General features: G+C 37.0%; 2 protein-coding genes across 2 annotated transcripts in view; one reads left to right on the plus strand and one right to left on the minus strand.

Annotated features, from left to right (window-relative positions):
• The window catches only part of LOC150090694 (ATP-dependent translocase ABCB1-like), a 382,558-nt gene extending 287,749 nt beyond the window's left edge, over positions 1-94,809 (plus strand). Inside the window, exons 18-25 of the mRNA XM_090369148.1 lie at positions 261-464; positions 27,180-27,280; positions 28,235-28,375; positions 46,244-46,400; positions 69,673-69,867; positions 75,103-75,309; positions 81,293-81,439; positions 94,606-94,809. Coding sequence (XP_090225274.1) covers positions 261-464; positions 27,180-27,280; positions 28,235-28,375; positions 46,244-46,400; positions 69,673-69,867; positions 75,103-75,309; positions 81,293-81,439; positions 94,606-94,809 — 1,356 coding nt within the window. The remainder of the gene's footprint in view (positions 1-260; positions 465-27,179; positions 27,281-28,234; positions 28,376-46,243; positions 46,401-69,672; positions 69,868-75,102; positions 75,310-81,292; positions 81,440-94,605) is intronic.
• A 10,316-nt stretch (positions 94,810-105,125) lies between these two features.
• LOC150090695 (uncharacterized) lies at positions 105,126-233,130 on the minus strand. Its single transcript, XM_090379465.1, has 7 exons — positions 232,742-233,130; positions 145,470-145,719; positions 136,210-136,280; positions 132,520-132,716; positions 125,269-125,376; positions 111,025-111,175; positions 105,126-105,418 (listed from the first exon to the last, which is right to left on the minus strand). Exons 1-7 carry the CDS (start codon positions 233,031-233,033, stop codon positions 105,261-105,263), a joined length of 1,227 nt encoding a protein of 408 aa, XP_090235591.1. The 5' UTR covers positions 233,034-233,130; the 3' UTR covers positions 105,126-105,260.
• Between the last annotated feature and the right edge of the window lie 47,340 nt (positions 233,131-280,470).

A 280,470-nucleotide genomic window follows, 5' to 3' on the forward strand; every position in this document is an offset into this window, starting at 1 on the left:
ATTATGCAGGGAACACCAAGAGAAAATATTCAATTGAAACTTTGAGAAATTACATTTTCACACACATCAAAGATCGTTAATTGTTGTGCATAATTTTTTTAAAATTTGAATTTGTAAAAGTGATTTTTGAGCATCATGTATCTTCTGTATGCTTATTTTTACTCTTCATAATAAGTGATATTATCAATTAGTTTTCTAAATTAAAACTTATTTAGTTTGCAGTTTTGAAAAACTTTCTCTGTTTAATTTTTCTCTTTAAGGCGGCGGGTTCAAGGTTGTGCATGATATGCCAAACTCTCTCCACTATAATAGCTATGGTTGTTATTGGTCTCTGGTACAACTGGAAGTTAGGACTGGTTGTAATGACATTTATACCTGCAATATTTCTGGTGCTTTACTTTGAAAGTATGTTAACTAATGGGGAGCAAAAAAATGAAAAAGCTGGAAGAGATGATGCCAATAAAGTAATAAAATTTTGGTTATATAGAAAATAATTGTTATATAAAAATGTTCTTTCCTAGTGATCATTGAAGCCTTATAACTTATATAATTCATTTTTATACATATGCATTGTTATTTTTCTTCTATATATTTTTTACACTTTTTTCACTGATCTTACTAAATGTTTAATTTCTGATAATACTTCAAGACAGATCCACAAAAAACAATTGTTCATATATGGGTTTTATAAATAGTAAGTTCCAAATATAGTAATAAGAATACAGTTTGTAATTTAAAAAAAAAATAAATAAAATATTTATTTTAAAGTCCTGATTTGTAACTGTCATATTTTGTAGTGAAACAGGATAATTCAGATTTGTATATAAAAGAAGTGCTAATAAAATTAATTTTTTCCAAATATTATGGATATTGGGAGTAGTAGAGAATGAGGTCAGACAGTTCTGAAATAATTTAAATAAATAATTGAAATAATTCTTTGTAGAGGTTTTTCCCCCCTCATCATCATAGTCCTTATATTTAGGTTTATTCATCGGTTCATTCGTGTGGTTTATTTGGTTCATTCATGGAGTTTATTTGGTTCATTAATATGGTTTATTCCAGTGTTTCTCAACCTTTTCGTTGTTGTGCCGCACTTTTCAAGATGCTAAAATTTTGCAGCACACTACAATCACTATTATACTCATTACAGCAGACTCTCAATTTATTGGGATCAGATTAACCAGAACACTAGTTAAAATTAAAAAAAAAATCAACCCGAAATTTTATATAAAATTCAAGTAATAAATATAAAGGTATAAACAGATGTTTTGCATGTCGTAAATAAGCGAGAAGAAGTGGCATTATAAGTCGTAATTGGGAGATTAGTGTCTATTATCTTGCAACCCCCACTGTCTTCACACTCGCCGCTCAAAAAAAAAATATATAAAGAGAGACCAAATGTTTAGTTTGTTTTCGTGCGTCGTTGATTGTTGTGTTCCATCACACTGCAAAAGGGCAAATTTTGTTTCATTATTTGTGTCAGGGATCTTGGAATTTTTTTTATAAAGTAACACATTATTTATTTTTTTTTTTTTCCCTTTAGAAATTGCAAAAATGATGGGCAAATGCAAGGATTGTGCTTTTAATTGAACAAAAACTTGAAATTATTCAAAAGTTTGAAAACGGTTCATCTGTTAAATCTCTAAAGAACCATTATAATGTTGGTGACCAAACCATACGCGTAATTGTAAAAAATGAAAGGAAGCATTGTATTGGACACGCGAGTAGTGTGTGGCAAGTTTTTTCGTTTTTTATCTATCGCCATACTTTTTACATAGGTTGTTGAACAGTTTTTGATACAGTAAGTCACCGACTTACGTTACATTATTTATATATTTTTTTATATGACTGAAGATTTCAGTGAAGGAGACACACATTTCACTATAATAACATAAAAACCCACAGAATTCCAGTTATCGGTATTATTGCAAATGCAATAAGATCGAGTTTACTACCCGTTTATAATGAATTGCACTAACAGAAAAGCTCAATAACCCAGAAAGTGCAAATTGTTTTATGGCAGTGACCTCCGGAAATGTGCTTTAGTAAAATGTGAGTTTGCGTGGGGTGATAATAGTGAGTTTTCACCTTAACCCTGTGAAGTTCTTTCCAGAAAATTTAATTTGGACTGTTATCATGGTGCCGACTGAGAATAAGCGATAGTGGTACTAGTAAATCTACCAAGAAAAGGAAAGTGATTGATTTGGATCAGAAAATTAAAATAATAAGGACGTATGAAAATGATCAAACATTAACAACTATCGCACAGAATTCAGATTTGTCAGTGGCAATGGTGAACACAATAAAGGAGAAAGAGAATATGAGAAGCGGTGAAGCGATCAGCACCAATGAAGTCAACTGTAATAACCAAGGCTGTGAAATACGTATAAGTTTTTACAGTACAATAACATGCGTTTTTTCTTCCTTTTATGTTTTCTTTTCTTATGTGTCACTCTGGCTATTTCACCGCTGTTCCCAGATAAAGTTTTTAATTGAACTAATTAAAAATATATAACTAGTTTTCTTCATTCTTCTGAGAATATTATGTGGTTTTTGTAATTTTGGCATATCAGGGATATAGTAGCAATATTTTATTAGTCATTCCCGAGTTAAAACTCAACTTACGTAATAAGTCCTGGAATGTATCTCTTATGTATGTCAGGGACTTACTGTATTTTTGGATTAATCGGGAAATCAATTATCCGGGAATTTTTTTTTACCATCTATCCTGGAAAATTGAGAGTCTACTGTATTATATATACAGTATAATATACATTTATAATAATATATTATGAATATATATAAACATTATAAATATTATAAATAAAAATTATATATATATATTAAGGGTAATATAAAGAACCATTAGAATAAGCAAATCAATCCAATAATAATACCATCAGAGACCTAAGAAAATGCAAAAAAAAAAAAAAAAATTATTATCGCTTTTTACCGACAATCTAGATGACTTCAACTGGGGCCAACCACCCAGAATGAAGGCAAAAAACGACAAGAGGTTCTCTGTTTCTGTGATGATCAATATATGCTAAGTAATTTAAATCTAAACCAAATATAAACCAGTATAGGCCGAATGTAAATCGAATATAAATAAATCGAAAGATGATAATAAAAGTTAAGAAAATTTAGAAATATTAGAATCAAAGATAAGAAATATAAGTAAAATATAAAAGTAAGCATATATTAATCATCGTTGACCCGACAGAGAACGTAATTTAATGATTAAAATAAGATTAAATATATAATACATACTACATATTGACCGTATCTAGGACATAATGTAATAGTCGTCAAAATAATATGTGGTGCCCCCTATGTGATGAATATGGTAAAAATAAATAATTAAATTAACGCATAGCGAAACATGCAGATAGTAAGAAGAAAAACTAAAGGAGTAGGAATAATAGAACCTGAACTCCACAAAGGCGAAAAATAGTAGTATAGATAAGAAATAGTTTCTCCTACGTCCTCGGATTGCCCTAATAATTTCGGAGAAATAAAAATAAAGAGTGTAGGACAGTTTAAAGACATTACAAGATATAAGTTGTGGCTCGGGTATGCCCGGGATCGCAAACCCGTTCCTATAGTAGGACCCTGAGCTGAATTTGCATGTTATCTCAGCGTGAACATAAGTAAATTTAAATGAATTTAACTATATATTAACTATATATTAAAAAAAAAAAAAAAATGATACACTCTAATTTGCAAGCCGGTGGGTACAAGTTTTCTACGCCGTAAGACACCAAGAATGCAAAGTGTATCCTATTTACATATATACATGGCACTAAATATAACGATTATATTGAAAATTATATTAAAATAATAGGTTCAGAAAACAAATTTTTGAAATTAATTATGTTTATCGCTTTCCTGAAATGATATTTCAGGTAAGCGATGGGGAAATTATTATTGATCAACCTGCCATACAACGCTGTTAAGCCCGCTGAACAATTTTTATTACTATTGCAGATATGAGCAATCCTTAGACATTGCGATAAAATTATATTAGCATGCACTGATTTTGATATATTAGATTTCCAATTTGTAAGGCTGACTACGTTAAAATTAAATGCATCTCTTTTATTATATATGTTTACGTCTATATTATTATTATGGAATATTTCTATATGAAGATCCAGATAATTTGCTATAGTAGCGGGCTTAACAGCATTGTATGGCAGGTTGATCAATAATAATTTCCCTATTGCTTACCTGAAATATCATTTCAGGAAAGCGATAAACATAATTAATTTCAAAAATTTGTTTTCTGAACCTATTGTTTTAATATAATTTTCAATATAATCGTTATATTTAGTGCCATGTATATATGTAAATAGGATACACTTTGCATTCTTGGTGTCTTACAGCGTAGAAAACTTGTACCCACCGGCTTGCAAATTAGAGTGTATCATTTTTTTTTTTTTTTTTAATATATAGTTAATATATAGTTAAATTCATTTAAATTTACTTATGTTCACGCTGAGATAACATGCAAATTCAGCTCAGGGTCCTACTATAGGAACGGGTTTGCGATCCCGGGCATACCCGAGCCACAACTTATATCTTGTAATGTCTTTAAACTGTCCTACACTCTTTATTTTTATTTCTCCGAAATTATTAGGGCAATCTGAGGACGTAGGAGAAACTATTTCTTATCTATACTACTATTTTTCGCCTTTGTGGAGTTCAGGTTCTATTATTCCTACTCCTTTAGTTTTTCTTCTTACTATCTGCATGTTTCTCTATGCGTTAATTTAATTATTTATTTTTACCGTATCCATCACATAGGGGGCACCACATATTATTTTGACGACTATTACATTATGTCCTAGATACGGTCAATATGTAGTATGTATTATATATTTAATCTTATTTTAATCATTAAATTACGTTCTCTGTCGGGTCAACGATGATTAATATATGCTTACTTTTATATTTTACTTATATTTCTTATCTTCGATTCTAATATTTCTAAATTTTCTTAACTTTTATTATCATCTTTCGATTTATTTATATTCGATTTACATTCGACCTATACTGGTTTATATTTGGTTTAGATTTAAATTACTTAGCATATATTGATCATCACAGAAACAGAGAACCTCTTGTCATTTTTTGCCTTCATTCTGGGTGGTTGGCCCCAGTTGAAGTCATCTAGATTATAATAATTTTTTTTTTTTTTTTTTTTTTGCGTTTTCTTAGGTCCCTGATGGTATTATTATTGGATTGATTTGCTTATTCTAATGGTTCTTTATATTAGAGTGTATCCTAATTTACAAATTGGGATATTTATTTTGACCAAACTAACAGTAATAGCACAACACAGTTTGTTACTTCGCATTAATTAACAGTTAAAATTTATTTATATAATTGAAACCTGGCTACATGGTTCTGCAGTTGTTCATCGAAATGGCATTTGTTACTCATAAATATTATTTACATTTGTTACTCATAAATATTATTTACTCATAAATATTATTTACATTTGTTACTCATAAATATTATTTACTCATAAATATTATTTACATATTAGTTACAGTTATTGTCGTTTTAACTTTCTTTCTTTACTTTTTTATCAATAATTATAAATATATATATATATATATATATATATATATATATACGAGGGTCATTCAAAAAATAAGTTATGCCTGTCACCATCTCGTGGTATAATTGCGGAAAAAATGTGGCACCTGTGTGGAATGGAGTTCATATTGTGTGCCCCTTGATAGGTGAGTTTCATTGATGTAGCGGTAACAGTTGTGTAGGAGCAAGCATTCCTAATGGCAGATGAGGTAGAATTTTACTCCACTACTGTTTTTCGACTGTGAAGGAGTTGTTTACATGGAATTTATGGCAAAAGGCACAACAATTAATGCTGCCTCATATTGTCAAACATTACGGTCTTTGCTAACAGCCATGAAAAACAAGAGGCCTGGAAAGTTAAGCAGAGGTGTTGTACCCATTCAGGATAATGCCATGCCACACAATGCATGCACAACATGACACTTGCTCCAAAGTGTCATGTTTGTGCATGACAACATCCACCATACAGTCCCGATCTTTCATCTTGTTGTCTAGATGTTCTTTAGGCAAGCTGAAAGAACATCTAGGGGGACAATGATTTGCAAACAATGAGCAGGTGCAAACAGCAGTTCGATGGTGGCTAATTGACCAAGGAGTGGATTTCTATTATCAGGGAATCAAACATTTAGTCACACATTCCGAGAAGTGTTTACATGGACTCAGTGACTATGTGGGAAAGTAGTGCAAAGTATGTGCTTTCTATTGCATAATGTTACATACCTCAATAAATGTCTCTTGGGCTATAGTGGTCAAGTGTAACTAATTTTTTGAATTACTCACACACACGCACACACACTTATACAATATATACAGTATACATACATTCACAAACTGGAAGTTATTTCTGTTGGGTATATTTAATAATACACTTATACAAAATGTAAAGGAAAAGAAATTATTTAGAAGAATATACATTAAATTTAAAAGAAAATATATAAAAAAATTAACATAATTATATAAAAACAAAAAAACATATACAATTATAACATTTTAATCAGTGAGACGGTTGGGTTTGATGGGAGGCACATGGTTTTTTATTACGAGGATTTATTGTGGATAGGCTTACTTTCAGCTCATCTTCTACCTACTTTAATCTCTCTCTCTCTCTCTCTCTCTCTCTTTTTGTTTAATCTCATTTAAAGTGGAAACCCTGTTTCGCACAATAGGAAGTGGAAAGCAGCAATAAAATTCTAATTGCTTTTTTCAAAATTCGTGAAAATTCATTTTGAATTTTGATCCAAAATTTGCTAATATTAGTGTTATTAAACTGAATTTCCAGCAACTGGTCACTGCGGATCTCAGCCAATTCTTCCTCTTACATTTAATTTTAACGTTGGAAGGTTTCTTGTTGTAAGTGGGTCTCTTACCCACAAATATTTTTCAGTATTAAAGAAAATGATCAGACTCCAGTTCCTCACATGATTTTCCAAAAATACGTATTTTTTGTGGTCTAGTTTTGATATAATTAACCATTTTAACTGCTTGATTGAGTTCAAGTTTTAAATCGGGTACAACTGTCTTCACTACTAGAACTTGTCTGTGTATAAAACAGTGTGTTGTAATAATATTTGAATTGCGTCGTTTTACTAAATTTACAAATCCTTTTAGTGCTCCTGTCATCGCTGGAGCACCGTCGTTACAAATGCCAACACATGACTTCCAAAATACACCACACTTTTTTGTAAATAATTATTCATTACTTCGAAAATATCTTAGCTGGTTGTTCTTTCAGTGAGTTTTTTACAACAAAAAAAAAAAAAAAAAAAATTAAAGTTACTTCTAAAAACTAATACAGTTAATTGAAAATACCTGTAATATACAAATTAACCAAATATGATGTTTTAGAGATAAAAACACAAAAAGTACTTTTAAAACACAAAGGAAATTTCTTACTATGCTGCTTACAAGTTGCACTTAATTCGCAGTCCTATGCTTTTCACACATATATACAACTGCAAAATGCACTGCGGGGTGCCTGGGAGAGACCCTCAAGTGATAAAAATGGCTGAATATATGTGAACAATTCTAGTACTAGGAATAAAAGGCAAATAAAGGGGAACAGATAAAGGTGATTCCTAGTACTAGGAATTAAACGTGACATTACATTGACCGCCGAAAGAAACTCGGATTGGCACAGCGTAAATAATTAATTTTTTACTTGAATTAATTTTTATTATAAAAGTTGGATTTATTAATTTTTTTTATTTGCATTTTCCATGACATACTTGTGGCACACAGGTTGAGAAACACTGGGTTCATTCATTTGGTTCATTTATATGGTTTGTTCATTTCTTTTTATGTATATATTTGTATTTACAGTGGGTATCACAATAAAGCATACAACTTGGGACATTAAAATAATCGTAGGCTGCAAATTTCTGGTGACAAAATGCATAGCAGGAAATCACAGTTCCTAATTTACAAATTGGGATATTTATTTTGACCAAACTAACAGTAATAGCACAACACAGTTTGTTACTTCGCATTAATTAACAGTTAAAATTTATTTATATAATTGAAACCTGGCTACATGGTTCTGCAGTTGTTCATCGAAATGGCATTTGTTACTGCCAAGGAAAGGCAAACTGTGTGCTGAAGTTTTAATGAAGTCATTCAGCAAAATTGATTTAATGTTGATTTTGTATGGAGTATGATAAGGAAGCATCAACAACAAAAAAAAAATACATGTAGATTTTGGTGGCAGCATTCGTTGGCCATCCAGATCGTCTGATCTGACACAAATGGGCTTTTGTTGATTTATTAAAGACAGGATGTACCGACCACCCATGCCAGTGAACTTCACGAGCTTTGTCATAAGACTGTTATTAGTGTCATAGCTGTTGTAGATTTTGATTTTTTGAAAAATATATGGGAGAAATTGGTGTATTGTCTGGATTCTCACTGCATTATCAAAGAAAATCATATTGAACATTTGGTTAAAAAAAAAAAATAAATAAATAACTAAAAATAAACTTCATTGTACTGTTGCCCTATATTTTATGTTTTGGGCAGAGGGACCTAGTCCTCTGTAACAGTATAGTGGTTTTGTCACTTGTCGTTCATTTAGAAAGGTCCAGTTTTGAAATCCCAACTCACTGTAGAAATTTTTAAAGGCCTCTTGGATTTGCACTATAAATATCTGAGTTTAAGTGGAAAGAATTAAATTTTTCCTGTGAGTCATTCCAGGTTTTTCAGCCCAAACAGCATGCAAAATGGCCCATGAATACACACACTTATATAGACATAACGCATTATAAACTGTATGAAATGGAGTATTATAAGAACTGGTGTACTATGGCCTGAGTAGTGTAGCCCAAAATTCCTAAGAATAAGAGGATATATTTTTAATTAATTTCCAATTTCAATTTAATTTTCTGTTACACCTCTTAAACATTAGATTTCACTATTTTTAGTTTATCTTCTAACAATTTATCTTTAATCAATGAGTGGGTGTGTCCATTGCCCTCCCACTTAAGTGCAGCATCACCCCCTCCATTGCTCCCTTTTTAAAATCCTAAGAACAGCAAGAAATAATTCAGAATTTTTCAGTTTTATTGTTGCTTTTGCTGTTGTTGGGTTTTAGGTTCATCAGCAACTTAGGCCATATTGTGCTATTGTGTATTATTTCTGTATAACTGCATGTTTGAGTGCCGATTTACAGGTTGTGCAACATATAAAATGGATTTCTGAAGTTAACTGATCTCGGGCAGGATAAACCCTGCCTGAGATCAGTTAACTGCAGCCTCAGTTGAAGAGGACTTTAGAAATTCCTCCAGTTATAGACTGGAATTGAACCCAGGCTTCTCCAAGTGAGTGACAAGTGACAAAACCACTGTACTGTCAAAGAGGACTATTCACTTTTTGATGCCACCTGTAGGCGCCTCCGTAGCCAGGTGGGAAGGAGCAGGAGTGCGTAGCACACGCTTCTTGATTAGACCGGGGTTCGAGCCCGTCACCACCAAATACGGAGGATGCGGAAAGGTCAGGGAATGACCACTGCATATTCCCGGAGCAATATGGCCTTAGTTGCTAATGCTCCTGAAAACCAAATAACAAATAACAAATAACGATGCCACCTGTATTTTCAGTCTATTATGGACACAATTGTTAACAATCTATATTTTTAAAATTAAACCACCCACTGAACAGTTTACATACAGCCATGTTTCAGGCAAGACTTGTATAAGTCTTGCTTGAATGAGGCTCAAATGAACAAGTGTGAAATGCACTTTATGCTCCTCACAATATTGTTGACACCATGCCAAAAATACTTTACCTGTCCTCTTTGAATATGTATCTGTAACTCTTTCAAGATAAAATCAATGAATAAAAAGAGAAGTAAAATAAAGAGAAATTTAGGTTTAGAGTGATATGTTGAACTGAGATGATGGAAAAATATGAATATTAAATTTATTATAGAAATTACATCTAGTGCACTACTGCTAAAGAAGAACATAAAAATATGTATATTATCGATGTGTATGAAATATAATAATATGTTAGGTGTAGTAGTCATTTGATAAATTTCTAGAAATATAGGACAGAAGGAAGAATAAGAGTATAAAGAATTTGCAAACCTAAGTGGGTTGCATGTTAAAAAATTACGTTCCAAAAATTATAATTAAATAAACAATACTAAAAAATTATTACTGAATAAACAGTAATAAAAATTAATAACAATTAATCAAAGAATTATCAGTAAATGTATACCATATTACTACTATTGAAAGTGGGGTTAAAAATAAAGATGTGTAAGAATAAGAAGACAGATTTTGAGCTGTGAAAGTAAATACAAAAAGGAATGAAGAACTAGAGCCAAAAGTTATTACAGGTTAGGAGTTCAGCAACAGTATCAGTATAGTAAAAAAATAATCAGTGGGGATAAGTTGCAAACTAATGACAGACTAATGCAAACTGGTCAAAAAGTAAAAAAAATTGGTAACAAAGTATAAATAGTACAAATTGATAAAATAAAAAGCAACAGTATTGAGGGTAGTTCCAGTGCTATGTAGTATGCATTATGTATTGATTATTATAATATATATAAAAGAATAAGTTCAGATTAGCTTAAGAGTAGTTACGGAAATTGTAGTAGAGTATGTGACAGTACTAATTTGTGATCACTGCCACCCAGAGGGAGGCAGCAATCACAGTGTACTAATGTGGAATTTAATTAAAGACATAACTACTTCAAGGGTAAAGGGAAAATCTTTTGTTTTCATAAGGGTGACTACAGTGATCTCAGACAGTTTTTAAATTCCATGTAGTGGGACAAGCTGATGATGTTACCAACAGCAAATTCTAAATAGGAAACATACAGGGAAGTAATCATAGAAGCAACTGGGCTTTTCATACCAACGAGGAAATGCTCTTCAAGGCTTAAACCTAAATGGATGTCAGATGAACTATTGAGACATGTGGCAGAGAAAAAATTACATAGGATGCATATAAATTATCAGGTGACACAGAAGCCTATGGTATATATAAATTAGCCTGTAATCAAGTCACAAAGGAGCTTAGGCAAGCTAAGGCAAATTATGAGAAGTCTCTGGCAAAGAATGCAAAGATGTCTGTTGCATATTAACAGTAGAAGGGATTGAATCACGTTGGACCACTTGATGTCAGTGGGTTAACTGTTGATGATCCTCCTCGGGTTGCTGACAAATTGAATAGATATTTTGCATCTACATTCATATTCACACATGAGGAGTCTTTTAGGGTGATGCCAGAAGTTTATCAAACTCTAACAGGGACCTAAATAATTTTGTGATAGCTGAAAGGAAAGTGGAAGAGAAATCGTTGAAGCCAAACATAAAAAAGGCACCTGGGGTAGATGGGATCTATCCATTCATATTAAAAGAGGCAGGCAGCAAAGGAGGTAAGCAAGCCCTTAGCCATAATTATGAGAGCATTCATGGATTTAGGGTAGATCCCTGTGGACTGGCAATGCAAAATGTATCCCCAATTCATAAAATTGGGATCAAAAGGTGACATGAATAATTACAGACCTGTTAGTTTCACATCTGTTCCAGGGAAAATAATGGAGTCACTGGTTATAGAAGTAATACAGGACTATCTGAATAGAAATGCAATTATACTGTAGTCACAGCATGAATTTGTTGAGGGGCAGTCTTGTCTGACCAATCTGAGAAGTTACTGTGAGGCAGTGACCAAGGAACTGGATGATAAAAATAATTTTGATATCATGTACTTGATTTCAGGAAAGAATTTGATGCTGTTGCACATAAAAGATTGCTGTACAAATTGGACAAGTGTGGCATTAAGGAAAAGCTACTGCTGCGGATAAAGGGAAGGTTAAGTAGAAAAAGACAGAGAGTGATTATCAATGGGCACAATTCTGAATGGATTAATGTTGGTGTTCCCTAGGGTTCACTGCTGGGCCCATTATTGTTTTTAATATTTATTAATGACATTGTTGAAGGTATATTTAAAATTGCAGTGTCTGGAGATTAGGCACCAGCAAAGCGACCTGATTGAGGTGTATAAGGCCTTGAATGGTTTGAGAAAGATAAATGCTGATGGAATTCTTCCTCTTGCTCAGATTATGCACCTGCATAGACATAGATTCAAATTGAGCAAAGACAGTTGCAGAGTATATGTGCAGAAATTTGCCTTTAGCCAGCAAGTGGTTGATTGTTGGAATAAACTTCTATGTGTCATGGAAGTTTATAGGTTAAATAAATTCAAGGAAGAACTAGACAAACTTTTGGAGTGAATGGATGGGTGAAATGGAAAGACTTTTTTTTTTTTTTTCTGTTTGATGCTGTATAAATGTATTTTCTTGCATCATATGCCTCTGCTAATGCTAATAATTCAAGTTGATGAAGGATGGTTGCAATTCTTCAGGTGGTTGATTGTTGGAACATACTCCTTTCTGTTGGTCTGGAAGCGGGTGTTTTGAATGAATTTAAGAAAGAACTGACTAGACAAATTCTTGGAAGGTATGGATGGGTGAAATGTGGTGCTTTTCTTTTCTTTTTTTTTTTTTTTTTTTTTTTTTTTGCTGCTATATATTTGCTGCTTTCTTGAATCATTTGCCACTGCTACTAGTATGCAATAGTGTAACTGAAATGTTGCAAGTGGTGGGAAAGAAGGCCAATAAATACTGGTAGGATGAAGTGAATTCATACATTGCAAAAGAAGGAAGCAAAGCAGTACACAGTCAACTAAAGAGGGGTACTTGAGGCATGTACTGGGAGCATAAAACCCATCCTCTAATTAGAGGGCATTGGCACATTAAGAACAGTTAGTGTAAGGGTAGAAGTTAGGAGTAGTTAATGTGTATCAGAATATGGTATACATATAGGAAATATCTTTGTAAAATAAAGTAGATTGAAAGAAAAAACTTATGAGCATGAGGAGAAAATAAAAGGATAGAAATAGTACTAAATAAGGCCCTCTAGTAATCTAATAGTGAATTTGATGGAAAAAGGAGGTTATGAAAGTTCAAGATAAAATTTTAAAAAAGTGAAGAAAGTAAATATGAGATAGAAAACTGTGCGAAAATGAAATATGTAATACATGGCATGAAGGGCTTGCACTATGCAGTACACATGTGTGTGGGCGTGCATGCATGCGGGCATTCAGTAGAACCTCATAAACCTGGCATCCTGAAGAACAAAGCACATTGGGATAAATTCTGTTTGGTTTTTTGAAGGTTATGCATGTAGCCTAAGTATTCAGGGGCAACTTGTTATTTTTATTAAATTATAGAGTAGCTCTGATTCCCTATAATCTCCACAGCATTAAACCAAAATGTTAACCTATACTTCCAGATTGGTCCAGTGGGTAACGTACTTGTTAAAGAAAAAAAGGCTTTTTGTTCCAATGCTAACTCAGGTATGAGCGTTGCAGTTGTCCAATATTTGCTAATATGATGTATAAATAGTGAGATATGATTTCAGCAATCAGATTGCCTTAAAAACTAAATACATATTATTGTACTATTATGTACTATACAGTGAACTAGTAATGAATATTTTGCAGAATGAATGATTTTGAACATTGCAAATAGATAGTACCAATGATATAGTCTAGTATATATGCAAAACAGAAACCGAAATTTGGAAATTATTAGTACAACACACCCTACAAAATTTTTGCCTCTGTGGCATTCTTTTTAAGTATGGCTAATTATTTTCCCTCTACCCTTGTACAGTCTGTTTTTCAGATTTTTGAGGTTCTACTGTGTGCGTGCGTGCGTGTGTGTGCATGCACGACTCACACACATACATTATATGTATATACAGGGTGAGTCATGAAAAAAGTACCCCACCACTGAGACACGTAAAACTAGCCCGCCACTGAGTCACAAAAAAGTAGACCACCACTCCAAGCTTGGAAGAACCAGAAGCTAATCAACACGTGACTAGCCACCTGCACAAACAAATCTTCCCCTCATAGATTAATAGCATGTGTCACCCCTCAAGGTCAATCTTGGAAGACAGTGTTTTGCCGGATGTAATCCAGTTTGTGTCTCATGTACGATTGTGTGTGTTTATAAGGGTTTTCTGCATCATGCCTTATTCAGTTTCAGGAAGAGTTGCAATTGTTGAGGCATATGTGTGTACAGGTTCATTTAAGGAAACAAGAATGTTTGTGGAACAGTTCCCTACTATCGGGATACCAGCAAAACGCTGTATACAGCAACTGATGAAGAAATGGTGTGAAACAGGAAGTGTCCTCAATGTGAAAAAGAACACAGCCCCATCTATTTATACGGCAACTGTAGAGCGCGATATTCGTGAGAGCATGAAATTAAGCCCCAGGAAGAGTACCAGGAAATTAGCCCAGCAAGTCATTGTAAGTCAGACAACATGTGTACATGAACTGCACTCTCTAAATTTGAAGCCGTTTCATGTAACATGCATGCAAGAATTAAAAGAGACGTTTCACTTAAATCAAGAATTAAGTGAAACGTGTAAATAATTGCAGGTGGCTCCTCAACAGTGTCGGTGATGGGGCGCTTGATCCATCTCAATATTTTATGTCAGATGAAGCCTGGTTTCATTTATCCAGACACAGCAATTCTCAAAACACAAGGCACTGGGCAACTGAAAATCCACACAAACCCCATGAAGAACTGCTTCATGATGAAAAAATCGGAGTATGGTGTGCCATATTAGCATTAGTAGAGGCATATGATGCAAGAAAGCAAGCTTATGCAGCACAGCAAAAAAAAAAAAACAACACACTTCCATTTCACCCCTAAATTTGTTCGAAATACCTGTCCAGCTGAGCCTTAAATTTATTTAGGCTATCACCTTCCACAACAAGGGATGGAAGTCTGTTCCACCAACCAACTACCTACTGGCTAAAGGCAAATTTCCGCACATCTATCCTACATCTGTCTTTCCTCAATCTGAATTTATGCCCTTTTAGGTGATTATTCTGAGCAAAAGGAAGAATCCCATCAGCATTGAGCATGCTCAAACCATTCAAGGTTTTATACACCTCTATCATTTCACCTCACCAGTGAATAGTCTCCAGACACTGTAATTTGCAAAACTTAAGCCTTTCTTCGTAAGAGTAACCCTTTGTTCCATTCACTAATCTTGTTGCCCTTCTCTGTACTCGTTCCAGCAGCTCTACATCCTTCTTCAAATGAGGCCTGCAGACCTGTATACAGTACTCAAGGTGTGGCCTCACCATTGCCTCACCATTGAATAATCACCCCCTTATCCCTGCTATAAAAATTCCTGTATATCATTGACAAGACACCATGAGCTACTCTTGCAGCCTGTCTGCACTGCTCAGAGAAATTCATATCTGCCTGCACAATAACCCCCAGGTCCTTTTCATTCTCTACCACTGTCAGTGTAATACCACAGAGTTGATACGTTGCTCTGGGGTTGCTGTTTCCCATATGTAGTACTTTACATTTGTCAATGTTAAACTTCATTTGCCACCTCTCAGCCCATCTGCTCAACCTTTCCAGATCCTGTTGCAGCAGCGTAGTATCAGTAGTGTCCCTAACAACCCTACCAACCTTTGTATAATCTGCAAACTTGGACATTAGCTTGATATACCATCATCAATATCATTTATAAATAAGGAAAACAATAATGGACCCAACACTGAACCCTGAGGGACTCCACTAATAACATTAGTCCACGATGAGCAGTGTCCATTGATTACCACTCTCTGTCTTATCCCACTCAACCATCACTTTATCCCTAGCAGCAATTTGCCTCCAATGCCACACTGCTCCAATTTGTTGAGCAGTCTTCCATGTGCAACAGTATCAAAAGCCTTTCTAAGATCCAAATATATAATATCAAAGTTATTCCCTGCATCCAGTTCTTTTGTGACTGCATCATAGTATCCAATCAAATTGGTCAGGCAAGACTTTCCCTTAACAAAACCATGCTGTGTCTGAGCTATAACTGAAGTCTTGTCTAGATGATCCTGCAGTGCTTCTTTAACCAGGGCCTCCATTAATTTTCCTGGAACAGAAGTTAAACTCATAGGTCTATAATTACTTGTGTCAGCCTTTGATCCTCCTTTGTGAATTGGGATCACATTTGCACATCTCCAGTCCATGGGTACCTCCCCTGAATCCAAGGGAGCTCTCATAATTATGGCTAAGGGTTTGCTTACTTCCTTTGCTGCATCCTTTAATATAACTGGATAGATCCCATCCACCCCAGGTGCCTTTCTTGTGTTTATCTTCAACAATTTCTCCTCCACTTTACTCTCAGTTATTACAAGATTATCTAGCTTACTGCCAGAGTTGAATACACCTCTGGCATTCCCCTCACTGAATAACTCCTCATGTGTGAATGTCAATGAAAATTTCATTTAGTTTGTTAGCTACCTGAGCAGGATCATCAACAGTTGAACCATCGATATGAAGTGGACCAATCTGATTCATCCCCTTCCTTCTAGAGTTTACATAAGTAAAGAACTCTTTGCTGTTTTTCTTTGCATCCCTTGCCAAAGATTTCTCGTAATCTGCCTTCGCCTGCCTAACCTCCTTTGTAACTTGGTTACAGATCAACTTATATCTATCATAGGCTTCTGTGTCACATGTTAATTTATATGTATTCCATGCATTTTTCTTCTCTGCCATATGTCTCATTAGTTCATCTGACATCCATTTAGGCCTAAACCTTGAACAATATTTCTTAGTTGGTATGTAAAGCCTAGTAGCTTCCAAGATAAGTTCTTTGAATGCTTCCCATTTTGAATTTGCTGTTGATAACATCATCAGTTGGTCCCACTGTATAGAATTTAAATACTGTCTCAGACCATCGTAGTCGCCTTTACGAAAGCAATAACCCTTCCTTTTACCCCTGATGGTAGTTACCTCTTTGAGTAAATCCCACTTCAGCACACTGTGATCACTGCCACCTAGTGGTTCATTTATCTGCAGATTCTTAATGCATGAAGAATCTCTACTGATAATCAGATCAAGAGTATTACTCCCTCTAGTTGCCTGCCGAACATGCTGATGTAGAAAAGAATCATCCAATAAATCCACAAAAGCCTTGCTAGTGTGTGAGTGACCAACCCACGAATTCCAGTCAATATCTGGGAAATTAAAATCCCCCATTATAAGACACTCTGATTTACTGGCTCCACTCTATTTCCCTGTACAGTTCCTTATTATACTCATCAGAGTCATTAGGCCTATAGCACACTCCTACTCTCAATTTTGATCTCCCAATGCTTATGTCACACCAAACTGACTCGACACTGCACTGTCCAGCGATGTCAACTGGCTTCACTGCCTTGGATTTTATGTGTTTCTTAACTAATAGCATAACCCCTCCTCCCTTCGTATCCTTTCTGTAGAAGTTGTACTCCCCAAATTCCAGTTCTGCATTCCTTATATCTGTGTGACACCACCTCTCTGATATCCCAACAATATCTGCCTTTGATGTTTTGAGCAATACCTCAAATTCATCAAATTTATTTACCAAACTCCTAGCATTGGTGTACACGCAAGTATACATGCACCTGTTCCTATTCTTAGCTACCCATACACAACCCATGTGTTTACTTGTACCGCAATGACTCCCAGCAATCTCTGAAATATCCTGCATTCTGTTTTCCAGGCTGCTGCTCATTCCAATAGAAGCAGAGCAAGAATCACTTTCACCTCTGCCAGTGGCTACTGTTAATCTATTAGTCCTTGTATCCCCCCCCAAGCTAGCAGTTTTCCGACCCACCTGACGCTGCCTCGATAGCATCAGCAAATATTCTTGCACCTTTTCTATTTAAGTGTATCCTGTCCCTGTAGAAGCAGTCTCTCCTATTAACATATAAGCATGGTGGATCGTAGGGCCCACTTCTTTGAGACAACTGTTAACACAGACATGTACCTTGCAATATTTGAAAGCTTTTACGCACAATTAACCCCTGAAGAGCGGGAGTGGTACACGTTTCAACAAGATGGGGGCCACTTGCTATGCGTCCCATAGCGTGCTGTTCCGAATTCATGAAGCCTTTCCAGACAGAAGAACTGTCAGCAAAGATTTATGGCCCCCACATTCCCCAGACCTGTCCATATGTAGTTTTTACCTTTGGGGCTACCTTAAGGGAAAATTTTATGAGACGAACCCACACACTCTTCAGGAATTACAGGAGAATATTCGTACTGCTATCGCAGGCATTGATAGTTTAATGTTGCAGAGAGTTTGCCAAAACATGCTGACACAGGCTCAGCACTATCTTGTGGCCCAAGGAGGTAATTTCTAACATCTTCTTTAACAGCAGATAATGTACTCTGGCAGATAATGTGCAAAACTTAAGGACCAACACTATTTCTACAGGTTACAACCACAAAATCAAACAAAACAGCCTGTGGTGATTTGCATAACTGAAGCCATTCAGTAGAAAGCTGGTGCATATGCAAAAATTTGAATCGTGATGAGAGGGCTCACATAAACAGATAAAAGCAGCAGTTCAGCAGTATGTGTGCAAATTACCGAATGTTGATCATGATTGTTACAGACGTTCGATTGATTTCATACATTGCTACAGACAATGAAATGGCCAGTAGACAACATCTGGATGACTTTACCTTGGGTGGAATAATTGGGAAGCTCGAGGAAGGTCGAAATGCGAGGAGAGTGGATGCAGAGTTTGGTATCACCCATAGCATTATCTCACATGCGTGGTTGGCCTTCAGAACAACAAGTACAGCTGTTCGAAGAACCAGTGGTGGTCATCCACGAAAAACAATGCCCAGTGATGACCGCTATATACTCCTACAGGCCAAGAGGGACCGACACCAGGCAGTAGGATCCATTGCAAACCAGCTGCACAGGACGCAGGATATCACGGTTTACCGTGGCCAGGCAACTTCACAAAGGTGGAATGTTTGCCCGATGGCCAGTGTGCTGTGTCCCTTTAACACCTGCCCATCAGAGACACCATTTACAGTGGCGTATCGAACAAGGACTGGACAGCAGCAGCGCAATGGGGTAAGGTACTCTTTACTGATGAGAGTAGATTCAGTCTCAGCAGCGATTCTGGACATCAGCTGATCTGGTGAGAGGTTGGCACACTGTATCACCCTGCAAACATCACTGAAAGGGATCGATATGGTAGTTGAGGTGTTCTCGTCTGGTGAGGCATTATCTTGGATGGATGTACACAACTCCAGATACTGAAAGGTGGTACTGTAACCGGTGCACACTACTGTACTGAGGTAATCCTTTTCCATGTGCGTCTGTTCCGAGGTGCCATTGGCACCGAGTTCGTGTTTATTGATGATAACGCCACACCCCATCGCACTGCAGTTGTTGATATGCTTTTGGAAAGTGAGGACATTGTTCGTATGGATTGGCCTGCCCATTCCACTGATCTAAATCCCATCAAACACATGTGGGACTTTCTGTGGAGATGCCTAGTGGCACGTCCACACCCACCAGAAAATGTTCACCAGCTGAAGATGGCGCTGACAGAGGAATGGACAATGTTACCACAAGAACTTATCAACAACGTTGTTCTAAGTATGGATAGGTGGTGCAAAGCCTGAATCGACATTAGGGGTGGCCATATCTCCTACTGAGGACCACCATCGCTGGCAGTGATGCATCTGCATCATGGCAGCCAGTGCTATGTTGCCATTTTTGAATAAAGTCCCTCTGTACCGTTTTGTTTCCTTTGTTGTGTGGGTGTTGTTTCCTTCATCATTTCTGTACCTCACGAGGTTCCTTTGGTATGCTTTTCCCATATCCAGGCCACTCCTATGAGAAGCTATAGTTGAAAACCTGACTGCTCTTTAAGTTTTGCACACCAGTGTACTATACATTTACCCACTTGTGCATGCATCGTATTGTAGTTTCATTGATGGAGCTACTTTTTTGTGACTCACCCTTTATATATATAGGCGCCTCCGTAGCCAGGTGGGCAGGAGCAGCAGTGCGTAGCACACGCTTCTTGGTTAGACCGGGGTTCGAGCCCGTGAGCCACCAAATATGGAGGATGCGGAAAGGTCAGGGAATGACCACCGCATATCCCCGGAGCAATATGGCCTTAGTTGCTAATGCTCCTAATAACCAAATAATAACAACATATATATATATACACACACACACACACACACACACAGTTGAAACTCTATATAATGGCTCCCAAGGAAATGAGAAAAATGGTTGTTATATCAGAAGGATGTTATATTGATCATTCATAAAATCAGCAACAAAACAAGTAAAAGCTTGAACGTTTAATGTAATTCTACTAATGCAATATAGTATAATTGTATTTATAATATGTACTACGGCATTAAACAAGAAAATTATGATTGTAAATTTCACATTAATTATAGAGCACAGTAAGGTTACAATCAAATTGTTAATTTCACTACAAAGATTACATACCTATCATAGACCTAACAAGAGAATTGTTTCATACTTAAAAATAATTTCTTAAAACACAGTTTCAATGGTAGAGCATGTTTTAAATGAGAATTATGAAGGTGCACGATAATAGTTATTTCTCTTTCTCAGTTAGGCTGCACTTGAAAAAATCGATTTACCAGTTCTAATCCTCAATGAGCATCTTTCACTGAAACTTCTTGTTCAACCACAGTAGGTTCCTCATCTTCATTCATGCGTATCCTGCAACATTCAATGTCCACATACACTTCTGCATAATCTTTGAAGCTTAAGTTTTCTCATAAGTTTAAGTGATGATGCACATGCTCAAATATTTCTTCTCTACTATTGGACTGTTCTTCGCAATTAATAGAGTAAGAAGCATGCCAAACTTCACACATTGCATCATTCAAGCAATGATGTAATGTGTGATGTAAATTCAGCATGTTTGAAGCAATTGGCAATCACTTTTTCTTCAACTTCATCTCATGCTGAAACACATTGCCTGCATGATGTCAATTTCACATTTAATTTTGCTTTCAAGACAAAGCACAATTTTGTTTAATAGTTCAGTAGTTTTTCTTAAAACACTAGATTACGCCTTGACCAAAGGGCTGAAGAACTGATGTCATAATTGGTGGTAGGTACTCAACAGTGATTGCACATAGGTTGTTTACTTGACAATTAGGGGTGCAATTATCCACAAACAGCAAAATTTCCATTCTTCTCATTCATCCTGTGATCTAAGTCTCTGATCCATTCTTCATAGATTTGGGATGTCATCCATGCCTTTGGTTTGCTCAATACATAGTTGATAATGCCTTCAAATCTTTAAAGCATCAAACCTTCTGGGCATTCCAGTGATTAAAAGAGAAGCTTCTCTGTACCAGACATGTTTACTGCTAGGAGAACGGTAATCCGTTGTTTGGCTTTTTTTCCACCACTGCATTTCTCACTTTTACATGTAAGTAGCAGCTTAAAAAAAAAGAGTTCAGTGTCATCAGCATTGAAGATGTCATTGTGGTCATTTGTCAGAAAAACATTTTTTAAATGATTTTCCTTCCATTCCTTTGTAGTGTCAAGTCCATGACTGCACTTTCGCCACACACTTGTTTGAAAGACAAGCCATGATGAGTTTTAAATTTTCTGGAACTATCCATCTGAAATTTTAAATTCTTCAATAGTCATTCAATGAGAAAACGATCCAGCCTTAACTTTTAAAATATTACCATCTCTGTTTTTACATGCATCATCATTAGCCATTCCAAAAGTACCCTTTCAAGATCTGGATACTTTGCCCATTGTTCTCAAATCCTACCTGGTGCAGCAGATTTCTCTAAACTTTCAATCTTTTTCCGATTTTTCGGAATAGTGAACAGAGTACTCTTAGGAATGCCAAACTGTTTGGTGATGTCAGTCTTGCAAAATCCTAATTTTGTCTGCGATTGGCAAAGCTATCCACTTTCTTGGAGCCATACCAATAAACATACACTCTAACTAATGAAATTAACTTCTAGCCAACGTTCATTTCATGACTGAACTGCGAGAAAAGAGCATGGGAAATATTAACAAATGATTTCTTACAGTCAGGCTGCAAGCTTGCCAGTTATTTCAATATATTTGAAGCATTCTGTCATTTTGAAATGCAGATACTCTAATAAAAAAGTAAAAATTCAGATTAAGAAGTAGAAATTTATAGTCATTATACTGAAATCCTTTTATTTTCAATGTTATTGTACGGAATGTAAAACATCATTACGTTAATGAGAAATTGGCCGGGACCAACCACATAACGTGTCGGGATGTTAAAAAGAGTCTCTATAAAGAGCATCAACTGTATAAAATATATGCATGAAATATGTAAAAGATAGGAGTATCTGCAAGAAATAAGCTAGAATAATATGAAACTTTGTACACAATATATACAAAATGTGTATTGTTGTATGCCATCAATCTTAAAGACTTTTTCAAAGATCAGATAAGATCAGCTCTGTAATCAGGGCCATACATATGTCTGAAATGTTTTCTTTTGAGCAACATCCAAACTACTAAAGATTATCATTATTAGTCTAGTTGTCATTATTACTATTAATCAAATTACTATCAGTAATAATACTGTTTCAGTCATCATGCAGAAAAGAACAAAGCATTTTTGTCTTTGGTGGCCCCCTTCCTCTCTCTGCTTGGAAGGGCACCACTTCTGTTTTGTAATTGGACCAGGGCACAGTGCCTGCAAATGGAGAAACAATGACAATGACAAGCTCTGAAAGACTGCTTCTGACCTCATCTATATCAAAAATAAATTTGAAATTTATTTATTCAAGTAAAGAAATTCATAAACATTTATAAGAATAATACAATTACAGAGGATTTATTTATTTATTAAATACACATATAAGCACAGCATATATGAAGTTTACCAAATGTAGGACTTTTCTTCTTTTTTTTTTATGAAAACCCTAAACACGAGAGGTATTAGAACCTATAGTACTTAGTACCGTCCTTGGGTTGGAGGTTGAGAAGACGAAAGAAGATATTTGTTGATATTAGACTTGAACTTCTGTAGACTAATTTTCAGGAAAAATGTACGAAGGAAGGTTGTTCCGGAAAACGGCAGTTCAATGAATAAACGAGGAAGATGAAAAGTTGCTTCTGTGAGTTTTAAGTTGGACAGTAAATCGATGTTGGCTGGTGGCGGCACGTGTTTGGACTGTGTTGAAAGAGAGAGCGTGATTTATAGAAGCCAATTCAGAAGAACAATGCCCATGGAAGTATCTGTAGAAAAGGCATGCAGCAGAAACAGTACGTCTATGAGACAGCAAGCGGAGAGACCCTGTTAGAGAGGAGTCATTAATTAACCTAACTGCTCTCTTCTGAATGAAATCTAGAAGCCTGAGAGAGGTTTTGGGGGGCACCGCCCAAGATGTGGGACCAATATTCCATGGTAGGGTGGATTTGCGATTTGTACAGAGTGAACAGCTGTTTGGAAGAAAAGTAAAAAGAGAAAACCAAGTTTTTTAGATGCAGAGGAAGCAATATTTGTAATTTGCTTGTGCCAAAGGAGATTAGAAGTCAGGGTAATCCCCAAAAGAGATATATCATTTGGCCTAGAAATTGGAGTGTCACCAAAGATAAGCATAGGAGCAGATGAATCCTTTTTTGCGAGATATAAGACAAGACAGTTTTAGAAGGATTGAAATCAACTAAGTTGTCTTTGCCTCACTGGAGAATTACCTGGAGATTGGCATTTAAGGAATTGGTAGCGGATATTCGAGAAGTTGAAGCTGATTCGACAGGGCAAGGTTTCTCAAAATGGAAAGTGGAATGCAATGTGCTATCATCGGCAAAACTATGGTTAGGATTTCCAGTCAATGGAAGAAGGTCATTAATATATATTTAAGAGGAAAAGAGTTGGAGAAAGAATTGAACCTTGGGGGACACCAGCATTAGTGAAAACGTTAGAAGAGAAAGCCATCTACCATCACCCTCAGTGAGCAATCAGAGAGAAAACTGGATAACCAATTACAAAAAACAGTTGGCAAACCATAAGTTGGAAGCTTGTTTAGAAGACCTTCATGCCAAACATGATCAAAAGCATTAGTATTAGCAAGGGCACATGATGCAAGAAAGCAAGTTTATATAGCATCAGCCAAAAAGGGAAAAAAAAAAAAAAATCTGATTTCGCCCATCTCCTCGCTCCAAATGTTTGTCAAGTTCTGACTTGAATCTATTTAAGCTATCAACTGCTACAACAGATGGAAGTTTGTTCCAGCGATCAACCACCTTCTGTCTAAAGGCAAAATTCCGCACATCTATTCTACAACTGTCTTTCCTCAATTTGAATTTATGCCCTCTCAGGTGATTATTCTAAGCAAGAGGAAGAATCCCATCAGCACTGAGCATGCTCAAACCATTCAAGGCTTTATACACCTCAATCAGATCACCTCATAGGTGCCTAGTCTCCAGACACTGTAATTCAAAACTTAAGTTTTTTCTTCGAAAGAGTAACCCCTTTTTCTGTTCACTAATCTTGTTGCCCTTCTCTGTACTCGTTCCAACAGCTCTGCATCCTTCTTAAAATGAGGCCTCCAGGCCTGTATACAGTGCTCAAGGTGTGGCCAGACCATTGCCTTATACAAGGGGATAATCACCTCCATTTCCCTTCTAAAAAACCTGTATATCATTGACAAGACACCATTAGCTATTCTTGCAGACTGTCTGCACCGCTCAGAAAACTTGATATCTGCCTGCACAATTACCTCCAGGTCCTTTTCATTCTCTACCACTGTCAGTGTGGTACCACAGAATTGATACGTTACTCTGGGGTTACTGCTTCCCATATATAGGACTTTACATTTGTCAATGTTAAACTTCATTTGCCACCTCTCAGCCCATCTGCTCAACTTTTCTAGATCCTGTTGCAGCAGTGTACTGTCATTAGTGTCATTAACAACCCTGCCAACCTTTGTATCGTCTGCAAACTTGGACATTAAGCCTGATATACCATCATCAGTATAATTTATAAATACAGAAAACAACAATGGACCCAACACTGAACCCTGAGGGACTCCACTAATAACATTAGCCAATGAAGAGCAGTGTCCATTGTTTACCATTCTTTGTCTTCTCCTACTCAACCATCCCTTTATCCATAGCAGCAATTTGCCTCCAATGCCACACTTCTCCAATTTGTGCAGCAGTCTTCCATGTGTAACAGTATCAAAGGCCTCTCTAAGATCCAAATATATGATATCAAAGTTATTCTTTGCATCCAGTTCCTTTGTGACCATATCATAGTATCCAGTTAAATTGGTCAGGCAAGACTTTCCCTTAACAAAACCATGTTGTGTCTGAGCTATAACTGAAGTCTTGTCTAGATGATCCTGCAGTGCTTCTTTAACCAGTGCCTCCATTGATTTCCCTGGAACAGAAGTTAAACTAAGAGATCTGTAATTACCTGTGTCTCGCTTTGATCCTCCTTTGTGGATTGGGGTCACATTTGCACATTTCCAGTCCATGGGTACCCCCATCCCCTGAGTCCAGGGAAGCTCTCATAATTATGGCTAAGGGTTTGCTTACTTCCTTTGCCACCTCCTTTAATATAACTGGATAGATTCCATCCACCCCAGGTGCCTTTCTTATGTTTATCTTCAACAATTTCTCCTTCACTCCTCTCAGTTATTACAAGATTATGCTGACCGGGCTAGCCGGGTGGGTAAAGTGCCTGCCTGGCAACCCAAAGGTCGCGGGTTCGAATCCTGCCTCGGGCTTGGATCAAAGTACTGCAAAAACCTTGGGAGGTGCATTATGGTCACAGAAGCCGATGCGCCAACAACTCCTAAAAAAAAAAAATAAAATAAAATAACAAGATTATCTAGCTCACTGGCAGAGTTGAATACACCTCTGGCATTCCCCTCCCTAAATAACTCCTGATATGCGAATGCAGATGGAAAATATTCATTTAGTTTGTTAGCTACGTGAGCAGGATCATCAAGAGTTGAACCCCGCCCCCCCACATATGCACTAATTGGACTCCCTCCAGTCACTATCTGGCAGAGTTGAGGTAGCAAGATTATACACTAGCTGATCCAGAAGCCTCCTAAAAAGTTACCAATTGGTTCGGTCCGGTGTACTAACTAGCGGCCGGCCTGCGGATACTGTTTTAGAGCTGTACACTCGAAATGTAAGGAAGATTGGATCTCATCATGATGTTCATCATAACCTCAAAAGTCATCAGTCATACTGCATGATATAAGAGATGGGGAAGGGTTGTCCGGAACTTAGCTCTGGAGACTAAACATGGGTTCCACCACTTTAAGCCTCCAGTAAGCAAAATGGTGGTATTTCACCATTTGATGAGAGTCATCTATCACCTAGTATTGCCTGGTACCACAGAGGGATGGCATTCCTCCATGTGGTGTGGGTGCCACACCTTGAACGCTGCTTACGTTGATTAACATCTGGGTTGTCACCCACAATGTGCATGTGCATGGAGGTTATACCCAGGGTTACCAACAGTCCCACCATCGTGAAGGTGTGAGCAAAGTATTTGGCTGAGAGAGACTGTCCGGACTTTGTCGAAATTGGGTCCACTTGACTTGAACGTCACCTGAATATCAGTTCCATCATTTTAAGCATTTTAGACTCCCAGGTAGCAAGTACAGCTTGTCTAGCATATTTGAGAGAATGTCTGTGATGACCTCAAGGACTATGACTAAGTTTATTTTTTAATAACAGTATTTCTTAATTACTAATAATATGTATCAAAAATAATTGTGAAATATTAAAATTGCCATTTGTGCCACTCTGGTAGATAATTTTTTATTTACATTTAGTAATTTCTGTAGCACTTTTGAGAGAGGTGCTGTCACTTATGGGTTAATATTGCCTTTAGACATTTTTGATGTTCAGACATTTTTTGACGTAATCTTTTTATATGTCATAGAAATGATATATTGTATGGGTTATTACTATTGTGATCAATCTCCATGTAACTGCCTAACATGACATGATGTATCTATTTATACTGTTCTTTCATAAGTTCATGCTATTCTTGAGTTTGCAAGTACATATTTGTAAGAAATAATGAAAAATTTATTTAACCTCAGAATGGGTGATAAAGATAGAAAAGTATATAACTTAATCATAATTAAAAGTGTGAAGTATTGTGATTTATTTCTCTATCTACTATTCAAAAATAATAGTTACTAAATATGTTCCTTACAGATTGCCATGGAGGCTATTAGAAATATTCATACAGTTGCATCTCTTCATCGAGAGGAAGTGTTTTATTCTAATTTTGTCAAAGCATTGTTAATTACACAGAGGTGAGGCCATAAATGATTTCTGTAAATTATTTTCTCTTTGAGAAGTTTAGAGTTGTATTATGCACTCTTAGGTCTATGTTATGAAATCCTAATTTATAAATGGTTAATAAATAAGTGTTTGCATGGCATTTAGGATCATGTGCGCGTGTGCACACACACACAAGGTGTTTCCTAGCATGTGGGCTGTTCTTTCAGAATTGATTCAGGATCTGAAAACAATAAAATAAAATTTGTTTAAATGTGTTTGATTCTGAACAGAGCTATGATGGCTGCTTGAATTTTAAAAAATTTCTGTGGAGATTTTGATGATAAAAAATAATAAAAATAATAAATAAGAATAAGCAGACACTAACCTATTAAAATGATATTCATATTAGGTACATGTTGCTTATTTTTATTTATTTTTAGGCATGTGACAATTTATGTGTAATGTGTCTACTGTCTTCACCATTTCCTTTCAGCTGCATGTAATAACTTGGCTCCTAGTAAATGGATTTGATTTTTACAATATTTTATATTTTTATATTTTTCTCTCTCTCTCTCTCTCTCTCTCTCTCTCTCTCTCTCTCTCTCTGTCAGTCTGCAGCCTCTTTTTATACCTTATTTGTTCAAGAAATAATTATATTGTTTTGATGATTAACTGCAGTGCTACTGATGTCATTCATCATTAGTTTCAACTAATTGTAATGGTGTTATTAGTTTGCATTGTGAGTAATCAGAGCATTACGTTAAGGGACAATGCAAGATTTTTTCCTTTTTGTGTGGGGTTCCTAACTTGCTTAAGAATAACATCAACAGCAAGGATAAAAAGCTGGAAATAATTATAAGAATAAGAGAAGCAAGGTTTCTATTGTTGGAGAAAAGTTAACTATGATGCACTGATTATTAGAGTGAAATCTTGAAAATTTAACATTGGCATATTTATTTTTATTCGTTTAGTTTGTTTACTTGCAGTTCTTCCAAAAGAAAATCTCATTATTATGGTATCACCTTTGGTGTTGTCCAAAGTATTCAGTGTTTTGCGTATTCAGCAGTCACATATTATGGTGGAATCTTGACTGCAACAAATGAAATTTGGTTTGGGAATCTTTTCAAGTAAGTTGATTTTAAAATATTTATTTATAAAATAAATTCACTATTATACATTAATATATGCTTCATTAATATTAATATATACACTATTATACACTAAAATAAAAAGCCTCTATTAGTGTATATTAAATTTATAAATATTAAATTGAGAAAACTTTAATTGAAGGCTACATACAAAACTTTAATTGAAGGCTGCATTTTGAAACTCCTTGGTTTCCTCATCAGTAGCAGGTAGCATAAAAATATAAAATTTCAACAAGTGCTTACATGTTGCTGCTGAGGTGAATGTGAAGAAACACTTTTTTTATGCTAATCTTAGTAATAACATACTAATAACATATTAATATACATATTATCATGAGTACAAATCATAATAATCCTAATTGTATTAATAATGCACAAATTCTGGAAAAACTATGTATTGATTATAAACTTTGTAGTATGGAATAATTGACTATAAAATATTTCAATATGTAAATTTTAAATGTGCTTATAGCTACAGTTTTCTAACCTTTGGTGTTGTTTACTCAAAGCTTAGGAAACTGTAAAGTCTCCTCAGAATGTGATTTTCATAATGAGTGTCAATCATTACCATGTGATTAAGTTTACTTATTTTATTAGCTTTTTCCTTGTGTGCACTCTTTAACATGCCTTTTGACAATGACTTACCCAACAGGAATTGCCCTCATAAAATCTTATCTTATTCTATACCATTCCATTTTAATTGCATCATAGCAACAAATATTCAAAAGAAGTGTGTTTCACTGGTGGAAGCTATCATTTTTAATTTTTAATGGTTTACTTTTTGTATTAATTCACATAAACTATAGTAGAAAGAGAGGGGAATTAAGTTATAATGAGAAATGTTTTCTATTAATTTTTTTGAGTATTCAGTATACAATTATCTTTCCTTAATTTGAATCTGTGTCCCCTATTGTGCATCATCCTAGAAACAGAAAATATGTTTTCCTCATTAAATTTGCTAAACTCTTTTATTGAGGGTTTAGTATCAAACCACATTAACTACAGAATCATTTTTTAGTTAATGTTTTTGTGATTAACCAAGAAAAAGTCATTTGACATTTTCTTGGTTTACAGCAAATGTACTTACAGCCCAAGATAACTTGTAAAGTACTAGAAAGATACAGTTCTATGACATGGTATGCATTGTTATTTGAATAAAGTTAATGTTGTTTGACACTAAATCCTTCTTGCGTTAAACTAAGTAACAGATGACTTTCATCACCCAGTGCAGTACAACCACTTTGCTTATTTAAGGCTTTGAGTTTTCATAACAAAGTTCTGGCATCTCCAAGTCTCTTTTCTCATGATTATGGTTATGTCTTTTGAGGTTATGATGGACAGCATGGTGAAATCCAGTATTTCTTGTATTTCAAGGGTACAGCTTTAAAACAGTGTCTGCTGAACTTATTGGTAACTGTCTAGGAGGTTACTGGATTGACTAGTGCATACTCTTGCTGCCTTTAATCCATCAACTCATTACTGGAAGGAATTCAAGTAGCATGTGCATTTGTGAGACCCTGCTGAAGGCACAATAAATCAAGAAGCTCGGTTATTATTGTGGATTATTGTGTGACACAGAGCAAAACAGAAGGCAGAATAAATAATGACAAGTTTAATACTAATTGTAAAACACACACATATTAAATATTAAATACATACAAAAGCTTTCAGTTATTATGGTAACCTTCATCAGTCAAACAATAATTAAATATTGCATCATACAGTTTCATATACATGACTGGCAGTACACGCCCTTTTGTCCACACTCTTAAATGTCAGTTTGACTGATGAAGGTTACCATAATAACTGAAAGCTTTTGTATGTATTTAATATTTAATATATGTGTGTTTTACAATTAGTATTAAACTTGTCATTATTTATTCTGTCTTCCGTTTCGCTCTGTGTCACACAATAATCCACAATAATAATGAATCCAGAGTGCACAAGCCTCTTTAATTATAAGAAGCTGTGTACATTCTTGCTGTCTGAATGCCACATCTAAAAGTTTCACAATTCATATATGTTGCCATCCCTCTCCTCAGGTATTTACTTCATATACACCAGTGTATCATGAATAGTCAAGCTAACAGAACAAACGTATCTGTGAAAAGATCTAAAGCTTCCAAAAACAAAGTTAGTAAATTAGATACTGTTCATTTTATGTTTAAAGTATTATATAAAATAGGCATTTTAAATTATTAAAAAAAAAATATATATATATATAATATAAACAGAAGTAGATAGCCTGGTTAATGCTGAATTTTTGTGCATGTAATGGCTTTATACACTTAAAATTGGATAAAACTAACAGTTTTAATTGTCTGTATTTTATGTTTATAATTATTTTTTAATAGAATTAAAAGTTAGATTATGGTATAGTTTAGGGCTAAAGCTTCAGGTTACGTAAATAGTTTAACTAATGTGCAAGTTAGTGCATTTGCATAATTTCTGTACATAGCCAACTACATAAGTAGTTATAAATTATCATATTGTGAATACCTTCACAATCTCATATTGTGAATACCTTCACAACGAGTTGCCATGATATTGCACTACATCGAAAAGTAACACTTCACCACAGGAGAAGACTATTGTTACTTATTCTCAGCGGATACCATCACCCATATGGCACCGTTTCGGAGCTTATTGGCTCCTCATCTGGTACCTGTCCACCCACTGATGAGGAGCCAATAAGCTCCTCATCAGTGGGTGATGGTATCCGCTCCGAGACGGTGCCATATGGATGATGTTTTCCGCTGAGCTGGGAATAAGTAACAATAGTCTTCTCCTATGCTGAAGTGTTACTTATTCGAGGTAGTGCAATATCATGGCAACTCATGCAATATCATGAATTATTTATATATTTATTTTATTTTTTTATCGTTCTATTTGGGTGTGTTTTTTTTTTTTTTTTTTTTTTTGGCTGGTTCAGCATAAGCCATAGGCTTTCTTGCACCATACGGCCATTACTGATACTAATACTAACTCGTTGTGAAGGTATTCACAATAGAGATATACTTAATGATGCCAATTTATAACTACAGTCAGTCCTCGTATAGCACGATAGTTGTGTTCCTAGAAACCCTCATGCAATGCAAAATCGTGCAATATAAACAACCAAGATTGAACACACATTTGTAACCAAAACATTACCAAACACAATAAATAATTGTAATAAAATACGTAAGTATTTTATTACAACTATTACGTAATAAAATATTGCTAATGCTTTTGCTTCTATCATAAGCAAACTTGTTTTTTGTTTGATTTTCTATCCAAACAGATGACAGCCATTCCATCTCTTCCAATTCTTTGTATCTTAATCTAATGGATTTTAATTACACTTTCAGTTGGTCCTGCTATAAAAGTTGTTTTTATTTTCTCTGCATTCTTTGTAATTCTCGGCGTTGTCTCATTTAGGTCTGTAGCACGTGCAGTATCACATGGTCTTTCATTTCGCTCAAAGCGCTTCACAATTTCATATTTTTTCTATATCGACAGAGGCGGACTGGCTATAAGCCTTCCCGGGGAAACCCTGGTGGGCCAGAGGCCGGTGTGATTTTGGCCATAAATGCTAGTATGAGGTCACTACAAATTTTCCCGGGTAAGAATTTTTGACCCAGTCTGCCTCTGTTTATCGATATTGCTTTTATTTTTCTCTCTGAATCTGCAGTGTCTTCAACAGGATGCTTCCTTTTCACACCTTTTAAGCATTTTACTCATTTTTAGGGAATAAAGCCCAATTACAAAACGAGGAGGCACGCTTGATACACATAAACAAAGCTGCGCGCGTGTAGCAACTGAATAAACAACACCGTAAAGGCAGAGATTAACACCTCACATTTTACTAAAGCACATTTCTAGGAGTTACTACCATAAAACAATAAAAACAATTTTCAGTTGCGTTTCTGCTAGTGGAATCTGTTATAAACTGGTAGTAAAGTCGATCTAATTGCATTTGCGATTATACTGATAGCTGGAATTGTGTTGGTTTTTATGTTATTATGGTGAAATGTGTTTCCCTTTCACTTATATAAAAAACATAAATACATTTTCAGAATCTTCTCTTCATTCCTATCGTGTTGCTTTCGGTTGGGGGTGATTCTGCGTTCGACTGCCATTTCTTGTAAACACAAAGGCGAATCATGCATAAGCGAATTCGGTTCGTGTTATATAAGGTATCGTTCCCCTATTTATAAATCGTGTATGATTGAATTCATGTAATGTAAACACGTGTTATACGAGGACTGACTGTACTTATGTAATTGGCTATGTACAGAAATGATGCAAATGCACTAACTTGTAAGTTAGAATTAAAACTTTATGTCCACACATGATAAGAGGGATTATATGCTGAAAGTCTTGTGGATTAACTCGAGACTTGAGAGAATCTACAAGGCTCTATGGGAAAATTTTTATCAGTGTGGCCCCCATTTGTAGGTAGAAGGAATCTGTTTTGTAGAAATGGTATTCGTTTAAACAAAGGAGGTGCAAGTATTTTTGCTAATATCATTGAGTATACTCTAAGGGATCAGAGAAACTGCTAGTTAGGGGAGATAGGTAATTTATATCCACGTTTATATGATGATAGGGGTCAAAGTAATGCTTGCATTCACCTCATGAATTCTTGTTTGTTGCCACAACAGCCGATATTGATAAGCTATCCTGAGAGTAGCAATGTTTCAAATGTTTGTTTGTTTGGTTTTTAGGAGCATTAGCAACTAAGGCCATATTGCTCCGGGAATATGCGGTGGTCATTCCCTGACCTTTCCGCATCCTCCGTATTTGGTGATCACGGGCTAAAACCCCGGTCTAATCAAGAAGCGTGTGCTACGCATTGCTGCTCCTGCCCACCTGGCTACAGAGACGCCTTTTCAAATGTGGGCGAAGATAAAGCTTGGGATACAAACCTAAATAACTTCAAGGGATGTATCAGGGTAGCAAACTATAAAAGATTACTTGGTCTCAGCTATGTCTACAATAATGTCAGGAGTGTTGTCAATAAAATGGCTGAATTTGAACTCCTGTTTAGGACAACTAATGCTGATATAATAGGGCTAACAGAAATGTGGTGCCACCTGGAAATTTGTGGTGACGAGTTCCACTATGGTATGTATAATGTATTTAGGAAAAATAGGGAAGATATATGGGGTGTATGGGTCGTGTTTCTTATCAAAAACAGCCTGAGCATGAAAAGAGCTTTTGCTGAGTCTGAAGTTATGCCTGCAGCATAGAATCTGCATGGTGTGTGAGTTAGTTGGAAGCAAAGGAACAATGAGAGTGGGAGTAATCTACAGACCAGGAGATTGTGAAGAATATAACGAGAGTCTTTACATGCAGATGGAATGGGCAAGAAAGTGTGAATGTCTTATTAGGGGTGATTTTAATCTGCCCCAGATTTATGGAAATAAGTGGGAGGGAAATTCACCATGGGAAATACTTTTTTAAATAAACTAGATGATTTTTATTTGTACCAGCATGTTAGAGAAAGTACTAGAGGTGAGAATATTCTTGACCTCATCATTACTAACAAAACAGATTATATCACAGTGATTAAAGTACAGGAACCATTGTCAGGAAGCGATCATTAATTGTCAGTTGGAAGATGAAGAAAGATGTTGCAGTAGTTAAAGGTAAGACATGGATTTTAACTTCATAAGAGGGGACTTTGACAGTTTAAAGTGCTATATGGCATCTGTGAATTGGGTGGATCACTGAGGGATCATGAATATATTTGAATTATGGAATACTTTTAAAGCAAAAATCACAGAAGCCATGAATGCATACATTACTTTAAGAAAATATGGCAGGAGGAGGAGGATGCCGAAATGAATGACTGTGGAGCTGGCTGGTGAAATAGAGCAGAATAAGATAGCATGGGACAGTTACAGAGTGATGTAAAGATCACTCTGTAACTTGATCTGTTATGGTACCACAAATAAATTCAAGAGGCCAAGGCTGTGTATGAGATAGCATTGGCTAAGAGAACAAAGAATGGGGACAAGGAATTTTTCATGCATGTGAATACAACAAAGAAGAGAACTAATCAGATTGGATCCTTGTGCACTTGGTGTGGGAAAGTCATAGATAACCCAGCTGATGTTGTGGATGAATTGAATAGGTACTTTGCATCGGTCTTTACTGAAAAAAGACCTTTTGTGCTGAGGAGAGGCTGAGCCATATGAAATTAGTGATATTGTAATTGCAGATGATTGTACTAATGTGTACTAACATGGAACTTAATTAAAGACATAACTATTGTCATGGGTAAAAGGAAAGAGTTTTGATTTCATAAGGGTGACTACAGTGGCCTCAGACAGTTTTTAAATTTTATGCAGTGGGACCAACTGATGTTGTTACCATCAGCAAATTCTAAATGGGAAGCATTCGGGGAAGTAATCATAAAAACTACTGGGCTTTTCATACCCACAAAGAAATACTATTCAAGGCTTAGACCTAAATGGATGTCAGATGAACCATTGAGACACGTGGCAGAGAAGAAAAATGCATGGGGATGAATATAAATTATCAGCTGATACAGAAGCCTATAGGCTTCTGTATAAGTTAGTCTGTACATATAAGTTAGTCTGTAATCAAGTCACAAAGGAGGTTAAGCAAGCTAAGGCAGATTAGCATTAGCAGAGGCGTATGATGCAAGAATGCAAGCTTATACAGCATCAGCCAAAAAAAAAAAAAGTGTACCCTGTATGCATGAAAGATGTTTTACGTGAAAACATCTTTGACGAAAATCAGAACCATTTTAAAATTGAACAACTAGAACCAAGTTATGAACGACGCCCGCTACTTAATCTACCAAATCAATGTTAGTGACTAAGTTAGCATCATTAGCTTCATTTAGGAAGTAGCAAGCATGAGCTTCTGCTCACACCTACAACTACCCAAATGTCGTCTCGCATTTTGGTTACCAATCAGTTTTACTTCAGTCCAAAATATTTAGTATGAATGATGTAATGTTTTATGCTAATGCCTACTACTTACTCTACTGAATCAACGTTAGTGACTGAATTAGCGTTATTTAGGAAGTGATGTAATTTGCATCATTTCCATTTCACATTTTCGCCAATGAGCCAAACATTGACTGTCAGACTGAAATTTAGTAGGTGCCGCCAAAGATGTTTTCATATATAAAAAAAAAAAAACCCTTTCTATTTCACCCATCCATTTGCCCCAAATGTTTGTCCAGTTCTTTGAATTTATTTAAGCTATCAAATTCCACAACAATAGAGGGAAGGTTATTCCAGCAATCAATCACCTGCTGGCTAAAGACAAATTTCCAGACATCTATTCTACAACTGTCTTTCCTCAATTTGTATTTATGCCTGCTCAGTTGTGTAATCTTATCAAGAGGAAGAATCCATCAGCATTGAGCTTGCTCAAACCATTCAAGGCCTTATAACACCTCAATCAGATCACCTCACAGGTGCCTGGACTTCAGACGCTGCAATTTGCAGAACTTAAGCCTTTCTTGGTAAAAGCACCCCTTTTTTCCCATCACCAATCTCATTGACCTTCTCTGTACTCATTCAAGCACTCTACATCCTTCCTAAAATGAGGCCTCCAGACCCATATGCAGTACTCAAGGTGTGGCCTGACCATTGACTTATACAAAAGGATAATCACATCCTTATCCCTGCTAGCAAAGTTTCTATATATCACTGACAAAATTCCATGAGTTGCTCTGGCAGCCTGTGTGCACTGCTCACAAAACTTCATATCTGACTGCACAATTACCCCCAGGTCTTTTTTATTCTGCACTACCCTTCTAGATCCTGTTCCAGTAGCACACTGTCATTACCAACCCTGCAAACCTTTGTATTGTCTACAAACTTGGACATTAAGCCTGATACACCTTCATCAATATCATTAATAAATACAGAAAACAACAATGGACCCAACATCAAACCTGGGGACTCCACTAATAACATTAGTCCACATACAGCAGTGTCCATTTATTACCACTCTCTTTTTTCCCACTCAACCATCCCTTTATCCATAGCAGAACTTTCCCCTTAATGCCATACTGCTGCAGTTTGTACAGCAGTCTTCCATGTGCAACAGTATCAAAGGCTTTCCTGAAATCCAAGCCAGCAGGTGGTTGATTGTTGGAATAGGCTTCTATCAGTTGTTGTTGTGGAAGTGGATGGTTTAATAAATTCAAGGAAAAACTAGAGAACTCCTTGAAGGGTATGGATGGGTGAAGTGTGTAGTTTTTTTTTTTTTTTTTTTGCTGTTGTTACATAAGTTTGCTTTCCTGCATCATTTGGCACTACTGTTGCTGAACACTGGATATTATTTTTATTCCCATGTGCTGGTTGAAAGAAAGAATGAATGAATGATCTACATGATAGATGTGCAGAAACTAAATTTTCTCTTTTCATGAATAAAAGTTATTGCTTTTTGCTCCTTTTTTTCTCTTTTTTTATAAATTATGAATTATTACCATTTACTATTGCCTGTTATGTTATGTGCTACATACATTAACTAACTTGTTATAATTACAATAGCTTAGAAAATCAGCATAGGAAAATGCAACTTTTATATTTGCATATTCCATAGAGCCCATATAAGCAGATTTCGTATATTTACATTTGCCCTTGTGAAGGGGTTAGTAAGTAAAAGGTGAAGCATTAGAGTACTGCAAGCAGAATTTAAAAAAAATCATAAATGTTTTTTGGCAATATAAAAGAAAATTTGGGACCTGACAGTCCCCACACCACCACCAAACTTGTTATGATTGATGATACCCACCAGAGGTGGGTATCATCAATCATATTGCCTGCCATCTATCTTATGATTGATGATACCCACCTCTGGTGGGTATCATCAATCATAAGATAGATAGATTGAACATGTCCTCATGCTCATTAGGGGCTACTTAGCCAGTCTTGGATAGGGTGGAAGAATTAGGTTTTTTTACCCTCAGTAAGTTACTCTGGATTTTTCAACCTGCAAAATATGAAAATCAATGCACTTCAAAACTGTACAAACTGTAATACCACAAGAAATGGTGCACTATGGACTGAGTAGCTGTTATATTCCAAAAAATTCCCATAAAACAAAAAAAATACTAAGGAACTAGTAGTGCCCATTCTTTTATGCCGAAGGGCTGCATTGAAGATTCCCTGGGACTCTGTGGGCTTTATAAGGAAAGGATTGGTTTGATGTGATACAGTTTTGCTCCATAACAACTAGTAAAGACATATGGTGTCTTCTTCAAAAATCAATAAACTCAGCTGCAGTATTTAAGCTTAATAAGAAAATATTTTTCTCCAATTTATATTTAATTATGAGTATCAATAAAACCAAAAACAGTTTTTACTGTTTAACCTTCTATAAATAATTTTGAAATACTTATAGCTGTGTCACATGTATATCACAATGTTGGGGTACATATTTATATCTGAATACCCTTGAAGCTGACTGATGTTCTTCAAAGCTATAGTTACATAGTGTACCTCTAGGATGTCTAATTTAACTTTCATAATTTTCAAAATTCTTTTGTAGGCCATACTATACTTTGAGCAGCTCTGTTCCAGTCTAAAATGCTGGCTATATACACTGCCTGATCTTTAGGACCACGAATGTTCTGGACTAATGCAACAATCTCATTAATTACATATGGTGTCTTACATATGCCAGAAAGTACTATACAGCTGTGTGACCTGATCAATGCCCAAATCAATTCACCAACAATATGAAACAGACAGGATCTCATGGACTTTTGAAGAAGAATTATTGCTAATGCATTTAGCAGTTGCTACACCAAAGAGGGCTGCTGCACTTGTCTGTGTGTTCAAAGACTGGTATTATTCAAGTCTCCAGTGAATAGCCAAAAACATCTGTGAACACGCTCAACATCTGGAGCAATTAAAATGTAATCATCACCAAATGATAGAACAGTTAACCTCTGCATTTAATGTGCGAATGTCAGAATGCATCAGTGCCTGCACCAACATGAAGAACCCTACAACGAATGCACTATGAGATTAGAAGACTCTACCCATCTTCAACACTCATCACAATATATGACTCTGTTAGTGCCAGGAACACTGTTAGTGCCAAGGGGATGTCTTTGTGTGTGCACGATGCAAGGAGTGTATCGATATCAGGCAACAACTCGGCGTTCTTGTGGGCCTATATGAGAGCTTGAAGGACAAGGTGGATGCCCTCGAAGAAACTAAATTGAGGGGCCCATCAAGCTCTCAGCTGCCCACATCAACGCCAGAGCTTGCACTTGGGCATCGCGTGACACAGAGACAACCCCCAAGGCAGAATGCGCTGGTCCCGAAGGAACTAGTAGTTGTTGGTGACTCTATTGTCGGGGAAACGGGGAACATGCTTTGTAAAAAAGATAGGTGGAACAGAACCAGGGTATGTCTGCCAGGGGCAAAGGTTGATGACGTTGTAGAGCGAATATCATCTTTTAAGAGCACAAAAGGTGATATAGTTGTACACGTTGGCACTAATAATATTAAGAGTAGGAGACCGGCAGAATTACTTAACAAGTACAGGTCACTGTTGAACAAAAGCCGAGAATTAGGGTTGGATTTGAAAGTGTCTGCAATTTTGCCCAGACACGATAGGAGGGAGTATATGATGAGAGCCTTGTCGATCAATTCGGCCCTGGAAAGATTGTGCAAGGTTCAAAGGTTAGAATTTTTTTCAGCCTGGACTGTACTTGTTAACAGGAGAGATTGCTTCTACAGGGATGGGATACACTTAAATAGAAAGGGTGCAAGAATATTTGCTGATGCTATCGAGGCAGTGTTAGGTGGGTCGGAAAACAGCTAGCTTGGGGGGAGACAAAGACCAATAGATTGACAGTAGCCACTGGCAGAGGTGAAAGAGATTCTTGCACTGCTTCTATTAGAATGAGCAGAAGCCTGAAAAACAAGATGCATGGTATTTCAGAGACTGCTGGGAGCCATTGCCGTACAAGTAAACACATGGGTTGTGTTAGGGTAGCTAAGAATAGAAACAGGTGCGTGTACACCAATGCTAGGAGTTTAGTAAATAAATTTGATGAATTTGAGGTATTGCTCAAAACATCGAAGGCAGATATTGTTGGGATATCAGAGACGTGGTGTCACACAGATATAAGGGATGCAGAACTGGAATTTGGGGAGTACAACGTCTACAGAAAGGACAGACAGGATAGGAAGGGGGGAGGGGGTAATGCTATTAGTTAAGAAACACATAAAAACCAAGGAAGTGAAGCCAGTCGACATCGCTGGACAGTGCAGTGTTGAGTCAGTTTGGTGTGACATAAGCATTGGGAGATCAAAATTGAGAGTAGGAGTGTGCTATAGGCCTAATGACTCTGATGAGTATAATAAGGAACTGTACAGGGAAATACAGTGGGCCAGTAAATCAGAGAGTCTTATAATGGGAGATTTTAATTTCCCAGATATTGACTAGAATTTGGGGGTTGGTTACTCACACACTAGCAGGGCTTTTGTGGATTTATTGGATGATTGTTTTCTACATCAGCATGTTCGGGAGGCAACTAGAGGGAGTAATACTCTTGATTTGATTATCAGCAGTGATTCTTCATGCATTAAGAATCTGCAGATAAATGAACCACTAGGTGGCAGTGATCACAGTGTGCTGAAGTGGGATTTACTCAAAGAGGTAACTACCATTAGGGGTAAAGGGAAGGGTTATTGCTTCTGTAAAGGCGACTACGATGGACTGAGACAGTATTTAAATTCTATACAGTGGGACCAACTGATGATGTTACCAACAGCAAATTCAAAATGGGAAGCATTCAAAGAACTTATCTTGGAAGCTACTAGGCTTTAAATACCAACTAAGAAATATTGTTCAAGGTTTAGGCCAAAATGGATGTCAGATGAACTAATGAGGCATATGGCAGAGAAGAAAAATGCATGGGATACTTACAAATTAACACATGACACAGAAGCCTATGATAGATACAAGTTGATATGCAACCAAGTTACAAAGGAGGTTAGGCAGGCGAAGGCAGATTACGAGAAATCCTTGGCAAGGGATGCAAAGAAAAACAGCAAAGAGTTCTTTACTTATGTAAACTCTAGAAGGAAGGGGATGAATCAGATTGGTCCACTTGATATTGATGGGTCAACTGTTGATGATCCTGCTTAGGTAGCTAACAAACTAAATGAATATTTTGCATCGACATTCACACATGAGGAGTTATTCATCAAGGGGAATGCCAGAGGTGTATTCAACCCTAGCAGTAAGCTACAGAATCTTGAAATAACTGGGAGTAAAGTGGAGGAGAAACTGTTGAAGATAAACACAAGAAATGCACCCTGGGTGGATGGGATCTATCCAGTTATATTAAAGGAGGCAGCAATGGAAGTATCCAGAATTTAAAACAAATACACCAACCGTTTAATTAAAATGGTTTAATACCAGAAACTAAAATGAACCAAACGATATTACACTGTAAAATGATATATGCAAGATTTACAAAATAAATATATACGATGAAACTTTAATATACAATAAAATAAATAAAATAAATAAAATATTTAAAATACAATAAAGCTAAAAGCGATAAAACATTGACTGAAGCTTTCGGAGGCTTCCGCCTCCTTTCTCAACAACAATGATGTTAAATCAACACATCCTTAAGTAACAGGCTCACGGCACACGTGGTTGACCAGGCGCATACTCAATACTTCTTCCATACGATCCAGAACCGGAAGCGGCCCGGGAGCGTGGAAATATAAAACGCTCGTCTTTTGCCAGGACCACAGCTTCTAGTAGGGGGTGAAATCGAACACCCCTGTCCCTATTCATATTATTGTTCTCAGACGAGCCTATCCACAAACTCTCTAGCCACTTACGGTCCCAGAACCTATGCGCCCGGTCAAGGATGACAGCATTCACCGGGAGACCTGATGATGTTTCTCCCAGTAATGCTGAGCAATGGCGGACTTATTGAACTCTGCGGTCTGTATAGCTCGCATGTGCTCCCCCAGACGGTCTTTTAGTCGCCGTCCTGTCTCACCCACATAACATTCCCCACAGTCCGGGCATTCGATCTCATATACGACCCCACTATCTTGCATATATCATTTTACAGTGTAATATCGTTTGGTTCATTTTAGTTTCTGGTATTAAACCATTTTAATTAAACGGTTGGTGTATTTGTTTTAAATTCTGGATATGTACTCTCCCAACCTTAGAGGCCTTTTTGAAGATATTGTCAGTGTTTATGGCCATACAGTTTTGCAACACATCCGGCAGTTTCAGAAGTGCAGCATAGGAGAGGTTAAGCAGCAACAACACCTAAGATTTGCGTACCGTTGTAGGGAACATGGACTCATTCCGCATGGATTTAGGATTAAAGCACCGTTTGAGGATGTGCGAATGATGAGGATTATTACATGGTATCAGAAGAAGGTGTTGAACACTTGGATACAGAAATTACATGATGACTTAAGATGCAATAGGAGATTGATTGGTGTATCTCTAGGTAATATTAGTAGTAGACTATCCCCTTTACATTTAACATGTGTCAGGACGTTAGTTCATAATAGGGTTGGTAGGATTGCACATTTATATAAGATGAGGCACATTAGCAAATTCAATACGTTATTGGAAGAACAGGCAAATATGTATAGGGCTAATAAATCTAATTTTATTCATAATCTGAGTGGTAAACCTCTAACAACAGAGCAAGAGGAGCTATTGGCTTTAGGGCCTAAGTTTGCCTTGTTACCCCCTAAACCTCCGATTACTGAGACAGCTATGGTTATTGAGAGGGCAATTCGTAAATTGCCAGAACCCATTGCTAATCGTATTCGGGTAAAAGCCTCAGCCATCCTATGTCAGGCCAGAAAGGCTACTCCTAATCTCACCCGTAATCAAATGAAAGCATTAAAGGAACTTAAGCAGGATGAAGATATTGTGGTTCTGCCGGCAGATAAGGGTAGATCTACAGTAGTATTAAATAGTGATGATTATCATAAAAAAGCACTAGATTTATTACAAGATGATAATACATACAAGGTCATCCACAGAAACCCTCTAGCCGGTTTAGAACAACGTGTTAATAAGATTTTACAGCTCTGGCTAAAAACGGGTAAGATTTCTAAAGAAAAGTACTGGTCTATGCATGCAACGGGGGTGTCAGCTGCCCAGGTTTTATGGGCTGCCGAAAACACATAAGGTGGGGGTCCCGTTACGACCCATTGTTTCTTTTGTTGGGAGCCCTACCTATGCTTTGTCAAAATTCCTGGCGCAGCTGATTTCTCCTATAGTGGGACGGTCCATGTTTGTGGTTAAAGACAGTGTAGATTTTGTGAACTTCGTTAAAAATCAAAATGTAGGGGAGAATGAAATAATGGTGTCGCTGGATGTGGTGTCATTATTTACTTGTATACCCATAGCCCATGGGGTGGAATGTGTAAAGGTGGCACTGCAAAGAGATGATACCCTAAGTGCTAGATCGCACCTAAGTGTAGAGGATATATGCTGTGGTGTAGAGTTATGTCTTTCGAGTACGACTTTGCTGTATAAAGGAGTGATGTACAAACAGGTTCACGGCACAGCTATGGGTTCTCCTATTAGCGCCATTGTCGCAAACCTGGCAATGGAAGAGTTAGAAAATAGGGTTTTTACAAGTTTGGAGTTCCCTATGCGCAAGTGGAAGAGGTACGTGGATGACACGTTCACTTTGGTGCAAAAGGGGAGAGAAGAGGATGTAGTTGGCTTTCTCAATGATTTCTCTCCTTTTATACAGTTCACCTCAGAGGTGGAAGTGAATGGTTCCCTCCCATTCCTGGACGTAATGGTGAGTAGAGAAGGCTCCAAGCTTAGTACTACAGTGTTTAGGAAGCCTATGTGTAGGAGCCAGTACACCCATTATAGGTCAGCACAGACTGCCCAGCATAAAAACAGCGTGGCCAGGGCACTTTTGGGTAGGGTTAGGACACATTGTAGCACCTCTGAGGAGAGAGAGAAAGAAATTGGGCGAGTTAGGGCGGATCTTATGAAATGCGGTTACCCCCAGAGGGTGATTGATAAATATAATAGAGGCGTGGAGCCTAATCATGAAATATCGTCCGTTCCAGTCGCCACAGTTTATATTCCCTACTATCCGGGCTTGTCAGATCGTGTTTCAAGAATGCTACGTGACTTTCAGACACGCTGTGTGCAGCTTCCTGGTCGGAAGTTGCACACAGTGTTGTCTCAGGTCAAAGACCCCATTCCTGGGGATTCCAGTAGTGGGGTCGTATATGAGATCGAATGCCCGGACTGTGGGGAATGTTATGTGGGTGAGACAGGACGGCGACTAAAAGACCGTCTGGGGGAGCACATGCGAGCTATACAGACCGCAGAGTTCAATAAGTCCGCCATTGCTCAGCATTATTGGGAGAAACATCATCAGGTCTCCCCGGTGAATGCTGTCATCCTTGACCGGGCGCATAGGTTCTGGGACCGTAAGTGGCTAGAGAGTTTGTGGATAGGCTCGTCTGAGAACAATAATATGAATAGGGACAGGGGTGTTCGATTTCACCCCCTACTAGAAGCTGTGGTCCTGGCAAAAGACGAGCGTTTTATATTTCCACGCTCCCGAGCCGCTTCCGGTTCTGGATCGTATGGAAGAAGTATTGAGTATGCGCCTGGTCAACCACGTGTGCCGTGAGCCTGTTACTTAAGGATGTGTTGATTTAACATCATTGTTGTTGAGAAAGGAGGTGGAAGCTCCGAAAGCTTCAGTCAATGTTTTATCGCTTTTAGCTTTATTGTATTTTAAATATTTTATTTATTTTATTTATTTTATTGTATATTAAAGTTTCATCGTATATATTTATTTTGTAAATCTTGCATATATCATTTTACAGTGTAATATCGTTTGGTTCATTTTAGTTTCTGGTATTAAACCATTTTAATTAAACGGTTGGTGTATTTGTTTTAAATTCTGGATATGTACTCTCCCAACCTTAGAGGCCTTTTTGAAGATATAGCAAAGGAAGTAAGCAAACCCTTAGCCATAATTATGAGAGCTTCCTTGGACTCAGGGGAGGTACCCATAGACTGGAAATGTGCAAATTTGACCCCAATTCACAAAGGAGGATCAAAGGCTGACACAAGTAATTATAGACCTGTGAGCTTAACTTCTGTTCCAGGAAAATTAATGGAGGCACTGGTTAAAGAAGCACTGCAGGATCATTTAGACAAGACTTCAGTTATAGCTCAGACACAGCATGGTTTTGTTAAGGGGAAGTCTTGCCTGACCAACTTGATTGGATACTATGATGCAGTCACAAAAGAACTGGATGCAGGGAATAACTTTGATATTATATACTTGGATGTTAGAAAGGCTTTCGATACTGTTGCACATGGAAGACTGCTACACAAATTGGAGCAGTGTGACATTGGAGGCAAATTGCTGCTATGGATAAAGGGATGGTTGAGGGGGAGAAGACAGAGGGTGGTAATCAATGGACACTGCTCATCGTGGACTAATGTTATTAGTGGAGTCCCTCAGGGTTCAATGTTGGGTCCATTATTGTTTTCTGTATTTATAAATGGTATTGATGATGGTATATCAAACTTAATGTCCAAGTTTGCAGACGATACAAAGGTAGGCAGGGTTGTCAAGGACACTATTGACACTATGCTGCTGCAACAGGATCTGGAAAGGTTGAGCAGATGGACTGAGAGGTGGCAAATGAAGTTTAACATTGACAAATGTAAAGTACTACACATGGGAAACAGCAACCCCATAGCAACGTATCAACTCTGTGGTACTACACTGACAGTGGTAGAGAATGAAAGGAACCTGGGGGTGGTTGTGCAGGCAGATATGAAGTTCTCTGAGCAGTGCAGACGGGCTGCAAGAGTAGCTCATGGAGTATTGTCAATGATATTCAGGAATTTTTCCAGCAGGGATAAGAAGGTGATTATTCCATTGTATAAGGCAATGGTCAGGCCACGCCTAGAGTACTGTATACAGGTCTGGAGGCCTCATTTCAAGAAGGATGTAGAGCTGCTGGAACGAGTACAGAGAAGGGCAACAAGATTAGTGAATGGAACAAAGGGGTGCTCTTACGAAGAAAGGCTTAAGTTTTGCAAATTACAGTATCTGGAGACTAGGCACCAGCGAGGTGATCTGATAGAGGTGTATAAAGCCTTGAATGGTTTAAGGATGCTCAATGCTGATGGGATTCTTCCTCTAGCTCAGAAAAATCACCTGAGAGGGCATAAATTCAAATTGAGGAAAGACAGATGTAGGATAGACGTGCGGAAATTTGCCTTTAGCCAGCGGGTGGTTGGTTGGTGGAACAGACTTCCATCCCTTGTGGTGGAGGTTGATAGCCTAAATAAGTTTAAGGCTCAGCTGGACAGGTATTTTGAACAAACAGAGGGGTGAAGTGGTAGTGGTTTTTTTTTTTTTTTTTTGGCTGATGCTGCATAAGCTTGCTTTCTTGCATCAAATGCCTCTACTAATGCTAATGCTAAAAAGAGTAGTTTGAGAAACATGAGCAAGACTATATGCATCTGCCTTGGTCAGCCCAATCCCTGAATCTTGATTCCATTGAGCATCTGTGGATTGGACTGGAAAGATGTGTTCATCAGCTCACATTACTCTAGGAATTGAGAATAATTTTGTTATGTGAATTGTTCCATTATTCCTCATGTCACTTTTTAACATCTTGACTCCATTCTGCATCATATCAAAGCAGTAATTCAGGCCAATGGCAGAGAAAATTAAATTTTTTCTAGATTAAAACTGATTTTGGAAAAATTCTGAAATATATATGTTTGTATATATACATGGATGCAGAGATATATGTAAATTATAATTTTTATGTTTTTGCTTTTCAGAGTAGCAGAAGCAGTTATTGTTGGAACTCTAATAGTCGGAATATCAGTATCATTTGCACCAGACTATCAGAAAGCCCAACTGGCTGTTAATAACATTTTCAAAATACAAAATCTCAAGTCTCGGATTGATGCATTTAATACCGCAGGATTAAAACCGGTAATTTATATATTTTTTAAAATTTATATATGTTTTATGTTACACTAAGATCTTGTACAAAAGATTGATTGAAAATAATATGAACTATATTAAAAATTAATAATGTATTAGAAAATAAATGCACAAAGGCATAATTCCTTATGGGTTTAAGTAATTAACTATATAATATCGGTGTAAATACACCCATAAATTTGAACTACGTATGTAGTGTAATAGGCATCGTTTTAATTGTATCTCATATTGTGGTTGCCTTCACAATGCGATAGCTGCTATTGCATTACTTCAAATAAATAATGCTTCTCTAGTAGAGAAGACTGCTGTTATTTATTTTCAGCAGATACCACCACCCAGACAATTGTTTCGAAGCTAGTGGGCTTCATCATCAGTGGGCGGGCGGGTGGGTACCATGGTAATGCAACATGCCATCACAGTTGCAAAGTTATTTCGACAATATGAGAGATGCCAAAGGGAGTGTGGAGTGTGGGATAAAGGATTCCATTCCTACAAGAATAATTTCACCGGCACAATCTGAGCAAACATTGACATCAGAAGTTTTGAAACAGTAGTCTGACCAAGGAAAGGAAGAAAAGAAATCTTGCAGGTCATCCCATTTTGCATTCTTGTTAATAATGTAAAAGAAAATAAATGCTGGGTGGTGGTATCCACCCAGCATTTATTTTCCACAGGAGGCATTGAATGGAGCATGTTGGGAATGGTGGGAGGTGTTTTACCAAGATCATTAATACATGAGTTGGAAGAAAAATGGGATGCTAGCAGGTAAGCTTTATCCTTGGCCTAAGTGACAACAGAAGCATCTGATTTTGACAGGGGTGGGAGCAGAGATGGGCAAAAGTGCAGCCAATAGCTTTGGCAAGAGAGCAGAATGCTCGGCTACCATTAGGGCAAGAAGCAACTTTTCTACTCTTAGCCTGATCAAAATCTAATTTGGACTGATTAATAACTGCTTTACAATTGTTGCGAGCTTTGGTGTAGGCAGAAAATGAAACTGAAGAATTGGAAACAAGCCAATTACGATATGCAACATTCTTCTCTTGAACAGCCTTAGCACATTTATTGGAAAACCAACGTTTAGATAAAGGACGAGATTTTAAAGTGGAGTGTGGGATAAAGGATTCCATTCCTACAAGAATAATTTCACCGGCACAATCTGAGCAAACATTGACATCAGAAGTTTTGAAACAGTAGTCTGACCAAGGAAAGGAAGAAAAGAAATCTTGCAGGTCATCCCATTTTGCATTCTTGTAAGGCCAAACAACATGAGGTTGGGAATAGTCATGAGATAAAGTCTCCATTGGAGAAGAGACAATCACCAAGTTGTGATCTGAGGTACCTAAAGGACCACTCACTTTGGCTGTGTGCTTAGAAGGATTGTTTGTGAGAAAAAAGATCAAGCGTATTGGCCATATGGTTGGGATTGTCTGGTATTCTTGTAGGTAAATTCTTGTAGGTAAATGAACAATCTGTGCAAGGTCATTAGTAATGGCAAAAGCCTCGGCGTCTCAATCAGCTGGGTCGGTGTGACTAGAAAACGGAAGCCAGCTGGAGTTGTGAACATTAAAATCATCAAGGAAAATTAACTCACTGTTAGGAAAGTTGGACTGGAGAAAGTCAAGTGGCAAAGAGATGAAGTTGAAGAGCTCCAAGTGGTTAGTGGAGTTGGGAGAACGGTAGAGACAACAGATGAATTTGACACAGTGAGGTAGAGAGATTTTAAGCCAGAGGAGATTCCAAATTACCAAGTCTCTGACAGGGAATATTGGAATGGACGTATGCACAAGTACCACCTTTGAGGCAAAAGGAATCATACAGCGAATAATTTTTGTAACTGAGATGAGCAGTGGTTCAATCAACCGGTAACTGAGATTCTGTCAGTAAAAGTACAAGGGGGTTGGCAGACTGCAAGTGGAGATGGACATATTTGAGATTAGAATTGAGACCACATATATTTCTGAAATTAACTAGGAAGTGGTGTTTGCGAGGTTTAGATCTTTTCACAGATAAGCTTACTCTATTAGTTTGACAATTCGTGGTGTATTCAATAGTAAGAAAAAGTGGGGGGGGGGGACATGCAGTATGAAGTAATGAAATTTTTGGATATGGCGTACACATGGTAAGAATATACCCAGATCCTTGACATAACATGGCCTCGACAATGCCCCCCCGCCGCATACTACTACTTGGACTCCCTCCAGTCACTATCTGGCAGAGTAGAGGTAGCAAGATTATACAATAGCTGATCCAGAAGCCTCCTGAAGAGTTACCAATAGGGTTCGGTCTGGTGTACTAACTAGTGGCCTACCTGCAAACACCGTTTTAGAGCCGTACCCTCGAAATGTAAGGAAGATTGGATCTTGCCATGATGTCCATCACAACCTCAAAAGTCATCAGTCAACTGCATGATGGAAGAGATGGGGAAGTGTTGACCGGAACTTAGCTCTGGAGAATAAAAATGGGTTCCACCACTTCAAGCCTCCAATAAGCAAAGTGGTGGTATTGTACCGGTTGATGAGAGTCATTTACCACCTAGTATTGCCCGGTAACACAGAGGGGCGGCATTCCTCCATGTGGTGTGGGTGCCACGCCTCGACCCCTGCTGACTCACATGGAAATAGCCGATGGCGATTTACGGGTGAGTCATGATTTAATCCGTTGTGGAACCTGTGGAATGTTTTCCAAGGTTGACCTGGTGACTAATCATAGCTCACCTGGGGATTCTTTTCTTTGTGATCGATGTAAGGAGTGCACCGATCTTAAATTACAATTTGGTGCACTGATGGAACAATTTGAGTCCCTGAAAAAACAGTTGCTTGCCCTCGAGAATAATGCATCTGGGAGCTCGTCAGGGACTCAAGACTCCAGCAATCTACCAAGTGGTGGTAGATTGCTGGATTCAGGCCTCAAAACAAAAAAACAAGTGCAAACTACTCTGGTTGAAAAGGATATCGTTTTATTAGGAGACTCCATTGTCAGGGAAACAGGGAATATTTTTTGTAATAAGGATAGGTGGAGTAGAACCAGGGTATGTTTGCTGGGAGCAACTATTAATTGTATATGACAATCTGACAACCCCCCTTAAAATCTGACAATCTGACAACAGATTGTCAGATTTTAAGGGGGGGGGAAGAGAATATTATTATTCATGTGGGGAAAAAATTACATTAAATGTACACGATCTGACGATTTGTTGGAAAAATACAGGACCATGCTGAGAAATGCCGCGAGCTAGGCCACAATGTCTATGTGTCTGCAATTCTGCTCAGACACGATAGGAGGGATTATATGTTAAAAGCCTTGTGGATTAACTCAAGACTTGAAGGACTCTGCAAGGCTTTAGGGGGTAAATTTCTATCAGCATGGCCCACACTTGTAGGTAGAAGGAATTTGTTTTGTAGAGACCGGATACACTTAAACAAAGGTGGTGCAAAAGTTTTTGCCAGTATTATTGAGGATACCTTAAAGGTTCAGGGAAACTGCTAGTTAGGGGGGATGTGGGTAATACTGACACGCTTTTATCTGATAATATTGGTCAAAGTAACTCTTGCACATACCTCAAGAGTTCTTATCTGTTACCCCAACTGGACATATTATCTAGATGTTCTGGGGGCAGAAACGTTTCAAGTGAGCGGGTAGCTAATGCCAGGGAAGAGAGCCTAAAAAACTTCAAGGGTTGTGTTAGGGTTGTTAAATATACAAGAACAGTAAGTCTTAATTGTTTATATAGTAATGTTAGAAGTGTCGTCAATAAAATGAGTGCTGACCGGGCTAGCCAGGTGGGTCAAGTGCCTGCCTGGCAACCCAAAGGTTGCAGGTTCGAATCCTGCCTCGGGCTTGGATCAAAGTACTGCAAAAACCTTGGGAGGTGCACTATGGCCACAGAAGCCGATGCGCCAACAACTACCAAAAAATAAATTAATTAATTAAAAAAATGAGCAAATTCGAAATGCTGGTTAAAACAAGTAACGCGGACATAATAGGGCGTGGTGTACGGAGACGTGGCGCCACCCAGAAATTGGGGATGATGAGTTTCAGTACGGCTTGTATAATGTATTTAGGAAGGATAGGGTAAAGAGAGAGAAGGGGTGGTGGGGTAATGCTTCTTATCAAAAGCAGCCTGAGTGCGACGATAGCTTTCCCGGATTCAGATGTTTCACATGCTAGTATAGAATCTGTATGGTGCGAGATAGTGAGAAACAAAGGTATAATGCGAGTGGGAGTAATCTACAGACCAGGTGATTGTGAAGATTATGACGAAAGCCTCTATATGCAAATGGAATAGGCAAGTAAGCGTCAGTGTCTTATTATGGGTGATTTCAATTTGCCTCTAATTGATTGGAGTAAATGGGAAAGAAATTCGATACGGGGAACAAAATTTTCAAATCAACTAGATGACTGTTATTTGTATCAACATGTCAGGGAAAGTACTAGAGAAAAGAATATCCTAGACCTCATCATCACCACCCATGAATCAGATGACATAACAGGGCTGACAGTAGAGGGACAAGTAGCAGGAAGTGATCACGGAATGCTACGGTGGATGATGATGAGAGTGGTAGCAGTAGTAAAAGGCAAAGGAATGGGTTTTAATTTCAGAAAAAGAAATTACGATGCCTTAAGGTACTACATGGCCTCTATTAACTGGGTAGATATCGCACAGAGAATGAATACATTTGAACTGTGGTATGCTTTAAAAACATTAATCACAGATGCCTTGAATGCGTATTTACCATTAAAAAAAATACTCCACGAGGAGGGTTCCAAGTAGGATGAGTAGTGAAGTTGCCACATTACTTGAGCAGAAAAAGATGGCATGGAAAGGTTACAGAGCAATAAAAAGTACTGACGCCTATAACAGCTACAAGATGATCTGTAATAGAGCCACAGAAAAGGTTCTACAGGCAAAGGCAGTTTATGAGAAATCACTAGAAAAACAGAGCAAAGGGGGGGGATAAGGAATTCTTCACATATATAAATGCCAAGAAGAGCAGGACAAACCAGATCGGACCTTTATATAAGGGAAAGGGGATAGTATTAAATACACCAGCTGCGGTTGCAGATGAACTCAACAGTTATTTTGCATCGATATTTACAAATGAAAAACGTTTTGTGGCAGTGGGAAATTGTGGGAGCGAAGTTGAAAAATATGTAATTAATGATATTGAAATTTCGCAAGATTATTTAATGAAAAAACTTTCGAGCCTACAGGCCAGTAAGGCTCCTGGAGTTGATGGAATATACCCTATAATCTTAAGGAAGGTGGCAAGTGAGTGCATTGAACCATTGCGGCTAATTATGCGAGCATCACTAGACTCTGCGGAGATTCCATTGAATTGGAAAAGTGCCAATGTATCTCCCATACATAAGGGTGGCTCTAAGAGTGAAGCGGGAAATTATCGACCTGTCAGTCTGACTTCAGTGGTAGGGAAAATCATGGAGGCAATGATCAAGGGTGGAATTCAGGATCGTTTGGATTGAATTGAAATTCTCAAGGATACTCAGCATGGTTTTGTAAAGGAAAAATCATGTTTAACAAATCTGGTTCGCTATTTTGAAAGGGTCACTCACAAGCTGGATTTAGGGAATAATTTCGACATTGTTTATTTAGATTTCAGCAAAGCTTTTGACTTGGTTCCACATGAGCGGTTGCTTTATAAGCTGGAACAGGTTGGAATCACTAGGAAAATCCTTAAATAGATAGCAGGATGGCTTCAGGACAGGAGGCAGAGGGTTGTGATAAATGGCTATTCCTCAGATTGGGTTGATGTAAGAAGTGGGGTTCCCCAAGGATCAGTATTAGGATCTCTGTTGTTTTTAATTTTCATAAACGACATCGATGGAGGGATAGAGGGCGTGATGTCTAAATTTGCAGATGATGTTAAAATTGGTAGAGTAGTTAATGATCACTGTCAAGCTAAGCTTCTTCAGAGAGACCTAGATAGACTTCAGGAATGGTCAGAAAAATGGCAAATACGCTTTAATCCAACAAAGTGTAAGGTATTACACCTGGGAAACAGTAATCGCAAAATAACTTATTCACTTGGTGGAGTTCAACTAAACCTAGTACTGGAGGAAAGGGACTTGGGTGTTACGATACAGTCAGACATGAAATTCTCTGAACATTGTAAACAGGTTGCAAGGAAGGCCCATGGTGTCCTATCGATGATCTATCGAACTTTTGCAAGTAGAGATAGGGACGTGATAATCCCATTATATAAGGCTTTTGTTAGACCACAATTGGAATACTGTGTTCAAGTATGGAGACCGCACCTAAAGAAAGACATCGAGCTTCTTGAAAGGGTGCAAAGACGGGTAACTCACCTGGTGAGATCGGCAAAAGGGCATCCTTATGAAGAAAGACTTCGAATATGTGGGTTTCAGAGTTTGGAAACTAGACACCTTAGAGGAGATTTGATTGAGTTGTTTAAGGCTCTGAGAGGCATCAGTAAAATGAATGAGGACGAAATTTTCAAGATTATAAATGATGCTAGAACTAGGGGACATAAATTCAAGTTACGGGGGGAAATGTTTAGATTGGACTGCAGGAAGTATTATTTTAGCCAGCGAGTTATAAATTATTGGAATAAGTTGCCTACACGGGTGGTAGAGGCTGACAGTTTGAAGAAATTCAAAGGTCATCTGGATAGTACCTTCGGGTCAGGTAAGCGCATAGGATGATAGGTTTAATTTCCTTTTCTTTTATTAATTATTATTATTTATATATTTATTTATTTTATTATTATTTTTTTTATCATTGTTCTATTCGTGTTTTTTTTTTTTTTTTTTTTTTTTTTTGGCTGGTGCAGCATAAGCCATAAGCTTTCTTGCACCATGCGGCCATTACTAATACTAATATGTTGGTATTAGTATTAGTAATACGTTGGTATTAGTATTAATGCTAATACTGACACTAATACTGGTTAGTATTAATACTAATACTGACCTGGGTTGTCACCCACAGTGCGCTCGTGCATGGGAGTTATACCCAGGATTACTAACAGTCCCACCATCATGAAGGTGCAAGCCGAGGATTTGGCTGTCACAGACCATCCGGACTTTGCCGAAATCGGGTCCACTTGACTTGAGTGTCACCCGGATATCAGTTCCATCAGTGTTTTAGACTTCCAGGTAGCTATACAGCTTGTCATTTAAGCATCACCTCTTGGTATCTCATTTGTTTACAGCTGATCCAACAAACTTTACAAACTTTAGAGGTAAGGGAGTAAGAGAGCACCCTAATAGGAGTAGTAGTATTAGTAGTGGCAAATGATGCAAAGAAGTGGCAACTGATACAATGCAAGCTTTCAGTAGATGAAGTAAGGTGAGGTGAAAGGGAAAGCATATATGAATGAATGAAATTTTTGGCTGTGGTGTACATCTGGCAAGAATCTGACATAGCTGAGTGGTCAGGACCGAGCGTGCTGTTGTTGTTATTTGGTTTTTAGGAGCATTAGCAACTAAGGCCATATTGCTCCCGGGATATGCGGTGGTCATTCCCTGACCTTTCCGCATCTTCCATATTTCATGGTCACGGGCTCGAACCCCGGTCTAATCAAGAAGCGTGTGCTATGCACTGCTGCTCCTACCCACCTGGCTACAGAGGCGCCAACCGAGAGTGCATAGCACACATTCCTTGAGTGGCCGGAGTTCAAGCCCGTGACTACTAAATACGATAATATTTGTATTGACGATTTATTGTAAACTCTACTGACCTGGTTGTTGTGCCGGAATATATACTGAAAATTTAATTTAATATATTGAGCTGCTTGAGATAACAATGCCCCTCCACTACACAAGTATACACACTACTTGGACTCCTCCAGTGCCGACCGGGCTAGCCAGGTGGGTAAAGTGCCTGCCTGGCAACCCAAAGGTCGTGGGTTCGAATCCTGCCTCGGGCTTGAATCAGAGTAGAAAATGCAAAAACTTTGGGAGGTGCAATATAGCCACAGAAGCCGATGTGCCAACTAACAAAAAAAAAAAGAAAAAAAAGACTCCTCCAGTTACTAGCTGACAGAGTAGAGTAGAGTAGAGTAGAGGCAGTAAGATTATACACTAGGTCAGCCACTAGATGGTCCACCAAACCAAACCAAACCAATAGGTTCAGTTTGGTGGACCATCTAGTGGCTGACCTGCAAATAGTTTTAGAGTTGTACCTTGGGAACCCTTGTGCAAGCCTCTTGTTAAATTTTTGGGGATTATCCAAGTCCCCTGTTAAATAAATTAGTTTAATAATATCAACTATTTAACTGGGGGGTGACCCTTAGCTAAAATTCTTCTCAAGTGAGCTTGACCTTGTTAAGAAATTGGTAATTGGTAGCACACCTCTGACTAGAGCACACATTTCTATTTTGCACCATTTCTTTGGAATGTATCTTGTGTATTATAGCAGGATCAGCTGAACTTGATTCACAATACAAAATTATTCATCATCATCATCTTCTACATTAGTATTATCTGATAAATTAAAAATCTATTGATCCAGACTCTGATTGACTAATAGAAATTTAAATTTCTTAGTGACAATTATTTTCCAACATTCATTACAAAAATCAGTGTGATATAAAAGTAACTACAATGCCTGCTCTCTGAAGAAAAGCCAAAACACATTATTTTTTGTTATATTTAACAATAATAAAATGAAAAAAAGAAACATCCCATATTATAAAAAAAAAAATCCATGCATTCACGTGAAAAGTAATGCATATGTATTATTGAATTGATGAAAGTTGTGCCATAGGATACAGTTGCCAAATTATGATTATAGAAGAAAAACATTATTTTACATGCAAATCATGTAATGCTATGGTAATTAAACAACTACTTGCATTAAAAACATAACTGAAGCATCAAAATACAAGGTACATATGCCACATATATAAACAAATCAATTTTTGACTGGCAATTAATCAAGAGTATGGCCACTTGCTAGACAAGTCAGGCAAGTGGTTAAGGAGAAATTAGTCTGTGGCAATGATTTTCTATTTGGGGAGCCAACAGACTCAACAATGTAAAGTTCAATCAATCAGGTGGTTGAACTTGGGTTGTTTTTCAATTCACATATAGCTTCTTGTGTCATTTCAACATGTCTATTCTTATCAGAAACTTCTCTAAATAAATTGAGATAATTTCTTTCAAAGTAGCTGCAACAACAACATGGGCCTCTTTATGACTGTTATGATAATAAATTCAAATTATCTATACCTCATTTAACATGGTTTACTTAATGATAAGCATTTCACACATTTACGAAGTTTAATATTGTTTACACATAAAAATTCATAAATCTACGAGCAGTGATCATTTAATTCACAGACTTGTGGATGATTTTATGTTTGCCACACAAACTTTCCATAACTGCCACTAGGGGCACTCTTCCTGATCGCTACTGAGCAGACTCTGTGTGCTCATGCCAGTACTTGTTGAGCTAGTGTTGCATGAAGAGAGTTTTTTTAGTCGCGTGTTACTGATGATAGTTTTGAAGAAAGTATCATGTTGGTTCAAAACTGAACAGTGATATGTGACTTGTTATTGTGTCAGATGGGGCTTAAATGCATCAGAAGCAGTTAAAGATATGAATGAAGTATGTGGTAGGTATTGAGTGTCTCAGTAGAACAGCCATGTTTAAATGGCACAAGCGATTCATTGAAGACCATGAGTCTGTTGCAGATGACCCAAGACCTGGTCAGTCTTCCTCCTCAACAATTCCTGAGCAAATCACAAAAGCCCAGGAAATCTTGGATGAAGAAAGGCAAATTACATTTCATGAATTAGCTGTTAGAATGGCCATTTCATATGATACTGCCCACAATATTGTGAACGATCACCGGAAATGTCACGAATCTGTGCCCACTGGATTCCACACAATTTGTCTCCAGAACAAAAACAGCAAATTGTAGGTTTGTGCAAAAAAATGCTTGATCCTTTTAAAACACAGAGTCAAAACTTCTTAAACCTAATAGAGGCCTGTGGTGAAACTTGGATTTTTTTCTATGATCCAGAGACAAAACAACAGTCAAGTGAATAGAAGCATTCTGATTCACCAAAACCTACAAAATTTCAAGCTTCTCGTTCGGCTGACAAACAAATGGTTCTTGTGTTTTTTGACATAAAAGGCATTCTTGTTACACATTTTGTGCCTTGTGAAACAATTATGAATTAAAAGCATATTCTGAGGTTCTAAGAGTCAAACTTTGTCACGCCATTCATGAGAAACGTCAAGAACTTTCCTATGTGAGGTTGTTTCTCCATCAAGAGAATTCCAGTCCCCATGCGGCTAATATTGTGCAGCCAGTGATCAATGCCATAGGTGCCGAGGTTCTCCCAACCTCTTCCTTGGCATCTCCATAGCCAGGTGGGCAGGAGCGGCAGTGGTAGCACACGCTTCTTGATTAGACCGGGGTTCGAGCCCGCGACCACCAAATACGGAAGATGCAGAAAGGTCAGGGAATGACCACCGCATATCTCCGGAGCAATATGGCCTTAGTTGCTAATGCTCCTAAAAACCAAATAACAAACAAACCTCTTCCTTATTCACCGAACTTAGCCCTGTGTGATTCCTTCCTCTTTCTGCATCTCAATAAAGCTCTGAAAGGCAAGTATTTTGCATCTGACAACAATGCTCACAGAGCCAATGGAAGAACTTTGCAGTCTTTCAAAAAATTGCTTGCATGAAGCATTTAATGCATGGGTACTATGGTGGCGAAAGTGCAAAGTTCAAGGTAGAGTATTTCGAGAAGGAGAAATTCACAGAAGATTCAGATGATGACGATTAAGATCTTTCACCAGTCCGCAAATTAAATGATCACCCCTTGTATTTGGCTGTAATTTTTTGTCTGATTTATTGTCTCATTTATTAAATAATGAATATTATCTAATTACAGTATTATCTAATTTATTAAATAATGATTAATTTATTAAATTAAATAAGGAAGTAATTTTGGAAGCCTACTAGGCTTTTTGTTCCAACTAAGAAATACTGCTCTAGGTTTAGGCGCAAATGGATGTCAGATGAACTAATGAGACTCGTGGCAGAGAAGAAAAATGCATGGGATGCACATGAATTGTCAGGTGATACAGAAGCCTATGGTAGATACAAGCTAGTCTGTAATCAAGTCACAAAGGAGGTTAGATAAGCGAGGGCAGATTATGAGAAATCTTTGGCAAAGGATGCAAAGAAAAACAGCAAAGACTTCTTTACTTATATAAACTCTAAAATGATGGATATGAATCGAATTGGTCCACTTGATATCAATGGTTTGGCTGTAGATGATCATTCTCATATTGCTATTGCTGCCAAACTAAATGAATATTTTGCATCTACATTCACATATGAGGAGTTATTCAAGGAGGAGAGGGCCAGATCTTTATCAAACTGTAACAGGGAGTTAAATGATTATGTAATAACTGACAGCAGTGTGGAGGAGAAATTGTTTAAGTTAAACATAAGGCACCTGGAGTAAATGGGATCTATCCAGTTATATTAAAGGAGGTAGCAAGGGAAGAAAGCAAACCCTTATCCATAATTATGAGAGCATTCTTAGATTCAGGGGAAGTCCCCACGGACTGGAGATGTTCAAATGTATCTCCAATTCACAAAGGGGGATCAAAGGGTGACACGAGTAATTACAGACCTGTTAGTTTGACTTCTGTTCCAGGGAAAATAGTGGAGTCACTGGTTAAAGAAGCATCGCAGGATCATCTAATCAAGTCTTCAGTTATAGCTCGGACACAGCATGGGTTCGTTAAGGGGAAGGTCTTGTCTGACAAATTTGATTGAATACTATGATGTGGGCACCTCCGTGGGCAGGAGCAGCAGTGCATAGCACACGCTTCTTGATTAGACCGGAGTTCGAGCCCGTGACCACCAAATACAGAGGATGCGGAAAGGTCAGGGAATGACCACCGCATATCCCTGGAGCAATATGGCCTTAGTTGCTAATGCTCTTAAAAACCAAATAACAACAACTATGATGTGGTCAAAGAAATGGATGCAAAAAATAATTTTGATATCATATACTTGGATTTCAGGAAAGCTTTTGATGCTGTTGCACAAGGAAGATTGCTGTACAATTTGGAGCAGTATTACATTAAGAGCAAGTTACTACAATGGATAAAAGGATGGTTGAGTGAGAGAAGACAGAGAGTGGTAATCGATGGATACTGCTCTATGTGGAATAATGTTATTAGTGGTGTCAGTCAGGGTTCGGTGTTGAACCCATTGTTGTTTTATATATTTATCAATGATATTGATGAAAGTATATCAAGCTTAATGTCAAAGTTTGCAGATGATACAAAGGTTGGCAGGGTTGTTAATGACAGTATACAGCTTCAACAGCATTAGCATTAGCAGAGGCATATGGTGCAAGAAATCAAGCTTATACAGCATCAGCCAAAATAAAAAAAAAAACGCTCCCATTTCACCCCTCCGTTCATTCCAAATATCTGTCCAGCTCAGACTTAAATTTATTTAGGCTATCAACTTCCTCAACAAAGGATGCAAGTTTGTTCCGGCAATGAACCATCTGCTGGCTAAAGGCAAACTTCCACACATCCATCCTACAACTGTCTTTCCTTAATTGGAATTTATGCCCTCTCAGGTGCCTAGTCTCCAGACACCGTAATTTGCAAAACTTGAACCTTTCTTCATAAGAGCAAACCTTTGTACTATTCACTAATCTAGTTGCCCTTCTCTGTACTCATTCCAAGAGCTCTACATCCTTCTTAAAATGAGGCCACCAGACCTGTATACAGTACTCAAGGTGGGCATGACCATTGCCTTATACAAGGAGATAATCACCTCCTTATCCCTGCTAGAAAAATTCCTGTATATCATTGACAAGACACCATGAGCTACTCTTGCAGACCATCTGCACTGATTAGAAAACTTCATATCTGCCTGCACAATTACCCCCAGGTTCTTTTCGTTCTATACCACTGTCAGTGTAGTACCACAGAGTTTATACTTTACTCTGGGGTTACTGCTTCCCATATGTAGTACTTTACATTTGTCAGTGTTAAACTTCATTTGCCACCTCTCAGCCCATCTGCTCAACTTTTCTAGATCCTGTTGCAGCAGTGTATTGTCAATAGTGTCCTTAACAACCCTGCCAACCTTTGTATCGTCTGCAAACATGGACATTAAACTTGACATACCATCATCAATATCATTTATCAATAGAGAAAACAACAATGGACCCAACACTGAACCTTAAGGGACTTCACTAATAAAATTGGTCCACGATGAGCAGTGACCATTGATTACCACTCTCTGTCTTCTCCCACTCAAACATCCCTTTATCCATAGCAACAGTTTGCCTCCAATGCCACACCTCTCCAATTTGTGCATCAGTCTTCCAAGTGCAACAGTATCAAAAGCCTTTCTAAGATCCAAGTATATAATATCAAAGTTATTCCCTGCATCCAGTTCTTTTGTGACTGCATCATAGTATCCAATCAAGTTGGTCAGGCAAGACTTTCCCTTAACAAAACCATGCTGTGTCCGAGCTATAACTGAAATCTTGTCTAGATGATCCTGCAGTACTTCTTTAACCAGTGCCTCCATTAATTTTCCTGGAACAGAAATTAAACTAACAGGTCTATAATTACTTGTGTTGCCCTTTGATCCTCCTTTGTGAATTGGAGTCACATTTGCACATCTCCAGTCCATGGATACCTCCCCTGAGTCCAAAGAAAGCTCTCATAATCATGGCTAAGGGTTTGCTTACTTCCTTTGCTGCCTCCTTTAATATAACTGGATAGATCCCATCCACCCCGGGTGTCTTTTTTATGTTTATCTTCAACAATTTCTCCTCCATTTAGCTCTCAGTTATTAGAAAATCATCTAGTTCATTGCCAGAGTTTGATTCACCTCTGGCATTCCCCTCCCCGAATAACTCCTCATGTGTGAATGTAGATACAAAATATTCATTTAGTTTGTTAGCAGTATCATCAACACCTGATGATCCTGCTAACAAACATAGATACACCTGAGCAGGATCATCAACAGTTGAACCATCAATATCCAGTGGACCAATCTGATTCATTCCTTTCCTTTTAGAGTTTAAATAGGAAAAGAACTGTTTGCTATTTTTCTTTGCATCATTTGAAAAAATTTTCTCATAATCTACCTTTGCCTGCCTAATCTCCTTTGTGACTTGGTTACAAACCAGCTTATACCTATCATAGGCTTCCATGTCACCCATTAATTTATATGTATGGGACTACCTTTGGGGAATACAATGTGTACAGAAAGGATAGACAGGATATCAAGGGAGGAGGGGTTATGCTATTAGTTAAGAAACACATAAAATCCAAGGAAGTGAAGCCAGTTGACATTGCTGGACAGTGCAGTGTTGAGTCAGTTTGGTGTGACCTAAGCATTGGAAGATAAAAATTGAGAGTAGGAGTGTGCTATAGGCCTAATGACAGGATGAGTATAATAAGAAACTGTGCAGGAAAATAGAATGGACCAGTAAATCAGAGAGTCTTATAATGGGGGATTTTAATTTCCCAGATATTGACTGGAATTTGTGGGTTGGTCACTCACACACTAGCAAGGCTTTTGTGGATTTATTGGATGATTGTTTTCTACATCAGCATGTTCGGGAGGCAACTAGAGGGAGTAATACTCTTGATCTGATTATCAGTAGTGATTCTTCATGCATTAACAATCTGCAGATAAAGGAACCACTAGGTGGCAGTGATCACAGTGTGCTGAAGTGGGATTTACTCAAAGAGGTAACTACCATCAGGAATAAAGGGAAGGGTTTTTGCTTTCGAAAAGGCGACTACTATGGTCTGAGACAGTATTTAAATTATATACAGTGGGACCAACTGATGTTACCAACAGCAAATTCAAAATGCATTCAAAGAACTTGTCTTGGAAGCTACTAGGCTTTACATACCAACTAAGAAATATTGTTCAAGGTTTAGGCCTAAATGGATGTCAGATGAACTAATGAGACATATGGCAGAGAAGAAAAATGAATGGGATACATATAAATTAACATGTGACACAGAAGCCTATGATAGATATAAGTTGATCTGTAACCAAGTTACAAAGGAGGTTAGACAGGCGAAGGCAGATTACGAGAAATCTTTGGCAAGGGATGCAAAGAAAAACAGCAAAGAGTTCTTTACTTATGTAAACTCTAGAAGGAAGGGGATGAATCAGATTGGTCCACTTGATATCGATGGTTCAACTGTTGATGATCCTGCTCACGTAGCTAACAAACTAAATGAAATTTTTCATTGACATTCACACATGAGGAGTTATTTAGCAAGGGGAAAGCCAGAGGTGTATTCAACTCTGACAGTAAGCTAGATGATCTTGTAATAACTGAGAGTAAAGGGGAGGAGTAATTGTTGAAGATAAACATAAAAAAGGCACCCGGAGCAGATGGGTGCCTTTTTTATGTTTATTTTATGTCATAATTATGGCTAAGCAAACCCTTAGCCATAATTATGAGAGCTTCTTTGGACTCAGGAGAGGTACCCATGGACTGGAGATGTGCAAATGTGACCCCAATTTACAAAGGAGGTTCGAAGGGCAACAGAAGTAATTATCAACTTGTTAGTTTAACTTCTGTTCCAGGAAAATTAATGGAGGCACTGATAAAAGAAACACTGCAGGATCATCTAGACAAGACTTGAGTTATAGCTCATACATAGCATGGTTTTGTTAAGGGAAAGTCTTGCTTGGCCAATTTGATTGGATACTATGATGTGGTCACAAAGGAACTGGATGCAGGGAATAACTTTGATATCATATATTTGGATCTTATAAAGGCTTTTGATACTGTTGCACATGGAAGACTGCTCAACAAATTGGAGCAGTGTGGCATTGGAGGCAAATTGCTGCTATGGATAAAGGGATGGTTGAGGGGGAGAAGACAGAGAGAAGTAATCAATGGACACTGCTCATCGTGGACTAATGTTATTAGTAGAGTCCTTCAGGGTTCAGTGTTGGATCCATTTTTGTTTTCTGTATTTATAAATGATATTGATGATGGTATATCAATCTTAATGTCCAAGTTTGCAGACGATACAAAGGTTTGCAGGGTTGTTAAGGACACTACTGATGGTATGCTGCTGCAACAGGATCTGGAAATGCTGAGCAGATGGGCTGAAATGTGGCAAATGAAGGTTAACATTGACAAATGTAAAGTACTACATATGGCAAACAGCAACTCCAGAGCAACGTATCAACTCTGTAGTACTACACTGACAGTGGTAGAGAATGAAAAGGACCTGGGGGTAATTGTGTGCAGGTAGATATGAAGTTCTCTGAGCAGTGCAGACAGGCTGCAAGAGTAGCTCATGGTGTCTTGTCAATGATATACAGGAATTTTTATAGCAGGGATAAGGTGATTATTCCCTTGTATAAGGCAATGGTCAGGCCACACCTTGAGTACTGTATACAGGTCTGCAGGCCTCATTTCAAGTAGGATGTAGAGCTGCTGGAACAAGTACAGAGAAGGGCAACAAGATTAGTGAATGGAACAAAGGGTTGCTGTATGAAGAAAGGCTTAAATTTTACAAATTACAGTGTCTGGAGACTAGGCACCGGCGATGTGATCTGATAGAGATGTATAAAGCTTTTAATGGTTTGAGCATGCTCAATGCCGATGGGATTCTTCCTTTTGCTCAGAATAATCACCTGAGAGGGCATAAATTAAAATTAAGGATAGACAGATGTAGGACAGATTTGCGGAAATTTGCCTTCAGCCAGCGGGTAGTTGGTTGGTGGAACAGACTTCCATCCCTTGTTGTGGAAGTTGATAGCCTAAATAAATTTAAGTCTCAGCTGGATAGGTATTTTGAACGAACGGAGGGGTGAAATGGGAGTCGGTTTTTTTTTGGCTGATGCTGCATAAGCTTGCTTTCTTGCATCATACGTCTCTACTAATGCTAATGCTAATGTATCCCATGCATTTTTCTTCTCTGTCATATGCCTTTAGTTTATCTGACATCCATTTAGGCCTAAACCTTGAACAGTATTTCTTAGTTGGTATGTAAAGCTTAGTAGCTTCCAAGATAAATTCTTTGAATGCTTCCCATTTTGAATTTGCTGTTGGTAACATTATCAGTTGGTACCACCATAGTCGACTTTATGAAAGCAAAAACCCTTCTTTTTACCCCTGATGGTAGTTACCTCTTGAGTAAATCCCACTTCAGCACAATGTGATCACTGCCACGTAGTGGTTCCTTTATCTGCAGATTCTTAATGCATAAAGAATCACTACTGATAATCAGATCAAGAGTATTATTTCCTCTAGTTGCCTCCCGAACATGCTGATGTAGAAAACAATTATCCAATAAATCCGCAAAAGCCTTGCTAGTGTGTGAGTGACCAACCCACAAATTCCAGTCAATATCTGAGAAATTAAAATCCCCCATTATAAGACTCTGATTTACTGGCCCACTCTATTTCCCTGTACAGTTTCTTATTATACTCATCAGAGTCATTAGGCCTGTAGCACACTCCTACTCTCAATTTTGATCTCCTAATGCTTATGTCACACCAAACTGACTCGACACTGCACTGTCCAGCGATGTCGACTGGCTTCACTTCCTTGGATTTTGTGTTTCTTAACTAATAGCATAACCCCTCCTCCCTTCCTATCCTTCTTAATATCATTAAGAGTAGAAAGCCAGTGGAATTAGTGATCAGTGCCAATGTGTACAATAATATCATCTTTTTTGCCCCTAAAAGATGATATCCACTCTACGTCATCAACCTTTGTCCCTAGCAGACATACCCTGGTCCTGTTCCACCTATCCTTTTTACATACCATGTTTCCCATTTCCCTGACAATAGAGTCACCAACAGGATCTGGAAAAGTTGGACAGATGGGCCGAGAAGTGGCAACTGAAGTTTAACCTTGATAAATGCAAAGTACTGCTACCCATATGCAGGCTCAGGCTAGTGGAGAATGAAAGAGACCTGGGAGTAATTGTGCAATCAGATATGAAATTTTCTGAGCAATGCAGACAGGCTGCCAAAGTAGATCATGGGATCTTGTCAATGATATACAGGAATTTTGTGAGCAGGTCAAAAGGCAGTTATTATCCCCTTGTATAAGGCAATGGTCAGTCCACACCTTGAGTATTGCGTACAGTCCTGGAAGCCTCATTTTAGGAAGGATGTAGAGTTGCTTGAACAAGTACAGAGAAAGGTAACATGACTGGTGAGGGGAACAAAGATGGTGCTCTTATGAAGAAAGGCTTAAATTCTGCAAATTGAGGCTTCTGGAGACTAGGCACCTGCGAGGCAATCTGATTGAGGTGTATGTGGCCTTGAATGCATTGAGAAGACTCAATGCTGGTGAGATTCTTCCTCTTTCTTGCACAGATTACAAACCTGAGGGTGTTATAGTATTAATTAATTAAAAAAAAACTGAGGAAAGACAATTGTAGAATAGACTGTGTGGAAATTTGCCTTTAGCCAGCGGGTAGTTGATTGCTGGAACAAACTTCTAGTTTAAATAAATTCAAGGCAGAACTAGACAAACATTTTGAACGAATGGATCAATGAAATTCGAAAGGGGTTTTTTTTTTTTTTTTTGGCTGATGCTGTATAAGCTTGCTTTCTTGCATCATATTCCTCTACTAACGCTAATGCTAATGAGTATATAGCTTGTTTAAATAACATTTAATAGTAATAGAAAAGTTAATTTTGACTTTCTTTTGCATAGTATAGAAAATTCAATACTGCTGTGAGTATAATAATAGTATCAGACTTGAAGAATTTTTTCATATTCATGAATAAAATTATCAGAGTTGCTGTTTTCCCATGGTAGATATTAAATGATTTCATTTATTAAATTAATTAAATTTTTGATTTTAAGAAACACTTTTTTTTTTTTAGGTAGCCTGTGTAAGTGATAAAAATTTTGAAGTTGTTTTTGTTTTTGGCATATCTTGTACTTGCCGTGAGCACCAATTCTTATCATACCCTGGTTAATATGGATTTATCCTATATTAAGTTTGAACAGATGTATGCTCACAGGCTAATTTGCGTGTTGTATATATGGGCTGAGAAACCTGGAATAACCCATGGTGGACCTTACGTTCTCTGCCTGAGATCAGCTAACTAGAGTCTTGAAGATTTAAAAATTCCTCCAGAGTGTGGGATTCAGAATCAGACCTCCCCAAATGAGTGACAAGTGGCAAAACTACTATACTCGCACAGAGAATGAAAGTTTAAAGGAATAAAAGATAGCACAATAAGTTATACTATTAATAAATTAAAAATTATTTAAAAACTGAAGCATTTTTTATGCATTTATGTCTGGACAGATATTGGAGAGGCAGACATTGGAGAGTATTGTTTCCAAAGTAGGTGGAATGTTTCGGTTGGAAATTGTCATATCCATAGGTTTTTAAGTATGTTTATACTATACTGAGATACAATTTTAAAAGAAAATGGTCTAGCTTTACTTAAATTAAAAATAATAAACTTTCTCTTTCTACTTTGGGATGATCACAAGTCAAAGGATTTCACAAGATAGAAAGAATAAAAGAAACATCATGCAAGAAAGTCACACAGGCTTGAACCATGGTCACTCAAAGTGCTGTATACTTATGCACTTTCGTACCTAACCATTCAGCTATGATGGCCTTTTTGTAACTACTTTTTAGAAGAAATAGAATTTATAAATTAAAAAATGGGTTTGATATGTTTGTGTAAATGTATTAATGTAGAGTATGTTTTTTATATGTTATCAAAACCGAAATTCAAGGAGCTAGAACTTTATAAATGATTATTCTTTAGACGTGTCCAAAACCTGGAAAATTCAAAACAGTTTTTTTTTTTTTTTTTTTTTCCTAAACAGCTAAGCTAGGTGGGAGGTAGATAGATGCAGTAAATGCACTTCCCTACCATTAATATCCAGACATCCCTCCATTGATAGTTAGTCACATCCTATTGAACATATTTATAATAGACAGTAGTGTAATTTTGAATGCAAGATGCCACAACAGGCAGAGTTAAGACTTTCAGAATGCTTATAGGGGTGCTACATAAGCATTTGGTCTGTATTTGACATTTCCATGGCACTGAAGATCCCTATGTTGATGATTGGTGATGTGATCTGAAAATGGTGTACCGGTGCAGAAGCCATCATGAAATGACCTGTAAAATCTCGAAAGCTGATGGAACATGACAGGAGAGCCCTGCAAATAATCGTCTGCTTAGAATGCAAGTTGACATTGTCACAGCATTCAAGCCCCCAATGAGATGATTATGATATGGGTTACCATGGTTCTGTAGCTGTCCACCCACTAATCACTACCACAGTTACGCAGCCAGCCCAGAACCCTGACCTCACTCCTGGGATGAATTGGATCATTGGGTGATTGTGAGGAAAGACTGTCAGACAAACTGAGCTTGAATGGCAGAAAATATTGGAGAATTGGTGAAGAGTGTTCATAGATACTAGAGGTTGTCATAAAGGCTAGATGTTTCTTTAGTTTTCTTGTACTTAAAGTTTATTTGTAGATATGCAAGTATCCAGATATTAATGATAGAGCAATGTATTTGTGGCAACAAGGAGTAGGGGAAAAATTATTATTGCTGTATGTAAAAGGCAACACAAAGTGGTGTGTGCAATGATAGTTTAATCCAAACAGTAATATAGTTAATGTAATGTGGTTATGAGGTAGTACTACAAATGAAGTACTACAAAAACTAAGCACTCCAAATTGCATAGAGTGTAATCTGTCATTAATTTATTAAAGAACTACAGGTTGTTCTCAGTTGTTTCATGGTACTTTCTCTACCACGTTTTCAGTGACTGAACTGCTGTCTTTATTATATCAACAGCTTCACTCACTTGTGAAACTGCTAGTATAATTATATTTTATTAGCCTCTTTGGGATGTGTGTGTTTTTCAGGATAGATAATTGCACTATTTTTTTATAATGATGTGATGAACTTGTTAATATGATTATTATTATCACAATCATAATACTGTGATGATCCTCTGTAATAGCATAATAGTTTGGCCATTCATCACTCATTTGGAAAGGTCTAGCTAAAATCTTATCAGTGATTGGTGCAGTTTTTCTAAGGACTTTTTACTTGAAACTGTAATTAGCCCATCTTAATCAGAGCTGTAGGTTTTCTCTCTGTGGTGTTCTAGGTTTTCATTTGACAAAAACATGTTTCTAAAATATAATATGCACAAATCTGTACCATAGCCTGTATCACCATAGTTGTGAAGTAATAACTGAATTCCCAGTCTAGATTATTTTAGAATTTATATTATCTAATATAAATATGCATATGTAGAATAACAATAACAGCACAGTTATTGGGAAATCTGCCTCTGCCAAGACTTACCTGTTATAATTTTTGTTATAACAGGTAAGTTGTTTTTTAATCACATGCAAAGTTTGATCAAAAAGTCCAGTGAATGTTGCAAAAAATTATTTTATTCAATGATAAATGTTTATATTATTAATATTCTTCAATATAATTCTGCAACCATACACTTGTTCCATTGTGCCTACTACTGATCAAAACATTTTTGGAAAAGTCTTTTTGTGAATGCTTTTAGGCAGCCCATCATGTTTTATTGAATTTCTTCAATCAACTCAAATCATTTTCCTTTCAAGTTGTAAGTTTTGGAATAGCCAAAAGTCATGTGGTGACAAATCAGGGAAATAAAGTGGGTGTATTAATAGTAGCACATGATGCAAGAAAGCAAACATCAGCCAAAAAATAATAATAAAAATAAAAATGAAAAATACTACTTGCATCATTTACATCATCATCAAAATCATTTCCATCATGCCCTTGTAGCATGTGTAACAATAACAGCACAGTTTTGCCATTTGCCATTTTTCAGGTCATTTACAGTAGATTACATCTCTTAACCATTTTAAAACTTCTTGATGTTAGGCTGCATTAACAGAGTCACCTCATAGATTGAATTCTAATACATCATTCCCTCCCCTCGTTGTCAAAAAATGCAATCAGATGATCTTCACATGTGATTTTTACTGCTATTGTTTTGTGGCCTTGTTGACAATGTTGTTTTCCACAGAGAGCTTTGAACTTTGGTCTCTGGGTCATGCACCTGAGATGTGTGGCAGGTTTAGTAAACACACAAAAGAACTGATAAATTGCTTGAAGCACAAAAGAACTTCATTGAAAAAACATAGATTAAGAATTGCAGTTAGGAAAAAAAATTGTATTTAGTATAGAATGCATTTAAATTCAAAATAAAATTTCAGTTTTTAGTTTGTGAGATAGTAAATAAAATAATTAAATTTAGTTTTGCTAATTGTGAATGAAATCGAAATCAAATATAGAATGGACAAAAACAGCACATAATGAAAATGAAGTTTATAGGTATTTTTAAACTTTTAATCCGCAGAACAGATGTTATCATATGTCACCACTAAAAATATACTGAATACTGATGAAAATCAACATAAAATCAAAATGATTTGTGCACTGTAATACTGTATTGCTATGAAGCCATGGGAAAAACTGATTTCCAGCTTCTCAATTATCATCACTGGGCATCCATAAATTTACTATGTTTGGAATGAGTTAGTAAAGTATCATCTCCTGAGATTAACATGAAGAGTAGTGCAATGCCAGTTCTCTAGTGCAGGACTTTAAAATGACTGGGCTCAAAATGCATACTACTTTGGACATATTGGGAAATCTGCCTCTGCCAAGACTTGTTACCTTATAATTTTTGTTAAAAATGCAGGATCTGACACAGCTTGTTCAAACAACTAAGATTAAATGAGAAGTAACTTTCCACTACATTGGTGTATAACTATAAGTTTGAACTTGGTATGCACATGCTCAAAAGATGTCATGGTAAGCTTCACGCACAATCTTTTATCTGATGCTGTGCATCTGTATTATAAGATCATTCATCACACTTGTTTTTCTTCTTTATAAACCTTGTATATTTACTTTCAACATCATTAATTAATATTTCCATTCCCTTTGACTGCATAAAATTCACCAACTTTTTAATGTTTTAACAAGAGTCAAGTCTGAAAATAGAACATAAAAATATTCTGCTATTAAAAGTTACTGTATTTAGATGACTGAATACTTAAAGTTTTCACTTTAGTGGTGCTTCTGGTCCCATTTGCTTTGGCTAGCTTTGACCACATTCTATATATCATTTTTACATAAATACACTATTAATTCATATATAAATATAAGTTTATTTTGACTACTTTATCCTTACTGCAAGATTGTATATTGATGTTTCTTTAACAGAATATTAATGGGAACATATCATTCAATAATGTCTACTTCAAATATCCAACCCGTCCTGAAGTCAGCATCTTAAAACACTTTAATCTCTCTGTTAACAGTGGTGAAACAGTTGCCCTAGTGGGTGGTAGTGGCTGTGGAAAGAGTACATGCATACAGATCTTGCAGAGATTTTATGATGTTTTTAAAGGAATTGTGGTAAGTTAATATGTATCATTAGTTTTTACAATATTGCACAAATATTAATATTAGTATTAATAGTGGCAAACAACAATGCAGTGAAGCATGATTATACAGAATTAGCCCCCCCCCCCAAAAAAAAAAACTCCATATTCTACTTCATTTTTCAATTCCCACTAATAATTTATCTAATTCTTCCTTAAATTAATTCAAACTATCCATTTCAACAATGCCAAGATGGAAGTTTGTTCCAATGATCACTCACTCTCTGTTTGAATGCAAATTTTGCACATCTGTTATGTAATCATCCTTCTTCAATATAAGCTTATGTCCTTTTAAGTCTGTTTTTCAAGAAAGAGTAAGGATGCATCAGAATTTTTAGTTTACTAAATCCATTTAAATCCACTTCAGTCTGGGCTCGTCACAGGTGGCTAATTTCCAAGTTGCAATTTGCAGAACTGAAGTTTGTATTGATAAGAATACTCTTTTGTAATAGTAGTAGTAGCAGTGGCAAATTATGCAAGAAAGCAAGCTTGTATATCATCAAAAAAAAAAGTACTACACACTTTTTCCATAATATTCTCCAAAAATTTGTCTAGTTCTTCCTTGAATTTATTCAAACCATCCACTTCCACACCAACAGATGGAAGCCGTTCCAACAATCAACTACCTGCTAGCTGAAGGCAAACTTCCACACATCTAACCTGTAACCATCCTTCCTCAACTTAAATTTATGTCTTTAAATTTATGTGTGTAGTCTCAGCAGGAGGAAGAATGCCATTCACATTCAGCTTACTCAAGGCCTTAAACACTTCAATCAGAACACCTTGCAGGTGCCTAGTCTCCAGAAGATGCAATCAGCAGAACTAAAGCCTTTCTAGGTAAGAGCACCATTTTGTTCCCTTCATCTATCTGGTTGCACTTCTCTGCACTTGTTTCAGCAGATCTACATCCTTCCTAAAGTGAGGCCTCCAGATTGATTGATTTGGTACTTGTTGGCGCATCGGCTTCTGTGGCCATATTGCACCTCCCAAGGTTTTTGCAGTACTTTGATCCAAGCCCGAGGCGGGAATCGAACCCGCGACCTTTGGGTTGCCGGGCAGGTACTTTACCCACTCGGCTAGCCCGGTCGGCACCCCCAGACCTGTATACAATACTCAAGGTGAGGCCTTACCATCAACTTGTACAAAGGCATAATCACCTCCTTATCCCTGCTAGCAAAGTTTCTGTATATTATTGACAAAACCCCATGAGCTGTTCTGGCAGCATGTCTGTGCTGCTCACAGAATTTCATATCTGACTGCACAATTACCCCAGGTCTTTTTAATTTTCCAACATTTTATTGTAAGTATTGCAACTTTCCTTTCACGGGCAAAAGGCCAGGGGTTTATGAATAAGAAGTGTTACAAAAACATTAAATACTATAAGACATTAAAGAAACAAAAGCAAAATGACATTAAATTATATAGGGATAAAACAAAATGAAAAATACATATACAGTTTACAGTAGCGACTATTGTCCTCACAGTTCATGGGAGAGAGCAGCAAGAGTCAGGCTCATTTCCCTTATGCTCACTGATTACTTAATTCACAGGGTAGTACCACGCAGTCGATAAGTCACTCTGGGATTACTGCTAACCATATGGAATATCTTGCATTTGTCAATGTTGAACTTCAACTGCTATTAATCAGCCTATTGACCCAATTTTATTAGATCTTGTTGCAGTAGCTCACACTGATTACTGTCCTTAACCACCCTGCCAATGTTTGTATCATCTGAAAACTTTGATATTAAGCCTGATTTACCTTCTTCAATATCATTAATAAATATTGAAAACAACAATGGGCTCAGCACTGAACCCTGGGGGATCTCCACTAACAACATTAGTCTATGAGGAGTAGTGCCCATTGATAACCACTCTGTCTTCTTCCACTAATACCATCCCATTATCCATAGCAGTGATTTGCCTGTAATGCCACATTGTTCCACAAGTTTTTACAGCAGTCCTTTATGTCAGTGTTTCTCAAAGGGTGTACCGCAAAATTTTCCAAGTGTGCCGTGAAATCTTAAAAAATCTTGGATACTAGTCTAATAAAGGAGGTAGCGTTCTCATATATTTTCTCCAAAATCGTAATATATGGGCTATCTATGCCTTGTCTTTCCAGTGCCCGAAACATTGCCTGATGCTGTATGGAGTAAAATGCCTTTTCATAATCCACAAATGCCAGGCATAATGGTGTTTTTTATTCATTTGCTTTCTCCATTAGCTGTGATATTACGTGAAGGTGATCCATAGTTGAGAATCCTGTCCTAAAGCCAGCTTGCTCTTTTGGTTGATTCTCATCAAGTATTCTTTCTAATCTGTTAATAATGACCCTTGTGAACAACTTGTAGATGTGGGATAACAAGCTAATTGGTCTATAATTTCCGATTTATGATTTATCTCCTTTCTTGTGCAGCAAAACTATGATTGCATTATCCCACTGCTTAGGCGTCACACCTTTTCTAATGCACTTTGTGAAGAGCCTTGCCAGTTTTTGTGTTATGTCTCTTCCTCCCAATTTTAAAAACTCTACAGTAACTTCATCTTCCCCCAGGGCTTTCTGATTCTTCATTTTCTTCAATGCATGTTCTACCTCATCAGGAAGAATATCGGGTATGCCATATGTGTTGCTAATTTGCGATCCATTTTCCCTCGCTCCTTGTATAATTCTCTATAGTAGTCTTCTGCTATTTGAATTATGCCTTCTCCGCTATTTATAAGCACCATCGTTATTTTTCAGTTTCAGTATCATTTGTGTTTCTGTATTACTGCTTATTTAAATCCTTTGTTTTCTCTTAATGCTTGTTGTACTTTTCTTGTGTTAAATCTTCTTATGTCCTCTATGAGTCTCTTTCTAATGGTTTTGCATAACTCAGTATACTCAATTTTCTCCTTGTCAGTGTTTATCTTGCTCTTCAATTGTCGCCTCCGGTTCATCATGACGTGTTTCTTGACTAACCTTTTCTTCTTTGGATTTCTTTTTCCCTATAGGTACCCTGGTGATCATATTAGTACACAGCAAAAACTCTAAATTTGCAAAATTTGCAAGAACGGCATCATTTAAGTTAAATCTCATATTGTGAATACCTTCACGAGTTGCTATGATATTTCACTACTTCGAATAAGTAACGCTTCACCTAAGGAGAAGACATTGTTACTTATTCTCAGTGGATACCACCACCCAGACGGCACTGTTTCGGGGTTATTTGGCCTTTCTTCGGTGTGGGTAGGTACCCTGATGATGCAATGATGACAAAACAGTTATGAAGTATAACTCCACAATATGAGAGATGCCTGATGGTGAAGCGTTACTTATTTGAAGTAGTGCAATTTCGTGGCAACTCATTATGAAGAGGTATTCACAATATGAGATTTAACTTAAACGATGCTGTTCTTGCAAATTTAGAGTTTTTGCTGTGTACTAATATGATGCATTCGCACTAACTTGTACATTTTCAAATTCTCTCACAGCATGAGGCTTAAGCCCTTAAAGCATTTCAGTCTAAATTTATCTTATACACCATCTCTCATATTGTGGAGTTATACTTCATAACTGTTATGTCACCATTGCATCACTAGGGTAAGGTACCTACTCACCCACCGAAGAAGAGCCAAATATCCCTGAAATGGTGCCATCTGGGGGAGGGGGGCTGATGGCCACTGAGTTTCTGAGAATAGGTAACAACAATCTTCTCTACTGGGGAAGCGTTGCCTATTCAAGGAATTTATGAGCTTTTGAGTAGTGCGAGTTGAAGGAATAACTGTCCCTTTCTTCCTTCTATGGCATTTCCTTCCCTACCTCTCCTACTATCACCTTCCTACATCTTTTTTGCTTTCCTAAGTCTAATAGGGATAGTATGAGGATAACAGAGATCTTTATCCCATACCATATTTCAAACAGTGCCATCTGGGTGGTGGTATCTGCTGAGAATAAGTAACAATGTTCTTCTCCTTAGGTGAAGTGTTACTTATTCGAAGTAGTGCAATATCATGGCAAGGTATTCACAATATGAGATTTAACTTAAACAATGCTGTTCTTGCAAATTTAGAGTTTTTGCTCTGTACTAATATGATGCATTTGCATTAACTTTACATTGTCAAATTCTCTCACAGCATGAGGCTTATGCCCTTAAAGCATTTCCCTTCTACTATTAATATAAGTATAAAAAGTCTTTGCTACTCTTTGCATTCTTTGTCAGAGACTTTTCATGATCTGCCTTAGCTTGCCTAACCTCCTTTTGCAACTTGATTACAGACTAATTTATATGCATCCCATGCACTTTTCTTCTCTGCCATTTGTCTCAATAGTTTATCTGACATCCATTTAGGTCTTAGCTTTGAACAATATTTTTTCCTTGGTGTGGAAAGCCCAGTATCTTCTATGATTACTTCCCTGAATGCATCCCATTTAGAATATCCCGTTGGTAACATCATCAGTTGTCCCACTGTATAGAATTTAAAAACTGTATGAGACCATTGTAGTGTCCCTTATGAAAGTAAAAGCCTTTACCTTTACAGTAGTTATGTCTTTATAATTAAATTCCACATCAGTGGCACCAATAACAGTTGCTGCCATCCAGTGGGTCTTTTACCTGCAAATTTTTAGTGCATGTAGAATCACTGCTGATAACCAGATCAAGAATATTGCTTCCTCTTGTTGCCTCTCTAATATGTTGCTCTAGAAAACAGTCATCCAAGAAATCCTTGACTAATATAGTTGCTCTCTCTCTGCATCCATTCGAAGAGATTCACATGCTTCTTAAAATGAGGCTTCCAGACACGCATGTAGTACTCAAGGTGCAACCTAATCGCTGCCTTATAATCACCTCTTTGTCTCTGCTGGCAAAATTCCTATATATCATTGATAGAATCCCATGAGCTGTTCTAGCAGCCTGTCTGCAGTGCACAGAGAAATTCATGTTGGAACTGTACAGTTACCCTTAGTTTTCTTTCATGCTAAACCACCTTGAATGTGGCACTCCAACTGCTATGTTATTTTGGAATTATTGCTGCCCATATGCTGTACCTTTCATTTATCAGTGTTAAACCTTAGTTGCCACTTTTCAGCCAATTTGTCAAATTTTTCTAAGTCTTGTTGCAGTAGTATGTCTTGTCATAAAATTTCTAATCATACATTTTCAGCTAGTTGCATATAATTATATTTTAATTTAATAAATAATGCAGATCTTTCCTTTCTTATGCATATTAGGTGGTGGATAATATAAATGTCAAAGATATCACAGTTTCGTGGCTAAGGTCTCAAATCGGTATAGTATCTCAAGAGCCTGTACTCTTTAGTTGCAGCATAGCTGAAAATATAGCTTATGGAGACAACACCTGTCAGGTATCCATGGATGAGATTATTGAAGCTGCTCGTCAGGCTAACATACATGATTTTATCACTTCCTTACCAGAAGTAAGTAACTTTTTTATTTTAAAACTAAATATGAGTACTTTTCAATTTTTTGGTTATACTTTTATTTATTTTTTAATCAGAATCTGGCTCATATTTTTATCAATGCAATTACACATATGCAGAAGAGTAGAGAATAACTATTTTATACTAAACTGGGATTTTAAACTTTTCATGGATTAGTTTTTAAGCATGTGGGCCATATTGAGGAGTGAATTTTTTCAAAATTTTGAAATTTTGTAAAAATGAAAACTCTGCACATAAATGTTTTTAAATATTACTTTATTCTTATTTTGGCTTGGTTTTACAATATTAGAGTGAAATTATTTAAAACATTAAATCTAATTTTTTTTTTTTTTTTTAAATTACAAATTCATAAGATAATTCAAAAAAAAAAAAATCACAGAAACTTCATAAAAACTCTTCATTACTTCTTGAATTTCATCAATTTCTGGATCTGAATTCCAGAGAATTTTAGCTTTTTTAAGCCAAACTCAGACAACATTGTGATCTTAGGCATGATTTCCTCCTCTTCCAATTTTAGAATCTGTTTTCACATTGACAGTTTTTAATATTATTTGAAATTACCTTGAAAAATGTATGTATACCTATATACCCCACAGAATATATTCATATAAAGTGATTAACATCAGTTTCCAGTTAATGCTGTTTTAAACTGCATTAACTGAAGCAGGTAAACATAGTTTAAAACTGCACATTTGGATGCTAACAACTTTTTGAATAAATTTTTGATTTAATTGAAGTATCTTTCAATTCATGCACCATTTCTGCTGGGCTTTCTGTAGAATTTCCATTGGAACTAGTTAAAGGACCTATTATATTTACTCTCTTCTTTGGTATTTACATTTGAAAAAAGCTGTGTGGAAATTTGCCTTTATCCAGTGGGTAGTTGATTGCTAGAACAAACTTTCACTGTCATTGTGGAAGTTGAGAAGTTGATAGCTTAAATAAATTCAAGGAAAAACTAGACAGAGTTTTGGAGCAAATTGGATGGGTGAAATGGGAAGGGTTTTTTTTTTTTTTTTTTGCTGATGCTGTATAAGCTTGCTTTCTTGCATCATATGCCTCTACTGCTAATGCAAACTCCTGAGCCCATTCTTAGCTCTCTTTACTAGTGTTTTCTCATAATCATCTTTTGCTCATCTTACTCCATCAGTGGTTTTCTTATCCCATTCTCTTATAATGCTCATACAAATCAGAGTGACAATATTGTATTTCTTTGGCATTTTACAGAAGGAAATTGTTAATTTGATTTATATCATGCAATAAAAAAAGATAATTGCTACATATAACCCAGAGGGGAAAACATGCTGTTTTGCACATTCCACATATTTTTTGCAATATAGACTAGTATACCTGATGATAAGTAGAAATTCATTTTTTTTTTAAATTCCTAATTTAACAGCAAAACTGTAGTTTTGCTATTTGTTTTTGTGAAAAAGACAGAAAAATGACATCACAATGGTGACAGAGAGAAGAGGTCAAAATGAGTCAAAAAGGAGTCTCCATCATAAATCTAGAGAATTGTCAGGTTTTATGTCTTAAACTACAGTTCAGTGAATAGAAATAATATATAACATCAAAATAATGTACCTCTGCAATATACAGTATTGTTATACTACAGTCAGATGCAGAGACTTAATATATTCAATTATGTGTTAAGGAATGTTTTCCTAAATTGGAAAAGTTCTTCTGAATATGAAAAAACAAGTTTTTGAGTTTTTTTTTTATTGAAGAGTTCAAGGGGATTATAAGTTTAGGTTATAGAGTTGTTTTAAATTTCCTACATGCAATTTACTTTTGCCATTCATAAAATTACTCGGTAGAAATTTATTCGATAATAAATCTTAAAGTTATGTCCCCTTGTGTATATAATCTGAGAAAGAGTGTATAATCTGAAAAACAGCTGCTTCAGCGATACACTGTTTCATGACTCCATTGGACTTTTTTGCATGGGGCTTTATTAAAGATTGTGTGTACCAGAGAAAAGTTCAGGATTTGCACTATTTGAAGCAGTTGCTCTAATAACATCTCAGATGCTGGAAAACACTTGGAAAGAGCTTGAGTATCATTTTGACATCTGTCGAGCTACAAAAGGTGCCCACCATAGAACTTTACTAATCTTCATAAAAATTTGGTGAGTTACTCTGTATAACAAAAAAATTATTTTAATATGCCTTATAGATGCTGAGATATATGTGTGTATTTTTGGATACCTCTAGCCCGGACACCCTGTATTATTCTTGGATTTTAATTTGAAGAGTTTTTCTTCCACAAAAGGTGTGTCAGCCTTTATTAGTGAGTTGGCTGTGTTTGGCTTTGTTGAAATACCCTCTTTCTCCCACAAGACTAGAGAAAAGGCTTGACAGAGTCTTTGCTAACTGGGCTGTAACAGATCTCCAGGTAACTGAGATGAGTTCCAGTTCTTTGCTGATTGGTTTTTTTTTTATATGGAGATTGCAACAACTTATATAACAGATTAGTCCTGGTTTTAACACAACGTCAGTGTTAAAAGAATATTTTCTCCCCAATTTTAGGATATCGGTTGTGCGACACTTCTATGTCAACTCTTTCCATGAGACTGCAGTATGTATCCTAGTGGAGGGGACCACTGGGTGGTTGTTGTGTTGGCTATTTTTCATTGGTAGATTTTCCATGTCAAAATTATCTAATATATGTAGATATTCAAAACCTTGTTGGTTGGTCACGTAACTTGATGTTTTTATTAAATTAAAGCAACAGTGTTTCAAAATTTATAAGAGTTGCCTTCATTTGATACCCAGCAATTATTTGTGCAGGCACATCTGAAAAATTTTTTTTTTTTTTTTGAGAATTATAAACACCACAATTTCAGTACTGCCACGCTCTTATCACATAATCGGCAACTGTCGTCTCACTCTGCATCATGTGATAAGATGTTGTCGCCTCAAATGCATCTTCAAATTTGGATAAAGCTTGCTTTATATTTCCAAAATGCACCAGTTCCTCTTATGTCATCTTAATACCTGCTTTAAAATTCTCCAAGTCTATTATTGATGATGTCTTGTTCAAAAGAGGATCTAAAAGGTATAAATTAGAAATCACCAGATATTTCAGCAATAGTATTTGATGAGATTCCTGATTTTTAAGTATGTCTTAGATGTTCTATTTGAATTACACTGGTCAACATGTAAAATGTTACAAAAACAAAAATATTCAATTTTGACAAATTTTATACTGCTGAACACAAAAATCACATTAAAATTTGTCAATTGCTTTTGTTTTCAAATTACAGTTGGGGTCTCACATTAGTGACTTACTCTATGTTATTAACTACAGCTCTCGGCAAAATACATGGCAACACCACAATTTCAGTACTGCCACGCTCTTATCACATGATTGGCAACTGTCGTCTCACTCTGCATCATGTGATAAGATGTTGTCGCCTCAAATGCATCTTCAAGTCTGTTGCAGTAATCCTCGAATACGGCTAGGTACTGGGGGATTTGTTCTCAGTTAATGGCTCTCTTTGAGATTCCTACTTTTTGTGCAATATTTGTGTTGTGTAAGATTAATATGCCCCATAATTGTGTGAATAGTCCAGATGACTTCTGTTATGTGTGTGTGGAAAAGTCATGTTAGCTTCAAGAAAGCATCCCTTAACTTTAGCCATAAAAAAGGCCTATTTCTTGTACTTTGGGTGTAAAGTAGGTGACCAGGACAAGAATTGGACTCCTCACATATGCTACACTACCTGTTCATTTAAACTCAGTGTGTGGGTGAATTGAAAGGGATGTTTTATCCAGCTTGTTGTGTCCCTTTCTGTTCAAAGTTTTACAGTTCTATTCTATTCTACAATTGCTGGATCTGTTTTGCAGATTTTATATAGAATCTTATTATAGCATGTTTTAGTTTGTCAGTGACCCAGATCATGCATTATATTTGATTTCAGTAGACTTTTCATAGGACAGTTGTCTTTCAGCCATTTTTTATAGTGAACTATAAAAATGTTACAGCAAATGCAAATGATTTGGCTTGGTCTGCAGTACAACTGCATTCAACTCAACAAGTCTCATTATTCTAAATATTCTGTTTGTAATTCTGGTATGCATATAAATTTACTGTAGTGGTCAGCATATAAGTCGACCTTACATTTTAAGACAAAAAATATATATTTTAGTCATATCCGTTGTATATGTCTAGTTATAATTCTAAAACCCTTTTATGAAGCACATGTACCAAAGTTATTTGTTGCTGGTCTCCTTTTGGAAGCTATCCCCAGGAGCCAAGTAAATACTGAAGTATTGTTTAGAAGCTTGTATCTGACTCAAGGCCTAAGTGATGCAGCAGCAAATGGGTTAAAGGAAGGTGATTTGCAGTTTTCTGTTCATTCAAAGTTTTATTCTGCAACAGCATGATTTTATCTCATTTGTTACTTGTATTGCTTGTGTGTGTGTGTGTGTGTGTGTGTGTGTGTGTGTGTGTGTGTGTGTGTGTGTGTGTGTGTGTGTGTGTGTGTGTGTGCGCATGCTTCTTTAAAATGAATAACTCTTCAAACAGAATGAAGTATGATGGCAGATTCAAGTTGAAAGTTGTAGCATTTTCCAAAACCATGAACGATTGTACAGCAGTCAAAAAATTTGGCATAAGAAAAGTTAAGTGTGCAACTGGAAAAAGAAAAAAGATTTGTTAAATAACATGCTTAGGATGAAATGTGCTATGAGAGGAGGAAAAAGCCTGAGCTTGAGGACAATCTTTTTGAATGGGTATCAGCAAAACACCAAAGTGGTATATTGTGACAAGAAATGCCATTTGTGTTGAAGTACTTCAATGGGCAAAATCTGACCTACAAGTAAGAAACATCAGCTCATATAAAAATTAATATGATTGCAGAGGTAAAATGTAAACACAACAGATTTTTTCAATTCTTGCACTTTATTTGATTACAAATACTCATTTTAGCATTAGCATTAGTACAGGTTTATGATGCAAGAAAGCAAGCTTATACAGCATCAGCCAAAAAAAACCCTTCACATTTCACCCATCCATTCACTCCAAATGTTTGTCTAGTTCTGCCTTGAATTTATTTAAGCTATCAACTTCCACAATGACAGATGGAAGTTTTTTCCAGCAATCAACTATCCCCTGGCCAAAGGAAAATTTCTGCACATCTATTCGACAACTGTCTTTCCTCAATTCAGTTTATGCCCCCCTCAGGTTTGTAATCTGAGCAAGAGAAAGAATCCCATCAGCATTGAGCCTGCTCAACCCATATTCAAGGCCTTATACACCTCAATCAGATCACCTTGCATTTTAAAATGTCTTACCTATTAATTTGCCTATAATGACAGTCTACCATATACAGTCTGTTTCTTTAGATTTTCACAAGTGTTATAATAGATTAGTCTGCTATAACAGTATTAGGGTTCTTAGTGGCTCAATAAACACAGTTGTATTGGTTAACATGTTCGTTGAATTTGAAAATACCTCATCAGACCACAAGATTTCATCATGCTGGTATTTGTTATTTATGCACACGTGGAGAAACATTTAAAATTTCATGCAGATTCAGCTCTCGTAAATGAATTGTTCCCATTGAGTGTGACACAATTGAAACAATAACTTTAAATGATTCAGAATACCTTGTATTCTGAACATTTAAAATTATTCTTACCGAAATACTGAAGTCTGGGTTATTTGGGTTCTTAGCTCACTTGGAACCCTTCTTGTATTAACACTTGCTTAACACATGTAGCATTAGCTTCTGTTCAAATTGTTTTCTATGGATGGTTGTCACACATGAATATTTGTAATAAAATTTTAATACAGTATTATATTTTGGGTATTCGGTTTCAGCCACAATTTATATGACATTTTACTTCTTGTGACAAAAAAAAAAAAAAAAAAAAAAGATTTATAGCATGGAATAACTGAGTATAAACTCTGCTCATTAAAAAGATATTGTTTTTTATTTTTTTTGTTTTAGGGTTATAATACCACTGTTGGAAGTAAAGGAAGTCAGCTAAGTGGAGGGCAGAAACAACGCATTGCTATTGCAAGAGCTCTTGTAAGGAACCCAAAAATTCTACTCCTGGATGAAGCTACCTCTGCACTGGATACCGAAAGTGAAAAAGTAATAACCACTTATTGAAAATTCTAAAATTTCCAAACTAGTGCATTTATTTAAAAGTATTTTAGACATTACTAAAGTAATGAGCAAGTATTTGTCGAGGATATTCCTTGGTTCTGAGAAGATTATAAGGGAATAGAAAATTATAAGGGCATTCTTTATTTTTAAAAATCAAGAATTTAAGTGCCTGCATGCTAAAATGAAATTACCCCCCCCCCCAAAAAAAAAACTATTGCGAAATGAAAAGGTCACAGTAAATGCATTTGTTTCTAGGTTTCCATGTTAATAATGCTTAAAAGAAATACCAAATACCAAGTTCTTTTGATAAGTGGTGCTTATATTTTGTATGGGACTGCAGCACTGTCCAAACACTACCCATATTGGCATTTTTTTCATGGGTGTCCTTTCTTATTCCTAATGGTTTTAATAGGGATGATTTGTGAAATTTATTCTTAAAACTTGCTTGTATTGCTGGTTTGTTCATTTGACTGTGGCCTGATAGAACAGTATATTACTTTTAAAATTGAACTCTACTGTCCAAGCAGGTTCACCTACCTATTGGATACTTTGGCATTCTGACTTATCTACCTGCGAGCAAAGAAATACAAATTAACTTGCCATTCTGATTCATCTTAGTAAATCATAATACACAGTTTCTGTATGAACTATTTCCACAGTTTCCAGTTACTTTTTTTTTATCTGCATTGTCCTACGAGATATAATTCAGTTAACTCTAAATTATGTGTTTTGGGAAATTTATCTATTACAATGGTTTCAAATGGTTCCCTTAAAATAACCTTTTTTTTCATACCAAGCTGTTAACTACCTTTCCAGGCTTATACCATAGGGAATATGGCATCAGTAAAAATTTTTATGAGCAGCAGGTTTTAAATGAGTAAATATAACCTTGGTATGTCCCCTATCTCCTTGTAACTAAACCAAAATAGTCATTACACCTATTTAAGTTTAATTTCATCTAATAAAGATTGGATGTATAAATCTGACAAGAAACTCTCAGAAATATTTGAGAGAACATCACTTAATTCATTCATACTTTAAAAGCTCCATTTTGCAGGAATTCCTTTCAAGAAATACTTTGCTTTCAATATTAGCAGTAACATTAGTTGAAGCATATGATGCAAGAAAGCAAGCTTATAGAGCATCAGGCAAAAAAAAAAAAACCTTCCCATTTCACCCATCCAATCACTCCAAATGTTTTAGTTCAGCCTTAAATTTATTTAAGCTATCAACTTTCACAACAACAGATGGAAGTCTGTTCCAGCAATCAATTACCCACTGGCTAAAGGCAAACTTCTGCACATCTATTCTACAACTCTCTTTCCTCAGTTTGAATCTGTGCCCCCTCAGGTTCTTAATCTGAGCAAGTGGAAATATCCTGTCAGCATTGAGCCTGCTCAAACCATTCAATGCATTGTGCACCTCAGTCAGATCACCTTGTAGGTGCCTAGTCTTGAGATGCTACAACTTACAGAATTTAAGCCTCTCCTAGTAGGAGAATGTTTTGTTCCTCTCACCAATCTTTTTGCCCTTCTCTGTACTCATTCTAGCAATTCTACATCCTTCCTAAAATGAAGCCTCCAGACCTGTATGCAGTACTCAAGGTTTGGCCTGACCATTCCCTTATACAAAGGTATAATCACCTCGTCTCTGCTAGCAAAACTCCATGACCTGCTGTGGCAGCCCACACTGCTCAGAGAACTTCATATCCAACTGCATAATTACCCCCAGGTCTTTTTCATTCTCCACCTCCCGAGTGTAGTACCGCACAGTTGGTACATTTCTCTTGGGTTACTACTACCCATATGCAATACTTTGCATTTGTCAACGTTAAACTTCAGCATACTGTCTTTGCTAACATTAACAATTCTGCCAACCTTTGTATCATCTACAAACTTGGACATTAAGCCCGATATACCTTCATCGATATCACTGATAAATATACAAAACAACAATGGGCCCAGCACCGAACCCTGAGGGGACTCCACTAATAACATTAGTCCACATACAGGAGTGTCCATTTATTACTACTCTCTGCCATCTACCACTCAACTATCCCTTTATCCATTGCAGCAACTTTCCCTTAATGCCATACCACTCCAATTTTTACAGCAGTCTTCCATGTGCAACTGTATCAAAAGCTTTTCTGAAATCCAAGAGTATATTACATCAAAATTATTTTCTGCATCCAGTTGCTTTGTGACTACATCGTAGTGTCCAATCAAATTGGTCAGACAAGACTTCCCTTTACCAAACCCATGCTGTGTCTGAACTATTACTGGAGTCTTGTCTAGGTGATCCTGCATCACTTCTTTAACCAGTGGCTCCATTATTTTCCTCGGAACAGAAGTTAAACTAACAGGTCTATAATTATTTGCGCCACTCTTTGAACCCTCTTTGTGAATTAGGGATACATTTGCCTTCCCAACTGGGGATACATCCCCAGTCCATGGAGACCTTCCCTGAATCTAAGGATGCTATTATAATTGTGGCTAAGGATTTGCTTACTTCACTTGCCGCCTAATTTAATATAACTGGATAGATTCCATCTGTCCCAGGTGCCTTTTTTAAGTTTAACTTCAACTCCTGCACTTTGCTCTTCGTTATTACAAAATAATTTAGCTCCCTGTTAGAGTTTAGTAAACCTCTGTTCTCCCCTTCCTTACAGAATTCCTCACGTCTCAATGTAGATACAAAATACTCATTCAGTTTGTCAGCTATCTGAGCAGGATCATCAACAGTCGAACCACCGACATCAAGTGGACCAAAAAGAAATGTTTGTTGTTTTTCTTTGCATCCTTTGCCAAGGATTTCTCGTAATCAGCATTTGCCTGCCTAACCTCCTTTGTGACTTAATTGCAGACTAGCTTATAGGCTTCTGTGTCACCTGCTAATTTATATGCATCCCACGCATTTTTATTCTCTGTCACAAGCCTCTTGAACAGTACAGTATTTCTTAGTTGGTATGAAAAGCCTAGTAGCTTCCAAGATTAATTCCCTGAAGACCTCCCATTTAGAATGCACTGTTTTTAACATCATCAGTTGATCCCACTGTACAGAATTCAAAAACTGCCCGAGACCACTATAGTCATACGAAAACCCTTCCCTTTACCCTTGATGGTAGTTACATCTTTAAGTAAATCCCACATCAATAGATTGTGATCAATGTCACCTAGTGGTTCCTTTGTCTGCAAATTCCTAATGCATGGGTCATTATCGCTGATAATCATATCAAGAATATTACCCCCTCTGGTTTGCCCCGCTAACATGTTGTTGTAGAAAACAATCCTCCAATAAATCCACAAAAGTCTTGCTAGGTGCAAGTGACCAACCCACAAGTTCCAGTCAATATCTGGAAATCATGTGATATTATTGTACTAATACTTATGGGATATCAATCTGCTAATCTGCTCCTATCATGTGCCCATGAGAAGCCAACAACACAAAAAATAATCAGGAACAGTTGACTTTCATTTGATTATACTGCACAAATCACCATTCATCTCTAGTACGGGCAGCTATTTGTGATATTAAGAGACCACCATGTGGCAGTGTTTACATGTATTGAATACCTGTTGTATTATTTTTATCACAGAAAGCCAGTGTTTTCTGTGATAAATGAAAAATGGTCTTATGAGAGTAGGTGTCTTTCAAAAATTTAATTTGAAAGTGTCTGCAATTCTGCCCAGACACGATAGGAGGGAGAATATGATGAGAGCCTTGTCGATCAATTCGGCCCTGGAAAGATTGTGCAAGGCTCAAGGGGTACAATTTTTTTCAGCCTGGACTGTACTTGTTAACAGGAGAGATTGCATCTACAGGGATGGGATACGCTTAAATAGAAAGGGTGCAAGAATATTTGCTGATGCTATCGAGGCAGTGTTAGGTGGGTCGGAAAACTGCTAGCTTGGGGGGAGACAAAGACCAACAGATTGACAGTAGCCACTGGCAGAGGTGAAAGAGATTCTTGCACTGCTTCTATTAGAATGAGCAGAAGCCTGAAAAACAAGATGCACGATATTTCAGAGACTGCTAGGAGCCATTGCGGTACAAGTAAACACATGGGTTGTGTTAGGGTAGCTAAGAATAGAAACAGGTGCAGGTATACTTGCGTGTACACCAGTGCTAGGAGTTTAGTAAATAAATTTGATGAATTTGAGGTATTGCTCAAAACATCGAAGGCAGATATTGTTGGGATATCAGAGACGTGGTGTCACACAGATATAAGGGATGCAGAACTGCAATTTGGGGAGTACAACGTCTACAGAAAGGATAGACAGGATAGGAAGGGGGGGAGGGGTTATGCTATTAGTTAAGAAACACATAAAAACCAAGGAAGTGAAGCCAGTCGACATCGCTGGACAGTGCAGTGTTGAGTCAGTTTGGTGTGACATAAGCATTGGGAGATCAAAATTGAGAGTAGGAGTGTGCTATAGGCCTAATGACTCTGATGAGTATAATAAGAAACTGTTAGTAAATTAATAAGAGGAGTTTACCTCAATATAGTACGTGGAACACTTCCGTATGATACCCTCCAGAAATTAAAACGGAAAAAACGAAAAAATCGACAACTTACCGGTCCATTAAAGTAAAATATAAATAATTAAAGTAAAATATAAATAATTAAATAATCAATTTAACACAATTCAAAATCAATTCAAAACAATTAAAATTCAAATTAACGCAATTAAAAGAATAACGAAAATATTCAAAACGATCTTCCTTCCTGAAGCTGACAATGCTTTTCGACTGACTGTCGTGATCACAGGAATGAAAATCACCGAATCAGGCTAAACCTGCAACTTAAATAGTGATTATGTGTCTTCGCGCATGCGCGTAAAGGTCCACGCATTGGAGATCAAATATGGCCGCCGAACATTAACAGAATTCTCGTGTAATTTAATTTCAATGGTTTCTGCAATTAATAGTCACGTATAATTACGTTGAACGTTAAGTATTTTGGCCTCGTTAAATAAAAAAGTATGTTTTTCGTTAATGGCATGAAAGGCTAATTCTGACGCTGCTGAACGAGAAGCACGAACTGAGGCTTCGTGTTGATTTATACGAATATTAAGAGAAAACCGCGTCGAACCCTGATAAGATGAGTCGCAATCACCGCAAGAAATGTTGTATACTAGATCATTAATTTGTGTTGCGAACGCGGAAAGAACCGAGCGATTGTTCAGTATAGTGTGTAACTTCCGTATAGGCCTAGCTATAATTTTAAATTCGGTATCTTTAAAGAATCTGTTAAGCTGTTTGTGCCACTGTTCAACGTATGGGACAGAAATAAAGTATTTTTTGATATTACTATTGTTGATTGGTGCAGTATTTTGTATCCTATCCTTAGCTTGTACCCTAATTCGATTTATTGTGTTAATGGGATAACCCCTGTTCAAGAATCTGCTAGTTAATATTTGTATTTCTGAGTCCAAAGCAGAATCCGTCGTTGAATATTTATAGGCATTTAGAAATTGATTAAAGATAATCGATCTTTTGTAGGTGAACGGGTGGTAGCTATTATAATGTAGAAGCATACCGGTGTTTCAGCAGCGTCAGAATTAGCCTTTCATGCCATTAACGAAAAACATACTTTTTTATTTAACGAGGCCAAAATACTTAACGTTCAACGTAATTATACGCGACTATTAATTGCAGAAACCATTGAAATTAAATTACACGAGAATTCTGTTAATGTTCGGCGGCCATATTTGATCTCTGATGCGTGGACCTTTACGCGCATGCGCGAAGACACATAATCACTATTTAAGTTGCAGGTTTAGCCTGATTCGGTGATTTTCATTCCTGTGATCACGACAGTCGGTCGAAAAGCATTGTCAGCTTCAGGAAGGAAGATCGTTTTGAATATTTTCGTTATTCTTTTAATTGCGTTAATTTGAATTTTAATTGTTTTGAATTGTGTTAAATTGATTATTTAATTATTTATATTTTACTTTAATTATTTATATTTTACTTTAATGGACCGGTAAGTTGTCGATTTTTTCGTTTTTTCCGTTTTAATTTCTGGAGGGTATCATATGGAAGTGTTCCACGTACTATATTGAGGTAAACTCCTCTTATTAATTTACTAATATTATTATCAACGTAGAACAGATTGAGTATTACAGCTCTGATTCATACTATCTAATTAATTTCCAAACTCTTATTGACTATTTCATTCACTTCCTGTCTCTCCAGTAGTATACAATCGATACACACAATTATGGGAGATTTTTTGAATGGCTTGGTACAAAATTACATTAAATCTACACTAAGGTACTCGGCCCAAAGTTACCATATTTCTTTCCTAAAATATTGCCTTCAAAACAACATCGTTCCGAAGTTTGCCAGGGTGAATTTAAATCAAAAAATTTCAGGCATAAAACAACTATCACTGGCGACATCACGTAATATTGTTAAGCTTGCCTTAAAATCTCGATATTCGGATAAACAAAAATACCTTTCCCAGGTTAGGAAGCTTCGCGATAAATTAAAAAATTATCTACATCCGAACGATTGGTCTGTATTGAAGACCTCCATAGATTTGCGACGGGAAGCACAAGCCTCAGAGATAAAAAACAGACACGTTAATAAGTTGCAAACATTATCGAATAGTTCAAGACACGTTCATGCGAATTCTAACACATTGTCGCGAGCTTGCGACCAAGTTCACACGAGTTGGGTGACATCCCCCCCACAGACACATAACGCACTACCACAGAATATGTCGGCTAGTTCACGAACACCCCCTCACCCAGTATCCAACGAACCGACATATCAACAGGTTACAAATCTTTCCTCGTGTACACTATCGCAGGACCAGATTTCACTTTTATCCAAAGGATTAAATTATAATTTACCACCTCGAAAGCTGCCAAAAAAACAATGCGTAATTGATATTGAATTTGGACTTCGTAGTGTTCCACAAAAAGATGTATTTATTCAACAAGTTAACCAAGTAGTGAATAACATAAAAGAAACGCGACTTCCTAAATTGAATACACATGACAGTTCAGCTTTACGAGAACTTCGAGAAAATAAGGACATTATTATACAGAGGGCAGATAAAGGAGACACAGTGGTAATACTAGATAAACATGATTATATTAATAAGTTAGATTCAGTTGTGTCTGATACCTCCACTTATCGTGAAGTGGACCCGACACTGTTTACCAATTTGGTAAATCAATACAATAAAACGTTAACCACATATCGTAAAAACGACTACATTACTATGGTTCAGTTGAAGGAATTGAAGTCCAGAACATACAATATTCCTGCACTTTTTGGTCAGGTAAAATTACACAAGCCTGGATTTCCGATTCGACCTATTGTTTCCTACAGGAACTCGGCATTTTCAGCCTTAGCCACATATGTATATAACATTATAAAACCTTTTAGACAGGTTATACAATTTGGGATTAAGAATTACGATACATTATTTAATAATCTTAAAGACTGTAGACTCGGCGACAATGACAATTTATTCTCATTAGATGTTACCTCATTATATACGAATGTAAACGTTGAATACACATTAGATATTATTTGGGATATGTTAAATAAAAACTCGACACCGATTAATTATACGAAGCTGCCTATTAAGGAAATTTTTCACTTAATTAAACTATTAGTTGAGGCTAACTACATCACCTTTCGAGACAAGGTGTACAAACAAATTTTTGGATTACCAATGGGTTTGAGCCTGAGTGGCTTAATGTCAGAGATCTATCTCTCAACGATTGAGCAGATACATTTGACACCTTTTCGTCCCCGTATCACATACTATGGGAGGTATTTAGACGATGTTCTAGTTATTACCGATAGTAGTACTATCCAAGACATTTTACATTCGTTTAATAATATTCATTCTAGACTCAAATTTACATTGGAAAGGGAAGATACAGATACTAAATCATTAAACTTTCTAAATTTCACGCTTACCCGGAACTCGAACAAAATACAATTTAGCATCTATCGAAAACCCACAAACACCGGTATGCTTCTACATTATAATAGCTACCACCCGTTCACCTACAAAAGATCGATTATCTTTAATCAATTTCTAAATGCCTATAAATATTCAACGACGGATTCTGCTTTGGACTCAGAAATACAAATATTAACTAGCAGATTCTTGAACAGGGGTTATCCCATTAACACAATAAATCGAATTAGGGTACAAGCTAAGGATAGGATACAAAATACTGCACCAATCAACAATAGTAATATCAAAAAATACTTTATTTCTGTCCCATACGTTGAACAGTGGCACAAACAGCTTAACAGATTCTTTAAAGATACCGAATTTAAAATTATAGCTAGGCCTATACGGAAGTTACACACTATACTGAACAATCGCTCGGTTCTTTCCGCGTTCGCAACACAAATTAATGATCTAGTATACAACATTTCTTGCGGTGATTGCGACTCGTCTTATCAGGGTTCGACGCGGTTTTCTCTTAATATTCGTATAAATCAACACGAAGCCTCAGTTCGTGCTTCTCGTTCAGCAGCGTCAGAATTAGCCTTTCATGCCATTAACGAAAAACATACTTTTTTATTTAACGAGGCCAAAATACTTAACGTTCAACGTAATTATACGCGACTATTAATTGCAGAAACCATTGAAATTAAATTACACGAGAATTCTGTTAATGTTCGGCGGCCATATTTGATCTCCGATGCGTGGACCTTTACGCGCATGCGCGAAGACACATAATCACTATTTAAGTTGCAGGTTTAGCCTGATTCGGTGATTTTCATTCCTGTGATCACGACAGTCGGTCGAAAAGCATTGTCAGCTTCAGGAAGGAAGATCGTTTTGAATATTTTCGTTATTCTTTTAATTGCGTTAATTTGAATTTTAATTGTTTTGAATTGATTTTGAATTGTGTTAAATTGATTATTTAATTATTTATATTTTACTTTAATTATTTATATTTTACTTTAATGGACCGGTAAGTTGTCGATTTTTTCGTTTTTTCCGTTTTAATTTCTGGAGGGTATCATACGGAAGTGTTCCACGTACTATATTGAGGTAAACTCCTCTTATTAATTTACTAATATTATTATCAACGTAGAACAGATTGAGTATTACAGCTCTGATTCATACTATCTAAATAAGAAACTGTACAGGGAAATAGAGTGGGCCAGTAAATCAGAGAGTCTTATAATGGGGGATTTTAATTTCCCAGATATTGACTGGAATTTGTGGGTTGGTCACGCACACACTAGCAAGGCTTTTGTGGATTTATTGGATGATTGTTTTCTACATCAGCATGTTCGGGAGGCAACTAGAGGGAGTAATACTCTGGATTTGATTATCAGCAGTGATTCTTCATGCATTAAGAATCTGCAGATAAATGAACCACTAGGTGGCAGTGATCACAGTGTGCTGAAGTGGTATTTACTCAAAGAGGTAACTACCATTAGGGGTAAAGGGAAGGGTTATTGCTTCCGTAAAGGCGACTACGATGGACTGAGACAGTATTTAAATTCTATACAGTGGGACCAACTGATGATGTTACCAACAGCAAATTCAAAATGGGAAGCATTCAAAGAACTTATCTTAGAAGCTACTAGGCTTTACATACCAACTAAGAAATATTGTTTAAGGTTTAGGCCAAAATGGATGTCAGATGAACTAATGAGGCATATGGCAGAGAAGAAAAATGCATGGGATACTTACAAATTAGCACATGACACAGAAGCCTGTGATAGATACAAGTTTATATGCAACCAAGTTACAAAGGAGGTTAGGCAGGCGAAGGCAGATTACGAGAAATCCTTGGCAAGGGATGCAAAGAAAAACAGCAAAGAGTTCTTTACTTATGTAAACTCTAGAAGGAAGGGGATGAATCAGATTGGTCCACTTGATATTGATGGGTCAACTGTTGATGAGCTTGCTCAGGTAGCTAACAAACTAAATGAATATTTTGCATCGACATTCACACATGAGGAGTTATTCAGCGAGGGGAATGCCAGAGGTGTATTCAACTCTAGCAGTAAGCTACAGAATCTTGAAATAACTGGGAGTAAAGTGGAGGAGAAACTGTTGAAGATAAACACAAGAAAGGCACCCGGGGTGGATGGGATCTATCCAGTTATATTAAAGGAGGCAGCAAAGGAAATAAGCAAACCCTTAGCCATAATTATGAGAGCTTCCTTGGACTCAGGGGAGGTACCCATAGACTGGAAATGTGCAAATGTGACCCCAATTCACAAAGGAGGATCAAAGGCTGACACAAGTAATTATAGACCTGTGAGCTTAACTTCTGTTCCAGGAAAATTAATGGAGGCACTGGTTAAAGAAGCACTGCAGGATCATTTAGACAAGACTTCAGTTATAGCTCGGACACAGCATGGTTTTGTTAAGGGAAAGTCTTGCCTAGAGCGTCCTTGGACTTAGGGGAGGTTCCCACAGATTGGAGATGTGCAAATGTATCCCCAATTCACAAAGGGGAATAGAAGGGTGACATGAGTAATTACAGACCGGTTAGTTTAACTTCTGTTCCGGGTAAAATAATGGAGTCACTGGTTAAAGATGCATTGCAGGATCATCTAGACAACACTGCAGCAATAATTCAGACACAGCATGGGTTTGTTAAGGGAAAGTCTTGTCTGACAAATTTGATAGGATATTATGATCTGGTTATAAATGAACTGGATGCAAAAAATAATTTTGATATCATATATTTGGATTTCAGGTAAGCTTTTGACACTGTTGCGCATAGAAGACTATTGTACAAATTGGAGCAGAATGGTATTAAGGGTAAGTTGCTACAATGGATAAAAGGATGGTTAAGTGGGAGAAGACAGAGGGTGGTAATCAATGGGTGCTGCTCTTCTTGGACTAATGTTATTAGTGGAGTCCCACAGGGTTCGGTGTTAGGTCCACTGTTGTTTTGTATATTTATCAATGATATTGATGAAGGTATATCAGGCTTAATGTCGAAGTTTGCAGATGATACAAAGGTTGACAGGGTTGTTAATGACAGTAATGGCAGTGTGCTACTGCAACAGGATCTAGATAATTTGGGCAGATGGGCTAAGAAGTGGCAACTGAAGTTTAATCTTGACAAATGCAAAGTACTGCATATAGGTAGAAGTAACCCCAGAGAAACGTACCAACTGTGTGGTACTACACTTAAGGTGGTAGAAAATGAAAAAGACCTGGGAGTAATTGTGCAGTCAGATATGAAGTTTTCTGAGCAATGCAGACAGGCTGCCAGGGCAGGTCATGGGGTTTTGTCAATGATATATAGGAATTTTGCTAGCAGGGAAAAGAAGGTGATTATCCCTCTGTATAAGGCAATGGTCAGGCCACGCCTTGAGTACTGCGTACAGGTCTGGAGGCCTCATTTTAGGAAGGATGTAGATTTACTTGAGCGTGTACAGAGAAGGGCAACAAGATTGGTGAGGGGAATGAAGGGATCCTCTTACCAGGAGAGGCTTAAGTTCTGCAAATTGCAGTTGCTGGAGACTAGGCACCCGCGCAGTAATCTGATTTAGGTATATAAGGCCTTCAATGGGTTGAGCACGCTGAATTCTGATGGGATCCTTCCACTTGTTCAGATTACGAACCTAAGGGGGCATAAATTCAAATTAAGAAAAGACAGATGTAGATTAGATGTGCGGAAATTTGCCTTTAGCCAGCAGGTGGTTAATTGCTGGAACAAACTTCCATCTGTCGTTGTGGAAGTTGATAGGTTGAATAAATTTAAGGAGGAACTGGACAGGCATTTGGAGGGAATGGTGTGATTTTTTTTTTTTTTTTTTTTTTTTTTTTGGCTGATGCTGCATTAGCTCATACACTTGCTTTCTTGCATCAAATGCCACTGCTACTACTAACCAATTTGATTGGATACTATGATGCAGTCACAAAAGAACTGGATGCAGGGAATAACTTTGATATTATATATTTGGATCTTATAAAGGCTTTTGATACTGTTGCACATGGAGGACTGCTGCACAAATTGGAGCAGTGTGGCATTGGAGGCAAGTTGCTGCTATGGATAAAGGGATGGTTGAGGGGGAGAAGACAGAGAGTGGTAATCAATGGACAATGGACACTGCTTATTGTGGACTAATGTCATTAGTGGAGTCCCTCAGGGTTCAGTGTTGGGTCCATTATTGTTTTTTGTATTTATAAATGATATTGATGATGATGGTATATCAAGCTTAATGTCCAAGGTTGCAGATGATACAAAGGTTGGTAGGGTTGTTAAGGTCACTACTGACGCTATGCTGTTCAACAGGATCTGGAAAGGTTGAGCAGATGGGCTGAGAGGTGGCAAATGAAGTGTTTAACATTGACAAATGTAAAGTACTACATATGAGAAACAGCAACCCCAGAGCAACGTATCAACTGTGTGGTACTACACTGACAGTGGTAGAGAATAAAAAGGACCTGGGGTAATTGTGCAGGCAGATATGAAGTTCTCTGAGCAGTGCAGATGGGCTGCAAGAGTAGCTCATGGTGTCTTGTCAATGATATATAGGAATTTTTCTAGCAGGGATAAGGTGATTATTCCGTTGTATAAGGCAATGGTCAGGCCACACCTAGTGTACTGTATACAGGTCTGGAGGCCTCATTTCAAGAAGAATGTAGAGCTGCTGGAACGATTACAGAGAAGGGCAACAAGATTAGTGAATGGAACAAAGGGTTGCTCTTACGAAGAAAGGCTTAAGTTTTGCAAATTACAGTGTCTGGAGACTAGGCACCAGCGAGGTGATCTGATAGAGGTGTATAAAGCCTTGAATGGTTTGAGCATGCTCAATGCCGATGGGATTCTTCCTCTTGCTCAGAATAATCACCTGAGAGGGCATAAATTAAAATTGAGGAAAGACAGATGTAGGATAGATGTGCGGAAATTTGTCTTTAGCCAGCAGGTAGTTGGTTGGTGGAACAGACTTCCATCCCTTGTTGTTGAAGTTGATAGCCTAAATAAATTTAAGGCTCAGTGGGACAGGTATTTCGAATGAACGGAGGGGTGAAATGGTAGTGGGTTTTTTTCTTTTTTCCTTTTTTTTTTTTTTTTTTTTTTTTCTCTCTTGGCTGATGCTGCATAAGCTTGCTTTCTTGCATCATATGCCTCTACTAATGCTAATAACTGTTACTTTTATAAAAACTTTAATTTTTTTTTTAGATTGTTCAAGAAGCAATAGAGAAAGCTTGTCAAGGTAGAACCTGTATTATTATTGCTCATAAGTTATCTACTGTCCAAAATGCAACAAGGATTATTGTCATTAAAAATGGAGTAATGGTAGAAACAGGTTCACATCAACAGCTGTTGGCTAGAAAAGGATATTACTATAATCTCTATAAGACCCAATTATCTTCAAATGAGTAAACAATACTGTAAAAACTATTACATAAAAATTGTTTTATGTTGCAATGAGAATTAAAATCATATGTACAAATTAAAAAAATGCTGCAGTTGTATTATAATCTTATAGCTTGAATTATTCTTAGACAATTAGGGCAGAAAAAGCCGATGCGCCAACAACTAACAAAAAAAAAAAAAAAGAACAGAAAAGAAAAGAAAACTTAATGAATTAACTGTATTTGCAGTATTAACTGTATTTTTTATTGACTAATCCGATAAGATTATTATTTTTTTTATACCTTAACTGACATGTCTGACGTTTAGCTAACATTCATTAAGCCAATTCCCACAATCCCCAAATAACTAATTTTTGCCCAGCTTCAAGGCAAGTATCATTGGTGTAATCATAAATGTATTTTCAAAAAATTACTGCCAAAAACTTAACATGTCAATCAACAAAAAGATAATATTCCTAATTAAAAAGATTATATGTATTTGCATTTGCAAATAATTATCACAATATTTGTAGTAATTTCTTTCGTTAGTGCATATAAATGCATATAACAGGAATGCTGCTACCAACGTTGCATATTTTATTAATTTGATCAGTTTTAAAAAAATTAAACTCTGAACTGTGGCTTTCTCATTTTGAAAAATCAGAACATTAGCATGGGAAACATGGTAGTACTAATTTGCTCGGCAAAGGTAAAAAAGAAAGCCGACACGAGAACAACGAGAAACATCGGATAACTTACGTGGAAAATTAGTTTCTCAATACGGCACTCTAGCACTGCTCACTCAGTAAACAGACGGTAGGTGTTATTGGTCTGGAGCAGAGTCGAGAATGATATATTGATTGGCAAGAAGGCGTGGCAAATGATGTGCTGATTGGTGTGCGAACACAACACACGATAACATCAGGTTAGTATCATTTTAGTAGCACTCAGAAGCACTAATGGTAACTTGCCCTAATGAATGCTTTCCATAATGGTGAAAAAGGGTCAGGTTACCTCCACTTGATTCCTGTGGGAACTTGAACCCCTCCCAAATTGGAGGGGTAACCTAATCTTTTTTTATTTAGAATCAGTCATATTTAGAAATACATTCATAAAAAAAAAAATTTTTTTTATGACTATTTTTATTTTCTTGTTCAATAATATGCCCTAATGGTGAAAAAAGTTCAGGTTACCACCACTTGAATCCCATGGGAGCGCTTGAACCCCTCCCAAAACGGAGAGGGTAACATAACCTTTTTTCTTTAGAATCATGTGGACTAATGCATAAATTTTTTATTAACAAAATATTATTTTTTTATTATTGTACTTTTATTTTTACAGACACTCACATATCATAACGTGATATTAACACCTCAACAGCTATTCACTATATATATATATATAGAATCTTTCTTATGTTATTTCCTAACCTACCATTTTAGGTCAGGTTACGAAATATAACGAAAAATAAAAAAAACCTTTTCCTTTTTTCATAACCAAACCTAAATCAACAGTATAGTAAAAACACTAATGAACTCCAAAAATCTGCTTTTAATAATGAGAAAAAAACATAATGAAGAACATAAAAATGAACAGAACGAAACTATTATTAATTTAGCTTTCATCAAAAAATCAACCAACGTTTATTTTCCTTACAAATTTCTTCCATCTTTAAAAGATTCATTGCTACTAATACCTGTTTACAGTTCATTACAAAACTATTATGCACTGTTCTTTACTCATAAATACACATTATAATGCCAACCAATGACTACACAGTAGCTTGTCCTCTGTCGTGCCCACCACCAGTCATTTCATTGTTTGCCGTGTCTACCTGTCAATCAATATATCCTTCTCTATTTTGGCTCCAGACCGATAAGACCTACTGTCTGTTTACCGAGTGAGCGACGCTAGAGTCCAGTGTCGGGAAACTAATTTTCCATGTAAGTTATCCAACGTTTCTCCTGTTGGCTTTCTTTACCCTAGCCTTTTGCTCTAATTCTCATGCCATCAATGATTTGATGAAAGTACATTCTTTGAATGTGTAAGTTCAGTTTTGCTTTGAAAAGATTTACAGAATAGCCATCCCAATCAAAATGTCAAAAATCAAATCAGCTGCTAAACTTATGAAATCTTGAATCACCAATCAAGGAAAACATTTCACTACAAATGGTAGTATTGTCTTTTGTGTTGTTTGTGGAAATGCAGAAAAAAATTGCAGATCCAGCAACTTATGAAATCAACATCACACATTATGGCCCAGGAAAAAAAAGGAAAAACTGGCAGATCCTAATTGGCAAAACCTATACACATTACTTGCTTAGCACATGCTTTTTGTATAAAAAAAATGTTCATCACGAGAACTCATTTATTGCTTATTTACAGATATACAATCCAACAAGGCTTAGTAGCATTGCTTTATGGCAAAAGCTTTAATTCTATATATAAAAAAAAAAAAAAAAAAATTGATGATGTTCTAGATATTGCAGACAGTGTAGCTATTGGCACTGCCAAGACAATTCTTTGATTCTTTTTGGTTAGAAAATGTTTGGTGTTCATAGAGACTCATTTTGCTTGATTACCCAGTTCTATAAATGAACTTAAAATATTGGAACATTCTTTGAGTAGAAATTGAAAGGGTAGAAAAAGTTCAGTTATAATTTCAGCCATCCCTAGAGACATCACAGGAAAGAAAATAAGAAACAAAATGTAAATGTTTCAAAACAGAGCTTTGAATTTCATAATTTAAAGAAAATAGATGACATTTTTAAAGGTAAGGAACAGGAACCTCCATTTAAAGTAGAAGCCTCAAAATTTTCAATTTATCTGTCACTTCCATCAGTTTGATGCATGTGTGTGTGTGTTAAGTGCTAATGCAGCTATGACTGTGAGGCATCAGTGCATTGCATCTGTAATTGTGTTTTCTCTTTGGTTCATTTGCTGTTTGCTGGAAGAAACCAAGCAACCCATTCCTGAGACTGACTAACTGAGCTACATTGTGAAAAAAAGCTCATAAAAATTCCTCACATCTTTCACAGGATTTGAACACAGACCTTTGCTGCCTGGTGTGGGAAGCCAGTGATTATATCTTCTGTGCTGCCTCTGAGGGGAGAAGGCTCCGTCAATGTGGAAAATCATTCTCTGTTAATAATTTTTAAAATATATACTGTTGTTTATTGTAACAAAGGTCAAATTGTGAAATGCTCCTTATTCTAAAGATTTTAGTTAACAGTTTTGTTATTTTTAAATACCAAATATAATAAAACTGCAATTCAATTATGATAAACTGTTAATTAATGATTAATGTAAAAATGCTATTGCATGTAATAGTTTTCTGGTGCATATTTTCATATATTTTACTGCATATTTTGCCTGCCTTTAGTGCACAATTTGCCTGTTTTTATTTGCATATTGTTCAATGTCTCAAAATGTAAAATATAAATTATTAGACTGATACACATAAGATATAGATAGTCTCATACAGTTTCTCTGAGTTCTCTTAACTGATCTAATAGAATACATTTGCAAAAATTGCCAACAGTTATAATATGGGGTGTTACATTTGACAATCAATTGCAGTATGCCATCTGTGACAAAGTTAGATTCAATGAGTTGTACATTCTGAAATGCCTCATTGTTGTACTGGGTTGTTATATGACTGACTGTACATAGCCTTTGTTACCCTGCACAAATTTTGTCAGCCTCCATTAGCCTCTTGCATCAACAAGTTGTTTCTGAGCACAGGATCACTGTTGGTTTGTTTTTTGGACCAATCTTGATAATATGAAAACTCTAAAAGGATTACAGTTTCCAAGATACTCACTGGTACATTTGGCATTCATGCTACATTCAAAGTCACTTAAATCTTTTGTCTTGTCCATTCTTGCACTACATTGCACAAATACAGCATTAATACATATTTGTCCAACCTACTTTATGTTGCATAGTATGAACACATAACTGTTAAAAGAGAATGGGCCTGTGGCACTGGTTTCCATGGTTTAGAAGAGAATACAGTTGAGCCAGTGGAAGCAATAACTAAAATAAATTTTAATAAGTTTTAAATATGACAAAGAAGCTTTCGGGGTAACAAACCCCTTCCTTAGCAAGAAACGTACATACATACAGAAATGCAAACATAAGATAAAACGTTAGGAATGGAATAAACTAAACTAAATAGGCTGTGCATGCTCAGGTGACTGGGAGAGCACGTACATGAATGCAAGTGTGTGTGTTCAGTCACTTACTAGGATAGATCAGTTGATTGTTGTTGGTGTGTGGCACACATATGGGATTACTGCCAGTGTTTGTTGTGCTTCAAAACTACTGACTACAAAATTGGGTGTAGCCTTGTACCTCTACTGCGATTTAAAACTTTGTGACAGTTGGATATATTTAGGGACTCTAACCATAGGCGGTGATAGTAGTGTCGAGATTAATTGATCACCTCACTATCACACCTGGGGTTGAGGTCATGCTGAGTTGACCAAAAATGCTCTGCGATTGCAGAGTGCTTAGAGTCAGGCAGATGGACCTTATTATGTTTTGCGAAGTGGTCCTGAAGACGTCTGGAGCTTTTCCCTACATAGCAGCTGCCACAATCGTGGCAATTGATCTGGTATACAATGCCGCTGAGTAAGAGAGGGGCGATGGGCGTTTTTACTCTTGAGACCATTGTAAACTCCTACCAGGAAGTTGTATGCATGATTCTATTACTGAAGGAGCACTCCATTTCATGAAAAGGGAAGAGATATCTAATAAAATTGTTATTAGTGTTATGTAATAATTGTTGGATTTTCGTATATAATTATTAACTATAAAAAAATTAACGTAAACATTCATAACAAGTTAAATTCTATTTCAAAAAATGCATATTGTGGCCTTCAGCATTTTATGTTTGGACCCCATTCAAGTTGGGGGTGGGTTTAGATTACTGCATTAGGTACATTATCATTGTCTTTAAGACCAAGCTCTAGCCCTAGATCGTGGCATTGTTAGATTTCATTTTCTGCATTAAAGTATTCCCTGTAATCCTGTATCATCATAAAGCTGGCATAGTTAGTGGCTTTATTTACGTGACATCATATATGAGCGAACTATGTTTATTTTGACAATTTTTTTGAACATTGCTGTTGCACTGAAAAAAATTTAATTTAAAATTATTGTACAGATAGATGTATATGTAATCCTACTGGTTTCTGTATTGTTCAAGAGGCATTGGAAAAAGCTTCAAGGTAGTATATGTATTATTATATGCTCATAAGTTATCTATTATCATTAAAAATGGCTTAATAGTAGAAACAGGTTCAAATCAACAGCTGTTAGGAAATAATTTGAGTGAACAATGTTGAAACAATTAAAAATTAAAGAAGCTATATAATTTTAAAATTTAATTTATTCTTAGGTGGTAACCATAGCAAAACTTCAAGAATTTCAACTGAATTTGTAAATTTTTTTTTTATTTTATTGACTGATCAAATCAATTTTTTTATATCTTAACTGTTACAGAATTCTTGAGGAATACTGATAACAATACACAGAAGGAAATTATGAAAACATTCAGCTCCATATTTTTTAAAATTTGACAAAAATTAGAAATTCATAACTCTAAGAGCTGACCCCTTATAAATAATAATAAGCATAATAAATTATAGTAGGTTGTTTGGTTGCTAGCAGATCATTTGTTTCATATCAAAATTTGTAAATTTATACCTCCTTAACTTAGCTTTGGTTTACTTATTGAATGATGCCTCTAAGAAAAAGAAGTGCATATAAATTATATTCATAACATATAAGTGCAGAGTAAGTATTTTCCCTCCTCAGTGGAATTTTAGGTCATTTAGGAATTTTATAAGAATCAAAAACATTGTATAAAGAAAATCACAAACACAGTAGAACCACATAAATCTAGCAATATCATTACCCTTGATAGATTCTTGAAATTTATTACTGTACAGCTTTACTAATAGTAAAGTGCATAGATCATCAACTACTGTTGAAAGATATTTTATATTATTTTGTTTTCTTTAATGCACACAGAGAGAGAGAGAGAGAGAGAATGAATGTTAGTGAAGCAGTGTTACAACTATGGCAGTTATAGCATATTACTACTTTGGAAAACTGTCATAGTGCCATTGTCATATGCTTTTCAATATCAATCACGCTCACATTGTGATATGATTGGACAATTCGGTAACATGTCTCATTAGTTATACCTAATCATGACTGATGGCCACCTTTATTAAAACTTATGTCATGTTAAATTCATTTTTGAAACAACTTTTTTTTGTTAAAGCTTCTTGTAGGTTGTATATAACTTACAATAGGTGAAGTGCAGGAGCCTTGTAGAGGAAACTTTCCCTAGATTTTTTTTTTTTTTTGCAAATTTTTAGGAAGTTCTGGTTAAACCAGTTTTGTGAATTAGTTTATTGGCATGAAAATGACATTTTGTAAAAAGTGATTCCTGACAGTCCCAAAAACTAAATAAAATTGACTATATTTTGAATTTCAATGTTGAAATCTGTCTTAATACCTGGATTTTGAGTTTAGGAAAAATTTATAACTTGACCATGGAAACCAAACTGTATCATACTAAGGAACTCTACTGGTGGAATCCAGGCCAAAGATGGATTTAAATATTGAATTTCAAACCATAACAAATTTTATTTTGTAATTGAGACTGTTTGTACAAATTGTCCTTTTTATACTCATAAACTAATTAAAATATTTTGTGTGGAAAAGTGTCTTTATTAAACTTTCTCACTTAGTAGTACTTGATGTAACAGCCTTCTCAAGTTTAATTTAGTTCTGTTTTTTGAGAATTCTGGATTTATAAAGTTTTACTGAATTAGATTGTATTAGATAATTAAAGCAGTTGTATTATACTTAAAATTTAATAATGACCCAAAGATACATGCAGTTATTTCATATTGTGTACATATTAATATCAGCTGGCATATTTTCCTGATATTAGTCTTATACAATAGTAATTTCAGCTTTTGCATAGTGCACTGTGTGCTGTTCAAATATGAAATAGCTGAAGCCAAAAAGGCAAACCCAAAATTGTTACAGTGAACATGCATGCACACTTTGTAACATATGTTACAAAGTAAAGTATACTAACTGTGAGACATAATGTATGTAGTTAACTGATTTTTTTTTTTTTTTTTGTTTTTAAGTCATGCTTCTCCAGTAATGCAAATTGAAGGTCAAAATGGTATAAAAGTAATATTAAATTCATGCTGATATTACTAATAGATATTTTAATTTCTTAGTATACTGAGTGCACCAATATATCTGATGAAGGCTTAAAATTAATGCTATGCACTAACACATGCTTCACATTATATAAATTATAACTCCTTTTTAAATCTTTTTAAACCTATGCAATACTAAACATTTTTTACACAGTAGAGAAAACTGACCCTATTAAAGAGCATTAACTTAAGAAAGCTACATTACAGTTAATATTGATGTAATGAAGGCCAAAGTTTTCAGAAGAAAATGAAAAAATAAATCACGCCTGAAATGTAGAACACAGAAGTACATGTAAAGATTTGTTACTCAGCATAAATCCTTTACTACCTATAACAATAATGAAATATTGAACAGAATTTTTATTATTGTACTTTCCTTATATACATTCATCCAGTATTTTTAGCATTTTGCTCTTTCAAAAAATAACATATTATTCTAAACTGGTATAGTTTCTACGCAAATATTTTTTAATCTATAAGAATTTAATAGTAACTTTGAAGTGGGTTTTTACACTATTTCCATATTAACAGCATACCACTCAATTTATATATGAAGTGCTACTCAGATATTAGAAGAATGTAACTAACAAATCTTTGTTAAAAACAGAGATTTGTTTGTTTGTTGAAGGGCACCAAGAACCAGAAAGATGGACACTCCACTGCAGTAAATAACAATGTATTTCTAGATATTTCAACCCATCCACATCCCAGGTGTCCTCAACAGTGGACATATGTTTTAAATTATTCTGAAATAATAGAAAAAATTAATTACAGAAATCTGAGACAAAAGATAAAACTAACAGGCAGTGACCCTGCTCCTATTATTTCTTATCTACATGAAACGTCTTATATTTCCTCTATATAATGTCTTACATTTCCTATAATTTTCATCCTAACTGTTGCAATATAATGTAACTTTGATCAGCACGTGCAAAGTATGCTTTACTTATTTATTTATTTTTTTTTCTTTTTTGGGCTTTATTTGGCCTGTGTGTATTCTATCTTTATGTCTTCTGTGTCAATTGATCCTATTTTTAATTGTAAGGCTAGTGAAGCATTGAACAGGTCACTGCCTAGAACAAATGTCATTCTTACTTCATCTGACAGTGTCGCAAAGTCCTTTTTCTCTGTGATTTCTGTAATTAATATCATTTTCTAATGTAAATTAATTTCAATAATTCCCATTAAGAGATGGAGTTAATATCTGTAAAACTATATTTAATGCAGTGAAATGTCTTCATTTCTTAAAGATTCATTTAACTTAACCAATTTTACATCCTTTAAAGTATTTCCCCTTGGAGTACACAGAGCCCAATAATTTTGAATATTGTCAAGTTATCTTGTTATGATTTTTGGTGAATCAGACATTATTAAATCCCATTCATTTGAGCTTCAAAGGAATAGGATTTAATCATCAAAGAGTAAGAAGGAGGATCACAGGCATTTTGATTCTTGCACAGCAGACAGCATATTAAGAATGGGCTGAATCTTGAAAACCACCCAATATTTGTGCTTTTGATAAATCTTCTTCAAAGGCTACACATAACCTTGTGTATTTCTGAACTTCCAAATGCTTTATTTTGTTCTAATAATCTTGATGCACATGCTTTGTTCTTTGGAATCACTACATCTAAACTGGACATTAGTTATGTCTTACAATTTTTTGAACATACTTTCAAAACAACCTTTGTGTGCACATGTGTGTGTTTCTCATATCCTACTGTCAACATGACTTGCCAGTACACAAAAACATTAGGTTTCACCTTGATACTGAGCATTTAATGTTAAGGGAAAAAAATTATACATTGCAGTGGGGTTTAAAATGAAATGTTATACACTAAAAGACAGGAGAAAATAAGAAAGTCATAAAAATATTTTCCTTGACTAACATAGGTTTTATTTTTTGTTTTTATTTATCGATTATTCTCAAAACAATGAGTTATTCTGAAAAGAGTTGGATGAATTGCAGTTAGCAGCTTACAATCATTTAAAGCTGTAACCCTTCCCTATAGATTTTAATATTGGCAATGGGCATACCTTTACTTATAAAACAATTCAGACGTTTTATGTTACAGTTAAATGAAATAAATATAGGAACTAACTATATTAAACGCTGAACTAATAATCACTGAAAAAAGATTTTAAAAGGTATTCTATCTGCAACTATAGGATTCAGTGGTAGTCATTTTACTATAAATATGAAGTATACATTTAATGTATAATATGCACCCAGTCAAGGTGTTGTCTTTCCAGTGAGGAATTGTTTCAGGAAATAATTATGATTATTTGAAACAAGTTTCTGCTAATATTGCAACTTTATAGAGATGTATACAACTTCAAGTGCTTTATTTGGTTTATCAAACATCAGAGAAACAGTGCATTCAAAACAATGATTACTGATTAAGTTTTACGAATTTAGTATTTGGCATATATTTTCAAATATTTCAATGTTAAGAGACCAAGAATCATTTTATGCAGACATATCTTTCATCAGAGTTTAATTGATTAAAAAAAATTTTTTAATTCATTAAAAGAGTGAATACAATACCACAATAAATAATAATTAAAAAAAAAAAACATTAGGACTAGTAAATTCATTTTAAAATATATTAAATGATTTATGAACACTTGTCTTCCATAGGAAGAATGAAAGAGGGAATCACAGTTTTAAACAAATAAGCCACAGATGACATAAAAAAAAAAAAAAAATTTAAAGAGTTACAGCAGTACAATCTCTATTAAAAAAAAAAAAAAAAAAAAAAAAAAAAACAAAGAAGAAACAGCTTGTGTAGGTCTTTCTGTGTAGTTATATTGCATAATGAACTGGTTAATACATCCAAAGCAATAAATATTTCAAAGAACATTTGTAACTTAAATATATTTTTAGAATTTATTTTTTTTTAGAGATACAAAAATAATGTTTAGAACTACTAATAAGCTTATTTGGTAATAAAAATATTTACCTTTATGTGAAAATACAGAAATTGCAAGAAATAGCTTTTAGTTTCATGATCTGAATCAGCCCAGTCATTTATATTTTGTAATAATCTTCTCTGACAAAATTTGGTGTAAAAATAATTTGGTTTAAATTACCTAGTGAAGGCTTGTATAGCTACAGCCAATAAAATATGGCAATAACTAGTTATGAAACATAATAACCAGCATTGTGGTAATATTTGGTAGAGCTTGCATTTGTGTGTGTGTGTTGAAGCGACTTAAGTGATCATAACCATAATGATAACAATCCTAAAATCAATAATGCACTATTAATAATTAGTGTAGATGCTCCACCTGGCATGTCCTGCATTTCTTGAATTATTCCAATAAATATAGGCTCTTTGGATATAGCGAGGTGTTCTGCTGGAGGAAGGATGGGATTATCTATTGAAACAAAATGAGACCATTTAATCAAATAGCATACAAAGTAGAATTACATATGAAATTAATATTAATTTCTTCCAATAACTCAGTAATCCTTCATAAATGATGTTTTTATTTATTTAATACTAAAAATAGTTAGCTTATTACACAAGCTGTGTTACAGTAAACACTTTAGTGGTTTCACCTCTTGTCACTCATTTAGAGTTACAAGAGATGAAAATCGTATCAGAAACTGAAGGATTTCTTAAAAGAATCTTCCGTTGAGAATGTTCGACAACTTCTGACCATCTAGTGAGATTAATTAGAGGTGGTATACTCCCACCATTGTTATAACCTGATGTTTCTTTTGCATCCTGAGTTGACTTGCTAATATCCTATTCTCCTTCTAACCCTTATATCGATGATCTTAGTAAACCATCTTCCACCATATATAATAATACACTCCACTCAATGTCTCCCATGGCCTTCCAACAGAAGACATAAAAACAATCTTAATGCCTTATCTCCACTAGGTCCCTAAAACTATGCCCCATACTGTCATATTACTGCACTTTCTAATTCCATTGGTGTTTTTCTTTCTGCTTGGAATATGCTCATATCTTAAAAGTTTGTTAAAAGGGTAGCAAATTCCTCCAACACTTTTACTATCATATAAATAGAGAAACCACCACCTACCAACTCTTAAACAAAACCTTCCATATGATCGACAATGATTGGCAATATGTATTCCATCAATGCTAGTCTACTCTATGTTACTAAACTAATCTTTGACAAATTTGATGGAAAGATTTGAAACTGAAGAAGTTGCTCTTGACATTTTTAAGGCTTTTCATTGCATTTGGCATAAAGGTGTCTTCTAAACAAACTCTCATTTTATGGACTGCCAACTGTTTTTTTGCAATTGGATATCTAGTTTTCTTTCCGACTGATCACTTCATGTGATGGTACTCTGTCTTCTCACTTTGCAACTAATTTTGGTGTTCCTCCAAGGTTCAATTCTTTTTCCCACTCTTCTACTTGTATGTTAATGACCTTCTTCCACTGACTGGAAATCCTATCCATAGTTTTGTTGATTAAAACTTACTATATTCCAATTTGAGAAACTTGCTCTGCATAAACAGCTTCAACTTCTTGAATATCCTCAACCAATTTCTTGACTGCTGGTCTCCAGGTAATTCTCCAATGGGAAAGAAAATTTAATTTAACTTCATTCCTTTTAAAACTCAGTTCTGTCTTATTTCAAAAAATTTATTACCTCTATGCTCATCTTCAATGACATTCTGATTTTTAGACAAAAGTCACATATCACTATTAGGGATTACCCTGACTTCTAACTGATCTTGGCATAAGCACATCACAAATATTGCTTCCTGTACATCTAAAAACTGGCTTTTCTCTTTCACTCTTGGTGTTACTTTTCTTCTAAACAACTACCCACTCCTTACAAATCTCAAGTCTGCATTACCATAGAATATTTTTCCCACGTCTGGGGTGGTACTCAGACCTCTAGACTCAATTCAAAAGAGGGCAGTCTGATTAATTAATGACCCATCTTTTACAAGTCTCTCCACTCTCTGTCTCATAGACATTCTGTTTCTGCTGCATGCCTTTTCTATAGATGCTTCCATGTTCACTCTTTTCTTGAATTGACATTTATAATTCCTGCTCTCTCTTCCAAATCAGTCTGAACACATTATTAACTAATCAGCATCCATCCATTCATTGTCCGACTCCAAACTCAGAGAACCAACTTTTTCTCTTCCTCTTTATCCTTCCTACCTCTGTTTTCTGGAATAGCCCTCCTTCACATTTATTTCCCAGAAATTATAATATACAGAAATTCAAATGTAATATCAACAAGTATCTTCTGTTTTCTCAGCCTTCCATGCATAGCACTAGGTACGACAGGTTCTAATACCCTTCGTGTTTGGGGGTTTCGTAAAAAAATAAAATAAATAAAATACAAAAAAATCTTAAAATCCTCTTTGTCTGTGGGATGGCTAAGGACCTCAAAGTCTGAAAATGAGATGTTTCTGTTTCATCGATTAAGCAATGTATTAAACAGTACTAAATGATCACTGGGTCACGCTATATTAAAATTGTGTGTCAAAGTTCAAATCAGAAGTCCATGCAATGCATAAAAGATTAAACACTATAGTCACAAGAAATATGGAAATAAGACTACTATCTTGAATTAGGCTAAAATAAAAAAAAAAATCTGAAAGAACAGAAGCAATGGAAATATTAGAATCAATGGAAATTCTTAATTCCATCACTACTGCATGAACCCCTGGCTCTTGTGGTTGATGATATTAAAATTTAGGCTATCTCCACCTCATATGAAGAGAACAATTTACATGTTACTGATGCTGTTGTCACTAATTATTTTAGTTTCTTTAGCCCTTGTACTAATCTTAATAAGCATACCCATATTTTTTTTTCCAGAAAATCCTCTCCTTTTAATCTAACCTCTCTCATTGAACCTCAAACTTTTTAAGTTTATTATAAAGATCTGGGCATACTGTTTGATACTAAACTTATATTTCACTTTTGAAACTGTCAGCCTTCTTCATGTCTCCAACCCAGTTATCATCCTCTGCCATATAAAAGTCTATCTTCTTTTTTCGATGTTACATGCAGCTGATATCTGATCTGTTGCAGCACCCTCTCACATTAAGATTCTCCTCTCTGTGGAATATAAGCTATTAACTTGGGCAAACCTAAAAACTGGCTACAAATATACTATTTCTTGCACCACAACAACAAAAATTTAAATTGGGTTCCACTCGGGAAGTTGCTTCGGATAAAATCAGTACGTGCAGTGTTCAAACCCTTTCGGATGCCTTCTATTTGGAATAAGGTTGGTTACCATATTCCTCCATCTAAAAAGAAGCCTTCATTTCTCTGTGTTATTGAATATTCTCTCTTGATAGTTTTCCCCCTTATCAATCTCTCAAACCAATTCAGCAACTCATTGTAGATATTAGCATTAGTAGTGGCACATGATGCAAAAAGGCAAGCTTATATAGCATCGGCAAAAAAAAACAAAAAAAACCCTTCCCATTCACTACAAAAGTTTGTCCACTTCCTCCTTGAATTTATTTAAGCTATAAACTTCCACAACAACAGATGGAAGTTTGTTCCAGCAATCAACCACCAGCTGGCTAAAGGCAAATTTCTGCACATCTATTCTGCAACTGTCTTGCCTCAATTTGAATTTATGATAAGACCGCCAATACTGCACGCAAACTGTTGATGCCATCCTACCTTCTATCCTTTCAGTGTGTGTGTGTTCCTATTTGACTCAATGTAAATACAACCTGTTGTTGTTGTTATTATTTGGTTTTTAGGAGCATTAGCAACTAAGGCCATATTGCTCCGGGGATATGCAGTGGTCATTCCCTGACCTTTCCGCATCCTCCATATTTGGTGGCTTACGGGCTTGAACCCCGGTCTAATCAAGAAGCATGTGCTACACACTGCTGCTCCTACCTACTTGGCTACGGAGGCGCCCCACACAACCCATTGTATTGTTATGTATGTATTTTTGTAATCTTCTGTAAACCCTTCTGTCCTCAGCTGCAGTGGGTATGTTGTTACCAAAGGTCATGTAATTCTCTGGTGCAACAAACAAATAAATAAATAAATAAATATCAGTTTATTTTATTTATTTATCTTCTTGTTACTCATTAATACAGAAAACAGCTATATCCAAAAGGTATAAAATAACAGAAGAAATTAAATTATAAATGAAACCTGCATCACTGCTTTGAATATATATATATATATATATATTCTTTATAATTATTAGAAATAAAATTAGCTTAAGAACAGAACAAACTTACCAACAAACTGTATTTTCAAAATCCAGGGTGGATTAAAAAAAATTCAGTAAAAATCTTATCCACAATATGAAAATGAGGAAAAATGATCTAGAGATATTTTGAGTTTATTTCTACCAATATACACTTTCAAAATGCCTTCTGTCATTCTCAACACACATGTGCAGCACAGCTGCTGATTACAACTTGCAACAGCTCCAATCACAAAATAATATCACTATTGTTTCTTTGCTTCTTATCAAAAAAAAATCTAAAGGGACAGATCTGGTCATTGTGAAGGTCAATGAAATGTAGACCTATGGAAAGTGTTCATTAAGTTGCTACATTGCAAATGGCAAGTGTGTGTGTGTGTGCGTGCACACGCATTGGTTTTACCTTGCTGGAATCACACACCTCTTAAATTTTATGCATTAACTCCAAAAATAACTATAATGTATCATTTTTGCTCACTGATATTGAATGCTCAATTTCAGAGTTTTCTCAAAGAAGTATGGTCCCTAAATCCAGACATTTAGTCCACACAAGACCATTACCTTTGAAGAATGCAATGGCATCTTCACAAATACTATAAACTTAGCAAATCCCACAAATGGGCATTTTGTTTGTTTTAACTGGAAATTAGTGAAATAATGAGAATTTAGTGGTATTTCCTGATCATAAAACATCTGCAATTCTTTAAGAAATTAATTTCTTAAAGAATTACACTCCATGCAGGTTTAGGTGCTCATCATTTCACCAATTTCCAGTCCTTGATATACCTGTACACTAAAAGGATATTTAAGATCTTGTTCATTAATCCACTAACATGAATATTACACTCAGTGAAATTTGTTTCCATTAATGAGGGTGACATTTTTGGTTTTAGTGCAGGGTGATCAGATATTCTAATGGGATCATTTATCCAAATTTTGAGTGGAATGTCCCTTTGTCCTGACAAAGATTTTTCAAATCATCCTGTACTTTCCTAATAGTACCATCTCATTGAGGAGTTAAAAAAATTATGTTACACATAAGTTTCACAAGTGGTGATTTTTCCATTTTTTAAAAGTATTTAAAGTACAGAATAATAATAATGTTAATAATAATGTACATAATGTTTACTGATTATGTTATTATGGTTGTCTCTCAGTGTCTCTTCCCAAAAGACATGAATTTGTAATGCACAGAACACCATACACCAAAGCATAGAGTTATCTGTGAAAGACACTGAACATTTCTAAAATAACTTATATAGCAGCATGTGTTCATGAACACGTGCACTATGCAGTCTCACATGTCATACTACCAGTTTGTAGCCAGACCTCTTTACTTTCTACTTGATTAGAAATTAATCTTTTTACTGTCTTTGTTATTGACTCCAAAAGAGAAAGCTTCTTTCAGAATGTGTGCTATGTCATTATCACTGACTGATTTTTGATAGGCTTCTCAATGATGAAGATTTATCTCACTGATAAACTTAGCTGAGAAGTTTTAAATCTGCAATTAAAGAAAAGGTTACTTAGTAATAAAAAGAATTTTGGCTTTTGTATAAACAAGACAGAATAACAGGGCCAATGGGCCCAAGTTATTTTATGATTTTGGCCTCCTGTAATGTATTTTTAATCCTATATCACATGATTATCCTAAAATTTCATTTTAAAATCAGATAAATTTTTTGCCTATTCTGTATACAGGATGGACCAAAATTCAATAAAATTACAAATCTCTAAAATCACATTGAAATCTTAAACTTCAAAATGATTAAGAAAACAAAAATAAATATACCATTTGCTGTAGCATTTGTATGTCCTGAGATGTAAATTTGGTAGAAAGGGTTATTCAAGTCAAGGCCAAACTCATCAGGAACTTTTAGTGGAATGGTAAATTTGCACCAGAGTCTTTCCCCATCAACATCTGACTTCACATCTTCAAATGGCTGAAGTGTTAAACAGAAATATTTTAGTAAACATGTCTGCATATACCTGGAAACCATCACATGGTATGACACCTATCTAATTGTATTAGAAAATAATAAGCAAGTACAGTGTTTTGATCCTTGCCAGAAATAAGCACAATTATTTTTCAAAATACTGAAGTTTTTTGTAGGGATGAGAAACAAGGTGATTGTTACCTGAAGTCGTACACCAACTTCAATAACATTATTTGACTAAATTGTGGAAGAAGAGAAATTGTAGCTATTTTTCATTTTAAGAAAGATAACTTTACCATTTGTTCAGAAGGTAATATGCTATACATATCTAAGTTATATAATGAAATTGGTTAATCTATGTAGAGGGGATGTTACTGTGTGTATGTGCTCTGCTTTCATGGAGCTTATTTAATTCTGGTCATTTCATGATTGGTTCCATTTCAGCATTGCTGTTTTTGAGGACACTACAGTTAAGAAGAAACATAATTAGTACACTTATCAAATAATGTTAGCTTCTGAATAACCTCTGTGTGATATGAGATCAACCAAGAAAAACAGTACATCCCAGGTTTATTTAACTTGTTATGTAATAAAATATATTTTAAATGGACCCCTCAGATTTGAACTTTAGTCTTGTTGTTTATATCTTGGCAAATTTACTTTGGAGCTAGGTAGCAACAATGAAACTGTAAAAGAATGCAGTTTCAACAATGAAACAATCACATCAACATCTCCAGATGTGATTGTTTCATTTCATTCTTAACCTTCAGGTTAAGAATGAAAGGAATCATCCTTATCAAGGTAAATCCTTTTGATATTGAGGAACTGGTAAGCTCAAATCATATACAAAAGGTTCACTTTTACATATGATATGAGATAATTAGTTTATATTGGTAAACTTATTATTTCAAATCATATGTAAAAGTGAACCTTTTATTTATGGAAATTATAGGGTTGTTCAAATTCAAAGTTGCTAAAAATAACTGCAAGCAAAAAAGTGGCACTAAGTTATTACAGAGGCAGCTTCATGGTCTTGCAAATTTTAATTTTTACTATTCTAACCTTTATAGCCAAACACTATAGCATGATTGTCAAAAATAATCAAAATTTTCATTAAAAATAGCAAAAAAAAATAAATAAATAAAAACTTGTTGCATAAAAATGTATTATCTGATTCAGTTCTATCAACTTCTTGATCTGAATTCCAAAGAATTTCTACAATTTCAGCTTGTTTAATTGAATATCACCTTGAATTTTGCTGAAAATTTGCACCCTCCTATGCAAAAGTGGCTATTACTTGTAAACACAATTAATAGATTGCATTATGTTCTGTAATAACTAATATGCATACACACAAAAGGCTAAGAACCAGATTCATTGTTTACCAATTGTTATGCTCCCTCTCTCTCTCTCTCTCTCTTGAAAGGAATCTTGAAAATAGTACACTTGGAGGCTGCATTTTTCTTCTGTGGAAAATGGAAATTTTCCCCAACATAGCGACTGACTATACCCTAAGGTGTCTGTTAAATAGTAAAGCTTATAATAAAAAAGGTAAATGAAATAGTATAATACAGTCTATGGCTGATCTGAAGGAAAGCAACATAAAACAATGTTGCCAACATTTCCCATGTGGACAATAGTTGATCATGTCTACGTGGAACTGTGGCTTTCGACACATTTACAATACAAATGGCTATCACTTTGAGCAATTTTATCTTTGTAGCTTGTGTTTTTTCATAATGCACTTAACTTAATGAAATAAAATGCTGATGTCAGCTGTATGGTTGCATGCAGTGTCAAGCGCTCTGGCGTCACTTTTTTGAGCTTTTATTTACCTTTCATTTCTGCTGGATCAAGATAATGTCTGTTTAAAATTTCATCTCTGGTTGACTTGTGCTTTTCCGGAAAATGTGACACACTTGAATTATAACCACACTGTATAAAACTGTATGCAAATTGCATGTACAAGGAGGAAAAGTCATAAATTTTGGGAGAAAAAACTATGCCAACATGAGCCTAGCTAACTGCAGCTTCAAGTATATATATAAAGCACATTTATATAAAGCATTGCTTGCTCTGCTCTATTAGAGCATACTGTTATTTGGCAAGTGGCACCAGTGATTTCCCACAACTCTGCATTTGGATCTCTTGTGAATCAAAACAGCACTCTGTCAAGGCCACAATATTGTATGTTTGTGTTTGCTTATAGTGACATAGTGTTTTTGTCTGGCAGCACCGGGAGATTCCCCCCAACTCTATGCTCTATTAGAGCAATCAGACTTTAAACTTTTACCAAATAATTGATGAATGGCAATGCTACTATACTATTATAAACAATGGGCTGGGACAGGGATGAGCCAGTTTACCTGAAGAAACTTTCCATGATACAAACTGATTTAATAATAACTTGTGCAGAAAATATTTAAATGCACAGTGTATTGATCAGAATCCTGAACGTAAAACTCAGCATGTATATTTAAATGTTTTTACCCCAGTTATTTCAAGGTTCAATGTTATCTTTGTTTATACATGGAGTATATACAGATATCATTAATTTTTCTGTATCTTCACAGACGCAACTAAATAAAAACAATTCCTTTACATTCAAGTCTTTATACTACTTTAATTTTTATAATTTTGGCAGAGCATTTAATCTTGTGATGAAATTCAAAAGACATTTTTCAGAATGAAAAGGGAAGAGTTGTGAGAAGCACAAAGGAGGTAGGACTTAATAAAATGCCAAAGACAATGAAAACGAAATTGTTTTGCAAAAACAATTTCACAAATAACTGCTAAATATAATTAATGATTGTATTATCAAATTGATTAGCTGTAAACTCCTTTGACCTATGTGGTCATGCCAGAGTATACACAGAACATTAAAAAAAAAAAAAAAGAAGTAAAGTGAGAAAACGATACTGAAATATTAATCATTAAAAGAGAAACATTAAAAAGAAAATGTATCGATTCTTCATTTGTTATGATTGTAAATGAAGAATCAATGAAAAGAAATAAGAAAAAACACCTTTATTAATGGTAGATATTTCATTTCTAATAATCATAATTTCTATTATGATTATTAGAAATGAAAATACTATGCACTTGGTGTGGAAAACTTCTAGAGAGATATTGTGAAGGCAGAACCTTAATAGAATAAGAATAAGCTGAAATTAAAAATAGGAAAGAAGCAGGAATCATAACGAGTGACGATGGAAATACTTGAGAAAAAGGTGTGCATAAATTATTCATAAAACTGGGTGGTAAAGGGAACAGTACAGTCAAGAAGTACCACTGTATAGAATGTTCCATAAGTCTGGAACCATAGGGACCTGTTACAAAATAGGTTCACTATGTGCAGCATCATTCACACAATCCCAACAAATTCCAACATTTTGCCAATCCAGGAAACCATCATGAATTGTTTGAGATCTGATCGCAATTCATATAGTGACAATTTGTTATTTAAGATGTTCAACACTGAGTTTTTCACAGCATATATCTTAACTTGAAAGATAAATCCACAATTACCTTTAGCCAGCGGGTGGTTCACTGCTAGAACAAACTTCCCATCTGTTTTTGTGGAAGTTGACAGCTTGAATATTTTCAAGGAAGAATTGGACAAAAAGAAAAAGAAAAGGAGTTTACAGAGAAGAAAAATGCATGGGATGCATATAAATTATCAGGCAACACAGAAGCCTATGGCAGATATAAGCTAGTCTGTAATAAAGTCACAAAGGAGATTAGGTAACTGAAGTCAGATTACAAGAAATCTTTGGCAAAGGATGCTAAAAAAACTGGCAAGGACTTCTTTACTTATATAAACTCTAAAAGGAAGGGGATGAATCAGATTGGTCCACTTGATATCGATGGTTCGACTGTTGACGATCCTGCTCAGATAGCAAACAAACTGAATAAGTATTTTGTCTACATTCACACATGAGGAGTTATTAAGGAAGGAAAATGCCAGACATTTATCAAATTGTAGCAGGGTGCTTAATGATTTTCTAATAACTGAAAGCAAAGTGGAGGAGAAATTGTTGAAGTTAAACATAAGAAAGGCACTTGGGGTGGATGGGATCTATCCAGTTATATTAAAGGAGGCAGAAAAGTATCTAAGCAAACCCTTAGCCATAATTATGAGAGCATTCTTGAACTCAGAGGAAGTCTTCACAGACTGGAGATGTGCAAATGTATCCACAATTCACAAAGGGGGGGGGGGAGTCAAAGGGTAACATGAGTAATTACAGACCCCAGTTAGTTAAACTTCTGTTCTGGGTAAAATAATGGAGTCACTGGTTAAAGATGCATCGCAGGATCATCTAGACAAGACTGCAGCAATAATTCAGACCCAGCAAGGGTTTGATAAGGGAAAGTCTTGTCTGACAAATTTGACTGGATACTATAATGTGGTTACAAATGAACAGGATGCAAAAAATAATTTTATTATCATATACTTGGATTTCAGGAAAGCTTTTGACACTGTTGCGTGTGGAAGGCTATTGTACAAATTGGAGCAGAATGGTATTAAGGATAAGTTGCTACAATGAATAAAAGGGTGGTTGAGTGGGAGAAGACAGAGAGTGGTAATCAATGGACGTTGTTCTTTGTGGATTAATGTTATTAACTGCACAGGGTTCAGTGTTGGGTCCACTGTTGTTTTGTATATTTATTAATGATATTGATGAAGGTATATCAAGCTTACTGTCGAAGTTTGCAGATGATACAAAGGTTGGCAAGGTTGTTAATGGCAGGGTGCTACTGCAACAGGATCTAGAAAATTTGGGCAGATGGGCTGATAAGTGGCAACTGAAGTTGCCACTTTGACAAATGCAAATTATTGCATATGGGTAGCAGTAACAAGAGAAATGTACCAACTGTGTGGTACTACACTTAGGGTAGAAGAAAATGAAAAAGACCTCTGAGTAATTGTGCAGTCAGATAAGAAGTTTTCTGAGCAATGCAGACAGGCTGCAAGAGCAGGTCATGGGGTTTTGTCAATGATATACAGGAATCTTGCTATCAAGGAAAAGGTGGTGATTATCCCTCTGTATAAGGCAATGGTCAGGCCACGCCTTGAGTACTGCATACAGGTCTGGAGGCCTCATTTTAGGAAGGATGTAGATTTGCTTGAGTGTGTACACAGAAGGGCTACAAGATTGGTGAGGGGAACAAAGGGGTCCTCTTACCAAGAGAGGTTTAAGTTCTGCAAATTGCAGCACCTGGAGACTAAGCACCTGCAAGGTGATCTGACTGAGGTTTTTGAATGCGTTGAGAACACTGAATTCTGATGGGATTCTTCCACTTGCCCAGATTACAAACCTAAGGGGGCATAAATTTAAATTGAGGAAAGACAGTTGTAGAATATATGTGCAGAAATTTTTCTTTAGCTAGCGAGTGGTTAATTGCTGGAACAAACTTCCATCTGTCACCGTGGAAGTTGATAGCTTAAATAAATTCAAGGAGGAACTGGACAAACTTTCGAGGGAATGGTTGTGTGAAAAATTTTTTTTTGGCTGACGCTACATAATCTCATACGCTTGCTTTCTTGCATCACATGCTTTTATTACTATTACAAACTTTTGGAGTGAATGAATAGGTGAAATGGGAAGGTTTTTTTTTTTTTTTTTTTTTTTTTTGGCTGATGCTGCTTTCTTGCATCATATGCCTCTACTAATGCTATTAACTGTCTAGAGATGTTAGATCATGGTAGCAATTCCACTAAACCCTACTTCAATACAATGTTGATGGAACTATTCATCTGACTGCATGGCTGCAGTGAACAGGCAGCCATCTTGCAAAAACCAATCCAGATATCTGTCCTGCTCATATCAAAATGCCTGGAAAAGCTTCATTACACAACACATCAAGATATACCTATCTCTATCTTGTCACTGTATTTTATGAAGAAGAATGAGCCAATTATTTGGCCCTTCCAGAGACCCACCATACTCACTGCTCAAAAGAACAGTTGTTCTGAAACTAGGATTTTCTTACTTCAAATACCTATATGAAGAACTCCAAGTGTTAAACAGGATCATCCTCTCAGTTACCTGAAGAATTTGAATTTTTTTAGGATCCAACTGATCCAACTATCTTGAATACTATATTTTGTCACCCCAATTCTGTAGATGTGTGGTGCAGAAATTTGTTCAGGATGAACCTAAACCTTCAACTACCATTGTCATTAATATATCATCAGAAGCTCTCCATGAAGGTCTTCTCTATTGCATTCTTTATCCAACACTAACCCTGTATCATTGATTTGCATTCTGTGTGATGTGTGTTGAACATATTTGCAACTTCTCACTGACAACGTGATCATCTTTATGTCACAGTAGTGCCACTAGTTGCAAAAAAAAAAATTTGCATTATAGCTTATGATTCCAGACTTCTGGAATTCCCTGTATAAACAAATAAAGTAATAACCTCAAAATTAAAACCTGCACCTGGAATCGAAATTGATGTAATTTTATTGTTGATATATTCAGCTATCTGCCGTGATAGTATACTGGCTTTGCCTCTGGTCATTCTGGCAAGGTTTGGGTTTGATTTCCATTACCAGACCAGACCAGAATATTCTATTTAGATGTTCTTTTTCTGGTCACAGTAAGAGTTTGTAAAGGATTTTTCTCATAGGACCAAGCTTGACAGGTTTAAGCAGAAATGAAGGAATTTCCTCCCCTCACAGAAGAAGCCTACAAAGAGCTAACCAGTGATCCAGTGGCATAACTATGATTCAGTGTGGTTAAGTGGTGCTTAAGGGTCTGCAACATTAGGAGCCCCAAAGAGGGTTAGAAAAGTAAAATTTTTAACTCAAAATAAGCAGAAGTGGGGGTCTTTTTAAACATTTTGCTTAGGGGCCAAATATTAGTAGTTACACTACTGCAGTCACCATATGCGATGTATAAACATGGAAGACATTTGAGAACAATGGAGACAATTATCACATCAAGCAACTGGAATTTAGTTTCAGAACCTCTCCCTCCCATTCCTAACCATCCCACCACTGAGTAATATATTCACTTACAGAAGGATAATGAAATCAAATGAGAATTGTTATTTGCAGAATTGTTGCAAAAGAAGACAGACTTATATCTAGGCTTTCTGTATTCAAAAAGTGACTGTGGGGATGGGAGAGGGGGACAAGACTAGATTTATCAAGGTGAAGTAGCTCAGTTTCTCCAGGGCCCTAAAGCAATGCAATTACTATTAGTTTGGGATCCTCACAAACTCTAAAGATATGTGCACCAAGCCTCAGAGTATCTAAAACAAGCATTGGGGTAAGACTAAAGATTAACACTGTAAAAAAAAAACCGATTCCAATACACAGAAAATAAGAATTTAACAATTCTTATTATTATTTTACTATTAAAATAATAATTTTTGAAGAACAGATGAAAGAGAAAGGTAGAGGGGATAATTTAAAGATAGACCATACTACAGTTGGAGATAAAGACATCGTATAAGGAGAATTCATGTTAAAAGGTCTGTTGATTTATATTTCAAAAATGGGTTTAGCATTAGCTGAGGCATACGATGCAAGAAAGCAAGCTTATGCAGCATCAGCCAAAAAAAAAAAAACTCTCCCATTTCACCCATCCATTCACTCCAAATGCCTGTCTAGCTCAGCCTTAAATTTATTTAAGCTATCAACTTCCACAACAAGAGATGGAAGTCTGTTCCAGCAGTCAGCTATCTGCTGGCTAAAGCAAATTTCCACACATCTATTCTACAACTGTCTTTCCTCAATTTGAATCTATGCCCCCTCAGATTCATTATCTGAGCAAGAGGAAGAATTCTATCAGCATTGAGCTTGCTCAACCCATTCAAGACCTTATACACCTCAATCAGATCACCTCGCAGGTGTCTAGTCTCTAGGCGCTGCAATTTGCAGAACTTAAGCCTTTCTTCATAAGAGCATCCCCTTGTTCCCCTCACCAATCTTGTTGCCCTTCTTTGTGCTCATTCTAGAAACTCTACAACAGAACTTAAGCCTTTCTTCATAAGAGCACCCCCTTGTTTCCGTCACCAATCTTGTTGCCCTTCTTTGTGCTCATTCTAGCAACTCTGCATCCTTCTTAAAATGAGGCCTCCAGACCTGTACACAGTACTCATGGTATGGCCTGACCATTGCCTTATACAACAGGATAATCACCTCTTTGTCCCTGCTAGCAAAATTCCTATATATCATTGACAAGACTCCATGACCTGCTCTCGGCCCATCTGCATTACTCAGCAAACTTCATATCTGACTGCACTACACAATTATCCCCAGGTCTTTTTCATTCTCCACTTCCCTGAGAGTAGTACCACAGAGTTGGTACATTTCTCTTGGGTTACTGCTACCCCATATGCAGTAATTTGCATTTATAAATGTTAAACTTCAGTTGCTGCTTAATGAACATGAACAGAATATGAATATGCTCATATAATGTACACTGGTTGTCTTATGCAGTGTGAAATTAGATCAGGACACCCACATAGCAATACCAAGCCACTGATGGAGAAATATATATAATAAAATATTGAACAATAATATATTTAATGATGTTAATATAATTTCCTTAGGTGCCTCCCATAAGATTCCAGCACAATGCGTACCACAGAAAGTTGCTGGCAGTACTAAAAGTTCCACTAACAATTTTCTGTGGTATATGACAGCAAAAACAGTGTTATATTCTTTGTGATAAGCACCATGTAAAAATGGTGAAGAATGAACATCAAGGTGGAATATTACTGAAAGGAAGATAAATGAAAATAAATGGCATGCGCATTAATAACATAGTGATAATGCACTATCACATAACACAAGGAATAATGAAAAGGTATACAGTAAAAATTGCGATGGAAGGCACTGGTAAGAAGAAGAAGAAAATATCAACTTATAAGATATTCTGAAAGTAAATTTACAGGTAGTAGTAGTAGTTCCATGTGATGCAAGAAAGCAAGTGTATGAGCTTAGGCAGACTCAGCCAAAAAAAAAAAAAAATCTCACCATTCCCTCCAAATGCCTGTCCAGTTCCTCCTTAAATTTATTTAACCTATCAACTTCCACAACAATAGATGGAAGTTTGTTCCAGCAATTAACCACCCGCTGGCTAAAGGCAAATTTCCGCACATCTATTATACATCTGACTTTTCTTAATTTGAATTTATGCCCCCTTAGGTTCATAATCTGAACAAGTGGAAGGATCCCATCAGAATTCAGCGCGCTCAACCCATTCAAGGCCTTCTACATCTCAATCAGATCACCGCACAGGTGCCTAGTCTCCAGCCACTGCAATTTGCAGAACTTAAACCTCTCTTGGTAAGATGATCCCTTTATTCCCCTCACCAATCTTGTTGCCCTTCTCTGTACACGCTCAAGCAAATCTACATCCTTCCTAAAATGAGGCCTCCAGACCTGTACGCAGCACTCAAGGTGTGGCCTGACCATTGCCTTATACAGAGGGACAATCACCTCCTTCTCCCTGCTAGCAAAATTCCTATATATCATTGACAAAACCCCATGACCTGCTATGGCAGCCTGTACGGATTGCTCAGAAAACGTCATATGTGAGTGCAGAATTATTCCCAGGTCTTTTTCATTTTTTACAACCTTAAGTGTAGTACCACACAGTTGGTACATTTCTCTGGGGTTACTTCTACACATATGCAGTACTTTGCATTTGTCAAGTTTAAACTTCAGTTGCCACTTCTTAGCCTATCTGCCCAAATTTTCTAGATCCTGTTGCAGTAGCACACTGCCATTACTGTCATTAACAACCGTGCCAACCTTTGTATCATCTGCAAACTTTGACACTAAGCCTGATATACCTTCATCAATATCATTGATAAATATACAAAACAACAGTGGACCCAACACCGAACCCTGTGGAACTCCACTAATAACGTTAGTCCACGAAGAGCAGTACCCATTGATTACCACCCTCTGTCTTCTCCCACTCAACCATCCTTTTATCCATTGTAGCAACTTACCCTTAATACCATTCTGCTCCAATTTGTACAATAGTCTTCTATGCGCAACAGTGTCAAAAGCTTTCCTGAAATCCAAGTATATGATATCAAAATTATTTTTTGCATCCAGTTCCTTTGTAACCACATCATAATATCCTATCAAATTTGTCAGACAAGACTTTCCGTTAACAACCCCATGCTGTTTCTGAATTATTGCTGCAGTCTTGTCTAGATGATCCTGCAATGCATCTTTAACCAGTGACTCCATTATTTTACCCGGAACATAAGTTAAACTAACTGGTCTGTAATTACTCGTGTCACCCTTCGATCTCCCTTTGTGAATTGGGGATACATTTGCACTTCTCCAGTCCGTGGGGACCTCCCCTGAGTCCAAGGATGCTCTCATAATTATGGCTAAGGGTTTGCTTAGTTGCTTTGCTGCCTCCTTTAATACAGGGTGGCCACTGAAAGACTGAAGGGTTTGAAAAAGTCATAACTTGTTCATTTTTAATCTTTTTTTACACGTTAAAATTTTTTTGCACCTTGGGGATTAAAATGGCTACGTATGATGTCCAGCAACGAGTAAAACTCGGGATTTTCTATTCCAGTGAACGATCAATTATTGAAACTCAGAGAAAATACCGGCAACATTTTAAAGTCCTCCTAGCGATAACATGATTCAGAACCTAATCGCCCAGTTTGAAAGAACTGGATCAGTCGGCGATCTTCCGGAAAGAAGTCCTAAGCGCACTGACACAGCGGTGGAAGCTGTACGGCAGAGTGTTCTTGAGGATCCATCTGCCTCTACCCGTCGTCGCTCTGCTTAACTAGGCATCGCCAGAACATCGCTTCAGAAGATTCTGAAAGGGTGGTCAGTCTTTCATTGGCCACATTTTAATCTCCAAGGGATGCTCTATAACCTTTAAAAAAATATTAAAATTTAACAAGTTATGACTTTTTCAAACCCTTCAGTCTTTCAGTGGCCACCCTATATAACTGGATAGATCCGATCCACCCCAGATGCCTTTCTTATGTTTAACTTCAACAATTTCTCCTTCACTTTGCTCTCAGTTATTACAAAATCATTAAGCACCCTGCTACAATTTGATAACCTTCTGGTTTTTTCAAACCTTAATAACTTCTCATGTGTGAATGTAGATACAAAATACTCATTCAGTTTGTTTGCTATCTGAGCAGGATCATCAACAGTCGAACCATCGATATCAAGTGGACCAATCAGATTCATCCCCTTCCTTTTAGAGTTTATATAAGTAAACAAATGTTGTTTCTTGCTGTTTTTCTTAGCATCTTTTACCAAAGATTTCTCGTAATCTGCCTAACCTCCTTTGTGACCTGATTACAGACTAACTTATATCTGCCATAGGCTTCTGAGTCGCTTGATAATTTATATGCATCCCAGGCATTTTTCTTCTCTGTCACGAGTCTCATTAGTTCATTTGATAACCATTTAGGCCTAAACCTTGAACAATATTTCTTAATAGGTATGAAACTTTTAGTAGCATCCACGATTAATTCCTTGAATGCTTCCCACTTAGAATTTACTGTTGGTAACATCATCAGTTGATCCCACTGTACAGAATTTAAAAACTGACTGAGACCACTGTACAGTCAGTCTTCGTATAACACATGTTTACATTACATGAATTCGATCGTACACGATTTATAAATAGGGGAACGATATCTTATATAACACGAACTGAATTCGCTTATGCACGATTTGCCTTTGTGTTTACAAGAAATGGCAGTCGAATGCGGAATCACCCCAACTGAACGCAACACAATAGGAAAGAAGAGAAGATTCTGAAAATGTATTTATGTGTTTTATATCAGTGAAGGGGAAACACATTTCACCATAATAACGTAAAAAGCGACACAATTCCAGCTATCGGTATAATCGCAAATGCAATTAGATCGAGTTTACTACCAGTTTATAACAGATTCCACTAGCAGAAACGCAACGGGAAATTGTTTTTATAGTTTTATGGTAGTAACCCCTAGAAATGTGCTTTAGTAAAATGTGAGGTGTTAATAGTGTATCTCTGCCTTTCCGGTGTTGTTTATTCAATTGGTACACGCGTGCAGCTTTGTTTATGTGTATCAAGCATGCCTCCTCGTTTTGTAATTGTGCTTTATTCCCTAAAAATGAGTAAAATACTTAAAAGGTGTGAAAAGAAAGCGTCCTGGTGAAGACACTGCAGATTCAGAGAGAAAAAGAAAATCAATATCGATAAACAGAGGCAGACTGGGTCAAAAATTCTTACCCGGGAAAATTTATAGTGGCCTCACACTATGGTTTATGGTCAAAATCACACCGGCCTCCGGCCCACCGGGGTTTCCCTGGTAAGGCTTATGGCCAGTCCACCACTGTCGATAGCGAAGAAATATGAAACTGTGAAATGCTTTGAGCGAAATGAAAGACCATGTGATATTGCACGTGCTACAGAACTAAATGAGGCAACGCCAAGAATTACAAAGAATGCAGAGAAAATAAAAACAACTTTCATAGCAGGAACAACTCAAAGTGTAATTAAAATCCATTAGATTAAGACACAAAGAATTGGAAGAGATGCAACGGCTGTCCAATGTTTGGATAGAAAATCGAACAAAAAACAAGTTTGCTTACGATAGAAGTAAAAGCATTAGCAATATTTTATTACGTAGTAGTCGTAATAAAATACGTAAGTATTTTATTATGATTATTTATTGTGTTTGGTAATGTTTTGGTTACAAATGTGTGTTCAATCTTGGGTGGTCGGCACTTAACCCTATTTTTCCCATAGGGCCTGTTGTTTATATTGCACGAGGGTTTCTAGGAACACAACTATCGTGCTATACGAGGACTGACTGTACTCACCTTTACGGAAGCAAAAACCCTTTCCTTTATCCCTGATGGTAATTATATCTTTAAGTAAAATCCCATGTCAGTACACTGTGATCACTGCCACCTAGTGGTTCCTTTATCTGCAAATTCTTAATACACAAATGATCACTGCTGATAACCAGATCAAGAGTATTACTTGCTCTGGTTGCCTCTCGAACATGCTGCTGCAGAAAACAATCATCCAATAAATCCACAAAAGTCTTACCTAGTGTGTGAGTGACCAACCCACAAGTTCCAGCAATATCTGGGAAGTTAAAATCCCCCATTATAAGACAATCTGATTTACTAGCCCACTCTATTTCTCTGTACAATTGTTCATTGTACTCATTAGGCCTATAACACACTCCTACTCTTATTTTTGCTTTCGCAGTGCTTATGTCACACCAAACTGACTCAAAAGTGCACTGTTCATCTATATCAACTGGATGCACTTGTTTTGATTTTATTTTTTTCTTAATTAACAGCATGACACCTCCTCCTCCCTTCCTATCCTGTTTATCCTTTCTGTACACATTGTACTCCCCAAATTCCAATTCTGCATTCCTAATATCAGTGTGACACCACGTCTCTGATACCCCAACAAAATCCGCCTTTGATGTCTAAGATGATGAATAGGCATGTATAAAATGTTAAATATACATATATAAATTAGGAAAGAATAGTCAGCAGAAAGGCAATCCAATTAGGAAGCAAATACAAAAAAAAAAAAAAAAAAAAAATCAGGTTAACCATATCAACAAAAAAAAGGATGTGGGAAATTAAATTAAGAGTAGGTTGTTCCAGAAGGAATGCATTCCAAAATAATTTAATTTAGATAAATTACCAATTAGAACAAATTTAGCAGTGCCTCCTTGATGACACCAAAGCTTAATTACATGTAATATCACTATAAATAGAAGCACAAAACTAATGACAACACATGACCATTAGCGTGAAACAAAATAAATTAAAACAGCAAACCACTGAGCCCCATCTTACTGGAAAGCCACATGTGCAGTGATTCCACAGCTAACAACGGCTGTGGAATCACTGCATTTCAAAGAAAAATATTAGTTAAACAAACAAATGCACTACCGACAGATAATCTAATCAGCCCACCAACAACAGATTTGAGTGCACAATAATTTCCTTATTGTTAAAGTCAATTATACAAAATGATTGTGTTAACTTTATCATCCTAGTTAATTATGATGGCTGTTCTAAAATCATTTTGGAATGTGACAATTATTTCATAACTTACCATTGATTGTTCTACAGGTGCTTGGTGTGGATCCTTAATACTATAATATTTCACTTCTGTTACATCATCAGTAGACCTGGAACATGCTATCATACTCAAGTTATGTGCCTAAAAGGGTAAACAAAATGAAAAGTTAGTATCAGTACTTTTTAAATTTTAGACTTATCCTTTGTTTTAATAGACTTTTTTAAACTTATTTTTTATTAAATTGTAAAAACAAATACTGCTGTCATAACGTATCTGGATTTTTAAAATATGACAAGCGCATAGCTATGATAACATTAAGTGAACCTTTTATAAGGAAAACTACAAAATTGAAAATATCACAATTATTTAAAAAAAATTTAAATTTTCCTCACTTTCGTTAGTGTTATTTACTATACAATTAGACAGATTTGATATTCAAAGTGATTGTCTAAGTTTGCATATTATATTATCATTTTATTAGTAGTAGTAATGAGAAATGATGCAAGACAGCAAGCTTATACAGACTGAGCATGGGGAAAAAAATAACAAAAAAAACTACTACCCACCTCATCTGTCCATCCCCTCTAGTTATATGTCTAATTAATTTCCTTAAATTTATTCAAACTATCCACTTCCACAACACCAGATGGTAGTTCCAACAATCAGTTGCTCTGGCTGAAAGCAAATTTATGCATGCAGTCAGTCCTCGTATAACACGTGTTTACACTACACGAATTCGATCATACACGATTTATAAATAGGGAAACGATATCTTATATAACACGAACCGAATTCGCTTATACACGATTTGCCTTTGTGTTTACAAGAAATGGCAAGCGAACGCAGAATCACCCCAAAAGAACGCAACACGATAGGCATGAAGAGAAGATTCTGAAAATGTATTTATGTTTTTTATATCAGTGAAGGAGAAACACATTTCACCATAATAACGTAAAAACCAACACAATTCCAGCTATCGGTATAATCGCAAATGCAATTAGATCGAGTTTACTACCAGTTTATAACAGATTCCATTAGCAGAAACGCAACTGGAAATTGTTTTTATTGTTTTATGGTAGTAACCCCTAGAAATGTGCTTTAGTAAAATGTGAGGTGTTAATAGTGTATCTCTATCTGCCCTTACGGTGTTGTTTATTCAGTTGATACACGCGAACAGCTTTGTTTATGTGTATCAAGCGTGCCTCCTCGTTTTATGATTGTGCTTTATTCCCTAAAAATGAGTAAAATTCTTAAAAGGTGTGAAAAGGAAGCGTCCTGGTGAAGACACTGCAGATTCAGAGAGAAAAAGAAAAGCAATATCGATAAACAGAGGCGGACTGGGTCAAAAATTCTTACCCAGGAAAATTTGTAGTGGCCTCACACTAGCGTTTATGTCCAAAATCACACCAGCCTCCGGCCAACCGGGGTTTCCCCGGTAAGGCTTATGGCCAGTCCACCTCTGTTGATAGAGAAAAAATATGAAATTGTGAAAAGCTTTGAGCGAAATGAAAGACCATGTGATATTGCACGTGCTACAGACCTAAATGAGGCAACACCGAGAATTACAAAGAATGCAGAGAAAATAAAAACAACTTTCATAGCAGGAACAACTCAAAGTGTAATTAAAATCCATTAGATTAAGACACAAAGAATTGGAAGAGATGGAACCTGTCATCTGTTTGGATAGAAAATCAAGCAAAACACAAGTTTGCTTACGATAGAAGTAAAAGCATTAGCAATATTTTATTACATAATAGTCATAATAAAATGCGTAAGTATTTTATTAAGATTATTTATTGTGTTTGGTAATGTTTTGGTTACAAATATGTGTTCAATCTTGGGTGGTCGGCACCTAACCCCATTTTTCCCATAGGGCCTGTTGTTTATATTGCACGATTTTGCATTGTACAAGGGTTTCTAGGAACGCAACTATTGTGCTATACGAGGACTGACTGTATTATCCTGCAGACACCCTTTTTCAATTTAGGTTTACCTCCCCTTGTTTATGTTTACCGAAAAAGAGTAAGAATACCATCATCATTATATTTACTCGACTGATCTTAAACACTTTATTATACAGACAAAAACAGTTTAGAGAATTCATTTAAACATTTAAAACATCACCATATAAATATAATATTAATTAAGTAATGTGGGTATGAAATTGACTCAAAGATTTAAAATGTACAAATTTCTCAGTTTACTGAGAAATTTGTACATTTTAAATCATATATACTGATTGCATTTCTATGTATTTTGCAGTAGTGTTATATGCACATATTTCAAGATCTAGAAATATGAATATTAATGTGTGCATGTGCACGGCACACGTGTGTGTGGGAGTGAGAAATTGGTTCTGGTGGAAGAGAGAAATTGGAAGAGAGAAATTGGTTCTGGTGGGTAATGTATTATCTGTTAAAGTGTTAAGTTTACTGTGTATGAAGCCAAGATTTGCATACAGGTAGGTAACATCTAACAACACGTTGTTGTTATTGTTGTTATTTGGTTTTTAGGAGCATTAGCAACTAAGGCCATATTGCTCCGGCAATATGCGGTGGTCATTCACTGACCTTTCCGCATCCTCCGTATTTGGTGGTGACGGGCTCGAACCCCGGTCTAATCAAGAAGCGTGTGCTATGCACTGCTGCTCCTTCCCACCTGACTACGGAGGCGCCCCTCTAACAACACTATCACATCATTAGAGATGATGGAAATACTGGTAGCCACAGTGTATATGTTACCAGCAAAGTGCAGAATCCATACATTGTATAAAATGCCTGGCAAAGTATGAAATAAAGTTTTCTTTATCACCCTACGATACCATTATTAAGTAAATCACAGTTACAACTAAAGGGATGGGTGAGTAAGAGAAGATTTGTGAGAAGTGGGTGAATGGGTTGAGCAGGCTCAATGCCGATGGGATTTTTCCTCTTGCTCAGATTATGAACCTGAGGGGGCATAAATTCAAATTGAGGAAAGACAGTTGTAGAATAGATGTGTGAAAATTTGCCTTTAGCCAGAGGGTAGTTAATTGCTGGAACAAACTTCCATCTGTCATTATGGAAGTTGATAGCTTAAAAATAAATTCAAGGAAGAACTGGTTGCACTTTTAGAGCAAATGGATGCGTGAAATGGGATTTTTTTTGGCTGACGCTGTATAAGCTTGTTTTCTTGCATCATATGCCTCCAGTAGTGCTAATGCTATTCTTGGGGTTACTGTTACACATATGCAGTAATTTTCATTTGCCAATGTTATATTTCAGTTGACACTTCTCAGCCCATCTGCTTAATTTTTCTAGTTCCTTGCAGTAGCATACTGTCATTAACAATCCCTTCAACCTTTATATCATTGCCAAACTTGGACATTAAGCCTAATATACTTTCATCAATATCATTGATAAATATAGAAAACAACAATGGGCACAACACCAAATCCTGGGGAACTCCACTATTAACATTAGTCCAATAAGAGCAGTGTCCATTGATTACCACTCTCCCACTGATTACCATCCCTTTATCCATAGCAGCAACTTGCCTGTAATGCCACATTGCTCTAATTTGTACAGCAGTCTTATGTTCAACACAGTATCAGAAGCGTTCCTGAAATCCAAGTATATGATATCAAAATTATTTTTTGCTTCCAGTTCCTTTGTGACCACATCACAGTATCCAATCAAATTGGTCAGACAAGATTTCCCCTTAACAAACCTATGCTGTGTCTGAACTATAACTGCAGTTTTGTCTAGATGATACTGCATTGGTTCTTTCACCAGTGACTCCATTATTTTCTCTGGAACAAAAGTTAAACTAACAGGTCTGTAATTACTCATGTCCCCCTTCATGAATTGGGGATAAATTTGCACATCTCCAGTCCGTGGACATCTCCCCTGAATCCAAGTATGCTCTCATAATTATGGCTTATTTCCTTTGCTGCCTCCCTTAATATAATTGGATAGATCTCATCCACCCCAGGTGCATTTCTTACTTTTAACTTAAACAATTTCTCTTCTGCCTTTCTCTCAGTTATTACAAAATAAATTAGCTCCCTGTTAGATTAACTTCTGGCCTCCACTTCCCTACAGACTTCCTCATGTGTGACTGTAGATGCAAAATACACATTCAGTTTGTCAGCTGTCTGAGCAGATTCATTAACAGTCGAACCATCAATATTAAGGGGACCTATCCGATTCATCTCCTTCCTTCTAGAGTTTACATAAGTAAAAAAGTGTTTGCCGTTTTTCTTTGCATCCTCTGCCAAAGATTTCTTGTAATCTGCCTTCACTTGCCTAACTTCCTTTGTGACTTGAATACAGACCAGCTTATATCAACCATAGGTTTCTGTGTCACTTGATAATTTATATACATCCCATGCATTTTTATTCTCCACCACAAGTCTCATTAGTTCATTTGACATCCATTTAGGCCTAAACCTTGAACAGTATTGCTTAGTTGGTATGAAAAAGCCTAGTAGCTTCCATGATTAATTCCTTGAATGCTTCCCATTTAGAATTTACTGTTGGTAACATCATCATCAGTTGGTTCCACTGTATAGAATTTAAAAACTATCTGAGACCACTGTGGTCACCTTTATGAAAGTAAAAACCCCTGATGGTAGTTACATCTTTAAGTAAATCCCACATCAGTACACTGTGATCACTGCCACTAGTGGTTCTTTTATCTGCAGTTTCTTAATGCATGAATAATCACTGCTGATAATCAGATCAAGAGTATTACTCCCTCTGGTTGCCTCTTGAACATGCTGATATAGAAAACGATCATCCAGTAAATCCATCAAAAGCTTTGCTAGTGTGCTAGTAACCAACCCACAAATTCCAGTTAATATCTGCAAAGTTAAAACTTCCCATTATAAAACATTAATTAATTAAAGAAATTAATATACAGGCATACCTCGGTTAACGTTACCTCTGATAACGAAGCTTCGATATAACGAAGTCGGCAATTTCAAGCCCCATTTAACATAAAAAAATATTCCAGTTTAATCACCTGAAATCTAAACAAACTGAAGAAATTACGGAAACCTTTGGGGCTTTTCGTGGTTGGTTCGAGAAATTTAAAAAAACGGGCCAGGATTCATAGTGTAAAATTAACAGGAGAAGCTGCAAATAAGTTTCCAGAAAAACTAAAGGAAATAATTGAACGTGAAAATTTTCCAAATTTGGTGTTCAATGTTGACGAAAGCGGTTTGTTCTGGAAACGGGCTACCAACAAAAAGCTTCATTTCTATTGAAGAAAAATCAGCTGCTGGGTTCAAAGCAGCCAAAGACCGTTTAACGTTACTCTTTGGATCAAATGCCTCTGGCGATTATAAATTAAAATTGTTATTAGTTTACCATTCAGAAAATCCGAGGGCGTTAAAAGGTAACATAAAAATGAATTTACCTGTAATATGGAAAGCAAATAGAAAAGCGTGGGTTACCAAGGAGTTATTTACTGATTCGTTTGTTAACCACTTTTGTCCTGAAGTAAAACGGTATTGTCAAAAAAAAAAACAACTTTGAAGAAAAAGCTAATTTGTTGTTAGACAATGCTCCGGGATATCCTACTGATCTTAACACGTTGGACACATGCATTCCTGTCAAAGTTGTGTTTCTTCCAGCACATGCCTGATTAAACTTCCCTGATTAAACCATTGGATCAGGGAGTAATAGCATCATTTAAAGCTTATTATCTGCGTCGAACATTAAGCAGTTTAACTGAACTAGAGGATAAAGAGGAAATGACAGTTAAAACTTTTTGGAAAAACTACACCATTAAAAACGCAATTGAAAACATTGATAGTTCTTGGAAAGAAGTCACTAAGAAATGCTTAAATGGAGTTTGGCGCAAAATATGTCCAGAAGTTGTACTAGAAGAAGAAAATAACATCCAAGAAATTAGAAATGAAGTTATCCAGATGGCTCAATCAATAGGTTTCGAAAATGTCGATGAAGAGGATGTTAGAAATTTATTGAATGCAGAAGATGATGGTTTTTCAGTGGAAGATTTAGAAAACCTTGTTAGCAACGAAGACAAAGATAATGAAGACGAAGTTAAAAGAAGTTCCTGCCGAAAAAGTGTTAACAACCAAAGATTTAAAAAGGTGCTTAAAATTTTTTTAGTGAAAATGATCCTGATTTAGGAAGAAGTGTTATTGTTAAGCGATCAGTGTTAAATGCAATAACTCCGTATAGGCAATTGTTAAATGAAAGAGAAAAAGAGCATAAACAATCAACTTTAGACTCATATTTTAAAATGTGATTTCACTTTGTATGTAAGTTGACTGTTTATTTAATAAAACTTTTCTTTGTTCGAAAAAAAAGCTTTTCATTTTCTTTACGTAGGAACGTATCCCTATTCTGGCCATAGTATTTTAACCTCTGAAAACGAAGTTTCGCTTAACGAAGTAATTTCGTGGAACGCATCCTATTCGTTATTCGAGGTATGCCTGTACAGTATAATTATAGAAAAAGATAAAAAGAAAAATTTTAAAATATTTTATAAGTTAGTACTTATAACAGTTACATATTCATTTTAATAGTGAATATATGAGAACCCCCCCCCCCCCCAAAGTATGCTTTTATATTAAAGTCAGAACTGTGATTCACTTAATAATGGTATCATAGCATGATAAAGAAAAGCTTATTTAATACTTTTCCAGGCATTCTATACAATGGTTGGATTCTACACTTTGTCGGTAACAAATAACTCTTAGATATTTTTAAATAAAACAACAAACATGGGGTTAAATATGTTAATCCATTAAACATATATTTATATAAATTTGATTTTACATTGTTTTTATATAATATTAGTGTACAGATGGGTATAAAGGTTTGAAATATGTGTGATATGAGCCATAATGGATCAACGTTGATTAAACAGAACTTCCTATGCTTAATTTAAATACACTTTTATTCTAAGGCTGAATGTTCTCAACCATTTTCTTCCTCTGCATCACACTGATGTATTGTGACACACCAATTAAGTGTAGTCTTCTTAAGTGATGGATTGAAAGTGGATAAGAAAAGTTATCTATATCAATTGTCTCTGAAACTAAACAGTTCACAGGTTTTAGTGATTTTCACAAGATATGTGACACCACAGTATGTAAGCAGATATTCCCAGAGAATGTATATTTTAATATGTTTCATATTATTCATATTGATCATAGTAATCTGATGAATATGAACAATACTCGTGAAATTACTTCAAAAAATATAATGTTATTAAATGTTATGGATTAAATAGTGCTTTATCTAATTTAATTTGCACTTCAAATTTTACCTTTCCATCACTTGCAAATCCAATGGCCAAATAAGAATGGTCTTCTTTAGCAGTTCCTCCTAACACAAATTCCACTGATCTGTTGTTCTTCACTTGGTAAGTGAAAATATAATCACAAGTGTCTGCATGGCATGAGGGCTGCTTATCTGACCGGATGTAGCAACTCTTTTCTTTTCCACATGTTGACAGACTGACAGCTAAAAAGGTAAAAAATAAATTGTTATCTGTATTTAGCTAAGCACGTACTGACTTTGTGAAACCCATACAGTTTTAAGTGACAGTTAATACATGCCTCTTTCACCTGGTCTTTTTTTTCCTGCAAGAGATGGTTGCTCATAATAAAGAACCTTACTCATAAATAATACAAAACAGACAAGCCCAGATAAATTAGATCATCCTTAATGAAGATTCTTTTTTAAAAATAAAGGCTATTAATATACCTTTAAAAATATTTGTTATTTGTTCACTGAGAGTAAAAGCTGAGTTTTATATGTGTATATTTTTATCTTTTTATTTAATTATGTATTTATTTTTTTATTTTTTTTTTGTTCTTTACTTTGTTTGTTCTATATCTATTTTTCTTTTGTGGTTAGTTTATATCATTTTAGTGATATTTCACATTTTTTGGCTTCAGCGTGGTTGTTGTTATTGTTTGTTATTTGGTTTTTTTTAGCAGCATTAGCAACTAAGGCATATTGCTCCGGGATATGCAGTGGTCATTCCCTGACCTTTCCGCATCCTCCGTATTTGGTGGTCACGGGCTCGAACCCCGGTCTAATCAAGAAGCATGTGCTATGCACTGCTGCTCCTGCCCACCTGGCTATGGAGACACCCTACAGCACGGTCAGGTGGCACTGGGCTAAGTTTATTATTCATTAGCTTATAACTTTGGTTGTATTTGCCCCTTACTTAACATATTTTTAAAATTTTTAGATATACATTCCTTCCATTTCCCCTTCTGTCTTCACTATTTATTTTTGTGTTTCTTCGCTCAATTTCCTTCTCTATATATATACATTCATAGACAAATAAACGCACACGTGTGTGCTCATACAGATATATATATATATATATACACACACATACACATACACACAGTGCAGTCTTATTTTTCACAATATTAAAATAATTGTGCCCTGAATATATGTGTTAAAATTAAAATAACATGCTATATGTTCATGCAAGGCTAGGAAAAAAAAAACACCTTACTTACAAAATTGTGAACCAAAGTTCTTTTAGATTTCAATGTTTCGGCAGCAAGTAAAGGAGGTTTCACGTTTTTTTCAAAACTCATATGTATTAAGTTTGGTGTTGGGCCCACCATTGTTTTGTATATTTATCAATGATATTGATGAAGGTATATCAGGCTTAGTGTCGAAGTTTGCAGATGATACAAAGGTTGGCAAGGTTGTTAATGAGAGTAATGGTAGTGTGCTACTGCAACAGAATCTAGAAAATTTGGGCAGACGGGCTGAGAAGTGGCAACTGAAGTTTAACATTGATAAATGCAAAGTACTGCATATGGGTAGAAGTAACCCCAGAGGAATGTACCACCTGTGTGGTACTGGGAGTAATTGTGCAGTCATATAAAATTTTCTGAGCAATGCAGAAAGGTTGCCAGAGCAGGTCATGGGGTACTGCCAATGATATACAGGAATTCTGCTAGAAGGGAAAAGGAGGTGTTTATTCCTTTGTATAAGGCAATGGTCAGACCATGCCTTGAGTACTGCATACAGGTCTGGAGGCCTCATTTTAGGAAGGATGTAGATTTGCTTGAGTATATATGGAGAAGGGCAACAAGATTGGTGAGGGGAATGAAGAGATCCTCTTACCAAGAAAGTCTTATGTTCTGCAAATTGCACCTGCGAAATGATATGATTGATTGTATAAGGCCTTGAATGGGTTGAGCACGCTGAATTCTGATGTGATTCTTCTGCTTGCTCGGATTACAAACCTGAGGGGGGCATAAATTCAAATTGAGGAAAGACAGTTGTAGAATGGATGTGCAGAAATTTGCTTTTAGCCAGCGGTTAATTGCTGGAACAAACTTCCATCTGTCATTGTGGAAGTTGATAGCTTAAATAAATTCAAGGAGGAACTGGAAAAACTTTTAGAGGGAATCGTTGTGTGAATTTGTTTTTTTACTATATTATGTAAGTGCATGTCAAGACTATAATATATGAGTCTGTAGTATTTGCATAATAGGTTCCTCCCCCCCCCCCCCACAGCTTGCTATGGTTAGCAAATGAAGGCGAAGTTATCTCCGGACTTGTTCTGCTATGTTTATGGATATTACACAAGCAATTTCAAAATTATATGGAACAAATAGAGGAACATATTCTACAGCAAAAAATAAATTCCTTTAAACTATTTTTAACATATTTACTGGTCCACAAGTTAAGCAGATGTTGGCTTTGCAAGAAGTGGAAGATATGATAAATACTGAGTAAGTTGTCTAGCAGTCATTTCACCTTGTAGCAAATGGCTCTCTTGGTACCATTGAGGGTGAAAATTATAAAGTACTGGTTGACAACTTGGTTGAAAATTATAGAAAAATGGTATGCAGAATGTCAAGCTCCATTATTTGCACTTTCATCTGGATTTTCCTGACCAGATCTGGGCAATGTTAATGAAGAACATGAGGCAGATACTTGGTCAGGATGATCACACTGACCACAAAACACAAATATACATTTTTAAGGGTTTTTTTTTTTTTTTTTCATTAATCCAAGAAAGCAGTGCCATTTTTCTTTTTTGTTTTTTGTTTTTTTTCCCATTAGGCATTTTAGGTGTTGTGCCAAAAACATATAATTTATATAGAATTCAACAATTTCATTCAACAAATAAAAAATAAATAAAAAATTTAAAAAAAAAGTTCTTGTTTATACTCCAGCACGGCCACCAGGTCAGTGGAGTTTACAATAAAGCAATCAATACAAATATGAATCATATTTAGCAGACACGGGCTTGAACCACGGTCCATTCAAAGAACGCATGCTACTGCACTTGTGCTCCTGACCACTCGGCTACATCAGGCCTAACTAATGTTTAAACACAGACTTCTGAGATAAATTCTTTCTTTGGCTCTTTATGTTAGCAAGATTATTAACATCAAAGTTTATACTATGAGTAAGTTAGTGCAGGAATAAGTGTTGCGAAAATAACTTCAAAACCAAATTTATAGAAATGCTTTCGAATTTTTTTTAAACACAAAAAAATTTTATTTAATACAAGGGCATTTTAATATGTTTGATATAGTTCAGTGAGGCTTTGGAACGAAAAGTACCTAGGCCAAACACCAAAGGATACCCTGTGAAGAGGATTTCTATCTAATTTTTTATTTTTTGTTTGTTTGTAACAAAGATTAATACTCTATTCTGTACAGAAGTTAATAAATATGATATTGTATTATTTCATATTTGCTTTTCTTTCATTTCTGAGAAAGTCACTGAGATTATGCAAACAATAAGATTTTATTCAGAATCAGCATACCCAAATTCATAAAGAAACACCAAGAAATTTTCATAAACAGAACCGTTTTGAAAATTTGTTAATATGATATAATAATCATAAATCCAATATATATACAGAACTGCCCCAAAGAAAATTACATTCTTAAACTGAAACTCTGAAGAAAGAATATATAATTTGCTGATGTTCATTAGTTATAAATATGATCATTATACTTACGAAATTCATCACGAATCAAGATTGGACCTTGAACCATAAGCCAATATTCATCTCCCTGAACAAAGGTTGCACTGTAAAATAGAAAAAAAAATACTTGACAACTGATTACCAAGAAACTCTAAATCAGGTACTGATCCACCAAATTGAAGTAAATGTATTAACAGGAGGATAGAATTACTGTCTTCATCAGAAAATTGATGGAACCTATGTCCAACCACTTTATTCAAACAGAAAAGGTTCTTGTTGATTTTATTCTCTAAAATATAAATTCCTATCATGTGTTACTGAGGATCTTATTTACTGGGTGATGCTTATCAAGAAAATCAATTTTGTATTATTATTTTTAATAATGTTAAAATAATGTTTTTAAATCTAATATTAAAAATAAGCTCTCACTATTTTTAATATTAAATTTTTAAGACAGTAACTAGCAGCCATTTGGGCTATGATTAATGTGAATAAAATTTATGGTATGTTAAAAAAATAACTTCTTAAGATAATTGATATAGTATAATTATTATAAATATTTTTAGTTATGGTTAATAATGTTAATTTAACTGATAGAATATCTAAAGTTAATCAGAGACCTTGAGGGGTTCTTAAACATGCAAATGGTGCTTAACTAAACAAATGATACATAAATATAGCTGTCAATTCCACATAATTGAAATTTGAATATATAAAAGTTTAGAAATCTAATACCGTATCGGTGGACTAATAATAGAATAGCAATTGCTTAAAAAATGGTATTCACCTTGAATAAATCTGCAGTGGTTTATTGAGAAGAGGTGGTTAGTATTTAGGTTGAATTGTTAGCTAAGAAACTAAGGGGGGGAAATGAAGAAAAACGGAATTTAAAATAAGTGCAAGGAGGTAGAAGTGTACACATCCGATCCTTGGTTGTCACTGAAGAGGGAAGAAGTATTTTGATGCTTTAAATTCCGTTTTTCTTCATTCCCCCCCCTTAGTTTCTTAGCTAACAATTCAACCTAAATACTAACCACCTCTTCTCAATATACCACTGCAGATTTATTCAAGGTGAGTACCATTTTTTAAGCAATTACTATACATTTTTTAAGCTTATAACACCAATACGGTATTATAAGATTTCTAAACTTTTATATTGTCAATCCAAAGATATCTTTAACATCTCATCCAAAACCTCATCTGCACCGTTCTTTTGTCTTCGTAAATTTTCATTTCCCTTTCCTTAATTTCTATTTTTATTCTCTCCCTGATGGCTTTAGACACGTCCGATAGAAAAATACAACTCTCCAAAATACTCATTAAATATTTCTCTAATAAATTACACATCACCTTCTTTCAAAAATGTCTTAAAAATAACGTTATTCCCAAATTCGCCCGCCTTTTTCCTAAGAATAATTGTAAAAAATATCCGCACATTATACACCGCACATCCATTATGATCATACGAGAAGAACTTAAGAAGAGATTCAACAAAAAATATAATCTTCTAAACAGCATACACCAATTAAGATTCCACCTTAAAAAAGATATGTCACCCCACGCATGGACAGAATTTATTAATTACAATAATACATGTATCAATGCCACCACCCAAAGCATAGAACAGAGACACATCAAAAAATGGAACACCCTCACATCAAGAACCGCCCCAAAAATATCTACCGTCAACCTTTCTTCCAAATCCTTTACACCCTCCGAACTCTCCGGCCTAGAATACGGTTTTAACTTTGCCACTAAAGATCAACGTTATCCAATTAAAGACTGTATAGTAGAACTCCAATCCAAACTCGATCAACATCCTGATAAATGGCACCTTATACACCAAACTAATAGCATCTTAAACTCTAAACTTACATCCCACTCTAATATAAAAAAAACAGCAAATTTTGGACATACACAAACTCAGTAAGACTTCTAACGTCATCACTCAAAAGGCTGACAAAGGAGATACAGTCGTCATTCTGGACAAAGACACCTACACAGAAAAAATGGAATCAATTTTAGCCGATCAGGACACATATAAATGACAGTACTGTAACTACAATATCACAAAACTCAAAAACAAACTGGACACAATCCTAAGGAAACTCAGACAAAACAAGGAAATTAGCCTCATCGTATTATTTTATTCAAGCTTTCAAAATACTTCTTCCCTCTTCAATGACAACCAAGGATCGGATGAGTACACTTCTACCTCCTTGCGCTTATTTTAAATTCCGTTTTTCTTCATTTCCCCCCCTCCCTTAGTTTCTTAGCTAACAATTCAACCTAAATACTAACCACCTCTTCTCAATATACCACTGCAGATTTATGGTTTAGTTTAAACAAAAACACAACATATAAAAAATATTTTCTTGAAAAGGGTTAAATTAAGTTGTAAGTGAATAAAGTTGAAGGTACATAAAAAAATAATTTTTTACATTAATTAATATAGTGTAAAAATCTATACAAAAATTTATTCCTCCTGCTATGGCAACATTGGTTTCTTCCAAATGGATTTTCTCCAAATCTATAAGAATAATAAGCAAAAGAAGAAGTCTATTATCTTCCAAACATTTATATGATATTCTGTTTTTGAAGAGTAATGTTTAATTTTGTAATTCTACATTCTTATGAAAACAAAGTTAGAAATTTAAGAAAACTGTGGTGCTGGAAAAGTTTCTCCCATATCTGAACTGAGCATGACACAAGTCTTGTACTGTATGCATGAGTTTAAATTTCATGCATTTTAATTACCAATAACAGGCTTTAAACAGAGCTGAGCTGAGCGTGTGTGTGCGGATTCAGCAGAACCAGTTGACATGAAACGTTTGAGTTTTGGCAAATCCATCATTGGATCAATGATGGATTTTCCAAACCCCCCCCAACTTAGAATCAGTGAATGCACCAATCAAAAGTTAACAGCTCACCACGAGGGTAAAATTTAAATAACTGGAGTTAAAAACATCAGCATTGTACTCAACTCAAGAAATATTTATCATGCTACTCATCATATGAACATTACCATGTAATGTTAATCTGATGGATAACAGTGAGTCAGATTTTTATAATGGGGTTTTTGGAGGAAGAGGGAGGTGGAAGGGATATAAGTTGAGTTGTCAGCATGGAATTTGGTACAAAGGTCCTAAAGAATATTCTAAATAAGTCTGAAATCTTCAAAAGGACTGGAGTGAGTGTTCCAAATTTATTGTAACATTCCTGTGGGGTATGTGCAGGGGAGCAGACTCGCAACACTATGGAATTGCAGTTAGTCCTAAAAGCTTCCAAAAGACCAATAAAACATACACTGAAAGTTTTTGTGTTGATCCAACTTTTCCCTCTCAAGTATGGAAGAAGATGAGAACTTCTCCAAAGGGGTGGAGAATGGGTAGTGGAAGATATCAAATCAGAATATATTATAAAACCTTACAAAGGCAAGTAAAAGAGTATTCTGAAAACATGTGTCATCTGACCTTGTAGAGCAATGCACAAACATCTGAGATACACCTTGATTTATATACCAAGATAACTCAAATTTTAAGGAAAAAATGTTTTGCCGAATTTCTATTGCCATGATTTTAATAAAATCTGGGGTACTTCAACAAATCTTTCCAAAAGCCCCAAATATAAAATTCCATCAAAATCTGTCCACTGGAAGCTGAGTTGCTGCATGAGGACAGAATGGGAAAGACAATAGACACTTTACACAGGCCTGACGTAGCTGAGTAGTCAGGAGCACGAGTGCAGTAGCACACGCTCTTTGAGTGGACCAGGGTTCAAGCCCATGACTGCTAAATATGATTAACATTTGTATTGATTGATTTACTGTAAACTCCACTGACCTGGTGGTCATGCCAGAGTATAAACAAGAACATATGCATACCACATAAAGAAGATATTGATAATGTATGCACTGTATTATCTTTTAGTCACATTATGCACTGTATTATATTTTTGTCACATTCAATTATCAAATAACATGCCTTAAGAGTTATAAACTTCTATACTGCACTTTAGCCGAGTGGTCAGGAGCGGGAGTGCAGTAGCACACGCTCTTTGAGTAGACCGGGATTCAAGCCCCTGACTGCTGAATACGGTCGATCTGCCAACCTGCACTGGACCAGCGTGGCAGATTATGGTCCATTTCCCTCAGCATGAATTGTTGAGGAGGCTTCCATCCTGCAGTGGGTTGATAATGGCTGCACTTTACCTTTACTTTTTTATACTGCACTCAGAAAATGTGTACCAGAATCTCAACAAGTGATGCTCACATGACGAACAGCTCCGAGATTAGATTTGTATAATGCTTTTTCTTTTTTTCTTTAAGGGGGTGAACGAGGAAACGTGGTGCACAGAATACATTTGTTATCTTATTGGCATGATAATTGGTTCAAAGACCCAGATAAATCTTGACTTTCTCAAAATTCACACATAAGTGTACTAAAATTTTGAAAAAGATCATAGCTACTATTCCAGATTTATTTAAACATCTGTGGGGAGAGGGAGGACTGGGTGATATGAAATCAGAATTAGACCTAAAATCTCCAAAGGGATGAACAAAACATGATAAAAATAACCCCAGAGGCTCACATGTGGTGAGTATGGGCTTGGCACACCCAGGGTCCTGATGATTCCTTTCTACTTCTGACTCTCTCTCTCTCTCTCTCTCTCTCTCTCTCTCTCACAGAGGTAATTCAGAAATTATTATTTTTTTTTTTGGCTGGTGCAGTGTAAGCCTCAGGCTTTCTTGCACCATACGGCTAATAATAATAATAAAATCTATCCGACTTTTCCTTCTGGAGTAATTCATTTATTAAATTATCTCATTTATTAAATTAAATTCATTCATTTATTAAATTAATAATTCATTTATTAAATTAATAATTCATTTATTAAATTATTTACTATTATACTATTCTTATATTATTATTATATTATAGTATACTATTATTTATTAAATTAAAAAATTCATTTGTATTTCTTTGGGGAGAGGGGGTTATGGATCTTAACTGGTCTTAAAAACTTCCCAAGGACCAATGAAACAGACACTGCAAATTTGGGAGCAATACAGATTTTCTCAAGTAATGCTTCAACATTTGAAAGTAATGGGATAGGGAATCAGAATTGATCCTACAACCTTCCCAAGGACCAACAGAGCATATGCTGAAAATTTAGTGTCAGTATAACATTTCCTTGTAAAACATGCCAAACATCTGAAAGCAGGGGCAGATTGGTCCAGGTGGTTACGTGGCAATTGCCACCAGGACCAATAGTACTTGAAGAGTTTTACTTCTTGGGAAAAAAAAGAGGGCCAGCATTTTTGAGAGCTGCAAGGATCAAATGTGAATATGGAGTAAGTGATCTAATTATACACAATGAAAATGAAATGCTCTAAACAAAGCATTTGCATTCATTTTTACTAAAAGTTAATTATGTGTTTATTAAAAGTTGTGCTATTTATTAAAAGTTGATTAATTGAATCACATTTGTATAATGATAATCAGTAAAAAACACTAACTGTACTGTCAGCTAACTGCCACTAGCCTCTATATTCATTTCTATGGTAGTTTTTCATACTATTATGCATACTATATTAGCATTAGCAGAGGCATTTGATGCAAGAAAGCAAGCTTATGCAGCATCAGCCAAAAAAAAAAAAAAAAAAAAAACCCACTTCCACTTCACCCCTCTGTTCGTTCAAAATACCTGTCCAGCTGAGCCTTAAACTTATTTAGGCTATCAACCTCCACCACAAGGGATGGCAGTCTGTTCCACCAACCAACCACCCGCTGGCTAAAGGCAAATTTCCGCACGTCTATCCTACATCTGTCTTTCCTCAATTTGAATTTATGCCCTCTCAGGTGATTTTTCTGAGCTAGAGGAAGAATCCCATCAGCATTGAGCATGCTTAAACCATTCAAGGCTTTATACACCTCTATCAGATCACCTCGCTGGTGCCTAGTCTCCAGACACTGTAATTTGCAAAACTTAAGCCTTTCTTCGTAAGAGCACCCCTTTGTTCCATTCACTAATCTTGTTGCCCTTCTCTGTACTCGTTCCAGCAGCTCTACATCCTTCTTGAAATGAGGCCTCCAGACCTGTATACAGTACTCTAGGTGTGGCCTGACCATTGCCTTGTACAATGGAATAATCACCTCCTTATCCCTGCTGGAAAAATTCCTGTATATCATTGACAATACTCCATGAGCTACTCTTGCAGCCCGTCTGCACTGCTCAGAGAACTTCATATCTGCCTGCACAATCACCCCCAAGTCCCTTTCATTCTCTACCACTGTCAGTGTAGTACCACAGAGTTGATACGTTGCTCTGGGGTTGCTGTTTCCCATGTGTAGTACTTTACATTTGTCAATGTTAAACTTCATTTGCCACCTCTCAGCCCATCTGCTCAACCTTTCCAGATCCTGTTGCAGCAGTGTAGTGTCAGTAGTGTCCTTGACAACCCTGCCAACCTTTGTATCATCTGCAAACTTGGACATTAAGCTTGATATACCATCATCAATATCATTTATAAATACAGAAAACAATAATGGACCCAACACTGAGCCCTGAGGGACTCCACTAATAACATTAGTCCACGATGAGCAGTGTCCATTGATTACCACTCTCTGTCTTTTCCCACTCAACCACCCCTTTATCCATAGCAGCAATTTGCCTCCAATGTCACACTGCTCCAATTTGTGTAGCAGTCTTCCATGTGCAACAGTATCAAAAGCCTTTCTAAGATCCAAGTATATAATATCAAAGTTATTCCCTGCATCCAGTTCTTTTGTGACTGCATCATAGTATCCAATCAAGTTGGTCAGGCAAGACTTCCCCTTAACAAAACCATGCTGTGTCTGAGCTATAACTGAAGTCTTGTCTAAATGATCCTGCAGTGCTTCTTTAACCAGTGCCTCCATTAATTTTCCTGGAACAGAAGTTAAGCTCACAGGTCTATAGTTACTTGTGTCAGCCTTTGATCCTCCTTTGTGAATTGGGGTCACATTTGCACATTTCCAGTCTATGGGTACCTCCCCTGAGTCCAAGGAAGCTCTCATAATTATGGCTAAGGGTTTGCTTACTTCCTTTGCTGCCTCCTTTAATATAACTGGATAGATCCCATCCACCCCGGGTGCCTTTCTTGTGTTTATCTTCAACAGTTTCTCCTCCACTTTACTCCCAGTTATTTCAAGATTCTGTAGCTTACTGCTAGAGTTGAATACACCTCTGGCATTCCCCTTGCTGAATAACTCCTCATGTGTGAATGTCGATGCAAAATATTCATTTAGTTTGTTAGCTACCTGAGCAGGATCATCAACAGTTGACCCATCAATATCAAGTGGACCAATCTGATTCATCCCCTTCCTTCTAGAGTTTACATAAGTAAAGAACTCTTTGCTGTTTTTCGTTGCATTCCTTGCCAAGGATTTCTCGTAATCTGCCTTCGCCTGCCTAACCTCCTTTGTAACTTGGTTGCATATCAACTTGTATCTATCATAGGCTTCTGTGTCATGTGTTAATTTGTAAGTATCCCATGCATTTTTCTTCTCTGCCATATGCCTCATTAGTTCATCTGACATCCATTTTGGCCTAAACCTTGAACAATATTTCTTAGTTGGTATGTAAAGCCTAGTAGCTTCCAAGATACGTTCTTTGAATGCTTCCCATTTTGAATTTGCTGTTGGTAACATCATCAGTTGGTCCCACTGTATAGAATTTAAATACTGTCTCAGTCCATCGTAGTCGCCTTTACGGAAGCAATAACCCTTCCCTTTACCCCTAATGGTAGTTACCTCTTTCAGTAAATCCCACTTCAGCACACTGTGATCACTGCCACCTAGTGGTTCATTTATCTGCAGATTCTTAATGCATGAAGAATCACTGCTGATAATCAAATCAAGAGTATTACTCCCTCTAGTTGCCTCCTGAACATGCTGATGTAGAAAACAATCATCCAATAAATCCACAAAAGCCCTGCTAGTGTGTGAGTAACCAGCCCCCAAATTCTAGTCAATATCTGGGAAATTAAAATCTCCCATTATAAGACTCTCTGATTTACTAGCCCACTCTATTTCCCTGTACAGTTCCTTATTATACTCATCAGAGTCATTAGGCCTATAGCACACTCCTACTCTAAATTTTGATCTCCCAATGCTTATGTCACACCAAACTGACTCAACACTGCACTGTCCAGCGATGTCGACTGGCTTCACTTCCTTGGTTTTTATGTGTTTCTTAACTAATAGCATAACCCCTCCCCCCTTCCTATCCTGTCTATCCTTTCTGTAGACGTTGTACTCCCCAAATTGCAGTTCTGCATCCCTTATATCTGTGTGACACCACGTCTCTGATATCCCAACAATATCTGCCTTTGATGTTTTGAGCAATACCTCAAATTCATCAAATTTATTTACTAAACTCCTAGCATTGGTGTACACGCAAGTATACCTGCACCTGTTTCTATTCTTAGCTACCCTAACACAACCCATGTGTTTATTTGTACCGCAATGGCTCCCAGCAGTCTCTGAAATACCATGCATCTTGTTTTTCAGGCTTCTGCTCATTCTAATAGAAGCAGTGCAAGAATCTCTTTCACCTCTGCCAGTGGCTACTGTCAATCTATTGGTCTTTGTCTCCCCCCAAGCTAGCAGTTTTCCGACCCACCTAACACTGCCTCGATAGCATCAGCAAATATTCTTGCACCCTTTCTATTTAAGTGTATCCCATCCCTGTAGAAGCAATCTCTCCTGTTAACAAGTACAGTCCAGTACAGTACATATTTTCACAACTGAGTGGATATTTAAAACAGATTGATAATTGATGTTATCAAAATATTTGACTTTATATTTCCCTAGTCAATGCACAAGTACCACTCAAAATTCTGTTGAAAACTGGCACTGATCAGCACACAACCACAAAGGGGACTACTGGTCTGTAACAAAGAAAATAACACTTAGTCCATGTCAATGACTTTTAAAAAACCCGTGGAATTGAACTAGTTTTCATTTCATGTACACGTGTGAAAACTGCTCATTATGGCTTCACTGGATATGAGTAATAATTGTCAAAGGATGATAACTTAAATAGATTAAGCCATAAATTATCATTTCCCAATTTCAGATAGCAAAGCAGATGTAATAGTGGGCCATCAAATATAACTGCAAAGAAAAAGTCTAAAATATTTAAATCATTCATCAGTAATAATACAAATTAATAGTAATACGTAATATTACAAAAAAAAAAAATTTTAACATTTGAACTTTTAACTAGGCATCTCAACATGATGTACTTACACGAATTCAATTTCTCTAATGTCGTCCCTAGAAGTTTGCCAGGATACTGTGAGGTTACTTTTGGGTACTAAATCCACATTTGTTATTGCTGTATGTTTGTTTTCACCACCACCACACTGGAGTGGTTTTAACAAGTCTGGCCAGCCTTTAAATTCTCCAACAAGGAGAGGACTTTCCTCTTTAGTAGTAGCATGGGGATGCTGACGAACTTCAAATAACAAGGCAGATAATGGCGGACCATAAATAGTAACTGAAAAGAGAGTGGTCCAAAATGTTTAAACTGTTCGTTCATATTCCTTCAAATTAATGGCTATTTATAACACTAGGAAAAAAACAAAGCATAGCAATACATGAGGCAACCACCTCAGCTAAAACTTTTGGCTGTGGATGGCCAGCTGTTTTCAATCTGTAGCCAAGTTTGTCAGTCTTAAAGCAAGAAATCACATCATTCTTTTTTTCCCCAGAAAGGGGAGGGAGAAGTAAATTAAAACAACTGTGTATATAACAGTGCACAGATTTCACTTTTACGGCATTTTGTTTTGTTAATTGCAATAGTACTGATTTTTACTGTTTCATTGAAAATGTACAGTATTTTAGCCAAGACCCAATTTCAAGTGGTATGGGGCAGGTAGCCCTGGACCACTGGTGCAATAGCAGGGAGGAAAATTTATTTATATTACAACTACTTATATATTCGGTAAATATCAAAGCCAGTGGTGAAACTACCATACTGCTAGATCTTCCATCTGGAGAGAACTAATGAAACTGGTTTCAGAAAAGAGGATTAATTGGAATATGTACAGATGATCACGGGACCCCGTTTGATATGGAATGCACAAGTAGTTTATAATCAGGCTACTCAGAGAGTGAAATTCTAAAACAAATTATTGAAAGGATTTTGCGAAGAGCTAGGTGAAAGATAATTAGAAATTCCTTGTAAACACTTCTTTTCTTTTAAAATATTTGAATACATTAAGAAGAGGCATGAACCATGTTGGCCTGTAAAAGGGAACAGTGGAATCAGTAAGGATAACCTCAGAGCAGCAGGCTGATGGCTCTGTACATTATATTCATACAAGAATATAGTTTGAGGGGAAATGACTCAGATCAGCTGAAATTATTCAGTATTAAAGAAGTTTTTGCTAAGTGGAAAGCTCTTGAGAACTTATTGGAGTGATAACCAAAGAAAGAACAGGGAGGATGATTATATTCAAACTACCCTACCAAAAGGATATGGATACCGTGTTTGGAAGAAAATGAGTTTTAATGAAAAAATTAATAAGCTATAGGCTCATTTCTTGACCCAGTCACAGCATCAATCTGTCATGAACACTTTTGACCCATTCTCTATAGCTTCACTAAAAACTCATTTATCTACTCTGATCAATTTGGGTTCTGTCCAGGAAGGGATATTGAGTAGGCCCTATTAAACTTCTTTCTCAGGTCCAAATGAGCAATTCTAAATGTTTTCAGCCCACTGTGCAGGCTAGTTGTGGTGGTGTTCTCGTTTTAGTTGTTTTCATGGTATACCACAATTTTCTAGGGGATGTATCCGAATGCTGTGATCCCATACAGCTGGGTGCTCTGCATCAGAGTCCTAGCACAGTGGTGGTAATCACCATCCTCCCCACACCAGGTAGAAAAGGCCAGGTTTGAATCTTGTCAATGATGTGAGGAACTTTCATGGACTTTTTTTCACTCTATGGATGAATTAGTTGGTCACAGGCAAGGACAGCAAGGTATTTTCTCCTGGAAACTCGGGTGTTTTGTTTAGCAAAACATGTAAACCAACCAGAGAACACACCCAAATTATGGACATAATAGAAAAGGGTGAATGTGGCTCTTTCTGCGTAATCCTAAGATGGCAATTATTGTTATCCCTGCACAATCTGTGCTTAGTGGGGTGTGGCATTACTGTCTTAGAACATAACTGAAGTCTATTATGTCCACAATTTGGGTCTGTTCTCTAGTTGGTTTGCTTGTTTTGCTCAAATCACCAGCTAAGGAAACCGACTGATCTTTGGGTAATTTTCGAATGAGAATGGAATAATATCACTGGGAAGCACTAGTCAAATCCATGCCCCACAGACCTTCCATTAAATATGGACCTGTGTACTATCCGGTATGTTTTCTAATATTTTGGAAGGTAAATATATATTCATATTCAGGGTAGATACAGTGCAAGCAACTTAAAATTAACTCTTAACATTTTCTGTCCAGTAAACAGATGCTTATGTAAGAAGATGATGCAAGTTTAACCCCGGGGGGCTCACATCTGGTGAGTATGGGCTTGGCAAACCTAGGGTCCTGAGCTGGATATCATCATTCTTCTCTTTCTTGGTGATTCCTTTGTACTTCTCTCTCCCTTTCTCTCTCTCTCTCTCTCTCTCTCTCTCTCTCTCTCTCTCTCTCTCGGGGTAACTCGGGATTTTTTTTTTTTTTTTGGCTGGTGCAGCATAAGCCTCAGGCTTCCTTGTACCATATGGCTAATAATAATAATAATAATAATAATAATAATAAGTTATACTTAGTAATGTAATTTTAGTTTTGCATTAGCAGAGGCATGTGATGCAAGAAAGCAAGTTTATACAGCATCAGCAAAAAAAGAAACACTTCTCATTTTACCCATCCATTCGCTCCAAAAGTTTGTCCAGTTCTTCCTAAAATTTATTTATGCTATCAGCTTCCGCAACAACAGATGGAAGTTTATTCCAGCAATCAACTACCTGCAAGCGAAAGACAAATTTCCACACATCTATTCTACAGGTATGTTTGTGTCAGACGGCACCTGGGAATTCTCCCATCTCCACCTAACATAACCTAACCTAATCTATTCTACAGCTGGCTTTCCTCAATTTGAATTTGTCCCCTCAAGTTCATAATGTGAGCAAGAGGAAGAATCCCATCAGCAATGAGCCTGTTCAAACCATTCAAGGCCTTATACACTTCAATCAGATCAATTTGCACTAGTCTCCAGACACTGCAATTTGCAGAACTTAAGCCTTTCTTAGTAAGAGTACCCCCTTCGTTCCCCTCACCAACCTTGATGCCTTTCTCTGTACTCATTCTAGCAACTCTACATCCTTCCTAAAATGAGGCCTCCAGACCATTGCCTTATACAAAGGGATAATCAACCTCCTTATCTCTGCTAGCAAAATTCCTGTATATCATTGACAAGATCCCATGACCTGCTCTGGCAGCCTCTCTGCACTGCTCAGCAACTTCATTTCTGACTGCACAATTACCCCCTGGTCTTTTTAATTCTCCACTACCCTGAGTGTAGTAGTTGAAGGAATTCAGTGAAGACAAATTACTGGGTTCTCATAACAGAAGAATCCCCTAAACATCTGTAAAGTTGTTATAACAATGTAGTTATCGTTAGTTTTACAGCACTTGAGCGTCTTATGGTCCAAGTGTGTGTGTTGATTGGAAAATTTACGTGTGTGGGCTGGAAAAATTTAGAATAACCTCATGGGGAACCTTACTCCCTCTGTCTGTGCTTGACTAATTGAAGTCCCAACAGAACAGGCCTTAAGATTCGTTCAGTCTCCAACAGGATCTGAACCTAGACTTCTCCAAACCAGTGACACATGCATTCATGCTACTACTAGCAGTACCTCTTGCGAAAATTTCACAAATGGTAGCAGAGTTTTCCTCTAGCTGTCCTAAAGAAATGTAGTCCATGTTTGGTCATGAGCAGGTAAGCCTGTACGCATCAAACCCTTTCTCATTTCTATAAAATTAAACTATTCATTATTTTAAGGTAGGCAGCGCTAGTAGAGAAAATTGGCCCATCCTGTAAATAAAACTATTCAGATATTTTACTATTCTGAATTTTTAAATTTTCCCATGTTTCTGCACACCTAGGAAGAAATATCTTCAATTTGAGACCAAATCAGTTAGGCCTATCATACGCAATGGTTACAACTAGCTGTACCCATTGTAAAAATTTCGCAATTGGTAGCAAAGTTTTATTATATTATTTTTATTTTTATTTATTATTATTATTTTTTTTTTTTTTTTTTTCGGAATAAAGGACACGATTGTGCAAATGTGCTAATTGTTAATTAGTTAAATAGTTAAAGTGCAAATTGTTAATCCGAAAAAAATGGGCTTATCAACTTAGACAACTGTTTGTTTAACAGTTAACATCCTCCTGTGGCTCCACCTGTGAAGTAAATGTTGAACTATTCTCGTTTGTAGTACAAAACTGGCCCGTTCCATAAAATAAAACTATTCGGAATTTTTAAATTTTAACAACTTTGTGCACACCTTGGAAGAAATATCTTCAATTTGAGACCACTTGCAGCCTGATGAGTTAAGCCTATCATTCACACTGATGGAGTAAAGAAAACAGCTTCCATATTATTCATGCTACTATACTCTCCCAGAAGACTCAGAAGCTCCCAGAATGCATAATTTGGGCACCACCGTAGCCAGGTGGGCAGGAGCAGCAGTGCGTAGCACACGCTTCTTAATTAGACCGGGTTCGAGCCCGTGACCACCAAATACGGAGGATGCAGAAAGGTCAGGGAATGACCACCGCATATCCCCCCCCCCGGAGGAATATGGCCTTAGTTGCTAATGCTCCTAAAAAAAACCAAAAACAAACAAACAAAAGCAATGCATAATGCTATGGCATGGTCTTGGTGGCACCCCCAACTGCACCCCACTTGTTGAATTTCAAGTTGGAGTGGATATTTTGCTCTTCAATTCTCTTCACTGTTAATGCTGATAACTACACAGCTATGCATTTAATAAAGGCCATTAGTGACAATAACCATAAGTGTTCAATAATCTTTAGTATTCAGTTCAACTGAAGGTGTGCACATGCTTAAGGTCACACATGCACTAGTTCACTAATCCACTGTACATTTTGGTTGGTTTGCCTTTCACAAAACATTTGATAGACTCATGGCATTTCAATACACAAGACATTGCCTGATGCCTGGATTAGTTTATCATTTTCATATTTAGCAGTTACAATAGCTCGAACTATGGCCAACTCAAAAGCTTTCAGTTCACCACTCAAATAAATCATTTACTTTTTTTCTTTATTTAAGTTTTGTATATTTAAATGAGATTTGCTAATTTGGGTAATAGAATAAAAATTATCTGTTGAGAACGGATTGTGCTGATTAATTTCCCCCCCCCCCCCGAGCTGCAGGCACTATTGTACTGTACTGCATCATGTATACAGAATGATTCGGGAAAGTATGGCACAACTTTTGAGCTAATTTCTGTGGAAACTGAGTTAAAAAGTGCATATAAACATGGTTCCAAATGATTACAGAACTGTGGCTGTTTGAATCTTAGAAAGAAACAAAGAAATTATGAGTGATATAAATTAAAAGCAACAATAGACACAAACATAACTGATAAATAAATTACTACTTTATTTTTAGTTAGAGAAGATAACAGTCTGTGTTTACATATAAGCAAGTGCATATTGTTAGAGTAGATTCTCAAAAACTTCAGATTCTCACCACCTTCCACTTCTTTTGAATCGTGCATGTCTCGTCTAAGCTCATCGTGGCTGTCTTTTAGTGGACTGCAGCATTCGATGTGCAATTCATTCAATATCAATGCATTCAATATTAAGAAAGGCTTAAATAAGTTTTGCAAATTAGCATCTGAGGACTAGGCACCTGCGAGGTGATCTGATTGAGAATCCCATCAGCATTGATGGGAAGAATCCCATTAATGCTGATGGGATTCTTCCTCTTGCTCAGAATAAATCGCCTGAGAGGGCATAAATTCAAATTGAGGAAAGACAGTTGTAGGATAGATGTGTGGAAGTTTGCCTTTAGCCAGCATGTGGTTGATTGCTGGAACAAACTTCCATCTGTCATTGTAGAAGTTGATCGCTTAAATAGATTCAAAGCAGCACTAGACAAACATTTGGAGCAAGCAGATGGGTGAAATTAGGTTTTTTTTTTTTGGCTGATGCTATATAAGCTTGCTTTCTTGCATCATGTGCCTTTACTAATGCTAATGCAATCAAGTATGCATCCTATGTTTGTTCTTTTGTGTGGTATAGATTTTTTGTGTCCACCCCACAGGCAAAAATCTAAGGTGTTTAGATCCAGTTATCTAGGTGAACTTCAGGTAAACAGCTAAATTTTGTGGAAACACTGTGACCAACGCATTGACCAAAAAAAACTATTATATTAGGGTCACCTAGAAAGCTACTTTGAACTACCCGTCTGTGTGTTGTGTCTGTAAATTGCGTGTGTTCTCTGGTTGATTTGCCTGCTTTACTGGACAAAAAAACCTCAGTTTTACTGAGGTTTTTTGTCCAGCAAAGCAGGCAAATTGCAAGGTGCAAATGTTAATTTGCACCTTGCTATCTACTCCTGAGACCGAGTAACTCAGCCATGGAGTGCAAAAAACCCAATAAACTTGCATCACGGACAGGAACTGAACTTGGCCTTTTTTCAACCATTGTGGGGAGGACGGTGATGATACTACTGTGCTACCTGCACAGACAATTCATTGACCAGGAAATTGGTCACAGAGAGGCATAACCATTGTATGGGAACAGTGATTGTTGTAGTAGAATGTTAGGATTGGTTTGGTTTGGTTTTTATGGTGCATGGGTGACTAAGGACATGATGCACCAAGTCCAAGGATGTTCGGAACATCAGCGACTAAGGCTGTATTACTCCATGCTGTATATTGCATGTTCTGAGGTTGATTTTCTATTTTCTAGTCAAAAAAACCCGAGTTTCTGGGAGAAAAAACCATGCTACCCTCTCCTGAGATTGACAAACTCAGCCATGTTGTGAAAAAGGCACATAAAAATTCCTCACATCGTTGACAGGACTAGAACTGAGGTCTTTTCAACCTGGTTTTGGGGGGCAAACAGCAATCCTACCAAATGTGCTACACACGAGGGCTATGGGAACAGTGATGTGGAGCTCCATTGTTTTGGAAGTACATTCTATATTGTAGCCAAAGATTGCTGCTTCAACAGTTGCTGCAATTTGTTTTGCAGAAAGACCTGTCTAGTAAGACAACCCTCAAAATAAATGGACCTATGAACTGACAATGGAGGATTCTACACTAGACATTAACACCTAATCGATGTTGCAAATGACCACAGTGGCACCTGGATTCATTTCCGACCAAACATGAAAATTTGTAATTGCCATTAAGACAATTACAAAATTTGGCAGGATCTGGCAAACTAGGCTAACAACTTATCAATTCGGAACTCTGGGGTTCTGAAAACGGCGGCAGCAGACAGCATTTTCATTGCATAAACATACACCATATTAGCATATTCAGTACTTGTAAATGTAAAAGGCAATTTTGAAAGTAATGATGGAGCACAAAAGAACGACACTGCACATTTTTCGTCAGGCTAAGTGCCTTCGTGGGTAATTCCGTCGGTATGATTACCATCCTCCCCACACTAGGTGAAAAAGACCCAAGTTCGAATCCCGTCAACGACACTTTTTCACAACGTGGCTGAGTTAGTCCATCTCAGGCGATGATGGCACGGTTTTTTTTCCTTCAAAAATCCCGAGTTTTTTTTTTTTTTTTTAAAGAAAATCTCGGGTTTATCTTCAGGTAAACAGCAAATCGACCACAGAGCACAAGCAATTTACACTCATATTATATACGGCGCAAGCTGCTCATGTGCATAAAACCTTACTACATAAATAGGTGTTGCTACGTTCGACCAAGGGCGCACGAGTTTAAGATCGCGATTCGCAATGGTGCGTTGCTGAGAAGCTATGAACGTTACACCGTTAATTATTCAGAATCGGACCCGCGTTCTTATGAACTTTTTCACTCAAAATTGAGTCAGAAATCAGCTGAAGTTATGCCATATTTTCGTGAATCACTCTGTATATACTGAAATGCTGCCAACAGTTCTCGTTAGGAACTGTTGGCAGGGTTTGGTATTTTAAAGTAAGGACATTCAAAGTTAAATTAATCATTCGAGAGTTTTAAAAAAATTCTTAGATGAGGATCGCCCTGATTTTAAAACTGTTTCAGGAAAAAGCGCAGCAATCAAGGAAATGTTAATTACATTATATGTATAAAACTCATTGAAAATGTCATCATGATTTAATCCTATAAATTTGCACCTCTCACCATTCTAAGCAATAATTTATGTTCCTACAGTTTTAAAGCTTTACAAATCTAAACGTATTAACAGCGACCGTAATTGAGGAGTTAATGAAAGGCAAAGAGGAGAGCACATACAAATATTACATTGTTATTAAACAGTCATTAATAAATCAGTATAACTTTTACTCCAAGCGAAACAATTGACCTAATGGACAGCACTTCATACGCCCTCTGGTCGCAGTCAGTGTTGCCAACTCTTAATAATATTTCCCGCTAGCCGCATACTCAAAATCCGCTATTTTTAACACTTAACCCGCCAAATTTTTTAAATTTTCATTTGTTTGTACTTTGTAGTGAATAAAAACAAACAAACAAATAGTATATATAAATAGTTATTTATTTTCTGTTTTTAATATAAAATCAATATCTAAAAATCTAAATTAATTTCGAAATTCAATATCTCCTCATCATATGCTTCTTGTGTACCTATTTTGCGAAGCACTTCTTCAGGTAAAACAATTTTTACAACACTTTTCAACTCTTTTGAGCCCGTATCGTACTGATAAGATTGCATTAACCGTGCCAACACTCATTCTGTTGCGTGTTTTGTTTTTTACTAGATTTAAGTTGCTGAATATTCTTTCCACATCTGCATTGGATAATGGCAAAATTAAAATACCCAATGCAAATTGGCTAATTTCTTTAAATGGATTTTCACCGCTTGCATCTGGATATTTCTAAACTTCTGACCAAAACTTCATTGTATTGTTCATGTTTTCCCATTTAACAAGAGTAATGTTTATATACTGTTGCTCATTTTTTTCAATTTGATTCAAAAGATTTGTCTACTCTTTGTACTTCAGATAAGATAGGTTTCAAAAATAAAATATACGCTAAATTACTTTCATCTTTGAACATTGAATAAAGAAGTTGTGCAGTATAACGTTTGTCAGTCAAACGAGTTATTTCAAAATGGGCTTTTAATTCAATATACTGTTCTAAAATTCTTGTTATAGCAACTTCAATGGATAATCACCTTGTTTGACACGAATGAACTATCTTTTTCGGATCTGCACCGTCGTTTATGGCACTGTATAAATATTTGAATTGATTTTGTCAGCTAGTGGATTTCCTAAACCAATTATAAGTTTCAGCGATCATGAATTTTAGACTTCTAGGGAATGTTTCGCGGGTTGCATGAGATACTGCTAATTGCAAAGAATGACATACGCATTTATTAATTAATATCAATTTCGGTACATCGGACTTCAAATGTATATAAACGCTGTTATTAACTCCAATCATAACGCTAGCATTATCTGTCCCAATGCCCACAAATTATTTAAATTCTCGTTTAAATCGTTTCAGCTAATTCTTCATATTATTTTTGGTATATTGTAATTATGGAAGGTAGATTAAATGATACTAAAAACAGACTGGCTCTGATGCCGTAACCTAGTGGTCAGGCGCGTGGGTGCATAAGTACACGTGCCTTGAGTGACCGGGGTTCAAGCTGTTGTTGTTATTTGGTTTTTAGGAGCATTAGCAACTAAGGCCATATTGCTCCGGGATATGCGGTGGTCATTCCTTGACCTTTCCGCGTCCTTCGTATTTGGTGGTGACGGGCTCGAACCCCGGTCTAATCAAGAAGCGTGTGCTGCGCACTGCTGCTCCTTCCCACCTGGCTACGGTGGCGCCCTCGGGATTCAAGCCCGTGACTGCTGAATACGGTACTGTTTCTTGTATTCTGTGTATCTTGTAAACTCCTCTGACCGTTTGGTCGTCCCGGAGTATAAACAGAAAATTTATTTAAAGGAAGTTTAAAATTTTCCAGCGTTATTTTAATTGAATTAGAAATATTTTCAGCGTTACATTGATCTAATTCTACAAGAGCTAAGAATGTAGAAACTCTTTTATCGAATTGCTCATCATAATACACAATTGCAATACCTAATAGTTTTGTTACACTAATATCGTTTGATTCATCTAGTAACAAACTATAATTTGAAAAGCCATTGAGCACTGACTATAATAAATCTTTCTGAAAGTGGGGGTGTAGGATATATTTTATAACGCCGTTGCATTTTGTTCGATGAATTTTTAAAGTTTTGGCTGTTTGATCTTGGAATGCATTCTTACATAATTCACCAAGGTGGTCTATTGCCAGTATTGACGAGTGAGCACAAAAAAACAAACTTAACTTTGCTTCAGCTTCCACTGTTTGTAAATTCTTGGTCAGAAAATTTAATTTAGATTGGTTGCCTGATCTATTAGGTGAAAATGGTTCTTCTGCTGACTTAATATGTTTGAAAGTTTTTAAATGACGTTTAATGTTATGTCGGTAATTCGGATCGCATTTCTTGGAAGCCAATCAAATACGACGAATAAAAATTATTCAATGCCATTTCTTCGCGGTTTCAAAAAAAGGCGTCATTAGAATTTTTCCCACATTTTTAGATTTGATTCAACAATTAAAGCTCTGACCCAACGGTCAGGTCGTTTGACCGCGGGCGTAACTACGTAAAATTGTTGGGGTTCTCCTCAGGGAAATTCCAGAATAATATAAAACCGACTCTTCGCGTTATAAAAAAAAAAACCATGAAATATGATATCCCTACTATGTTTACGATGTATATCAATAAAACATTTCAATTATGAAATATTTTTATTGTTAATTAATTAACAATTAATTTAATATTTGTTAAATAAATATTTCTTAATTTAAATGTTACAATGCCAAAATATATAAAATGCTAAACATTTACACTCTTCCCGCTAAAAAATCCGCTATCCGCTATTTCATATTTTAATCCGCTAAACCTAAAGCAATTCCGCTAAATCTAGCGGGAAAACCGCTAAAATGGCAACACTGGTCGCAGTAGGTTGTAACTTGTATATTCTGGGCGTAACTACGTTATGGAGTTATTAATTTCGGAAAAGCTTCAAAGAAAATGTCTTGTGATACGACTTGATGTATTTGTTTTGCTTAAGAAGACAATGACAGGGCGTGTAGGGAAATCTGCTAATATCTGAGCTCGCTCGTTCGTTTCATTTTATTTATTTATTATTTTTTTCCCCCAATACAGCGAGACAAACGAATGAGGCGAATTTTCTGAATTAACTGAAATTAGTCTTTCACCACGCTTAAGAAAGTATAATATACAAACATAATAAACAAAAGGCACTTGACAAATCAGTGAATCAAACCTGACGACTACGGTTGCTAACTATAAAATACCATTTCTTTGAAATTTTATCTTCTAGATTCAGCCGCTGAGTTATTACTGTATTTCTAATTTCAACGATATAAGTGTATCATATGATATACTTATCTCTGACAATTTAATGCTGAATTATCCAGTCTCATATACTGGTCTCGGACATTTCCAAATGATATTTTAAGTTCTTTGCACTTAAAATGCTTTAGCTTTTATTTTATTTATTTATTTCATAAAACCTCACACATTCCTAATCTACAACAGGGCACACAAGTTTCATATCACCATTCCTTTTCTTTTCTATTTACGGCTCATTCTTTCTTTCTTTCTTTCTCCCTTTTTATTCCTGTGTTTGGCGCACCTCCTCAAAAGTGACACCGTTTCTCTGTAACTGACTACAGAGTGAAAAAAAGAATCATCACACACTTCAAAAAGTGTGATAGTCACCATGGCAGGCTGGTAAACCAATCGGATCAGGAACACGACTCATGTCAATGTGCTGATGAAGTTATTCAAATTTCTTAAAAACTATCTTCAAAGCTGATTCAACAATCAGCTGGGGCGAATTTCTAAATTGAATATCATGCATGAATTCTGTAGAAAAGGCATCGCTTCCTAACAAGAGAAATCATCCTGTAACAGGATGACCTCTCATGTTGCTAAACCAACACTACTACATCCAACGTACAACCTACCCGTTCTTGCACTTTCTGATTTTCAGATGTGTATACCTCTCAACAGTGGCATAACTAGAAAATGTGGGCCCCAATGCAAAGTTTAGTGTAGGCCACCTGAAGATATTTATTTTGATAAAAATAAAGCCGGCCGGGCTAGCTAGGTGGGTAAAGTGCCTGCCTGGCAACCCAAAGGTCGCACGTTCGAATCCCGCCTCAGGCTTGGATCGGAATAGCGCAAAAATCTTGGGAGGTGCATTACGGCCACAGAAGCCGATGCGCTAACAAAAAAAAAAAAAAAAAAATGAGATAAAAATAAAAAATTAACAACACTGGTAAACGTGTATTTAAAATCTTTATCAATACAATATAAAAACAAAAATATTCTGTAAATATAAAAATGAAAAATAAATTCTAAAATTAAAAAGTGATATATTGACTTATGTAATTTAGAATGGTTTTCTTCTAAATTTGGCTTTGCGAAAATCATTAATTAATTCAGAAACGCCCATTCTTTCAAATTACTGCTCTTTTATGCTAAGCAGTGCTGGCGCTGATAGACGTTGTTGTCCCATGGTATTTCTCAAATAATTCTTAATTAATTTTAATTTCGAGAAAGATCGTTCCACGGTTGATACAGTAATAGGAACTGTCAAAAATAATATCAATAAGAAGCACACTTCCCAAAAACTAGCACTCCGGCTCATATCTGTCTCATTTTTACTAAATAAAAGGTTAATTTTTATGTCCTGCTAAAATTCGCTTTATTTGTTGGCTTACCCTTGTAGAAGGGGCAAAATTTTATCACAAAACAAATAAACCGTGGATTTATATTCACAATATCCTTGCTGAGGATACTGAACTTTGTTTTAACCCCCTATATTTTTATTCTTTTAAAAAAATAAAATATAGTTAAATAACAGATACAAATAAGAAAGCTTATCACCAAGAAAATAATTTACGGATTGAGTTAACTGACTACCGAACGTTGTACCAAGTGGCCACAATTAAAAGTATCACTATTTAAAGCTGCGCGGATCTACTGGAGGAGATGCAGCCAGATTTGGCAAATATGTTCCTCGCAGGTGGTGGAAGAGGATTGCACGATCTACTGGAAGAAATGCAGCTAAATTTGGATAAAGAGGATTACACGAAAAACAAAACCACCAGAAAAAAAAGTGTTGTGAACGATATGCATATCCTACTCCAGTCTCGTATAAATACGGAATGGAAGTCGTAAGATGGTGCAATGAGGATACCGTACAGTTAGGAGCACAATGGTTCTCACCTTACACAGAGCGAGTTTTGATTATGAAGCTCTGCTACCAGAATGGAAGCAATTCAGCAGCAGAGAAGACGTCCGATGACACCAAGCGTGTCGGAAAAATGATTGTAAAGTTCACGGAAACAGGAAGCCTGGAAGTGGCGTCAATACTAATACGCCACTGTCCGTGGGCAGTGGTATTTGGTATTGGCGCCAGAAAACAGAACTAGTGCACGTGTGGCAACAAGACCACTGGATATTCCGTATGCGACAATATGGAACGCGTTGCGCAAGTTTTTGTGGTTCTAACCACACAAACTCCATAGCGAGCGACAACTGCAAGAGGATGATACTGAAATTCAATTGTCATTTGCTCTCAACGTCTTGCCACTCATTTGGGACTGCAGACACTCAAAACTGCAGGATCAAGAATACGACATATGTTGCATACTCACGCTATGAAAAGGGAGAGAATTCCCTTGTGTGGCAGATGACTTTCATCAACGGGTGAAATACCACCACTTTGCTTATGAGGCTTGAAGTGGCGAAACCCATGTTTAGTCTCTAGAGCAAAGTTTCCGGCATACCCCTTCCCCATACTTCTCCTTCAACCCATGCACGGTACCAAGTACTATAGGTTTTGATACCTTTCGTGTTTGGGGTTTTCATAAAAAAAAAAAAAAAAAAAAATTAATGTCACTGTATGATGTGACCTTAATTGCAGTTTCACTACTATCTTTATTTTTGGCCTATTCGTTTTTTAAGAAAACTGTCCTGCTGGGCAAGTAACATTTTTACTTTCCGCTCAATGGCACCAACACATGTTAGCGACTTTCAATCCACGGTTGCAACAACGAATACGCCTGGAAACAGAATCGCTCAATACTGCATAAAAACATTTTACCACTAAAAGAATAATCCAGTGGCTCATTTCCCACCTCGCTCCTCCAACTCACTCCTTGCAACTTTTGGCTCTCGGCTACCTGAAGAACAATGTGTATTGTATCCGCATTCCTGATCTAGAAGAAATTTTGCGAATAATAATTACCCATCTGTATAATTTGGTAATAAAATATTTGCGAAAATTCCACCTATTTTAAAATGTGTGGCGGTAAATGTTTGAGAGTTTTAGTGCTGTTGATTGCAAGTTGAGTATTTTTTTAATGCAACCAGTACGTAATAAAGTAATGTTAATCTTGCCCAACGATATATAACATTCTGCGATCTGCTGGTATTCTTAAAAAATACGTTCAGACGGGTGCTACTGAATAAAAATATTTAAGAAATAATAATTTAAAAATTCTACAGGCCTACTAAATAGTCTGCGCGGTAGCACAGTGGTATCGTCACCGTCCTCCCCACACCGGGTGGAAAAGGCCTGGGTTCGAATCCCGTCGATGACGAGAGGAACTTTAATGGGCTTTTTTCACTCCGTGGCTGAGTTAGTTGGTCTCAGGCGTAGATAGCAAGGTTTTTCTCCCCAGTAACTGGGTTTTTTTCGTCCAGCAAAACAGGCAAATCAACCATAGAACATACGCAATTTACAGACACAAATACGGGTTAATGTATTTAATTACGGGCAACCCTAAAAATAATAATAATAGGCCTACTAAATAAAGTAAATTTGACCAGCATTTGCTGCAGTCGTCCGTGGCATCCGCCTATGTAGCCTACGACAGAGTGGCTGTATATTGTAGAAACTTTCTTGCAATTGGATAAATTATAAAATACTGAAATTATGATTCTGCTTCTTCATTCAAATTGATAGCGCCATGGAAAAATTTATGCTGTTTTCCCTAGAGTTTCCCCTTCGATTTCGTCCGCTTCACAACCCCAAGGTTTGGCCGTACAGGTCGCCTGATATTATTTTTTGGATAGCAAGACTGTTGTTACTGAAGATATTTGTTCTTTTTATCCAATATAGTATTTGAGCGACGCTTACTCCTTTTCCTAGACGATCAACAAACACGCTAAAAAAGTTTAATGAAAAAGTGCGAGCGTACTTCCTTACTGCTTATAAATTTTTAAATACACTGCTCATCATTTAAACTGTCCCACTTAAAAGGAGTGTATGCTTTAAGTTCAAAGTGGAGTGATAGATATAAAAGTACACAAGAAATGATTGTGTGTTAATTCAACAACATTTACTACGAAAATGCAAGATACATCAAGATGTATAGCCTCCGTGAACAACGATACATGAGGCCAAGCGTTGCGGTAGGGAGTCGAACTGGGGCACATGGAAACGTTCACCAAGATGCCGAATGTCATCTTGGTGAATACTGAGCCATGCTTCTTGCACTGAGTTGGGTAACAATGGCAGGGGCTCAGAGGCAAGGCCAGTGAAAGTCTCATTATATCTTTAATGGAGTAAATTTTTATTCGTAACAACATACTATATTTTGATATGGCCTCGCAATAATGTTATTACAAATGCAGGGACATTAATTTTTATGGCAATATAAATAAATGAAGCAACTTAAGGTTTCTTAATAACGATAATAAAAAAATGCATTTTAAAAAATATTCTTTAAACAGCTGTGTCAAGCTGAACGTTTCATCGGAAACATAATCCGGTATATTTTTACCGGTACGCCGTGCCAGTACAATATGTTTTACTGGTACGCCGCACAGGCTTACGCTCAGCACTGCATATCTCCACTAAGCTCGATGGGCAAAGAATTTGTGAACGTGCAGACCAAGGAATTGTGCCCACATCTTGCTTCTTGGCCTTGCCTAAGCACTGTCAGGACATGAGTGCCGTATGTGGGCACCACTGTTCTTCTGCAAAATAGCGTTACGAAGGATAGAAATGGCAGAAGCACTGGTCTTCGGCTCCCCATACCGTGATTCCCAGTTGTTCTTGTTGTTGTTATTCGGTTTTTAGGAGCATTAGCAACTAAGGCCATATTGCTCCGGGAATATGCGGTGGTCATTCCCTGACCTTTCCACATCCTCCGTATTTGGTGGTCAAGGGCTCGAACCCCGGTCTAATCAAGAAGCGTGTGCTACGCACTGCTGTCCCTGCCCACCTGCCTACGGAGGCGCCGTGATTCCCGATGTTGGCCAGGTTCACTGGTGCTGGGTGGATTATCTCTACCATGGCGTGTCTCCAGACGAGCATATGGCTGTAAGTGGATCCAAACATAAACATTGTTACAAAAGACAACACGATACAATTCGACTTCTCGGAGTCATCGATTAATCTCGCTCCTCGACATAGGATAAACGGGGATGGCGTTCTATGACAGATTTGTTTCCTGTTACTAATCAGAAACGGTAACGGCCACAACAATGAGTACAGTACCTTCCTGTACTTGTTGACCACTAACTAATTTCCTTAAATTAATATTAGAAGGAATTAGACAAATTATTAGAGAAGATGGACAAGTAATATGACGTGGTGTGGGAAGCGCGTATGGTGTTTTCTGATGTTGTTTGCTTCCTTACATCAACTGCCAGTGCCAATATTAATACACGAACGGAAATTTGCCATGTTGACTGTCCACCTTCTTTGAGTCTAATAATCCGATCCATAGAGACACCCAGAAATTTTGTTTTGGGTGTGGGTACGTTGCACTTTGATGTCTTGACCAGCACTTCAAATTCCCCAGATTTATTTACTATAGTTTGTATACTTATTTATATTTATTTTCACTAAAATTATTTACTAGAATCTATAATACAAATCTGTCATTAGCATAAGTACAATAATATTTTTTGTTATTACTTATGGCATTCAGAAACTTAAATCGTTTCTAATTATGCAGCGACAGGCAAGTTGTATTACTGTACTGTATCTTATATTGCATTATCACTACCAGTATAACAACATACCATAAGGGTTGCGTGTGCTACATTAAATGTGGGTCAGTGTCCACATTTAATTTGATGTCAACTCCCTCTCCCCCAGAGACATACTGCGGTAATAGTATTTATGATTACGGCCCTTCATTTTCAAACATCATCATTTGCAGTAAGTGAATTTTTCTCAGCATGCGCCAGATAATGACAATCATTAAAAAAGTTGCAATGAAAGGACGAAAAGTAAAACGTTAAGCTGAACTATCCTAGAAAAAAATAATAATAACCGGGTTTTTAAACCTGTTCTGTATATTGTTTTCATTCTTTATTTTCATTACATGCGTTAAATAAATAAAAAGATGACCGAACACTCCAAAAAGGCGAATCCAATTTCCTAATAAGGAAACAAGATGCGCACAACTAAATGCGCAAAAGTTCTTATTGAAATCGAGATGAACAGACGATTTAATGAAGGTTCATTTAATTGAATATTGCATGCATCTTTTAAAATGTATTGAACTTCTACATGTAGTTTGTTAAATGTTATTCTCTACAGCGTTCTTTCATGTCACTGACAAAATTAATGCATTCACATTATTATTATAATTTATTTTTTACAATATTCTACGTTTGGTTATAGCTCTGACTTACAGTATAAACAATAAACAGCAAAAATAACGAAGAAAAAAATATCAAACTCACGATATTATGAACAATCATAAAACTGCAACTGCTTTTTCTATCAATATTTAAACTACGCCAAGCACTATACTTTTTCACACAATAATTTTTAAATTTAATTGAAACAACTGTAAAGAATACCATCAGATACTGATTACAGAAATCCCCTCTGCCGGAAAAAATTTTAGAATTAATTTCAGCATTTTATTGCAATATGAAGTAAATAAAATAATAACATATTCAATAATGTTATGTCAAATTTTAAGCTTCTTTCATCGCGAGTTTCTCACATGTTAGCGACTAGATACAGTAATAAATAATTATGTTGTTAATAAAATAATGTATTAATGATATTTAATAATGCGTGTCTTTCACAAAAGAGGTATGGAAAAAAGATTCCTGTCAACTTCACCATTTCGTTAAGGAACCTAGAATTTCCACTAATGCTCATCGACACTGTAGTACCTACTTACAGTATCATCTTAGAGCATATATCATCTTTTAAGGGCACAAAAGGTGATATTGTTATAGACGTTGGCACCAATGACATTAAGAGTAGGAGATCTGCAGATTTGCTTAACAAGTACAGGTCAATGTTGCAAAAAAAGTCGGAAGTTAGGGTTAAATTTAAAAGTGTCTGCAATTCTGCACAGACACGATAGGAGGGAGTACATGATGAGAGCCTTGTCAATCAATTCGGCCCTGGAGGGAATGTGCAAGGCTCAAGGGATAGAATTTTTTTCAGCGTGGTCTGTGCTTGTTAACAGGAGAGACTGCTTCTACAGGGATGGGATACACTTAAATAGAAAGTGTGCAAGAATATTTGCTGATGCTATCGAGGCAGCGTTAGGTTGGTTGGAAACTGCTAACCTGAGGGGGGGGGGGGGGATTCACAGACTAAAAGGTTAAAAGTAGCCGCAAGCAGAGGTGAAGGTGATTCTTGCACAACTTCTATTAGAATAAGTAGCAACCTGGAGCGAAGGGTGCTGGCGGTCATCGTGAAACAGGTGGGTATATGGGATGTGTCAGGGTAACTAGGAATAGGTGCATGTATGCTTGCATGTATACCAATGTCAGAAGTATAGTAAATAAATTTTATGAATTTGAAGTGTTGGTCAAGACATCAAAGGCGGATATTGTTGAGATATCAGAGACGTAGTATCACACTGATATTAGGAATGCAGAATTGGAATTTGGGGAGTATAATGTGCAGAAAGGATAGACAGGATAGGAAGGGAGGAGGTGTCATGCTGTTAATTATTAAACATAAAATAAAAAGAAGTACTTCCAGTTGATACAGATGAACAGTGCACTGTTGAGTCAGTTTGGTGTGACATAAACACTGCTTTCGCAGTGCTTATGTCACACCAGAATAAGAGTAGGAGTGTGTTATAGGCCTAATGACTCGAATGAGTACAATGAACAATTGTACAGAGAAATAGAGTGGGCTAGTAAATAAGAATATCTTATAATGGGGGATTTCAACTTCCCAGATATTGACTGGAACTTGTGGGTTCGTCACTCACACACTAGTAAGACTTTTGTGGATTTATTGGATGATTGTTTTCTGCAGCAGCATGTTCGAGAGGCAACCAGAGAGGGCAATACTCTTCATCTGGTTATCACCAGTGATCATTCGTGTATTAAGAATTTGCAGATAAAGGAACCACTAGGTTGCAGTGATCACAGTGTACTGATGTGGGATTTACTTAAAGATATAATTACCATCAGGGGTAAAGGAAAGAGTTTTTGCTTCCGTAAAAGTGAGTACAGTGGTCTCAGACAGTTTTTAAATATTGTACAGTGGGATCAACTGACGATCTTACCAACAGTAAATTCTAAGTGGGAAGCATTCAAGGAATTAATCGTGGAAGCTACTAAAAGTTTCATACCTATTAAGAAATACTGTTCAAGGTTTAGGCCTAAATGGTTATCAAATGAAGTAATGAAACTCGTGACAGAAAAGAAAAATGCATGGGATACATATAAATTATCAAGCGACTCAGAAGCCTATGGCAGATATAAGTTAGTCTGTAATCAGGTCACTAAGGAGGTTAGGCAGGAGAAGGCAGATTACAAGAAATCTTTGGTAAAGGATGCTAAGAAAAACAGCAAGGATTTCTTTAATTATATAAACTCTAAAAGGAAGGGGATGAATCTGATTGGTCCAATTGATATCGATGGTTCGACTGTCAATGATCCTGCTCAGATAGCAAACAAACTGAATGAGTATTTTGCATCTACATTCACACATGAGGAATTATTAAGGTTTGAAAATGACAGAAGGTTTATCAAATTGTAGCAGGGTGCTCAATGATTTTGCAATAACTGAGAGCAAAGTGGAGGAGAAATTGTTGAAATTAAACATAAGAAAGACACCTGGGGTGAATGGGATCTATCCAGTTATATTAAAGGAGCCGGCAAAGCAACTAAGCAAGCCCTTAGCCATAATTGTGAGAGCATCCTTGGATTCAGGGAAGGTCCCCACGGACTGGAGATGTGCAAATGCACATCTCCAGTTTGTTAAGGGAAAATCTTGTCTGACAAATTTGGTAGGATATTATGATGTGGTTACAAAGGAACTGGATGCAAAAAATAATTTTGATATCATATATTTGGATTTCAGGAAAGCTTTTGACACTGTTGCGCATGGAACACTATCGTACAAATTGGAGCAGAATGGTATTAAGGGTAAGTTGCTACAATGGATAAAAGGATGGTTAAGTGGGAGAAGACAGAGGGTGGTAATCAATGGGTGCTGTTCTTCGTGGACTAATGTTATTAGTGGAGTCCTACAGGGATCGGTGTTGGGTCCTCTGTTGTTTTATATATTTATCAATGATATTGAAGAAGGTATATCAGGCTTAATGTCGAAGTTTGCAGATGATACAAAGGTTGGCAGGGTTGTTAATGAGAGTAATAGCAGTGTGCTACTGCAACAGGATCTAGAAAATTTGGGCAGATGGCTAAGAAGTGGCAACTGAAGTTTAACCTTGACAAATGCAAAGTACTGCATATGGGTAAAAGTAACCCCAGAGAAACGTACCAACTGTGTGGTACGACACTTAATGTGACAGAAAATGAAAAAGACTTCGAAGTAATTGTGCAGTCAGATATGAAGTTTTCTGAGCAATGCAGACAGGCTGCCAGGGCAGGTCATGGGGTTTTGTCAATGATATATAGGAATTTTTCTAGCAGGGAAAAGGAGGTGGTTGTCCATACGAGGTCAGGCCACGCCTTGAGTACTGCGTACAGGTCTGGAGGTCTCATTTTAGGAAGAATGTAAATTTGCTTGAGCGTCTACATAGAAGGGCAACAAGATTGGTGAGGGGAATGAAGGGATCCTCTTACGAAGAGAGGCTAAGTGCTGCAAATTGCAGTGGCTGGAGACTAGGCACCTGCGCGGTGATCTCATTGAGGTGTATAAGGCCCACACTGAATTCTGATGGGGTTCCTTCCACCTTTTCAGATTACGAACCTAAGGGGGCATAAATTCAAATTAAGAAAAGACAGATGTAGAATAGATTGTGCGTAAATTTGCCTTTAGCCAGCTGGTGGTTAATTTCTGCAACAAACTTCCATCTGTCGTTGTGGAAGTTGATAGGTTAAATAAATTTAAGAAGGAACTGGACAGGCAGGCATTTGGAAGGAATGGTGTGATTTTTTTTTTTTTTTTTTTTTTTTTGGCTGATGCTGCATAAGCTCATACACTTGCTTTCTTGCATTAATGCCACTACCACTACTACTACTACTACTACTACAGCCATTAAGAACAAGCGAATGCACATTCTCACAAAGAATTAACCTCCTTAGTATCAATGCTCGTGTCCACATGTAAAATAAAAAATTATTATATGTGAAATTAATCATGGAGGGAGAAGGATAAAGGAACTGTTCTTAACCTTTATGCGGATCCCTATTTTTGGTCGGTAACGTGGCGGACCCAAAAGCATATCAAGTATTTATGACGGATCACGCAAAAGGTCAAGGCATCCTACGGTGAATAAGGGCATGAAACAAAGGGCTTTGAGATGATACTTGAAGGCATTAACAGAATAGCCGATACTCCTGAAACATACCTAAGAACACCGAATTGCTCAACAAAAGAAAAGGAAGCCATACTCAAAAGGGAAATGGATACTCAAACATCAGATCCTGTCTCTTCCGCGCCTAGTGAGACTGTACCACAGCAACCTAAGGTGCCGATTAATAATAATAATAATAAATCTGCTCTTGAGGTCTCTAGTCCTCTTGAAGAAATGAAGAAAAAATGCTAAGGAATTCTGACTATTTAGAATTTATCAAAAAAAATCACACAAAGAAAAACTCCAGATTCCTTATTAAGAGGTGACAGATCCTCTCAGCTGAACAGACCGAACCAGACTACACACCAGTTACCAGCTGCACAAGGAGAAATAATGCATAAGAACACCAGAAGACCAACTAAGGCGGCCGTCAGAGGTTCAGAACTGAACTACAAAAAAATCCAAACAGCCCAAATCGAACTATCTGCAACAAAACATACAACAGCATTACTTCCGACCAACAACGAACAGTAATGCAACAAATACAACTGATGGTCACAACATGCCGTTTGAAAGTAGCTCCAAGAAGACAGTTGAACCAAGAGCATGGAGAATGAAATCAGTACCTATCAACAGTAACGTTACTTCCAAGCAAGACCAGATCTTCTTCACCCAAGCAGCTCAGAATCGTGATGCAGTTATTGGCTCTAACCCTAACGCATTGGGTATTAAAACGGTGCAGCGTAGAGGAAGGAGGGCAAGGCCCTCCAGCATTTTTATAAGTCGACTATGCCCGGAAACAACAGTAGAACAAATTGAAACACTGCCGAAGCAGCTCAACATACCCGGTACCCCCATAAAGGTCCATACCAGGTATCCATCCTATTCCTCTTTCCGGATTAAGATCAAAAATCCCAATATAGAAAGATATCTAAACACATATATCTGGCCCGCAGGTCTCTTGGCAATGCCATCGTTTGGCAATCATAATGAACAACCAGCAGTACAAGCGATCTCGAGACCAAAGACGGGCAGTGTGCCTCTTTCTGCATAACTAGGCAGCGAACCAGACTCTCCCTTCCAACTTACAATCATGCAGATCAATGCACAACACTCTAGATGCGTTGCTGATGAGATCAGGCTCATTGCAACAGAAAATTTATTTGATATTATATGCATTCAGGAACCTTATGTCTCTAAGCACATTTATGGGCAATCTTCCAAAGTTATGGAATGTCCCATGACTACTTTATTTTTTATTATTTTTTTTTTATTTAAGCTGGTACCCCAGTTTGGGCAGCTGTGGACACAGATGACATAGCTAACACCCATTGGTATAGCACTACTTCCAGTGGGTGCGGTTTTCGTTCTTCCTAGGACAGGAAAAGACTGCTGTCTTCTGGTTCCTGTACCACAATTAATACTTCTGATTAGTTGCATGATGTGATTTGCTGTGTGAACATGTTACATGTTCATTACACCTATAACATTGCAATTAACACGATTATATATTGTATTTTTTTTTTTTTTTGGTAGTTGTTGGCGCATAGGCTTCTGTGATCCAAGCCCGAGGCGGGAATCGAACCCGCGACCTTTGGATTGCCAGGCAGGCACTTTACCCATCCGGCTAGCCCGGTCGGCATATATATTGTATCATTATATGTATCATATATATATCATTGCATATATATCTATGTATGTACACAGCGGATTTGCCAGAGTCTGGCTAGGGGCCGCTTGTTAATAAAGAATAAATATATGCAAGGACATTTAAAAAAAACTAAGGTGAATTAATATTGTTTAAAATTTAAACAATTTTAGAATTAATTGTAAAATATGTACACAAATCCCGCTCAACAGGTACTCATAACTTGAAAAACACGTGGTAAAGTATTTTAAACACTTCTTGAGAACAGTATAGGAGTTTTTAACCGTTGAATAAGTTATTTGGTAATTGAATGCGCCTGGAAACAAAAACTTCCCCTTTTAACAGTCTACTTTATCCATTGGTGATTTTCGAAAAATTAACAACTTTTTTTGAGTCAAAATATCCAGACCTGCTTTAATTGGCAAACTGGAATTTAATAATTATATCATGGAAGAAGGATTTGTAATGTTGTCCTTTAGTAACCATATTAGTACTTTAACTGGTGTCTGTGTTTTCCCTCAAAAATAATTTTAAACGATTAATTAACAAACCAGGTTTCTTGATCACTCCCATTAAGCGCCATTTTAGTACTTTCATTCTAAATTAGTAAATTCAATTTCTTAAAAAATTAAACGAACTGGTATTTTCAAGTAGAAATTGCCCAATCAGAAGCATTTCCTGTTTTCATATTTAACTTTCGTTACATCACTGAGCCGGATCACGCAAAAGTTGATAAGCTAACAAAAGTAAACTCCATGTTATATTCTTATCTCAAAGATAATTTACCCCCACATTGCTCATGTGAACTAGGTCTTAAACCAGAGATTATCAGTACCACTCCATACTAATAGACGAGTTTCAGCGAAATAAAATTCGTCCAAAGTGAGTGGGTTTTTTCGTTTTATTTTCCTGACATGCACAATGTGTACAGTATGTCCTCTCATTCTTACAATCTCTAATTAGTTAATGTTTGTATGTTCTTATTGCTGTAGGGTTTTAGGCCCTACTGCGCCGTATATAACACGTATGTAAATTGCATGTGTTCTGTTGTTGATTTGGATGAATGAAAATCCTCAGTTTCTGGGAGGAAAACCATGCTACTCTTGCTTGAGACAGACTAACTTAGCCTCGTTGTGAAAAAGGCCCGTAAAAATTCTTCGAGTCATTGACAGGATTCTAACCCAGGTCTTTTCCACCTGGTCTGGGGAGGACAGTGATTATACCAACTGTGCTTCCCACGAGAGCAAATTTTGCACGTTGACAGTAGCTTGTTATGCTTAGAGTCAAGGCAATTAAGACTACGAGGCATGAGGGTATTGTCAGTAGAAAATACGTGCATTCTAAATATGAGTTAGTTTCTTTTACATAATAAAAAATCTACACTACCTCTTGACACCGCTTATTCAGAACTCTGAACTGGGTGAAACTCCCCAGAAAAACACTGGAGCTGTTACCGACAAAGCAACGGAGAATCTTGTATGCAAGGAGAAAACAGTATAAGGTCAACGTTGCACGGCCAAGGAATTTCAGGTGGTTGACCCACTTCAGCTACTTACAGAATTCGGAAATCCTAATATTACTTTCACTTATTACCTTTATGTTGATTTAAAACTGTATAACCTATTGTCTGTAGAAGTATAAAACATGAAAGCCCATGCACTTTGACAGCTCAAGACCGATACATTTTAATAATACACAGGTTGATAACGTGTATTATTAATTTGATTCGTGAATTGACATACCTTAATTTTAATCTTCATTGCTGAGATCTGCCGGTGCTCTTTCCTTTTCAAAACAATCTCCTTTGAAGTGTATACATTTGCGTCACGGATGAACTTACTCGTAGAAGCACTTTATGGTAAGGGATCCTTCTACGAGTAAGTAGATATTTCTTATTAAGAAATAAGTCTTTATTTATTTCCAGACTTTTCTTGAGACGCCTTCGAGAATGTTTGTTGTAAGTTTTTGATTTTCTTCATCCGAACCAAAATTCCAGCCCTTCAGCTCAGCTCGTGAAATAAAAAAGAAATCACAGGAGCGAAATAAGGAAAGTAGAGAGGTTGTGGCAATATTTCTGCACACACTGATTACATAACGTTTTAAACAATAGCAGCAATATACAGTCTGGCATTGCTGTATTGAAGGAGCCTCTACTGGTCAAAAAACTCGAAATGTTTTTCAAGAATTGCATAGCGGAGCTTTTTCCGCAAAATTCAATTTCTGCATAAACCTGTTTATTAATGGTTATACTATGTGGCACAAAGTGTGTAATGAAAATACCTTTCCAACCAAAAGGCCACTTTTTTCGGTCATTGGATTGTTTTGTTTTTGGATCGCAATGAGTGATCCATGTCTCATTACCGGTCACTATGCGACTAATTCTTCACCGTATCTTTCAAGCCATGTTAGCATTTTTCTGCACATTGTCGCGCGGTTTAATTTTTGGTCAAATGGGATGGAATTCAGCGAGTGCAGATTCGCAACATTTTACAGTAATATGCTCCGTAACGATCTCACTGCCGTAAGAGAGTGCCATTCTGCTGATTAGCTGACGAAGTGTGATACCTTTGTCTTCCAAAAAGGAACTTGCTATGAGATAGGAAGAGATCAAGGACGGCTACAAAGAGAATAGCAGAAAGAATCTTCCCACCACCACCATCACCACCGGAAGAAACCCTTCATTCAGGGAGGAGGTATAAGAGCCTCAATCGTGAGCCAGTTAGATTTCCGATTAGTCAACAACTCGTTAAAAAAATGTCTAGCAGAAAGGCGGCGATCTGAAAATGATTCTCCAGAATGTTGAGGGATGCATGAGACGAAATATGCAGCACGTACATTGTTGACCTTCTACTCCACATTTTCAGACGAATCTTACAATCTGGAAGAGTTCTATCAATTTAGATATCTTACCATGTCAAGCCCATTCCAAAGATTAGGAAACCTAAATCTCCGAGAGATCTGCGACCAATTTCCATCAGTTGCTCTTTATTTAAAATCTTTGAAAAAGATATTCAGCCAAATTGCCCAGCACTGCTTTGGTCACAGGCCCGAGTACCTTCATACCGTTCTGCCAAGGGATCAACAACTACAAATCTTCTAGATACCCTCTTCAGAATCCAACAGGCCATCAATAACAAATCCCAGATTGACATCATCTTCCTGGACATTAAATCGGCATACGACAGAATATACCTACCAGTTCTCTTTACTATTCTGAAGCACTACTTCGGTCTGGCAGATACCTTGCTACAAATCTTGAAGTCCATCCTACTTCTCAGACATCTGTCTGTTACTGTCAATGATTTGCAGGTAACTTTCAACGTGCTTTCAACAATCCTCTTTGCAGCAGTTTTGGAACCTTTCCTAGCATGTAATTCTAACTTTGTTTCTTATGCCGATGATTTGAAGTTCTACGTGAGTTCAAACCATCCTGATCAGATCCTGGATATTAACCAACAGGCCTCTACACAGATAATGAAACTGAAAAACTATCTAGCCATAATTGGGTTGCATCCTGAACACTTCAAAATCTGCTCAACTACAGATAACCAAAAAAAAAAAAGAACTAAAAATGATGTTCAGATCTCCATTGGCGGGAAAAGGGTGCAAAGGGTAACTTCCCACACAGACCTAGGCCTCACCTGGGATGTTGGACTCACCTTCCAGCCTCACTTTGTCAGGATGAGACAGAAGACGTATGCGGCACTTTGGGCAGTGCGTCAGGAGCTCGTTGGTGTGCATCAGCCAACGCTGCTTTGTCGGTACATTCTGAAGTGCATTACCCCTATCCCTCTCTAAGCATCTGAAATGTGGTCATCTGCTTCTGCCTCCCACCTAAAAAAGTACCTGTCTGGAATATTGGTTGCTCAGGTGGATGAACAGCGTGGTGGGTCACCCTTTTACTATCTCTAGATCCATCCTCCAAGCTAATCTAGGGACCACTTCCTGGAGCCTTCTCATTGCCACAAGAAATGTACTTATGCTAGCTCGGCTTATCATAGGCCGAATAGATGCGTCATCTCTATCCCCGTTAATCTCTGGCCCAAAGAAGACAAGAGGTGAACGCCGCGACTCCTGCCACCCTCTCTGTTTTACACTTACAAACATTGATTCCCTTAGGGGCATGATTCCGGCAACTGCCTACAAATCTACAATAACTGGGCATCAACCCTGATAAGTTCTGTGAGGACAAGCTCTACAGAAAGGAATGCCTCAAGAACTGTTACCAACTATTGAACTTGTGACGATCACCTACACCTGGACTTTTTGCCTGCTTCCCTTTTTTTTTTTTTTTCATATTTTTTATTTTTTATTATTTTTATTTTACAAAATTCTGATGTCTATTGCTATAAACTTTGTTTTATTTGAAGCGTATGTAAGTTCAGTTATGTAAATGCCTCGGGTCGAGCACGCATGTACTCTTGTACATGTGGTTCCTCGCACCTCAGTATGTAAATCTCTCACCCTCCTGGCACACTGTCGTCCCGGGGTGACCCACAGTTTCTTGTGGTTAATAAACGGATAATAATAATAAAAAAATTAGTAACTTCTATTAATATTCTTTAATATATAATTCTTTCTCCACATTATGCGTGTCAACCACTGAACGACGCAAAAACTTCTACAACTACAAAAATGCGTCTCTTTTTAAAGGCAGATATGCCATAGATCACCACTCCCCTAAACATTATCAGACTTCAAACAGAACTCTAGTCAGCAAATATTAACGATATACAAAAAATTAGCGTACCACAAATTGAGAGCACGTATAGGCGTTATGGAAAATGAAGCCCAGTATTTTAAAATTTAATATCTCGTGAAACAGAAGACATGCAATGATGAAATTTATTACACAATGTTAGAAAACTCTAATTTAGTTCCATATGTTTTGTTATTTTTAGTCACATATTTATTACCATATCTTTTCGCACGAACACTTTTCGTTCAGAGTAAAATATGCGCGCACGAAAGTCAAAGGTTGGAAGACAGTTTTCGAAATACGTTGGCGATATTACTGGAGATGCATATCTAGATATGATGGAAATATGGAAAATATCTCATGCACCAAACATATCCAGATATGTTTGGTGCATGAGACACTATCAGAATGGTGGACCAAGGCCCGGATCTACGTGCCTGGGGAGGGCCATCGGAGGGTGACTATCCGGGTACTGGCTGCTCCTCGGTGAGTAGAGGACTTTCATACAGGCCCGTATTGCAGAAGATCTGCGTAAATTCAGTTTTTCAGGTGGAGATAGATGGAATTCTAGGCGCTACCATAGACATGATTATAATAATAAAATAAATAATAATACCTCCTAATGGGAGAGTGATATAAATAATTGAAGCAATGAGAGAAAGAAAGTGACATATCTAAACTGATTTTCTATTTATTTTTGATTCTGTATACGTGAATTTGATTTGAAAATCATAGTGGAATGTGATACACATATGTCGTGCCGTCAAAACTTGAAATTTTTGTAGCATCATGTAGCTAAGACTCATTGAGTTAATTAAAAGATTAATTCAACATTTACTAAACTATTTATTATGTGATTATACAAAAAAAAAAAAAAAAAAATAGCAGACGTTTCAAGCAGCTATATTACAGATCAAACTTGTATTAGTATAGAGGAGGTTTGATCTACTGTTAAGCTTGTTAGTTGAAAGATATTTGCCCACGTGGGAAGCACAATTGGCAGAACCACCATCCTACCCACACCGGGTAGAAAAGACCCGAGTTCGAGTTCCGTCGATGACGTGAGGAAGTTTTATGGGGCTTTTTCACAATTTAGCTGAATTAGTCAGGCGAGGGTAGATGTTTTTTTCTCCTGGAAAATCGAGTTTTTTTTTCAGCAGACAGAAAATCCACCACAGAACACACAATTTACAGACAGTATATATGGAGCAATATGTCCATAGTCGCTGATGCTCCTAAAACCCTACTACTACTACTACATCAACATGAAAGATATCTAGAAATATTTTAGTAAACACAAATACTTATGATAACGCAATTTAAGTTTATTCTGCGTATATTATACAAAAATAAGTATCATGTTGTATTAATACAACAAATTTCAGCAATTTGGCCACAAACACTAAATATCCTGGTTAGACATGTATGGAAAACAAGCAACAATTATTTTTCCTGTCAAAATATGCCATACTGCGTACGACACTATTTGGTAGGGAGAATAATTAATTTTATTTTTTACTCTACTGAACAAAAAAAAAAAAAAAAAGAAAAAAAGAAAAAAAAAAAAGAAAGAAAGAAAAGGTAAACTGCAGCCATTATCAGGATGGAAACCTCCTCAACGATTCATGTTGAGGGAAATGGACCATAATCTGCCACGCTGGTCCAGTGCGTGGTTGGCAGATTGGGGTTCAGGGACTTGAACTACGATCTACTTAAAGAGAGTGTACTATTGCAGTCCCGCTCCTGATAACTCGGCTACTGAACAATTTAATGTACTGTACAATATTTACTATACTTTTTACATGTTCTCTATATTATTTTTCTATCGAAAACACTTGTACTATTTACAATAAATTACAGTATATAAATACACTATTTTTCACCCTTTTTTTACGATTATAATATTATAATTATAACAAGCTATAGTAAAATAGTAATATTATAGTCATGATTAAAATGAATAAATATGACCAATCGAAATCCAGAAAATTCCAAAATTCGTAAAAAATCAGATCCCGACATTGACAAATTTCAGGTTCGATCTCTTCTGATTATTTGGACACACGAACCTCAAGAATGAGTACTTTAACACATAAATATGATACACTGCCGCTTGTTATTCGCTTGGAGAGATCTGGGTTCGATTCCCGTTTGCTATAGCTGCTGGGGTGAAGTAAGTGATGACTACAAAAGAAAGCGGATGCTTTCTTGTCGACATTCTGAGGTAATCGTGTCATATAAAATGCTTTTTTAAGCAGATTGGACACCTCGGTGGCTTTTCGGAATAAAAGAAATCCAAAGATACAGGAAAAATTCTTAATTTCACTCCTACCACTTTATGAATCATAATTATGTTAATTATTATTATCGTAATAAATATTTTGCGATGTTCTCAAAGCGTGAAGATGAAAACCAAAGAGAAAGAGAGAACGTGACAACATCCATGAAACTTTTAAAGATCTAATGCACATTATCAGCAATCTCAATATAACTATCAATCACTCTCCGGAAAAACAAGGTCAACTAACGACAATACCTGCACGGTGAAACCTCAATAGTCAGCTTAGAGGCAAAAAACATCAAAGGTATATTCTGCTTGACGCGAACATAAAACGAATGCTGCAAATATTCAAGACAAACGTATTAAAGCGGTAATATACCTGCTAAAATGATAATGAAAGATATGCGGGTCAAATCCATCCCACCCCCTCCCCATTCAAAGAATCAAAACAAAAATAAACACACAGCAAACTTAATCACCGGGTGGCAAGAGTACGTCCTATTAGGCATTTAAATTTCTAAAAGTTAGTCACGACACTTAAGTCTACTCTGTTCTGCTTTAGTTACTTTAAACATTGCATTTTTTTATCATTTCGATTTGCACGCTAAATACAGTGATATGAAGGAAAACGTACAGATACTAACCATGTTTTCTTTTTATTACCAAAAATAAGCACTTATATAAGTGTGCTTCGACAAAACAGCTGTTTATTTACCGGAAGTTAAAACGTGATGTAACCAGCAGGTGAATGTTAAACATATGGTAAAGAGTGACGTCGGCAAAACTCGCAAGACTTCAAACTGATCTTTAAGCTGTCAGTATTTAAAAGTTGCAATAGAGAGTTTAATGTTTATTAGATAGTTTAATTTCTAATAAAGGTTAAATTAGTATTATTATTGGATTGTTTACTATTTCTGTGAAACTCAATTCTAATATTTGAGGTATAAACTTCCCTAAACGTCAAAAGGCATATCATTCAAGAGAAACAGCAGTGAAATTGCTTTTCTGTGTAATGAAAAGCCACTTCAGAAATACTTAGATAACACACTCAGAATAGCTGTCTACGCCAAAAAAGAAAGAAAAAATTTGACCCTGTGGATAGAAAGAAATTTTAAAAAATATATACAAATGAATAAAAGTAGGCTTCCGTGTGAAAAAAAAAGAAGATAAGATTAAAAATATATATAAAGAAATAGAACATTAAATATATGTATTTAATCTTCTCTTTCTACACACGGAAGACTTTTTATTCGGTGATGAAAGGACTTCCGGTGTGACATGAAAAAGCTTATCTCTCCATGGTCAACTTCTTGAACAATGCGATTCAGAATAATCAAGTATGTACTGCGCATGCTAATATATTCCAGCAGATGGCGTTGTATTCGAGTTCTGCAGCAAAGCTGATTTCATGAAGTTAAATCTCATTAATTGTAATTATTAATTACAGTAATGAGTAATTACAGACTCCTTCCTAGTTCACCAAAGAGAAATTCTTTATTTTTATATTTGATTTCAATTACAGTATTTATATTAATCATTAATAATTCTTAAATTAAAAACGAATCACTGTCTAGGGTTGTGAGGTTACATTCTCAAAAAAAAAAAAGGGGGACAGCCGTTGGTTTCAAGCATTAAGAATCTGCAGGTAAAAGACCCACTGGGTGGAATGTGATCACAATGTACTGATGTAGGATTTACTGAAAGACAAATACTGTCAAAAGCTAAGGGTAAGGCTTTTGCTTTTAAAAAGCTTTCCAAAACTGACTACAGTTTTGGTCTCAGACAGTTTTTTTAAGTCTATACAGTAGGACCATCTGATGATATTACCAAAAGCAAACAAAGAACGGACAGCATTCAGGGATGTTATTGTAGAAGCTTATCATACCAAGAAATTCCGTTATAGATTTAAATGGACATCAAATGAACTGATTAGACTTGTGGCAGTGAAGAAAAATGCTTGTGCGCATATAAATTATCAGGTGATAGAGAAACCTATGGTAGATATGAATTAGTTTGTAATCAAGTTACAAAGGAGGTTAGGCGAGCTAAGGCATATTATAAGAAATCTCTAGCAAGGGATGCAAAGAAAAGCAGCAAAGACTTCTTTACTTATATCAACAGTAGAAGAAAGGGGTTGAATCATTCTACAATGACGATGGTTTAATTGTTGATGATCTTGCTCAGGTCGCTGACAAACTGAATAGGTATTTTGCATCTCCATTCACATATGAGGAATTCTTTAAGGAGGGGGGATACCAGAAGTTTATAAAACTCTAACAGAGAACTAAATGATTTAGTGATAACTGAGAGGAAAGTGAAAGATAAATTGTTAAAGCTAAACGTAAAAAGGCACCTGGAGTGGATATGATCTATCCAGATTTATTAATGGAGGCTGTAAAAGAGGAAAGCAGACCTTTTAGCCAAATTACGAGAGAGAGAGTCCCTGGATTCAGGGGAGGTACCTATTGACTGGAGATGTGCAAATGTGTCGCCATTTCACAAAAAGAGACGTGAGTAATTACAGACCTGTTAGCTTGACAGCAGCAAGCTAAATAATGGAGAGAAAATAATAAGGGAAAATAATGGAGTCACTGATTAAAGAAGTAATGAAGGATCATCTAGATGGAATGCAATTATATAGCAGTCACAGCATGGTTAATAGTTTTGATATCATATACTTGGATATCAGGAAAGCTTTTGATACTGTTGCACATAAAATACTACTATACAAATTGGAGCAGTGTGGCATTAAGGGAAAATTACTGCTATGAATAAAGGAATGGTTGAGTAGGAGAAGACAAGAGTGGTTATTAATGGACACTGCTCTTTGTGGACTACTGTTATTAGTTCCCTAGGGTTCAGTGCTGGGCCCATTGTTGTTTTCTATATTTATTAATGATACTAATGAAAGTATATCAGGCTTAATGTCTAAGTTTGCAGATGATACCAAGGTTGGCAGGGTTGTTAATGACAGTAATAAAGGTAAGCTACAGCAACAAGATCTAGAAAAATTAAGCAGACGCGCTGAGAAATGGCAATTGAAGTTTAATATTAACAAATGCAATATACTGCATATGGCTAGCAGTAAACCCAGATTAATGTACCAACTGCGTGGTACTACACTCAGTGTAGTGGAAAATGAAAAAGACTTTTACAGTTAGATATGACGTTCTCCAAGCAGTGCAGAGAGGTTGCCAGGCCAGCTCATGGGGATTTTGTCAATGATATACTTTGGGGCTAACGAGGTGATTATCCCATTGTACAAGGCAATGGTCAGGCAGCATCTTGAGTACTGTAGACAGAACTTGAGGTCTCATTTTAGGATGAATACAGGTCTGCTGGAACGGTTGCAAAGAAGGGCAACGAGATTGGTGAAGGAGAGAAAAGGGTGGAACAAAAGCGTATGGAGACTAGGCACCTACGAAGAGATCTGACTATGGTGTTTAAGGCCTTGAATGGATTGAGTATGCTCAATGCTGATGGTATTCTTCCTCTTGCGCAGAGTTGGGGGCATAAATTCAAATTGGGGAAGAATGGTTGCAGGATAAATGTGCAGAAGTTTGCCTATAGCGAGCGGGTGGTTGATTATTGGAACAAACTTTCACCAATCAATCACTAATATTGAGCTAGTTTTAAATTCAAAGAACTACACAACTTATTGTAGGGGATGGACACGTGATACGAGAATGTTTCTTTTTGCTGATGCTTCATTGCATATTGCCACTAGTATCCGAAATTTCCTGTTTCCTTTACTCGTATCAGTACTATACAAGCAGATAGGCTTGCTGGAGAGTTTATATTGTATAAATATACCAAACACAAGGAAATTTTGTTTGGTATAGTTGTGAAACTAGTGCGCCAGGTCAGCCATTGGGTAGGAGCTTAGAGGGCCCACACAGTTGGGTTGGTGTGGTTTTGAAAAGGCACACGATTGGCGTTCATATATCCCTATGAGGGCTCGTATATATGTATATATCGTAATGGGGGTACTTACAGTTTGTAGTTTCCTTTCCGGTTAGTACAAAGAAAGTAAAAAAAGATATTGAAAAGGTGGGATAGGTAACCCTAAGAAATACTAATCTAAAATATAATGAAACTAAATATTATTTTGAATAAAGTTTCAATTTAGTTTCATTATATTTTAGATTAGTATTTCTTAGAGTGATCTATCCCACCTTTTCAACATGTCTTTTTTTCTTTCTTTTCTTTTTTTTTTTTTTTTTTTTTTTGTGCTAACCGGAAAGGAAACTACAAACTGTAAGCGCCCCCATTACGATATATACGAACCCTCATAGGGATATATGAATGCCAATCGTGTGCCCTTTTAAAACCACACCAACCCAACTGTGTGGGCCCTGTAAGCAACTACCCCGCAATGGCTGACCTGGCGCACTAGTTTCACAACTATACCAAACAAATTTTCCTCGTGTTTGGTCTATTTATACAGTATAAACTATCCAGCAAGCATATCTGTGCTTGTATAGTACTGACAAGAGTAAAGGAAAGGGGAAATTTCCTTTAAGAGAAAAAGATAGATAATTTTTCTAGATAATCGACAGCTCTTTTGTACACCACCAGTGCTCCCGTTGTAAATTCATTGACTAAATGAGCAGGTAAATTGCTCTTCTGCAATGCAAATTTAACGCCTTCAAACCGAAAAATTTATATGCAATATATATATTTTGCCCTCAAGGAATTGCGATGCTTTTCCATGATGAATAAAGTTTCCAAAATACATTACTCAAATTGAAAATTTGAGTAATGTATTTTGGAAAGATGACATGAAAAACTGGGGTGAAATAAAGGTACAGTTCAGAAAAGATTAGCTATTTTTATCACTTGCCAAAATAGGGGTGTTGAACTTTCTTGAGGATGTCTCTTGCCTCTTGCTTACCTTCTTGACCATCGCTTATTATGGATTTACATATATCTAAAATTAACTTTGAAATGAACTTCTCTAATTATTGTTCTCAAGATGTATTATAAAATTTTCGTATTAACAAGACAATTATTTAAAAAAATATCTTTATTCAAACTAAAATAAATTTACTTTTATAACTAAAATAAACGAAGAATAAACCACTAAAGAGTTAGTATATAAAAGATTAAACTTAATTAAAATAAACTCAAGGAATTGAGGATATCCTAATTATACAATAATGTTTTAATTTTATGGAAAGCTCATACTGGTTGTTCTGGACACCTGGCAACCCTACCGGTGCCAGCTATTAATAAAACAGCTGATACCATAATCGAGAAGATAAAGCCTATATCAAAATCGATTAATCATCTTTAAAATATTTTCTCCAAGTACTCGTATAACATTTTAATTTTCGTTCAGAGGGAGAGATGGGCAAACGAAAGTAACTCTTACAATAATAAAAGATATTTATGGTAGGAATATTTTAGATTATAATTTTTCTTCAAAATTCGAGCTCGTAATTTAACTTCTTTATATGCATTCGCAGGTTTTTTTTCAGTCTGTTACTATGCTTCCTGTAACATCTTTGACCAAAGTAAAAGGCGTAGAGTCTGACTATACTTCGCGAGTCAACGTTGAGTCTATGGAAGCAGCCTATTTACCTAGTTCCAAATGTATTAATGCCCACGGAAGACTATTTCTGAGGCGGAGGGTTGACCGTTCAGACCTATTTGATCGGATTTTTAAAGTGGAAATATATTTAAGATGGCGTATATAAGTTTAATTATTTATGTGTAGTGTGTGCAACTTATATATATATATATGTATATATTGGAATTATGTCTAATGACAATTAGATTTCAATATTAAATAGTAAATGAGGGTATACTGGCTCCTACCATATACGTGAACCACCCTGTTTATTTAAAATTAAGTATATACATTCAAAAAAAGATTACTCTCATTATTCCAAATTATATACCAAGTAATTACCTAAAGTTAACCTAGCAAAACTGGTATAGAGATTACAGAAACGGATATGTATAATACATTCCTTTAGTATGGTATGTCTGCTCAAAGCCCCTGAGGAAGTAGCATAGGTATGGCCATGAGGGAGAATGTTCATTTTCACTAACTTTTGCTAATTTTCTCCAGTTTTCTCTAATCTTCTTTAAATTTACATTAATTTGTTGTTTTTATATGTATCTATGTTATATATTTTATATAAGGCTATCTGTACCAGGGCTAGATTTATATATAACTAGCGGGTTGGTTGGAGTCACTACAAATCTGATGCTCCCAAGTAGTACCATAATTTAATAAGTAATAATGCATAAATAAGTACACACACACACACACACACACATATATATATATATATATATATACATTATACTGTATATTTTAACGTCAATATTAAAAATCGCATCGTGTACAAACAGGGTCAGTGCGATCATCGACACTAAGTTTCAAATAAACGTTGTTGATAATTTGATTTGCTTTATGCAGTAATTTAGCACCTTTAATGAAAACTTTGAACACGTTGCGATTCGAAGAACTAGTTGCCACGTGAAGAATGCGCAGAAGCTTGTTACGCACCGATCATTTCTATAATTTTTACTCATGCTGTATGCAAAACTTTTCGTATGATTTTTTTTTTTTTTTATGAAAACCCCAAAAACGAAAGGTATCAAAACCTATAGTATGCTCCTTCAACCCATGCAACCGTACATGGGTTGAAGGAGAAGTATGGGGGGGGGGGGGATGCCGGAAACTTTGTTCTAGAAACTAAACATGGGTTTCACCACTTCAAGCCTCCAATAAGCAAAGTGGTGGTATTTCACCGGTTGATGGGTTGATGAAAGTCATCTACCACCTGATGATTTTGGTATAGATAAGGTTTTACACGATCAAATATTTATGAATGTGGTATTATTTATTCTAAATTGCCTCAGCAGATACAAAAGCTTTTCTAACTACGGTATATTGTCTTGCATAGCCACACAATGGAGCTTCACTTTTCCTGTAGAACCTCACGTTGACTCACAATGCTGTAACGAAGTATAGGGGCGTCCTCGACTACAAATTGCACCCTGCAAAAATTAAATACTACAGTATTTGTATTTAAATTTCTATAATTGCACCGGAGAACTTTAAAACTTGCTTGAAGTGGAGCTGTTTATGTCTAATACTTCTTTTTAATTTTATCTTAATTTTTTTTTTTTTTTTTTTTCAGTTTTCAAATGTACCATTAAATTATAAATTTTTTATATCTTAAAAGTCTCTCTCAAGGATCTAAATTACTTTTAAAGATTTAAAAGTAAATTATTTTACTTTTAAATCTTTTGAATTCTATTTCAGAAGCAGTTTTAAGCTTAAACAATTTGTATTATGATATTACTAGTTGATCACAGAGTAAATCGTTAATCGTATTTAGCAGTCACGCGAACTTGAACCACGCTCCAATCAAAGAGCGTATGCTACTTCACTTTCGCCACTCACCACTCAGCTATGTCAGGCCTTCACAGAACCAGCCGTACTTCTTGACAAGAGTAAATTTATTGCTCTGCACATGTATAAGAGAATATTTATAGTCATAGTGTAGGATAACTAGCTAACAGTGCCATTTTATTTAGAAGTTACATGAAAAATTTGCTAAAGCACGCATTTCGTATGTGGTATCTTTTATTAACATTTTTTTAAAAAAATTCAGCTTATCATAGTAAATTCAACATTTACCAGAACACATTCGAAAATATCTTTGAATAGAGTCGTCTTTTCGAAAATATTTATTATCAAATTAGCGATATGAATGATTATTATTGTTAATTAAAAGAAAATTAAGTTAAGTTGTAATTGATATTTTTAATGAACATTTTTAAATTATTAAATATAATTTTTGAATCTTTTAAATTCAAGGGCAAACAGAGGCCCCCATGGATATCCATGCGGACAGGGGCTCCTCGTGGTTTCTACTTTCCTCCCCCGAAATTAAGGGGCTGCCAACCCAATCGTAGTTTGAATATACGGCTATTCCTCCAAGGATTCATCCACCCAATGTATTCAAGGTCGAGAGCTAACATGGTCCCTGTAAAAGTGCATGACCCCCTCCCCCTTGCCTGTATGTGTTCGTGTGTGCATGTGTCCACTTGTAAATATGAGGGTTACAAAGTAAACTGCAATTCTAATAGTATTTCAATTCTCGGATCAATTCAAACGCGTGTACTCGGCTGCTTGTGACTAACCTACACCTACTTAGTAAGAGGCATAATTGACTGATTTCTGCAATCGAATCATCAGTAATAGATTTCATTCATCTAAATCCCATTCATTAAAAATCATCGTCAAGTTCATTACAAATTCGAATGATAGAGAAATTTCGGTTATGTTAACAAAAATACAAGAAAAAGAAAAATTTTCTTGAAAAGGATTAGATAAGCAATAAGTGAACTAAAACTAAGAGATATAAGAAAAATTTTACCTAATTAATATAGTGTTAAAATCTGTACGAAAGTTTCACCTCTATTCCAGTAACATCACTTTCTTCTAAACGGATTTTTCTTTATCTTCTTTTCTTTTCTTTTTTTCATTCGAAATTCTGTATTTTTATGAAAACAAAGCTAGAAATTTCACAAAATCTGTGGGTGCTGGAGTATTCATTCCCACCCTCGAATCCTATCATTGATGGGATTCGAGCCTGGGACGGGGCCTTTTCTGCCCGGTGTGAGGAGGACGGTGATTATAACCACTTTGCTTTCCGGTCCACACGAGAATTAAATGTGGGGGAAGTCCAGGGATGAACGTCGTTCCCCTAGAGCTGTTGTAACCGCCTATACAGTTTTTTTAGAAGTTCGGTCCCTCTTCTTTAAACTAGGATACACCAACCTCCAAGAGTAAATTAGTGTCACTGTTTTTCTTTTTAATATTTATGAAATGCTTTTTTATGAAATGAAAAGCCATTTCCGCTCCTATTAGATCGTACCTACTTCCCTTCCAAGTTTCATTAAGGATTAAACTGCTGTTAATTAACACCGCCTTCTTGTTATCAATTTTTGATAACAGGAAGGCGGTATTATGGTCCACTCTTTTGCTGTGCTGAAGGTATTATGGTACATTCTTCCTTCAGCACAGCAGTCAATTCAGACGTTGACTGCGAGCGTGTAGACCTCGCCTGAAACCGATATTCCAGTTCATTCTAAGGCTGTTCGAGAGATTAAGGCAGTGCTACTCACAGTGGCAAAACTACCATACCACCAGGTCCACCAAAGCAGTGTCCAAACCAGACAAAGCAGTGTCCAAATTTCTAAAAATAGTTGATTGCTAATATGTTAATCTTTAGCACGTCATTGCTAAAGGAACGAGGAACAATGGTCCAAAGGAACTTGAAGCAAAATATGATTTTGATATTACATACTTAGATTTCGGAAAAAACTTTTGATATTGTTACATATAAAAAACTGCTGTACAAACTGGAGCAGTGTGGCATTAATGGAAAGTTATTGGTACGGATAAAAGGAGGGTTATGTCGGAGAAGATAGAGAATGGCTTTCAATGGGCACTGCTCTTCTTCGACAAATTTTATTGGTAGAGTCCTCCAAGGTTCAGTTCTGGGTATCGTTGTTTTATACATTTATAAAATTAATGATAATGATGAAAGAATATCAGGAGTTATGTCTACGTTTGCATATGATAAAAAATTTGGCAGAGTGGCTAATGACAGCAATCAAGGTATGCTACTGCACATGGATAGTAGTAATCTCAGTTAACGTACCAGCTACGTGGTAGGACATTCAAGGTAGTTTAGAATGAAAAAGATCCGGGGCTAATTGTGCAGTCAGATATGAAATTCTCTGAGCAGTGCGGCCAGGCTAGCTCATGGGGTTTTGTCAATGCTATACGGGAAAATTTCCAGCAGAGATAAGGAGGTGATCATCCCATTGTATAAGGTAATGGTTAGGTCATATTTTGAATACTTCATACACGTCTGGAGGCCTCAATTTAGGATGTGAATACGAGATTAGTGAGGGGAACAAAAGGGAGCTCTTACCAGAAAGGCTTCAGTTCTAAGAATTGCAGCTCTAACTGAGGTGTCTTAAAGCTTTGAATGGATTGAGTAAGCTCAATCCATTGGGCCTTACTCATAGGAAGGATAGTTGCTGAATAGATGTGCGGAAGTTTGCCTTCAGTCAGCAGGTACTTGATTGTTGGAAAAAAACTTCCATCTGTTGTTATAGAAGGGAGTAGTTTGAATAAATTCAAGAAAGAACCAGACATAGTAATAGAGGGGATGGACAGGTGACATAGGAAGTTTTTTTTTTTTGCTGATGTTGTATGAACTTTCTTTCTTGCATCGTTTGCCCCTACTAATACCAATGTGCTTTACATTTCAGGCAGTTTCGATTTTCAATTACAGGAGTTAAAAACATTTGCCAAAATTCACCACATGATGTTCACCTTGTGAATAAGTGAGGTGAATTGTAATTTTTTTTTTTTTAAAGGAGAGACATGATGTACAGGCGACATGAGTCGCTTATTGACATGATATTTTGTACAAAGGTTCAGAAGAATATTTTTAATAAGTGGCGAAACTTTGATCGGAGCTACTGTTCCAATTTATCGCAATGGTTCTGTAAGGAAGGAGGGGATTGGATTACTACGAAATTTATCTCAAAACCTTATCATGGGTTAACAGAATATATAGACTGAAAATTTGGTGTCAAATCTGACATTTTCTTCCATTGATGTGTAGAGATCAAGTCGAAATTTTACGAAGGGGAAAAATAATCAAATGATTATTTTTGTTAGTTCGAATTTAATGAAATTCGGAACAGCTCTACAAATTTTTCTAGAAAACTTGATTATAAACTTTCATTTAAATTCCTCGACTTGGAGTCGAGTTATTACATACGAAGAGACAGACGGATGGCCATGGCGAAGAAGACAGTAAATTTTAGCTTTTTTGATGTACTTCGTTAATAATCGTATATAATATGCAAACAACAATAAATGAAAAGTTTACTTGCTTTAATTAAATACAAATACAAACAGTGATTCGGAATAACCAGAGCGCGAGAATAATCTTTGCAAACAGAGATGTTGACAAAGTAAATTTTCTATTATGCGTCTTTACACGCTCTATTTTAATTAATCTTTGGAAGAAAAGTTTAATTAGTTCTTACTATAACTAATTAAACTTTTAATACAAAGCCTACATAAGACCGCTTCATAAATTGCGTCATATATTTCAAAGTATGGGCAACTTTTTCTGGGTGCTGCATGCAATACGAGCCGCTGCTAACCGCCAGTAGAGTGTTCTCAGTTAGCTTTTAGAATACAACCACAGAACTGCGTCGCGAAGAGTTATAACTTATACTGTAGTTCGGGATACCATCATCATCTGGACACCAACCGCTACCCAATAAAGCTCATAACTTAAAACGTCAATTAATTCGTTCGATTTCGAGAAAAGATTAATGAACAAACCAAATATTCAGTTATTTAAAAGGTGATCCACGGAGCAGAAAAGAAAAAATAATCCCCAGAAGCAAGTACGCCAAGTAGTTGCCGACCCGAGCTCTCCAGGGACATACCAATTTATTTCCGGTAGCGGATGTAGCAGTCAAGCCTTAGAGACAACTGGAGGCGAACTACACTTTCGGTAAGTTTGCTATACTGATATGTTAGGAGGTATGGTAGAGTGAAAGATGGCGATAATGCAAGTGGGAAAGAAAGAAAATATGTTCGTAATGTATGACTTAATTCGCTGCTGGTCAGTCTAAGGTAAACAGCTGCATTCCTCCCACAGCTTTTTGTTTGAAAGCCTTTATCTCTCATGTTCATAGTGGTAACAGAGAACAGATCGTCCTCAACTACAATCAGCTTCACCCTGAGAAATGGTGAATCTGTCTAAATTAACCTGTTAATAAATACGTTTTGTTTATTTAATGCCCGATCTCTTCAATGTTCATTATCTGGCCAGTATGTTACGGAACGTTATTAATAATTCAGCTTATTAATATTGTTATTATCATTATTAACTCATTATCATAGAGCAACTGCGCGCTGGTAAATCCGGCTAATTTTTGAAAAATCTAAAGCAAGCACGCAACCTACCAATCTTTAACTTGGCAAAAATGCCTGAAAAAAAAAAACAAATTCTTTCCTTACTAGAAAAGAAAGAAGTCTACGAATGTAACAGAACCAAATAACTACTGGAGTGCAATCTTAAACGAACACTAATTTCCTAGTGTCCAATTAAGGTTATTTGGACAAGTGAGAATCGTAGGGCATTAGTCTACAATCTTTTAACTTAAGTGGACGAGCTAAAAGTGAAAATAAAAATGGGAGACCGGTTATCGCTATGAAGAGTTGATATTTTAAGCATGCTGCCATATGTTCAAGTGTATGGGTAGTAATGACGTATATGCCAACGGCCTGGCACCAGTCTGTGGGTCATCGTTTTGAGACTGCCAAGCTATGGCGGATTTTATTATTATTAACGTATAGTTAAATTAAAAGCAGCACTAACGTAGGTAGACAAGACGGCTAATTTGGGGAACGGGGCAACGACAGATCTATAAAAGCAATAAAAATTAAATTTTGATAATTCGTAATGATGTTATCTCAATAATTTTAACTCCCAATGATCTAGTTATGCATTTTCTAAATGTGAACAAAATGGTGTAAAATGGTAGGATGGAGAAAACAAATTTCTCATTTTCATGGGCGTTTGCCGATAGGTTCATGGGAAGGTCAAAGAACTCGCCTGTTTTTGCGAGTACGTCATTATGTCTATGTTCATAACAATATTCGGGACATCGCACGCCTAACAATTTTACTTTTCGGAATTTATGCGCATGCCCAATGCATGTGTTCAATATCCTGTATTCGATTCCTATTGCTTTCTCATAATCTAGGATTTTTTTTCTAAATATTGCAAGATATATTTAGTTTGGTAGAGCGTTAGGAGCCTGAACAAATTACCCTCAACACTCCTGAGTGCAATGAAGCATTTCTCCACACGACAAACCACCCAACCGACATCAATACTTGTAGTGTCACGCCAATTAATAATGGCGTAGTTCACTAATAGCAATCATTTTCGGCTTTAACAGATATCGCTATTATTACCATACATTTCCAAACCAATAAATTAATGAAACTCGCATATCACATATCAAAATAGGTTTATTAACAACCACGCTTTAAAAAGGTCGACAGTTTCTGCATCATGGATCTTCAGTTCTTTGACGCAGAAATATTAAGTTTGTATGAAGTAATGAATGGAAATCCGTCGGCCATGCATTTAATCTATCAACGAACAAGTGATTGGAACCGATGAGTTCCGACCCTCTTTTGAAATGCTTTTATGGTATTACCGAAATAACCCCTCCATTAGCGGAAAAGTTGGTTTAGTGCTGATAAATGATTTATTCCATTAATAGACAATTTTTCCTCATATTAAATGCTTCATCTCGGTGATTTATCATATCCATAACCAAACAGATGTCTCAAGCACTTTTTACCTCGAAGTTTAATGTATCGTGGCAATTCTGTATTCCACTATAACCCATTTCTTAGAAAAATCAGACTGGGATTTTCAATAATCGACAGTCAGGAACTTTTGCCAAACCTGAAAATTCTGCTACCAGGATGGGTTGGTTCCTGTGAAGATCTCTTGTTCTTTGGGGGTGACCTGTTATGGATGTCTCTAAATAAAGATATTTGTGTAGTTTTGTATTGTGAGGCTTAACACTCACCAGGCAAGGGCGGTCCCGCGATTTTATAAAAGGGGCTAAAACTGCTCCGAGAAATATTAAACTTTAATGGTCATACAGAAATAAAAAATCCACATTATTTTCATCATAAGGGGAGGGCTTTAGTCCATTAGCCCCTATCTTGGACCGCCCCTGTCACCAGGTGCTTGTGCAATGAAGGGGATAATGTATAAGACGTTATATTTTTAAATATGTAAGCAACAACTTAGTTGAATACGAGAAATATTAAAACATTTATTAAAATTTTATAAAAATCCAAAGCTACTAGACGAACAAAATAGTGGGTAGCATCATTTTAGTTCGTAGTAAATCATCGAAGTTGGTGAAATAGTATAATTTTTGTCACATCTCATATTGTGAACGCCTTCACAACGAGTTTCCTGCTATTGCACTACCTCGATAAGCAATGCTTCCCCAGTACAGAAATATAATGTTTCTTATTCTCAGAGGATACCACCGACTAGACGGCACCGGTTCAAAGCTTTTTGGCCTCTCATCGGTGGGTGGGTAGATACCAAATCCAAAGTCTGTATAGTTCAATCCAAAGTCAGTATAATTAATTGCTGAAAACAGTGTCCATTAGGCTAATTGCATAACACAAGTTCGTTTACCATATTTTGTAAACAGGACTGAAAAGGGCTGGATCAACGATTATTATTTTGGCATGTCTATGGTCCTAATTCTTTTCAATATGTTCCACAGAAAAAAAATTGCAAGGGTTAAATCTGGTGACCTCCGCGGCCATTCGATAAGTCTACAATGACCTGTATATTTTCCAGGAAAATATTTTGGAAAGTGGACTTTGCTATAGCTTAGGCGACCCTGGTGGAGTCCAGCCAGAGAATAATGGGCATCCCGGCTCATCTCCAAGTGGTGGTGGTGGCGGGCTACGTTGGGTCCCACTAGGGACCTTGCGGCCAAGAAGCCAGAGAAACAATAAAACCCAACACAATACTATGCACATACAACATTGATACACACACACACATACACTTCTGGTATTTATAAAGTTCTGTATACGTCGCAAGAGTACTGATGGCGCAGATGTGGGAGACCACCGGTGGAACGTTACCCTAAATACCATGCCATCCATTATGTCATAATTGCGGTCCTCTCAAACCAGGTGGAAAAGGTGCGAGTTTAAATCCTGTCAATGATGCGGGGAGTTTTTATAATTTTTATGGGCTTTTTTTCATATAGCTAAATTAGTTGGGCTCACTCAGGCGAGAATTGCATGGTTTGCTCAAAAAACCAGAGATTCTGAGAGAAAAACAGAAAACCGACAGAACGAAATTACAGATAAAATATTCTGACGCCTCATAGCCTTAGTTTCTTTGCTTTGGCGCTTAACATATATCTAATCTATGCGACTGAAAAGTAATGCCTCTTTGCTCATAACCTCAGCGCTGTTTTGGCGCGGAAAGTCCCAACTAGGTTCTCCACGTCGCGAATAGTTTTATGTAATTAGGGTTTCTGTGTGGTTCTTCGTTTAAACATTACTGTTAAAAAAATATATATATATATTTCTTTAAAAATTTGTTCTCAAAGCTTAAAGAATATTTCCACAGCAGCAAATATGACTCCGCTTAAGAATGCATGAGGTATCTCAGTGATCATCGAGGGAATCATCGAGGGAGCACACCCATTTCAATTAACTAGCATTAAAAAGGGGAGGGGGAGTTAAAAACGCCGTGAAGAGTCGAGTGCAGGGAGACCTGAGAGGTTTCCCAGTACTGTGTTCAAGCTTGAAGAGACCGACCATTTTCAACAGACACTTCCAAAATGCAATACTTTACACATTGAACACACTGCATAGTGACCCGAACCCCAGGAACTCCGAATCTAGCTATAGAGCTGTCAGCCTCCAAAAATGTTAAGGGCAAAACTGCCTTATCGGCATTAAGGCCCTCACGCAGATTTTTGACCGATATTTTGAAAAACTGTGGTGGCATGTAGAGGAAAAACGAATAGGACAGCAACCACATGACGTACTTTTGTAATTCCAGGTAACCAGAGCATAATTTTTTAACAAATCCAATGTATGTTACCTTTGCACTCGTATTTATTACACTGTTTTGAAATTTGTTTTGAGATTCTGTTATAGGAATCGTTGTTGAATTCGCTATCGTTATAGAATGTTATCATTACTGTCTTTAAAATGCTAATAAATGGACTGGCTGTGGTCCAGCAGTAGCGCAAGTAATAATATAAAAATAAATAAATAAATTAATTAATTTAAAAAAATCCGGGACTCTTTGTTAACTGGGCGTTGTTATATCAGCTGTCACAAAACCAGTTACAATGAAGTCTAAACTCCACTAGACGACTGTACTGTAGCATAAGGAGAGAACTTTAAATGGTGCACGTTTTGTACCAATTTTGGATTTCAGATAAAGTCACTCGGTGCTCTTTTTTGTTGTTTATTTAATTAAAGGAAAAATAAAAATTCCTGGAGATTTACTAATACCAATGCGACTATATTTGTACCTCTATTGGTCTCCTTTCAGATTTACTGGTTGATGATTCGTTCCGAAATTATGTTAAGTACTTCGTTCATAAAGGAAAAGTTATTATACCTTGAGTCAGCGTGCGAAGTTCACTTGGCAGAAATTTGTATTGCATGCGTGACGCATGCGCTATTTCAAATAAGGTTGTCCAAAGATGATCTTGGAAGCAGCGAAAAACACTCTGAAAAATGAAGTTTTCATTTCCAGGAAATGAAAGTTTTTTAGCCATAAAGTTGTGTGTTCTTTTGTTGGTAAAAACATAATAGGATAAGAAATAAGATGCACTAAAAAATATACATTACACAAATTTTTTTTTTCTGTAAAACGCAAAAATTTTATGAGTACACCTATAACAGTGATAACAGCAAAATCTATGAGAACGCTACTATGGGAGAAATCATATAACATTGGCCAACATAGAGAAGAAGAAGAAATCGAGCTACCGGAGCAAAAAGTTGCAAATTCTAAAGGAAATTGATTCGCTCATTGCAAAAATACCAAAATTGTCTCTATCGCGTATCCACTGAAAGATATACTGAAATTTTAATTTTAGTAACTTAATGAACAACCCATTTCAAAAACCCCATCCGCAGGCAGGTGAGGGAGGAGACGGATCTCTGTCTCCTCTCCTCCCTGCCTACCCCCCATACTTCGCCTGGTGGGGCTCGTCTCCACTGACCTCTTTGGGGTCAGTGGAGACGAGCCTCTATCGTCCCTATTCTTCTATCTGTTTTTCCCCCCAGTCTTCAGTCTCCCTCCCTCTCTAACTAAATCAACCGAAGTACACCCTTAACAATGCCGCCAAATTCTAATCAACGTCTAAATTCTACAGGTTCCCTGTAAATCTCTAAGACAACTAACACTATTAGCTAGCATACAGCCTCACATGTCTAAATTTAATAACATCAAAATTTTGCCCGACCTATTTGGCCTTTAACACATCTCTTTAGCGTTCAACCCCAACCAATGATTTCCTAACAGCAATCCCATTAAGCATTAATGTCAAACGCAAAAATTTTTTTTTTTTTTTTTTTTTTTTTTAATAGGTCCTAGCCACTGAAATCCCAGGAAACTAGGTGGCAGGACCTGCCAGAGCAATTTGTTGTGATACTGGATACACCCGGCTAGCCTCCACGTGGCAGGGTATGGGCAACGTTGGGCCCCACTAGGGGCCTGGCGGCCAATAAGCCGGATAAACAATGGGCACAACATATCACACTGCACAGACATGGCCCACACACTTTCAAGTCTCTGGCTTGACAGTGTACTGTCCTCGATACAGCGAAACACACGCGGAGATGGGAGAAATCCCAGGTGCCGTCCGACACGAACATACCTTATACCTTAACCCATTTCAAATTTAAATAATCACCAGGTGGTAGCTGACTCTCATCAATCGGTTCAATACCACCACTTTGCTTATTGGAGCTTTAAGTGGTGAAACCCATGTTTGCTCTCCAGAGCAAAGTGTCCGGCAATACCCCCCCCCCATCTTCTTCAATCCATACACAGTATTAAGTGCTATAGGTTTTAATACTTTTCGCATTTGGGGTTTCATAAAAAAAAATACACATACACACACGGTCTCGTATAAATAAGTATTTCTCATTTTAAAATACTCGAATCAAACATATAATGCACTACATGGATCCTGTTTTCTTGGAAAAGTTTTGCCGTTTTTCTTTTAGTCCATTTTGCTTTCATTCTTACGAAACCAGCCATAATCTCCCAATCTCCCATTAAGACGGTATCCCATTGTTGTACGACTGTCCAACAAACGTATAAAACAACAGTATTTTGTTAACCCACCCTTTAGACCAGTGAGCAATCCAATTACCCGAAGATCAACACAGACATTCCAGGCAAAGCCATAGTACTTTACTATAATCAGAATCTTGGAGATACTGTCATATGTTTCTCTCATAACCAACGGTATGTGGACATGTGGACATGTGTATATGTAATGGGCGGCACCTAGAACGTCTGTTCAACTCCGCCTCGCGTCTCTGTGAAGAACAGTATCACTACAAATGGGCCAGATATGTGTGTGACGTAGGTTTGTGTGTATTGTGTGTGTGTGTTCTGTTGTATGTTCTGGCCACTTGGCTACCCAGAAGCATCAGTCACCTGGACAGATGATTCTGGGTACTCGTCCACACCAACAGTATGAAGCAGAAGGAAGTGAAGGGAATACATTTTGATTGTGTAGCAAAACAGCTTTTAAACTTAATTTTGAGGCATCATATAAATATACGCCATTTATTAGGAATTGAGTTCAATTCGCAGTTCCTTGAGAAGACCACTTTACAGAAACACATATCGTCTTCCATAACGAATTATTTTGAAACTATTTTGACGTTTTCGATAAACTGTAACTTTACTTCCTGATTCAAGTAACTTCCCCTGTTGTAACCTAGAACCGAGGAGTTCTGATTGCTCTTTAGATAAGTTTAAATCAAGAACTAAGTCATTCAACTCTTCCTGCTAAGTGCAGCGCATTACAAATTTTTGGCTGGTAGTCCAAATCTCTTAAAGTGGACAGTCCAGCAAAATCTGCAATACAAGAATTCTCGCCATGTTCATCACTGCTTCCTCTATCCCTCGATTTTGTGAGATCTGGTATCTGCAAGCCTTCATTATGTGGAACAGGTCTTATTGTAGATGATATATTAGGATATTTAATGCTGTGCGTGCTTTTTCTGGATATCCCGAATACTTCGGTCACGCAGAAATATCGTCAATATGGCTATGCGTTCCTCCCACACAGTAGGAAAGCAAAAGGCATATTTTAATTTTTCCCAGTTAGCCACATCCTCATATTTGTGGTGCAAGTAATACAGCAGATGTGCGGAGCCCAAGTTTTGTTCTGACAACCAATCACAGTACAAAGAATATGCCCATTTAGATACTGCAGATTCTCCTCTGAATTTTTGTTGTAAACCGTCCACACACGTAGCAGAAATTGTCAGGGTGATTAATAAGAAATGTTCTTATTTATACTCCCGTGCGACCATCGAGTCAGAGAAGATTACAATAAATCATAAATACAATCGTTAATCGTATTTAGCAGTCACGGGCTTGAAAAACAGAAAGAGCGCGTGCTATTGCATCCTACCCTTGACGACTCAGTTATGTTAAACACTTCCTTCGATGCTAAATACAGACAAACAAACAATATGCAACAGATATGCAGAAAAACTGTACGCGTACTCACAGTACAACTGTCTTTCTGTTTCTGAAATAGAAGTGGGAGGCAGGCAGACACGGTTGATCATGTTAACCCTTCTCAACATTACTGCCATCTATGAACATATGCAAACATTATTATTTGAAAGTAATATAACAGAACAGTTGCATATCTACTTCCCAACTTGTAATAAGATATGCGTATTACCGGTAAACACAAAGGCCTTCATACGACGTGTGGCAATAAAGTTCTTCTCGGACTGGCGCTGTTGCTGTTATGTTCGATGAGTTTGAAAATTAACGGAAGTGGTATGTGATAGTTCAAACTTCCTCCAACAGATGCAGGTACAGAGATTGTCCAGTAGGCTGACAGGTTGCAAGTAACAACCAGTTTCGTTAATAGCGTTAACGTTCTGTGTCGCAATAGAGCAACGAACGAATATATTTCGCTTTAAAATGGGAAAATATGCAACCGAAACGTATGAAATGTTAAAAACTGTTTATGCTGATGAAACGTTAAGTCGAACGAACAGGGGAGGGCCGTCCCGAGGGTGTGAAGTGCACTACACCCGGGGTCCCTGAAAACCTGAAACTTAGATACACATAGGAAGAAAATTTTAAAGGGGGTGCCAAATTTCAATTGGCACCCGAGCGCCACATACCCTGGAAACGCCCCTACATACGAGTATGTTTGAATGGTATAAGCGGTCGAAGACAGGAATGTGAGAATGTTCGCGATGACCCAAAAAGGGGCGTCTGTCAACCTCTCGAAAAGAGCTGCAAAAGTTCATAAATTGTGGAGAGATATCGTCGTTTGACACTACACATATACACACACACACACACACACACACACAGGCAGTTTATCACACCTATGACAGGCCTGACCGGGACGTTCCACCAACATTGCAAACCCCAATAGGGGATGTTGTTTATTATTATTTTATTTTGTAAATGGTCAAACCAAGATTAACATAATCGTATCATCATCATATTGAACATACAGCCTTAAACGTGCCACCAGGGCAATAAGACCATATACACTAAATATTCTAGCATTTATTATACCCCTATTGAATAAATGCTAGCACCCACAAAGTGCAGGAAATTATAGCAACCAAGCTGTCATGCAAACCCCACTCTGGGGTAGGATTATGCTGGTACCCACTTGTGGGTGCCGGATCTACGCTGCTGGCACTCTGCTGAGTGCGGGATATCATTTAGAGCGCATGGCCAATGGCGCTCACACGGAGACAGGTGCCCCCCTGACTTTAATCCCCTGTACCCTCTCCTCACTTCGCCTTAAATCACCGGATGGGCCCTTCATCTTGGTCCATCTTTGTTCCTTACCCTACATTCCGACCCATTCTAATCCAACTCTAATTCCTAGCGTGCTATCTTCAACAAAAAGTTTTTTTTTTTTTTTTTTTTTAACTTGGTCTCTGTCAGAAAGCTCAAGCGACCCTGGCAGAGATCAGCCAGAGTATAATGGGCAGCCTATCTCATCTCCCAGTGGTGGTCAATGTAGGGTCCCACTAGGGGCCCTGCGGGAAAGCAGCCAGAGATATAACAACAGAACTGTATTTCCTAAACCAGACATTATACTTTTTTCTGGCCTTTTGCAGTTGATCTGCATTCCATCACAGAGTATATACGGCGCAGATGTGGGAAACCACTGGTGGCGCCAGACCCTAAATACTATGCCACTGGATGCAAAAAATAATTTTGATATCATATATTTGGATTTCAGGAAAGCTTTTGACACTGTTGCGCATGGAAGACTATTGTACAAATTGGAGCAGAATGATATTAAGGGTAAGTTGCTACAATGTATAAAAGGATGGTTAAGTGGGAGAAGACAGAGGGTGGTAATCAATGGGTGCTGCTCTTCGTGGACTCATGTTATTAATGGAGTCCCACAGGGTTCGGTGTTAGGTCCACTGTTGTTTTGTATATTTATCAATGATATTGATGAAGGTATATCAAGCTTAGTGTCGAAGTTTGCAGATGATACAAAGGTTGGCAGGGTTGTTAATGACAGTAATGGCAGTGTGCAACTGCAACAGGATCTAGATAATTTGGGCAGATGGGCTAAGAAGTGGCAACTGAAGTTTAACCTTGACAAATGCAAAGTACTGCATATGGGTAGAAGTAACCCCAGAGAAACGTACCAACTGTGTGGTACTACACTTAAGGTGGTAGAAAATGAAAAAGACCTGAGAGTAATTGTGCAGGCAGATATGAAGTTTTCTGAGCAATGCAGACAGGCTGCCAGGGTAGGTCATGGGGTTTTGTCAATGATATATAGGAATTTTGCTAGCAGGGAGAAGGAGGTGATTGTCCCTCTGTCAGGCCACGCCTTGAGTACTGCGTACAGGTCTGGAGGCCTCATTTTAGGAAGGATGTAGATTTACTTGAGCGTGTACAGAGAAGGGCAACAAGATTGGTGAGGGGAATGAAGGGATCCTCTTATCAAGAGAGGCTTAAGTTCTGCAAATTGCAGTGGCTGGAGACTAGGCACCTGCGCGGTGATCTGATTGAGGTGTATAAGGCCTTGAATGGGTTCAGCACGCTGAATTCTGATGGGATCCTTCCACTTGTTCAGATTACGAACCTAAGGGGGCATAAATTCAAATTAAGAAAGGACAGATGTAGAATAGATGTGCGGAAATTTGCCTTTAGCCAGCGGGTGGTTAATTGCTGGAACAAACTTCCATCTGTCGTTATGGAAGTTGATAGGTTGAATAAATTTAAGGAGGAACTGGACAGGCATTTGGAGGGAATGGTGTGTTTTTTTTTTTTTTTTTTTTTTTGGCTGATGCTGCATAAGCTCATACACTTGCTTTCTTGCATCACATGCCACTACTACTACTACTACTACATATACAAAATCCATATACCTTTAAACCTCTGGCATTGTCAGTGTTCTGTTTCACACCCACAATGTGTACTACGCAGAGATGGGGGAAACACTCTACACTCAGAAGGATGCCTGATGAGTTGGATATGAATAAGGAGATTGTCAAATTCTGCATGAAGATTTAGAGAAAAGGAAGGTCTATGCAAAATTTGTGCTGCACAGCCTCACGGATGAGCAGAAGCAACGAGGAGTGTCATCATGCAAAAACTTCTTCCAGACAATTCTAATTTCCTTGACTGTGCTTTAACTGGAGATGAGTGTTGGGTGTTTCAGTACGCCCCAGAAAAGAAGAATTAGAACATGCAGTGGACTACAAAATCATCACCCAGGCTCAAAAAGTTTTATTTACAGAAGTGCAGTATCAAGACGATGCTGATAATGTTTTTAGACAAACAGGGTGTGATTCACAAGGAATTTGTACCTGAAGAAAAGAGAGAGACAAACGCTGCGTTCTACGTACAGTTGCTTTGAAGATTATTGAAGGGCATTTCCCGGGTGAGGCCACAATTTCGAGAGAAAAGCATACCGCAAATACCGCACTTGTTGTGAGGACATTTCTGACGAAACATGGCTGTACAGATCAACTGTCCACCCTACTCCCCCGATCTAGCACCATCTGACTGCCTACAAAGGAAAGACATTTCAGGATGTTGAGGGCATAAAACAGAACGTAATCGCTCAACTGAACATCATCTCTTTGGATAGGTTCTTGAAACTTTTCAGAAACTTTTAGAACGGTGTAATACGCGCATTCAATTAGGTGGTGATTACTTTAAATAAAAGTTAAAACCATTTTTTAAGCTGCTCGACTTTGTGTTCTTTTTATTTCACCAGTCCAGGAACTTTATTGCCACACCTGGTATAAAGAAACTGCGACGTGATGTGAAATTTCAAGATTTATTTCCGAAATCTGCGCACAAAAATTGAATGCAAAAGGTGATATATCAGTGGAAGTAAAACCATGTTGTTGGCCAGCGTGATTTATTACCATATGAATATTTAAAGATGTATGTGTGTATGTATAAGCACACGCACACATGGTTCAAAATTCATTGTGAAGAAAATTCTGGGATGTATTCTATGATCAAAAAAAAAAAAAAAAAACTTTATATAAACATGCGTCCGATTTCAAAATTGGACTTATGGACTTTAAAATATGGTTAGTCCAAATTGAAAAAAAAATAATAATAAATATATATATATAAATAAATAAGAATAAGCAGATGTCTGTTTATAAAAATGCTTATTCATACTAGATACGTATATCTATTTATTATTTTATTTATTTTTTTATCATTCGCAACTTAGCTATTTTTGAAAATTCAAAGAGCCATAGCAGCATAACTTCAGAACTGGGTTAAATTTTACAAAGCTGTTTTTTTTTTTTTTTTTTGAAACTTCCGAAATGGTGTGTTTTTATGCCATGCGCGCACACGCACACACACGAAAATTGAAGCTGCTATAGTGTTCTAAGTGATCAGCAGATGTTGTAATACGTGCTGTTAAGATTTGGATTACGTATTTTACTGGTTTCTTTTTGTACTGAAGATAGCAATCGTTTCACATTTGTACACAAATACGAAATGGGTTCAGTTACATAAAAATATATTCGATCTAATTCGTTGCCAATATAGCATGGCTTCGTCAATTCTCTCTACCTATAATAATAAAAGTTAGATGGATCCCCTACTACATTGGGTGTTACCCATCATGTACGACCCGCTTTTATTCCTTGGTCGGGCTGTGTTCTGAATTTTTATAATCGCACCAGTGCATCGTTAGTGAGGCATTCCAATGACATCCGCTTAGTTAATAATAGTTGTTTCATCACAACAGAAAGACTGTCAACTAAAAAGCTCTACGCATACAATGTTGTCAAATTTAGACCAAAATACACAATATTCTGTTATGACTATTTATAATCTTTGAAGTATTGTTCGATAATACAATAAGTGAACAAAAATCCCGAGAAATGATGCAGAAAATATATTTAAATTATGTTTTATAATGAAGAATCATGAAAACAAAAATTTAGTGTATTTTTTCTATTAAAGAAATCAAATTCAAAAGGAACCACTATCACATTAATGCTCATTTGCTGAGTGTGCATATATTAACACCTAAGGTTATCTTCCATGATAGGAATAAATCCAATCGATCAAAATTCCCCAAAGCGTTTCTACTACCAGATGAGGAACGCAAACGATGGTTAACTTCGGATTTCTTCGTTTGTAGGCAACGTCACGCACAGGGGCGATGCTCTCACGCGAAAAGAGCTCATAATATTTAATGCAATGACTAAACAGATAAACAGGAAGCAGCATCAACAAAAATAAGCACACAAAAAAAAAAAAAAGTTCACAAAAAAAAAAAAAAAAACTTGTCTGGATAAAAAAGGGACGAGAGTAAAACATCTGCTTATTTTCCATTAGTTATAAACGTTAGAAGCAAGAGAAGGTGTACAATTAATTTGCATTTAATAAAAATTAAAAATTAATAAAATAAAACATTTCATTATTCATACACTGAGTGATCACTGAATTATGACCACCTACCCAATACTTCGTAGATCCTCCTTTTGTCCTCAGTACAGCAGCTATCCGACGTGGCATTTATTAAACAGGATGTCGGGAGCGTTCGGGAGGTATGGCCAAACAAGCTGTGTGTAATGCGGTCAGCAATGCAGGTATGGAGGTGATTGGTCTTTCCAGACGCCTGACATGCCTTTCCATAGTGTCTCACAAGTGCTGTTTGGGATTGATATCGCCGGAGTTCGGAGGCCAATCGATATGCTGGAAGTCAGAACTGTGTTCCTCAAACCATTCCTGCACAACAAGTGCCCGATGGCTCGGCGCATTGTCACCTTGGAAGACACCATCGCCATTCGGGAAATAGTGTAACATAGCGGGGTGTACACAGTCAGAAAGCAGCTGACGATAGCGGAGACCACTGATACGTTATTCCACATTCACCAGGGGTCCAAGTTCCCACCAGTGAAACATGCCCCACACCATACAAACGCCTCCACCGGCCTGCACTTTTGATACCATGCATGATGGATCAAGAGCTTCATGTTGTTGACATCAAATCCGTACAAGACAGTCCACGCTGTGGAGTAAATAACGCGACTCATCCGACCAGCACACCTTCTTCCAGTCTTCTAACGTCCAACTTTCATGCTCTTTGCACCAGGCGAGTCTTTTGCGCCGATGAACCTTGGTTAGGAGAGGATGCCATAGGGGTCGTCTGCTGGTATAGCCCATATGTGTGAGCGTGCGACGCATGGTCATGCCAGATATTGTTCTGGGTTGGCCCATATTGCATTGGGTAGTCAACTCTTCAACAGTGCTGCGCCTGTTCGCCCGTACGAGTCGTCGGACCCGGCGCCCACCTCTAACCTTTCGCTGACCTTTGCAGTTTTGAAGTCGAGTCATTGTTTGACCATTTTGACGCCAGTCCTGGTACACTTTAACTACGGCGGCTCTCGAACACCCCACCAGTTCAGCCGTTTGGAAAATTCAGGCACCAGCTCGTCGAGCACCCACAATCTGTCCTTTATCAAAGTCCGATAAATCCTTCCTTTTACCCATCACGCTCGGTATTTTACTACCTACTGAACCACTAACACCTTATCCATGCTACGTAGGTCGACTAACTCCGTACTCTCGTACCTCACGTGGTCAACGGTTCAGTTTTCATAGAGGTGGTCATAATTCAGTGATCACTCAGTGTATATGGAACTTGATCTAGTATTTATATCTGATGTATTCACCACCTTCTCAAAATGGAAAAAAAGTTTCTTGCATCTTCAAAAATCCGACGGACACGGAATATGACAACATTCGACGATCGAGTCTCTTTGAAAATTAAATGCGTCTTACCTCAACTCATTCTCTTCGTTTGTAATATCGTTGCTGCTGCCAGTACACTGTTAAAAACAGTTCTTGTTTTGAAAACCTAAACGCTATTAAAAACCTGGTCGTGTTCTACATACCTGTCGTAAAAAATTCGAAAGAAACAATCATTGTTTTCATTGTAAAAATAAAGAGAATGCAAAGGACCAGAGGCGTACCTAGATATACAATTACTTGATGCAAAATAATTGCCCTATATATACAATATCTGCGTCAGAGAAAATCTCTAGAAGTGCGTTCCTGTTCCAATTAGTATGATCTAATGCGTGCCGCGCATGCGTCCCTTTTTCAAACTGCCCTTTTTCTCTAGTTACGTCTCTGAACTCACTTTCATTAATTTTTATTTATTTTATTTTTTTATCGGCTAACATTTGACACCAGACAGTTTATTTATTTTGCATATTCAGACATTTACGGGTTATTGCTTAATCTTTTTTGTTCTTTGATGAAACTGAACTAAACCTGACTCCACCTACTTTAAGTTCATCCGTTCTTGTTTTCCGTGCAAGCTTTGTTTGCCCTGCATGCGTTGCACCATATGTGCATTTACAACATTTGCCAGATGTTTCATATCCGAACTCGACGTATTTCACATTATCATCTTTGTTCACATTTTATTCTCCGATTTAAATCGAACACTTACTGAACATCGTTCTTTTCTATTCTGTTGATTTTTTTGGGACAGACTTTATCAAACAACTGACCCTGTGATTTTCTAATTGTCAGAGCAAATTCTTAAAGACTCAATGTCCTCGCTGGCAACGCTGTGAACAGCATGGCTGCTTCCTCACACCAACTGGAATATTTCGATTTATTCCAAACAATTTTGACATACCTGTTTATTAACTTTACAATTTCTATGTAAATTAATATTCGTGTGCATTCTGAATGTAGCAGGGAGGATGATGAAATAAAGAACAAGTAGCATATTAGTACATACTGGTAACACGATCCATGGAAGCTAAGCTTATACAGCACCAGAAAAGAATAATAAAACATTATCCAAACTCATTTGCCAATTCCTTTATTAACTTGTCCAACCTTCTTTAAATTTCTACAATGCCAGGTAGAAGTAACAATCGATTACCCTTTAGCTCAAAGCAAATTTCCGCATATCTATTCTGTAGCCAACCTTTTTCAGTTTAAATTTATGCCCCTTTATGTGTGTAAAATAAGAAAACGCAAAGATACCACCAGTATTTAGTTTACTTAACCCTTTTAAAACTTTATATACTTCAACCAGTTCACTACGCAGATGCCTAATTTTCAGAGACTGCAATTTACAGAACAGCAGCCTTTTCTGGTAATATCCTTTTGTAACTTCCACTAATCTTGTTGTTGTCCTTCTCTGCACCAATTATTATTATTATTATTATTATCCGTTTATTTCCATAAGGAAACCACCCCGGGACGGCAAAGTGCCAGGAGGGTGCTAAGTACATATCAGGGTACGAGATACTACGTGCAGTGGGTTACATATACTGAACACGTAGTCTCGTCCCGAAATATTATATACACATTTTTATGTTTAATATATATAGTATTTACACATTGATGATTCTGTACATACATTATACAACTGATATATTTACAATTCACTAATAATTCCATCTATAAATTACATATTTACATAACTGTTACAGAAGGTATATTTTTACAGTCAACAAATTATTATTGTTCTGAAAGCAGAAAGTTTCTCTTTTACTCTAAATTCTTTGGTACTTTGCAGCCGATTCATATTTCGGTAAGTCTATACGAATCCTGGAAGATCTCTTTCCGGTATGTTGCATCCTCACACAGTTTTTCGGCATCTATGTGTAGTGAGTTAAATATTTTCGCTGCATTTGACGGGAAGAATCTTTGCAGGCTACTAAGATTGTTCAGGACTGGACGCAGTGGATTATTTACTTCCCCGCAACGTCTAGCAGTGGCACGCGGTTTGACTAGAATATTATCCAGGACTGGAGCATCCACTCTGCCTGTGAGCATTTGTGCGAGAGTGTGTATGTTCCTGTTAATTGTCCGCTGCATCCAGGGTGTGATGTTAAGGTTTGAGTAGAGAATGGCCCTTGAGATAGTAAAAGGGTGGCCAGCAATTCTGTTAAGCCATCGCAAGAACCAGTACTCGATCCCAAGGACGGACTTATAATGTGAATCTGGAGCTGAAGACCAGATTTGCGAGGCATACATTGCAATTGGCAGGACAAACATTAAAATGTACTTGGTCGCTAGCTGAGGATCCCTAATTCCTACCAGTTCCTGTCTAGTAGCCCATAAAGCGGCGAATATTTTTGTCTTCATATGGGCGAAGTGTTGAGCAAAGGTGAGTCTGTCATCCCACTTAAGACCCAGGTCCAGGTGAGAGTGCACTTTTACCACATTAGACCCGTTCACAGAGATCGAAATGTCATTTTTATTCTGCTTGCAAGTTATGGTCATTTGGGCAGACTTCTGCGCATTAATACGGAGTCCGATGCAATCCAGGTAGCTCTCAAATTCTCTGATTGTGCTATTTGCCATCTGACAAATACCTTCTGCTGATTCATGGTCTTTGGAAGTGATGAAGAATTTTACATCGTCAGCATATGTTATAAAATTGTAGTACCGTGCAAGAAACGGCTCCAGGGCGGCCGCGAAGAGAGTAGCCGAAAGAACTCCCCCTTGTGGCACTCCTCGCGAGATGGTAAAGCAAGATTGTAGCTTTTGGTGCTTAACAATAAGTTTCCTATGTTCTAGCAGGCTGGTTATTATAGTTAACAAATTTCCTCTTACATTAAAATAATTCTTTAAAATCGCAATGAGCGCTGGAATTGAGACGTTGTCGTAGGCTGCAGAGATATCCAAAAAAATAATATCAATTTGCTCCTTCTCATTTAGTGCTCTCTGCACGCGAAAAAGGGTTTCCAGTAAGTTTGTTATTGTTGATCTACCCGAAATAACTGAGTGCAAATGCGGTGGTCTATGGCTGAAGCAGTGTTGATTGATGGTGGGAAGCAGTGCTTTTTCGAATACCTTCTGTAGGGTGCAGCTGACAGAAATTGGTCTGTAATCCTTAGCCAATTTTGGGTGTTTAATCTTTGGTATTGGGGTTACAATGTAATTTTTCCAGGCTTGCGGGAAAGCTCCTGACCTGATGATTTCCTGATAGATGTGCAGTAATAGATCTATTATAAATGGGCTACTTATCTTAAGGATGAACATTGGAAATTTGTCTGGTCCAACAGTGGCCTTATTGGGCAGATCGTTGATTGCTTTCATTACGCTCTCTTTGGTGATTTGTATTTCACTCAATGGAGGTCTTGTTGGTTCCTCTCTTGCCGAATCTTTCAGGAATTCCAAAATTTTGTTACTATTATCAGTGTTCTCAATTTGATTCGGTCCATGCAGGTTACTAAAAGTGTTATTAGCCCATTCCTTGAAAATGCATTCGGTCATATTTTCGGTGCTATTTCTATTGCTAGTAATTCTTTTTGCTCGTTTTAGTTTGTTATGAATAACACTGCAGTGTGCCTGTCGTTTTGCTTTGATGAAATGTGCTCTTTCTTTCTTATAACGAATGTGATCGGCAGGATGACCCGTTCTTTGCCATTTTCTATACAGTTTTTGCTTCCTGAGGAAACTTGCTTTCAGTTGTGGGTTAAACCATTCTTTTGTTCTCTCAGATATTTTGATTTCTTTTGCTGCTCCTTCCAGTGCTGTTTGGTATAGCTTTTTAGTGATCATTTCTAAAGCTTCGTCTACTGGCTTTTCTTGCAGGTCATTCCAGTTGTAACTAGTCAGGTGACTGAGAATGACCTCTGATTTAATATACTTCACGGAGAAAAGATACTTACTTTGCTTTTCCCAGTTCGTGTGGTTACCCTGCATGTATTTGTGTATCTTCGGTGCTGCTTCTATTTCAATGGGATTGTGGTCCGACTTAAATTTTATGCAGTTTTGCGCTAGCCTTATGTCTAAGGAACTATGATACAACAGGTCAAGTTGCTGTATTCCCCTTGTCACTGGTGTCGGAAGCTGCGTTAAGTGCAATGCACCCAATGTAGCATCCAGCTCTTTCTTGGCCTCCCTGTGTTTCGGAAAAGGCAAATTAAAATCTCCCGCTATTATTGTGTCGACTGATGGCTTTAGATTTGCAGCAAGCCAAGCATAGAGTTCGTTTCTTGTCTCCTTTGAGTGCTCAGGTGGGAGGTATATGATGCATAACTGTATTTTCACGTGCTCTTTTGAAAAGGTAACGCAAATCCCTTCAAAATTATTTGAATTGGTTTTTCGTTCTCTTATAGGCTGGTATTTATTTTGATAGCAAATTATAACTCCCCCTCCTCGCCTATCTGTTCTTCCGGTTCCCACACATTTGCAGTTTGCTGCCGCAGTTAGCCGATCTAACTGTTTTCCATTTCCCAACCAGGTTTCGATTAGGAAAATGAAATCCAGGTCCTCGTACATCATCATCGTTTGTAGGGTGTGGAGCTTATTTGAGATGCTCCTCACGTTTTGTACAAACAGGTGGATGTGATGTTCTGCATTCCCATCTGGGGGTAGTTTTCTTGATTGCTATTGAGCCCGATTCCTTGCATCATTTTTAACCAGTGGTCTGGCCCATCTGTCTCTGTAGGGCTTGACTAAGGTACCTACTGGCCAGGCGCTTACGTCTTGTAGGCGAGTTGCTTTATCTGGTGGACAAGAGATTATAAAGGAGGAGTAAGCTGGGTGTCGTGTTTTCACCTGCTTTACTTCCACAGTTATCCCATGTTCGCCCTCACACATGGCTTTAATGTTTCTGGGCTGTGTTGTGGGTCCCAGCCTTGATACAAAAATTTGCTCTCTGGTTGCAACGGAAGTAATGTTGTACATTTCAGAAAACCGTTTGTTTGTTTCAGGTGTGTTACAGGAAGACACGTTAATACTTTCTCTGTGAACTGGATTACGTCGTCGGCTGTCCTCGGCGAGAGTAGGCATGAAATTTTGGGATGGGCGGGTTTTTCTACCCTCAAAAGTGTTATGCTTTTTAGGTAGCATAGTGATGTGCGCATAAGTGAGTGGGTTTGCAGGAACATGATTTGAGGGGGAAGATGTAACTCTGGAGTTCGTACTCTTGGAATACATGCATGCTCCAATCATTTCAGTTGATTCCTGTTGTCCTAATGTTTCTGAGGCTTCTTTATTTTGGTTTCGACTTTTCCTAGTGGAATGTGTGGAGCCATTTCCTTGTGCTGCCCCTAAAGTTTCACTGAGTTTGGTGCTATTGCTTGCGAGGTCCTGCTGCAAACAGACAGTTCGCGGCTGGGCTTGAGATTCACATATTATTTGGCTGTCTTGTAGTTTTGCAATTCCTTCTGATATGTTTTCCTCCGAATTCAATTCTTTTCTTGTCTTCTGTTTGTGATTTTCAATGCTTTCTGTCCTCCTGTACAAACCATGCATATCACTTCTACTTTTCTTTGGGTAGCTCTGCCTCGCATAGCAAGTTTCGTCGGTTACGGGAGCCGTTGAGCCACCTTGTGCAACGAGGACGGATTCAAAGCATCCTAGCTTTTCCTCCAGTCGTTTAAGGGTGTGCAATATTTTACTGTTTTGTTCTTTGAGAAGAAAATTCTCTTCCTGCAGTTCCTGTAGCATTTTATGTACAGGGATGAAATTGCTCGCGAGGTTTTCAGCGTATTCCACAGCCTGCATCGAAAAGGGGCTGATGCAGTCTGCAAGGATATCCTTTAATTCCGTACGCGAGACATATTCTTTACGGTTCTCTTCCTGCCTTTCATCCGGGCTATGATTGCTCCTCTTTCTAGCGAAACCCCCTTCAGAGTGCTCGCAGTCTTCCGGGCAAATATCGCATCCCAAGGTTTCAAAAATTGATCCTTCAGGATGGCCCAAGATGCCATTTCCAAGGTCAGTCTGCGAGAGGATTTCTCTTGTTGCTTGTTCAAGGTCATTAATCTGTTCTGTGCAAGAATCTTCACAAATGACTTCATTGGGTAATTCTTCATTATTTTTCCCTGTTTGTTGCCTACAGGCGTTACATTCAAACTTGCGTTTTCTAGTTTTGTTTAATTTCTTAATATCTACAGAAGTACAATCAGGCTTATTGCAATAGTTTTTGTGACAAGTAACGCATTTAATTATGAAGTCATCATTGGTCAGACATATACAGCAAGTAAGCGGCACGGCTGATGCGCTGAAATCTGTCATTCTGAAATGCAAATGGGGGCTGGAATTTCAGTAATTTCGAGGCAGGTAGTCTTTAGTACAACAAGATAGGGCACTTCTATCGTTCGATGACTAGCCTATGAAATATGCAGGTGGAAATGGGGGAGGTTTTAATCCCTAACTTTGTCACCGCTTGACCTTGTTCAGAGCTTAAGTGCCGTATTGCCTTAAGCAGAATATTGCTATGTTCCGCTGCACTGAATCGCTATAAACCAACCGTTCCTTTCAACTATTACGCGAAGTATGAATGCTTAAAATCAAGATTAGACATATTACCTGTTCAGGATTCCATTAGTAGACACTATATCCAGATTCAACTTCTCATAAGCTCTCTGTCAATATGCAGTTCATTTATGATCCTTTCAGGTTAACTTAGGTATTTGAGTATTTTTAGGAGCACATAATTCAGTAACTCACTGACCTTCGCCACCTAGCGGAGATCTTTTTTCGGAGAATTCAAGAGAGCATTATCTATTTTAAAATGAGGTCTCCAGACCTGTATGCAGTACTCAAGACATGGCTTAACCACTGCCTGATACAATGGGAAATCACCTCTTTTTCCCTGCTGGAAAAGTTTCGTACCTCAATCAAGTTTCAATTTGTACCTCAATTTTATTAGCCACGGGCTCAAGTCAAGCCCTCAAGCTACTTGTTCGTGAGCTGTATGGTAGTGACACGAGTAGGGCCGTGCCATGACTCTTAAGTACCTAGACGGAAACAAGAAAATGCCATCCCTCCCCCTCCATTCATGGAAAAATTCTTAGACATGAAAAGGGCAGTGTTCATTTCACTGATCCTGAGAACTACGGCTTGGATGCGGTCGCTTCCACAGTAACATAGCCCTAAGTACAAGATCCTGACAAAAGAACCATTAATAGTTACCAAGAGCGAAACAAAGAGACCAATGTCATGTTTTTTTAAGAAAGTGAATACCGATGGCATGATTGATCAAAACAGTTTTCACCTTTGGCCAATGATCTCCTAGAATCTCACCATTATCAATGTATGATTGCTCATCGTGGGATTTCGTTTTGGGAACAGCAGCTTATACCATCGGTGAACTTGGTTGAAATTTTCACCGATTCTCACTATACACTTGCTGTAGTGAGAATGCGATTGTTTCAGATAGACTTTAATAACCAACAAAATCAAACATTGACAATTAATAGCTGATATTTTACTATTACTACCACGTGAAAATCAGATTTACGTCACCTCGTGCACTTGAACATGTTACTGCGATTTATTTACCGAGTTTATAAATTTTTGAAATTAAGAGTAAACTGTCCAATATTTCAGTCCAAGATTTCTCAACAATTTTTATAACGTGTTCAATTTAAAAAAAAATCCACGACCACCATCGTGTTTAAATATGCGTTTAATGCTTCAGTTACAAAATTCCTCACTAGAACATCTATATATAAATTTGCATTTAATTAGATGATACAATTGGAATAAGAAAAGCAACTTTTATTCATTATATTGTTTGTTAATACGAATAAAATCGCAAGTAAAAGCAGTTATGTTAATTAAACACAGTTAATTAAAATGAAGTTAATAAAAATAACAAAAAAACGCTTTACCACCTTTTTTGCCTACTGACTAACCGCATATACGTCAAGATAAATGAACGTCTTTCTGGAAACGGGATGCTCCTTCGCAAACAAAAATGACATGATTTATGGTATAAGGAAGAAAGTAACCAGCAGTTAAACGAACAGGCCGACCGGCGAAGATCGCAAAACCCGTAAAGGAAGGCCAAACAGACATATGAGGGCGCATAAAACAAAAATAGAATTACATAAAGTGCAGCCCACTAAAGTGAAAGACGGAAATAATCGTGCCAAATCGCATAGAAGGGAGGAAAATGGTCCAAAACACGCACCTTCAAGGAAAATAACCGTTTGTAGTCACACATGGAAGGAAAGAATACCGTATATCCAGATTTGTTAATTAGAAATGAGCATTCTCGAATTAAATTTGTTAATTAGAAACGTGCTAATAAAGAGAATTAGCAAAATAAGTGAATTTAGAGTTCTCGAACAAGATGTAAACTTTCAACAGCAAAGTAATACAAATTCTCTTGTTCGAAATTGAAAAAAATTATCCATCAGTTTTTATTCAATAATTCAACACGAATAAAATTATCCATCAGTTTTTATTCAACAATTCAATAAGACCAAGAGGGAGCGCTGCTGTTCTGTTGGAAGTACTCGTTTGGAAACATTAAGAAAATCATTATCAAAAATGAAATGTGGATTTAGTTGAATTTTAAAATTTTCGAAGCCGATAATTCGCAAAGCAGTTTACATAACAAATGGACTATTATTAAATATAATAATAATTGTCGTTAGATATATACATAGTATTTGATTTGAAAATCATTTATGATATGAATCTTCATTAAAATATGTCAAACTCACTTCTAGCATTTACGCTGAGGTGCCAAGCAGACAAGACAACAGCGAATACCTTCGGGCAAGTGGAGGTTGCTGGCCTTGTTGATAGGCGTATCCCTCCAACGTATTGTTGATGCCATTCTGTTCACATGGCGAGAAGGAAGGCATAGTAAACACCTCGATGATGCATGAATGTGTCATCACATGCAGTGGAGCAGTCCACGCACCTTTCCTGATTTCAAATGCAAAGGAGAGTATGGTTCGTTAGCTGCCACGTGAATTTTAAAATGTGCTCGGTGAATGAATATGTCGATATAAGGTGGGTCTGAGTTCACTGGAGTTTGAAATGAATTAGATGTGCCTATAATAAGCCAAAACATATATGGCATCTCGTAATATCTTTCAAAGCTCACCTGAATTTTACAATTTAAATATTTTAAAAATAATTTTCATTTAGTGAAATTGAATACTTTAAAGTCGTGGTCAACAGTTGATAACTAATTATAACTTCAAGAACCAGTAGCAAGTATGGAGTAAGCGCTCATCTTTTCTTAATTTTTCAACTTCTTTTATGTATGTCTTACAAAGATCGAGTGGGAGCTAACATCGGAAGTGACTTTGGTTGACCCAGACAAACAGTTGATTAGAAGGCAACGTTTCCTCCCACAACCACGGGCAATGTCTAGCTTTGTGGCATTGCTCCTGATCATCATCAGGCATGCTAATAAATATATGGTGTATTTCAGGAGGTGGGCAACCAACGCTAATAACTAGTCAATCATAATGTCATTGACCCCAACACCATGGTGTGGAAACAAAGCATGAAAGTCTAAGCGTATTGATTTCTAGTTAATCAACGGGAATACGAATATTAGATTCAATAAATAAATTTTCTATTTATACTCAGGTATGACTATTATCGGAATGGTCAGAGACAAGAATTTGGATTTGAATATGCAGCGTCGTTGATAATTCCATTCCCCTCTTAGCAATGCGTATCATCATAATCATGCAAGTTGAAGACCCACTTCATTATGTACTCTATTAGATTCGATACAAGAACGTGGTCAAACAGTTAACATCAAAGAATTACACGAAAAGAGGCACATTTTGCAAAATTCACTAATCAGCTTAATAATAATACCTTACTTTTGGTAGGTAACTATTTTTAAAAACCAAACTATTATATTTAGACCACCCGAATAATTAAATTCATCTGCCGTGCTGTGTATCTTATGTCTGTTAATTGCGTGTGTTCTATGGTCGATTTGTCTGTTTGCTGGACGAAAAATTCCAGTTTCTCGGGAAAAAAAACCTTGCTATCTACGCCTGAGACCGACTAACTCAGCCACGGAGTAAAAAAAGCCCATTAAAGTTCCTCGTGTCATCCATGGGATTCGAACCCGGGCCTTTTCCACCCGGTGACGATACCACTGTGCTACAAGCGCAGGCTGGTAAGTAACACTGTCTGCAATGCCACTTAAAATAATTCTGTTTCTGTCATCAATATACCATTTATCAACGTTCAACGTAGTAGGACTACAATAAACCGCCTCGCTAAATTCCCATTTGGGGAATTATGCCAGGGAATTAATTTTAGGGAATGGTCATGAGTGTATTCCTCCAAACGGGAAGTTAGCAAGATAAGGTCATATACATGTATGGCTAAATCTATACGACAAAAAAGATTTTTCGGAAAAAAATTAATAAAATTCGGATACAAAGCTGATAGAAGAGAAGTTTGTTGGTGTGGGCACGAAGAAGAATCCGCATATTGTAAAAAATACAATATTTATTATGAAATATCCAGTAAGGCAATGCAAATGGAATGGGCAAGGAAGCGTCAATGTCTTATTATTGGTGATTTCAATTTGCCTCTAATTGATTGGAGTAAATGGGAAGGAAACTCGACATGGGGAACAAAATTTTTAAATCAACTAGATGACTGTTATTTGTATCAACCTGTCAGGGAAAGTACTAGAGAAAAGTATATCCTAGGCCTCATCATCACCCATGAATCAGATGACATAACAGGGCTGACAGTAGAGGAACCAGTAGCAGGAAGTGATCACGGAGTTCTACGGTGGATGATGATGAGAGAGGCAGCAGCAGTAAAAGGCAAAGGAATGAGTTTTAAATTCAGAAAAGGAAATTACGATGCCTTAGGTGGTACTACATGGGTAGATATCTGCAGAGAATGAATACATTTGAACTGTGGTATGCTTTAAAAACATTAATCACAGATGCCTTGAATGCGTATTTACCATTAAAAAAATACTCCACGAGGAGGGTTCCACGTTGGATGAATAGTGAAGTTGCCACATTACTTGAGCAGAAAAAGGTGGCATGGAAAGGTTACAGAGCAATAAAAAGTATTGAAGCCTATAACAGCTACAAGATATCTGTAATACAGCCACAGAAAAGGTTCGACGGGCAAAGGCAGTTTATGAGAAATCACTATCAAACAGAGCAAAGATGGGGGATGAGGAATTCTTCACATATATAAATGCCAAAAAGAGCAGGACAAACCAGATCGGATCTTTACGTAAGAGAAAGGGGATAGTATTAAATACACCAGCTTCTGTTGCAGATGAATTCAACAGTTATTTTACATTGATAGTTACAAATGAAAAACCTTTTGTGGCAATAGGAAATTGTGGGCGCGGAGTTGAAAAATATATAATTAATGATATTGAAATTTCGCAAGATTATTTAATGAAAAAACTTTCGGGCCTACAGGCCAATAAGGCTCCTGTAGTTGATGGAATATACCCTATAATCTTAAGGGAGGCGGCAAGTGAGTGCATTGAACCATTGAGGCTAATTATGCGAGCATCACTAGACTCTGGGGAGATTCCCTTGGATTGGAAAAGTGCCAATGTATCTCCCATACATAAGGGTGAAATTATCGACCTGTCAGTCTGATTTCAGTGGTAGGGAAAATCATGGAGGCAATGATCAAGGGTGGCATTCAGGATCATTTGGATCGAATTAAAATTCTTAAGGATACTCAGCATGGTTTTGTAAAGGGAAAATCATGTTTAACAAATATGGCTCGCTATTTTGAAAGGGTCACTCACGAGCTGGATTTAGGGAATAATTTCGACACTGTTTATTTAGATTTCAGCAAGGCTTTTGACTCAGTCCCACATGAGCGGTTGCTTTATAAGCCGGAACAGGTTGGAATCACTGGGAAAATGCTTAGATGGATAGCAGGATGGCTTTAGTACAGGAGGCAGAGGGTTGTGATAAATGGCTATTCTTCAGATTGGGTTGATGTAAGAGGTGGGGTTCCCCAGGGATCAGTATTAGGATCACTGTTGTTTTTAATTTTCATAAACGACATCGATGGAGGGATAGAGGGCGTGATGTCTAAATTTGCAGATGATGTTAAAATTGGTAGAGTAGTTAATGATCACTGTCAAGCTGAGCTTCTTCAGAGAGACCTAGATAGACTTCAGGAATGGTCAGAAAAATGGCAGCTACGCTTTAATCCAACAAAGTGTAAGGTGGGAAACAGTAATCCCAAAATAACTTATTCACTTGGTGGAGTTGAACTAAACACAGTACTGGAGGAAAGGGACTTGGGTGTTACGATACTGTCAGACATGAAATTCTCTGAGCATTGTAAACAGGTTGCAAGGAAGGCCCATGGTGTCCTATCGATGATCTATCGAACATTTGCAAGTAGAGATAGGGACGTGATAATCCCATTATATAAGGCTTTTGTTAGACCACACTTGGAATACTGTGTTCAAGTATGGAGACCGCACCTAAAGAAAGACATCGAGCTTCTTGAAAGGGTGCAAAGATCGGTAACTCGCCTGGTGAGATCGGCAAGGGCGTCCTTATGAAGAAAGACTTCGAATATGTGGGTTGCAGAGTTTGGAAACTAGACACCTTAGAGGAGATTTTGAATCCTTCTGCAGGCATCTAGCATATTTGGATTGAGTCTCTCTCAGTGGCGGTCTTTAGCTCGTTGTCAACAATGGCGGTGAGTCGTCCCTCTCAGGACGCGTCATCAAGTTTTTACTTCATTTAAGATTTTTGATCCATATTTGGGCTGTGCGTTTATTTAGAGAGAGAGAGATAATCTTTATTGCAACATCTGATTATAACTGGTTACAAGGTTAACAATTGCAACTTTCCCTTCACGTCCAAAAGGCCAGGGGTTTACAGATAAGAAGTGTTACAAAAACATTAAATACCATAAGACATTCAAGAACAAAAACAAGATGACATTAAATGATATAGGGACAAAACGAAATGACAAATACATATACAATTTACAGTAGTGACTGTTGTCCTCACAGTTCATGGGAGAGAGCAGCAAGAGCACTGTCAGGCTCGTTTCCCGTTATGCCCACTAATTAATTCACAGGGGTCTCCAAACGACAGAAACCGACGACAGAAAACACATGATTTACAGATGTAATAGAGGGATGCCGCACAGCTCTCATTGGTAAAAAAAAAAAAAAATGTAACCTGTGACACACCTTCTCTCATTTCATTTATTTTTTTCAAGTGTTTGATCAAATTTTCCTTAAATTTAGATAAACTCATAACCTCTGCAAGAGTCGGGGAATTTATTTCAAGATTGAATAACTTTTTAAAATTTTAACTAAAGGAAAAATTTTCTTCGTTTATTTAACAATTATCCCCTCTCAATTTAAACCCATTTCCCTGCGTGTTACGTATAAAGATTTCTTTAGCCTTTAATTTTACTCAACTCTTTTAAACCCTTAAAGAGAAGCCTGAGTGGTTACTATGAAGCGGTGACCAAGGAACTAGATTTAAAAAATAATTTTGGTAGGTATCGTATACTTGATTTCAGGAAGGCTCTTGATAAAACAACAGTCTTTTACACCGATGAGCCAAAACGTTATGACCACCTACCTAATATGAAGTTGGTCCTCCACGTGCAGCCAAAACAGCGCGTATCTGAAGAGGCATGGACGCTACAAGATTTCTAAATGTACCAACACGTAACCAGCAGATCCTTTAACTCCTGTAAGGTCCGTGGTTGAGACGCCACAGATCGGAGTTGCTGTTCCAACACGAACCACAGACGCTCTATGGGATTGATGTCTGGGGAATTTAGAGGCCAGGGCAATACCTGGAAGTCTTCTTGTTCCGCGAACCAGTCTCGAACAATCCAGGCGGTGTGGCATGGCGCATTATCCTGCTGAAAGACGGCGCCGCCAGAGGGAAAGACCGTTGCCATGAAAGGGTGTATCTGGCCAGCAATGGTGTTTAGCTGTGTGTATTTAGGGTCAAACAGTGTCAGTGTGCCAGACACATGGATGACTGGACCCAGGGTATCGCAGCAGAACATCGCCCAAAGCATGACACCGCCGCCACCGGCTTGTTTTCGTCCCACGGTGTATCCAGGCGCCGTCACTTCCCAGGGTAAACGGCGCACACGTACCCGGCCGTCCACATGGTGCAACAGGAAACGTGATTCATCGGACCAGACGACCTTTTCCAATCACTCAATGTCCAGTTTCGATGCTCGCGTACCCACTGTAGACGCTGTCGCTGATGAACCGTGGTTAGCATGGGCACTCAGAGCGGCCTGCGGCTACGCAGCACCATTTTCAGTAGGGTTCGATGTAATGTGTGTTGTGACACATTACTCCCATCACCAGCATTCCAATTACTGGCGAGTTGCGCCACAGTCGCTCTTCTGTTGCCACGTACCATCCGGGACAGCCTTTGCTCACCTCGAGCCGTGGTCGTCCAACACCTCGTCGGCGGTTCGTGGGTTCCCTCTCCTCGGACCACTTTCAGTAGGTACTAACCACGGTTGACCGTGAGCATCCCACCTGCCGTGCCGTTTCGGATATGCTCTGACCCAGTCGTCTGGCCATTACAATTTGGCCTTTGTCAAGCTCGTTAAGTCCGCTGCCTTTCCCATCTGAAGAACAAGAGTAACATTGATTAACGGAGCTCAGTATCAGGTGTTTTTTATACCGTGTTCCGACCCGCACACGCGCCGTAGTTCACCTGCAGTTGCTTCGATTTGCATAACAACTCGCTGGTCATAATGTTTTGCTCATCGGTGTATGTTCGTACAACATTAAAGACCGTTTTAAAAACTGGAGCAATGTGGCATTAAGGGCAAGTTACTGCTATGGATAAAGGAACAGTTAGGTGGAAGAAGGCTGGGCGTGGTTATCAATGGGCACTGCTCCTCGTGGTCTAATGTTAGCAGTGGAGTTTCCTAGGGTTCAGTGCTGGTCCCATTGTTGTTTTCAATATTTATTAATAATATTGAATATCAGTCTACGTTTGAAGATGATACAAAGTTTGGCAGGATGGTTAATGAGAGTAATCAGGGTGAGCTACTGCAACAAGATCTAGGAAAATTGGGTCGATGTGCTGAGAAATGGCAGTTGAAGTTTAACTTTGAAGTTTAATAAAAGGGTGCACTTACTTAGAATGGCCTCAGTCCTGCAAATTGCAGCTTTTCGAGACTAGGCAGGAACCCGCGGTGAGATCTGATCGAGGTGTTTCAGACCGACCTTGAATGGATTGAATAAACTAAACGTTAATGGCATTCTTCTTCTTGCTGATACCACATACATGAGGAGACGTAAATTCAAGTTGAGGAAGGATGGTTGCAGGATAAATGTGCGGTAGTTTGCTTTCAGCCAGCGGGTGATTGACTGTTGGAACAGGCTTCCATCTTTTGTTGTGGAAGTGGATGGTCTGAATAAATTCAAGGAAGCACTAGACAAATTCTCCGAGAGTATGGATGGGTGAAGTGTTTAGGTGGTTTTTTTTTTTTTTTTTTGACCGATGCTTTATGAGCTTGCTTTCTTGTGTCATTTGCCACTACTACTATTATCCTACGATTACTGAAATCCATATTAAAGACTTTACATCCTACTTCTTGTTGAAGTAAGGTGATTACTGTTACTAACCAGCCTGTCCACATTTGTGTCATCAGCTAACTTAGGCATTAAGCTTGAAAAGTCTACGTCAGAATCATTAACAAATATTAGAAACAGTAAGGAGCTCAGCACCGAACCTTGTGGAACTCCACTCGTGATATTAGCCAATGAAGACAGTTGCTGTCCTTAGTTTTTCCATTATAGCTATGCACGAATGATAATTAGAACTTATTGCACTTTAGAAGAGAATTACTTAATAATAAGACAGTTACAGTATTTTATTTAAAGTAATTTTCTTATCTGGGCAATATTTAAAGTCAATAACACTGCAATATTTAGAGGAAAAATTTTGACTTAAATTTTAAAATATATCTTTATGGTATTAGTTCTTATTTTAACTTTACTTTTTCTTCGTTTATTGCGACATTTAAATGACACTTTCCAGGAATTATCAATGATCTCTGAAAAATGTCATTCATATTCATAAACCTCTATATATAAACTTTTATTAATTCTATAAAAAGATTAAAAATACACTCCCAAATATAAAATATTTTGTTCAAATATATATAAAGAATCATAAGGAACAAAATCATGTTTGATTTAGAATTACCAAAAAAATAATAAAAAATAAATAATAAACGTTCTTTTCATCATGCTACTCGCTATCCATTATCAAAAAAATTAGACTTCATCTTTTCCCCATTCTGAATAAAGACTACAAATTACTTTCTCTGCACAGAGATATCAGTTGTTATCGAACTTTCTACCAAAACTCATTTCAAAACGGGAAACTTTCCTCATGGAAAACACGAGACAAGTACTGGTTGCTATGACAATGTAGCACGCACACGTCTAACGACAGTAAGACATTGGAGCTGTTCATAAATGTTAATCCAGGAAATTAAAGCTGCATTTACAGAGTAACCTAGATATTTTCTTTATACAGTGAAATATTAAAGTAGAGAGAACCAGAAACATAAAAGGTCAAGACGTTGCTCAAAAGTTGCAGGACTTGTTTATTTGTATTGTGTTCTTGTTTGAAATGTTTATCATAAAGCAACATTTTATTTTTTTACTACTCTTCAAACACATTTTAGTAAAAGCGATACCAACTGTAGAATATACAGAAAATGTTATTCAAAATATCGTCTTCTTAGCAGGATACCGGAGCCATTAACCTTTAGGCTACGAAACCTATCAGTTGTTTACATAGATTATGGTTATCTAGCATTTCTTGTTATTTATAAAGTAGTTTTAACTACAATCGATTTCCTGTCAGCCGTTTAAGGAAAGCCTTTGGGTGTAAATCCCAATTCAACTGTCATCCTTTCCAGTTTATTCTCTCTGTGACATTTCTCAATGTCATCATGGACGTCATATATCACTCTCCATGATACAAAACTCTGGACTCCGATCTGCAATTATTGCTAATTAAGGACAACCTGCCCTCCGACTACCGATAACCTTGGGTCACAATTAAAGAAGCATTAATAAGTTGAATGTTCCATTTTGCAACAGTCACGTAAGCGTAACCCGTCTTTTGCGATTAAGGTTATCTATCTTGGGGGTAGAGGCGAAGCAAAGAGGCGACTCTTCAATACCGGCACACCTTATGCTTTATCCAGAAAAAGAAAGCATCAGAAGGTGAGCTGTACAAGGTATCTAACTTTCCTCCCAGCCGAAAGATTAACTCCTAGGAATTAATCCTCGACTACGAGAAAACTTTACATTGCAATATATTTTAAAAGCGAAACATTTGTATTTTGACTATTAAGAAATTACGATATTAACCAACCACCTTCTTCGGATTGTGTAACAGATTTTATAGTTATCTTAATGTACCTCTTTTTTATGCAGGCATTTATGCGATGGTAGCTGCAAGTTGGGTATCGCATATTGACAGACGAATAAAATCAAATCCGACTACAAGGCATCTATATCTTGTTAGACTATATCTATATAGGCATCTATATCTTGATATATATATATAGATATATCTATAGACTATATATAGATATAGGCATCTATATCTTGAATTACTGCAGAAAACAAAAGAAAAACTGAGACCTTATTTTAATCGCGAATCACACATGGGTTCTTAAGTTTGACCTGAGAAACACACAAGAAATCGTAGTACCTATGTACCACACAAACGCCTATATAAAAATAAAAGACATTCTAGAGAGCCCATTCAATTTGGTATAAGGTCTCTATTAGCTGTAGAATTTAAAACCAAAATTTGAATTCCACAGTAGTTAAAATACAAACTTTTTTACCGACCCTAATAGTAAATTTCGCGATAAGTGTTCGTTTTGAAACAAAAAAAAAAAAAAAAATGTTGTGTCATATATTAACCGCAGGATTCTTTGAACTCACAAAACTATTAAACTGAAATGCAAAATCTAAAAGCTTGGCAGTAAAATAAACGAAACCAACCAGCGGATCTTAAAGTCCTAGTGGAAGAGATGAGAGTCATTCTGTGCATTTTTCGGAATCAGAACACCTGCATAATAATATAGATTTCCGATAATATTTAGTAAAGTCCGTTTCCTGTGCTACCAGGAATCTTCCACAGTGTGGCTTTCCCTCGTTTTTTGACGATATTTCTATCTTTTGTAGTCGGAGCATTTCCTATAAGCTCATTTTTTCTCCCCTTTCTGCTATATGTTACCCTGGGAACGGAACAAGAAGGAAAGAAAAATCTATGAGTTTGGGTTCCTACTGATGAAAGAGCCTACAGATATGCAGCTGTGTGTTTTCGGTCCGTTGCTAAGGCTAAGATAAACACAGGACTCAAGTCGGTCATACATGGCAAATCCGTTGTCATTTCTACTCTGAGTGCACCTTGTACTGAGGGGGTAGGTTGTTGACTAAAGACTTACAAAAGACTTCTCACTGCTAGTTCCTTTTATCAAAAAAAGTAGTGAACAGAATTAACTGTACCCCAATAACCAATAATCGTCATTTTTAATTGTTTTTTTTTTTTTTTTTAAAGATAACTCTTACCGGATACTAGAATTATTTATATCTTAAGAACAGCTTGCTCGTGGACGTTTCATTTGAAAGCACTAACTACAAATTACACTGAAACGCGAATTTAATATCAAAATTTTATGGTTTTTCTAAAGTTTACATGAAAAACTGAGAGCTTACAAGTTTCGAGATGTATGGAAATTTAGTTTACTTAAAATTGTATAATATATAACTACATTTAACCGTTTTAGCCCTTGATTTTCAGATTTTGTTCACTATTGAAATCACCCTCGTTTTCATCTTTGACATCTTTAAACTTTTCGCAAGACAGTCTGAATGAAAATGCCTTTTTCGCGAGGCTGCAACCCAGGTTTAAAATATAACATTACTTCAATTAATTGCTTGTAAAATAAACCATAAGTGATTAAAAAATATATTTCAAGAACGCTGCTTAAAACTCTACAAAAACTGTACTCGGCATTTAAAACTCTACAAGAACTACACGTTTTCTAAAGAGGTGAATGCCTTCTTTACCAGTATAACTTTAAAAGTCGATTTTAGTATGCTGTACAATGTTACTGAGTGTACATTACGCACTACTCAAAACAATTAATGAATATCTTTAGCAATTAATCCAAGCAACTAAGGCTACGAGAGGTTGGTATATTGTGTCTGTAAATATAGACGAAATATGATGAAAAACCCGATTTCCGAGAAAAAAACCGTGCAACTTTCTCTTGAGACCCGACTAACTCAGCCACGTTGTCAAAAAAGCCCATAAAAATTCCTCGCATCATTAACGGTATTCGCAATCAGGCGTTTTCCATCCGGTGGAGGGGGAGGGAACGGTGCAATATCTCCAGATGAACTCATTTTGTAACGAAACTGTTACTGTTAACCTCCAAACATTTCATGGGGCTAATTCCCAATTTACTGATAGAAAACACCCCCCCTCCCCCAAAAAAAAAAAAAAATATATATATACACCGAATTTATGAAAACTAAAGGACTTTAATAATGAATAAGTGGAGGAAACGTAATCAGTAGTAACTCACATAGGCGTCAGGAAGGTAGATTCGAAATATGGTGCTTTTCTTCTGGCATCGCTATACGAGGTGTTATATAAAATTCCCAAACTGGCGCAATAAAAAGAACACAAAGTAAAGGAGCTCAAAAACGGCTTCATTTTTAATCAGAGTAATCACCACCCGATTCAATGCACCTAACGGCTAAAAGGCCAGATGAACAACGGTACACAACACTACACATATACATTACCCACACACTTTTAAATCTCTGGCCTCAGTGTTCTGTTTCACAGGACAATAAAAGTAACACGGAGATGGGAGAACCCCCCTGGTGCCGTCTCACAACTAACACATTTTACACCTTATCTCTTAGAGTTTGCACTCAATTTCCTCGACTCTAGGAATGTCCTCATTACCTCGGACGTCAATGCAAAGTCCCATTTCTAGTTCAGTGCTGTTTCTGACGCCTGAGGCCTTCTTGAGTACTTTATTTTAAATCATAATCTTGCAGTCCTCCATAATCGACAAGGCCAACTCTTCACCTATTGCAGCCGAATTGGCAAGTCGAACACTGACGTTACACTCACCACCAGTGACTTTAAAGTCTCGCATTAGTAGATGGGAAACAATTCCGGATTGGATACCCAGCGACCATAGAGCAATCTCTCTCTCTCTCTCTCTCTCTCTCTCTCTCTCTCTCTCTCTCTCTCTCTCTATGCACCTACCAACTGCAACTCGCCCAGAACACCAGACTTCGTCCGATTCTACATAAAAACCGTTGACTGGGACTCTTTTGATACCTCCGTCACTAACGACTATCCACTGACCACCCCGGACAGCTTCAGTTTAACTTCTGCAGAAAATCTAGCCACGCTTATCTACCAGTCTCTTATAAATCAGCAAAGAAGAAGACTATCCTCCCTGGTGATCTCAGGACCTCACTACTCTTCTCAAATCAGTGCAACGTTTATATCAGGTGGCTGGCCTGCTGCTGATGTTGTGCGACTATATCATGGCTACATTGGCAAAAAGAACACTTCAACCCTCATGGGTAGCACAATTGGTAGAATCGCCGTCCTTCTCATACCGGGTGGAAAAGAATTCAGTTCGAGTCCCGTCGATGACAGGAGGAATTTTTATGGGCCTTTTTCAGAACATGGCTTAGTTCGTCGGTATCAGGCGAGGGTAGCGTGGGTTCTTCTCCCGGAAACTCTCGGGTTTTTCGTACAGCAAACAGAAAATCGACCACAGAACACACGCAATTTACAGACAGTATATACCGAGCAATATGGCCTTAGTCGCTGATGCACCTAAAACCCTATTACAGAAATATCAACACCTTCAATAACGGCAACAAGAAAAAGAGATACTGGGACCTTCTTTGCAAAAAAATCCAAGAGCAAAATCCATGGGGCCTCATTTACAGGTTACCTCTGATGTCCTCAGCACTGTTACCACTAAGACCCATGAAACTTTTGGCTGGACATACTCTGTCAACCAAATTCTTGATAACTTGTTCTCCATGGATTGAAGATTCTCCAATTAGGAGAATCTTCGGGAGGTAAATAACAATTACACCACTAAAGAACGCACTGAACCATATCCCTTAGAATTAATCTCAGTGATCAAGAAAATCAACGTAAAGAAATGTTCAGGAATGTAAATGATTGATTATGTGTTCATTATCCGGCTATTAAAATTAAGACCTCTTTACCTGAACTTGCTCGTCAATAAAAGTCTGCTTGAGGACATTTTCTCTTTGTTTGGAAGGTTCCTTTGCTGTCTTATCAAAAAGCCGGATAAGGTTCTCTCAAATCCACGTGCCTACAGACCAATTGCGCTGCTTGCCAATCTTGTGTAGATCTTGAAGTGCCTTATGGCTCTTCGACTAACAATTCTGTTTCAACAGCAAAATCTTTTTCCTCCTGTCAATAAGGATTCACTCCAGGTCATTCTTGAGAGGAACCCTTGTCTGACTTCATCTGGCACACTGAAAATTCTAAGTCCAAATTTGAACTAGCTATTACGGTCGACTTCGAAGGCGCCTTCAATACTGTCTGGTGGGGCAGCACCCTCGGACGTCTCCGGTCTGTCAGGTGCTGCTTTCATATCTACAAATTATTTCAAAGTTACTTCTCTGACCGCTCAATAATTATCAATTCAAAATTTCTTAAAGTATCTAAGAAGGTCTTTCGAGGGTGCCTCCAGGGTTCAGTCATTGAGACCCTTATCTGGAACACTTGTGCTTCGAGACTGGCTGGGCCGCTCTCTCCAGAATTGTAAAATTTTTTCCTTCGCTGATGACCTAACAATTGTGATCGCGTGTAGTTCTTGTGCGGTATTGGAGATGAATGCAAACCGGTTTTATCTGGTCTTTCCTCCTTGTCATTGGTAAAAAACTTAAAATTAATCCATTGAAAACACAAATGATGCTTTTTAAATCCAAGTTGGATCTCAGGCGGTCTCCCCAAGTCAAAATTTTTGCAAAGCCGCTCCCTATAGTCACTCAGGCAAAACTTCTTGGGGTCATTATTGACCATAAGCTTTTCTTCTACCGCCATCTGATCCATATAAGCACTGAAATCAAAACAATCACAGGGTCAATTATTATAATTTCCAGTGGAGGGGTGGAGAATGTCTGGGAAGTCACTCTTTCTCTATTATAATGCTGTTTTCCTGCCCATTGTCATCTATGCAGCAGAAGCTTGGTTTCACTGGGCTAGCAATTCCAAAATGAGGTTAAAACTGAATTACATCCAGCAGAGCATGCTCCTCCCTATTCTCAAAGCGTGTGGAACAGTTTGCACCGCTGCAATGCAAGTTATTGCAGAGTCCCTCCTTTTGGATCTATTTGTCATTTATCGGGGGCATCTGCTTTAGACACAAAAAACAAATACCTTCAGATTTACTTGGTAACCAGTAAAATTACAATGAAGATCATTAAAAAGAGAAATACGGTTGCTTCAAAGAGGTAATTAGCATCTGACAGACTAGATGGGACACCGTCCCACTTGGAGCTGCCACAAGAAAATTCCTGTGTGATGCGACCTTCTTACTTTCTAAATCAGTTAAAAGTTGATGCTTATTAACTAAGAAAACTTCCTTTCCGGTAATTGGACGTGGCTCCCTCAATCAAAAACATCAGCTTGGTTTGTATCACATTGATCTCTGCAGCTCTGGGTATACAAAAGATTCTACTCACCCACTATTTAAACTGTGTAATCTACGACGATCTTAATGTGAAGCTCCGAACAGTCATTCCAGATCTCTCTCTCCTGGACACGAGGAGTGGCTTCTACTGAATAAAACCATCTTTCAGCTCTTCAGAACATTGCTTTCCAGGTCTTTGCTCGCAGAAAGAGAATCAACACCGAAGTGGCGAACCAAAATAGTTCAAAACGTGTACTTTCAGAATACACTCAGGGATTTCTGTGTAGTGTTGGGTTGCTCATGAATTTATTTATGTATAACAGTATCGAAATTAGCTATATTTACTTTTATGATTCTTGAACGCAAAAATTGTCATTGAACTGATCTTAAAGGACATCAGTATAACCTCTAAATTATCCTGTATGGCAAAACAATTACTTATTGAAGACTCCCAGGGACATCTATGCAGTGTTCGGTAAATTATGAACTTTGTTAAAGCATAACTGTATATCAAAACTAACTCTACTACTTCAATGGTTCGTGAATATGGGAATTTAACTGTATCAAAACTAACTCTACTACTTCAATGGTTCGTGAATATGGGAATTTAACTGTAGACTGATCTTATGGTAAGTATATCCATATCTGTAGCATCAGACAAGATATGGATGCTAGACTGATACTACTGAGTAGCCAAGTACTTGGCCAGAACACAACAGCAGAACAAGTACACTACTCACACCAATTACATTTCTGGCCCTTTTACAGTGATTCTGCTCTTCACAGAGACACGAAGGACAGTTGAAGAGAGAGAGATTCAACTATCCTTCGTGTCTTAGGTGTTACCCTTTACATATAAAAATGTCCACATATACCGTTCTAAGAAGTTTCTCAAAAGAGTCAGGGAAGGTGTCCAAGGAGGTGGTGTTCAGTTCAGCGGTTAGGTTTATGTCCTCAACATCCTGAAATTTATTTCCTTTGTGAGTAGTTTTCACCCTGGTAAAGAGGAAGAAGTCCACTGGTGCTAGATCGGAGGAGTAGAGTGAATGGTTGATCTGGAAAAGGCCAAGTTTCGTCAGAAATGTCTTCGCAACAAGTGCGAAAAGGGCTGGGGCAAAAAGAACCAGCTGCCTTTCTCTCGAAATTGCAGCCTCTCCCAGGAAATGCGCTTCAATAGTCTTTGAAGCATCGGTACATAGAATACAGATTTGACTACCTCCCCTTCAGCTACATATTCCTTGCGAATCACACCCTGTTTATCGAAAAACATGATCGGCATCGTACTAACGGTGGACTTCTGTAAACGAAACATTTTGGGCATTGGCTATGAAGTCCACTGCATGCTGTGACGCTTCGTCTCTGGGTCATTCTAAAATAACCAACACTAAACTCCAGTGACAGTACAGTCGAGCATATTGGATGAAGTCTTCGCATGACGACACTCTTCGTTGCTTCTGCTCATTCATGAGGCTGTGGGGCACAAATTTTGCACAGACCTTTCTTTCCCATAAATCTATGCAAAATTTGACGAATCGTTACCTTATTTATATCCAACTCTTCAGCCATCATTATGAGTGTCAAACGACACTCAGACACTCTTTATATATTAAATTAACCATAAAGCCACATTACAATTTTTGCACAAAATGTAGTTTCCTTTCACTAACAAAGGCAATATCAGTTGCATTGAAATTAAGCGTGGGAGAAAGTAAAAGACTATATCAGGAGAATATTCGTAACGTCAGTTACTCGACACTTGTAATTGGTTATCGATGCCAAAGATAACAGCAGAAATCTCTATACAGAAAGGTTTCTTTGTACATATTTTGCACAAGTGTTTATGTATTAAATCAAGCTTTAAAAGATAAAAAAAAAAAAAAGAAAGAAAAAAGACATGATGGATGAAGTAAGAAAATACGGAAAGTATTTTCTGAAACGCACTTTCATGAATTTAATTTCTTGACAGATGTATAATCTTTAAAAAAATCAATTTACAGCGACATTATTCCACAAATACACAATTTTCTCATTTATAGTTCGTATGACTTTGCAATAACAAAAGTCAGTCGATAAATTAAAATTATCTGCCTGAAACTTGTCACAAATGTACCGCGTACTTTCCTTACGTCCTTTAGAGACCGATGGATATGGAGTCCAGTAAAGATCATCTAACCTTCAAAAACAAAACTCTTTACCGGCGGAAAAGCAGCAGATGACTCAAAATCGTAAGACGTATGCGCTTGCTGTTCCGACTATCAAGCAGGTGCGTTTCTAATCGCGTGGCAGGATGTGAATCAATGGCTGTGATATTGAAAAAAAATCAAAGTCTTCCCAGTTAGCAGTTGCATTTTCCCCCCACAGTTCTCCGCACCAATACCACTATTTTCAAAAGGCATATTGCTTTGTGAATTTGAGGAAATTATTACCTTATATTCAGCAACAAGTGTCGGATGAAGCCTTTCCCTAACGTTAAAGACTATTATATCCACCCAAATTTAATCCATTGTTGATATCAGTTTAAAGAACTGTTTAAGTTAGGCTCGTCTTTCTCAAAAGGATATTGCAAGTTCAGTTAAACTGAGATCGAAAGCTTATTCGAACAAATACTGAAATATTTGAAAGCGATATTTGATGGGCATCCCTCGAAGATATGTTTGAGTTTCGCATAATCATCTAAATATGCAATTAACCCTCATGTTGCATACGATTTAACCCAAATCACACACGTGATTTAAATGATTATGTGATAACTGATACGACCAAATTTTTAAGGTTTATCATTTAACTCCGCTCAACTTTTCTACTCACTTTTTGACAACACCAAAGAAAGTCTACGAAACCCTTTTTGTTATATGCTCTTCGTAATCTCCTAAATTCTTAACTACGTTCTTTTCTCGCTGAAAATCACTGGGTTTATCCGTAATGGATTAGGTGGCTGTCATCGTGGTCTCATGCTAATTATACACATTAAACTTGTTTGAGCAGTCACCAAAGACATTTGTTGAAAATCGTCGTCTATACCTCGAAAAAAAAAAATTAAGATCGATTACCGAACTTATCAGGACTTAACAATTTTTTTAGATACACTGGTGGACATATGAGATCTTATACAACACATTTTTTAATCTGGAAAATACTTGTTCGTAAATATATGGGCTGCTAAAGAGTAATAAATATGTATTTGGAGAAAAAGCCAAGGCCATGAGGCATCGAGATAGTAATAATAGGATTAGTAGTGGCAAATAACGCAAGAAAGCAAGCTTATATAGCATCAGCCAAAAAAAAAAAAAAAAAAAAAAAAAGCCTTCTATTTTACTCGTCCATCCCCTCCAACAGTTTATGTAATTCAATTTCTTCCTTGAATTCATTCAAACTATCCTCCCATACAACATCAGGTGGAAGTTAGTTCCAACAATCAATGATCCTCTGGCTGAAAGTAAATTTCCGCACATCCGACCTGCAACCATCCTTTATCCATTTGAATTTATGCTCCCTCCGTGTGTAGCCTAAGCAAGAGATTACATCACCACTGATCTTACGCAATCCATTCAAGGCCATACACACCTCAATCAGATTTCCTCGCTGGTGCCGAGTCTCCAGAGGCTGCAATTTGTAAAACTGAGCGTTCTGGTAAGAGCACCCCTTTCTTTTTGCTCCCTCACAAACCTTGTTGCTCTTCTCTACACTCACTCCATTAGATCCACGTCCTTTCGCAAATGAGACTAGCTTCCAGACCTGAATGCAGAACTCAAGATGTGGCCTAACCTTATACAATGGAAAAATCACCTCCTTATCCCTGCTGGAAAAATTCCTGCATATTATTGTCAAAACCGAATGAGCTGTTTGGCAGCCTGTCTGCACTGCTCAGAGAACTTCATATCTGACTGCACCATTATCCCCAGATCTTTTTCATTCTCCATTGGCCTAAGTGCGGTACCACACAATTGGTACATTAATTTGGGAGTGCTTCTTCCCATATGAAGTACCTTGCATTTGTCAATATTAAACTTGAATTGCCACTTTTCAACTCATCTGCCTAATTTTACTAGATGTTGTTGCAGTATTATACCTTGATTACTGTGATAACCTCCCTACAAACTTAGACAATAAGCCTGATATGCCTTCATCACTATCATTAATAAATATAGAAAACAACGAGCCCAGCTGTGAACCCTGAGGGAATCCGCTAATAACATTAGTCCAAGAAGAGCAGTGGCCATTGTTAACCAATCTGTCTTCTCCCACTTAACCATCCCTTTATCCATAGCAGAACTTTCCCTTAACGCCACACTGCCCCAATTTGTATAACCTTCTTTTATGTGCAACAGTATCAAAAACGTTCCTGAAATACAAGTATATGATATCAAAATTATTATTATTTTTGCATCCACTTCCTTTGTTACTACTTTTTTTTTTTTTTTTTTTTTTTTTGATTTGGTAGTTGTTGGCGCATCGGCTTCTGTGGCCATATTGCACCTCCCAAGGTTTTTGCAGTACTTTGATCCAAGCCCGAGGCGGGAATCGAACCCGCGACCTTTAGGTTGCCGGGCAGGTACTTTACCCACTCGGCTAGCCCGGTCGGCTTTGTTACTACATCGTAGTATCAAATCCATCTTGCAAAGGGCACCTCAAGGACCTGTCTCGGACATACAACTGACCCAGCAAATAACCGCACCGCTGAAAAGAAGAGGCTCTACGCTCACCTGCTGCAGGTGTGGCAAGAGAGATGGACAAACTCCCATACAGGGGAGATAACCAGAAAGTTTATACCTGACGTCAGCAGGGTCTACCCTAAGTTCCCAACGTGGTTCTCACCTGGACTCCATGCAGCATACCTTCTCACCGGACATGGCGCCATCAATGCCAAACTTTGCCTTTTGGGAATTGAAGAGGACCCTACCTGTGTTTGTGGTGGTCTAGAGAGCTGGCAACATCTAATGTATGATTGCCAGCTTTATGACGACCTCCGCAACATCTTAATAACAAAGATCCTATATTGTCCTAGAGGACGGGAACACAACATACTGGAAACAAAACAAGAGTACCTGGCTTTCTCCTGCTACGCCCAAGAGCTCTTCCCAAGAAGACGAGTGCTCGCTGCAATGGAGCAGAACTGAACCCTATACATGACAACCAGGAATAACAACTGAACCTACTTAATAAAGGACAAGAGCTGACTTGACTTGACTTAACTGGACCTTGTCCCATGAGTGATTTCCCAAATGGGAACACCAATGCCACTGAAGACCAACTGCAGCTTGCTGCTCGCCATCTTGGCTCTCAAACCATGCTCCCTTGCATGGTCCTATCTTTTCCTCTCTCCCCCGGCAGGGGGAGGGGATGGTATCTTCCATCCCCTCACCTCCTTGCCGCTCCCCTCTTCGCCTGGTGGGGCATGGGCCTGCCCCGCCGATTATCTGGGGTCGCCTTCTCTATCGTCCCCATATTTCTGTCTTTTCCCCCCAGCCTTCTGTCTCCCCCACCTCTACCTAATATGCAAGTGTATACCCCACATAACTTAAAATTTAATAATGACTAAATTTAATTGCGTTCACACTGAACTCATTTGGCCTTTATACACAATTTTCTTAACCCCCACTGAGCGAAAATTTCATTTTATTATATATATATATATATATATATATATATATTTTTTTTTTTTTTTTTTAAGGTCCTAGCCACTGAAATCTCAGGAAATTAGGTGGCAGGACCTGCCAGAGTAAATATTTCAATACTAGTGTACCTGGTCTGCCTCCACGAGGCATAGTGTGGACAACGTTGGGCCCCAGCAGGGGTTTAGCGGCTAAATGGCCAGAGGAACAACGATACACAACACTACACTCATACAATATCCATACACTTTTAAATCTCTGGCCTTTACAGTGAACTGTTACACCCACAATGAAAGCAACGCGGAGATGGGGGAAACCCCTGGTGCCGTTAGACACGAACACACTATACACTATACACTATCAAATCAGATTGGTCAAACAAGATCACCCCTTAACAAATCCATGCTGTAACTACAGTATAAGTGCCCTCCTATCTAGATGATCTAAAATTAATTCCTCATTAATTCCTTAATGCCTCCATTATTTTCCCTGGAACAGAAGTCAAGCTAAGAGGCCTGTAATTATTCATGTCTCCCTTTGATCCCTCTTTCTCAACTGGGAATACAATTGCATATCTCCAGTCCATAAGGATCTCTCCTTAATCCAGGGAAGCTCTAAAAATCATAGATATAGGTTGCTTACCTTTTTTACTGCCTCCTTTAACATATCTGGATATGTTAAAGAAGACTTATACGCATCCCATATATGTTACTTCTCTGCCACGAGTCTCATCAGTTCATCTCTCATATATTTAGGTCTATACTTTGAACATTAGTAGTAGTAATTACTACTGCTCCATTAGTTTTACTCAACAGCTCTTCAGAGTACTTCTCCTGTCTCCACGGTGTAGTGTCACTTCGGTAGACAATCAGAACCCTTGATACGACGGTATCAAGGGTCTCTATAAGGAAGTATATTGATATCTCTCTCTATAGCAAAGAATCACTCGTGCAGTCTTTTGATAATGAAATGTCCTCGGTTTCTTCTGCACGGGTGAACTGATGATATACGTCAGGCTGCTCCATTCAAAACTACCCATATTTGCATATAAGAAAGACGTGCAAATGGGCTCAGAAACTCGACGATACTTTAACTTTTGCCCACTTGGTAGGAAGAGAATCAGTTTTGTCTTAACTTCGTATAGTTTACAGTTCAGAATTTGCAGGCTATTTTTTTTTTTTTTTATTATTATTATTTTTGTCAATAAATGAATGCTGCCAGTTGGTATAATCGCTGTCCTCCCAACACCGAGTGGAAAAGGCTTGAGTTCGAATCCCGTCAATAGTGAGAGGAATTTCTATAGGTCTTTTTCACAACATGAATATATGACACGAACTCCATTAACTGTATTTTTTATACGCATTCTTTAGGAGCGGCTACTTGCTTTATGTCCGAAATAAAGACAAATCAATGAAGATTGTCCTGTCCTGTATTTTATTTTCAATACATAAATCAGGTTTTTTTTTCCCTTTTTTTTTTTTCTATAAAAATAAGATTCCATGCAGTGATTGCATAACTTTTGGTTTCGTGAGTGGTATTCCGCTTTATACTTCAATCAATTTACTATTATCAGTTTCGCTATTTTCGAATACGATTAAAATGATCGATGCGAGACATTTGGTTGTATCTAAAGAAGCCGCTACATTTACCTACATTAAGTTTTTCTTTTTTTTTTTTTTTTTGTTGTCGTCACAATTCTTTTCAGTAACAAAAACCGCTAAGAATGAAATGTAGGTCACAATGCAACGTTAGTGAACTCAGATTAAACTTCTGTGGACTGTAATATAAAATACGTCATGTAAGCATTAAGGTTGAAACCGGAAATACACCAGATGAATTTCAAGTCTCCATCAGAAGTTGCGTCAATGGTGTATAAAGAGGGGGAAAACTTTCCTATGCAGAAATTTTGGAAAATTAGAATTAATATTAGAATTACATTTTATATTTCTAAAACTAAGCTGTATTAAAAATATTTGCGCATTGTTTACATAAATATGAATTGTTCTGCGTTGCACATAATACGAATTATGTAATATTAATAAATTCTAACATATTCAGTTTTCATCGTGATACCAGTTGGTTACTATAGCAACACACGAGTAGAACTTTTTACATAATCGAGACTGATGTTTTTAATTTTTGGATACTTGGGAGAGATGCGAACTGTTCCTAATAAATGATTTTTGTTGTAAAACTACGTTTAAAGTTTACCTGGATGTGTAATAAAGCTAATTATTACATCTGCATTTTGGCAGAAGTCAAAATTCCACTTTTAACAGTTATGGGGAACCTGTTTCCTTATATGCAGGCTATTTTTAATAAGTGAATGTCACACTTTACAATGAATACACATATGATCGAATTTCTAGCATCCTAAATTGCATTTTAAACTTAACAACTTACATTCAACTGGTCTTCGGAGTTTAAACTTAGACGAACTGGCTTCGATCTCATATGGGCTTTCATCAAGAGAGGGGTATAGTTCTGAGCCCATTTCCGTGGTAGTTTCAAGGATCGTACCATTTGGATCTTCTCCGGAGTTCAATTTGTCCTCACTTAAGGTAGGAGTGTCCGAGTCTATAGGATGCATATTGTTACATTTGTCCTTAGAAAATCCGTCTCTGTATCCCCAGGAGGTGGCTAGAGAACATACTACAGCCAAAAAAGTAAAAGAAGCCTTAGGAAGAAACATCATCGTGTTTTCTCAGCGAAACACAACTTGCTAAGGGGAGTGACTAGCACACAGTATCAATAGGATGCCACTGGCACAACTGGCTTCACACGGCGGATACTCTAGCACCTGCACGCACGTGTGCTGTTGCCGTCGACGGCGAACGGCAGAACGAGATTTTACGAGAAAGAGAGCGAACCAGTGACTCATTCAAATGTTACTGGCTGCCCGTTAGAAATTTCCATACGTCTCTTTTCATGTGTAAACAAAAGAGTATTGGGGGTTTTGGTGTCTGTGAGGGGGAGGGAAGACTTGATTCTTTCATTTTGTAACTGACACCAGAGGAATGTCGTCAGGTTATTCAAGTGTGTAACGATTCTTTAACTTATTTTGAATGGTTGGGGAGATAACCTCGACTTGCCGTCCGCTGTAAACAGTTTTGGTTATCTACCACTTACAATTTTTACCCTGAGGGTTCTGGCTTGAGAGGCAGAGATCGCAAACAGGCGTACAGGTCGCTATTTTAAATTAGCTTCCCTTTTACTGGTCACGGTATGTGATAGTCACCAAAAGCAGTTGCAAAGGATTTTATAGTGGGAAAAATTTAACGGGCGAGAAAAATGTGAAAATGAAAATGCAAAATTGCATAAGCACACGTAAAATATTGATAAACACGTTACTTCCACTTATTATTTTAATTTGTAAATTCCAGACTGCATTGAGCGCAAGCTCGGACCAAGGTATTTTCGCACCCCAGGCAGAAAGATTTTTCGGCGCCCATTTACTAAGGATATATATATCACTCGCAAACCAAATTCTATCGGAATCTTGACCTAATATATATATGATTTGTAAAATTTGGCGCCCCGGGCAAGGCCCTGCTAGCTCGTGCCTTAATTCGGCACTGAGTGAGCGTAGATCAATAACACATTAACGTATTTTTGAAATAATTTTACTACGAACATTTATTTATATATTATATAAATATATATTTATCAATTATTCTTTAGAATAAAATATATGTTTAATATAATCCATTACAGTGTAATATTTTATGCCATTCAGCTTTATTTTAGTTATGTAATTTTTATTAGATAGGTTACTTGATAGATATATATCTCAGCAAATGCTCTAATTAAAATACAGTACTATAACAGATTTAGCGATTACATTTGAAGAACATGTTCTAACATTTGAAAGAGTTTAATTGAATATTTATAAATAATATAATTCATAATTTAAATTATAATATTTTTATGAATTTATAATCGTTAATAGTTTTATTTATAAATAATAATAAATATTAATTACTTTAGCCTGTAATGAATACTAGTTTCGGCGAAATTCTTAGGATTTCAAACGTGGATCTTTTCGTATTAATCAGTCTCAGGCATGCCAAGAGTGTATTTCTCCTAAAATTTAGAGTAGGACACCCAAATCTGGCAATCTTCAGTTGTGCATGTATTCAAATGTAAATAAAATAAAATGCTTGATACATTTGGTTCTATCTGAAGTTTCTGTTATATCTAAAATTGTATATTTAAATCATAGAATTTAAATTTAAATTATACAGTCCCAAAATCAGAAACTCGAGATAAATATGTAACACGAAACAGGATTACTGGATGTAGACCGGCCGGCTGATAGGAGAGCCCATGGGATTCAGTTATTGATATACTGTACAGGAAGTTTGCCAATGGGGACAAAGAGTTGATTATTCCATTGCATAAAACATATTGCACAGAAGCTTGAAAATTCCATTTTAGGAAAGATGTTGATCTGCTGAAAAGGGTACAGAGAAAAGCGATGAGGTTGGTTAAGGGCACAATCAAGAGAGAGACTTCGGTTCTGTAAATTATAGCGTTTGGAAAGTAGCAACTGGGGGTGACCTGATCCAGATGTTTAAGGCTGAAAAGAGTTAAAGAAATTAATAGATAAGTTTATTCTATTAATTTTACAATTCATGACGTATTCAGTAGTGAGACACAGGTGGAGAGGACATGCTGTATGAAGTAATGGAATTTTTGGATATTGTGTACACATGACAAGATTACACCAAGCTCTATGACATAACGTGGCCTCGACAGTGCCCCCAGCATACACACTACTTGGACTCCCTCCAGTCACTATCTGGCAGAGTAGAGGCAGCGAGATTATACACTAGCTAATCCGAAGGCCTCCTAGAGAGTCACCATTAGGTTCGGTCAGGTGCACTATCTAGCGGCCGGCCTGCGAACACGTTTTAGAGCTGTACCCTCGAAATGTAAGGAAGTTTGGATCTCGCCATGATGTTCATCATAACCTCAAAAGATATAAATCATATTGCATGATGGAAGAGATGAGCGGGTTGCCAGAGCTTTGCTCTTGAGACTAAACATGGGTTCCACCGATTCAAGCTTACAATAAGCAAAGTGGTGATATTGCACTGGTTGATGAGAGTCATCTACCACATAGTATTGTCTGGTAACGGAGAGGGGCGGCATTCCTCCGTGTGGTGTGAGCACCTCGACCCCTGCTTACATTGGTTCGCACCTGGTTGGTCACCTCCAATATGACTGATGCCGTATTTGAGGACTTGCACATGGGGGTAATACCCAAGATTACGAATTGTCCACCCATCGTGAAGGTGCAAGCAGAGGATTTGGCTGTCACAGACAGACAGATAGACATACAGACCAGATTTCTCCGAAATTAGGTCCACTTGATTTGAGTGTCACCCAAATATCAGTTCCATCAGCGTTTTAGACTCCTGGCAGCAAGCCCAGCTTGGCATACCTGAGAGAATGTCTGTGACAGCCTCAAGGAGACATTGAGTCTACACGCCTGGAGACATTGAGTCCAGCCCTCAACTGTTTTCACAGCATGAACTCAATGATCTGGTAAGAGATTTAAATTTACCAAAGGAATTTGCAGAATTCGTTGATTCCAGACAAGTCAAAAATCTTCTAGCACAAGGAGAGTTTTTCTTATGGTACAGACATAGAGAACGAGAACTAGTCCCCTACTTTTCTGAGGACAAGTCTATGGTTTTTTGAGGATAATATTAATGACTTAATGAACTATTTAGGAATTAGTTACAGCCCAACACAATGGAGACTTTATTGATTCATCAAAGAAGAGTCTCAAAGGTGTGTTGCTCCACAATGGAAATAAAAATGGGTCAATTACAGTAGCTCACTCTATGCATTCGAAAGAAACATGAGAACTTGAAGTAGTTGTTGACATGTATGAAGAACATGGTTGGTTTGTTGGTCTGTGTTGACTTGAAAGTGATAGGCATGTTACTTGGACAGCAATCTGGCTACACAAAAATGGCTTGTTTTTTGTGTGAGTAGGACAGTCGGGCAAGAAGTAAGCACTGCAATGCCAAGTTCTGGACAAAGAGGGGCAGTTTGTTGCCGGTATTAAAGAACATGGTTCATAAACCACTGTTAGATCCCCAAAACTGGCCTCCTTCCACCACTGCGCATCAAATTGGGTTTGATGTAACAGTTTGTGAAAGCTTTACCTCAGGAAGGTCTCAGCTTCAACTGTTTGTTGTTTGGTTTTTTAAGGAGCATTAGCAACTAAGGCCATATTGCTCCGGGTTATGCGGTGGTCATTCCCTGACCTTTCCGCATCCTCCGTATTTGGTGGTGACGGGCTCGAACCCCGGTTTAATCAAGAAGCGTGTGCTACGCACTGCTGCTCCTTCCCACCTGGCTACGGAGGCGCCCCCAGCTTCAACTACCTCTGCACTAAACTCACTGCTAAATTCCTATCGATCACTCAAGCTAAAACAAGGTATTTTTGTTGGACTTCAAATTCGAAAACTGATGAGGGACTGAGATTTTGAGAACTATGAATAAAAGAGAAAAACAGGCATGAATTAGCTTTAGGTCTGTTGTTGAGAACTTCTTAGGAAACAACAAGAATCCAGACTACAACAATATAGTTGAAAATATGTTGGCAAACTTCAAGGAGCTGGGCTGCAACGTGAGTATTAAAGTACATTTTTTACTCCCACATCGACTACTTCCCAGAAAATCTAGTAAGTGTTAGTGAAGAACAGGGTGAGAGGTTTCACCCGAACATTAAAGACGTGGAGATAAGATACCAAGAGAGGTGGAATGTCAACATGGCGGCTGACTATTGATAGATGTTGAAGGGGGACTATAAAGTAAAAGGATCTGCAAGAAAATCAATGAAACGAAAATTTGACCCATCGCAAATCAGTTTTTAAAATGAGAGGTGAGTGTTTAGCGGACTTTTTACCCCCACTGCTCTTTTTAATAGCGTTTTCAACATGTATTTAAATATAAAAGTCTCGTAAAAGTAGCATTTTGCTATAATTTCAGTGCACAAATTCTGCCAAAATCAAATTTTCTTTCGTGATTTTTGAAGAAAGAGTAACTGATGAGAGAAGGCGTGATGGAAACAAACGGAAGTCATTTTTGAATTCAGCATTGGAAAATGATTCAGAAACACCTTTTTCTGAGAAAACATCAGTGATTTTTTTTTTTTTTTTTTTTTTTTCAAAATGCAAAGTAGTATAATCCTTGATTTATATATTTAGTAAATTAATCACAAAAACCACGAGTTTCTCAAAGAGCAAGGACTTTTATGTACGAACCGACAATATTTCGTACCCGCGCATCCGCCATATGGGTCATTTATTTTATTTCTCCAATCACCGCACAGCCTCAAATATAATATCCAGTGTTTCACGGTATTTGGGTAGCCTATACCATGTAAAAAAAAAAAAAAATAAAATAATAATAATAATAATAATTGTCTAATTTGTCAGATTTTAATGAAATTTGGGATGGCTCGAAAAATCTTTCTAAAAGATCAAATATAAAATTTCATGAAAATCGATCCAATGGGAGTTGAGTTATTATCACACATTATTATTACTGCAGCCAACGAATAGCAATATTCTGTTGCATGGTGCCAAGTTTTAACTCCTCAGGTAAAGCGGTGCCAATCAGGGGAATATCCCCATTGGAGAATAACGGATTTTTTTGGGATAGACAGTTATATCATATAAAACCACACTCACTACATTATTATTTCTGACCCGGTGGTTTTACTGAAGTATAAACAAGAACAAAGTACTACCAGAAAACTTGATGTATGAAGTATTTATGATACTTTTTCGCATGACTTTCTTTCAAATTAATGATGTATCTTATACTCCAAAAAATACGGTAACGTTATTGAACTTCCAATGGCCGACCAAGTTTCGTTTGTTTTAACACTGAGCTTTTTACAGGTTCTAAAGAGAAGATGGAGAAAACTTCGTTTCTGTGCTCCCCTTCCTCCAACGCCGCACACCTAGCTGTATAAAAATCACTTCAAGTGGGAGTGAGATAACTCATTTCACATTGCTGTACACGTGAGTTTCGTCACTGAGTATCACTCCCTGATACGACAGTAACAAATAAGGTCATAAATGACACGCTTGTGAATGCTAACAAACACGTGTGTACTTAAAGCGACCACCTCTCGTCCTATTTTAAAGGATAAATTGCGTTATTTAGACAAGAATGGAGTAAAAAATTGCAGCGATTATTTTTATGGCTGCAGATAAAAATTTTATTGCCTATAGTGTGTTGCGTCTGGAATTTCTACCTTTGAACCCAAGTGGAGACTTAAGAAATGTGTCCCACGTGTACTATTAGCAAGACGCGATACTTGTATAATAAAAATTGTGATGTACCAATGATGTGATATAAAATAAAAAAATTTTATATTTTAAAATTATAATGTGTAGATTAAATTAAATCTTTTCCCGTAACCACAAAAGAAAAGGGATTCATAAACCATCTTCTTTATATTTTAATTCAATTTAACTACAATGAGGTATCAGAAAGAGACGTTTTTTGTCTTCCTACAATTCCGTTGGAATTGCCAATTTTAAGGAAGCAAAGTATTTAATTATTGACATTTGGCTCAGCGTAGAGTTTTTTTTTTTTTTTTTATTATTATTTTAAGCTTAGTTTTAGAGATATAGCTTACGTTTCTGTGACGTCACTTCTTTTTTTTCAAAAACGATCCTATAAACTAGAAACAAAAAAGGAAAAAAAACATGTGTTTCTAAAATTTCTGATAAGAAATTTAACATGATGATTATGGAAATAAATAATGAATAAAGATTTTTTTCTTTCGAAAGCTTTATTATTATTATTATTTATTTTTATTTTTTTTTTTTTTACTAAACCTTTTGGTACTTTTCGAAACATGAGCATGAAAATAATAAAATTCTATATCGGTAATTGAGAAAGGAGTTTTTATACTCTCAAAAGATTCACAGTAGCAAATTTCTCACGTTTCGCCTTCAGCTTCAAAGCATGATCGGCAGCCCTACAAAACAGATGCGGAGATTCGAAAACAGTTAATAGGGGTTGTTACCGATTTCAGAACCAGCATTTTGAAAACGACTTACTAAATGGTCTCGTGTTGCAATTTTTCTCCTTTACGCAATCCCAGACATAAAATTCGATAGGATTTATAACGGAAGATTGCTGTTGTCAGATAATGGGATCTCCTTGCCAATCCATCATTGGAAAGTGTGCAGATGCTGTATGATGTCGGTAGAACGTATGGGCCCAGTAGTTTGTCTTGCCAAAACGTTAATGTTGAATTCTAATAGCATCACGGTTTTTAGTACCTACATGTGGAATTTATGAGTCAGTAATCTCTGCCGTCCTCATCCGCCCACATGCAGTTTATGAAACCAGGATCATTCACAACTTTTTTGCAAAAGTCAAGAAGGAAGTCTGACGATTGGCACTATCACCAAGTGCCGATCCTTGCATCCGCTGTACATGATAGAATATAATCTTTCTCTATGAAACACACGTCATTTAGATATTATTTAAAAAAATCACTTGTGGACAAAGATTAGCAGGGAATCTCTACCCACAATTCATCTGCGAAGGCATTGGCGCTATAGTTACAGCAGTGCTCCACATTTTCTAAGATTTCTGTACACATTGGTGAAAACATCGATACATGGACGTCTTCAATCTGTAAATGGCCTCTGGTATTCTTCATCTGCAGCTGCTGTATTTTCTACACACAACCCTTGCAAAGAATGGATGTCAATGTAGTGAACTCTAAGTGTAGCCATATTTTCTTTGGAGATCCATTTTAGATCTTTTAAACATTCCGCATCTAAACACGGAATATCAAATACGTACATATTCCTATTTTGCATAGTTATACAGTGCCCGTTAACGCCCAGTAGCGCCATCTTGAAAGTACTCTCACATTAGTAAAGTAAAGGGTGTATTTATACGTTTTTCTGATGAAATCTTTTTTTAAAAAAAAAAAAAAAAAACACCCACAGACTACCTAATATCACTACTTTCCTTTACAAAAGTAGGCGGAAGTGTCATCCAAGAATCAGGCTAAAGGAAAATTTTCGGGTATCTATACTGAATTTAAACTTACGTCCTTTTGTGCATGTCACGTTGTCGTGTAAAGATGTTCTCAGAGATTCGTTTCTTGCGAAAAGATATGAATCTCCCAAATACTTCTTCATTCATTTCACAAATATACGTGGTTTTCGTTCTAATCTCAATGATGTCCATTTCCATTTACAGTCGGCCAAACCCCATGTACTTTTTTCTGACCTCCTCTCAGTTATCGGTTAATTCAACCACTGCTCATCTCAGTTGTCCGAATTATTCGCAGTATGATTCATTTCGGTTCAAAGGTGGTACTGTACTTGTGCATATGTCCGTTCTGATATTCCCTGTCAGAGACTTAGTAATTTGCCTCGTGTTGTTTGGTATTACAAGAATTCAAAACGGGATGATGTGCGAGATTTCATTTCTTCTTTTTTCTTTTCCTTGGTCGGATTACTATTTCAAAACTTCAGCTGTCAACATGTCAGTGAAATTATTCTTATAGAGACGGAATCCTTTATTCCACACTCCTTAAAATCTCGTCCTTCTTTATCTAAACCTTGGTTTTCCAATAAATGTGCTAAGGCTGTTCAAGATAAGAATGTCACATATCGTAATTGGCTCGTATCCAAATCTCTAGGTTCATTTTTTGCGTACACCAAAGATCGCAAGAATTGTAAAGCAGTTATTAATCAGTCCCAACTAGATTTCGAACAGGCTAAGGGTAAAAATCGTGCTTCTTGACCAAATATAGTCGACCATTCTGGTTTCTTGCCAAAGCTATTGGCCGCAACTTCTGCCCATCTCTGTCAAAACCAGATGGTTCTATTGCCACTTCAACCAAAGATAAAGCTGACTTGTTACCATCCTAGTTTTCTTCCAACTCGTGTATTGCTGATCTTGGTAAACCACCTCCTACAATTCCCAGTACGCTCCATTCAATGCCTCCTGTGGTCTTCCGTCAAAAGAATCTTCGAAAGAATTTTGAATAATCTTAGATGCTAAGAAGGCTCCAGGTCGTCATGGTATTTCTCCACATGTTGTTCTTGTTTCAAAACCTGTGCTCCTGAGATTACTCCTGTTCTGTGTCACCTTTCTTTCACTTTCCTATTCCAAAGGTGTTTTCTCTTCTGCTTGGAAATTTGCTCATATCCAGCCAGTTCCAAAAAAGGTGACAAATCCCTCCCATCCAATTTCGTCCCATTGCATTTCCTTCTACCCTTTCTAAAGTAATGGAGAAATCAATTAACCACCAACTCCTAAACTGTCTAGAAACCTTCCATCTAATCAACGATCGCCAGTATGGATTCCGTCAGTGTCGATCCACTGGTGATATTCTGGCTAACCAATCTTTGGACAAATGTTACCAATCTATGGAAAATTCAATGGAAAAGTTTGTGAAACTCAAGTAATTTCACTTGACGTTTCAAATGCTTTTGATCGTGTTTGGCATAAACGTCTTCAAATAAGCTTCTATCTTATGGTTTGTCAACTATTTTTCGTAATTGGGTATCCAGCTTTCTCTCTGACTGCTCGTTGCTGGTGAAGATAGACGGTTTGCTGTCTTCTAACTTCACTAATTCCGGTGTTCCGCAAAGTTCAGTTCTTTCTCCCACTCTTTCCTTCTTGGTATTAATGACCTTCCATTGACTAGAAATCAAATCCACAGTTTTTCTGATGACAGCACATTGCATTCCACCTTCCAGTTTGAGGAATCGTGCCCTGTACAAACAGCTTTAACTTCTCGAATAACCATTACCAATTCCTTAAATGCTGATATCCGGGTAATTCTCCAGTGCGGCAAAGATAACGTAGCTGATTTCAATCCTTCTAGATCTCAGCCCTGCCTTATATTTTGCAAAAATGATTCTTCTGCGCCTATGCTTATCTTCGACGACACTCAAGATTTCTAGACAACATTACATATCTCTGTTAGGGATTTCCCTGACTTCTAAATTCTCTTGGCATAAGCACATCACAAATATTGCTTCCTCTGCCTATAAAAAAGTGGGTTTGTTCCCACATCTGGGGCGGTGCCCCCCAAATCTCTCTAAGGCTTCTAGATTCAATTAAAAAGAGGGCAGTCAGGCTAATTAATGACTCATCTCTAACAGAGTTTCTTCACTCTCTATCTCATAGACATTCTGTTTCTGCCGCATGCCTTTTTATAGATACTTCCATTAGCACTGTTCTTCTGAATTGGATTCCATAATTCCCGCTCTCTCTTACAAAGCAGTCCGAACACATGTCACAAGCAGTGTTGCCAACTCTTAATAATACTTCCCGCTAGCCGCATGCTCAAAATCTGCTATTTTTAACACTTAACCCGCCAACTTTTTAAATTTTCATTTGGGTTAAATCCCATTAATGGGCGCCATAAAAAAATTTTTAAGACCCTACATTATGTCCAGACAAAAACCTCCAAATTGCATATCAAATGCAGTTCATTCTGAGGAAGAAGTCAAAAATAACAACTACCGTTTAACGGAGTTGATGAATTCATGCAGTGGCAATATTGATGTTCACGTGATTTCTTGGTTGGCGAAAAATCACATTTTGCAAAGTACAGCTTTTGGTGAAGTTTGCAAACTTGAAATGCGGCTAACAAAAAGTAAATGTAAAATTGATATGTTTAGATGGGGTTGTAAGAAACCTTACCGTGAAACAAAGAGTATTAAACATAAATCATTTTTTGATGATAGTACATTAGCGTTATCTCAAAATTTATTATTTCTATACTTCTGGTCCTAAGATTGGTCTCAGGATCGCATTGCTCTTCATTTAAATATCAATAATAATAAAAAAAAAACACTGTTATTGGAAAATGCAAAATCTGAGGGAGATCTGCATGATATTAATAATTGATTAAGATAGTTAACTAGAGGGATTTCAGAAAATGGAATACCTATCGAAGTTGAAATTGATGAATCAGCATTTTTCAAAAGAAAATATATAATAACCCCAGGGACTCACATCTGGTGAGTATGGGCTTGGGATACCCAAGATCCTGAGCTGGATATTATCATCGTTCTTCTCCTTCTTGGTGATTCCCTTCTACTTCTCTCTCTCTCTCTCTCTCTCTCTCTCTCTCTCTCTCTCTCTCTCTCTCTCTCTCTCTCTCTCTCTCTCTCTCTCTCTCTCTCAATAATTCAGATTTTTTTTTGTTTCGGCTGGTGCAGCATAAGCCTCAGGCTTCCTTGCACCGTATAGCTAATAATAAAATAATAGAGGACGACTAATAGGAACACAAATGGGTTTTTGGTGCATTCGAAAGAATTACCAAACGATGTTTTTTTTTAGTTCCGGTAGAAAATAGAGATAAAACAACTCTATTATCAATTATAAGAAAGAGAATATTATCAGGTACAAGAATCATCAGTGATGGATGGCCTGCACATAAAGATCTCCACCGAGACATTAATTGTAACCTTGATGAGGTTATTCGTCGCTATAATTTTGTTTCTCCACATGATTCAATTACGACGAAGAAAAATAATCCAATGGCATTCCTTCGCGGTTTCAAAAAAAAGGTGGGGCTCATTCATTAGAATTTTTCCACATTTTTAGATTTGATTCAACAATTTAAAGCTATGAACCAACGGTCATATCGTTTGACCGCGAGTGTAACTACGTATTGAAATTGTTGTGGTTCCCCTCAGGGGATCCCTGAATAATATAAAACCGATTCTTCGCTTTATAAAAAAAAAAAAAAAAAAAAAAACTATTAAATAAGATATTCCTACTATGTTTACGATGTATATCAATAAAACATTTCAATTATGAAATATTTATATTGTTAAATAAATATTTCTTAATTTAAATGTTACATTGCCAAAATATATAAAATGCTAAACATATTTTAAATTTTAACATTTAAACTCATTCCGCTAAAAAAAAAAAAAAACGCTATCCGCTATTACATATTTTAATTCGCCAAACTTGAAGCAATTCCGTTAAATCTAGAGGGAAAACCGCTAAATTGGCAACCCTGGTCACAAGCAGTCAACATCCTTTTACTGTCCGACTTCAAACTCACAGAGCTAGCTTTTCTTTATTCAATTAATTTCCTTTTTCTGCAACAAACTCACTTCACATGTATTTACTGAAAATTACAATCTACAGAAATTCAAGTCTAATGTCAACAAGTATATTCTTTCATTTTCTAAAACTTCAGCCCATGTATGGTACTAATTACTGTACTAATTACTGTAGGTTCTAATACCTCTCGCTTTGAAGTTTCACAAAATAAAAAAATAAAAATAAAATAAAAAATAATATTAAAAAAGACCAGTTTGAGCACTCTCTGCTACATTCTCCAATATAAGTGAAGGGCACAGATTCATCAGGACTGGTCTAATGGCTGATGGACTATTAGGATAGACAGTGCCCTTCTTACTCCTTGCATTGTATCCTACATAAATTAAGCAAAAGTCATCACAGTGGTTTGTAGGCTCCTGCCAAATCATGGGAATTGCAAATGACATAGCCTTCTTTTTACCATTTTTTCACAATCCTATGCTTATCTTCGATGCATTCAATAATACATTTTTCCACAATCTCAATGCTTCAACACAGGTTCGGCCAACTTTATGGAAATTGTTTATCTTGGTCACAGTTTCACTCCAAAATACGCACGATACAAATTTTTTACGAATTCTGTAATATCTTGTCTTTGCTTGAGAACTACGTAACTTTCAAAAATATAACAAAATAAAATTGGATTGTTCAAACACCTGCATGATGACATTTTACTTACTTTTCAGCAAACGTTTGTCACGATAACCTCAAAAATAAATTGAGCACACACTGATAAACACTGCTGCATGGAGCTGTCAAGGTCAAAAAACAAATGACTGAAGGCGTGTTGCCAACATGTGAAGATTTAGTTTAAAAATTCCTCGCATTTATCCTAACTTAACGCATTCAATAATACAACTCACGACATCAATTTAAGTGATTCGTGAAAAAACGGTACGTGATAGAAAAAAATGAATAGCATTTCTGAAATCCTTGATTTCTGAAATCAAGGGTTGTTTTGAGAATTGTGAGAATTGTGTTGGATTCTGAGTCATGAGAATAGCGGGTCCTCTGTTAGGACTGGATTCGGGAGGTCGTTGCATCCCTTGCGTTGTATATTAATCATGATATTATATGGCTTGAGATGTGTGTGTGTGTGTGTGTGTGTGTATGTGTGTGTGTGTGTGTGTGTGTTAAGCACCAAAGTAACTAAGACCACGAGGCTTCAGTATAATGTGTCTGTATGTATTTTTGATCTTTAGACTGGATTTAAAACCTGAGTATTCCAGGCTTCTATCTAGAATGCATTCTAATTATAAATATCGTATTTCCAATATGTCTGAAACCTTTTGACATTTATATCTGTCATGTTATTCCATTATAGATGGAAAGTCATCAGGGAACTTGGTTTGTTTTACATTATAAAAAAAAAAAAATTATAAAAACGTGTATTTTTGTATGATACATATTTTTTATGGCTTTTTTTACAACGTGGCTGAGTTAGCGGGTCTCAGGCGAAGATAGTACAATTTTTTCTTTCGGAAACTGGGGTCTTTCATTCAGCAAACAGCAAATCGACCAGAGATCACACGCAATTTACAGATATATTATATAAGGTGCAACATGACCTACGTTGCTGATGCACCTAAACCCTACAACAACAACAATACATATTTTGAAATTGTGAATTGTTTAAATTTATTAATTATGATAAACCATAAAATGTATCAAATTAAAAAAAAATAAGTTATAAAACTTAATTTTTATAAGTTGTTTGGTTTGATTCCAAGCCACCTTCGCACAATCCTTTAGAAACATTATTTCTCAACTCATATTCGTACCTTCCTTCGCTTGACACTATTACACTCTTCTTTCGCTCATAATCAAATAATATGAGCTTTTTGTGCACTACCGGAAAGTTAGTAGCTGCAAGCGATGCAAAGAACTGGTGGATCTACCCTTGTATAATATTAATGTCTGACTTCTAAACTGTTAAGCTCTTCGCCATCAATTTTAACGTTAATATATGCAAATATTTTAAAATCCCTGCCCAGTATGCTAAGACCGGTTGGTGCTGTGCCGATAATAACTCGTACTGCACGTGAATATTTAAAAGAAGGAGGTCTCCGATGTCAGTCTTTATTACATTGATCCTTCCTCATCTACTGCCTGATACCTTTTTTTATTTTTTTATTTTTTCCATTACGTAATTCTAGACTGCATTAGACAACCGGCATCCACTGTTTGGTGACTTAATCACCCCTGTCCTTGTCGATGTCACAATAGACTACGCCGAACCATTATAAGAGCATAGGCGAATTGCGTGACGAGGTGTATAACTCCCTAATGACGCTAAACCTGGTCCAGTTGTACATCAAGTTATGTTCCATATTCGACTGTGCTTAGAACATCATTGGAAGTGGTGGTCATTTTCGTGGAAATAACTACGGGCACCATTTAAGTCGTCTCTGTGTCCACTCCTCATTCCTGATGATCTACAATATTGGCTGTAGTAAGGCCAAGGTTATCGACAAGCCTTTTTCTGTACCATTTATCTTTTATTATCGATTTTATAAAGTTTACGTCCTGCCCGAGATCCCATTAAGCGATATTCGACATTCAAAATTTGCAACTGACCCCGTAAATTTATTTGCATTGATATACTGAGATCCATTAACAAGCCGTTATGTGATTTTATATTTGCTTTAAGACTTGAATACAGATGTCGCTTTACCCTTGCTGATACTAGAGAGCCTGAAATAAGAGGGTGACCATGCCAGTATCATCAGCCGTCCCACTCCCCAAATGTTGTTTTTCCCATTCGTTGTGATCGATGGAGAATTATCAGAAAAAGAGATCAAGGTTCGAAATAAAGCCGACACACAAAAGGAGGTTTAAATTTAAATTTCGGTTACTATATTTTCCTCCTTCAAAATCGGAGAACAAAATGTCTTCAACATGAATAATATGGAAAAGGAAATATTATTCCATGAATAATATGGAATAATATTTCCGGGAACAAAATTAAATAAATGAAATTATGAATTTATTTAATTCAATTAAATAAATTAAAATAATTATTAAATTATATATAGAGTTTGAGGACTGTCCTGTCCCCTTGCAGCCAGAAGGATTTAAACTACTTAGTTGCTCTGGTTTTGAATCTTATTGTACTTTTTGGATACACCTCCATTGCCCTCAATGAATGGGAGAAACAATTGTAAAACAAAAAAATAAAATAAAATAAAATAATAATAATAATAATAAATAAAACATGGCGGCTATTATTCGTATGGCCATTCTCTCATTTAGGGCTCTCTGATTAATACCGTAGACTTTGTTTAAAATGTCACGGAAACAAATAGGTAATTGTTAATGAATATTCAGAGAGATAAACACATGATATTTGTATTCAATTCATACTTGCGCTGATTACTAAACAATGTAGATAATGACCTACGTTACTTCTCTTCATATTTACTTGAACGGAAATTGTGTGACGAGTTCATACTCTCGTGACTAGAACGTTTCTCGCGTGTCGAATTAACTTCTCGGACTATTACATAACGGTATTTCTTTGGCATTCAATATCCTGTCCACAACATTTAATGAGGGCGCTAGCTGCAGCCTAAATGTCGAGTCAGACGAAAGTGCAAGAATATCACGGAACAGCAGGAATTGAAAACGATAGGCGATAAATGTGCTTAATATTTCTTTTTCTTTTACTCATTATTTTAAATAGGTTCGTACACGATGTTTAATTCGTAATTTTATTTTGTTTTCCCATATTTTACTTATTTTATTTGGTATACGACGCCATTACCTAAGGGATAATTTTACGTATGTTAATGTCGCTGTTTCAATAAAACGTTGTGAGTTACGTTGGCTACCGTTGTGGTCAAAATGGCGCTATATACAACGGGGCAAAGGGTGCTTATTATTCTGGCGAAAATAAAATTTAAAAAAGAATTTAAAGGAAAGAATACTGCGAATGGTGAGGACAGAATAAATGGTAAACTATGTTAGGGAGACAATTGAGAGTGCAATGGTTTCGCCTTTTCACTGGTTTGAAGAAGTCTGAGTTAGATTCCCGTTGACGACTGGAGGAATTTCCGAAGTCCTCTTCAATCGTGGTTTTAGGTTTTAGTTAGCCGTAAACTGGACCGTGAACACACACTTCTCAAAACATAATACATAATGGAGCAATGTGGCGTAAGTCGCTGATGTGCCTAAAATCCCAACTACAAAACATGGTTGAGTTAGCCAGTCTTAGGTGAGGTTCGCATGTTTTTCCCCTCTTCGTACCACACTGCCAAAGGACTACTCTGCACCTTCAAGAACTTTACAGTGGACTTAACAGCTACCCCCAAAGCGGAAAAAACCAGACTCCAAAGACATGTGCAGCAGGCATAGCAAGACCGTTGGTCGACAACAACTAAGGGAGAAATCACAAAAAAGTTCCTACCCAACATTGACAGGGTGTACCCTGAGCCTCCAACCTGATTTAAACCCGGCCTCTACACGACCTACCTGCTAACGGTTCACGGAGCATTCAACGCGAAACTGAACTCCTTTAGGATCCGGACGACCCACGCTGAATTTGTGGCGAGGCTGAAACGAAGACCTCCGTTGCAGGCTAATAACGGAAATCACTTCTCTCTCTGCTGGCACCCGACTTACATCTTCCTCTTCACTGTAGCCAAGGTGTGGGATTAAAATTATTTATTTATTCTTTAATTATATTTATTTATTATTATTATTTTTTATTTATTTATTTATTATTTTTCCCCCCTCTAACCTGCGTTCTGCACTGTTTCCGGGTCATTTTCGTGGTCCCAAAGCGGAAAAAACTAGGAGCAGCCTTGGCTCACCTTTTCTTTTTTCTCACTCTGTGCAGGATAGATAACCACTCTCCCATTTTTTTTTTTATCTTACTCTCTCTCTCTCTCTCTCTCTCTCTCTCTCTCTCTCTCTCTCTCTGCTGGCACCCCGACTTACATCTTCCTCTTCACTGTGGGATTAAAATTATTTATTTATTCTGTGATTATTATTATTATTATTATTATTATTTATTATTTTTTTTTTTACTCGCGCTCTGTTCTGACACCTGGGATTTGGGCTGTCATTGGTGCCAGACAGCTCTCTCTTTCTTTTTTTTTTTTTTTTCATCTATAATCTTTTTCAAGTAAGTGCATAGATGAATTTAGGTGTAAGTTAATCTGGGTATTAGGTAGTAATGCAGTGATGATGAATCGATCACAAATACACAGAAAAGAATTCGAAGTTCCGCACTTAAGAAAGGATCATCAGGTGCCCGAATATCGGTTTAAAAAAAAAAAAAAAAAAGAAAGAAAAAGAAAAACTGTCATATTAACGCCAGCCAAGAACTAACATATGCCTATGTATCTATTTATGTCCATAAATTGAGTTTGTTCTCTGGCCGATTTGGTTGTTTTTGCCGGACGAAAAACCCTAGTTTCCGGGGAGGTGGGGAAACCATGCTTTTCTCGCCTGAGACCGACTAAATCAACCACGTTGTGAAAAAGGTCCATAAAAATTCATTTCGTCATTGATGGGATTCAAACTCAGATATTTTCCACCCGGTATGGGGAGAACGGTGGTTATTGATATCAACTGAGCTAACCACGAGGGAAGCAAGTTACGTTTTTCACAGTTGTTATGAGGACGGAATAAGGGGTTCTACCATTTGGAATCTTCTCACATTTCAGAAAATACAAGTAATGTTATTAGGCATATCATGCGATCACACTTCATTTAAAGTAAGAACTGTTACTTTAAATATTAATTCCTTCCCAAAAAAAAAAAAAAAAAAAAAAAAAAACGATTCGACCCATTGTTCCATTTGCAATCAACAGGAGACTTTAGAATTCTGTAGAAAGGACGCTTTAATGTTTCCTCTTTGCCCTTGAACCCTTCCTTCCGGCACAGGAGAATATTATCATCTACTCGAACGAGACCAAAACCATCAAGAAAAAACTGTCCACTGACTGAATAATCTCGAGAACTCCCCGAAAGACTGCACTAAAAAAAAAAAACATTTAAAAATCTGCACAAACGACGTCCTGAAATTCAAAGAAAACAAAGCAAAGCAGAAAAGCAGGTTTACTTGTAAGCGATTACAAAATTTAATGATGAGCATTACAAAAAAAAAGGGGGGGGGATAATCTCGAATAAGTTTCGGCGCACCTATTGAGGAAACCAATTTTGCTTCAGTCTGTCCCATACACCAGTTTTGCACGGGTGTACGGGGCAGATTGGAGTCCATGGCGCCGTATTTGCCGAAAATGCTCGCAACACAATACTGAATCCTAAGGTGGTTCAATAAATTCACGCATGGGGAGCGCACCCAGCTCCGCGATGCAAGCAAAAAAATGCTGTCCCGTGTCGCTACGTTAAAAGGTCTTAGTAACAGTGTTCATTTTTCCGCCCCTTAGAGTTGGCCCCCGGATGCATTCGTTTCCATCTTAATCTGATCCTTACCCCTGCCATTCGTAGGTGTACCCTCTATGCAAAACGCTGCCTTGAACTTCGCCATAAAAGCTAATACATCAAATGTAGCCAAACTGTTTGCAAGGGCTGATGAATGTACCAAATGCATGCATTTGGTTCTTCACCACCACCGCTCCCGTCTTATCAACAACAGAATCAGGGGTTAGAAACAATCATAATTAAACCGGAAAGAAATCAGCGGAAAACATGTTTTTGGCTAATGCAGCAATATTAGCCAATACCATTATAGTTACCAATTTAAATTTTCCGGAAGTGCAAGTAACCGATATAACCTCCGCTGTGTACAGCTCATTACATAAGTTCTTTCCCATCATTTCGATTAGACCATCGCGGCTAGCCAATAGCTTCACCTGCTGTTCCTCGACATCGTATAGAAAAAGCCTTGGTTCGATGCGGTCTGGACAGCACCTTTTAGAGATTGATTTTTGAATCATGGCCGAGTTAGTTGGTTTCGGGAAATTTATATGACGTACTGACGCATCATGGGCTTAACTGGCTGCTTTAGTTCATTTAAAACAACAGTTCTCACTGACAGTAATACTACATTCCATATTTGAATACTCCCAAGATAAATGGACTCAAACTTCACACTTTGAAAATACATTTGTTTAAACCGGATTTTTTTTTTTTTTTTTTTTAATTCCTGATAGTGACTCAGCGTCTATCATGTTTCGTATCGCTGTTATTAACGCTACCTGCAATTAAAATATAACGACTTCCTGTCTGGAAAGGGCTCCGCAGTTGAAGAACGGACACTCGACTCCCTAATTATATATAATACAATAATACTTCTTATATTTATCACATGGGAAGAAACATCGATCTTAATTGATTGGAACGAGGAAGACAATTAGTGAAAAGTGTAAAAAAGTTTTAAAAATAAATATGGATTCCCCCCCCCCCCCAGGATAAACGAATAAAAATGTAGCCAAAGAATAAGTGAAATACAGAGCGAACCCCGCACAGTTCATTGGTTCTAACAAAATATGCTGAAATCTTCATCCATTTTAGACGTATATTGACTGAGAAACTAGAAAAATTACTTTTTCGCGATTTTACATCGCTCGGTTAAGGTTAACTATTACATCTTACCTTAAAACTGATTAAAAAGATGACCCATTCTGTTTAGCGGGATTATAAAGTACTATACCTTAAGTTGGCAATTCTGTTTATTGCATTTAAATACATTTAATTTAAATTATTCTTTATTTTCATGTAGTCACAAATTTCAACATATCTCCTTTTATCATCTATTTTATCATTTATTGAGAAATAACGCTTATTTTTATTATTATTTTTTTTAATTCACGTCAGTCGCGATCAACATTTGGCACCATTCCAGAAACAAAATCGTGTTCAGTTTTCCTCATGATTTTCTTGTTTAATTTTCTGTAAATATTCCAAAAACTTTTATCTTTATCAATATGTGACGAGGATAATCTAGTCACGCATCTCAAGAACTTGTTAAGCTCTCTAAAATATCTGAAATGATGTTTTTCATTTGTGGTTTTCGATGCGTTTCAAGAACACAAAGTCACAGGAGAGTTTCGGTGCTGTTTAGTAGGTCCAATCACGAATTAAATCTTAGTTTATGTGTACAATTTTACATATCAGTCTTATTTTTCTATATATACTTCGATATAATTCACTGGCTTTCAGCCAAAGTGAATTTTCTTCCTGCTTATTTCTAGGTCACAACACACGCTAAGAATTAAAAGGAAAATATTTGAGTTTTCAGAGGAAAATATTTCACGTGGAAGGCGATTTCAAAAAATTTGGAGATTTCCGCATAAATATGAAAGAAAACGAATATTCTGTTGTATTTTAAATAAAATGGGTGCCATAAGTTATATTGCAACTAAAATTTCGGCCACAACAACGCCACCTACCATATATAAATTTTGAAAATTACCATCGAACTGAATAAGGATGATTGGTCCATAAACTCAGGATCGTGGGTACTCGTCAGTTGGTTGCATAACCTTTCGATGTATGTGAAATTTGGTGAGAGACAACTGGTGGCTAAGACAGTTTGGTGAGTAGACGATTTGGGGCACTCTATTCGAGATTTTGGTGCAAGACAAAGCAAGACTGAAAATGCAAACTCTTAATGCTGTACTCTAAATGGTTAATTTAATGATCACAGTACAGTTCATATTTTTGATAGAATGCAATATCCGTTTTCAGGCACGTTAGGATATAGTTGGAAGCGCCTATTTTTCAACATGTCCGTCAGCATGTAATAACTCACTCCTAGTGAATGTATTTTCGTAGAATTTTATATTCATCTCTTTCAGAAAGATTTGTTGGGACCTTCCAATTTTCATTAAAAGCTGACTAATAGTAACCAATTATTATTCTCATTTATTTTATTTTATTTTTATTTATGTATTTATTTGGCCGTCCGATTTTCCATCCGAAAATCCATTCATAATCGGATGGATTTTCGTGAAATTTTATATTTGGCTTTGTTAGGAAGATCCGTCGAACCGCCCAGGTTTCATTTTACCAAAGAAAGGGAAGGGGCAGAAAAGCCAACCATGCACACAGTAGGTCCATCACAAATGGACCTACTGTGTGCATTCGTGATGGACACAGTAGGTCCATTCGTGATACGATCCTGAAATATCAGCGTGGATTAGTTCAGTATGCGCCTATTCTATTATCTTCAGTATGACTGGCCGTCTGAATTGTAAAGCTGTTACAATATATATGGATATTACGCTGAAGATAACAGGTGCATACACGCTTTCCAACCTGCCCATGAGTAGGATTGGCTTGAATACTTTTACACAAAAAAATTAATTAAAAATAATATACTCTTTGTTTTTTTCTATTATTTTTTAAATTTCTGTGTTCCTCCTTTCTAAGTGACAAAATTTCTCTTGTTTTCCCAAACCTTCATCGATTTTCTATCGTCATACTCACCAAACTGCCATAGTCACCAACAGTCTTTCACCAAATTGTGTGCATGCATCAACGAATGTACAACGAATTGTTTTACACCTAATTGGCGTGAGTCTCACGAACGTGCTAACCACGATTATAAAAAGTGTTGTAAAAGTTCTACGACAGCAATACGTATTTCTAATCTAACAAATATGGAACGCTGATTACGTTTTCTCTTTCTGCGGATCGTAAGGCAGACGATTGGTAGTGTGGACGGCTAGTGACAGGATGATGGAAGGACAGTCGCAAGCTGAAGAAGTCCAATTTTAAAACTTCAAAGATTGGTAATTTCAAGTTAATATAACATAAAGAAGTCTAAGAGTTACAGAGAATGAAATCCTAGAAAATGACACCCATCATACAAAGAAAGACATCCTAGAATGATTATTATCTGTTTCTAACAGGTAATAGTCACTTCTCTTTTTTCTTTCTCTCGCTCTCAGCAACCACAGGAACGACATTTTTTAGGGAACTTCATAAAGACGAACCAGAGTTTATATTTCCTTCGACGCCTCCCACAGGAGCGCTCTTTCGATTTGCTGTAGACGACACCTCTTCTGGGGGCCGAAGACGAATGGGCCAATGTTGTCTTTACAGATAAGTCAAGACCCAGGCTTGAAACTGATTCGATGCGTTCATATCTGGAGATAACTTGGCCCACGCTGCTACCTCTCTAACATCAGGGAAAGAAACCACAATGCGGAGGTGATCTGATGCTCTGGAGAAAGTAACTGTATGAATGTGCACACTACCCTTCCCCACATAAACATGAAAGTTCGTTGTGAGAGTTTTTTGGCTGTCAAGGAAGATCGTACTGTACTTCCCATTAGCCCTCACTCTCATTTGTAACAACGATACTCGCGTAGCGTCTATTTAACCCCCTTGCCTCGAGATACATCAAATTTTCTTCCTTAACCTAAGGTCTTTTTGAGAGTAATAGAGCCGTGTACCAATGGTTAAAGGGGAGAGGGAAGTTCTGTTCCCTTATGATAATTTTTCAAAATTGTTTTAATAACTAGACCACCAACTCCATCTGAACAGCTTGGAACCTTATACAGCCCTCTATTACAGCAACAGCACCAAAACGACATTGCAGACATCGGTTTTGAAAACGGCATAAATTCAGTAATTCTTCAAATTTTATGTTTTGTATCAATATCGAGCGTGTTCGAGCTAAGAAGTGGAAAAATCTCGTTACCAAAATTAATTTTACAACGTTTAATTTCGTTATCATGGCTCGGTACTTTCTAATTCGGTACTGAGCGAAAACGGCAATCCCTGAAAAAACATTGAAGACGGCGGGGAGAATTGGACGATTTGCCTCAACGCACTGGCTTACATTTCTCTGTAACACTGAAAAGCTTTCTCTGATGACCTTCCAAGAAATTATGCGACCGCCGTCTCAAATTGTGCAGGTCACGCAATCTCTTTAAACAAGTTGGTTGTTGTAATAAGCCTCCGGAAGGACGAAGGAAGTTGTAATTGGGCAGCGGGGTCGCGAAATGTTAGGGGGAATGTCGCACGATGGATAAATTCGGAGTTTCTGAACAAGCAAAGTACAGAAAGTGCGGCTGTTCAGGAAGGGTAGGGATAATAAATTGGGGAAACAGATTTCGCTCTCTCCCTTAATTGAAATAGTTATCGATTTTAATTTTCTTTTCCCTATTCATTTGTATCTGCGATTTTCACTTCTGATTCAGACTTAGTTTAACTTTTCCAGCAATTCGTGCCTTATAAAATAATATTTTATTACCCCAGTTGAAAGTCTTCGCGTGACAGAACAGCCTAAGCTTCACGCAATTGTCCGCTCCTGTGATTAACGTAAAATTGAGTGACAGAAGAGAAAAGTAACTCCCCACTGTCGTCGGCAAAATAACCACTGACAACAGCATGCACGCCAAATACACCATTTTTAATCTCGAGTACGTTATATATTAATATATATTAATTATTCCCCGTACGAAGATGAATGAAATTTCGCATGATCTTTATCTATTCTGACATGGAATGAGTAATCGATGAAAAAGATTGAACCTAAATTTAACATTATTATTATTCGCCACGTACACCTAATTGTTAACCTTTCAGAATTCTCTGAATATTAAAATTGAATCTAAGTCATGTATCACTTTGTGCGCGCGCGCAGATATCAGTTTTATTTGATTTCATTACTGTATTTATATATTAAACACAGATGTCGCTGTTTCTTTTTTACTGTTTACGTTTGCTTTTTACTCGGAGAATAGTGCAAAAAGTAATTTCTGTTTCAGTATTTTTACAACGACATCTGTAGAGTTTTAGTTCATAGGTGTTTTTAGAGTAAATACTGCAGGTGAATCGAAAAATGACGATGACGACCATTCTGTGTACCATAGGGATATTTTGTAAATAACCATGCAGTTTAATATACACTGCTGGGCAAAATTAACAGAACAGAATGTTTTACAAGAATATTTTATTTTGAACAGTGTCGACGAAGGTGAATATTTGATATAATAGGCATCCTGGCATGCAAATTCCAAGTATCCAATAGAAATCGATCTACCACCATACAGAGCCGAACATTATGCAAATTATCCATGCCTATAAAAACACGGGTTGCAACCACATTTCTTCATTCCCATTTTTTGGTTTGCTCAGTGGGACAGTCACATCTCCAGTACTCAGGATGGCAAATCATTGTCGTTTAGACGATTCTTTGAGATGGCGGGCCGTTGGACGACTTGAAGCCGAGCAGTCGCAGGCGGAGGTGGCACGTTGGTTTAATGTGTCACGCAGTGTCGTCTCTGCACACTATGGAAGTAGTTTCGACGCGAGGAACTTTAATGGGCTTTTTTCACTCAGTGGCTGAGTTAGTCGGTCTCAGGCGTATCTAGCAAAGTTTTTCCTGGGGGTTTTCGTCTAGCAAAGAAGACAAATCAACCACAGAACAGACATAAGACACACAGCACGGCAGATGAATTTAATTATCCGGGTGGTCTAAAAATAATAATATATATGGAAGTAGTTTCAGCAGACAGGAACCATTACAAGAAGAACTGGCCAAGGTCGCCCGAGGGCTACCTCAACCAGAACAGACCGCTCTAGCTCTAACAGCAAGACGAAACCCTACGATGTCTTGTCATCAACTGTCTCTTGATGCTGCTGTGGCCATTCGTGAAAACATTTCCAAATGGACTGTGTTAAGAAGGCTCAATTCAAGTGGACTCTACGCAAAGAAACCCTTGCGTAGATTATACTTAAAGAAACCCACAAACCACCGCAGAACTCCTAGAAACTGGTGCCATGAAAATCTGACTTGGAGCCCTGACAAATGGAGTACAGTTCTGTTCTCCGATGAGTCATGTTTTAGCTTAAAAACAGATTCTTCACGTTATTTCATCTGGAGACAACCAGGAATGCGGTAACATCCCTCCAAAATCAGAAAAAGGGATACTTACAGTGGAGGCGGTGTTATCGTGTGGGGCAGAATAATGACCAACAGCCGCAGCCTTCATATTTTTGATAGGGGTACACAGGGATGCCGTACCTGCGCAGAGATACCAAGAACAGATACACGAGCTCTATATGCGCCATTTTTAGGGGTTGGCCCAGATTTTCTTTTCATGCACGACAAATCCAATGGAACACGTGTGGGACGCCATCGGGCGCCTCGCTGCACGCCGCCACACAACCCTCAGTCACTTGGTGAGCTAAGCTCAGTGCTGGTTGAAGAATGGAACTTGCCATAATATCTTATAGACACCCTTATACCGAGAATAGTTCACCGCTGTCAGGCCTGTTTGACCATTAGAGGCTAAACAGGCCTGACCTGTTTAGAAGCATCAGTACATACGACGTACTGATGTCATGTGACCATATTTTCGAGCATCTTCTATTAAATTCTGTAACGTGGCCTTTTTTGATAATTCCATATAACCCCTATAAATGTCCCTTATACCTGTTCGAAGGATATCTCCTATATCACTGTCTCGTCATTTCATCGTTATTATATGGTACACCATCACACCAAATTTTGTCCCGCTTCATCGCAAGCTGCATAGTCACACCAGGTTTTCTACGTCTTCTGTTAATTTTGTCGAGCAGTGTAGTATTTATATGTATCCTTACATCTGGTCTTTCAATTTATTCACTATTTTATGACAAGTATTATTGACACACATAGGATACTCGAACGATATGTAAAATATAGACAATGTTAAATATAGATGGAGTTATAGTAGCATATAGATAGAAATTGAACTGTAGGATGGATTTCCTTCAACTTCAAATGGGGTGGAATGCTAAAATGCCTAATAAGTTTGAATCTGCGAGTATGGAACATCATCATTATAAAATAAAGTTATAAAACAGATACAGATGTTTAGAGGAATGTCAATTATACACTGAAAGGACCCTCAAATAGGATTACCTATTTTAATGGGAGCAAGTGGATTGCACCACGAGATAAAAGCTAGGCCGGTTAACGCAGTGAACAGTCGATGCCTGAGTATGAGTATAGCCAGACCATAGAGTTGCATGTAACGAGCATGGGAAGAGACCACAATATGGCAAACTTTCAATGAAGCATGATTATTGGTGCAAAGTGGGGAGGTGTGTCCAACACGTCTAGCGTGATATTTCCGACTGCCCATTGAGCGAGTATACAAAAATGGCAGACTAGGGATGAGAGGAACAACCAGCTTGCTGAAAAACTACTGGTGCTAAATGGTGGAGGCTGAATGTAGTGAGTGAGGGACGAGTACAGTTACTGGTGCGAACCAACCAGATGTTGAAAATATCGCAAGGTACAATGTGGAGATTGCAGTAGGCCTATTTTACATATTCTCCACGAGGCAGGATATCAGGATTTTTTTTTTTTTTTTATTTATTTATTAAAACGTGACAAAACAAAGGAAAGATAAAGAAACCTTTTTAGAATGAAATACAAAAGTTTCAATATTTTAATTTCAGGAAATAAGAAAAACAGTTTCTTGTGGTTGGATCATTCTCATATTAAGTGTCACACGTTGAAGGTGATGGACTGTTCAGTGACGGTGAAGAGGTGACCGCCACTCTTCCATTTGCTGTTAAGATGATCCACAGTTTCTGGTTTTTTTGCTGTGGAATTCGAGTAGAAGTCTGCTCTGCAACTTCCTCCGTAGGCTCCACTTCAGATGTTGCGCCGATGTATCGACAGGAGGCACGTCGTCACTGCTTCTTGTGTGCTTCAAGTAGAAGTTGTAAATGACGGCCTTGGCCGCAATGCATAGGAAGTTGCAGGTGGTGTGTGCTGTCTGCTCAGAGTGAAGTAGGTACCAGTAGTCCTCCGGAGTGTGGGCGTGGTTGCAGGCAAGCTTTGCTGCATCCAAAGCGTATTTGACGAGTTCCTTGTTCACAGGGCATGCCGGGTATATGTGTTCCAGGGTACCTGGGGTGGCGCAGAAGCGGCAGTAGTTTGAAGAGCGTAACCCGAAGATTTGTAGCTTGACTGGGGTGGGAAGGATGTTGTGCCACAGTCTCCACTGGATGTCTTTTTTTTTTTTTTATTATTATGAAAACCCCAAACACGAAAGGTATCAAAACCTATAGTACTTAGTACCATGCATGGGTTGAAGGATAAGTATGGGGGGAGAGGGATGCCGGAAACTTTGCTCTAGAGACTAAACATGGGTTTCACCACTTCAAGCCTCCAATAAGCAAAGTGGTGGTACTTCACCGGTTGATGAAAGTCATCTACCACCTTGCGTCCGATTTGGAACATTTCGTTCTGTACGGAAGGTTCCACTGAAAGTTTGATGGTGGCTTGTGGAGAGGGGTGTAGGGACAGCTTGGCAGGTGGATGAAGGGAAAATCGTGGTTGTATGGCGAGACATGATTAGCTGATAGACTTTTTTGGAGGGTGCAGGAGACAGAGGCACAGTGTCTTCTGGTGATGTGATGACGAAGGTTGGTGTAGGCGAGGATCTAGTGACATTTCCAATCCCTTTAGTTGTAGTGATATCTGGAAGAGCTTGTGTGATCCCTGATTTTAGATGTATGTGTTGCTGCTTTGCATTTATGGTTTTAATGGGCAAATCTTCTGATCCTTTCCATTCAAGACTTGGTGTCAGGAGGTTGCCTATGGTTCTTATTCCTGCCCAGTTCCAAGTAGGGAAGAAGAGGATATCAGGATAGGCAGCCAACTGGATATCTCCCACTGACTACACATCACAGATATCGACATCGTACCCGGTGCTGTGAACTCCGTAGCTGGAAAAAAAGGTGACTGGAAGAAGACACAATGGTCGGACGAATCGGCTTCCATTTGTACCTTGTTATTTTGTTATTTGGTTTTTTTTTTTTTTAGGAGCATTAGCAAATAAGGCCATATAGCTCCGGGGATATGTGGTGTTCATTCACTGACCTTTCCGCATCCTCCGTATTTGATGGTCACGGGCTCGAACCCCGGTCTAATCAAGAAGTGTGTGCTACACACTGTTGTTCCTGCCAACCAGGCTACGAAGGTGCCCCCGTTTGTACCACGAGAGGTGCAAGTCATTCTGCGAGTCCATGGAGGTCCGATTCGATATTAGGTAGTTGGCCCTATTTCAGTCATCCTTGTGTGTAGAATGGTGGACATAATTACGTCCTCACTACGCCAGGTGGTAAAGGTCAGGGTTCGAATCTTTTCAATGGCGCGATAAACTCCTACGGGCATTTTTTCACAATGCGGCTGAGTTAATCGGTCTCAGGCAAGGTTGCATGGTTTTACTCCTAGAAACTCGTTTTTTTTTTCGTCCATCAAACAAGCAAATCAACCACAAAAGACACGTAGTTTATAGACATAATATATCGACACCTAATAGCCTTAACTGCTTTGGCGTTTAACAAAAATACAACAACCTATTTCAATATTTTTTCAGTTTAACTATGAATTTTTGATTTATTGCCTGTATTTCTCTGGAAGTCAGACTCTTTTATTGATTTTCTGCCTTCGTTAATATTTCTTCTCCATTGTCTTGTTGTCTTCGTGAAATCTTTCTTTTTGTTTTTCGCTGAAATTACCAAGATTTTCGGAAAACTCGTCCATATAGGAAGATAAGAAGCGAACGTTCAAATTCATACTGAAACGCAACCTTAGAAATTTAGTCACAACACATTTTCGATAATGATTATGAATTTTGGATCCATTCTGTTCTTCAAGAAGTTCTCAATAAGATCTTTGAAGCCACCTTATGCTTCTCTTTCATTGTTTCAACCATTTTCCTTCAAACTATTCATCTAATATTAACTACCTGATCTGAAGTCTTGCAAAGGATCTTAAACTTTTTCAATATCTTCACAAACTGCTTTAGAAGTTTTCTGTAGGAGTGGAAGTAACAGCAATTTGGTTTGGTCAAAACATTTCCCAACATACTGCGTCTGGGTGGCCAGAGCATGTTCTTGCAGAGCTAATGTTCCGCTCTCCTATCCCATTAACCAACTCAAGCTAAAAAGAAAAAACATTCTTTGAGCAGGTGGAGGAAGTTAAAGATTTTCATATATACTTATTTCTTTCAAGCGAAAAGAAATGATACGTCACTAGCCCAGTGGATCACTAGGACCTGGTTTTACAAGTTCTTCACCTGTAGTCTGCAGGCATAAAATCGCATGAATCATTGGCATACACTGTTATCAAAAGAATTAGAACGCCAAGGGATATTAATATGCATTATCCCACCAAAAGTAATCGAACATCCCCTCACAATGTAGTGAACGATACGAAGATGTTTTCAAAGGAGGAACAATGTGCAGGCGATACCATAGATATCAGTAACAAGCAAAATACGTGGCAGTAAGGCCCTTTGTCACTGTGCGCAAAAGTCGCATGTTTGAACCTCGCAGATTCAACCGTTGCCGATGTAGCGAAAGGATACATATAAATATCACATTAGGGCCACCCTGAATATACATTTATATGCCCAAGTGTATTTTGTTCGGGAATTGAGCGTGTTCTTTGGTCGCTTTGCCTGTTTTGCTGAACGAAAAACCCCCAGTTTCCGATGGAGGAAACTTGCTATCTACGCCCGAGACCGACTAACTCAGCCATGGGGGTGAAAAAAGCCCGTAAAAGTTCCTCGTGTCATTGACGGGATTCAAACCCGGGCCTTTTCCACCCGGTGTGGGAACGATGGTGACGATGCCAATGTGTTACCCGCGCAGACTAGCGAAGAAGACGATAGGAATCGCTAATTGCTGGTGAAAGCAAATAGAGCAAAGCAGGCCATCGCTCGATTTACTTTCACATACTGATATCTTGGATATTTCCCTCCTGTCCACACTGCGCAATTTCTACAGAAATTTATTCCTCCATACTTCAGCATGGTATTGTCCCATCCCATACAGTAGCGTTTGTGGGAAAACCTGGGTTGAGGATAACGAAATCCAACTAGCCTAGCTGGCCAGGGTCCATGTTCTAGGGTCTGAATCCGACAAATACCTTTTGGGTTAAGGAACTCCGGATCAATACGGCCCCCTTTTACAGTTGAATTTTTCTTCACGGAAAAAAGAATGGGCAGAAATTCCTGCTGCCAGCTGCAAGAAGTGGTCCGAAGTGTTCTCCGACGGATCGATGCTGGGATCAAAGGCTGGCTTACCATTCATTAAAATTCCATGTTTTTCCAAACGTGATAGTGTCCGAATACTTCTGTAAAGTCGTCTTTTATATTTTTTCTGCAAACGGAGGAGGGTTATCTAAAATTTTAGTCTGTACTACTATGTTAGAATGCTGGTTTATTTGCCAAACACCAAAAGGAATCATTACACTTACATCTCCAGTTGTCCAATGGGGCATTCAGTATATATTCCGAGTCCTATGTATGCGTTTGTACTATAGTCCTTGACTGTAAAGTCCATCTTAAAAAGTTCACGGGTATAGATTACCTGTGATGGACGAACAAGATGGCAAGAAAAACTTACCACAATCCAGAGCTAGCCTTTTCGCTAGCTTGAATATCTATCACAGAAGCAGAAAATCATGTTGCTGAACATTGGCATGCTGGTATATAAATAAATAAATAAATTGTCTGTTTATACTCCGGAACGACCACACGGTCAGAACAATCACAACGTAGAGAGGATACAAGAAACAGCACCGTATTCAGCAGTGATGGGTTTGAATCCCAGTCATTCAAGTCACGTGTAGTCATGCACCCTCGCGCTTGACCACTCGACTATAGCAGACTAGATTGATGCCCGGAGGATCGAAAGAATCAGATGTATCACGATGATTAGTAGATCCCTTCAGAAGACCCTGGACATCACGACATGTTTGAATAGAATGTTTCTCTTAAATATGTTTAAAATTTATAATGTGCTTGGAAGCTTTTAGTCAACCAATCATCACACAAATATGTGGTGTTATTAATGTCAATTGAAAAAAATTAGTTGCGATCTCAAATAGAAACTAAATCGCAGAATGTTTAATGGCAAAAGACTTGTTAATATAGTAAAAGTGAATAAGAAATGTTAAAATAGGATCTACCGACAACGTTCAGACTCCACTAACAAATACTGCATAATCAATTTATTGTTCATTATATCATTTGGTGAGAAACCGCTGCGATTCTTATTATATAAGTTTATATAAACTGCTGTAAAATGGCGTAAATACTAGGGGTGATCATTTAATTCGCGGACTGGTGCAAGATTTTATGGTTACCGTGCGAACTTTCAATAACTGCAGCTACAGGCGCTCTCCCTGATCGCCACTGACAGACTCTGTGCACTACCAGTTCTTGTCGAGCTAGTGCTGCGTGAAGAGCTTTTTTTTTTTTTTTTTTAGCCGCGTGTCACTGACGATAATTTTAAAGCAAGTATCATGTAGGACATACAGACTGAACAGCGATATGTGATTAGTTATTGTGTCAGACGGGGTTTAAATACATCGGAAACAATTAAAGAGATGAATGAAGTGTATGGTAATGAGTGTCTTGGTAGGACGGCCATATTCCGATGTAACCGAACTTTCCGGTGTTAAGTGGTTTCTCCATCAAGACAATGCCAGGTCCTATACGGCTAATATTATGCAGCCAGTGATCACTGCCATAGGTCCGAGGTTCTGCCACATCCCCCTTAATTCCCGACTTAGCCCCGTGTGATTTCTTCTTGTTTTCACTTCTGAAAAAAGCTCTGAAAGGCAAGCGTTTGGCATCCGACACAACGATGCTTGCAGAACCACAACGGAAGCACTTCGCTGTCTTTAGGAAAATGACTTGCAAGAAGCATTTAATGCGTTGGGACGACGGTGGCGAAAGTGTGTAAAGTTCAAGGGAGAGTATTTCGAGAAGGAGAAATCCACAGCAGATGATGACAATTAAGATAAGATCTCGCACCAGTCTGCGAATTAAATGATCACCCCTCATACAGTGGTGTGCAAAACTTAAAGACCAACACTATTTCTAAAGGTTACAACTAAAAAATCTTTACTTAAGGTACCCTTTACTGACGAGAGTAGATTCAGTCTCAGCAGCGATTCTGGACGTCAGCTAATCTGGCGAGAGGTTGACACATGGTATCACTCTGCAAACATCACTGAAAGGGATCGATATGGCGGTCGAGGTGTTCTCGTCTGGGGAGGAGTTATCTTGGATGGACGTCACAACTCCAGATACAGGAAGGCGGTACTGTAACCGGTGCACGCTACTGTACTGAAGCAATCCTTCCCCATGTGCGTCTGTTCGGAGGTGCCATTGGCCCCGAGTTCGTGTTTATGGATGATAACGCCGCATCCCATCGCACTGCAGCTGTTGATATGCTTTTGGAGAGTGAGGACATTGTTCGTATGGATTGGCCTGTCCGTTCTACCGATCTAAATCCCATTGAACACATATGGGACGCTCTGGGGAGACGCCTAGCGGCACGTCCATACCCACCAGAAAATGTTCACTAACTGAAGATGGCGCTGACAGAAGAATGGACGATGTTACCGCAAGAACTTATCAACAACATTGTTCTAAGTATGGACAGGCGATGCAAAGCCTGCATCGACATTAGTGGTGGCCATATCTCCTACTGAGAACCACCTCTTCCCTCTGTTCCATCTTTGGCAGTGATGCATCTGTATCATTGCAGCAAGTGCTATGTTGCCATTTTTGAATAAAGTCTCTCTATACCGTTTACCGTTTTTTTTTTTTTTTCGTTGTTGTGTCGGTGTTGTTTCCTTCATCATTTCTGTACCTCACGAGGTTCCTTTGGTATGCTTTTCCCATATCCAGGCCACTCCTATGAGAAGGTACAGGTGAAAACCTGACTGGTCCTTAAATTTTGCATACCTATAATGTGGTAATGTCAGAACTTCACTAATAATTCTAATGTTACCACAATAAATTCAATGAATTGGGGACTGCAGAAATGACTGTCTAACAATCACTATGAGTTTAATGTCAATTTGAAATCTCTAAATGTGCTGGCACCCTTCTAGCATGCTGGTGTGTCGGGAATAAATGATATTAATAAAAGCAAATAATCGTTCTAGTTTCAGGTGTGATATTCCTCTCTAATAACATCTGGGCACAGCGAACATAGTATTGTTTCGCCCACTTTCGAATCGCATTCTACAGCTCAAAGGGAAATCTTTTAACCTACAAATTTATTAAATTTGTGCCTAAAATTTTATTAAAATTATAAAGTAAACTCGTTATGTTGTCTGGCTATATTGCGCTGTATATATTATGTCTGTAAATTGCTTATGTTCTGTGGTCAATTTGCTGTACGAAAAACCAGAGTTTTTGGGAGAGAAAAAAAACAACCATACTATCCTCGCCTGAGATAGACTAACTCAGCCATGTTGTGAAAAAGGCCCATAAAAATTCTTCACCTCATCTACGGGATTCGAATTTAGTTCTTTTTCACCTTTGTGAGGAGGATAGTGATTATACCAATTGCGCTACCCACGAGGCTAAATTTCGGCAGTTTGTTGGCTCTTAATATCTGTGCTGAAAATAATATTATAAAAATATTAAAAATTTTTGGTATGTCCACAATGCACGTATAGTGCTGCCCTCTCTACTAACTCTTATGAAGTACGGGTACACAGCTGTAAATGTTTAAATCTGTCGTTCCATCCAAATGCGCGCGCACGTATAAGCCCGGAGTTAATATTACAAAAACAACATTATCGTTAAAATGCAGGCTTTCAAATGCGTGGGCATGAATGCATGTTTCCGTATTAGAAGTTATTTCTGAAGCAAAGACAAATAAAGGTATAAAATAAACGAATCCGTAGGGAAGCCGGATGTCAACTTGTATTCAATTTCTATTGTACAGTTTCTTTGTATTATGGGGGGAAAAATATATATATATAATTTAACAAATAATGGCGTCAGAATTGGTATAAAACCTCCCTTATACAAAGAGACTTCACAACGGTAAATGACAGCTATTATTTTTCATGACTAGCTCACTGAACTCCGACTATATTTTTTATGACTCCTGAATTTTATAGGTACCATAAAATAATAAAGATTTTTGAATCTTAATAGCCCTTATTAGGCAATAGGATTGGATTTAAGTAAACGACAAAGCTAAAAAAATATATATAACCCTCTAGCAAAAAAGGATCTGTAAGATATTTTAGTGTTAACTTATTAAAGTGCCCAATAACACAGCTAAAGTAAGAACGTTTACGATTTTATTGAGACTAAAATGAATTAATCGACATCATAAGCACCTCAGGTGAATATTTCAACATTACTGTATTTAATATTTTCCAAAATCAGATAATTAAAATTCATTTACCCAATGATTTTCTCCAAAATCAAACCCAGAAACTTGTTGGCACTATTACTACAGTAGACTGTCGAAATAACGACACCCAAAATAACGGCACATTGAGATCAGATGTATACATACAGCGCAGATGTCTTGCGGTGCCGAAAAAAAGAAAATGGAAAATCATGTGATTATTTTATTTGTTTACGTTCGCCATTTTAAAAGTGAATTCTGTGCTGATATCACGGATTATACCGCTGTTTTACATTTATTTTAAATTAAAAACCTCTCACTATGCTCCTAAAGATAATAAACCTCACACAGCGAAGAAATGAAGAACAACATTAAAGCTTAGTGGCAAACTTGATATAATCCAAACTATAACATTAGGCTCACCCGGTAAGTTATTACATATACCCATGTGTACTGTGTCTGTAAATTGCGTGTTCTCTGCCCGATTTGCCTGTTTTGCTGGAAAAAAACCCAGTTTCTGGGTAAAAAAAAAAACAAAAAAAACTTGCTATCTACGCCTGAGACCCACTAACTCAGCCGCTGAGTGAAAAAAGCCCATAAAAGTTCCTCGCATCATCTACGGGATTCGAACCCCGGCCTTTTCCACCCGGTGTGTGGAAGAACGGTGGCGATACCACTGTGAATTAATGGCAGAATATGACATTGGATCGTCAACGTGTTTATGTTTTTTATGTGCAGTTAATAAAATTGCATTCTTGATTAATCTCACTATTTCTTATTTTGCCTCATTATTTCTGCATTAAATATACTAAAAATAGAACTTTCTAGATAATGGAAAAATCGAAATAACGGCACCTTGAATCCCCGAAGGTGCGTTATTTCGAAAGTGAATTCAAGATGCCGTTATTTTGAAAGTCTACTGTATATACGGAATCCTATGCGCATTCAAGACGCGCATATATTTACGAGCTTGCGCAGACATCGTCTGCATCAATTGTGTGTAAGCTGCTAAACGGTGAAAATGGCTTCTTTTTCACCGTTTAGCAGCTTACACACAATTGGCTCACCGGGTAAGTTTTATAAAAAGTTATATAAAAATGTTTTATATTCTTTTTAATGTCGAATGGCAGCGTACGGGCTCTGAAGGGAATGGTCAAAGAACTTTTATGAGTTTTGTAAGTTCACTAAGAACTTCAGCTAGATTATTTTCTGAGATAAATTTCAGCGAGTCAGTTAATTTGCAATAATTGTGTAGAAAACTTGTAATTCCGTAAGAAGCTTTTCTCTTTCAATCATGGGATATACCTCAGCAGTTTCCCATACCTCTTCCATGAGCATTTTCGTACGAAAAATAACAAAGTTCTCCTTGTTAAACAATTGAGCATCAATTAATTGCTTTGTAAAAGAATATCTCTTACCTACGTCAACATTATATAGTCGCATACTTCCTTCGCTTCAATCATGAGTGTTTTTGAAGGATTTTTCACAGTACATTGAATTCCTGATTTTTAGAATGGCATTCTTAAAGTTTCCTATATATTCGTATATTTTTTAACTGCCTCAGTTTCTCGAGATTGCATTTCATTATAAATAACTTCCACGTGAGGCATTATCTGATGGAAAGTTCTAACCAGAATTCGAATTTTTCATTACTCAAGATGTGCAAAATTCCAGATGCTTCTGAAATCGTCTTATCTGCGTTTGCTGTTGCTTATAGTTCCTTCATGCACTTTTTTAAGGATTCAAAATTTTCATAAACGCTGTTCACGGTGCGTATATTGAAGTTCCACCTTGTAGGGGAAGGTCGGGCAACACGGCTGTCCATATGCTTTCTGAGAACAGAGAGACGCTGTGGTGATCTCGAGAAAAATGTTGGTATAGACATGAGGTTCGAAAAGAATATTCTTGAATCTCGGGTACTACTTGCTGCATTTCTCATCATCAGATTAGGTTGGTGTGCATAGCAGTGAATAAAAGGTATATTTTTGTACACTTCTTTTATTTTAGCCTGAACTCCCCCTTTCTTGCCTTTCAATACATTTGCGCCATCAAATGTCTGAGCAACCAGTTTTTGAGTATTTCCTTCGAGGATTATGGCTAACTGATCTAGAATGCACTTCGATATTCCGTTTGCCGTTTGGCTTTCCGGAGTGAAACCCCCCAAAAACGCTCAAAAATGTCTCCATTCAGTTCATATCTCAGAACAATTACCATTTGTATATGTTCTGAAACATCTGTTGTGTCATCAGCCATGACAGCTACGAATGAAGCTTCTTTAGTTTCTCTTTTCATTTCATCCCGGCATATTTGCAGCAAACAGTCAAGAATATCATTTTGAATAGTTTTTGAAATGCCTTTAAATGCTGCATTACTTTCTAAATGGTTCTTTAAATTGGAATCTAATGTACAGGCAAAATTTATTAATCCTCTGAACACTCCTGGATTTTTAGAATCGTCTTTTTCGTCATGTCCACGTAAAGGAATTTCAAACTGTCCACAAAATTTAATGCAGTTTATTATTTTAGATAATACCTCACGATTCTTGGTAACTTTTCTGTTATGTTTGCAGATCGAAAGCCTGTATGCCTCACTAAGCCGTTCTTTAATATTTACGCTTCCTGAAAGCGATAGGGAAATCACATTATCAATATGTTTCTTCGAACGCTCATATTTACCCCCAGGGGCTCACATCTGGTGAGTATGGGCTTGGCACACCCAGGGTCCTGAGCTGGATATCATCATTCTTCTCTTTCTTGGTGATTCCCTTCTATTTCTGACCTCCCCCCCCCCCCGCCCTTCTCTCTCTCTCTCTCTCTCTGTCTCTCTCTCTTTCTCTCTCTAAGGGGTAACTCAGAATTTTTTCTTTTTTTTTGGCTGGTGCAGCAAAAGCCTCAGGCTTCCTTGCACCATATGGCTAATAATAATAATAATAATAATAATTTTGGAGTTTTTTCTTTCATTCTGTTTATGTTTGTAAAGCCACTTTTTGTCCACGTTAGGTCACCTCCGAACAGTAAACATGGAAAACAAAACAATGCATTTTTAACTTCACAACCACAAAGCCAACTTTTCCTTTGGTACCATTCAGTTTTAAAACTGCAAATATATTTCTTATTATTACTTATTCCCCGCTGAGAAATTTGAATCTTTGGTGTGCAGCGGCCTTCTTTTTTAATCGCATTTTTTTCTTGGAGAGATAATTGTGAAAAACTAAGTTGCTGAAGTTTATTCACCGTCACGTGATTTCCTTCATGGGGAAGCATGCAGGCCATAGTCGAATCAAATTTCACTAAATCGTGTGTCGTGGAATTAATGTTTTACTTACACATCACCTCATAATGTAACTTCAACTTACCAAGTTCAAGCTCAATTCGCAATTAAGCTATAATCACATAATTACACTGCTGAACGTTGAGTATTGACTTAACACTGATATTATTTAGTTACTTAATGGGAATTCGGGCGAATAACAAAAAGACACCGACATTGTGGCTACACACCCATCATGGTCAACGATGAAATCTGCACTGCGTGCTTTACAGTGACTTTGATTCGTTTAATCTATAAAAAATGTATATTGGCAAGTTGCCAATATTCTGGTTCCAACTACCAGATATTCACTGGAATGCAAAATGTATCACGTGAGGCCTACGGTTAATTAAACTTCAAAGTTGGAAACGATTTCGTGTTTTTATTCTTTATTATTGAAATGATTACTGGAAATAGAGGATGCGCATACTATATGCGGGTACTGTTAATAAAAATATTCATTGCGTTGCATTGTTCTTCACAAAGTTTCATATAACTCCATTCACTGTATATTTAGATTTAAATAGCTGGGGGTGCCTATGGACGAGTCGCCCCTGGCCAACACAGTGCCTAATTCCTATAACCGTTGAATGCAACTATTAACACATTTTAATCAGAAATCAAAAAAAAAAAAAAAAAAGATAAAAATATCAAATTTCACAAATTGAACACGCAATATTTTTCTTTTATACGATTCGGGCAATTTTATTATTCTAAATTTGTTAAAACTTAGAGGAAGAATCTGAGCAAGATTCTTCCTCTTGCTCAGATTCCGCACCTGAGGGGGCATAAATTCAAATTGAGGAAAGACAGTTATAGAATAGATGTGCGGATTGCCTTTAGTCAGCGGGTGGTTGACCCTCTGGCTAAAGGCAAATTTTAAGGCAATCTTTAATTAAATAAATTCAAAGAGGAACTGGACAAACTTTTAGAGGGAACGGATGTGTGAAATGTTTTTTTTTTTTTGGCTGATGCTGTATAAACTGGCTTTCTAGCATCACGTACCTCCTCTACTACTACTACATTTTGTGAATCCACAGTGCCCGTATAGCGCTGCCATCTGTAGCCAATTCTTTGAACTAGATTCTGCTTTAAAATATCACTGGATCTAATTTACGTATAAAAAATCTATTACGTAGTAAAAGGTAGCCAAAAGTCTTTTTATTTTATGCTTATTTTGGTTGGATAACTTAACTTTTTATTGAAAAGGGGCAGTATGGACGCAACTTCTCTATATATATAAAGTGAGGAGAAAAAAATGTTTAATTTAAAACCGTAACGTTTTTTTTTTAATTAAAATAAAAGCAAACACAAAAATAAACCTAAATTAAATTAAAATTTAAAAAAATAATTCATTAAAATTAATGATTTAATTTAATTATTTTTATGCAGCTTATAAATAGATGCGGTATAAAATTAAATGAAAACGGCTGAATGTAACCCGAGATGCGTTTTAAAAATAATAAAATAAATAATAATAATAAATAAATTGTCGGATATCTATTTATCCGATTTCAATTAAATTTGGAATGACAACAAATATTTTCGAAAAGTCAATGAAAATTGATTGATATCCGTTAGGCATTTGCCAGTGCTTTCAAAAACGGCAGTATTAAAATTTAACATTTAAAGATGAAAAATATTTAATAAAACAATAAATATATTCAAAAAATTAAATAAATGAGGATTGAAAAGCAAGGTATCATTTTCAATCACAATCTATAATTTATTTTCAAGAAGTACGATGATTATTTTGGTAATACAGAATGATACAGAAGAAGTTCATTTTACGTCACTAGATAGTATGAATCAGAGCTGTAATGCTCAATACGTTCTACGTTGATATTTGTAAAATAATAAGAGGAGTTTACCTCAATACAGTACGTAGAACACTTCCGTATGATACTCTCCAGAAATTAAAATGAAAAAATCGAAAAATTTACATTAGGGTAAAAAATAATTAAAAACCAATTTAACACAATTAAAAATAATCTAACGAAAATATTCAAAACGATTTTCCTTCCTGAAGCTAACAACGCTTTTCGACCGTATGTTATTAATTAATATAATCAGGTTTATTTAGTATTACCACTGTATCTCCTTTATCTGCCCTCTGTATAATAATGTCTTTATTTTCCCGAAGTTCTTGTATAGTTGAACTGTCATGTGTATTCAATTTTGGAAGTCGCGTTTCTTTTATGTTATTCACTACTCGGTTAACTTGTTGAATAAATAAATCTTTTTTGTGGAACATTACGAAGTCCAAATTCAATATCAATTACGCAAATGCAATCAATTACCTAAAAACAATGCGTAATTAATATTGTGTATAAACCTGATAATTATTATTATTATTTTTTTTAGGAGCATTAGCAACTAAGGCCATATTGCTCCGGGGATATGCGGTGGTCATTCCCTGACCTTCCGTATTTGGTGGTTACGGGCTCGAACCCCGGTCTAATCAAGAAGCGTGTGCTCCAGTCCACCTGGCTATAGAGGGGCCCTATAAACCTGATAATATTAATAAGTTAGATTCAGTTACCTCCACCTATCTTGAAGTAGACCCGGCACTATTTACCAATTTGGTCAATCAATACAATAAAACGTTAACCACGTATCGAAAAAACGACTACATTACTATGGTTCAGTTAAAGGAATAAAGGAAGGCCAGAACATACAATATTCCTGCACTTTTCGGTCAGGTAAAATTACACAAGACTGGGTTTCCTATTCGACCTATTGTTTCCTACAGGAACTCGGCATTTTCATCCTTAGCCACACATGTATATAACATTATAAAACCCTTTAGACAGGTAATACAATTTGGGATTAAGAACTACGATACATTATTTAATAAGCTTAAAGACTGTAGACTCGGCGACAATGACAATTTATTCTCACTAGATGTTACCTCGTTATGTACGAATGTAAACGTTGAATACACATTAGATATTATTTGGGATATGTTAAATAAACACTCGACACCGATTAACTATACAAAGCTACCTATTAAGGAAATTTTTCACTTAATTAAACTGTTAGTTGAGGCCAACTATATCACCTTTCGAGACAAGGTGTACAAACAAATTTTTGGATTGCCAACGGGTTTGAGCCTGAGCGGCTTAATGTCAGAGATCTATCTCTCAACGATTGAGCAGATACATTTGACGCCTTTTCGAACCCGTATCACATACTATGGGAGGTATTTAGACGATGTTCTAGTTAGTACCGATAGTAGTACTATCCAAGACATTTTACATTCGTTTAATAATATTCATTCTAGACTCAAATTTACATTGGAAAGGGAGGATACGGATACAAAGTCATTAAACTTTCTAAATTTCACGCTCACCCGGGACTCGAATAAAATACAGTTTAGCATCTATCGAAAACCTATAAACACCGGTATGCTTTTACATTATAATAGCTATCACCCGTTCGCCTACAAAAGATCGGTTATCTTTAATCAATTTCTAAATGCCTATAAATATTCAACGACGGAATCTGCTTTGGGCTCAGAAATACAAATATTAACTAGCAGGTTCTTAAACAGGGGTTATCCCCTTGCCACAGTAAACCGGATTAGGATACAGGCTAAGGTTGGATACAAAATACTACACCAACCAACAATAGTAATATCAAAAAATACTTTATTTCTGTCCCATATGTTGAACAGTGGCACAAACAGCTTAACAGATTCTTTAAAGATACCGTATTTAAAATTGTGGCCAGGCCAATACGGAAATTACACACTATACTGAACAATCGCTCGGTTCTTACGCGTTCGCAACACAAATTAATGATCTGGTATACAACATTTCTTGCGGTGATTGCGACTCGTCTTATCAGGGTTCTACGCGGTTTCCTCTGAATATTCGTGTAAATGAACATGAAGCCTCAGTTCGTGCTTCTCGTTCAGCAGCGTCAGAATTAGCCTTTCATGCCATTAACGAAAAACATACTTTTTTATTTAACGAGGCCAAAATACTTAATGTCCAACGTAATTATACACGACTATTAATTGCAGAAACCGTAGAAATTAAATTACACGAGAATTCTGTTAATGTTCGGCGGCCATATTTGATCTCCGATGCGTGGGCCTTTACGCGCATGCGCGAAGACAAATAATCACCATTTAAGTTTCAGGTTCAACCCTATTCGGTAATTTTCATTCCTGTGATCACGACATACGGTCGAAAAGTGTTGTCAGCTTCAGGAAGGAAAATCGTTTTGAGCATTTTCGTTAGATTCTTTTTAATATTTTTAATTGTGTTAAATTGATTTTAATTGTGTTAAATTGGTTTTTAATTATTTTTTACTCTAATGTAAGTTTTTAGATTTTTTCGTTTTAATTTCTGGAGAGTATCATACGGAAGTGTTCTACGTACTATATTGAGGTAAACTCCTCTTATTATTTTACAAATTTTACATCACTAAATCATTGTAGAAAATAACTTTTCCACAAGAAAACTTTTTGTGTGAAATAATAAATTTAATAAATTTTCTGTTTGTACTCCGGGACGACCAAATGATCAGAGGAGTTCACGAGATAGACAGAATACAAGAAACAGCACCGTATTCAGCAGTCACGGGCTTGAACCCCGGTCACTCAAGGCACGTGTACTTATGCACCCGCGCGCCTGACCACTAGGCTACGGCGACCTTTTTAATATTTTAAATAAGATTTTTAAATAAGATTTTTAACTTATAAAAGAGAGCATAAAATATTCTTAAAACGATTTTAGATATCAAGTAATTAAAGTGTCCTCCATAGCAATACAATGGTTTGCCACTTTGGAGAGATCCGAATTAAAATCTAAAATAAAATCAAGAAATTTGCTAAAGCCTCTTGAAACAGGACTGAGTTAGTCGATCTCAGGCGGATGGCGTAGGGATTTTGAGTCGACACAATCTGCAAATCGGAATCAAAACAAGCACTGTGCACTAAAATTAAACACACATTTCTTCCCTGCCCTTGTGGTCAGTGGGGTTGAGATTAGCTGACCGTCTAATCAATGTGGAAAATAAGGTCCAACAAATGTAGAAAGAAACAAAAAGTTACTCAATAATTAAAGTATGACATACTACACCAGTAAGGATTATTAAATAAAAGAGGCGAATTTTTAAGGTTTGTACTGGATTAGTATTTGACCACTGAGGGAAAACAAATAACAATATTTAATACTTAGTTTTTAATATGAAAATAAAAGTATAACATCCCATTACAATGCTAACAGCAATGGCTACCACTTTCTTAATGGAAAATACATTTTCAAAAAATATGTGCACTGTTTTAAAAATTTTATTTTACCTGAATATTGCAAACCGTCCATTGGACACGTTCAAAAAGTAACCGGGCGCTTGTAGATTATCAATGCCATCTGAAATAAGAAAATGTATCTGAAATAATGTGTGGTTGGTAAGTATTAAATTTCAGAAAGTGAACTTTCCACTCGTTATTGAAAATTAACTTAAAAGGGTCCAAAACTGCTTTATAGTAATCATCACATGCTAAATCATCACATTTTTCCCCATCCCTCAAAACAGACAAACCAACAATTGAATACACAGAATTTAGAAAATAACAAACAGCAAATTGAACAAATTTCAAATTTTTTGGCCGCAAAATGTATTTTGGTAGGGGAAAGTGCGTACTTCATGTCGCTCAAGCGGATACGTTTCAAGTTTGTAATGTATTTATTATAAGTAGTCGTTAAGCCACAAGTAAAAGTTATAGCTAATCTAAGATTTGCGCCGACCGGGCTAGCCGAGTGGGTAAAGTACCTGCCCGGCAACCCAAAGGTCGCGGGTTCGATTCTCGCCTCGGGCTTAGATCAAAGTACTGCAAAAACCTTGGGAGGTGCAATATGGCCACAGAAGCCGATGGGCCAACAACTACCAAATCAAAAAAAAAAAAAAAAATCTAAGATATTCGCTTGCTATTATGAGCAAGCGAATATCGTGCTTGTTGAACAGGATTTTGAGGAGTTTATTGAGAGCAGATATGTGTGAATATCTGTAATGATTTGTATACAACACCACGAGTAATTACTCCTATTAATTAATGCATCCCGTATTTCGCAATTTCTGAGATAAGATCGCGTCGGATTGTTTGTAACTTCGTACTCCATTATAAAAGGGGCAATAGCACCAAAGATTTGCAGTGTTCCGCACAGTGAGCTTGAATCAATTGCTGCGTCAGATTTCAGTGAATTAAGCAATAGACCGTTAGACAATTTAATCGGTGTTAAATTGAATACGAAATGTGTATTTAATTAGCTGGAGAACCTTTCTGTTAATTAAATAGATATTCATCCACTGAATGGTTTGGGAAGTCTTCGTCAGCTTTAAATTATGGAGAAGACGTTTGGAAAACTCATATAAATAGTTAAAATAATCATCGAGTATACAATGCCCCATTAGAGACAAATTCCTTCTATTTTCTTGTTGGTTTGCGATTTGTAACAATACAGTTAGAAATAGATGGAGAGGCAGAAACTTCATTTGTTATACGCGCAATGTGTGCGTCCACCAGCACTAAACGGTTAAAATTAAGATCAAAACTTCACTAACCACCTCGAGATTGTCTCTGAGTATAAAAATAATTAATTTTTAAATTTAATTGTGACACGCTCCGAGATTTCAAAGAGGAATTCTATGAAACCTTAGAACGCGTCATTGATGGAATCCCAAGAAATGCTATATTGATTCTAGAGGACATTTCAATGCAAAAGGAGGCTGGGAAGAAACGTATAGACAAACGATAGGGAGATATATCTTACGTGGTCTTTCAGATAATAATGGTCTACGACTCAACTTCTCAATAGTTAAAAATCTAATTATAAACACGACAACTTTTATAAAGAGCGAGATACGTTGGCAAACATGGAAATCGCCTAACTTTTAATAGTAAAGAGGTGCAGTTCAGACCATTTTTTAATAGGATCACATTTGAAAATTGTAATCTGAATCAACTACTTTGCAAAAAAAAAAAAGAAAAGAAAAAAGAAAGTATGTCCAAGCAAATCTAAAGAATCTAACAACAAGAACATACCAACGAGATATGTAAGAGAACTACAGTATTAGAAAAGTTAAAAAAAAAAAAACATTACAGAAAGAAAGTACAGTACATCGACGAACTATGGAAGAATATTAAAAGATGCACAGAGAGAACAATTAAAAAGATCATGGGACTTCTAACTATTACTTTAAAGTCCCAAGATCTTTTTGCAAAACTTAAATAGATCGATCAGCACGTCCCAGATAAACTAATAGAATATCACACTCCGCACGAATATAATGCAATAATCCGACAAAAAAAAATAAACTATTTAAAAAACAAAAAACAAGATGGATGTACATAAACCATCTTGTTTTTGGTTTGGCAAAATAACACAAGCAATTTCTACCAAGGCAGCAATAAGTTAAAAAATGACGATCATACAAAAACAGCCCTAATTAAAAATAACAACTTATCACTTTGGGGGGGGGGGGACTGCCACATGCCAATAAATACCTTCCCAATAGTGAGTTATTATCTGTGTGATACAGAAGAGTGGGGTGATGCTGACTATTGTGAAAATTGAGGAAAGTATGAGGACACTTAAAAATAATAAGGCAGCTGGTTATGATGGGATGGCTTCTGAGGAGCTAAAAAGTGGGGAAAAGGACTAAACCATAAAATCCATGCCCTTATTAATATCACGCGGAATAAAGAATCATTACCCCCAAGGGTGGAAAATAATCGATCGTAATCCCGATACACAAAACGGGTGATAAGAAAAATTGTGAAACTAGAGGAATAGCATTCCTAACCCCAAGCTATAATATACTATGAAAGTTGTTGCAAATTGCAACAAGTAAGGCTGAAGAAACTAGGAAACAGCTCAAACTTCCTATTCAAATCATCAGCCACCATCCAAGGGTCAAACGACAATCTCTTGCCACAATTTCACGAACTTTTGCAACTCTGTCCTCTCATTTCTAGAGGTTGACGAACGTCCACTTCTTGAATCATCACGAACTTTCTCGCGTCTGTCTTTGATCCGTTTATACCATTCAGACACATTGGTCTGAGTTAACGTTTCAGAGCAGTAAACAGTTTTTAACATTTCATACGTTTGAGTTGCAGATTTTCCCAATTTAAAGCAAATTTGATATTCGTTCGTTGCTCCATTGCAAAATCGTGACATAGAATGTTAACGCCGACCGGGCTAGCCAGATGGGTAAAGTGCCTGCCTGGCAAACCAAGGGTCACGAGTTCGAATCCCGCCTCGGGCTTGGATCAGAGGAAAAAATGCAAAAACCTTGGGAGGTGCAATATGGCCACAGAAGCCGATGTGCCAACAACTAACAAAAAAAAAAAAAAAAAAAGGAACGTTAACGCCACTAACAAAACTGGTTGTTACTTAAAACCTGTCAGCGTAATGGGCAATCTCCCTACCACCATCTGTTTCAGGACATTTGAACCGCAATGTACCACTTCCGTTTATTTTCAAACTCACTGTACATGACCACAACAGCACCAGTCGGGGAACTTTATTGTTACTCCTGATATTCTAATCCTCTAATTACACCTCTAATTCTAATTCAGTTAAAAGAATTTCATTTTTCTGCCTTTTGAGTTTCCTTTATTGGTTGTTAAATTTTGAAATTTTATAATCTGGCACTTTTAATTTTGTCTCGTTTTGTACTTAGAAGGTTTTATGTTACATTTCCATTTAAGTCCGTCGATTGGCTCCGGTCTACATAAAAATTTTCTCATCATGAATTAGTCCTTGCATATTCCACCTATTCACTGCACATTTTATTTCAATTTTATTATTATTATTTTTTAGATTCAAATTAAGAAACACGATCACTTTGATGAATAATCGAATTATTTTTTTAAAAAATAATTCGATTATTTTTTAAAAAAATTTATTCGAATAATCGAAAAAATATTCGACGTAAAACCACAACGTAAAAAATTGTTTACGTTATGGTTCTTCCAACTTTTCTTGTACATACGTTCCTTAACATAATTTGTATTCTAGTAATAGCGAAAATTTCAACTTCGAGGTCGCGTTACTTAGTTATGTTGGTTTTTAGGAGCATTAGCAACTAAAGCCATATTGCACCGGGAATATGCGGTGGTCATTCCCTGACCTTTCCACATCCTCCATATGTGGTGATGACGGGCTCGAACCCCGGTCTAATCAAGAAGCGTGTGCTACGCAGTGCTGCTCTTTCCCACCTGGCTACGGAGGCCCCCTGTATTCTCGTAATAAAAGGAACAAACAACTTACGCATTCAACGAGGAATTCGACAAGGTTGCATCCTTTCCGCTCTCCTGTTCAACCTCTACTCCGACAAAATATTCATAAAGACCTTGGAAGGTACGGACTTGGATGTAAAAGTCAATGGAGTTGTCATAAATAATATTAGATATGCGGACGACACTCATTATTTGCAACACGAATGAAGGCCTCCAACAACTACTCAATAAGATCAGTTCGACTGGAGCGAACTGGGAGTCAATATTAATGTGAATAAAATCAAGTTCATGATATTTAGCCGAAAACAATATGAAAATTCAGCCCTATCACTCAATAGTAATCAGATCAAACGTGTCAGTCATTTCAAATACTTGGGATGCACTATCATAGAGAACTTAGACCCCCGAGAAAGAAATTCGAAGTCGCACTGAAATCACCAGAGCGATTTTAATTTTCAAGAAAATTAGGTCACTTCTTTGCAATGACAACCTCAAACTGAAATTAAGGCAACATATGGTCACGCGATACATCTGACCCGTACTTTCTAACCCCGGGGGCTCAAATTTGGTGAGTATGGGCTTAGCACACCCAGAGTCCTGAGCTGGATATCATCATTCTTCTCTTTCTTGTTGATTCCCTTCTCTCTCTCTCTCTCTCTCTCTCTCTCTCAGGGTAATTCGGGAATTTTTTTTTTGGATGTTGCAGCATAAGCCTCAGGCTTCCTTGCACCATATAGCTAATAATAATAATAACAATTTATATGGTGTTGAGACGTCGTGGACTTCCAAGACAAGTTCTCTGAACCGACTAGAGGCGTTCGAAATGTGGATACATCGCAGGATGTTGCGAATTCCACGGACGGACTTAGTAAACAACAACGAAGTCCTCCGCAGAGCAGGAACAGAAAGAACATTAATAACTACCATCAAATGTAGGAAAATCTCTTATATTGGCCATATTCTGCGGGAAGAGAAATATTTTCTACCGTAGTTGATTATAAAAGGCAAGATTGAAGGAAAACGGGGGATTGGTAGGTGGCTACATAATATTCAACAATGGACCGAAATACGAAATGTAGAAGACCTGTCCAGATTAGCAGAAGACAGAAATGCTTTTTCCTTAGTAATCGCCAACTTCCGGGGGACAGGACAAGGCACATGAAAAAGAAGAGTAATAGAAATATGCGAAACCTTTATAAGAAGGAATCCTTTGCAGGCTGGGAATGGTACGTCCATGTTCGGCTGAAAATTCCAGAATGTGGGCGCACTCAAACAATTTAGGGCGCGGCATTTCCAAACCACTGAGCGCAGCTTAGAGAGA

This window comes from Mastigoproctus giganteus, chromosome 1 (genome assembly GCF_048544385.1).
Source record: "Mastigoproctus giganteus isolate SK-2022 chromosome 1, ASM4854438v1, whole genome shotgun sequence".
Lineage (NCBI taxonomy): Eukaryota > Metazoa > Arthropoda > Arachnida > Uropygi > Thelyphonidae > Mastigoproctus > Mastigoproctus giganteus.

Coding starts and splice junctions, on each gene's coding strand:
- LOC150090695 (XM_090379465.1), bottom strand. CDS start 233,033: ATGATGTTTCTTCCTAAGGCTTCTTTTACTTTTTTGGCTGTAGTATGT. Junction 145,720..232,741: donor ACTCCGAAGACCAGTTGAAT/GTAAGTTGTTAA, acceptor CTCTCTTTTCAG/TTACTATTTATGGTCCGCCA. Junction 105,419..111,024: donor TACAAATGCTACAGCAAATG/GTATATTTATTT, acceptor TTGTTTCAATAG/ATAATCCCATCCTTCCTCCA.